Source organism: Camelus ferus, chromosome 2 (assembly GCF_009834535.1).
Source record: "Camelus ferus isolate YT-003-E chromosome 2, BCGSAC_Cfer_1.0, whole genome shotgun sequence".
Taxonomy (NCBI): Eukaryota; Metazoa; Chordata; class Mammalia; order Artiodactyla; family Camelidae; genus Camelus; species Camelus ferus.
The window spans coordinates 50,464,612-50,752,969 of record NC_045697.1 but is presented as its reverse complement, the minus strand read 5'-3'; the positions used below and the strand labels follow the sequence as shown (position 1 = coordinate 50,752,969).

At 37.2% G+C, this 288,358-nt stretch overlaps 5 protein-coding genes and 1 pseudogene across 17 annotated transcripts; 5 read left to right on the top strand and 1 right to left on the bottom strand.

Moving 5' to 3' along the window:
• Positions 1–64,166: 64,166 nt before the first annotated feature.
• On the top strand, positions 64,167–66,057 carry LOC116657069 (growth-regulated alpha protein-like). The gene is given in 5 exon segments (XM_032458080.1): positions 64,167–64,382; positions 64,384–64,402; positions 64,498–64,621; positions 64,731–64,814; positions 65,398–66,057. Coding segments are annotated over 5 exon segments (315 nt in total). The 5' UTR covers positions 64,167–64,310; the 3' UTR covers positions 65,414–66,057.
• Positions 66,058–74,355: 8,298 nt separating this feature from the next.
• Positions 74,356–76,520, top strand: LOC116657068 (growth-regulated protein homolog gamma-like). The gene is made up of 4 exons (XM_032458072.1): positions 74,356–74,603; positions 74,699–74,822; positions 74,930–75,013; positions 75,796–76,520. Exons 1-4 carry the CDS (start codon positions 74,513–74,515, stop codon positions 75,809–75,811), a joined length of 315 nt encoding a protein of 104 aa, XP_032313963.1. The 5' UTR covers positions 74,356–74,512; the 3' UTR covers positions 75,812–76,520.
• A 14,855-nt stretch (positions 76,521–91,375) lies between these two features.
• Positions 91,376–206,519, top strand: MTHFD2L (methylenetetrahydrofolate dehydrogenase (NADP+ dependent) 2 like). Of its 11 annotated transcripts, XM_032457997.1 has the most exons (10): positions 91,579–91,720; positions 92,000–92,047; positions 93,580–93,699; positions 107,208–107,392; positions 108,021–108,143; positions 129,872–130,024; positions 131,155–131,262; positions 146,737–146,829; positions 184,737–184,862; positions 205,157–206,519. In XM_032457997.1, exons 4-10 carry the CDS (start codon positions 107,239–107,241, stop codon positions 205,267–205,269), a joined length of 870 nt encoding a protein of 289 aa, XP_032313888.1. In that variant the 5' UTR covers positions 91,579–91,720; positions 92,000–92,047; positions 93,580–93,699; positions 107,208–107,238; the 3' UTR covers positions 205,270–206,519. The 11 variants fall into 11 exon arrangements, 9 of the variants coding, with proteins under 9 accessions (XP_032313887.1, XP_032313886.1, XP_032313894.1 ...); XM_032457995.1 differs by lacking the exons at positions 92,000–92,047; positions 93,580–93,699; positions 205,157–206,519 and adding an exon at positions 188,125–189,376 and having other exon boundaries at positions 91,377–91,720; XM_032457994.1 differs by lacking the exons at positions 92,000–92,047; positions 93,580–93,699 and having other exon boundaries at positions 91,378–91,720.
• On the bottom strand, positions 190,119–192,557 carry LOC116657064 (annotated as a pseudogene).
• A 4,582-nt stretch (positions 206,520–211,101) lies between the features above and the next one.
• Positions 211,102–219,090, top strand: EPGN (epithelial mitogen). 3 transcript variants are annotated; one of them, XM_014562561.2, is made up of 5 exons: positions 211,108–211,271; positions 211,805–211,894; positions 214,651–214,771; positions 215,511–215,663; positions 217,145–219,082. In XM_014562561.2, exons 1-5 carry the CDS (start codon positions 211,229–211,231, stop codon positions 217,197–217,199), a joined length of 462 nt encoding a protein of 153 aa, XP_014418047.2. In that variant the 5' UTR covers positions 211,108–211,228; the 3' UTR covers positions 217,200–219,082. The 3 variants fall into 3 exon arrangements, with proteins under 3 accessions (XP_032313917.1, XP_032313914.1, XP_014418047.2); XM_032458026.1 differs by lacking the exon at positions 215,511–215,663 and having other exon boundaries at positions 211,102–211,271; positions 217,145–219,090; XM_032458023.1 differs by lacking the exon at positions 211,805–211,894 and having other exon boundaries at positions 211,105–211,271; positions 217,145–219,085.
• A 35,863-nt stretch (positions 219,091–254,953) lies between these two features.
• On the top strand, positions 254,954–280,925 carry EREG (epiregulin). The gene is made up of 7 exons (XM_032466383.1): positions 254,954–255,006; positions 260,576–260,687; positions 260,848–261,085; positions 272,907–272,993; positions 274,861–274,984; positions 275,613–275,762; positions 277,643–280,925. Exons 1-7 carry the CDS (start codon positions 254,954–254,956, stop codon positions 277,722–277,724), a joined length of 846 nt encoding a protein of 281 aa, XP_032322274.1. The 3' UTR covers positions 277,725–280,925.
• Positions 280,926–288,358: the final 7,433 nt, after the last annotated feature.

Sequence of the window (288,358 nt, the reverse complement as noted above, 5' to 3'; positions counted from 1 at the left end):
TCTCCTGAACTCCAGACTTGCATATCTAAATTCCTACTGAACATCTTCCCTTGAATATCTACTAGGCATCTCAAAATTAACATTCAAAACTGAATTTGATCATCCCCAACAAACTGATCTACCTGCAACTCTTGGCGTTGTAGTCGATGGCAACTTCATCCTTCCACCTGTCAGAGCAAAACTCTCGGAGTTCTTCTTGACTTCTCTTTACCCACACACTGCATTTTATTTTTATTTATTTATTTATTTATTTTTTGCCAGAAAATCCTGTAGAATCTACCTTTAAAATATGTATAGACTTTGACCACTTCTCGCCCCCTCACTTACTCCCTCTCTGGTTGGACTAGTGTTATCTCACACCTGGAGACACCATGATCTCCAGATTAGCCTCCTGCATCTCTCCTTGCCCCTCTCCACTCTCACAATCTATTTCAAAACAGCAGCCATAATGGTGTTTTAAAAAACGTAAATTGGATTGTCATTCTTTTACTCAAAACTTTCCAATCATATTCCATCATTTCACTCAGAGAAAAGCCAAAGTTCTTTCAATGGCCAACAAGGCCTTATGTCATCTGCTCTCCACCATTCCCCCCACCTCATGCTGTCTTAGTTTGCCATAACAAAATACCATAGACTGGTGGCTGAAACAACAGGAATTTATTTTTTCATAGTTCTAGAGGCTGGGTCAGAGTGCCAGCATGGTCAGGTTCTGGTGAGAGTGTTCTTCCCCAGCTTGCTGATCGCCACCTTCTTGCTGTGTCCTCACATGGCAGGAAGAGAGGGAGAGAGAAAAATGAGCTCTCTGGTGCCCCTTCTTATAAAGGTACTAGTCCTATTGGATCTGAGTCCTACCCTTATGACCTCAGTTAACTCTAATTACTTCTGTAAATGTACCATCTCCCAGTACAGTCACATTAAGGGTTGAGATTCAACATATGAATTTTGAGGGCATCCACACACATTCAGTCCATAATACCCTCCCTAACAATAAGACCTCATCTCCTACTAGGTACCCTCTGCCCTCTCTCCCTAGCCAGATCAACCTGCTTGATGATCCTTGAACAAGTCATACCTATGTCTGCCTTAGGACCTTTGCAGCAGCTGTGTCCTCTGACAGGAGTATACCACTTTCAGATAATCCCACAGATAATGCCCTCACTTCAAGTCTTTGTTCAAATGTCAGCTTCTTAGTTAAGCCTATCCATCAGCCTATTTACAATGGCTACCCACCCTCGCCAGCACCCTGGGTACCCTTATCTTGCTCTCTCTTCTGTTGCTCCACACAGTCTTCAAAGATGCTTTACAAGGAGCTGGACATACAGTGAGAATTCAGAAAAATAGGGCAGGGGCAATGAGAGCCTGGCGAGAGTAGCTACAACTGACCAGAGAACCAGGACTAGGGAAGGGGGTGGGGTGGGGAAAGGTAGTTCAGAGAGGTGGCCATACAGGAGCTGAGACTTGAAAGGTATGTGAGAGCTTGAGGAAATGGGCCTTTACTAAGGAGTGGGCTTTGGAAACCAAATAAACCTTAATCTCCCCAGAATGAATAAAACAGTAGAATCAAAGGCATTGCGATAAGGTAATGGGGAAGCAATTTACAAGAAGGTAGAGAATTAGGGGGAAGGTTGACCTTTTTCTATTGAGCAGATGGGGTTCTGACTGGGAGCTGTATTTCATGAAGGTGTGTCTCCAGCTTATTTGTTTAAATAATAGGATGTCACGCCATCTGACTTTCCTATTGCCAACATCTCTCCTTTATACGGATTAAAATTTATCAATGTTTCTAATGGGAACTGAGTCTAACAACCTGGAGTTACATTAAGACATGCAGCCTCAATGAGGGTGATTTTTCCCTTAAGGGGACAAAGAACTGATGGTTGGAGGGTAGAATAGTCTTAGACATTACATTGGTTCATGACTTCCCAAAGGGCCTCAGTACATGAACAGATATATCTGTGGTTTTAAAATGTCATGAAGGAGTAGGGACTGACTAGGAAAATCATGTTTAAAAAGGTCTCTTTGCAGGGGAGAGGGTAATAATAATAATAACAGTAACATTGAGAAATACTGCTTTAAAACCTGGAAAATCAATACGCAATCAATATGCAACCCTCCGACAGCTGATTTACATCTTATAAATGCCAGTGCTGGACATCCCAGTAACCGTTCCCAGGGAGCTTGTGAGGGGAGACAGATTCACAAAGAAAGAGCACAAGTGCCTTGCCTCTAAAACCCCTGTTTTATCTTTACGTAAGATAGTGAAGACAAAAAAAGCAACCACCATAAAAAGCTCTTCCGCAGTTATACGGACACAACAGCTAGATGATGAAGAATGAAATGGATATAACAGAACATGTTCTTTTGACTCACGATTCTGGTAAACAGTACAGTAATTAGGATTAGCATAATATGCCGGCAGCCTTTGCTTTGCGTGGTTCCAGTTCCAAGGCGCACAAACTTCAGTTAACATAGTTTAGCTAAATAACTCCAATCCTCCAATACAGGGCAGATTTCCATTATAGTAATGGCAATAGACGGCACTTATTGAATACGTGCTGTATGCCCGCCACCTCTATAACATTTGTTGTTGTTGTTGTTGTTTTGTCGGGGGAGGGGACAATTAGGTTTGCTGATTTATTTGTTTTTAATTTTTTTTTAATGGAGGTACTGGGGATTGAACCCAAGAACGCATGCATGTTAAGCCCGCACTCTATCACTGACCTATTTCTTGCCCCCCCCCCCGTAACATTTTTTTCGTGTTAAGTGATTTAATCTCCACAACAATCTTATGAAGTAGGTATTGGTATTACGTCCACAAAGAGTTACAACAGGGTAAAGGGAAAATCACCTTGTTATGTGGAGTGAACAAAGAATTATTTTATTTACATTTAAGCAGTTTCCAAGGCCGAATTCTAGCAAATGAAGACCAAATAGAGTCTTTCACTGCCTTGGACCAAGCGAACTTGAAACCTATTAATGAATGGAAACTCCATTTCATGCAACCTAAGGGCCTCGTATATTTTTGTTCATTCATTCATTCATTTAATAAATCAACAGGTGTGTGTTGAATGCTTCCATTTACCTGGCCTATTTCTAGAAACTGAGGCTATAGCAAAGCTCTGTCTTCATGGAGCTTATGTCCTAGTGGGGGAGACAAGACAATAACAGATAAATTAATATATCATGTAATAGCTGGTTACATTAGGATATACTCTGATATTTATATCAGAAAAATAAGATAGGGCAAGGAAGAAAAATAAATGGGCAAGGATGTTCCAGAAAGACTTTTCTGAGGAGAGAACATTTGAACAGAAAACTGAAAACTGAATAAAATGAGAGACCGTGTCATGTGACTATCTGGTGAGAGAACGTTCCCGGCAGAGCAGAACTTCTGAAATGAAACTTCAGTGGCATGTTCTGGGAGAATAACCAAAAAAAAGTTTGAAATAGCGGAATAAATGGGAGGGAGGTGTCATGGAAATGAAGCTGAAGGGGTACCCAGGGACTAACATAAAGGACTTGGCAGCCATGGAAAATATTCTAGATTTTCCATGTGGTGGAGGTGAAAAGCCACTGAAGGCCTGAGAGCAAGTGTGTGAAATATTTTGTTTCCTTGTAAAATACCACCCTGGCTAGAGTATAGAGAATGGACAGTGAGGATGGAGAGCAAGACTGGAGGCAGAGAGACAAGCTTGGAGGCCGTTACAGCCAGTGATGGTGGCTTGGACTGACGAGGTAACAGTAGGTGGAGAGAGAGACCTTGAATGAGTGGTACATTCTGAAGATAGAATCGATAGGATTTGCTGACGTATTTGACCCAGGGTGTAAAAAAAGAAGTGAAGCATCGAAACAGGCATCATAGTTTTGGTCCTCATAACTGACTGAATGGTGGTGTCATTTACCAAACAAAGATGAGGAGTAGGTAAGTTTGTGTCAGAGGGTAACTCAAGTTCTTTCTTGGACGTGCAAGATTTGCACACAAGTGGTAATTAAAGCTATGGAACTGGGTAGGTTAACCTAGGTCTTGATTGTAGATAAAACTGAGAAACAGTCACACAGGATGGACTTGGGGACATGCCAGCATTCAGGGGGTCAGAAAGTTGAAGCTGATCCAGCCATGGAGACTGAAGGAAAGGAAAAACTTTGTATTTTTTTTTACTTGTATTTCAAAGGACTAATGGCTCTGGCTCCAACATGAATGCTCAAATATGTGACAGCTGACAATTGTCCAAATAATTGAGGGAAAATGGTCTGTCATACCCTCTGAGAAAAGTTGCTTTTTTGATTACAAATTCTCAAAGGACATTGATCCATGATTAGTGTATTTTGAAGATAGAAAAATAGTACTCAAAACAGTACTATCAGAATAAGAGAAAATATTTCATGTCAGGAAAGATGTGTAATACAGGTAAAACTTTAAACTGGTTTTACTTAAATATTTACCCAGTATCTTAATTTGAGAAAATTACAAATGTAGGCAGATTCCTTATCATTAAAGTTACCAGCTTAAAAAAAGAAGTAATAGCTACAAGTAAAGTGTTAATTTATAGTGTCACCAACACACACACACACACAACTCACACCCTTACACATTCTCAGTTTCTGCATTCAGGTGGTCTTATTCTTACCAGCAACAAATAAAGTATATTGAACTTGCTGGTGGACACCACATGCTGCTCACTGCCTTTCTCCAAGCTGATTTGTGCTCCAAATTGCTACCAGTCCAGGACGACTTTAAGTCTTAACATTTGAGGTTTAATATTACCTGGGCTTAATCATCCACTGTAAAATATGGTTGAGGGCTGGTATACTTGGTTCTTCTTCATCCTGTCTATGCAGTCTCCTGGGCTAGGAGCTTACTGAAGTCAGTCTCTATTAGACTGGCTTTATATGTAGGTGATCAAAATTCAAGTTTAGATTTGGGGAAATTAGTAAATCTCCTCAGGGACCAAGGTGTCTTTCATGCTCCATTTATTTATGAGTTCTGGATTTTCTTCAAATTTTGATCTAATGATTTTTTTATGCTTCAACTTTTAAAAGATTTTTTTAAAAAAAATGTTTTATCTACGATTTTAGTTTATTTTCTGTGGGACTGTGTTCCAAGTAATCTAGCTTGCCATTACTGGAAATCAGAAGTCTCAATCCCATATCTACATGGGAAAAATTTTCCCAAGTTTTTAAAGCTCTGCCATTGCTTCCACAATGGTCTTCATGTCTCTGACCCTCTCTTACTCTCCCATTAGTCATGAGTGCATTCAATGGTTCTCTTTACATGTCATGTAGGTTCTTCTTTTTAAAAATTATACATATATATTTTTAACGGAGGTCCTGGGGATTGAACCCAGGACCTCGTGCATGCTAAGCATGTGCTTTGCCACTAGGGCCATTACCCTCACCCTCCATCATGTAGATTCTTTTTTTTTTAAGAGGAGATACTGGGGATTGAACCCAGGACCTTATGCATGCTAGGCATGTGCTCTACCACTGAGCTACACCCTCCCCCTCCATCATGTAGATTCTTAATGGCAGGTGGCATGGCTTATCCCCTGAAGCAACTAGTTCATGCTCTGCACAAAACAGACACTTCAGATTTATTTGATTAAAAAAGATTTCAAAGTATTACTTGAGAAACCAACCATAATACCTCAATTATTTCAGTTATTTCCCACATTTCTCAATTGCAACAAGCACTAGTCTTGAGCAATAAAAAAAGTTCCCAAGTCTTTTCCCTTACATTCCACTTAAGCAGAGTTTACATACAGTGATGTGACAGCCCCAGTTTACTCTCCGTCTAACAAGACCCAGCTGCTGGAACATTCAATCACCATTAGTTCAACTTGTGATAACAAACAAGTTTCATCAGTCTACTTCACAGAACTTATTAAGTAGCCTTGGTTCACAGGGAAAGAAGGAATTTGGCTCCCAAGGAGCATAATTCTATACAGATGGGGTCAAGCAAGAGGGAATGTCAAACTGCATGACAGTACATGAAATGATGTGGGAAAAGAACGTGAAACATGTGTTGTCATCATTGCTTGTGTATTTCAGGGAAAGACTGTTGTTGCCAAAAAATAATCTAAAGCTTGAAATCACACAACCCGGGGGACAAATTCTAGACTTGTCATTTACTAGCTACTTGTTGAATCTAAGATACCATGGATTATAAGACATCACTGCTGTATGTACCACTTAGAAAGGGAAAAATCAGTCAAATAATCTACTTCCCATTAGTGGTAAGCATATTGTGATATCAGGATGTTAAAATGTGATACAAGATGCTTCTTAGAATCATTGAAATATAATACGGATCCTAACATCTTTAAAGCTCTATTTTTTTCATTCAATAAAAAAATGGATATAAAATATTTTTTTCATGAATGTTAGTTTCCTTGTTATCCTTTATCAGTCTTCATCCTGACCCAGGGGAGTCAAAATCTACAGCAACAGAATGAGTCACAGTATGGAGGATAAGAATCTGGCACCAAATCTACCCACAAAGAACAGATCACAGGAGGCTATTCTGGTTCAGCTCTAGGTTGTGCAGCTCAGGAAAAGCAGATATTTTACCTATAAGCTTGCTTATACCCCCTCATTATGCATCTATCTATGGGGAAGAAGAAGGGGTGTTGGAAAGTTAACTCATCTGATCTCTCTGCTTCAGAGAGGAAAACTGACATATTTAAATGGATGAGTTTCTAATAAATTAACAGGATTTGTATAACATAACATCTCCCCCTCACCTTTCTCAGGGTAGCCACCTTCTCAGCACTCTGTTCTCTGCTGTATGTGAAATTTACCCCCCAGGGGATGGCTGAGATTTTTCATCCCAGCTTGTGACCGGGTAGGTACATCTGCCTGATTCTTGGATCAATGTTAGGAAGTTCATCTACACACGGTTATAAACCACAGTCTCTAATATCGGCTTTATTATGAGTAAAGGTGATACTTTGGTCTCTTATCTAATTTACATTTTCTTTTCTTAATTGGATCAAGACTCATAATTCAGGAAGTTATAACAGGGGTACTATTTGTAAGTTCCCTAACAGAACAACTATCATACCTGCCTTTGGCTCTTATGAACAGGCAGGCCTGTGCACTAGAACACAGAAATGACGACAAAGGCTGCCTGTTCAAAATGCTATTGGGAGGTTCAATTCATCATGTAACCATCCCTTTGTCACTCTGTTTGACACAGTCATGATTACAAGCCTAGACCATCTCTGAGTGTGCTACTTCTTATCTGCTGAAAGGAGGACCACGCCTTTCTTTCTCTTCTCTGGCTTCTCTTAGCTTCCTCCCAGCAACAGTGCAGTCCCAAGCTATACCTCTAGCCTGTGATGAACTTGGCTGCCCTCCCTTTGCCACCAGCCAGCAGAAAAGCCACCCAGGCACTGATCCAAACCAACTAAAGGGCAGGCAGCTGCAGTCTATTGAGATGACAGGGTATTACCTAAAGGCTCAGCAAGGACCACATGTTGACTCACTGTGAGCCATCAAATTAGGGGAATGAGGAACTTGACCAGTAACACCACAAGCTACTTTGCTTGGCCACATTCTCAGAGAAAAACAAGCTGGGACCAAAGGTAGCTCTGCAGGAATATAAAGAAGTGGGCTGTGAGGACAGCCAGAACACTGGACGGGGGGAATCTTGCCCAGCTCTGTGCTCATCTTACTTCCTAGTATATGTTCTGTATCAAAACAAGTAAATTATAATTTTACCAGAAAAATTCAACCAGAATGCTTTTTGTGTGTGTGTTTTCACCAAGGGAAAATATCCCCATACATTTCCTGGACTTTCATATTACTTACCATACTTTGTAATTATTTTACTAGGTTGTGTCTTGCCTCCCATGCCCTGGTCCACCCTCTACCCAGCCATTTATGTAGCAAACAGCTCTGTGCAGGTATAACCTGGCAGCACTTGGCCTTGACTATACACCATGTCTCTCTCTTTATGTCCTGGAACTTCTCTGACACAGGAGCACTCAGAAGTGAAAGGCACTTGGTGCTACTGGCAGATATTGGGGAATATAGGTGAGTAAATTCCCCCCACCTTCTTTTGCTAAGGGAGATAATTCTGAGGCACATCTACACTGAATACTATTACTGTCTCTGCACCTGGAACAAGTTGTAGAGGTCCCATCCCTGAAGATCAGAAAAAGTACGACAAAACATGGACTTCCTCAAAAGGGTAGAATAACATTTTGGGCTGGTGAATTTGGGACAATCAGAGGGAGATGATCAAACAAGTTTGTACTACACCTTGACCTGACATCTTTGCAAGAGAAAGGCACTGGCCCTAAAGGAAGGAGGTTGATAAAACTTTCTAACAGAAAGAGATTTTACAATCACCAGTTAGAAAGAGAGAAAGCGAATGCAGTTAAGAAGGAAAAGGAATACTCAGTCCATTTTGAGTTGATTTTTGTGTATGGTGTAAGGGAGTGTTCTAGCTTCATTGCTTTACATGCTGCTGTCCAGTTTTCCCAACACCATTTGCTGAAGAGACTGTCTTTATTCCATTGTATATTCTTGACTCCTTTGTTGAAGATTAGTTGACCAAAAGTTTGTGGGTTCATTTCTGGGCTCTCTATTCTGTTCCATTGGTCCATATGTCTGTTTTGGTACCAATACCATGCTGTCTTGATGACTGTAGCTCTGTAGTATTGTCTGAAGTCTGGGACAGTTATTCCTCCAGCATCCTTCTTTTTCTTCAGTCATGCTTTGGCAATTCTAGGTCTTTTGTGGTTCCATATAAATTTTATTATTATTTGTTCTAGTTCTGTGAAATATGTCCTGGGTAATTTAATAGGGATTGCATTAAATCTGTAGATTGCCTTGGGCAGTATGACCATTTTAACAATATTGATTCTTCCAATCCAGAGCATGGGATATCTGCATTTTTTTAAGTCTTCTTTAATTTCCTTCATCAGTATTTTATAGTTTTCCATGTATAAGTCTTTCACCTCCTTGGTTAGATTATTACTTTGGGTGCTGTTTTAAAGGGGATTGTTTCTTAACTTTCTGTTTCTGTTGATTCATCATTACTGTAAAGAAATGCAACTGATTTTTGAACGTTAATCTTGTAACCTGTTACCTTGCTGGATTATTTGATTATTTCTAGTATTTTTTCTGTGGACCTTTTAGGGTTTTCTATATATATTATCATGTCATCTGTATATAGTGACACTTTTACCTCTTCATTTCCAATTTGGAAAGAGTTAAACATAAGACAAGATACAATAAACCTCCTAGAAGAAAATATAGGCAAAACATTATCTGACATACATCTCAAAAATGTTCTCCTAGGACAGTCTACCCAAGCAATAGAAATAAAAGCAAGAATAAACAAATGGGATCTAATTAAACTTACAAGCTTCTGCACAGCAAAGGAAACCAGAAGTAAAACAAAATGACAACCTATAGAATGGGAGAAAATTTTTGCAAATGAAACTGACAAAGGCTTGATCTCCAGAATATATAAGCAGCTCATATGACTTAATAAAAGAAAAACAAACAATCCAATCCAAAAATGGGCAGACGACCTAAACAAGCAATTCTCCAAGGAAGACATACAAATAATCAATAGGCACATGAAAAAATGCTCAATATCACTAATTATCAGAGAAATGGAAATCAAAACTACAATGAGGTATCACCTCACACCAGTCAGAACGGCCATCACTCAAAAGTCCACAAATGACAAATGCTGGAGAGGCTGTGGAGAAAATGGAACCCTCCTGCACTGCTGGTGGGAATGCAGTTTGGTGCAGCCACTGTGGAAAACAGTATGGAGATTCCTCAAAAGTCTAGGAATAGACTTATCGTATGACCCAGGAATCCCGCTCCTGGGCATATATTCAGGAGGAACCCTACTTCAGGATGACACCTGCATCCCAATGTTCATAGCAGCACTATTTACAATAGCCAAGACATGGAGACAGCCTAAATGTCCATTGACGGATGACTGGATAAAGAAGAGGTGGTATATTTATACAATGGAATACTACTCAGCCATAAAAACCGACAACATAACGCCATTTGCAGCAACATGGATGCTCCTGGAGAATGTCATTCTAAGTGAAGTAAGCCAGAAAGAGAAATAAAAATACCATATGAGATCACTCATATGTGGAATCTAAAAAAAACCACAAAGCATAAATACAAAATAGAAATAGACTCATAGACATAGAATACAAACTTGTGGTTGCCAAGGGGGCAGGGGGTGGGAAGGGATAGACTGGGATTTAAAATTGTAGAATAGATAAACAAGATTATACTGTATAGCACAGGGAAATATATACAAGATCTTATGGTAGCTCACAGAGAAAAAAATGTTGACAATGAATATATGTATGTTCATGTATAACTGAAAAATTGTAAAATGATTATAAATCAATAAAAAATGTTTAAAAAAAAGAAAAAAAGAACTATACAGAATTCAAAGGAATGTTCTGGTCATCATTCACTAGCATCGAGATCCCAGTTAACAGAAATCCTGGATTTCTCAATTAGTAGAATTTGCCTGGATACTGTGCACCTCACTCTTGCTAATCATACTCCCCAGAGAAGAGTCTCAACTTGACAATATAAGCTTTGAATTGCATGACACTGTATGAGTTACTAAATCCCTGTAAATCTGGTTTTTTGTTCTTCCAAGTAACATGGAAGAACAATGCTATTAGTGACTTCTCTACATGTTGTTGAGAGGATTAAATAAGATAATGCGTGTTAAACACTTAGCACAACTCCTGAAAATTGTAAATATTCAGTAAGTGGCAGTTATGGCCCAAATTATTACTGTTAACTGTATTTCATAACAAATTTTTATTGGGAGCCAACTATGTGCTGGGCAGTGCATTGGTGCTGATGAATAAGCAGGTGTGGTCCCTGTGCTCATGTTGCTTATAGCTAGTGAGGGAGAGAGACAAACAGCCACACAAGTAAGACTTCTAGCTGGTGCTGAGGTTTCTAAGAGAAAAGAGCTGAGTTATAAGTAGGATATATAAATGAAAACCAGTTAGGTTGAGAGGCTCAGAAAGACTTCATGCTACGATCTGAACTACTGGTAGAATTAACTACTGGTAGAGAGGTGCTCTGGGGCACGTTAATTGGGAGTAATGGTTACTAAATAGACTAAAATTCAATTGCTAAACAAGACACAAGTTCATTTCTCTTTCACTTATCAGTCCCGGGTTGGTAGCCAGGCTCTGCTTTGTAAAGTCACCTGTGGATCCAGGCTAGAAGGGCAGCTCTGTCATTCTCCACTGTGACTTCTGCCATTGCTCCACCAACATCGTTTCCAGCCAGCAGGAAGGAAAGGGAGATGGACATCTAGGAAGAACTTGAAATAGATGACCTGAAAGTTGCACTTATCTGGGAAGGTCAGCTGGATCTTAGGCAGGCTATCATTGAACTGACCTGCCTTGGTATGGTCATCATTATTCACTAGGACCTGGATCTCAATTCTAGAAATCCTAGAACAGTCTGGATTTTGTGCACCTGATTCTTGCAAACCAAACTCCCAAGAGATATATAAGCATAGAGGAATATGCTTTAAAGTATATAAACTTTTGATTGACTGAGTTACTGAATCTTTCTAAGCCTATTTCTTCTTAGCGAAGTGGAATAATGATAATATTAACACCTTCTCTATATGTTGTTGAGGGTTAAATGCGATAATCCCTTAAGCTCATATGCTATTGATGTCAGATGGGTTTGTAATACTCATTAATAACTCCCAGCCTTTGGGATGCAACTGACATAGTGCAAAGAGCACAGGCTTTGGGATCAGGTAAACCTGAAATGAATACTTGTTCCTGTCATTTAAAGCAGTAGGAATGTGGGCATTTTTCTAAAACTAGGACCACCCTGTTTCTTCCTGCAAGAATACTTCCCATCTCAAAAGGCTGTTGTGAAGATCATAGGAAAAAATTTACACAGAGTAGCTAGACTGGTGCACAGTAAGCACCTAGTAGAAGTTGCATCCCCTGTCTTTTTTGGGCTCCCTTTCACATTTGCTGTGAGAGATGAAAAGTCACTCACCTGACCTCAGCATGGGTATGTCTAGCCTCAAAGACAGTCTTAATGAGAAGCCAGGCAGAAGACTAGGCACTGTTTTGGATCATGAGTTATGGGTTTCAGAGAAGAACAAAAATAGAATGAAACCAACCCAACCCCTTCTCTTGCCAGATCTCTTGCTGTCTGTCTCCCACTGACACATAACCAAAATTAGCCACAGACCACCAATGGGCAGGTGAGCCACTGTGCAATGTTTTCAACTGGATAAAGCATGGAAAATAAGGAAACAAGGAAGTGCCAACAGACAGGGCAGTTGGGAGTTGAAAGTATAAGGGATGACTATAATGGGTCTGGGGCAAAGGGTAGGATATACATTAATTTAGTGGGAGGTGATTTTTTTTTCACATCAAAACACAGAATTACATCATCTAAATAAATAAGGTCTCTTCATATTTAGAAAGTGTTATGGCATAGTGGTTGAGAAAGCTTGTTTAGGAACAGTGATTGTTGAGTTCAAACCCTGGCTCCACTGCTTGTGAGCAGTACAGCCTTGGGAAGGTCTTTAAAATTTCTGAGCTGCAGTTTCCTCAATGGTTCCTAAATCATTACATTAATGCAGTGATCAAATATCATCATCCCTGCAAAGCAAGTGAAAGAGTCTTGGCACAAAATACATATTCAAAAATATTAACTATTGTAATTGTGATTCAAGTTTTTAGATAAGTCAACACAGCTCAAAACAAAGAAAGCAGAGGTCATTATCTATCTACTATAGGTGGTACCAATGACAAGATGAGTCAGACATCTACCTTGCAGCCAGAACGATGTAATTCCTTAGATTTACTCAGTATAGAATTAACCTAAAATTACTCTCCTAAAAATAACTTCTTTTCTTACTAGATTCTATCTTCTTTCCCATTAAAAAATTATTTTTCTCAACTTCTGATATATGGAACTTGTCTGTTTCTTGAATAATTACTTTTAAAAACTATTGCTTTTTGGGTTTTGGGGGGAAGAGTGGAAGGTAATTAGGTTTTTAAAAATTAATTAATTATTTTTTAATGGAGGTATTGGAGATTGAACCCAAGACTTCATGCACATGCACACACTCTACCAGTGAGCTCTCCCCTCTCCCTTGAGTAACTACTTTTATTAAATATTTTTATCAAGTGATTTGTTTCTTAAGTATCTTCAGGCTTGGCCATTGCTCACAGATCTTTTATGTAGTCATTTCTGCTCCTCCATGTGGATCTTACTGCCTTTCTTTCATTATAATCTAGATAATACCCCTTGGAGGCAACAAGGCTATTTTCACCTTCTAGCTTTATGACAGCATCATCTTTACTTGGAACGTGCCCTCCTGTTCTCTACTTAGCATTTGTCAAGGGCTGATTTTTGTGCCTGGAGTTGCACTAGGTACTCTTGAGTCTACAGGTCCAAAATATGGGTCTGTCTCCCAACAGTTTAGAATTTAATAAAAGAAACAAATCTCATATGCATGAAATAACTAGAGAATAGAGGCAAGGCAGTTATGACAAAAGGGGGGATAATACAGTAAACACAGGACAGGGGCCCACCAGAGGAACGAGACTAGATACATGTTGCTTTCTGGGAAACAGCTCTCTCTCCAGCCGGGAAAGGGAGGGGACGCAGTGAAGAAATATTTCAGTTGGCTGGATGGCTGGCTGTCAGCACGGCAGCTGGGGGCACCACATGTCTTGATCTACTGCAGCCCCTTCTTGACACACAATGTGCTTTCTTCTGTAGAGACTCATAAATAGCACTTCATTATTGACCTGGTTTACAGAGGACAATCTACTCCAAAGAGAAGCTAAACCTTCGAGTACCAGAACATGTTAATAATGAACATTTTGTAGGATATCACAGTGTAAAAAGAACTTCTGCTTACCTTGCCTTACTTATGATTCACAACCAACCAACCTATAAGGATGTTATTATTTCCATCTTCAAATGAGTAAAACGGAATTAATAGAAATTAAGCATGTTTCCTAAGGTCACTAATGTAGCCCATGACCACTGGGTTATTACCATGTTCTATCACCAAAACCTATGCTACAGCGTATTGCCTTGCATTTGGGATTAGAAAAAATATGGATTTGTGTGTGTGTATGTGTGTGTGTTGAGGGTGTGTCAGGACAGGGATTATTCTGTGAAGTAATTTATCATTCAGAACATTATTTCTAGAGAAAAAACATTTCAAATACTAACAAACCAACTGGGTTAAATTTTTTAGGAAACAACCCATTTATATGTTGTAAACTGATGACACAAAATGCAAACCTGGGCCTGCAGCCTAGTATTTGACTACCTTATTTCTCCTTCAAGCAAAAAGATGGGTCTTTCCTTTTCAGTATAGTTTTCCATGTACTGATTTACTAGATCCTGGGAGATCTATTAATATAGGTCTATTTTTCTCTCTCACATTATAATAACAATTAATTACTATGCTTCACGTGAAAGGACTCCTTCTATCAAGGATAACATGCTTCTTTGGTAAGCTGTATAATGCAGAAGTTTTCAAGGAACTCACCACTATAATATCTCATGACAAAATGGGGTTTCTATCTTACTTAACCTGTTTGGATTTAAATTGAAATAAATTCCTCATCTTATCCCATTTTATTTTCTAGTTTTCTTATCCAAGATCAAGTTTTTGGTCATAGATAATCAAGACAAATTCAGTGAATTTGTAAGTCTTCCAAGCTCTCATCTGTCTATCCCTAGAATACCCTGTTCCCTTTCCACCGTGTTCCCTGACCACTTGGGCTCCAAGCCAGGATACTTTCTTTATTAAGAAATTTCACTAATGATTAGAGATAAATGTTAAAAAGGGCTTTGAAAAAGACTGACTAGTTCCTTTACCATGGTTCCAAAAATCTGTCACCATATGGTTAACAAAATGAGTCTGTATTTTTCTCCTTTTGGGAAATGAATAATCTAAGAGATGCAATGTATCTTTATGAGGCTTTAATTTCTATTAATGCCTCTACCAGTTGGCCGAATTTTTAGAATGATTTCAACTGTTATAAGCTAGAATATAGCAACTATTTTTCCATTATTTCAAAAAAACTGTAAATATTAATATTAAAACATGCACACACTTAAAAGATGACATGAGCTGCAAACTGAACAGTGACTTACTTCTATTCCCACATCTTCTTCGGATGAAGAACTTTACCTGTATGGTTTGCTTTGTAATTTTTCTCATGGTTAGTACTTGTTATTATAATATAATTTCCCTCATAGTTAACACTTGCTACTGAGAAACAAAAGTTAAAGCAACTTGTCCAAATACATATGTCATCGTTAAGGGTAGGATTCGACTCCAGGTTTTCTGATTCTTACCTCCTAGTTCTGAGTCTGAGCCACAGGATTCTATTCCCTCTGACCTCTATTTCTTTAAGTCAGTACCAACATCTCATCTAAACAGGAAGCTGTCAAGGACAATAGAGTTGGTCTCTAATGATCTTCTGCAGGCTCCCAAGGCCATCATCTTTGCAACCCATTGAGCTCTTCCTGGTCCTTTCATTAGAAAGTTGAGATTGTTTGCCAGCTGACTAACTTGTGTTGATCTCTCTTTTGTTTGCAGTGTGGATTTAGCACCAAGCATGCAATTAAAAATTGGAGCTTATCTCTTCATGGTGAACTTGTTAAGTGTTGCATTATGGTGTTGAGAATAATCATAGTCCTGCTAATATCCAGGATTTTGAATTATTCTCAAGGCATGCTAATGAGACACTTTGTGGGTTGGAAGATTTTCCCTTTTCCTGCTCCCGAGCCGTGTTATGTTACACAACAATTCCAAGTAGAAGCCTACACAGTACATGTATTTTCTTAATTATATGAATGTTTTTAAAATAAGACTTTAACATAATTTTAAAACATTCATATGTAAGTAGTTTATGGCCTGGAGTATTTCACCTTCTGAGTCATCATTTTATTGGGATATGGAAATACTGTGGTTGTTCAGAAATGTGTTTTTATATTCCAACAGGGACATGGAATAGTTTGAAAAGCCCGTAATTTCCTTTAGACTTTTACTCTTCAGTAATACAAAATGACACTCATTTAAAGATGCAATTACCTATGCTAATAGCTGCCAATAAACATCGCCTTTCAAATAAGCAACTATTTTTAGAGAGTAATTTTGATTGCTATTTGTAAGAAGTGCTAATGTTTTTATCTCTTTCTTCTTGCAGAACTCTTCATGGGTCTTACATAACTGAAATAAATGTTAGTCAAATATTGATTCTGATACTATAGTAGAAAGATTGAGGACAGGGAGAATAATATCATATAAAACAACTATTACAGATTTCATATTCAAATGTTCCAAAATTAATGCATCACCCTCCTGAGAACTTCAAAGGAAGAGGTTATGTAGGTAGGAATATTATACATTATAAAGCATCAATTTTACATTCTAAAGTGAATGCTCAGAGATAATGGACTTAGACAGTCCTGCACATTTGAGCAAAGCATTCTGATTTCTAGGAGATGACTGGAGGCAAGTCAAGTTGACTGTAAGGTTATAAGTTTGTAAATAAAGACAATATCATATTAAATCTAAACACCAGTTTCCTGACAATCTAAAGATGCATGTCCAACCACTAGTAAATGAAAAGAAAAAAGGAAAATACTGAGGGTAAGCCACAGGTAGGTTAATGACTACTCTGGAAGGGGAGATGTGTATATTTATTCTGTTAAGAAAAATATGGTGTAAGGTCTGAGCCAGATAGAAGCTTAATGAGAGGTCATATATTATGCAAAGACTTCTGTTGGAAGAATATTCATCAGGAACTGAGGGATAAACTTGAGCTCCCTAAAGCCAAGGATGACCTAGGACTTTCTGGTCTTTTTAAAACATGGTCTTAAAATTAGCCTGGAGATAATCAGATCACCTGTTTAGATTTCTGGGAGATCAGCATAGGTTTTGTAAAGACAACAAAGGCTTGATCTCGAGAATATATAAGCAGCTCATATGACTTAATAAGAAAAAAACAAACAACCCAATCCAAAAATGGGCAGATGACCTAAACAAGCAATTCTCCAAGGAAGACATACAAATGATCAACAGGCACATGAAAAAATGCTCAATATCACTAATTATCAGAGAAATGCAAATCAAAACTACAATGAGGTATCACCTCACACCAGTCAGAACGGCCATCACTCAAAAGTCCACAAATGACAAATGCTGGAGAGGCTGTGGAGAAAATGGAACCCTCCTGCACTGCTGGTGGGAATGCAGTTGGTGCAGCCACTGTGGAAAACAGTATGGAGATTCCTCAAAAGTCTAGGAATAGACTTATCGTATGACCCAGGAATCCCGCTCCTGGGCATATATTCAGGAGGAACCCTACTTCAGGATGACACCTGCATCCCAATGTTCATAGCAGCACTATTTACAATAGCCAAGACATGGAGACAGCCTAAATGTCCATTGACGGATGACTGGATAAAGAAGAGGTGGTATATTTATACAATGGAATACTACTCAGCCATAAAAACCGACAACATAACGCCATTTGCAGCAACATGGATGCTCCTGGAGAATGTCATTCTAAGTGAAGTAAGCCAGAAAGAGAAATAAAAATACCATATGGGATTGCTCATATGTGGAATCTGAAAAAAAAAAAAAACAACACAAAGAATAAATACAAAACAGAAATAGACTCATAGACATAGAATGTAAACTTGTGGTTGCCAAGGGGGTGGGGGGTGGGAAGGGACAGACCGGGATTTCAAAATGTAGAATAGATAAACAAGATTATACTGTATAGCACAGGGAAATATATACAAGATCTTATGGTAGCTCACAGAGAAAAAAATGTGACAATGAATATATGTATGTTCATGTATAACTGAAAAATTGTGCTCTACACTGGAATTTGACACAACATTGTAAAATGATTATAAATCAATAAAAAATGTTAAAAAAAAAAAAAAAAGACAATTCCAGGCTGTCTGAGAGGTCAGAACGTTTCACAACATTAAAATGTTGTTAACCTTTCCCTATCCCTGACTCTTTCTGCATGTGTGGTGCAAGTTTCCAAAGAATATGTGATGTGTGATGATGTCATTGCTCTGGGATGGCTAATGAAATATGAGTTGTTATTTTAATACTTCTGTTTTAACTTCTAATATAGTAATTATCAATGGTTATAATTCATATTTTAAAGAAAACTCTTTAGGGACCTCAATAATTTTTAAGAGTTTAAAAGTATCTTATTCAGCAACCTCTAGACACACATGACTGTTGAGCACCTAAAATGTGCTAGTGGCTAGTGAGACTGAGGAACTGAGCTTTAAATGTTTAGTTTAAATTTAAATGTAAATACCCCTGTGGATGATGACTACCACGTTGGTCAGTGCAGACCCAGACTCTCCTTGTCCTCACTCTTCATTCAATACTTTCCTCAATCTTTTACACAGCTTCTTTACAGTTAGAAAGATATTTTTCTTCTGCTAACTATTTAATTCTTGGCTTGGTTTGTGTAGTGTACGAGGAAGTGTTTAACAACAAACATGCAATAAGAGAATTTTTGTGTGCAGCTCCAAAATATGAATAAATTCCATATCAAATCTTTGACTCAAAAAAGAAAAAAAAAACACAAAAAAATCTTGTAGTTGACCCTTTAAGAGTTATACAGAATATACCACATCTTCTTTATCCAATCATCTGTTGATGGACATTTAGACTGTTTCCATGTCTTGGCTATTGTAAATAGTGCTGCTATGAACATTGGGGTGCAGGTGTCATTTTGGAGTAGGGTTTATACCGTGGAATACTATTCAACCATAAAAACTGACAACATAATGCCATTTGTAGCAACATGGATGTTCCTGGAGAATGTCATTCTAAGTGGAGTAAGCCAGAAAGAGAAATAAAAATACCATATGAGATTGCTCATATGAGGAATCTGAAAAAAAAAAAACAAACCATAAATACAAAACAGAAACAGACTCAGACATAGAATACAAACTTGTGGTTGCCAAGGGGGCAGGGGGTGGGAAGGGATAGACTGGGATTTCAAAATGTAGAGTAGATAAACAAGATTGTACTGTGTAGCACAGGGAAATATATACAAGATCTTATGGTAGCTCACAGAGAAAAAAATGTGACAATGAATATATATATGTTCATGTGTAACTGAAAAATTATGCTCTACACTGGAATTTGACACAACATTGTAAAATGATTATAAATCAATAAAAATTGTTAAAAAAATAAAATAAAACTCACAAACCTTAAAAAAAAAAAAAAGACAGAATTCACTGGTACTACAGTCAGATGAAATCAAGTAAAGGAAGAGTGAAGGAAAATAAATTTCCCCAAAGGAGGATTCCACATGAAAACACAACTGCTGGCTGCTGCAGAGCCTCACTCCTTCCACATGTTACCTGACATGTAACACATGTACACACAGGCAGAGAAAGACAGGACCTGGGTTCTGTGGAGCAGCTAAGGGAATGTGGGTAATGTCTGAAGGAATGCACATCATTTATTAGCGTTGGCTTAATTTTCAATCAAAATATCAATTCAGTAACACAATTTATGATGAAATGAATGAAAATTTCAGTCTATCATCACAGGTATACAAGAAATTGTCCCTACGCTTCTGTGGTTCTACTCAATTCCTACTAAGTCCTACTCTCCACGGAAAGTGGGCAAACAATCTTACTTGATATTTGATTCTTTCTTTTTCTAAGGATTGTTTCTAAATTAGGAGATAGATACAGAGCTGAGGTTGTAGGGTTTAGTAAATTCTGACAGATGGTTTTTCTTTTTTGTAATGCAAGTGCCTGGTTTATGCTTTGGTTGCCCAAGTATCCACTTTAAAGATGCATCACTTCATCCTTCATCCTGTTTTAGAGATCTCAGTTGTTTTGATAGTTGACCATTCAGGCTCTTTGTTTTCTCTCTTTCCAAGCTTAAAATTCCTGATCTTTGGTTTTAAATTCATCAATAGAGATGAAGCAGCAAAACCTTATGCCCCCACCCTTGACCCAATAAAAGCAGAACCCCAGGCCCACACTATCTCACTCCCTCTACCTACGATCTCATTGTGTGGCCCCACGTGTGCCATGTAATTTCCAGGACTTGTAAGTAATAAACCATTTATTTTTCAAAGTTTACTGATGGTTAATTGCTGAGGGTGTCTTGCGATCATACTAAGAACCACAAGGGTTTGTCTCTCCATAACACCAGTTATCAGCAGGCTGAGACGGACACACAACACAGGAGTACCCCTCTACCAATCACTGCCTTTTTTCTACTTGGCATCTACAGTTATGTACACATTCTCTATCTGTCTGAATTCATGGCTGTCTCCATAACTCCTGGGACAGAATCAAGAGATGAATCATTATGTTTCTTCCAGGCCATTGTTCTGGGATAACATATACTATATGAGGCCATCTGAAGCTTCCTCTGCCCAGGCTTCTTTAGTAAACTGCTTTTTAATCAGACTCCATGAATCTATATTGGGTTTTACCACTTTTCCAACACTCTTCTGGGAGAGAGGGTGCAGGGTCCCTCTCTCCAGAACATACCAGTATCTACACTGTCATGATCCCCCCAAACCCCCTTCAATCCATGTCACTCTTATACCAGAAAAAGCTTTTCTTGTCTCTAGAACAGGGTTTCTCAACCCAAGCACGGTTCATATTTTGGACCAGACAGTTCTTTGCTGTTAGAAGCTGTCTTGTTCATTGTATGTTATTTAGCAGCATCCCTGGCCTCTACTCTATAGATACCAACAACACCCTTTTCCCAAAGTCATGACAATCAAAGATGTCTCTGGACTCTGCCGAATCCTCTGTGGGATGGGGTGGGGGGAGGGGGGGAGTCATCCCAGTCGAGAACCACTACTCTAGAAGAAGCCCCCTTTTCAAGCCTCAATTATTTCAAATATTTTGTCTAAGCTCTAAATCCCCTAAATGCCCTATGGGTTTATCCTACCATATCAGGGCTGAGAGCAGGGGAACAATGCATGAAAGAAGAAAAAAAAATGGTATATTAAAAAGAACAAGTAATATAGCACCTATTCTTGATCATGTAATAATTCCTTCCTGTTAAGTAAATGAATAAAAGAACTTGCATGAAATCTCTCTGCAAAAACTGTTGTATTGTTTTACTGATTACCATTTGCAGGTGGGTGTAGAGCTAATGAGACATCTTCAGTAGTGACAGGTAAATAGTCATGAAGAAGTACATAATCTTTCCTTCTTTTCCAACTGAGTAACTTAAAAATTAAGTTATAAAATATTTTGGAAACTCAGAACAATGTAAAAATAATCCAATAAATAATTGTTTGTCTACCATTCACTTTAAGAACTAAAAATTACTACTGCAGTTGATGCACCCATGAAGTTACCCTGATTGCATGCATCTCCAGAGGTAGCCCCTATTTTGAATTTGATGATGAAATGTGCACAATCAGAGGGAAGTTCTCCTGTTGGGTAATGATGGTGACCTTTATAGCTGCTCCAGTATTCAATGCTTTGGATCTGGGTATTGGTGGCAGAAATTTTCAAAAAAAAAAAAAAAAAATTCAGGGAGAATGAGTATAACAAATTTTGGCTTATTCAAAGTGGAAAAAATCTGCTAATGTTCTGATAAAACAGAGAATGACAACTCAAAATAGCCACTCAAATATCTAGATGTTTCTTTGAGATCAAGCCAATTTCAGTTCCTTCTCTTAATCTTGTTTACAACTTTTTCTTCCCCCATTATTCCAGTTGCCCCCGAAAGGAAGAAAACATCTTAGATTGAGAGATGAGGGTCACATACCCTTCAATTCTGTCTCTGTTTTCTTCCTTCCCATTGCTTTCCCACAATATAAATCATTTTGTTCTTTGTAATAAAATGCAAAAACCTCTTCACACTGTGGCTTTAATCTAAGCTCTTGTTAATGAAGAGAAATGTGATAGCTCAGGAATAGTCACTCCTTATGAATAATCAGTCCCATCTATGTTTTTATAAGATTAGAAATACTTCCAACTAATTACATGTTTTTTAAATCAGCTATCAGTAAAGTGATGCAGTTTCTGAGGAACAAAAGCACATAGAATTCGCAGTGGTGTAGCCCATGTTCTTTTGGACATGATAAGATCAAATAGTCACTACTCTAATGAATGCTTTGAGGGGATGTTCAATGGTGACCTACAGAAAGATATGACACTGAAATGAAGATGTGTTTCTAGCTTGGACTCCAAATAGGAACTGACACTGCTAGCATTTCCTATATTGTGAGGCAATGCCGAGAGTTCTCATTGTGGCAGAGCCCTCCTTCCCCAAAGAGAACACAGAGAGTTTGGGTTAGAGAAAGAGATGCAAAGTCATGCAACTATTTTCCAAGACAATAAGCCTTGCGCAGTATTTGGCAGACCATGTTGAAGGAAAGCAAAACTTTCCAAGGATATGGAATGATAAAGACAACTCAATAATTGAAGTTTTATTTTTTAAATAAATGTATAACCATAGAATAAGAATTATCAGGATTTAATAATACAGGCACTAAAACAGGGCACAGACATTCCTGCAGAGACAGTGTGAGACAGAAGCAGCAGGGATCAAACAATGGCCATTATATGGTGCTAGAATACATACACAGATCTGGGAGATGAGGGGTACCAGTAGTAGTGACCTCTCTAATCACCACATCCAGCTACACACTTGCAGGTTTTGTGCTTCCGGAACTCATGATGCTAAACTCTGACAGCTCAAAGATTCTGGTTCTAAGGAGAAAAACATTGGTACCAGGACACACAGAATGTATTCCACTGAATCTAAAACAATTGCTACCTGGTCACCTTGAGCTCCTCATGCTTGTGGACCATCAGATAAATGAAGGAGTTACCATCCTCATTGAAATAACTGACCCTAATTATCATGAGGAGTTAGACTTGCTGATACTTACAGGGACTTATGATGATTCTATGCCACGGGAGAATGAGAAATGGGCAATTTCTGAATTGCTAGATAAGGGAGAGGTAAGGGAAAAACAGCCAAAAGCTCAAGCCCCTCAGGGATGAAGGGTCTAGCTGGGTTCCACCACCAGGTAAGCAAATGAAATCAGCTCAATTTCTAACCAAGGATAATGAGACTCTAGAATGAATGTGAAGGAGGGAGGTGACTAATATCAATGATGACCTAGGACCAGTTGCAGTCGTGGGGTGTGCAGTGTGTTCCAATGGGACTCAGTGATCAAGCAAACTCAGTATGGAGCCCCAGTGAATCTGAGTGGTACAAAGGGCAGTCTCCAACATGCATTTATTGCTTCCCCCATCACATTCCCCAAACGTTCCTCTGATTTCAGTCACAACAGTGGAGAAGGGCTCCTTACAATCTCAGATGCACGTTGCACTGGTAACTTCCCCCCTCAAGAGCAGGCATCTCTCTGCATTCTGCTTCAGAGCTTTGCCTGAGGTAGCATGAGTCAGCTTGACTAGTGCACAAGAACAGCTACAAGTAGGGGTGGGAGGGAATGCCCCTGGGGGAAGTTCTCAACCCTTGGGTGAGGAGAACTGACAGTTACATACCCCAGACTCCAGGCCTCCAAGGGAGAATATTCTAGAAGGCACTCTGTTGCTTCCTGGATGTTCCGGGGGAATGGAGATGCATTGCCCACAGCAGCAGCTCAACGATGCACTCTTACTTCCCTTACTTACGTTGGCTCTTCATCCTTCCCTGTTCCACTTCTCTGCTCCCTCCCTCTGGTGCCGGGATCCCTGCACAGGTGAACCACCAGCACTCAAGGGCTTGTCTCAGATTCTGATTTTAGGAGAGTGAAAATCATGGCAATTCTTTAAAAATAAAAGAAAGAGAGCTAGAGAGAGAGAAAGATGGGCAGAAAAATTCTTTTGTCTTCAGAAATACATCTCTTTCTGGGAGTTCTATAGATTATAAAAGTATTTATCTTTCCACTATCCATTTGCCCACTTGAAAGTTTTTGGTTTGCGTTTCTTTGGTCCTACGTCGTCTACTCTTTTTGGAAACATCCAGTTTAACCCCCAAACACTCGTTCTAGTTTGGTCACAGGATGGTGATAGTGCAGTCCCCAACGCTCTGACCCTCACATTTCCTAGTTCTATGCTACAGTGAACAAAGTTAAGTTTAACACTTGCTCAAAAGGTTACAGTTCTTATATATTTTTTGCACAGTCTCTGTGGTTAGTTATCTTTGTGGGTATTTGGCAATGAATCTAAACATTTAAATGTGGTTTGCCTTTAGAAAACACCGGACTGTGAGTCAGAAGCCCCTGATTTTATGATTCTGTTTATTACATTGAGAAACCTCTTACCCTCTCTGGGCAGTTTCTCCATCTGTAAGGGAGCCACCCAGGTCTTATCTGTATCCCAGACTAAGAGAAACAGAATTAATAGTTCTGGAAAATCCTGAAATATTTAAATTAGAAATGGGCCTAATTCTATTGCACTTTCTTGTATGTTTAAACTCCAAAGTATTTCTATTAGTTGCTTTATTTTGGTGTGGTTGGAAATATGCTTTGGCTAGAAAAGAAGTAAGAGCAATCTTTCATTCTTCTATCTAATAATTGAATTCTGATGTAGGGATATTAAACCACTTATAACTGAGAGAAACAAAATTATTTAAAATACTGAATGAATGGCATGTTAGTTCTCTAAATTGCTTTCTGTACCACATTCTGACCAAGTCAATACCAAATTGCCTGCTAATAGCAAGGATGCATTCCATGGATAAAACAATGCACCAATCTACAGGACACTCCTAGGAAGTGAAGGATGTCATTTAAGAGTACACTGTTAGGACATACACATAAATCTCTCCTGCACTAAAGCTCCGTGTATGAAAATATAGGTTGGGAGAGAGAGGAGTGGTATGGAAGCAAAGGGTTGTACATTATAGCAAAGCTCATTTCGTATCATTTTACTTCTGGCATGGAAGAGTGTGTTGGGTGGGGGAGTGGAGCTTCTGACTGTGCATTGTTAGGCTGTGATCAAGACATAGTCTGCAATGAAATATAACCCCCACATATTTTTCTTTTGGAGATGGCCTTTAGTTCTGTAAATTCTCTTGAAATTTCAGTGATAAAATCTATGGTTCATTCATTTATCTTGGGATCAAGCACTGTAACCAGACTGATGACTCACTTTATCTGTACCATTGAGGTGGAAGTGGAGAAGGGGTAGAGGGTATGGGGGTAATTTTTTTTCATTTGGGAGGAGAGGTGGAGGCTCTGGAGAGCAGGCTCTGGTTTGCCGGAGAACGTTGACAAAGCCCTAGGTGCTGAGATGCAAGGACAAGGCTGAAGCAAAAAGCCTCAGGAATGAAGTGGAAAGATGACAAAAAGAAAAACTGTTTAGCAATCATGACTTTGCAATTTTGTCTGGTCAACTCATAATAATATGTCTAGGTTGGTAAGAAGATGACAAAACTCCTCCCTATGAACTCATCCTAGTTCTCCAGTCAAGTCTGGTCCCCAACTGGAAAAAGAGAGAAAGAGGTTAATTAAAAAGAGCTATAAAAGAAAAAGTCTACATATTACTACATACTGTCACTCACACACACACACACACACAATGTCTGAGCACATCTCCCTCCCCATCCTTAATTACCAGTATATTAAAAACATTAGGATTCATATCCCCAAATATTAATCTTTTATAATTATTATGTAATACATCAAGAAATGCACAGGAGAAATTGATGGTTTAGAACAAGAGAAATGAAACAGCTAGTACAGGGCTCTCTGCAGGACTGGACTGATTATGAGGAGGCTCTTGAAATAAAGGTCGAAGGCTTCAACATATGCAATCTCAAATTTTGGATGGTTTTAAGCAAACTATTTTGAAGTGTAATGCTAAATTGAGTTTTCTGATTGAATCAGTCCAAAGTAAGTGACTGTCAAAAAATCACATGTAAGTCCTAAATGAAAACCACAAAACTAACTGATGAATTCTGAGTAGAATGTACAAAATCCAAGAACTATGATTACTATGTCTACCTTAAATGCCCAAACATTGCTGCAGTTTTACATAAAGGAAAAGAACGTTATAAATAAGTTAATGTCCAGACTAATTTTGGAAGAGAGCTATACTTCTAACCGTAAGAATGAATCAAAGTTTAGGATTGTAATAAACTCTGACTGGAAGCCGAGGGACAGAATAGGGAAGAAGCACATGGATTTGACAACAGCAATACAGTTCTAGTTCTGTTGCTCAGTGTGCATTCATGAGTGTTCATTTTCATTATGCTTTATGTTTATATCCTTGGTAAATGTTTCTTTTTCATGTATCAATTAGTACATAATAAATGGTACATAGCCAACATTTTGGAAACTACTGATCTAGTATATCAAGTTCTTGGTTTCCTCATATGTTAAATGGCGATAATAATATTTATAAAATTGTTATTAAAATTAGGTGAAATATGCAACAGAGTGCCTGGTGTGTGTGTGTGTGTGTGTGTGTAATACATATGTGCATATATGTAATCATTTGTGCTAATTTTTGTTCTAATTTTCAAGTTGGTCTTTAAAAGTGTAATTTAGTTTCTGGTGAGTTTCAAAAGATCATGTATTTGAATCCACTTGAAATGTTTTAGGCATACAAGCACATTCTTGACGAAAGTGGCTGTGTCTAAATAATACATTTATCTTGGGAAATAAGTACTGAACAGCTTTCTCTAAAATGCAGGTACACTATCAGAGATGTGTCCTCCATCTACTGTTACAAACACTGTCTGAGATCTTGGTCTTGATCAAGCTGCAAGAGCCCTTCCCACAAATCAACTGAAAACAGAATTTTAACAATTCATGTAAAAGCTTAAGTTGGAAATTCTGGGCATACAGTGAGTCACATTTGATTATGACTTGTGATTTACCTACACTACAACTAAACTGTCTAAATTTCCTTTCTTACTTATAAGACAGATGCAGGAAAGACGTCTATAGATTACTAAGTTCAACAATTTCACCTTACTTCTGCTCCTTTTCCAGAGATAAAAATCAAATATTTAGGAGAGTGTGCACGCACATCAAATCAAGTCCCTCTCACTTACTTTGAAAAGTCTATGAGCTCATTCAAAAATACAATTTTCCAAATATGTTTGGCTAAAACATATACTCAGACCATTTTACTAAATGCAGGCTGTGCTCTTCCAAGCAATGCTGGGCTGTCCACACTGCTGACCACCTCTCCCTCCGTAAAAACAAACTCATCAACATGGAAGACAGTGCACCATTTTGAGCTGGTTTTTGAGGCTCAATTCAGAATCAGTTGAGAAACATCAGCAGGGATATGTTTAGATTTTTCCATTGAAGATTAAATTAGTTCTTTGTATTATCCCACGATACCATGAGTGAAAGCAGTGATGGTAATAAAAGGGACTATTATATCCTTAACTGTGTTCCAGGCAAAATGTTCAGAACTTTACATGTGACCTCATTTAATTCTCACAAAAACCTCCACAATGTAAGTATGATTATCTTGAAGTGCCTTATCCAGCTACACCACGATTAAGTTAAACTAGAGCATCAAACTTCTGACTCTCGTGCTGAGACTCTAAACTCCTATACTACAATACGGTAGTTCTTACATGCTCAGTTCCACTGCATCAATTCTTTTACCATTTAGTCAAATATTATCTACCAGTTGCAATCAATTGCCAAGCATTTCTTCTAACATTACATTACTTAGCCTGGAAAGCATTTTTCACTGTCTAGAAGGAAGTTTTTTAGGCTCAATCTTAAGACTGAAGGATTCAGAAATAAGAGGAAGAAGTTATGAATTAGTCATGATTTTATAAAACCTTTAATCCAAGGCTTTCCTGACAAGATTTTGCATGATTTATGATCTATAGATTTATCTCTGTGTTTCAGGTAGAAAAGAATACAGTGGAAAGGGTTCTGAAACTGCTTTACAAGCCTCCAGGTAAAAACAAAAAATAAACAGTTGCTAATTAACCAATTTATTAAAAAGGGAAAAGGTGAAGATTAGAGATTTTTCTCAACCAAGCATGCAGGGCATGCACTACATGAAGTGTTTAACGTTGATTAGATGATTTATTAACCACTTTTATTGAGACTAGCCTTGAAGAAAAACATCTAGACACATTTAACAGTCTTCTTGCCCATTTCAAACATACGAGACTTGCTTTTTCTCTTCCTCCAGCCAACGGACGACTGATTATTAAGTGGTCCACTTACACGTTGGATTATTATTACCATGGATTTTTGCTGCAATAACTTCTTGCTGTTTGATCAATTGTCCATGAACATAGAGCCACGGATATGGATTTGGGGCCACCTTGTGATGGATTTGGAAAAGTCTCTGAGACTGAACCCTGGGATTAGAATTTTGATTTCAATTGCTAAATTGTTACTTTTCAACAAATATATTTTTGAAAGGGTTTCATATGATAATGGCTGATTTTTACTACTGAAAGAATGGTTACAGTATCATGCTATAGTCAGTTACACTTATTGACTTGTCCCTATTTGTCAGCCCCTGCCATAAACCATCTACATAATATTACATCATTTTGTGCTCACAACAATTGTAAGAGTTAAGTGCCGTCATATCGCTGTTTTACAGATGAGGCAACTGAGGTCTGGTGAGATAAATAATTTGTCTAGGTTTTTGTAGAGAGTAAGCGAGCTCTTAGGAAGTCTCAAAATATTCTGGTTGAAAATGTGAAAAAAAGAGTTGTTCTATATGAAAGTGCAAAATGACATAAAAATATTGAGAAGTAAAACAACATATTACCCATTAGTAATACTTGAAGGCTCCAAATTGTATCTTATTTGCATATTTTGGATTAGAGACTCTGTTTTTTAAATGTGCAAAATAACAGAAAAATGCAAAAATCCTGGAAGAAAACCAAAGAACTGATAATATTATGAATAAATTCAACAGTATAGAAACTGCTGAGCATAAGTATATTACATCCCCCATACTCATAACCCTATAATCCTATTCTTGATCTTTCTATCATGCTAAAAGACGATTTGTGTGTGTGTCTGTACATGAAACAAAGGAGCAGATACTTTCTGGCCAAAATTAGTACTAAATACTCTTGAATTCTGCTTTCAGTGTACTGGAATTCTCATTGAATCGTGTGTACTATATTATTCCTTCAGGGAGCTCAGATGACGCCTTCAAAAGCAAAATCACTACTTTTCCCCAATGTTGTCGTCTGAATTTCCTGTCTCTAATGATGACAGTAGACATGGAGTTCTACTGCCCAGATTCCCCTTCATGGAAGAACTTGCTGTTTCCACTGCAGGAAGCTGCTCCGACCGAGGTCACAGCCTTCCTGGGGGATCCTGCATCCAAGAGGCTCAGTGAGAGCATAAAGGTAGGTCACCTCAGCTCTAGGTGGGACAACAATACTTGCTCTGGGGCTTGCTCTGCTGGGCTGCCTAGTCTCTGCAGGGTTTGTATAGCAATTTGACTGTTCTCCTCTGCCCAACCCTGCTTCTTCCCCCTTCTTTTTATAGGTTTTGATCCTTAATACATGCCTTGACCTCCAAGATCATCTTAGAATCTGCTTCCTGTTTTTTTTTTATTGTGATAAAAATACACGACATAATATTTCCTACCTTAACCATGTTTAAATGTGCAGTATAGTAGTGTTAACTGCATGAACACTGTTGTACAAATGATCTCTAGAACATTTTCATCAGAAGTTGCTTCGTGAGAAGTCAATCTGTGACAAGACTTTCTTTAACGATCTAATTTCTTTGCAAATGCTTTGAAGTGCTGTTCTTTTTTCTTGGTAATACCCTAACCAGGCTTGCAATAGGAAGTTCTGAGACTGAAAGGTGACAGGAAACTCACAATGCAGAGTATTTGCAATGAGCACACCCCTTTTATCACGGTGTCTGTGAATGTTTTCCATGCACCTTGAAGACCTGAGTTTTTCCTTTTCCAGCCCACATGAGAAATAGATAGGAGTTGGAAGGCTTTCTCCTAAGAGAGTTTGAACAGATAGCTAGAGGTATTCTTTTTTTTTTTTTTTTTTTAACTTAAGAGGCCAAAAGCAATGTGGCAGGTATCTAACAAAGTTTTGACTTAAAGCTCTCAGTCTCAAGCATCAGATTTGGAGTTTTAGGATTCATCGTGTTTACTTTAGTATCTCAATCTATAAAATTGGGAGGATAGGCTATTACAGTGGTTTTCAATTCTGTTGTGCTAATTTAAAAATGGCTGAGAATTTTTTGCTACCCCTTCCTTTGAAAGGTGGGATCTAATTCCCCTTCTCTTGAATCTGAGTTGATATTAGTGACTTGCTTAACAAATAGGATGAGGCACAAGTGATGTGTCATGACATTTGAGCTAGATCAGACAAAGGCTTGCAAATTCACCTTCACCCCTAGAACCATTCTCCTTGGGAGCCTCTGAGCAGACCATTGTTTTCCTGGGGACCTGAGGGGCAGGGTTGGAGGGAGAGGTTACAAAGGAAGGGACAGAAGGGCATTTTGAGGGTGATGGATATATTAGTCATAAAGATGAGTGGTTTCTGGTGACGCATCAGTCTGGTGATGGTTTTGTAGATGTCTGTGTATATCAAATCAAATGTCATCAAATTGTATATTTTCAGTATGTGTGGTTTTTAAGGAAAATTTTCCTCACTAAAGCTGTAGAGAGAGAAAGTGAGAAATTGTTATCTCAGAGAATTTCCCCAGGGGTCAGAAAGCCTGGGCCAGAGGACCCCATAGAAAAGAAAATTCACCTAAGTTTCAGAATACAATGAAGCTGACAAAGGCAACACAACCGTCCCTCATTGGACAGGGACACACAGACTGCGTCATTGGCCCCTGGACTCCTGGAAAATGACTGCTCTCATGAGAGGGTTGGCTTCTTGTGCCGCATTTGGAAAGGGATATTGCTGCTGCTTCTGCCCCAGCCATCGTCTGGGTTAATCTAGCTCTTCCGGGTGAGTTTTACCACAGACCACCTTCTTTTTAGGTACTGAATCCTATTGAGACTTCTCAAATATGCCCGGAAGCATCTATTAAAATTATAAAAATCTCTTTGAGAAGGAAAAAGTGGTTTCTTCTTATTTTCAACAGCTTTTGGTACCTGGTATTATCATCTCACAATTTAACCATAAAGCCTGGCTTCATAGCAGGCTGAATGGTTCGTAACAGGCATGGCAACTAAATATTTGCCAGCCAGCCTTAGCTGACAAATAGAAGTACAGAAACCCACAGTCAGCCACATTTTTCCCAGGTTACTTTTGTACTATGACAACGTGAAAGGCATTCTGATGATTAGATCCCATAATAATTGTATTGGACAACTGTTCTTTAGTAGATGTTTTTAGACCATTGGTCTCTATCAAAATAATTCTCTGAGATTATTTAACAGCCTTCAGCTACTCAGTGTTACTGTTTCTTGCTTCCCTTACACATGTCCTGTATTCCTCCCATTTAGAGAATATACCTTGACCTGAGCACAGAGCTTCCCCTCCAGTTTATCCTTCCACTTCCCAGGTACTTCAGCTTCTCCTAAATAAAAAGTATTTAGATCCAACTCATAGGGTTTTCTATAATGATGCCCAGGAGAGAAAAGGAGTATGCTTTATTTTCTTTTTTCCCACCTCTATCTTGTATTGAGGTAATTAATTTTCATTGGCATGCTCTGGCAGTAATGAATGAGGACTTTAAAGAAACTAAAAATAGTCTGGTCAATGCCCTTTCTTCCTATTATAACTTTTAGACCCACATGACTAGAGTAACCAAGTCTATCTATTTCTTTAATCCTACAATTTATTCGAGGAATATTGTCTTTTCCATAATATACCTTGCTTTGGAGACCTCAAAACTTCTATCATGGGCATGATCACATTCGCAATTGCAAGTTCTAGCTTCAGAATAATAAAATCTTTTTAAAAGTACTTTGAAAGTAGGCATTCATAAGTGCTGACTTATAAACAGATTAGTTCCTGATTATTCTTCCTTCCACATTGGACAGTTCCTATGAAACCCAGTACACCTCACTCTCCATCAGATAAATCCTGTGTATATATTCAGATGGTCTGTTGCAAGCAGAAAGTAATGTAGAAGCTACTTTGTCATCTCCAAAGTGGTTATATGAATTTACATTCCCCCTTAGGCAATGTTTACATTCCTATTTCCCTCATACTAATACTCAGAGTCATTCAGTATGCTATTTCTTAGTACTTCCTCATGGTTTAATTTGCGTTTCTCTGATAGGCAGTGAACATTAGCATCTTCTTACATGTATATTGGCTTACATTAAGTTTTACTTCCTTGTGAATGGCCTATATTTGTTCTCCCACATTTCCTAACAGATTGTCTTTTTCTTTTTGCTTTGTTGTGAGTAACAAATTGAATCAGCTGAAAATTAATTGTGGGAAAATTAAAATTTCATCATGTTTTGAATTAACCTGCTGGAGACACATTTCGGATGTACCCAAATTATCCCTGATTTTACTAAGTCTTAACAGGAACACTTTTCAGTTTGTTTTACCTTTATTCATAGTCTCCAGTCTTTCTCCTATTTCACCAAAGTACTCCCATCAACTCCAACATGCCTGGATGTATTATGCAGTTCTGTGTATCTGTATATCCATAGATATATAAGAACCCTATGTTTTCATCCAGCCTTGAACCCTCTAGCTATGTAATCATAACTTCTCTTGGCTTCGGTTTCTTCATCTGTTAAATTTAGAAATGATAGTACTTTGAGTTGCTGTGAGGATTACGTGTATGCAGATAAGACATAGAACAAGGATAATCAGACAAAGTTATGTAACACACAAAGAGAATACCAGCTTCTACTCATTCCCTTGCTTAAGTTTTCTTTACATTTTTAGTAGTTTATCAATGGATTCAAAACTAGTATAAAATAATATTTAATATAGCTTTGAAAGTTTTCTTCAGAAGTCAGTCTAGTCACCTGTTCCATTTGACGGAAACAGAAGTCTGTAGATTCGTTTCAAGCCCATAATCTTGTGTCCTTACGATATAGTATTTCCTTATAGTGTGACACGATCTACTCTCATAACCCTTGAAAAAATTCATTTCTCTTTAGGAAATGTAAAGCATTCGTGAAGAAAAGCATTTTGGCTTCTGAAGATGGTTACTGATACAGATTCTGCTCCTACTGTCTACCAGCCGACTCACTTTATCAGGCCAGCCTCTTATCTGTGAGAAAGTGGATAATGGCAAGACCCTCTCCTGAGGCTAATAATCTGCCCCAGCTGGACAGCATGGTTAGTTTTGGATGGCCTGTGGAGTCAGAATGAAGAGAAATCACGTCTAAGGAAAAAGAAGTCATCTGTTTGACGCTATCAGTGGAAGTAATCACATGGTCATATCTTTAAACCCCGGGTAACTGAAGATGCAGTCTCAGGAAGCTGTCTTGAACAGAGAGCAGCAGGGAGCAGCAGGGAGCAGCAGGGAGCAGCAAAGGGGAAAACAAATTCTTCAGGTGCTAGGAATCCACAAACATCAGAACTTCTAACATAGTCAATACCTTGGCTAGTCCAAACCTTATCGTATCTATATCATGCCTTATGATCTTTACAACATAATTTAATCTGGGTGTCCTGAAGGTAGTGGGATCACAGAACACAGTCGCTGGAAGTGACATCCTGATGAGATTCAACCAGATTACCTTTCACTTGAGCATCTGCCTGGCTCTGCTACTCTGTACCACTCAGATCAACTCTAACAACTTATTAAACCTCCTGGAGCTTCAATTTCCTCACTGATAAAATGGGGATTCCATCCACTTCATGACATTATTGTGAACAGTTAATAAGATGTAAACAATATGGCACAAATTAGATACACAATAAAAGCTGGTAAATTTACCTTCAGAGGATATAGTCAGAGGATTTTCTTTGCTTCAAATGTGAAAATTTTATTTTCTTATCTGACTGATAAGCTCCTCGTCAAATGTATGTCCTCCCTGCTCCTGCTGAGAGCCTAGGAGGGCTAGCCTTGCTAAGCACAGCCACTGGTTGATGGATAGTCTGAAGTCAGCCTTGGAACAAGTATCTGAAATGTGAGGTGCTTTTCCTAATGCCTCACTATGAGAACTTGAGAGAAAATTCCCAGACTAAGAGATTCAAGTATATAAGTTCTCTCTGGAATTAGTTCTGTATTTTGGAAAAAAAAGGTATAAAAGTTTCTGTGGAAGATTTTAAATTTTCTAAGTCAAAATGTGATTGATGAAATAAAAAGCTTTCTAGAAAAGTTTGTATTTACAGGAAGGGAGCGAGGTAAGAAGGAAGGAAGGAAATAAAGAAAAGAAGGGAGAGAGGAAGAAAGGGAAGAAGGAATTAGAGAGAACAGAGCAAAGACATATTTTTCCAAACTACCAAAATTGTAGAAGAAAAAGAATCTGTCTGGGAAAATAGGAATAAACATCTTTTTTAAAGTTGAATAAATAAAACTTGGTGTTGACAAAAGGCATTTAAATAAAATAATGACAGCCTATGGTACATAATAAATAATGTTGACCAACAATGACACAGAACACCTTGTCAAGTGAATTCTTCCTATTTTGTTTTTCAAATATAATGAAACTATTATAGAGGTATTGCTCTAGCACAAAAGTCACGTGGTTCAAGCTATAACTGAGTAAAACTAAAAGGCAAGGTCCCAGCAAAGAGATGAGAGATGAGATGGCAGAAAGAGATGAGATGAGAGCAGTGGCAGAACACCATTAAGAGTCTAAAATAAATAGAAATGTCTAGTAAACCCTTATATTATCCTCTTAATATTTTTTCTTTGTAATTTGTCTACAGTAACATTTCATTAATTTCTACATGTTCTCACAATTCTTCTGTGTGATACAAAGTGGACATTTTTACCCCACTTTAGAAATTCAGGAGAAACTAAACTCAACAGTTGATTTCCAGCCCCACAGAGCAGTCAAAGCTATTGTCTTAGTTTGGTTGTCCCTAAAAGCTGTCACTTAGATATGGATTCAAGTAATTAATTTTGGAAGTGATCCCAGGAAACATGAGAGGGAGGGGGAAATGATAGTGAAGGAAAGAGAAAGCAATCAATAAAGTGTCAGCTACCGTTCTGTACTTTAGAGTTATCCCACCTGAGGGGAGAGGAGTTTGGCTATTTATACACTACTCTGGTGAGTCAATAATTAAAGGCTGCTTCCAGGGGCAATAATTTCCCAGTTTTTCCATCCTTTGGCTCTGCTGGTATAGTGGACTCCAGTGGCCAGAGAAAGCCTTCAAAGACTGGACACAGTGAACCCTGAAGTTGTGAGAAAAGGGCAGTTTTGGGGGGAGGGGGGTGTTCCAACAGCATTGGCTAGAGCTCTGATTTTATTTACTTGAAGTTTTGTTAGCATATTCATTGAGATATTTTTGGAAACTGTGGAAGAATCATCCTTTAATTTTTTTTATCATTTATTTTTCTCATCCCTATAAGCTATTAAGAACAATGAACTAAAAAACAAAGTTTTTTATTGCGCTTTTTTGGAGAAATTAACACATTGTTAGGTTTACTGTTTTGCTCTACCTTTTCAGTTATTAAAAAGGGCAAGTTGCTATTTCAATTTTTTTTTTCTTCTATCTTTGAAGAGGCAAATACATGAAAGAAACCTTTCAAGCAGCAGCAAAAAAAAAAAAAAAAAAAAAGGCAAGGGGAGTTAGTGAGATACTATCATGTAACTGAGGATATGAGTTCTCTGAATTTTCCTTAGGAGTTCCACAATAAATGAAGACTTTTAGCTGAGAAAAATCAACTCACCTCCTCAAAAGCATCTGTACCATTGTCAGCACACACTTTTGCTGCAGGTCCAGGCAGAGGGATCTTCTTGGGTGAGCTTCACACTAAAAAAAAAAAAGAAGAAAGATTTTTGAGATGAATTATTTATCTGGTTTTAGATATTCCTTTGCCATTGAAATCATGGACTTTTGGGTTCAGTGGTGAACTGAAATGACTCCAACAGGATTTCCTCACAATTTTCTGGTAGCCACAGCACCTCACTTACATTGCTAAAGGCCAGTGGACCGAGCAGTCACAGTAAAGGAATTCCCAGGCACCTAGTCACTTCAATCACACTAATTCTCAATTCAAATTTAATTATTATTTCAAAAACTCTCTCCTGCTTCTCTAATTACTTTAACTCTACAGGATGGAGGTTAACCAGCTCCCTAGAATGTGTTTTGGAGTTTGCTTACGTCAAATAAATGAGACCACTGATCTAGGATTCAGAAATAAGGGCTACAACTAAAACTAACTTGACTTCTGTACCGTGTTAAGTTTCACAAAGACAGATTTTTCTTGCTGGTTTTTTTTTTTTTTTTACATCTGAACACTCAGTACCTAGACATTCTACGTTCGCAGATGCAAAATTACTCAGCACTTTTAAAAGCATTGATGTGATTTCTCAGCTATTACAGTGGGATCTATTCTGAGTCATACTTCATTCTTTGATGCATTTGGGATACGAGGGAGTGGAACATGCCCTCACGCACTAGCACTGAAGCTCTGCACTCAGGCTTGGCGTGATGGAAGCAGTGAAACATAATGGAATAGAGACTGGTTTCATTAAAGGGCACAGCTTGCTAGAGACTCCTTAAACTCTAATACGATGATTTTAAGGACCGTGGAAAATGTCTTAATTTTAAGGAATAGATTCCCTCAAGTAAAAGGCTAATTTTTGGCCAAACTTTGGCATCAATTTCCTTTCTTTTAAATGACTTTCACTGACTATTTTGAATAACTTTTTACATGAATATATATAATATTTGTATTTTTTAAATTAATATTGAAACTCCATATGGCACTTTTTTGTAGAATGGCACTTTTTTTGTAGACTTGATTTTGTAGAATTCTCTGAGACACCATAATGGTATTTATAGGAGGTCATTAACAAAGAAATCACCTTCAGAAAGAATTACTAGAAACATATGACTGTTTCACAAAGATGTGAGATGGCCCACAACAATATTAGGGGCTTGTGAAAATGCTTCAATTTACTTTAAAATCAAAAGAAAAAAATAAGGCTTTAGAGTCAAAGAAAGTGTTTTTTTCTTCACACAATAGAAAAATAGATGAAATTTGGAAAGTCCCCAAAAATCTACAAAATTTGCCTAAATCAAAAAAATAAAAAGTTGAAGTATTTAAAGTTATATCGGGGGGAGGGTATAGCTCAGTGGTAGAGTGCATGCCTAGCATGCAGAAGGTCCTGGGTTCAATGCTCAGTACCTTCATTAATAAAATAAAATAAACCTAATTACCTCCCCCCCAAAAATGTAAAAAATAGTAAAGTTATATCAAAAAGCATTTTTTAATATTTATATCATTATCATGGGAAAACCCCACAAAGGTCAAAGTGTCTAGGATCTGTGGAAGTCATTTTACATCACTATCAACATTAAATGAATCCAAACAGATGTTTTGCTCAGATAAAAATCAATGTTTGTTCTTAAAGCATTTTGAATAGCCTTGCTTTGAGGATCAAAATTAGACAAAAGAAAACTCTAGTGACCGGATGGATGTGCCTACCTTCACACGGTGCTACAGGAAGCCTGAAACTGCCAAGAAAGCAACAGAGCAATGGTGGGCTTGGAAGTCGTGTTTACTCTGGGCCCTTTCTTTCCAGTTTCCTGCAGCCTCAGACACTGGTGTGGTTGGCCGTCTCTGGGGACTTGTGTTGGCTGGAGTTCTCCTGAGGCATTTTATATTATTGCAACACTAAAGGTTTGCGGGCCCTCATCCTTGCACTGTTACTGGAAATGACACAAAATCCAGTGTGTCCCCCTGCACTTTGAAACTAACCCTGAGGGAAACAAACACTACTACTTCAATTTTCAGCATGCTCTAAGTTGAATTGATTTGGTATAAGAACAGTTCTGTTTAACATACATGTCTTATTCTGTTAGGGTTGCTGTAACAAAAGCACCACAGACTGGGTGGCTTAACCAGCAAACACCATTTCTCAAAGTTCTGGAGGCTGCGAAGTTTAAGACCAAGATGCCAGCAGATTGGGTGTCTGCGAGACCCCGCTTCCTGGTTAGAGATGGCCTTCTTCTCACTTTGTCCTCATTTGGCTGAAGGGGTAGGAGAGCTCTCGGGGTCTCTTTTATAAGAGCTGTACAGGCATACTTTCTTTTATTATGCTTCGATTCATTGCATTTAGCAGATATTGCATTTCTTACAAATTGAAGTTTTGTGGCAGCCCTGCGCGGAGCAAGTCTATTGGTGCCATTTTTCCAGCAGCATCTGCTCACTTCTCGTCTCTGTGTCATATTTTGTTAATTCTGGCAATATTTCAAACTTTTTCATTATTGTTATGTTTGTTATGGTGATCTGTGATCAGTGATCTTTGATGTGACTATTGTAAGTGTTTTAGGGTACCAAGAACCATGCCCATGTAAGATGTCAAGCTTAATCAAGAAATGCGTGTGTTGTGATGGCTTCCTCCATCACTCGTCCTCTCCTGAGGCCTCCCTATTCCCTGAGACATAACAACGTTGAAATTAGGCCAATTAATAATCTTGCAATAACCTCTAAGTGTTCAAGTGAAAGGAAGAGTCGCACATCTCTCACTCTAAATCAAAAACAGGAAATGATTAAGCTTGACGAAGAAGACATTGAAAGCCAAGATAGGCTGAAAGCTTGGCTTCTTGTGCCAAACACTTGCCAAGTTATGAATGCAAAGGAAATGTTCTTGAAGGAAATTGAAAGTGCTCCTCTGGTGAACACGTGATAAGAAAGCACAATAGCTTTATTGCTGATATGGAAAAAGTTTTAGTGGTCTAGGTAGATGATCAACCAGCCACAACAATGTGTTCTACATCGGTTTTTTTTTTAGACATAATGCTGTTGCACATGTATACTACAGTATAGAGTGAAAATAATTTTTACATATGCTAGGAAGCCAAAAAAATCATGTGACTTACTTCATTGAGATATTCACTCCATTGGGGTTGTCTGGAATGGAAGCTCCATATCTGTAATGTGAGTTTCATTCCAGACAAGGTGTCTGTAATCTAATTTATGAAAACTCCCAAAGGCCCCACCTCCAAATATCGTCACACAGGGGATTAGGTTTCAGTGTATGACTTTTGGGGGGACACAGATATTCAGCCCATAACAGTACACATCTCTCAATTTGATTATTTGTATTTATATTCCTAATTTTTATAATATTTTTCTTTTGAAATAACTTTGAACTTATAGAAAAGTTGCAAGAATAGTATAGAGAATTCCAGAATACTCCTCTCTCAGATTTCCCAGTGTTTCCTAAGAACAAGAAAACTATCCCACAACCAGTTACAATTATCAAAACTAGGACATGAACAGTCACACAATACTATTATTTAATTACAAACTTTATTCACTTTATGACATTGTCCCAATGATATTCTTTACATAGATGGATAGAGAGATAGATGGATGGATGGATGGATGATGGATGGATGGATAGATGAATGATGAATGGACTAATGGATAGAGACAGAGAGAGAGAGAGGTAAGTATTCCAGAATCCAAATCTAGGATTGCACATTGCATTTAGTTGTCAAATATCTTTAGTCTTCTTTATTCTGAAACAGAATTTCCTCAGTTTGGATTTGTCTGATAATTCTTCATGGTTAGATTCATTTTGGGCAGCAACATCCCAGGGTGATGTTTTGTACTTCTCAGTGCATCATGTAAGAATATATCCCTATTTCCATATACACAAACAATAGTAACATTACCCCTAAATTTGAATCTTTGAACATTCAATGGAGTTATTGATATTACCCCTAGACCTTTTGGCAAATATATTATATCATCCATTTTAAAAAATCATCGTCACTATTGTTATTAATGTAATTATGAGTATTATGGTTCATTTTCCAAGAGTTCAGAAAAGAAAAAGCAGTTGCCAAGGCAATTAATGGCCGAGTATTTATCGCAATTTTCTGTTCCAACATGTTCAAATTCTTAACACATACGAGCAACCACGGCATCAAATTCTGAGTCAGAGAAGAAGAGCCTAGGGCTGTACAGGGACTGGGCAGAGCTGGAAGCCTGTCAGGGATCCGATTTCAGCAAGGCAGCCTCTATTCAGGAAACCAGACTCAGAGTCTGCTGCTTTCCTACAACACACATTCCCCTCCAGTCACCTCGGCAGGCATGGCTAAACCAATGGACAGTCAGGGGAGCACAACTACGTGCTCTCCTACCTTGGTTCCAACCTCACGTTTACTCCCCCACCTGCCAACCTGAATCCCAGAGCCTGCAATGCTTGCTTTGTAGAAATTTCTAGAATAAGTTAAGTTAAAGAGGCCTCTGTAGGAATCATGACTCCTTCTCTGTTTATGGAGCCACTTTCACTTCCCACACATCACAGAGTGTGTCCCCTACACAGCTCCGAAATCTGTCTCCTTTCTTCCTTCTATCTTTTTGCCCTCTCTTTTCCACTTCCTTTCATCGTTCTTTTCTTCTTAACTTCTGTCATAGTTCTGTATTACAAAGTGATTCATTTTTGAGGACATAAAAATATAAAAAAGAAAAGAAAAATCGTCATCTCACTCTCCAGGGATTATGGCTATTAAGGTTTTGGTATGTATATATATCTGTATATATCTTGTGTGTCATGTTTACGTCTTGGCTATTTCGCCTTCTGTTTTGTCGTCAGCATATTTTAACATCAGTCGGTGCTTCTATGTCACAATTGTCTGGCCAGTATTTCTACTTCTACTTCTACTTGCATTTGTGAAGCATTTCAACATGTTACTTGACCTAGTCTTTTAAAAATTTTTTAGAAGTTTCTTAGTGAATTTCTACTCCCTTCCTAGTTTCACTGCACTAGACTGAACCCTCTTTCTCTCCCCCAGATCAACCATAGGAATCTCCTAAATGATCTACCCTCAAGCTCTCCCCTTCCACCATTCACTCACTTCTGCTAAGTGAACTTCCTAAAATAGGAATGTAACCATGTCTTTTCCCAGCTTTAATCTTCAGTGTTTACCCCCTTGCCATGGTGTCCAGGATACTTTACATTCTTGCCCTGATAAGTTTTCTCTGCTTGGACTCTTCTGAATTCTCCAGACTCTTCTCTAGATCTGTCTCTCCTCCCATCCTTAGCTTCAGTCTTTCAAATTCTGGTACCTCTGAATCTTTGTTCATACTAGTCCCTCTGTCTGGAATACCTTTCCCCTTTTTGGCATGACAAAACCTATGCAACCTTTACAATTCAACCCAGGTAGCACCCCTGCTTGCACTTCCTATAAGTTCCTTCTTCCAACCTCCCCCTCACCATAGGAGTTAAGATCTCAAGGTTTGCCCTCTTCTGGCTGTGAGCCTTCCTACGGCCCACTGGACCCCTTCCAGTCACTTCTTGGTTTCTTTCTCCTTAACAATAGGAGCTGAATTTGTATCTCAAGTACTTCACACGTGTGAACACTTAAGAAGAATCTGCTGGAAGGAATAAATCTTTCATAGTTATTCTGGCTCAGCAGCCAAGAGTCTCTGTGTCTGAGGCCAGCTTCCTTCTGTTGACTCTATTCCAACTTTAGCATGCCTAACACATGAGTCACGGACCCTGGCCATGTCATTTGTTGACGTGGCTATGAAGAACAATTGTGGAATTTCCCAAGGACTTCAGAATCTCCCTTTAAAATCCCTTTCTCCAAATATTTGTATCCTAGGTGCCTCCAGAGAAAAAGGGTAATAGGGCATTGTTACCCTGATGATAAATCAGCCCTTGAAAAAAATCTCCCACAATAACTTTGCTTTAGGAGCACCCAAAGAGGAAACCAAATGAGAGTTAGTTTACAAATTTGATAAATTAAAATTTAACATACAGATTTTAATGTAGTCAATGTGAGAGTAGTTTGGGTAGACATCCAGAAGGACAGTGAGAAATCTATATGACTAATTCAAAATACTAAACTGAGGAAAGAAAACTCTCTTTGAACTTACCCTAACGTGGGCTTTATGTAAAAATATTCACCATTTTGACCATACAACAGAATACTCTTATAATGGTCACTAGTTATCAGTTACTAGGGTCACAGGTTCCTAACCTAAAGATAAGGAAAAATTTGGGAGTCTGAGATTTGCAAATGATAGCCACTATATAAAAAAATAGATAAAAACAAATTTCTTCTGTATAGCATAGGAAACACTACTCAGTATCTTGCAATAACCTTTAATGAAAAAGAATATGAAAACAAATATATGCATGACTGGGACATTGTGCTGTACACCAGAAATTAACACATTGTGACAATACTTCAATTAAAAAAAAAAAAAGGACTAACATTTTTACGTGCTTTAGACAATGATGCCACTCAGATAGATGAGAACTTCATCACAGCCATAGGGGGAATGCTTCATGAAGCCAATTAGCTTGAGCTCCAAAACCCTCAGTAGGTAGTCATTTTTCAAGGTCTTGGGAGGGGCCCTAGCAAGGGTCATACATTTTTATAAGATTTGCTGAAGTTACATATTTTAACCAAATTGGTTAGAACTGCTTATTTTTCTCCCTCCCACTTTCCCTCTTTATACTTCTTCTGCTGGACGACATTGATGTGGCTGTGCTTTTGAGGTCTGGTTGAGAAGCTGAGTTGAGGATATCTAAATTTAGTTTAGACTTAGTGATATTTATTTTACAGATTCACAGTCGTGTTATGAATGATTCTGTGTTTACTAGCCATCCTGGTGTGAGACTAGCTTCTAGGAGTATCCTTCTGCCCAGTGTGCCTGCTCCCCCAGCTTCCTGATGCAACAATCAGAATGGTCTTAAGGTACACGATACTAAAATGATGCAAGTGTGGGAGAAAGAAGATTGGACATATGCAGAGCCAGAAGTTAGTCTGGGGGAAATTCTTTCAAGGATTAACGTGCAAAGTCAAGAGCAGAGGCTTCAGTACACGTCAACTTTAGACAAAACAAATATTCCCAGTTCAGGAATATACTTAATAATGCAGGGTTTACAATTGTAAATTTTCATACTTTTTCCCCTACTTGACTGGAATCATGCTACATAGAATTTATCAGAATTTCTATGTTTGTAGAGCACACACCTCCAGTAGCACGACAAATAGTTCAGTGCATCCGTCTATGAAATTACAGATCCAGCTATCTACAATAAAAACAAATTTTGATCAACCATCCTAACAGAAAGAATAAACTATCTTTCTACTCTTTGTATAGCAGATCACCTTAAAAATCCTTGTTATGTGAAGAGGAAAACAAGATTATGTAACCCAAACTGGAGAGCATAGGGGAGGGTGTAGCTCAGTGGTAGAGTGCATGCTTAGCATGCACGAGGTCCTGGGTTCAACCCCCAGTACCTCTATACAAAATAAATTAGTAAATAAATAAATAAATAAATACTTAATTACTACCCCCCAAAAGAAAAACTGAATAGTAGAAGTATTTTAATGGTGTTGCAAGTGGTTATTTAATAAGCACACACTATCATCTTAATTTTCTTTAGTGGTATTTTTCAGCCCCATAAATTTTTTATTTGTTATGTATATATTTTTATATATTTTTTTCTTTTTCAAAACCAAGATTCATTTTTACACTGTAATTTTTCTTTTTTCTTTTAGAGTGTCTCCATAGTTGTATGACCCTGTAGAACATGGATCTGCACAATTTAAGGTTTTTTGAAGTTTCGTGTGTATACTGCTCATTGTTGCCTTCAGCAGAGTAGCCCTTGTCCCCTCACTTGGAGCCTCATGGCGTCCAAGAGCAGTACCTACAAAAAGTCCTCCCGTGCTTGAATCCACCACACAGCTTCCTCACTGCGTGACCACGCTGCTCTCTCTGCCTCTGTTCCCTCACCTCTAAAACAAAGGTGATGGAAGGAACCCAGAAGAGGGCTGAGGGCTCATTAAGGTACATTTTTTAAGCCATTTAGCTCATTATCTAATACAGATTATATACTCAATAAATGATAGGTATCATTATTAGGGTGTCACAGAAATTCTATTATATTTTTCACATGAATTGTTTCTCATTTTTAGAAGACTTAGATCTACTTACAATAATAGTCTAAAATCAGTCTCAAATCTATGAATGAAATCACTATTATACTATCTCATATGTTTGAAAATAATTGAAATAGCCAGATAAATGCCAGACATTTGATTCCAGATAAATATTTGAAGAAAAAAAAATAAGCCAGAGAATCTAATGTATAACGTGGTGACTAGTTGATAATACTGTGCTGTGTAACTGAAATTTGCTAAGAGAGTAGAACTTGTATGTTCTTACAAAAAAAAAAGTGTGTGAGGTGATGGACGTGTTAATTAACTAGATGGGAGGGATCCTTTCACAATTTATACACATATCAAATCATCACAATGTACACTTTAAATATTTTACAATCTTCCTGATTATACCTCAATAAAGCTGAAAAACAAGTAAAAAAAAAAGTCATATATTCATAACCAAATAAATTGTTTAAAAAATTTTTAAAGAAAAGAAATGATCCTAGTATATATTTAAATATGCTCAAAATGTTTCCTCTGGCAAAAAACAACAACAACCATCATTTCTTTGTTTCAGGGAAACGGTATTTTAATCAAGCATTGTGACAGGACCACTTGGTGCCCAAGGGCAGCTGCCTGGCCCAGGTGGAAGAGCTTCACATGTCACACTGCTCTGACTTAGAATCCAAGCTCCCCTACTTGCTGCCTGTGTGACTAAGAGCAACCTCTCTGAATCCCAGTTAACTCATAGATGAAGGATTGATAATCCTGCCTGGTGAGGTTACCAGGTGTGAGACTCCAACACACTAATCCACAGAAAAAGCCTGCACCCTGCAGCACATAGAATCGAGCAGACACTCAATGTATATTTGAATCCCCACTCTTTTCAGCATTGCCCAGCTGTTGTTCTTTATAGCGACCTCTACTGTAACCTCAAGACCTACAAACCTGGACATGAATATGTTTATGTATTAGTGATCTTGCACATTTGCGAAACACTTTGGAGTTTTCAGAATGATCTGTCACGAGTAACAGAGAGGCTAACTGGCCCGTGGTCACACAGCTAGTAGTTACAGAGCTGAGGCCCCGGACCCAGTTCTTCAGACCCAGATCCAGCAGACCCCACCAGGCTCCAGTCTCCCCACGGAGCCTCTCACATAGTTTTCAGGATGGTATATACAAAAGACAGCCCTTATAAAAAGTGAAAGTGTGCCGGGTCCATGAATTACTACTTTGGATTAGAAATGGTCAAGAACATGCTTAAGGTAAATTGTAAGAGGAAATAATTTCTCCTTCCTTGCTCTGTGCTTCCTTTCTGAGGATGGGTCCCCATGCCAGTTCTCGTGACTCATCTTGCTCCCTTCAACCATCACGCTCACCTTGAGTGCCGCAAAGCATCCTGGGACATGGCCACGCATGGGAAGATGAACCCAGTACCAAAGCAGGTATACCAAGACCCACTAGAATGTGAGCTCCGTGAGGGCAGAGATTTCTATCTATTTTATTCACTCAAATTCCTAAACACTGCCTTGAACATAGTAGGCACTCAATACATATTTTTTGATTGAGTGAATTCTACTTAACAAGAATGAGATTCTGACTTCTGACCTCATAAGGGAATTTTGGGCAGCTGTGAGGTGGCTCCTAGTCTGAATTCTTACAGCACTTAAGGCAGTTTACCTGGAATTGCTATCAGGTGTCAGGGGAGGTGTCAGCTGGTCTCCCACCTACACCGTAAACTCTTTTGGGACAAGGGCTGGACCCGTCTTTCAGAGCAAGTGTACGTAGAAAATGCTAAACTTAGCAGGTGCATAATAAGTATGTGTATAATTCTTCTTTGAGAAATTGATATTTATACAAATTATTAAGTCAATTTTATAGCTATATTTCTAACTAACAAATTCAATTTGGCTTAAACCACAGTGAATAGGGTAGCAGTTTTTTTTAAATCCAAAATGCCAATGTCCTAATCTAGCCCATAGGTTGCTATCTTCTAACCAGAAGGTATTTTGTGCTAAATGTCTTGTTATCAAAGATTGGATGGGATTAAAGGCAAAGGAGGTAGAGGGCTTTGAGGGCTGTGTCGTCCAGGCCATGCTGAAGCCTCCCAGAGGCCACCTCATGTGACCAGTCCAGGGTCCCCCGTAGCTTGGTGCTTGTGGTTACTATAGTTCAGGCCACAGATAGCACTTTCAATGGAGGCACGGGGCAGCATTTCACACAAAAGTATTCAGAGAAAACAGTGGCTTAAATCCTAAGCAAAATACATAATGACAATAGTTTTTAAAATCCCATAAAATCAAAAACTTTCCCATCTAGTTTGGGATAATGTTAATGTTTTGTGGCTTCTTGGATTTGCTCCTCCAATGACTGTCTTTCTTCTACTTGCGTTCAGAATCACCCACTCTTGCAAACTCTGATGAATTCTGACACCACACTTTTAGAATCAGAGAGTAGTCTGTCCAATCCTTGGTATGCACTGGAGGGTAGAACATTTTTTAATTGGAATGTCACAGGAAACCTCTGTGTGCTGCCAAGTTTGTAAAACAACATGCAGCCAGACATTTGCAGGGCCAGTTACCTCGCTGTAGAACGTGGCAAATGAACTCCCCTATTACACCCGAACAGGCCATGAGAAACATATACCCTCCTCTCACATCCTCTTCTCCAGCACAAGTCGACTGCCACCTCCTCAGAAATATCAACAACAGAAACCTTTTGATCAGGAAAAGGTAAAAGACTTATGCAACATGGTGAAGAGTATTTGGACAGAGTCGTAGTGCCTCGAAGAAGGATATTAGGGGGACTGGGATAAAAAGAAGTTTAAAACAGGTCATTCATGAGAATTGCCTGGAACTGGGCAAAGTTGCTGACATAGTAATTTGGATTGGTGGACAGGTGAGGTGACAATCTGGACAGGAATCTTGATAAGCAGCCTCTTACCTGATACATGAGCACTTAGCCGAGATGAGCAGATCACTGACCCGGATAAACTGACTTACCAGAATTTCCTGAAGCAAACAATAAAGTTCCCCATTGGATGACAGTTTTATTTTTGAAGTAAGAATTTCCTGGAACACAGAGCTAAGTCATGCTAACACAAATAGTCTTGGTTCTCAGAAGAAAGCTCTAGAAACGTGGGGAACTTGTCTGGAGCCCCCAACTCCTAGTCTAGCATAAATAAGTGCAGATATATAGAGATCTGATAGTCAAAGAAAGTATTTGTTGAGTTGGATAAACATTACCTTGGCCCTGGTTATAATATTTTAAAAATAGGCATTGTTGCAGATTGGAAAATTCCCAGACGCAGGAGACAGGATATGAATTCTGGTCCTGGTTCTGCTAGTATCTCTCTGTTCCTCTGGTTACTCACCAGATTAATAAGCAAATTAGATGAGATTATTTCCAAGGTTCTTTCATTTCTAAAATACTATCTTGTTTCACATTCACATAGGAATATTTAAGCCACCCACAAATACACACTTTTCCTCCTAAGACTTACAGACCTCAATTGTTGCTCAGAAAAAACAGCATGTTCTGGGACTGAGGCAGATTGGGAGAGTCAGTCATTGAGAATTCCCACTTGGTGTCTACTAATAGTAATTCAGGTACAACAGAATGCCTCACCAGCCCTGGGACATTTAGGCAGGAGTGTCCAGGTTTATGATTCCAGAGGGAAAATTTTTTTCATCTTATAGCATTTCTCTAGAGCTTTGGCTTGTGCAAAAAACAAGAACAAAAACAAAAAACAAACAGAAACATGTGGTTTTTGCTGATCAGTCCAGTGAGAACAAACTCCCAAGAATCTTCTGTGTATGAACGTCTGAATTGTAAAGTCGAGGGGAAAAATCAAGAATGAGAGAGAAAAGGACAGCTAAGAGGAAAAAAAGGTCCAGATATAGGAGCAGAGGACAGTGGGGCAGAGGATCTAGGCTATAGAAGGGGAGGGGAAAGGAGACTGTGTTCATGCAGATCTGAGAGGAATTGTATATGTGTGTGGTGTGTAACGTGTCAGTAAAGCAGCTTTCAAAAAAAAAAAAAGCCCAGATTTATAGCATTTGCTGATTTCCATGGTGTAAGCACCCCGTCATGGCCAAATTTATGCTTCCAAAAGTTAATAGCTGCCTAACAGAATTAATAACTTTACACTCAGTTCTTGCAGTGGGATGAGCTGGCTTGAGACCAGCAATGACAGTAAGCAACAACAGGAAACCCTCCCTGACCAAGGGTGAGCTCCTACGGTTCCCCTGGGATGATTGCTCTGCAATTACAGAAGATTTACTTCTTCTGCATTTCTCTTTTAATAAAACTATGACTATGTTCCACTCTAGGCTGTCAGAGTGCATATCCTGTTCCCCAAGAGGAGTTTTTTGAGTAGGGTCTTGAATAAAGTGAAGTGGTTTTACCCCTCAAAGGACAGGCATCTCTGTTCCCCGGTTTAGACGACAGTTACTATTCCTTGAGTGAACTCTGGCCACTTTGAAATGGGAGGAGGAGTGGGAGAAAGGTATAGAGTATCAGGGAAACTGCCCTGAGTTCTCACCCTGACCCCGGGGCCTCTCTCACTCCCCCACTGCACGTAAGGCCTTAGCCTTTCTGTGAAATAAACACTCCTTGACCCTAGCCTGGAGGAAAACTGGAAGGGCTAGACTCTAAAATAAGCTAATTATCATCCATAGTCTAAGAAAGCCAAAGAAAACCAGGGAAACATTTGGCACAAAGAAGTTGTCTTCGAGAAATTATTTTCCATGTTACATTTGCATAAATTTGTCATGGGCCAGACATTTCAACAGAAAGAGGGGAACAACATGATCTCGAGTCTGTGGGCAGCCTGTTGTCTTCCCCGCCAAGGTCAGACTGTTCCTCCTCTTGTTTCATTTTTGCTCCTCTTGGTGGACGCGAGGCTGGCCAGTCTGAGGCTTCAGGCTAAGCCCTGCTGATTTTTTCCCCCATAACATTGTATGTTCAAAGTAATGCATATTGTGCAGCACTATTCATTTTGCTGATATTTTGGTTTGTTGAGCCAGTAGCCCAAGAAGCATGTCCTGTGGCAATTCCAGTCAACGAGAAGCTAGCAGTAGCCAAAGGTTAGGTACCAAAGATGTACTTGGCAAGACGACTGACCCCATATCCTTGCTCTAAGATCTGGATTCCTCTCTACTTAATAGAGTGACGTGGTTCCTATAAACTGAACACGACAAGGCTCAGTTGTCAGGGAGCAAATCCCAAGACACATGATGACCAGGTCAGCCTTTTGCCTTAACTGTGGCAGTCTCACACCAGGAAATGACAATTACTTTCCTGCTGTTAATTCATGTGCAATTTGATGCCTCTTGAGTAATAAGTAGAAGTTGAGAAATAAACTTCCTTCCTGCTGTTGAAATTTCTACACCTAGAGAGCTCCGATAAATGGAACTAACTAGTGTTTTTTTATTTAATTATGAAAGAGATTTGCTTAAAATCAGACCAAATTAACTTAGAGCAAGTGTGTAAAGTTAGGTTATTAAACCACTGAAAACTAGGTCTGTGTCCCACTGAAGAAGTTTTCAAGGATACTCTGAGGAACCACTGAAGGCACGATGATAATTCTTTGCTTTTCCTAATAATGCTGTGTTGTATTATGTTATCAAGAATTGATTATAGTGAAAATAACATTTATTAATTGGCCAAGAAAGTATTCTTGAAAGAAAAACACGCATTACATCCCTTAATATAACCTTCCCATCTGAGGTCTTAACCATTAAAACTTATTACCTGTACTCCATTTCTCTTTCTTCTCAAGAATGTCCTATTTCAAGCCATTATGGACTGTTGCATTCCAAGCATTATAAAATGAATTCTGTGTGTAGATAAAAATATTAGATAAATAATTCTTGTTTCCAAAAAGCAGTAAGTCCCAAAGGGGTATCAAATTGAGCACAAATTAAAATACATTATTATATTACTCAACTTTTTCCCCCCAAAATTCATTTCCTCAGTCATCTTTTCTAGGATACCTTTCCAGGAATCCTTCCCCAAATGCATTTCCCCAATATCAATGCACTCAGGCCCATATCTAATGTGGGTGAGGTCTTGAAGGAAGGTTCAGAGAGAGGCCCATATTCTCCTGCCTAAATATTTGAAACTTTCTAAACAAGCTAACAAAATGTTAAATAAAATAGTTCTGTCTTCCTACCTTGACAAATGTATATCAAAGCATGTTAAAAAAATACAGAAAGCTTATGGATTTTATATGATGAGAGTAAATAGAATAGCAAAGATAGCTGAATTTAATTATTCCACGTATCTGGGTGTTCTGTGATTGTCCAGGCCATGTTTGGATGCATACAAAATAAAGATGTACATGATCCATGAGTTATACTGTATTAGTGGTATAAAATTTATTTTTCTTGTCTACATTTCAGCAAAATTAATTCTTAAGTTTTTGTAATTAAAATTTTCACATAATTTGTGTTCTACAGACAGTCATGCCAAAGTAGATGTGACTTGAATTATTAATCCTTAGATAGTTTTATTATTCATTTTAATTAGAGATTTCACTTTGCTAATGCAGTGACTTGAATTGTCAATAAGATTTCTGAAGCATTAATTAGATTAAAAAATGAACCATGAATTTTACATCATGTTCACACATTATAATGGGTTGCTTATGATAAATTATCTAGACAATCACTGATCTTCCACAATAAATGAGAAAATACACAGTGGACAGATTCCTTCAGGTCATGTTTATTGAGAAGATAGGAAAATTATTGGTCACAAGAGTATGATCTTTTGAGTTCCCCCAAGCTTCTTAGCCCAAGTACCCCTGTGAAAATTCTGTTTTTTAAAAAACATCTCCAGCTCTTCATAGGCATTCCAGGGCAGAAGAGAATGGAAGGGAGTCCAACCGCCACATTTATCATTCCTTAGCCTCCCCAATTTGTTACCCTGGAACAACTCAGCCCTGGGACTGTACTATGTCAGTCAAGAGAGTGGGTATTTAGGGTTAAGGATTTTTAGGATGTTAAAGGTCATTCAATGCCCACACTGGGCTCTGGTTCCTTATGTGGTAGAGGTTCCCGTATGTTCTCTGGTACATTTACTTTTTATATGTTGCTGATAGGGTAGCCTTCTGAAAATTTGGTTACGGTCAAAGGTCCCCTTTTTCCCGAGCCTGAGGGCAGTACTGGACCCCATGTGGAATCTTCCATAACATGATACACTTTATTCCCCCCTCTATTTGTCTATTCTCTTTTAGAATTTAAACTCTGTAAGAACAGTGACAGTATTTTGCTCCTATTTTTATCCTTAGCTCATATATATAATATCTGGCATAAATATTATATTATTATTGCCTGCTGACATCCTTCTTTGCTCAACCAAACTGTGGCTCTTGTGAACTAAGGGGTATATATTTTGATTTCTGGATCTCAGTGACTCACCTAATCTTGAAAACATAGGCATGGCTTAATAAATGAATCCATCATTTAATGTATGTAACCTCAGAACTCTACCCCCACTGTGGAAAGGAAGAGACAGTTTAGTCCATGTCCCACATTATCTTGATGTTAGTTTGGTAAACATCCAAAAGAAGCAAGAAGAAAACACAGAACAAGAATGGCAATAGAACACAGAAGTGGCTCCTGTCTCCATTCTACCATTTGGCTACTCTTAATTTTACTTTCTGTTTCAAAGTCTCCATTCATGAATCTTGGACCACCAGTTGCTCTAAAGACCAATTCAAAGCTGATGAAAGAACTTCATATCCCTTGGACTTGCTTCTCTTTTCTTTCTCTTAAAGATCTTTCATTTTTTTTATTCCCTTTTTCTCACAACTCTCTGCATCTCCCTTTCTCTTTGAACTCATGATCAGCCCTTCATCTTCACTTAGTTCTCTGTTGAATACCACAGAGATGGAAGAGTAGGAAGGAAAAAGGGACTGTCACAGTTCAACACACTGCCAAGATTAACAATTTTGCTTTTTCTCTCAGCTCTCTCCTTCCAAGGAGGTAACAAGAATATGAAAGAAAGGCTGGATTCTGTACTTAGAAGACTGGTGAGCACTGGTATTATCAACCATAGCAACAATTTCTGTGCTACAGAATGGAAAAAGTTGCACAGTGCTGCAATTCAAATGACCATGCCAATGTTTATCCTTTTATAGAAAACAAGTTTAAACCAAAGTCCAAAGGGATGTTCCTGGATGCTTTGCTCTGCATAAATCACTTGGGACCTTTGCACTACCAAGGAGTGTGATCAGGGAACCACAGTAATGACTGAGATTGAATAATTTTCTTTTTCGTGGGATAGGATTAAATTTTAATCTGTTTTAAAGAACTAAAGAAATTTAAATTTTCCTGTGCACTCAAGTTTATGGAGCAAAATTCAGAGTCACCACTCAATGCTTGAAGATTCAAGAAAGTAATTTGGAGGACAGTAGGGTTTGAACTTTTATAAGGGCAAGTTGAAAGCTCAGAATTTAAAATAACCACCACTGGCTTTGCTTTTGTTTTAACTGTAATTATTATAAGGCACACAACTGAGCTAACTGCTTCTTATCTCATAAAGCTTTGTCTATTTTCCATCTATGTTTGTAATGGATATTTATGTAAGATAGAGGGGAAAATGGCTGTAAAGATGTGACAAAAAAGATTATATCCTGGATAAATGTATTATTCAGAAAGTCCTTTGTAATATAAAAATTTTCAGTTTGTCTAGTGACTAGTAATGTATAATTACATTGAATTTTTAAAAATTCTATTACAAAAACAGAATATCATCATATATGTTATCCTAGGCAATTGAAAATTGTCCTAATTCAAAGCACATATCAGGCTCAAAGGTAGAGTCTTCAGAAAAGTATTACCTCAGCGGCGGGGTCAAATTAATCCTTATCTAAGGGGTTTTTTGAACCCACACTAAGATATTTTAAAATCTAGCCTTCAAAGTCAAATTGACCCCAAGTTACCTAGCTGCATCCCAGAACAAAGTGAAAAAATACTTAAAGTAATATGAAATATATAATTATATTTATAACAAACAAAAAATTCACAACATTTGACATCCAATCAAAAATTACGAACCATACAAAGAAGCAAAAAAGTATCACTATTTCTAGGAGGAGAAAAACAGAAAACCAGGAATGGCCAGTAATAGATTAGTAGACAAGGATGTTAAAACAGTTATTATTAATATAATCCATAGATTCAAAAACTGGTTGAAAGGAAGAACACGATGAGGAGAGAAATGGAAGGAATAAAAACCACCCAAGTGAAAAATTTAGAGGGTAAAAATGCAATAACTGAAATAAAAAATACACTGGCTGAATTCCCAGCAGATTAGACATTGCAGAAGAAAAATTTAGTGAACTTGAAGACACAGTGATAGAAAGTATTGAAAATGAATCACAGAAAGAGAAGATTTTTAAAATGAAGAGGTCATCAGTGAACCAGGGGACAATATCACACAGCCTAACACACATAGAATTGGAGTCTCAGAAAGTGGTGGGGTGAAGGGGAGCCAGAAAAAAATTTGAAGAAATAGTAGCCAAAATTTTTCCAAATCTGATGAAAATTATATCCAGGAAGCTCAATAATCCTCAAGCAGTAAAAACACAGATAAAATAAAACTAAGACACATTATAATCAAAGTGCACGCATACACATCAGTGACAAAAAGTAAATTTTAAAGCAGCCAGAGTTAAAAACCCATACTCTGAACAGAAGAACAAAGATGAGAAAGAGAGCAGACTGCTCATCACATCAGAAACCATGCATCCCAGGAGACAATGAAATAGCATCTTTAAAATTCTGAAAAGTGCTGATTAACCTGGAATTCTAAACTAAAAAAAAAAAAAAAAAAAAAAAAAAAACTTTTCAAAATGATGAAATAAAGATTTTTTTCAGACATACAAAAGATGAGAAGAATTTATTACCAGCAGCCCAACAATGTTAAAAGAAGTCTTCCAGGCAGAAGTAAAATAATACCAGATAGAAACTTGGATACAAAGAAAGAAGAGCATCTGGAATAGGAAATACGGACATGAATATAAAAGATATTTATATTATTTAAAAGTCTGCCAAAAATTGACTATTTAAGGCAAAAATAGCAACAATGTATTGTGAAGTTTATAACATATGAAGAAGTAAAATGTGTGACAATAGCAAAGAGTCAGGGAGAGGGAAAAGGAAGTATACTGCTGTAAGATTATTACACTGTCTGTGAAGGCACCTTATGTTAAGGTAGACACTGATAAACCCCAGAGAAATTCTTTAAAGGGGATAACTAATAAGGTAATACTGGTAATACTATTAAATGAAATGTTAAAATAAAATAGTAATTAATTTAAAAGATGGCAAGCAGAAAAAGAAGCAGAATTATCAGGGTGTATGAGACAAACAGGAGATAAAATAGAATAATGGTAAATATAAACCCAATCCTCCAGAGAATCATATTAAATGTAAATGAGATAAATGCTCCAATGAAAGGTCATGACTATCAGTCTATAGAAAAACAAAATTTAAACATATGTTAATACAATAACTTATTTTAAATATAAAGATCTGGATAGTTTAAAAGTAAGAGAATTTAAAAAGATTTACCGTATTAACATTAATCAAAGTGAAACTGGATGTCTATAATATATGCAGATTTCAGAACAAGAACTATTGCTGGTAGTAAAGAGTCATTTCACAATGATAAATGCTCAATTATTCAAGGCAACGTAGAAATCTTAAATGTGTATGATGGTTGGTAAGAACTAGTTTTGTCAAAAGTCATCAAATTTTACACTTAAAATTGTTCAGTTTCTTTTTACATAAACAAAATCCTAATAATGCTGACCAAAACATCCACACAGTCCATTGATCATAGTGCCTTTCACATGCAGTGTTGCATCTTTCTGTGTCCTTTTGAAAAGCTAAGTAAACTTGATGCTGGTGAAGCCTATTGAGTGCCATCAGTCTGATGTTCATTCTAAGCATCAGACCATCACTGCTGATTAGGCAATGAGTATTGCAGTCATCAACTCCTACAGTGCTCCCCATATAACTGTCAGATATTTATCTATTCTCTAACTACCCCCAGGATAGGCCCACATCATTCATTTCAACATATATTCTATGACAGGCATCGTGTTCTGTGCCAGAAATTGTGCTATAGACTGGGATCCAAAAATGAGTCTCCACCCTCGCTCACAGGCTAAGATAATTCCAATCTAACATGACAAATATTTGTATAGATTAAATAAAATGCCATAAGAAGAGGAAGAGGAGACTAGGTAGCTGGAAAAACATAATCATAAGTGTCACCATCTCACAAGGGCTTGATAGATGCCAAGGATAATTATTCCCATTTAACAATTGAGGAAGCAATCTGAAAAGCCTTAAAGAACTTGCTCAAGGTCATACATTAAAGGCAGAGAAATTTGGCTGATTCCCAACCCCTTGATCTTTCTACCATATCATGCTACTACGTAAAGGGAAATGACATGTAAGTAATTGCTTCCTGCAGGGACCAACAGATGAGCTTGATCTTGAAGGAAGAGTTGGTTATGGGAAGTATGAAACTGCAAAAAAAAAAAAAAAAAAAAAAAAAAGAAGAAGTGGGTGCAAACACCCTAAAGTCTGAATGAGTATTGCATGTTAGAGAAGAGTTTATCATTCTGTAAATGTGGAGTACACGTAAGGGGTGATGCAGAGATACATTGGTATGAGAGTAGATAATCATTTCTCAAAGAGCTTTGCCCCCTTTTTGAATTTACCCCTCATATTTCACCTTCATTGCTGCAAGAATTATCCTGCTAAAATACAATTACAATGATATCATTCATCTATGTACAAACATTCAAGGCTTCTCTTTTGCTTTCAGTCCAAATTTCTTAGCAGGCATAGCACATGTGACTTATTTTCCTAATCTTTAAAATGTGTATATTTTGAATATCTATTTCCTCAGTTACTATGAGGAGATTTTATACACACACACACGCACACACACACACACACAGTCTCAGCCTTGTTTTATATAATATTAAATGGTATATTTTTACTAATTGTTACTGATTATTAATAATTATTATTATTATTGATATTCTTTCTGCTGTCATAGTATGGTGGGTTGAATCAGACACTTAGCAAAGATCATGTGGTGAAAAAAAGAGTGTTGAAATTGAAATACAAGTACTTCAATTGATTTTCTGAAGAATGAACACATCAGAAAGTGGGGTGCAGGTGGTAAGATCTTATGGTTTTGCTTTTTTCTTTATGTCCCTTTTGATGTCTGCCACAAACAATGTCCTTAGCTGGATATAATAATTAGCAAATATGACCTAACAGGCCAAAGAAGCAAAACAAACTTTGCTCCATGTTAACCTTTATTTTAGATTAACTCTGATGAGAACATTGTGAAGCTGTCACCCTTATCTGCAGAAGCATCAGAAGCTGACGTTCCTGGCAGGAACGGCACAGGTTGTACAATAATTTACTGTAGCTCTCTGTTGTGCAAACTCTCAGGGAGTGATGAAATTAAAGTGGCATTATTTCAATGTTTTTTTTTTAATGCATTGTCTTCTAGAGGAGCTTAAGAGGTGAAATGCACTCAGTAGACTTAAGATTTACATGGTGTCTGTCTTTCCCAATCTTTCTTTTCTTGTCCAGAGAAAGACTGGCTTTGAGCCAATGGGCTTCTGAATGAGACTGTCTTGAATTCGAACTTTAACTCTACCTTTAAGATCTCTACCTTAGTTTTCTTATCTATAAAAATGAGAATAATGATATCAATTTCATAGCATTCTTGAAATTATTAAAATGATATTATGAAAAGCTCATCTGCATTGCATCTCACCCAGAACTGGGACGTAACAAATACTACTCTCCTCCCTTCCTTTGGTTCTTTACCAAACAGCAGTGGGCACAGCCCCTGAGCTAACAAGGAACCTGCTAAGGACACCACAGAGAAGCAAGAATTTTTCTTCGGCAGAATCACAACACGAAACTGGGATGTTACAGTCAATAAAGAAAAAGTTTAGCACAATGAAAATAAACTGCATTTCCCAAAAATCAAATTAAAAAGCCAGTAAAGCCTGTCAACCACCATGTTTATAAGACTCTAAAGTATATCTGGTAATTGAGAAGCTATTTTAACTTTCTCCTTAGTGAAAAAAAGTAAAAAGAAATAAGCAGATTATGTAACCATATCAATTATTTATTTCTTCACTGTGTCAGATACAACAAAGGGATTGTACTAATGTCCAGTTTTGTATGGTGAGCAGCAGAACATGAAAGCTGAATGGTGGTCACCAAGCATAAACAGAGTTAGGACTATTAAGTCTTAATTATTAACAGTGTTGGCTAATGTGTCTTCTATGCTGTAATTCCAAAGCACCGTATCCAACCTCCATTAGATCTTACTCTGAAATCTATTGTAATTATTTCTTTGTCCTTCCGATCTGTTTCTCTGCAAGAGAAAACTTTATCCCTCTTAGTATATCTTCATTCCAAGAAAATGTCAACCACAGTAGATGCTAAAAAATGGTTAATGTTTTCGGTGGGTTGCTAGGATAAGCAACTCAACTAACAATTAATTAAGAAAAGTAACGCCAATAATTACCTAATTACTGCCTCATACAATAATTTACAGGTACAATAATCTCCCACCATGTCACTACCATCAGCAGTGTTTCAGTTAGAAGTAAGTATGTCTGAGAACTTCAGGGTTGTGCCAGCATTTCCCCTCATCTGTCCATTTGTACCCTTCAACCACAATCACACAATATATATAATGTGCTCAGAAAGTAATATTTCTTTGTATACATACATATTTAAGGCAGAGTGTATCATATGTGTTACATAACCAAGCCATCCTCCCTCCCTTTTCCTCCAGCTTCCTCCCATTTGTCCCACCTGAAACTCACGGTTCTTTAACCTCCTCTATTTCAGAACCTTCAAATGACACACTAGCTCAGTCACCCACAGGTAGAACCTCACCTTGACATCATTATCCTCAGAACAGTGCCACAAGATTACAGACACTGAAAGGCCCTTCCAAGACTAGAGTTTTTTGTTCTAACTCTTCTCCTCTCAAACTTACACTGAATATGCTCAACATCCCACGGGGACCTGAAACCCCATCAAAGAGCCTCCCCTACCACCATTTTTTCAGTTCATCACACCTTATCCAGGTTCATGCACCTTCCAGCTAAGCATAGAAGTCATTTCTGCAAATTACCGTCTTCATAGTTCACACCAGGTTAATCCCACGTTCTTGCTCGCTCTCACTGTCTTTCTCTGTTTTTGTCCTTGAGCTACAAAATATTGCTGAAGAAATGAAGTCATGTGAATTGGTATCAGGTCATTTCAATGCTTTCTAGTCATAGGTGTCCTTTTCCTGATAATTTACAGTCCTTTTGTTCATTAAGATAAACTACCTTCGGACTTTCAGAAACTGTTGTCCCAAACCCTCGCCCCTTCCCTCAAACATCCAGCCCTGACGACTCAGTACATGTTCTGTCCTCTTACTTTACTGTGATGATCCCTAAACTCACTTCCTTTTATCCCCAAAATCCCTCTGGGCCTTCTCTGTTTTCTGCCTTATACTTCCTTCATATTGAGGAATAATTACCTCACTCTTACCCCATGTACTAAATACACGCAGTCAATAAAACTGATTACTTAACCTCAACTGTAGAAGGAAAAATTCATGCATGACCTATTTCCTTTTACTTTTAAAAGCTATTCTTTAAGTATTGTATTGTTTTATTATTTTTTCTTTATTTCACAATATTTTACATACAGCATTTACTTTCAAGCACATTTTACGAATGTGAACTTACCTGATTTTCTTAATAATCCTATGAAGACCATTTTCAAGACCTAAAAGAAGTAAAATTGTTCCTGTTCACTGTTAGCTAGTGGGATGCAGATTGGACAAAAAATGAAGCAGTTAAATGAGAAAAGCTGTAAGGAGAATCACGTGGTACAGGAAAAACAGAGAGTAAGTTCTATTTCTAATTTTCTATTTCTCAATTCCAGCCCCAAGTAATAGCTGTGGCTATTTCCTGCCCTCGACATCTATTGACTTCCTTCCTGGCCTTCTGTAAGTGCCAAATAAATGCTAAATATCACCTCCATGCCCTCACGCAGAGCTTTTATTTTGCTCATGTTAGTCTGATGACATTTCAATCACTTGCGACAAACGCTCTGTGTGTCTCTATTTTAAAAATGCATGTACCGATGGACAGAGTCAAGAAGAGTGAAAACAAAACTAGAAGTATGTCTGATAAATAAATACGTGGAGGTGTAGTAAAAAAAAGATGGACAACATTCAAAAATCAAGTTTTTGATTCTTTATTCATAAATCTTCTTGTCAAAACCCACATTGTAACACCATGTGTGTGATATTTTTATTTGTAGTTAGTACACTCATATATTGACTTCCTAAATTTTGCTTTCATAAGCCAAAGTCATCATGATGTTTTTATTCTCCAGAAACATCCTCTTATAACAAAAAGGATGTATTTCCATGGAGAAGTTTCCTCCTTTCCCTGTGTTGACTTCCCTTTTTTAAACTTGTCATACCACTATTTCTTCGTGTTACATTATATGATCATGATAACATTTACTTAATCAGGACTATTTCCTAAACATTTAGGAAACAATTTTGAGAAAATAGAGATGAAAACCTAATATGGAGCAATTTTTAAAAATCCTTTAAAAACCGCCCAAAGCCAATATTTTGGAATAATACTTAGTATAACTTGAAATGATTTAAATCACTGCAAATTGCTTAAATAATCCAAATCTTCACTATAAATACAGTAACAACAGAAGTTGGAGAGGAATATATTGGATAGATATTAAAGAACATCAAGTTAAGAGTTTATCCAATTTTGCATCTCATAAATTCTGTCCTAGCCCTTTATACATAGTGAGTGGTTAGTAAAGGTCTATTGAATTGAGATCCACTATCTCTTCATTTTCTGTTCTATCCTGGGCCTTTTATTTACTGACCTCCCCACACACCAGTTAGTAGTGAATTTGTCCACATAGGTCATGGAAACACCTTGAGATGCATTTAAGAGCATTCCAGTGAAGGTAACATCTGAACTGGTTTCTGACCAACAGCCTTCAGTGACTAGGTCCTGCCTCCCTCTCCCAGCTCCATCTCTCCCTTCTCTCTACCTCTAAGCTCCAGATATGTGAATTGCTGGTTGCTTCCAGTAGATGCTCATTCCAGCCTTGATGCCTTTGTTGATTCAGTCATCTTCTGGAGGGTTTCCCCCATCCTTTGATCTCCCAGTTCACCTGGAAAAATCTCATCCGTCTTTTAAGATTCAACTCAAGAGTTACCTTCCCCCCAGAGAAACTTTCCTGAAGTTCTTCTCTGAGAGTTTGGCCCACCCCTTGAGAAACAAGCCTAGGAATCCCACTTCTGTGCTCCTATCATATCCTGGGCTTACACTTCATGGGATTTATCCACCTGCTTTATAATTTCCTGTAAGTGTCTGCTTCTCCTGTTAGACTGAAAGTTTGGTGGTAGTGGAAAGCATCTCATACGTTTTTTGTGTCCTTTGAACCTAACGTGATTCTAACTCATAAACTCTAATTTAAAAATAAATAGATGGAGAAAAAAAGGGAAGGAAAGATTTAAATAGTAAAGAAATTGATCTGTTGGAAAGATAACTTTAGAAGCAATATGAAGCATTATGCTGTACAGAAATTGACACATTGTAAACTGACTATATTTCTATATATATATATATATATATATATATATATATATATATATGCATACACACAAAAAGAAGCAATATGAAAGATGAAAGGTATTTTTCAGGACTCTTTTCCTGTGAGTGATGGAATCACAACTCAAACTGACTTAATAAGAGAAGAGGCTTTATTGCTATATAACAATAAAAGTCAATGGGTTAGGTAGAACAAAGGTAGACACAGGTGCTCAAACAACATTCCCAAAAATCTTGTCTGCGCTTTCCTCTGTAACAGTCCACTCTTGGATAGGCTCCCCCAAATGGTGGCAAGACTCCAGGTTTTCATCTTTGCACTTAGCAATCCCAGCGAGAAGCAAGAGCCTGCTGCACAACTGGCATTGTCTCATCGGCCAATCTTAACTCTTTGGCTCCACTGTGAACCCACATTGGCCTGGGCAAGGGCACAGGTGGGAAGGAGGGAGAAACACCACCGTAGGGTCACAAACTCCTTGTCTTGAGCTCAGAATTGAAATCATCTCACCTTAATCACACGGATTGATAAGGGCAGGGGTGAGGATTTCCAAAGGAAAACCAGAGTTCTGTTTTAAGAAGGAGGAAGAGAAGGGTGGGTGGCAGACAAAACAGCAGATGTAACCTGGTAGGGGAGGTTAACACTGATGCTCAACTGAGTGCCCTTAGACAGAGGGGTGGGAGATCTTGGGATCTAGCGACATGTTCAGTCATCTTTATTTTCTCCCTTCAGTGTTAGAACCGTCAGACAACAAACTACAGCTGTTAGGAAGTGGGAGGGACGGCAGTGGCAATTATGTCAGCAAAGCTCCTAAAGCAAGTCCGGATAAAGCAGAGTCACACCCTCATTCTTGTTGGCCAAGTCGCAAGATCTGTGCTCTGCTCAGAACAGCTACCCTAGATTTTGCAAGCATATTACACTGTATTAGTCAAATATGAAGGATGAAATTAAAAAATTACAAGGAAGATGGAATTTAGTAAACTAAGCTTCTACTTAGATAACATCATTCGGCTAGTGATCACATTGGTTTACAGCTTGTGCATATAAAAGCGGTGTTCAGGACATGTTAAAACAAAAAGCAATTTGCTTATCATAAAGGACTTTGTAACACTGGTGTTCTTAAAATTTTCTGAAACTTAGTTTAGGGCTGTCATGAATTAAATAATGGAAAGTGGTATATTATAAAAGAAAAAAAAAACCCACCTTTCTACTTCCTTCCTGAAAGCAAATGATTTTAATTTAACAAGTTCTAGGAGTCAAGTTATAGATAATTCTGCAGATAATGAGTTGATTCTTGATGTATCTCATCTTTTTGGCTGCTACTGTAAATAAGTTGAAATTCTACTCTTCCTGAGTGTTTACTCAAGTCAGTATTTTGGGTTGGGTCTGGGAATCATCACAGCTAATATTTTTTATTGTTTGGGTAGCTAGCTGTTAATGCCCAAGGCAGAGAGAGAGTCTTTTCTCAAATATTTTCCCACAAATGCATTGGGGAGCATTTTACTCATTCCTATTTTATATGGGAATTGATAGAAAGTGAAATTTCAAACAACAGATTTGAAAAATCTATTCCAGGATTCTCAAAGAATACAGACGCATCTTCCTTTCCAAATTTCTAACGCTGAAAATTTTTAAAGATAAATTGAGATGTTTCTTTAAAAAATATACATTTTTCCTATTTACATAAGGGTTTAATGTAGATTGTTGCTGTTTATGTAAGTATCATAATCAATTCAGGCTGCTATAACAAAATACAATACACTGTGTGACTTAAACGACAAACATTTATATCCTCCAGTTGTGGAGGCTGGGAAGCAAGATCAGAGTGTCTACAGATTCAGCATTCAGTGAGAATTCTCTTCCTGGTTGGCAGATAGTCACCCTGATGCTGTATCCTCACACTGCAGAGACAGGGAGAGAATAAGCTTCTCAGAGTGCTTTTTCTTATAAAGGCACTAATCCCATCATGAGGACCCCACCCTGATGACCTCCTATAAACCTAATTACCCCCAAAAGGTCCCACCTCATTATATCACCACAATGGGATACAGGGCTTCAACATATGAATTTTGGGGAGTCCATAACAGTAAGGCTGTAAAATACTTCTATTTTGTTTATTTAACAGATATTTATATAGCACTTAGTATGTTCTACAAGTGTTAACACATTTAATGTTCATAACCACCCTGTGAGGCAGGCACTATTATTAGCTCTCTTTTACCGAGGAAAAGCAAAAGCAGAGAGAGATTAAATAAATTGCCCTTGGCCCCAAGGTCATGTGGCAAGGCAGTGTGCAGCTGAGATTTCAGCTCTGACAGCCTGACAAGCTCTCTCTGTTCCTAAGGCAGACCCACTCCCTCAGGTCCCCTTCTCACCCCACCCACACAGTATCTCACACATCCCCAGGGGTCCTCATCTATCCTTGAGGATCAGCTTAAAAGATCTACAGTTTAATCCAGAAAGGGTTATTGAAGCCAATAGTGAAAAGTGAATTATCCAGTGAGAAAGCCTTACCCATAAAGAATTTGAAATGCTTTACTGACATTTTAAATAGCTAAAGCACATTGAGAGTTGATTCTCAAGACAGAATCAATCCCAGGAAAGAGGCAAACTTGTAGGACAAGGACGAAATATACTAGTAATTTAGGGCATACATATTTCGAAAAATGTATCTGTTTGCTGCTTATAATAAAATCGGGAATCCCTAGGTACTTTCTGATGTTTATGATCTTCTCTATTCACTGACAGGTCTAGAAAAAGGTGAAGGGATCTCCTGAGCTCAGCAGGGCTTCTTATAGCCAAAAGTAACTGTCACAAATGAAAACAACCCTATACAACAAAAAGTGGTGCTCCTGGAATTACTAGAATTTAAGTTCCAGAATTTCAGAGAGGAAAGATAAGAGATTACAACACTGTATCCTAAAATAAACACTGAATTAACCTGTGCAATGGTCTTTCCACACCCTACCCCCAGGGCCCACGTGGAAAAACAGCAGCACTGAACGTGATTTATTTGAGATCCTAAGGCATTAGGAGTAGTTTGTCCAAACGTTCTTACACATAAACAGATGAATTTTTAAAGCCTGCGTATATTCCAGTGATAAATAAAATCTGAAAAAAACCAAATTAAAGAGGAAGATAGACAAAAGAGGCTGCCATTCCCGCCTAAACTCTTCCAATCCCCAAAACAGAAGTGTTTTAGGCAAAAGTAACTCTTCCCTCTTAAAGTTGTGGTGCGGTACCTACACTGGTCTAAAAGGCCGTGACACTCCCCGCCCGGAAACCAGGGGTGATCGGCTGCTTACAGGCTCCTCTAAGGCGGTAGCCCCAACTTGGCAGCAACTCACTGCCTGCGTGCGGATTTGGCACAAAGACGTCACCCCCGGGTCCGCGGATTAGGCGGGAGTGGGGCGGGCGGGCCCGTGCCCCAGCGCTCTCCCCCCGCGACGGGGCGGCTGTCTTCCTTCCCGATCCGAGAACGATCCGTGCGTCCGGGAATTTCCCTGCCCCGGGCTGTCAGCTCCTATCCCACAGGATAAAAGAGGTTCGACCGCCTCGGGGAGTCACAGAATCCGATCCGCCAGCTCAACCGCCGCAGACTGAGACCCTCCGAGCTGAGCCCCATGGCCCGCACCGCGACCCCCGCCGCCCCCCGGCTCCTCCGCGCCGCGCTGCTGCTCCTGCTCCTGGTGGCCAGCCGGCCGGCGCGCAGCAGGTGAGACGCGGCGCCCGGCATCGCCGGGGCGGGAGGGTGGGTAGGTGGCCGCCCATCCCCGGACGGCCCCCTAACCGAGTCTGCTCTCTCCGCAGGGGCGCCCGTGGTTGCCGAACTGCGCTGCCACTGCTTGCAGACAGTGCAGGGAATTCACTTCAAGAACATCCAGAGCTTGAATGTGACACCCCCGGGACCCCACTGTGGCCAAACGGAAGTCATGTAAGTGCCGCCGCTGCTGCGGTCCTTGTCACAGCTACCCTCCCTATCCCCCCACCCTGACCCCCAGCCCGACCTCCGGCCTCACGTGGATTCTCCCCTCTCTCTGCAGAGCCACTCTCAAGAATGGCCAGGAAGCTTGTCTCAACCCCGCAGCCCCCATGGTTAAGAAAATCATCAGTAAGATGCTAAATAAGTAAGTTTTGGTTTTTATTCACAATTGGAGCTAGAACCATTGGTTACAAATACAAGTATCTGCCTTCTGAAAAGTATATTAAGGAAACCCACGGTTTAGCTGCAGGACTGAAAATCATTATTATTTCACCATTCAATTCGATCTGCTGTGGTGTTAGAAGGATATTTCCAGTGCCCTCCATCCTCATCCCCCTCCTCATTCAAATGAGTACGGGTAAATGTATGTTCCTAAATGATTAAATCGATTTAGCCAGTGATGCTAAAATGCTTTCAACCCATTAAGGAACAAACATTGTCTACCTCAGTCTCCCATGGGCTTCAGATCAGAAAAGTAGAACCCTTAGTTTTGGACAACACCGGCCTCTAAATCTTAGTGGTAAGAGCAGGGACTGTGCAGTGAAAGCTCCCTGAGTTCAAGGCCAGGACACCTGTGAAATTTTTTGTAATCCTTTTGATCAGTACATTTTCCAAGTGCAGGGCTGGTCCCGGGTCTACAAGCGGAAGTCTCTCTAGCCTCAGGGGCCAGTGCAAGAGAAGGGCAGTTCTCCTGAGCACCTGTAACACTAACCCTTTTTGCATCACAGGAGCAGCACCAACTGACCCAGAGAGAAGTAAGAAGCTCATTGGCGGCAGGTGCTGAAAAGGCTCTCTCCTCTTACAGGAACTGAAGATGTAGAAGAGAACAGCTGGCTTCTAGAAAGGACTAGACATGCTGGGCTATTTTTTATGTATTCTATTTATTTATACATTTATTTATTTTTCAAAGCTCTTATTTTAATATTTTACATGTTAATATTTAAAGATGTGAAGGTGTTTAATGAAACATAATTCAGTCCTGATTGTTATTTAATATGAAGATCATTGGTTTTAAATGTCTCAAACTTGTATTTATTGGGAGACCATAAAGTGCCAAGCACTGTCATAGAGGTACAGGGGGTGGGTGGGAGAGGGAGGTCCAAGCAATTGGACAGTGAGATCACTATTAGAATCAAGGAAAGTGTGTGCACATCTATTTTTGTACTTGTTTAAAAGAATGTCGGTTGTTATACTGAAGTTATTTCATATTATGTCAACATTTTTATGTTGAAGTTTCCCTTGGACATTTTATGTCTTGCTTGTAGGGCATAATGCCTTGTTTAATGTTCATTACACAATGTTTCTCTTTGTTTTGGAACAGAGAAGTTAAAACTGTTGTTACATTTTTTAAATGACGTGAAAATAAAAGTTTTGCAAAAAAAAAAAAATGAGTAGGTTTTGTTTTATTCTTCTTGATTTTTAGTTCTATTGGGTGCCCAAGGGATTGCACAGTTAGACTCGGTTTGTGCCTAAATTTATGCCTGTTCCTGGCTGTTACTTTCCTTATTTTTCGCTTAAGAAGTAAGATTTGACACACTATCCTTCCCAACTGCCTTGAGAATTCTAAATTTATATAAAATATTGCTTTTTTCCCCACACTGACCAACTTCTTATTCAAAATTAATGCTTCATAAACTGTTGAATTTTTATAAATATTTCAACAAGGGCTCCTATTAAACTGGTTTGGTAAGTGGTTTTTCGAACAACTATGCAATTCTTTTCCTTTTAATGAAGCTGGGTGTGAAACATAGATAAGTGGATTCGTCCTAAGAACTCAAACGATCTGTGCTATTTAAAAAAATTGTAATAATGTACAGTAAAATATGACAAAAAATAACACAAAGGATAGGTAGGGAGATAAACAGACTTGAAAACAATACATTTCTCCAATTGTAGGAGAAATTATTAAGGAAAATTGTTATGTGGCAAGAACGCAGTAATTTTTAGGGCAGCCACTAAAAAGGAAATGTAAAATTTTGGATTTAAAAAGCTGAGAAGAAGATAAAATGAATGAAAATACCTGAATTAAGGATTAAGGGGAACAACAGGTAGCACAGGGAGAGATGGGATGAATCTTCTTTTCAGAAGAATGCCTAGTGATATAAGTAGAGTGTCTCTCCTTCTGAAGGTGGGGTTTAATTTCCTTCCCCACATGAGCGTGGGCTGGACTTTGTAACTTACTTCCATAGAATACACAAGGAAAAAGGAAAAATAATAACCTTACAGAGGAGATTCTGGTAGATACCCCCTGAATGAAGTGATCAAGGTTATTATCAGCAGTTACATCATGTGAATATCATGGACTCCTCATGTGGTGTGATGAGAAGTGTGCTTCAACTCCAAGATATTCTTACCCCAAACCCATAATCCCAGTGTAATCAAGAGAAAGTGATCATAAAATTCCAAACTGAGGAATATTCTACAAAACACCAAATGAATATCCTTCAAAACTGTTGAAGTGATCAAAAACAAGACAAGGCTGAGAATCTGCTACAGGTCAGAGGAGACAGAGGAAGACATGAAGTCTAAATGCATTGTGGTGTCTTGGGTTGGATCCAGCAATAGAAAAAGGACATTCCTGGAAACTGGTGAGATCTGAATGAAGGCTGAAATGTAGCTAATAGCAATGTACCAATGTTAATTTCTTAGTTTTGACAAATGTTCCATAATTATGTAAAGTGTCAACATTAGGAGATACTGGGCAAAAGATCCACAGGAACTCTTTATACTATCTATGCAAATTTTTTTAAATCTAAAATTATTCTAAATTAAAAGTTTATTTTCAATAAGATAGGACAAGTAGAGTAATAAGATAGTAGACTTAAACCCAACTATATTAAGAATTACTGTAAATTTAAATGAAATAAACCCTCCAATTAATAGTCAAAGATTATCAGACTGTATAATTAAGACCAAAAAAATCTGTGGTGCTTTAAAGAGACACACATTAAAAATTAGGACCCAGATTGCTTGAAATCAAAAGAATTCAAAGTGTCATATCTTGCAAAAGTCAAAAGAAAGAAACCTGGCATGGATATATTGATATATTAATTATTATTAATAATAATCAATCTATTTTTAATATAAATGATTGATGTTTTGGTTAGTGATTGATATACTAATTAAGACCAAATTAATATATTAGGATTTAAGAAAAGAAATAGAGATAAAAAAGGCTGATTTAAAATAAAAGGGTGGCAATTTTACAAGAAACAAAAATAATTACAAAATGTTATGAGCTTAATAATAAAAAACTTAATAAACTTGTCAAAATATCAAATGCAAAATATAGAGAAACTAAAAGGAGCAACAGATGAAACCATAGTCATAGTTGAAGATTCTAGTAAACTTTTTTTAATACTTAATAGACAAAGCAGTAAAGAATCAGTAACAGTATAGAAGAGTTAAGCAACATGACCAACCAGTTTGGCCTGAACAAAATGTACAGGGAAGCTTCACGTAACAGCTGCGTAAATCACATTTGTTTTTCCAACACACAGAGAACATTTTCTGAAAGAGATCATATATGAGCCATAAAGAATGTATCAACAGATTTCAGAATGTTGAATGATTATAGAGGATATGCTCAGATCATCAAGATTTTTATGATGACTGTAACTTTCCTAGCTGAAATATGTAACATATCACTGTACATGATATATTTGCTGTGGTTTATAACTCATTTTGCAACTTCCTAAATTTTGTTTCTATAATACAGGAAGCTTCAGAACAGGGTCATCATGCTGTTTTCATGCCCATCAGAACCAAGTGTGATTAAAAATACTTTCACATAAACATTTCCTCATTTTCTGTCTCTATTTCTTGACATATTTTTTGGTAACTTTGGCATTTCTATATTTCTTTGGCTTATATTATATGTAATGCAATTTAATTACTTCTGCAAATGTTTAAAAACAATCTTAAGCAAATGGAAATACAAAGTTTATATTGAAATCTATCCTTTTAAAAGCCTTCACATAATGCCCAAATTTAATATATTTGATGGTAATCAGAGTTAATTGAAATGAATTTAAATGATTATAGATTTTAACTTCATCAGGATGTCTTTACCACAGGAATAGAAGGAAAGACTAGCTATGTTGCAGAAGAAAGCATGCACATTAGGCAGTGAAGAAGAACTTCATGGTTCAGCTCTGTTCACTATGTGTCTTTTGCAAAACTGACCACAATCTCTTGTATATTGTATATGCTTAATAAATGTCTTTCGGTTTAATATTTTTGATCTGAAACAAACAGACTACCAGATATTTCTCCAGCAAAGATGGGTTTATTCCGGATCAGCAGAGAACTGCAGTTTGGGGTCTGCAAACGTGGTGAGCCACGTGCAGGTCCCCACATGGCAAGGGAAGGAGAAAAGTTTTATAGAGGGGAAAGACAGTTAGGAGAGCTGGAGTAAACAAAGAGCCCATGGCTTTTCATTGCCTGGGTTCTTGCCAGGAAAGGAGACTTTCTTCTTGTTAAGCTCTGATTTTGTCACAGTGTGTGAGAGCTCCCCCTTCTGGTCTCTCAACTCTATTTAATTCAATTTTCTGTTTATTCTTTGTTTTTGCATTATCTACTACCCCCTCACTTTCTGCACATACCCTGAATCTTTAGGTTACCCGAGACTTCCCACCCTCCCCATGGCAAGAGGGCTATGGAAACACCTTGACATGCATGTAGAGACTTCCCAGTGGAGGCAACATCCAAACTGGGTCTTAACGGACAAGCAGGATCCCACGGGCCTCCAGTGTCCAAACCGTGCCACCTTCTCCTGCCACTGTCTCTCCCATCTCCCTGCTCACAGAGTGAGCTCCAGCTGCAGGAGCTGCTTGCTGTCCGAGTATTTACTTTGCCCTCTCCTAGAATGTTCTCCACCCTTCAGTATTCCCATTTAACAGGAAAACTCCTCATCTTATGATTCACACGAGTGAGCACCTCTTTCAGGAAAACTTCTCTGACATCTCTCATAAACCTACTCTATAAGAGTTGTACCAGGACTCGCTCCTAATACACTGGGAATAATTTACCATGATACTTACCAGGCCTTTCTAAACATTTTCTATTTGTATATTCATCTCTCTTACTCCATCAAGAGTTAGAGGTTAGCAGAGTGTCTTATTCCTCTTTATATCCCTGACACCAAAATTCATTCCCACCTTACAAATTGCAGAAAAAATGATCACTAAAAATGCTGAAACAAACAGAGAAAGAAAAGAATTAAATCTGAGTCGAAACACCCTCTGTTAGTAAGATAAATCCAGCAGTAAGTGGAGTCAGTAACAAAAACCTAAGTCAAATTGGCTTAAATGAAGAGGGGGGATCATTTGACCTGTGAAACTAAAACACTGAGATGAGATAAAGCCCAGTGCTTCAGTTTAAAACTTCTCTGCAGTGACAGTCTCACTCCAGATCAGGCTGTTTTTCCCAGAGCTGGCTTCATTTTAGGCAAGATCTTCTCAAGCATTGGCAAAGTGTCAAGCTTCTGTTCTGCCAGATATAATGACCCAGAAGGAATCAAGGGCTTGTTTTTCCAACCATATCCTGACAAAAAAGACTCTAGGGATTCTTCTGATTTGGTCAGACTTACGTCACTCACCCACTTCTGTACCATAGAGTGACTGAGAGTTGGACCCAGACTGGAAGGACTGACTGACTCTACTTTGGGACATCAGCTCACTCCTGAAAATTTGGAGCAGGGTCACCCTACCTGAGCTACCTCAATTGGGAGGAAGAAAAGATGGTTCCCACAGGAAAGCCAAGGTTTTATAACCAGAATAAGGAAGAAGGGGCTCAAGGCAAGCAGAAATGACAAGTGCACTGGACCACATGGATGACATTGACACTGGATGAAACACTCTGGACTTCAGAAGTGAAAGGATCCAACATCTTTATTCTTTATTCTTTATTCTTTTCCTCTCTGAGTCAGACATTCTACCCAAAGTAGTAATTGCAACAAAATAGGGCATGGCACTGCTCATTCCTGCAGCTCTGTCGTCTCAGGATGCAGCAGCAACTCCACATTCTAAAGGCAGATTAAACAGTGTCAATCAAATATGCAAGATGCAGTAAATATGGTAGCTCAAAATGAAATTTAGCAAGCAATGCTTTTTATTTTAGGGTTAGTTCTATTCCTTTAAACTTGGGGATTGCATTAGCTGAAAGTTTGGGCATATACATTCGCCATTCACCTCATAAAATGAGTAATTAGTTACGGAAGATCTTTGTTAAAGCAAAAAAGAATTGAATTATTTTAGTAGGTTTCAGAACATCGCTGCTTTTTAAACTTTCTGAAAAATAAATAGGGTGCCAACAGGGATTGAAATTTGTGGGTTGATATATTAAAGAAGAAGAAAACCCTTTCCTTTGTACTTAATTTTATAAGCAATTGATGTTTATTACATAAGTCTTAGGCACAAAGTTATAGATAATTCTAGAAATACGAGGCTGCTTCTTGAAATGTTTCATCCTTTTTGGCTACCACTGTAAATTTTTTGACATTCTATTCATTCACCCTGAGTACTGGCTTACGCCAATACTCTGGGTTAGATCTGGAAAGCATTAGAGCAAATATTCTCTGTTTTCTTAAGTCATAAAGAGAGAAAATATCTGAGTAGCCTGAATGCTAAAGGCAAAATATTTCAGATATTAAAATATGACCCAAACTGGGTCAGAAGAAAACTATGATTCTTATTTCAGTAAATAAGAGCTGATTAATATGCTCAGTGCCCCTTCTGGCAAGCTCTAAGGGTAGAATCTTCATTCCCACTGACCCGATTCTGAAGGTGAAGTTCATTGATTTGGAAAATCAAATAGACGAATAGACATGGATTTTAAAATTAAGTTGATAATATTCATGCCACAAAATAAGATTCTCACTATTAGTAAAATAAAACACTGGAGACTTTTGAACAGTTTGTTATTTTAAGCTTTGGAAAGGTGGAGTTGAACTATTCAACCAATGAGGATAATGAACATATTTAAACAAAACAAAACTGCTCTTCTGAAGTTATCTCTCATTTGTATCCAGAAAAAAAAAATTTTTTTTTTATTGTGGAGTGGCTAATGCTACACTGCCTGCAGCGCAAATTTGAAATTATATTAACTGTGAAACCTTGGCAACTTGCTTAGTTTCCTTGTGGAGAAAAACTGGAGAAAAAAAGACCAGTAACTACTTCACGGGGCAGCTGAGAAAATGAAGTGGGTTTTATACATATGTAAGAGATTCAGAATATTGTCTGTTACATGAAAATGATATTTATGACAGCACTTCATGGTTACTCAGCATCTTGTAAGCATATAAAATATGTCAGTTACTAGGGACGCTGAAAAAATGATTCGATTAATGCATTGATAATGAAGAAGGAAACGGGCTGTTTTATGGTACCCTAGTATTATTGATACGATTGCTTCACGGTAGCCTAGCCTGTGCACTAATAAATGAATCGCTATAAAAATTTTACACCTGTAGTACTACAGTCAAATTCATAACATAGGAGTGGAAACATTTTTTCAAAAATTTACCTGTGATGACAGGCTGATGATACACAGTTTCTCCAACAAAAAGAGAAAGGCATGCTGTAGGGTAATGAAATTCTTTGAAAGCAAAGTTATAAAACAGTAAGAAAATTAACACGTTAATTTTATATTAAATATTACTCACCTTATGCCTATATAAGAATAGACTAGTATGTACATGTATTCTACACATTCATGACATATAAAACTTTTTCTTAATTTTTTCGATATTTCTGGGTGACATGTTTAGACTTTGAGTTTTTTTCAAATTGCCACAAATCTCCAAAATATTTTCCAGTATATTTATTGAAAACAATTCACATATATATGGATCTGTGCAGTTCACACCCACGTTGTTCAAGATTCAATTGTATTTCCAAAAGAATCCCCCCAAAATAAGAATACCAATAGGATCTAAACAAATTCTCAATTATTTCTGAGATAACTCATGTTTTAGAAGCTTTAGGTCATCCTGCATTTCCTACTCCTTTTTAAAAAATAAATAAATAGTCTGTTCTTTTTCTCAGGACTTGTACAGATGATTACTGACAAATAAAATGTAAAGACAAATCTTTATTCATAATCTAGTCATTCACAATCTCTAATAATCAAGATAGGACATCTTTAACTTTATTCACATTCTGTAGTTGAAATGACTAAAACTAGAATTATAGAATTACCCAACAATTAAACTAGACAACAAAACATTCTAAGTTTTCTCTTAAGAAAAAAAAAATAAATATTTTATGCTGTAGGATTTTGTGGGGTTTTGTTGTTTGTTTTGTTTTGTTTGCAATAATTCTGTTCTCTTTGTATGAAGATCTTATCCCCAGGTTAGTTTCAGTTTAGTAATATGGAAAAGCAACTTCTATTTAATTAATTAATTTATTTATTATTTATAGCTTTTAATATGTACTGGTATTTTCAAATGTTTACACATTTATTCATCATAACAACCTGTTGAAGTGGAAAGTACCTTTAATTTCCATTTTACAGATAAACTAAGGCACAGACAGGTTAAATGTCATGTCAGTTATCGGGAGCACTGTAATTCCTATCCTGGCATATGGGGCAGAGTCCTTCTCTGTGCCTTCACCCACCTCTCCAGCATCCTTTCCCTGCTCATGCTTCCCACCTGGTGGGTATCCCCACCCCTCTCACAGATCTGCATCCAGAATCACTCCTAAACCATCTGAAACCTATCTGAGTATAATCCAAGAAAGGACATTAAAACTAAGAATGAAAAATAACTACGCAATGACAAAGGCTCCAGTTACCAGCTTGAAATGTCTTATTAGAAAGCAGTAGAAATAAAATATGACTGCAATTATTTCTCTAGAGAGGAAATCAGATCACTGGAAGCAGGAAAGTCCATATAACTTGGAAATGAAATGAGATTTGTAGCCATAAAACAAGGAAATGAAATTAGATTCATGATCTAGCTCTTAGATACTTTACAGGAGCACGTTTTTCTGCTGCTTAGGCGAGCAAAGGGCGCTACTACTCACGTTAGACAACTGCTTCCGGTCCCTATGACCTATTCTGTGCTTGGACAAAACTGGAAACCGTGGACCCGTGAGCCCAACGCAGCTGTCCCTCTCAGAGCAGCTCCAAATGACCACCAACCCCTCATTTCATGGATTAATCAACACCCTCTATACCAAAAAGGTGGTATTCGTGGATTTACTCGAGCTCTGGAAGTTCCAGAATTTCACAGGGGTAGGATTACAACACGACACTATGTTCTATTTTAAACACTGAATTAAACTTTTGATGTTTGTCATCCCGTCACCAGTGCGAGACGATATGACACAAAGTGTGATTTATTCGTGCTTTCAAAATACCACGAAGTAGGGGAACTTCCTTATGTATAATTTGAGGTGGCATGTATTTTAACTGTTATTTATGCAAATACGAGTAAAATCAAGTCCCAAGGTTCTTAATGCGTAAGTAACACATGGAAAATCAGTTCTCTCTGATTTTCCCCTCCTCTCTCTCCTTAATTCCCCCAATCTTAATAACTAACGTTCATCACGACACCTGTCTCTAAGGTCTGACACCACATCTTGCACGGCGACTCATTCCCCCGTGGGGAGGCCACACCCCGGGGTCCCCGGATTATGCGGGAGTGGGGCGGGCGGGGCCCGGGCGGGGCCGCGTCTTCCTTCCGCACCGCGGAACGACCCGTGCGTCAGGGGATTTCCCTGCCTGGGGCTGCGGGTTCCCGTCCCATCAGGATAAAAGGCGTTCGACCGCCCCGGGGAGTCACAGAATCCGATTCGCCAGCTCAACCGCCGCAGACAGAGACCCTCCGAGCTGAGCCCCATGGCCCGCACCGCGACCCCCGCCGCCCCCCGGCTCCTCCGCGCCGCGCTGCTGCTCCTGCTCCTGGTGGCCGCCGGCCGGCGCGCAGCAGGTGAGACGCGGCGCCCGGCATCGCCGGGGCGGGTGGGCGGGTGGCTGGGCGCCCATCCCCGGACGGCCCCCTAACCGAGTCTGCTCTCTCTGCAGGGGTGCCTGTGGTCACCGAACTGCGCTGCCACTGCTTGCAGACCTTGCAGGGAATTCACTTCAAGAACATCCAGAGCGTGAAGGTGACGGCCCCGGGACCCCACTGTGGCCAAACGGAAGTCATGTAAGTGCCGCCGCTGCTGCGGTCCTTGTCACCGCTACCCTCCCTGTCCCCCCACCCTGACCCCCAGCCCGACCTCCGGCCTCACGTGGTCTCCCCTCTCTCTGCAGAGCCACTCTCAAGAATGGCCAGGAAGCTTGTCTCAACCCCGCAGCCCCCATGGTTAAGAAAATAGTCGACAAGATGCTAAACAAGTGAGTTATGGTTTATATTTGCACGTACGGCTAGAGCAATTGGTCACAAATACAGACATATTACCTTCTGAAAACTGTATCAGAGAACCTTAGGGTTTAGCTGCAGGGCTGAAAATCATTATTATTTCACAATTAAATTTGCCATTAAGGTCATGAATCTGCTCTGGCGCCAGAAGGATATTTCCAGTGCCTCATCCCCCTCTCCATCCCCGGTGAATGTGGGTAAATGTATGTTCCTGAAAGATTAAGTAGATTTAGCCAATGATGCTAAAATGCTGCCTACGCATTAAGGAACAGATATTGTTTAGGTCTGTCTCCTATGGGTTTCAGACCTGAAAAGTAGAACCCTTGGTTTTGAGCAACACACACCTCTCAAGCTTAGTGGTGAAGAGGGAGGACTTTGCAGTGAAAACCAACCCCCACCCCATAGGTTTAGTTTCCACATTTTATTGTTCCTGTAACCCCAAGGAAAGTATTTAACCTCTTTAAGTCTCAATAACATGGGGAAAGTAATAGCAGCGACTGCACGGGGTTTGCTATCAGGCTTAAGTGATGTCATGCATGTACTTTTTTTTTTTTTTAATTCCATTGCTTTCTGTTTTTTTTTTGAAGCTAATAATAAGATTGTGACCACAGGCTCCTTATTCCTAATTAAATGGCATCTAGGAGCCTGGCATTTTCTGCCACACAAGGCAGCAGTGGTCTAGGTAGCAACTACTTGGTATAAGGCTATGAGGTCAATTTTTTGAGTCCTACTAACAGTAACTATTTTCTCATCACAGGGGCAGCACCAACTGATCTGGAGAGAAAGAGGAAGCTTACTGGCTACTGCTGAGCCCTAGTGGAATTGGAGTGAATGAAGAGAAAGGAATAGCTCCTGGGGCCACCTAGACTGCATTTAATGTGTTTGGCTATTTCTTATGAGAGTTTTCTATTTATTTGTATGTATTTATTTATTTTTCAAAGCTTGTATATTGATGTTCTATCTAATATTTAAAGATATGAATGTGTTTGGCAATTTTCTGTACTGTTATTTAAAAAGATAATTTTTATGTTCAAAGTTCAGTTCTATTATTTAATTTGAAGATGCTATGTTTTAAATGTTCATTCATTAAACTACTTGGGGGGGAGTGGCTAGGGGGTACCATACTGTACCATCCACTTTGGTAAAGGCTGGAAACAATAGTGGGGGAATCCAAGCAAATAGATCACTGTTAAGTTAGGGGAATGTATGTGTACATTATTATCTGTCCTGATGAGAAGATTGTCAGTTGTTATTTATTGAAACAATTTCATAGCATGTGGTCAACATTTCTGATGCTGAAGCTTTTAAATAGACAGTATTCTGAATATCCCTTGGACATTTTATGTCTTCCTTGTAAGGCATAATGCCTTGTGTAGTGTTAATTATGCAATGATTTTCTCTCTCTCTCTTGGAATAGAGAAGTTTAAATATTTTTTTGATGTATTTTTACAAATAACATGAAAATAAAGCTTTTTACAAAAATTTCTTGCTTAGATTTCTTTTTTACTCCTTAACCTTTTCCCCCTCCCCTGAATACCCAGCACTTGGGTTTTCTATTGCTGGTGCAACAAATTATTGCAAATTTAGTAGTTTTAAAGAACACAGACTTATTCTCTTACAGTTCTGGAGGTCAGAAAATCAAAATTTGTTCTACTGGGCTAAAGTCAAGGTGTCCACAAGGCTATCTCCTTCTGGAGGCCCGAGGGGACTCCATTGCTCTGATCGATTTAGTTAGCAGAGGCCATTTATACTCCATAGTTCACAGTCATCTTCCTGCATCTTCAAAGCTATCAACATAGCCTCTTCAAGTCTCTTTTTTAGGGCAGCAAAACGTATCTCTTTTCTGATTATTTTTAATAAACAGAAGGCTCAAAAAGTTTTTCTTGTTACTTCCCTCTTACTTGCCTAAAGTAATTTAGATAAAGGACCTGTTCTCATAATAGAGATATCACCAGAGATATCTGCAAAGAAAATGGGCCAGGAGTGGTGGGGGAAACTCTAGTCAGGGCCTTGAGATCAGAGTCCACTCTGTCCCATTGTCTCTGCAAGGCCCAGTAAGTATTGTTTACCAAACATTTGCTTTTCCATCTCCAGGTAAATTGCCTTTTCCCCCCTTGAAGTCTCAGACCATTACCCCTAACATCCTCTCTTGTCTTTAGCTGAAGATGGTATTTAAGGCGAGGACTTTGGCCATTTTACTTGGTTTTCCTGTGTCTCTCCCATGATATGTATTATTAAACTTTTGTTTGACTTTCTTCTCTTAATCTGTCTTATGTCAACTTAAATCTTAGATCAGCCAGAAGAATTTACAAGGGTAGAGGAAAATTTCTCCTTACCTGACACTTTCTGTCCTTCTGCTCTGTCACATCACCTTCTGTCTGATTCTGACTTTTTCTGCATCCCTTTTGTAAGAATCTTAGTGATTCTATCAGTCCATCTGGGTAACACAGGATAATCTTTCCATTGTGAGGTCTGTAATTTAATCACATCTGTAAAGGTCCTTCTAAAATGGAAGATAACATGTTCTCAGTTTCCGGGGATTAAGACAAGGGTATCTCTGGGGAGCTATCATTCAAACTTCCACAGGGTATTTGGATTTCAGTGCCAAAAGCAATTTTGATTAGGTTAATGAATGTTATGTTATAGAAGGGGAATTGGAGATTGTGGATGGAGCCAAAATGGTATCAGGACTGGCTAATATTCAATAAATGCAACTATTATTAATGTTTGTCAGTTAAGAAGAAGCAGATTTAGGTATTTTCTCCAGATTGCTACTAGAAAGCTTCAGAGAACAAAAATATATTTATTACATAACTAGAGGGAAGACATGAATGATTGGAAGAGGAGGAGGAAGATCTGGGTCTGCATTTATCGTTGGTCCTCTGGCTTGCTCTCACAGATAATAACGCAGTCCTGGAGCAAGCATAAATGTCAAGAGTCAGAACCATGTCTGGAAGTCTTTGGAGAAGAAGGCAGCCCTCCACTAGGAACAATAAGGTAGGAAGTAGAAGACAGGTATTTGAAAGGATGGTCACAGGTTGATGATGGCAGGAAAGAGATGTTCTCTGCATAAGCAGATCAGTTAGAACAGTGTGACACAGTATTACCAGCTGAACTTGAGAAGCCAGCAGGATACCATAATGGCAGCAGTGCCAGAAGTTTCCTGGGCAAAGGAGCCAGAGCAGAAGAAAAGGAATAATGGGTGATCCCACTCCATGATTATGATTACTTATTTGAGAGTTCTCTTGAGATATCCTCCAGAGACTTTCAGAAATTAGCCAGATGTGCGAGAGAGGAGAGATGGAGGTTCTGTAATAGCAAGATGGGGAAATGTTTTCTCTGCTGGAACAGGAAAATTACAAGGTAAGAGTCCTGTTTTATTCTATATTTCCCATAAAACAGAGCCCTTGTGCAAGTGCCTTATTAAGTCCACCAGCTCACATCCCGAACTTTATCTTCACCTGTGTGTGGTACCTCTGTGGAAACATTTTATCCTCTGCTTTCAGAATGGTAGCAGCAGATGATTAGGGGTGTGCCTTTTACTTTTAGGAGTCCTGTGAAAAGAAAACGAGATGATCAGGGCCGTCATGAACAGATCAGATGGACTTGCACCCAGAACAGCAAGTTAGAGCTCAAAGAAATCTGCTCAGTGGGCCACAAAACCTACACATGCACAGAACCACCCAGCCAGTGCCCTAATACAGCTGACACAGAAGAAGAAAGAGAAGCAAGGTTCTTGAACATTAGTCCAGTTCACATCACCCTCAGAGGACTGTGGCTGACCTCTGACTCTAGCATCATCTAGAGCACGGCACGTTGTAGAACCACCAATTCCCTCTGCTTCTCAGGTTTCTTCCCAGACCCCTCACTGTGGGCCACTGCAGGGTGGACTAAAGCAAAGTTATGGGCATTGGCCAAACACATTTGAAAGAAAAAAATAATTACCTTTCTCTTTTTGTGACCTTGCCAGATTATTTACCTCCTCTGAGTTTCAATTTCCTCATCAGTAAAATAAAAACATGCCTTGTAACATTGTTGAAAGGTTTCAAGAATATACACCACAAGCATGTAAAGCAGCACTGGCATAAAGCAAAACGCAACAAATGGTGGTTACTTTTAGGACAATGTGTGGTATCTATGTCAGAATAAATAATTATTTTTGAGGAGAGAAATATAAGACATAGGTCAAAATGGAGTATTTAAAGTAACTTACAAATTTATGCATATAGCCCTCTGAGCAGCTGGAAGATCATGGTAATGTGGTAGATGATCTTATAAACCTGAAGATTTGATCATCTTACAATATTAAGAATTTAGAGCTTACTACAAATTAAATATACTATCAATCTGGCATTGAATCAAAGCTCTGATAGCACATAATTTGATCACCTCCACGTGGTGCATAGACAATTGAAATTCAAGGAATTTAAGATCATGTCTGAATAGTGTTTCTGATTCATTGTGGCAGTTTTTTGCTTGGCATGAAGGCCAAGAACCCAGCAGTCAGTTGAATGTTACAGTCATTTTAATCTAAATACATGTTGAGACTTATTTCCTAATATGTCATTCCCTGTCACAAAGCTGTACCTCTTGAAGCATAATTCTGTTTACAGTGTTTATCAGTTCTTTCTCTTAACGCTGAGTTTCTATTCGTCTTTTTTTTTAATTGAAGTATAGTTAATTTATAATGCTGTGTTAGTTTCAGGTGTGCAGCAAAGTGATTCAGTTATACTTATATATGTATATTCATCTTTACAGACTCAATTCAATGTTATCTTCTTCAATGAAAGCAAATGAGATATTCTGATTATTGAGGTTATCTGTAAAGTGGCCCTGTGTCAACAATTGTATTAATTATTCAGTTAAGTGGTTTGTTTATTGATGCAGAAAAAATGTGTTGAATATGACATAACCAAGGCCATTTAATAGAACAATTAACAGAATTTGAGCTCATATTTCACTGTTAGTAATTTAGTCATTACAGCTTTGAAACTTAACATACTCTTGGTAGGACAGGAATTATTAATTTATCAATAGACAGCAGATTCCATTAAGACTTTAAATGTGATCATGCAAGTGGACATAAAAGGCAAAGACATAGTAAAGCATATTAATTTCCATATTAATTTTTCAAAAGATGTACAGACTTCCTCATGACAATATTCTTCAAATTATCATTAACTGAAAATGGCATTGGATCCTTCAAAGTTTCATAGCTCCACCCCTAGGAAATAATAAGGCAAAATTCTCTCTTTTAACAAACGTATTACATTCTGCACTCCCCATCCCTCCCAAATAAAATAAACTAGAAAAATAAATTCTACTTCCCTATTGACTTATTTTAAAACTGACAAATACTCCTTTGATAAGCTTCTTGTTTTATTCTTCAACAAAGAGAGAGAAAGCAATAAAAATTAATCTTGAGATTGCAGTGCATAAAGCCTACTATAGTGTTGCATCCACCAAGGTCTGAAAACAGAGGTGCCTACTGTAACCTCATAGACATTTTTCTTTTTCTTTTATCTATTGGAAGTTTCATAAAAGAAGAACTAGATCTAAAGAGACTTTTTGTTTGACTTTAAGTGAAGTAAAAACTGTAAATCGTTAGCCAATGTCATAATAAACATGCATTACTGAGCTACTACAATGGAACAGTGTTAGACATGCTAGATCAAAAACCCATTCCTTAGGTTTTTATTGTCATCAGGATAAGCAATATAAGCAGAAAATTAACTGTTTCATTCAATGAACATTTATTCACATGATAATTAGATGTGAAATCTCTTTTGTGATTTCTCCTTAATCATTTCTACCAATTTTGAATTGTTAATCCAATATAGTGGTGGGCTACATTGACTTAAATTTGGGTTGCTTAACGTTTTGCTATTAAGAAAAATGCAGCATTTTTGTACTCGTCTCCAGCTACACATGTGTAAGAGATACTCTAGAATATATATGTAGGAGGGGAATTACTGGCTCATACAGTTTACACATCTTCAACTTCGCCAAGTAACACTATTTTCCTAATGGTAGTACTGATTAATTCCACCTGCAGGCAACTCATGACAGTTCCTCTTCCTCCACCTACTGGCCAGTACTTGGAATTGTCAGACTTCTTAAATTGTGGAAAATCAAATTACTGTATAACAGTATCTTATTGTGCTTTTAATTTGCTTTTCCTTTATTACAAGTGAGACTGAATATCTTTTCATATGCATATAAACTATTTGGATTTGATCCTCTGTGAAATTGTATTTCTTTTGTCAATTTTTTTCTGTTATCCCATTTGCTATTTCATAAAAGTTTTTTAAAAAACATATATTTTGTATATGAATCATTTGTCACCATATGTATGGCAAAAAGTTGTATCTGTGGTATTGTAAAACAGATTTTTATAATGTAACTTTTTAATAGCTATGCTCAAAGTCATAAAAATAATCTTTTGTATTGACTTCTAAAAATTGGATAGTTTTATCTTTTGTATTCAGAACTCAGAATTGATTATTCTCTATGATATGAATAGAAAGTCAATTTTTACTTTTCACATATGGATAACCAATTGTCCCAGTACTATTTATAAAAAAAAAAAAGTCCATCATTTCCCAATCTCTGTCATAAATCAAGAGAAGTAAAAGTAAGGGTTTGTTTCTGGACTCTGTTTTTTTTCTTTTTTTTCCCCCATGGATCAATATATTTATCTGACATCAGAACCATACCATCTTTACCACTGTAGCATTACAAAAACTCTTGATAAGTGTAAAGGCAAGTCCCCCAACATCATTTTTCTTCTTTAGGAATGTCTTAGCTCTTCTTAGTTCTTTCATATACATCTTAAAATCAGTTTGTCAATATGTGGATTTTGAATGAAAGTGTTTTGAATTATAGATCAGTTTGAGTAGGGATATTTGATGCACCTTTAAAATAGAAAATCTTACATTTGTGACCTTGATGTGGTCCAGAAAGTGAGGTCTTTGAATAACATTTACTTCCAGAGACTTTTGCGTCTGGATGCTATTGTAAATGTTGTCTTTAAAACTGCATTTTCTGATTTTTGTAAATTAGTTTTGTATCCATCAGCCTTCTCCTTATGAATCTGTAAATTATTTTGCGTTTTCTACAGAGATAATTATGTCATCTGCTACTAGTGACTGTTCCATTTTTTCTAACCTTCCTGCACAAGTTAAACATTTCAGTATAAGCTTGAATGAAGGATCATAGCAGGTTCTCTTGTTTCGTTCTCAATAAACCTCTTAAACATTTCACCACTAGGTATAATATTTACTGTGGATATTTTATAGCTTTCTGAGGTTAAGAAAGGAAACGCCTATTAATGAGTTCTTTCTCTTTTTAATGGAGATACTGGGAACTGAACCCAGGACCTTGTGCATGCTAAGCACACACTCTACCACTGAGCTATTTCCCTCCCCTTATCGATGATTTCTTAAGAGTTTCTTTTTAAATCACAAGTTAATATTGAATTATATTACTTTTAAATCCTGGAATTTCCACTCTGAGTTCAAACTATGGTGAGATGGCCACATTTTGAACCTAACAAACTTCTGAGGAAACATGGAGATGCAGGTAGAGCCCTGGGGCCTATGAACAGCAGTTGACAACTTCAGAATTAATGGGGGCTTAAGTAGGACACAGAATACTTTCCCGTGATTTGAACAATGTATGCTCTCTCTTCCCAATAATAAATAAGATCTTAATGAGATTCTAGAAGTAGAGCAAGCAAACAAACAGAAATAGACCACAAAGACTACCAGAGACATAATACTAGACAATATATGGTAAACATTCTATGATGTCAGCTTGGGAGATACATGTGTAGATTACCAAACCTAACACAGAACCTTGTACATGGAATTACATGTATTATGTACATATTACATACATAGTAAGAAATGCTTTCTGATTGGTTTATTGCTGACAAGGTCCTATCTTCCATTTGAACTGACATTATTTGTGGTCAATGGCATAAAATTGTGGTAGTACATATAGAATATTGTAACCTAAATATATGGTTAGTGTGATATCTGAGACAAATTTGTTTTTAAATACATATATTTTGTAGTTGCTTTTACAAACTCAGTAAGTAACATTAAATTACCTTGGAATATTAAGTAAAGCATTTTTTTTAAAAGCAGTACTCCCATTTTTAGTAATCCGAATAGTCTCCTTTTAGAGTCACACTGAAAGATAGAAAATCAATTTTCTTGGCTCCTGAGGATGTATGGGTGATGATCATTATCAAAAAGATAAAGACAGGTACAATATATACCAAGGCGTTTTCAGGCAAATTTTTTTCTTCTTAAATAGATTGATATTGAAACAAAAGCTTTGCTATAGATTTGAATGAGTTGCAACTATACCTCTTATGTAATGTGACATGACCTATTATTCCAAGTAAACATGTAAATGATTAAAAGGACTATAAGTTGTCTTATGTAGATCAAAACATAGGTATATTAACTAGGAAAATATCTGAGCAAAATTTCCTTCCTTCACTTACCCCCTTTGGAGGAAATCCTTGAACTCCAACACAGTGTTGCTAAAGGTTCAACTTCTAGCAGAGTTGACAAATCACTAAGTAGAAATGGGATAATGAGAGCAGAGCCTGAGACAAGGATTGAAGAGCATTGGGGAGGTGCAGGGAAGACCAGCAGAGAAGCATACAGAAACAATATCGAGACGGGAACGCCACCAGAGAAGAGGGCACTGTTAAGCCAGCTGCCACACTGGGACATCAGCTGAGCTCCTGCAGCACCTTCTACTGGAGGATGCTCTGAGTGGTGCACGTCCATGGCCATCAGAGACCGCAGCCCCAGATTCAGGAACCCAACAAACCACATGTAGGGTGAACAGAAATAATTCCACACCTTGTCACCTTGCGGTAAAACACAGAACACAGAGAACAGAGAAAATCTTATAATAAACCAGTGTAATCTTCCATGGGTCAGAGCTCCAGGGAAGAGGCATAGACAGAGCAGTTCTTCGAGTTTCTGGGTAGTATATAACAAAATGCACCCCCCTGTTAAGTCCATGTAAAACTGAATGGTGAGGGGGCAGGTATAGCTCAGTGGTAGAGCCTGTGCTTAGCACACATGAGGTCCTGGGTTCAATCCCCAGTACCTCCAATACATACATACATACACCTAATTATCTCCCCCTTCCCCTCAAAAACTGAATTTATCTGGATCTGAGTTTTGTTTAGTTTGTAAAATAAATGCAATTACTACGGATGTTCAGAGTTTCTATTTAGTGAATAGTAAGCAAGTTTACAATAGAAACCAATCATCAAAATTTTGTTTTGGGTCAGGCACAAAATTTGCTTTGAGATGACTTCTCTCTTTCCAGAAGACTAGAGTGGAAATAAAGGTTAGTAGATTCTCTGTTGAATTATTTGACTGTTTTACTTCCTGACTTATGCAGCCTAATTCTATACACTTAATGATTCTCATTTTAACATTTTTACCTTTAATTTTCTCTTTAAGCTCAAGTGAATGTTTTCTCTATAACCTCCTAGACAACGCTGAGAAATATTGGGCCCATGTCACCCTCAGCATGATCTTCTCCTGTCTGTATGGTGATGTAGGGAGGTTGTACCCAATTCATAGTTTCAGTGCAAATCCTGGTGCAGACATGACCAGTCCAGAGATCAGACCTTTATTAGCCATGTGACCTTGAGCAAATTACTGAATGGCTTACAGGTTAAGTTTTCTCACACTCTCCCCATGAAACCGTATGCTCTGGTTACATCAAATCACTTCCCAGTTCTCTGAAAACACCATTTTCTATTTGGGCTCAGGGTCTTACATACATTGTTGCCTCTAACTGGAACATCTTTTATCTCCTCCCCTTCCCCTAGCTCAGTTGTCTGGATAATCATTACTTTTCTTCAGCTCTTAGTTTATAGATTACCTCCTGCAGGAGGCTCTTCCTGAGCCCTTCAAGTATTAATTAGCTAATGAAGTGTCCTAAGAACAATCATTTTATTTTCACCCAGATCTGCTGGTGAAAGGAAATGAGGCAAAGAGAAATCAACTGACTTGCCCAAGGTTATAAAGCCCAATAAGGGCAGAGGCAAAGCAAGACGCCAGGAGTGTTATCTCCCTTTTCTTTCATTGCTTCTGCTTTAGTTAGCAAGGCCAGCTCCACCCTGGTTGCACCCAGATTCGTGGGATGCTGAGACATACAATCTCCAGAAAGATGCCCTCTGTGCATTTCTGGGTGAGGCGCATTTCTTCCCCGATGCAGTAATACTTCAGGCCATCTGAGACATCCTGACTGCCACTCCTTGCCAATCAACCAGCATCCTTTCATTGGATCATTGGGTGATATGATCTTAATCTGGACTTACGCCTTTCTCCTGTATTTTTTCCTTGCTGCCAATGTTAACATATATCCGCTGTAATTTAGTTCTCCGCAGATTTCATCTGGAAAATCCACTGCTTCTATGTTATTTTTCTTTTGCTTTCTAAAGAATTCCTTCAGCTGTCTTAACCAGGGGCCCTAGTTTCGTCCAGACTGACTCTCTCCTTTAGCTTTGCATCCAACTGGGTTCCGGATCCTGCACCTCAATCCCCTTAACAACTCTCATGTGAAACTCCTCCTCTCCCATCCTTGTGAAATTGCCCTAATTATGCCTTTCATCAGCTTTCGCAGGACCATTGACATAACTTCCTAATAGTCTCCCAGGCTGTTCTGTCCAATAAGTCCTACTCACTGCAGAGTGACTGAAAGAGCAGATCTCATCTGGTCACTCTTTTACTTGAGGTCCTGCAACGGCTGTCTATCACCTGAAGCCAATATCACTGGGCTAAGCTGGTGTATTAATTTGCTCAGGCCGCCATAACAAAGTAGTATACCACAGACTGAGTGGCGTGTCCAACAGAAATTTATTTTCTTATAGTTCAGGAGGCTAGAAGTCCAAGATCAAAGTGTTCTTAGGGTTGGTTCCTTCTGAGGCCTTTCTCCTTGGCTTGCAGATGGTTATCTTCTACACATATGTTCACATCCTCCTCCCTCTGTATGTGCCTGTGTCCTAATCGCCTGTTTTTATGAGAACACCAGTCACAGTGGATTAAAGCCCATCCCAGTGACCTCATTTTATCTTAATTACCTTTTAAAACAGCCTATCTCCAAATAAGTACTGAGGGTTAAGACTTCAACACAAGAATTCTGAGTACTGAAGGTTATGACTTCAACATAGGAATTTTAGGGGCGACAAATTCAATCCATAACAAATGGCTTACTCACCTTGTTCTTTATAAAAATTCTTATTATTTGCCCACATCACATGATATGCCATGAAACATTCAAAATGCTGTTAGTTGGCCCAAGCACTGGCCCAATCTTCTTTCAAAATGTCACACTCTTCTAACAGAGAGAGCTCCAAAATCTTATCTACCGTCATGGTCATTCCATAACACTTCACCCAATATGCTGCTAATCTATCAGAATCTAAAACTTATCACATCAAATAGGTAAACTGGTTATACTTATTTACTGCAGAAAAAAATATATGTACATTATAAAAATTTGAATGGTAAAAAGGTTATACAGTAAAAAACCCAAATCCTTCCCTCAATTAGAATTTCCTGCCTAAGAAAGTTAGTCACCAAGCAACACTTTAATGTGACCACTAAATACTAATAAGCACTATTTTTAAAAACTTCAAAGAAATAGTTAATGTAATTATGAGCATTCTACATTATGTACAAGTATTTAATTTATACTTCATTTTCATGGTTAAGATATCAAATAGTAGTTAAAATTTGTGTTATTTGTGATCAAAATCAAGTAAAAATAATATGTACACTAAATTCTCTGGGGCGATACACTCAGATTTTGATAGCATTCTTATTTGCAGGCTATGAGGATGTTGACAATAGTACTTTTGATTCTTCTCTTTTTCTTCTTTCATTCAAATTTACTCTAACTTTGAAATTTTCTATAATTAACATGTATAACTTTTGTAATAAAAAATATAACCTTTATTTGAAAAAAAATTCCAAGGTTATTGTTTAAACAGCTCACAACATCTAGATAAAAGTCAGGATCAGGTCTACTTTTTAAATACACTAATGAAAGAAGCTTCATCTCTTCCACAAGCAACATTTTTATTTTCTTTATTATTATGGCCAAAAAAGGTTTTACCAACTTTATTATTACTAATTTCTTACAGATCTGCTCATGAAAACTTTTTATACTCTTCATTCTTTTTTGTGCCTTTACGTCCACTGCTTTTCAAATCTTTGCCAAGCTTTGGGGTTCATGAAATACGAGCTCCCTCTAGTGACCAAATTAATTATGGCCCATCAATGGGAGATGAATGGATAGACAGACAGATCTATGGTATCTGTGATATCTAGGTCTATCTATTTATCCATTATCTATCTGTCTGTCTGTCTATCTATCTATCTATCTATCTATCTATCTATCTATCTATCTATCTATCTATCTATCTATCTATATCGGCTTCTTATTGTGGGATGTGGATTAATTCTAAGGCGAATCAACAAATGCTTAGGCCCCTTGTTTAATCAATTTTAATTGAGGTATAATTTGCATACAATGAAATGTTCCCATTTTAAGCGTGTAATTTGGTGAGTTTTTACAAACATACAGTCCATGTACCATACCGCAATCAAAATATAGAACATTTCCATCACCCACCAAAGTTCTTTCGTACCCTTTTGCAGTCAGCCCCAGACAAACAGTACAGAATAGAAACGGTGGAAACAGAAATCCTTGTCTTATTCTCATCTTAGACGTCTTTCACCATGAAGTGAACCCATCATTAGCTGGGGTTATTCATAGACTTCCTTTATAAGCTTGATGAATGTTCCTCTGTTGATAGTTTTCTGCAAGTTTTAAATTTTTTCCATGAATGAATGTTGAATTCTATCAAATATGTTTTCTACATCTATTGAGATCATCACTGCTTTTTCCTTCTTCAATCTGTTGCTGTGGTAAATTACACTAATTAATTTTGAATGTTGAACCAGATAAATTCCACTTGATCATGACATATTACCCTTTTATATATTGCTTTATTAAATTTGCTATTGATTTTAAAGATTTTTTGTTACTATGTTGTTGAGGGATAGTGGTCTGTAGTGTCTTTTCTTGTAATGTTTTGGTATCAGGGCAATGGTGACTCTATAAAATGAGTTGGGAAGGCTCCTTTCTCTTCTACTTTTTGAGAGATTTACATAAGATTGTTATCATTGCTTTCTTAAATATTTGAGAGAAATCATCAGTGAAGCCTACTAAGCTTGAAGAATCTTTATCAGAAGATAATTAATTAGTAATTTCATTTAAAAATTTTTCATGGAGTTATTCAATTTTTAAGTCTCTTTTTGGGTCAGTTTTTTAACTGAGGTGTAGTTGAGTTACAATGTTGTGTTAGTTTCTGATGTACAGCATAGTTACTCAGTTACACATATTTATATATTTTTTCATACTTTTTCATTATAGGTTATTACAAGCTATTAAATATAGCTCCCGGTGTTATACAATAGGGCCTTGTTGTCTATTTTATATATTGTAGTTAGTATCTGCAAATCCCAAATTTGGGTCAATTTTTGATGATTTGTGTTTTTAAATAAATTTGTCTGTTTTATTTAGGTTGCCACATATGTTACATTAAAACTTTTTATATTATTACTTTATTAACATTTTAATACCTTTACATCTGTGGTGATATTCCATTTTCATTCCCTATATTGATAATTTGTGTCCTTGTGAGGGAGTTAATTGTGCCCTATCTACAATCTAGTAAGTTAGCCCTATACAGTTTCATGAAGACTTACAAAAGATACAAGACCCCTGGACAGAGACAAAGAAATTTGTGACAGCAAAAGTAGTAGCCAAAAATGACAAATCCAAAAAGGAAATAAAGAAAATATTTCAATTTACAATAGCACCAAGAAGTATAAAATACTAGAAAAAACCTAACCAAGGAGGACTTTTACACTGAAAACTGCAAAATGTTGCTGAAGGAAATCAGAGAAGATACAAATAAATGGAAAGATACCCTGTGTTCATGGACTGGAAGACTTAATATTGCTAAGATGCCAATGCTACCCAAAGCAATCTACAGATTTAATGAAATACCCATCAAAGTCCAAATGTCAGTTTTTGCAGAAGCAGAAAAACCCGTTCTAAAATTCATATGGAATCTCAAGAGACCCTGAATAGCCAAAACAATCTCGAAAAAGGAGAACAAAGTTGGAGGTCTTACACTCTCTGATTTGAAAACTTATTACAGAGACACAGTTATCCAAAGAGAAGGTGTTGGCATAGGTCAGACATATAGAATGATGGAATAGAATAGAGAACTCAGAAATAAACCCTTGCATATATGATCAAATGATACTTGACCAAAAAAGTGGCTGGAGTATCAGTGTCATTGTTGAAGTTTCCCTGCCCCACGTACCACAGAGTGATGTAGAGGACCAGATGAAGCCTACCTGCGTAGTGGGTTGCCCCACAGAAGAGGAATTCCGAGTTTAAGGAGTCCATCACTTTTAGGGCAAGCAGTAAGCGAGCATCCTCCCTGGCACAGGGAGACATTACCTTATCTCTTAGAATTACTGGCTGCATGAAGACTCCTGAGAAACGGCCCAAGTAGAAAGTGGTCAGGGTCTGGAGTCTTGACACTCAGCAAGACACACAGGAATGTGAATAGTCCATACACTGCCTCCCAGCAGTCCTCTTTTTCCCCTAGTTAATCTAATTAGTTTATCAATTATATTGATCTTTTCCAAAAACTTGCTTTTGATTTCATTGATTTCCTCTGTCATTTTTCTGTTTTCCATTTAATTTGGCGCTTATCTTTAGCTCAACGGTTCTTATTTTTCCCATTTGTTAAGATAGAAGCTTAGACCACTGATTTTAGACCTTTACTCTTTTCTAAAATAAGCATGTAAGGCTATGAATTTCTCTAAAAGAAATGCTGCTTTAGCTGCATTTCTCAAATTTTGATATGTTCTCTTTTTCTTCAGTTCAAAATTATTTTCTGATTTTCCTTTTCATGTCTTTGTCCCGTGAATTATTAGAAGTTTGTCATTTTTTTCAGCTACAGAATCAAGTACCTTTCTTTGAGCCTTAGATGTACCACTTACTAGACTGGTAGCTTTAGGCAAGTTCTTTAATTTCTTTGAAGTTCAAATTTATCATATGTAAAATGGGAACAATAAAAGACTCTACCTCCCAGAGCTATTGTGAAGATTAAATGAGGCAATCTATTTTAAGGACACAGAAGAGGACCTGGCACAGAGTAAGCCTACAGAAACTGCTAGGTATTACTAGTGATTTTTTTTTTTTACTTTTTATTTAATGAAACTTAATTCACAAATAATCCTGCATTTTTAACATGTAAATTACTTTTTATTTTCTCAATTATACATTTTTCATTTTGTGCACCCTTTTTCTGTATTTTGCATTATCCCTTCAGATTGGACTACAAGAAAAAACATTTTTAAAACAGTATTTAATTCAAGGGCATGAAACTACTTGTGTTTCCTTCATATAATCACTAATTAGGTAATATGTCTAATAGACCCCTGCTTTCCCCTAAAGGAAAGTAACCAAACCGCTTATTTGTCTAGTATAGCTTCCTAGTTCCTGCTCCCTTCTGCCTGTAAGTCTTTCATTTGATGAAAGACAGGCCCCTTGGAACTCCTTTCTATCTCGTAAATTGGATGCTGCCCGATTCAAATTGGTTTTTGTTCAAATAAACTCTTAAAATTTAAAAATAAGCCTCAGTTTGTCTTTTAGCATATCCCAGCATAATGAACGGACAGGCTGATTTTTACTTTTTCAAAGGGAGCTGATGTTTTGTTTTCTCACTACAAATTCACTGCATGAGGCAGGTTCCTACGCTGCCTCTAGACTCTAGAAAGTGACAGACATTGGCCAATCTTTTCTCACCAAAGTGGAGGTGAAAAGGCAGAGCTATAGAAATCCTTAGATCCAGGCCTTGCTCAGCCAGGTCCTCCTCTTACTCCTACACACTCACACTTGTGTTTCTTTCTCCGGCTCTCAAGGTATCCCGAAGTCTCACAAGGGAGTGAGAAACACTTTTCCTGCTTTAAATCAAATTCCAGGAACCCTCGGAGGCTGCTGGGTGGAGCGCTGGTTTGGGAGAAAAGGGGGATGCTGCTTGAACTAATTAGTTTAGCCGCCTTCCCTGTGTCCTCGCTACTGGAACATTAGCGTGCTCAGTGGGTGAGAAGCCGAGTCGCCGCCGGGCCACACCGCAAGCCGCCAGTTCCCTGACGCACCTGCCAGTACTCTGGCCCGCCCGCGGCTTGCGTCCCGCCGCGCACCCTGACACTCCCGGAGCTCCTTCGGGCCCGCCCCCGGCCCTGAGCTCTGCTCCTGACCCCGCCCCTGCGTGGAGCCCCCGGGCACCCGGCTGCTGCTGGGACGCGTACCGGGTGGGGGCGGAGCCTGGCTGCCGCTGCGGGACCGGAGCGGCGGGAGGTGGCGCCTCGGTCCAGAAGCCGGGGACTCGCGGCCATGACAGTGTCGGCCCGCGGCTTTCGGCTGCTCCGCGGCCGCCTAGGCCAAGTGCCGGCGCTGGGTGGGAGCGCGGTGCCCCCCTTGGCCGCGCCGGCGCCGGGAGCGGCCGGACGCGCGTTCCGGGGCTTTCGGAGCAGCGGTGTGAGGTACGAGCGCTCCCGGACGCTCGACCTCCTCGGGATTCTGGGCACCCGGGTGCGAAGCCGCCGGCGGTGGGAGGGGCGGCGGGGCGCCGGCAGCTGGCGCGGGCGAGGCCCTCGCGCGCGAGGCCGGGGCTCCACGGCAGTCGCTCGGCGCGGCGGGGCTGGGGGCGAGGCCTGCCTGGGCTCCGAACTTGGCCTGGCGGCCCGGCGGGGAGGTGCGTCGGCCTCCAGTCGGGCGCCTTGGACGTGCTCTGCGTTCACCAGAATGTTCCATCTTTGCAGCAGGTGCAGTGGAGTGATCCAGGAAGACTTTTGAGGCCCCAAGGAAAGGTGCCATAAAAACACGTGGTCTCTTGTTTCAAACACTTTGTTTTGGTTATTGGCATGTTTCGTAGACAAAGGAGCGGGGATGTCCAGCTGGCTTAGTAGTCTTTGAGTTTCTGAATTTCTTGGTTGGTAGTTATACTGATATCTTTTCCATCTCTAAAATCCTTAATGATTTCACACAACAGACATTAATCTTGCCTTATTCTTTTTCTGTATGGCGCTTCCTGAATCTCTTAAATCGTAGATTGAAGTGATCAATTTTACATTCACTGCATCTCTTCGGACCTTGTTTCTGCCTGGCATGTTGCAAATACAGAACAGTTCGGTTTTTAACTCTTCTGCACAGTGGTACCCAGGAGCACTTCACCCTTCCGTCATATACTTGTAGTTACAAACTAAAATCTAAGAAGCTAAAAATACATTCCCTTGACGCAGAGCTAGTGAGTCCAGAAGAGATTCTGTTTTCTGACTTTCGGGGCCTCCAGAAATGTGCTTTCACTGCAGTTTTATATTTTACTTCACAGAGATTATGTCTTACTCATCTTTTTGTATCCCCAGTGCTCAGCATTGTACCTGGAAGAAAGTAATGATCAGTAATGTGGAAAGACAGAGCTACTGCTTATTTAACTTAAATTAACTCCCCCATTGTGTATATTTTGGACCTTAGTCTTGAGTGACTGATATTAAAAACAGTATTTCCTGTGGGGTTTACTTTGGACATAGTTTATAGTGACTACTACTTGTCTTTCTCAAGTATATGTGAGAAAATAACAGAGATTCAGAGTTCTGGTTGTGGAAGCTCTCAGTGTCTGAAAAAATTGTCCAGTTGGTCTGGAACTATCAATTCTACTACCTAGGAAAAGATTCTGTAGAATTCTATTTGTTCTACAGAAATGAAGGAATTATGTACTATAGTCACTCTTATTTCGATAATTATTTTTTGAATTTCAGTTATTTTTGGGCTTCTTTCCAGAGTGCAGATAACCTTTTTCAAATTGTATAGCTGGTTAACTTCCCTTTGTTAGCTAATGTAAATAAACGACCCCAACACCCTATCTTCTCCATGTACATTGAATGGGAGCCACAATAGTTACAACCCCAACATTTCATTGTAGCCACTTGCTGCCACACATATCCATACACACACACACACACACACACACACACAGAAAATTCAGATTTTTAAAAATTAAATTAATGGCCTCTTTATAATTTAAAATAGTTGAGTGCAGTAGTTTTGGAAAGCTATTTTTAATATAAAGAAGTATTACTTTCAACCCAGCTGGTTTCAGCCCTATTTAATACAAATTATAACTGTATAAAATAATAATACTTTTGATAGTTTTTACTTTTTCAAGGCAGCACCAGTTAAGTTAGTATTAGGTGGTGTTTTTGATGTCCTCTTGGTGTTGAATACCATATATGAAGGTGAGGTTGGCTGTAAGGTTGAGAAACACCTGTGGACTGGTGGGTCTCGGGTGGGGAGGAATTCGGACAGTGTGTTGATGCTTATTGGTGTCTCTTTTCTCTTCTAGGACCAGCAGAGAGAAGAGATTCCTTCCAGAGGTCACCACTGTCTGCCTCCCCACTTGTCCCCATCCTCAGTCATCTTTTTTCTGATATGTAGTGACACGTTAGTTGTCTAGTTCTTCATAGTGAGTGTTTTTAAAATCTGATATCATTCCTACTGACTTGAAATTTGAACCTTAGTGTTAAATTGTCTTTAAGTTTTATAAGCTCTTTCCCCAGTGATACTGTTTTCAATCAACCGATTTATTACCAGTTTCTGAGTTATAGCACCTTAAATGAATAATGAAAAAAAACTTTGATCATTTTTTCATATTTTTGACTAATTAGATACCTATAATAGTTGAACATATAAATACTTTTTTAGTGGGAGAGTTTTTTTAATAAGCAGAATTTCAATAAATAATGTTTGGCAAAATTTGAAAGGTACAGAATCTTGAAGTATCTTTTAATATTAACCTCTCAATGGTTTTCCCTTTAAAATTTGCAATTATTTTTTTTCCTATTTTCTCAAGAGAAATTAGATCTTATTAACTGGAAGAAAATATATTTAATGTCATAGAAATAAATAAGCTATTTATTTCTTTTTGTTGCAGCTTATTGTTTCTTGAATTACCTAAACAGCCAAAAAGTTAAAACATTCTTAGTGATCGAATTTTTTCCATTTTTCCTTTTTGTACGAGAGATTTATAAATAAAAATATCCTTGGGTTATAAACATCACATGAAGTCTTTGGCATAGGGCTTTTCAGTGTATGGAGCCAGGTAGCAGCCTGTCCCATTTGGAGGTGAGGTTATAGACTTCGCACATTCAGGCCATGCTGTAAGCAGATTTGCAGGTGTCCTACAACAGGGACCTCCCCAGATCCTACACTTTAGATCCTCCTATCTGAATTCATTTTCAGTAACTAAATGGATAGCCCAAGCATTTGTTCCATGTTTATCCTGTTGCTCAGTGATTGCAAAAATCATTCATTTGCCAGATTCTCTTTATTTTTCCTCTCCTGCTGATTCCTTTTAGTATTTGTAAAATCTTGTATGCTGACCGACAGCTCTTTATAGAAGCCTCACCTTTTCTTTTTATCTCACTGCTAATGGCTTTATAATTTTTATAGCTAGGCTGGCATTTAAAAAAAAAACCATATTTTTGGAGTTAGTAAGAGACTCCGGTTTATGTTGTTTAAATAATCATGATTTGTAGAGTGGGGTGTTTAATAATTAAAAAACAAAATTTATCAGTAAGGCTGTTCAGCTTCCTTTAGACTCTCCCCTCTAGTGCTTACTCAGTATTTCTCTCTCTGCCATAGAATTATTTGATTTAAAGATCTTTTTATCCTCTTGTGAAGCTTGAAGGGCCCAGATTCCAGTTAGGACCATTACTAAAGGTGATTTTCCGTAACCTGATTTCAGCCAAGATAGAGTTAGTCCCAATGACTAGCAAAGGCAGTTTCTTAAAATCATGTTTTATTTTGTTGGCAATATTATAGAGTGGTTTTCCTATTGTAATGCCTTACATGTTCTAAAGAGAATGAGATATGATAGCTAGCTGGTTACAATTTTTGATTTCCAAGCAGTTCTTATTTCATTTTAGATTTCAAACCTAAATGTTTCACCATTTCTGTGTTGCCATTGTTTTTGCTAACATTTTATTAGCTGCATCATCTATATTAAGTCAATTGGCCATAACTTACATAACCATCTTGCTGTTGTTTAATGTCTAGTCCTTGAAACATGAAATAATTTACTCTGAGATTCAGGTCATGTTCTTGTCAACGTCATACCAACCAGGTTTGTTCACTTTCTATATAAGTTTCTATAATTACTTTTATTAAAGGGTATGCCTAGAGCTAAGAGACTATTCAAAGATTCATAATTCTAAAGTGGGGGCATATTATAGTTTAAAACAAATGTTTCCGCCCCACCCCCTTGGCTGTTTATCATTAACTTTGCAATGAATATCATCTTGCCTTTAAGTAATCCAGTTGTGTTGTTGAAAAATTCTTAATATTTAATGATCCCTTACTCTGTGTTAAGCACTTTGATGGGATTTTTCACATACAGTATGTCCTTTGTCCTTACAACAACTGAAGGAAGTAGACACTGTTACTATTCCCAATTAACAGATTGAGAACAGGTTGAGACATAGAGAAATTAAATAACTTGTCCAAGATAACACAAGAAATAGTGACGACAGGATATGAAGCTGCACGCAACCCAGTGCTTTACTCTATATGCAATTTATAATTGTTGTCATATCTCACTGTTGCTTTTCCTCTTTTTCAAAACATTTATTAAATCTCATAGAACTCCTGTGAGTCAAGAAAACTAATTTTGCATATAGATATTAAATACTGTCAGATTCCCTCACCGCCAGGTAACCTGGGACTGCATGAGAAGAATTTAGACCTCCTTAAACTTAGATGGCAGGTCACTAACCTATGATAAATTTAGCATTTTCTTCAATTATGAATGTTGGCAACACACCACAGTAGTATTAGCAGTACTTGTGAGGTTTCCAGTAAAAATACAGATATTTTAATATCACAGAGTTGAGGCAGAGATCTCAAAACATACACACTCACCACTACTCTGGTATTATGGTAGTTATTAGACTTGCTACTAGATCCTTTTATTTAATGCTTTTAAAAAAATGTTTGATAACAGTATTTCAATAAAACTGGCTTCCTTGTAAACCTGTATATCCTATATTAAACATTTAAAAAGATTGTTCTGAGAAGGTGTCCATAGGGTTCAACAGACTGCCAAGGATTCTTATGGTATAAAGCTTAGCATCTAAGATTTTTCTGAAAAAGTATGTGTGTTTAGGTAGCTACTGATGTTCCAAGTTACAAGTTAGGGCCCTGGAAGAGTTAAGTTACAAAACTGAATATCAGTCATACTTAATGAAAAGAACTTGCTTTACATTGTATTGGTTTGCAGAAGTATAATTCCTGATAAAATTACTTCACAGTGTAAGATAGTATTTAGGATATGAAATGAATGTTTTTAAAAGGCCTTAAACTTAACCTTCCTAAGTATTCTTTTACTTTAAAAACATTCACTTACTTCAAAAGGCTCCCTAGTACTAGTGATTGGTTTTATTCCACGTGTAGTTTTACCCTGGTTCCTTTGGATTTCATATCAATGAAACTGTTAAGACCTGCAGAGATGTTTAAATTGCTCATGATTGTATTAGGCTTTTTCATCTTTGTAGATCATAAAACCATTTACTGCAGCTCTAATTAAAGTTGTGGTTGAAAGTGAGATTAAAACGTAGATGCAGAAGCAAAATGTCAAGTATACAAATTAGATACACTCTTGATCTTGGGTAGATTTTATTTGCTGTTACTTTACTATTTTGTAAAGGAATGTTTTGATACACAGGAAGGTCCTGATTTTTTTCTCTCCTGTTTACTGCTTTGCTTTAGTTAATTAAACACTTCATTTAGTTTTAGTAACCATAGATTAGGATGGTTACAATTTATTTTCTGGAAAGTATAGGTAAGTAATCAAGCTCTTAGAAACAGCGCTAAATGCTGATGGCTTTCTGGTGCCATAATTACTTTTGGTTCTCTGAACAGGTGTCCATCTGTTACTTAACAGAAACTAGGAGAGAGAGCCATTTTTACAAATCAGCCAATCAACTCTTAGCCAAATTCTCTTATGTAAGGTCAACAGAGAACATTCCCATTGTATAGATGAGGAAATTGCAAGCCTTTGAGAGCAGTTAAGTGACTTGTCCAATTTCATTATAGCTACTAAGGGTGAACCAGGGCTGGGACTCAGGACTTCTGGCTTTGGGTGAGTAATTTGTACTGAATTGTGTTGCCCTACTAACCTCCTCCCATCCGCCTTCCACTCTGATTTATTGCCTCCTAATGAAGTCACACTTAGTGCTAGCCTAGCAATGGGGTGAGAATAAAGTACTGAAAGAGAATAAAGTGCTAAAGAGAAGTCCTGCCTTCTCTGGGGGTGACTTGCAACATTTCTGCCTTTTTAGGAAATGTCACCTGAGCAAGTAATGACAGGGTGCCTTGTATGAAAGCTATCTAAGGGGTCAAATTGACTTCACTTTTGATGTGTATTAATGGCAATGTGACTATATAATTTTTTGATGAAACCAGCAAATTTTTAAGAGTAAAAAGTGATGAAAGTTACATATTTAGAACATTTATTGATTTATATTAGGCAACCTATAAAATAATTCTATTCAAAACTATTTTCAAAGTTAACATTTTTAAAAGGTAATTTACATCCTTATACATTAAGACAGTTTAAGTTTTTTATCTTAATTTTTATTAATACCCTTAAATGTTTGTGTTAACTAAGCAAATATTAACTTTTAACATGTGACACATTCTTGGTGCACATTCCCATGCAGTTGACTCTTGAACAATGCAGAGGTTAGGGATGCTGACCCTCCACACAGTCAGAAACCTTCACAGTTGGCCCTCTGTATTTGCAGTTCTGCATCCTCAGATTCAACCAACTGGGAATCATGTAGCACTGTGGTACCTTTTTAGTGAAAAAGATCTAAGAACAAGTGGACCTACGCAGTGCAAACACATTTTGCTCAGGGGTCAACCAAACTTGAATCAGTTTCTTAGCCATATCTTCCTTTAACACCTAGTTTCTGATACTTTTCTGAAAAAAAAAAAGAAGTTAAATTTGCTGCAGTTTTCTTAATTACTCTTTTCTTTAGACAGTAGTATTTTTATGGTTTTAAAAATACTGTCTCTGCAGATGCTAAAGCACCTGGTAAACGCAGAACAAACTGCTAAAGGGAACATAGTCTCAATTCTAGTTTTTAAAATATTGAATGTGAAGATATTTCAACCTAAGTAATTTTCACAGGTGCTATCTGCATGTCTTCTTTCAAAGTACCTTTCTTTGACAAATACTTAAGATAAAAGTTATCAAATAAGTTGTGCCTATTTATGATTTAAAATATTTTATTATTTATAGATGCAGTAAATGATAGGTCTTCTCAGTTGTATTCCATTAAATTACAAACTATAAATTTATTCAGTGAAAAATAGGAACTTTATCAAAAGCTCTTCCCACAATTAGAACATTTTAAATTGGATTGTAGATGTATTTGTTTACTAAGTCTACCATAAACAAAGTACCGCAAACTAGATGGCTTTGTGGAGGAGACGATATTCCCCTCTTTTGTCTCTCAGTTCCTTGAGCTGGTAATTAAAATGACATAAGACAGATGAACAGGAGAAAATCAAGGTTATTATGTACGTATGGGAAATTCACATAAACATGGAGAATTCCTAAGACAGTAAGGCAAGATGAGGTTTGTATGTTATTCTAGACTAAGGAGAAGAAGGTAAGGGTCTGGGAAAAGAGAAGTAAGGAAGGTGAAGAGTTACTGTTTGTTAAATGTTTGCTGGGTCATCTAGAGACAGTGGGACACAGAAAAGACTTTGATCAAATGGGTCTTGCCAGCTTCCTCCTTGTCTACCACACCTAGTTCATACTCTACTATGTTTATCTGTGGTTGTACCATGGTTATCTGTGGTGACAGCACCTTCCTGAACCAGGCCTCCTATCTTAAATTCTCTTAGGCATTTAGGAGGAATTTCAAACATTATTCCTGAGTCTTTTGGCCCTTGCTTGTTTCAGCATGAAATAATGTGTGTGGCACATCTTGGGGCAACTTGCCCTGAACCCCATCAGCTTAAAACAACAAAAAATGTATCCTCACATTTATGGAGGCTAGAAATCTGAAACCAGCGTATTGGCAGGACCATGCTTTTCTAGCCTGTTGTTGCTGGCAGTCCTTGGTTTTCCTTGTCTATAACTGTGGGACTCCACCCCTGCCTCTGTGGTCATATGGCTCTCTTGCCTGTGTCTTCTCTTCCTACAAGGACGGCAGTCATGCTGGATTAATGGTCCACGCCGGTATGACTTCATCCTCCATCTTAATTACATCTGCAAATACTTTATTTCCAGAAAAGTTCACAGATACCAGAGATTAGGATTTGAACATACCTTCTTAGGGTCACAATTCAACACACAACAATAGAATTTCAAAATCGCTTGTATATTATTTGAGCCATCATTGTTTAATTAGTTCAGTGTTTCCCTTGCTTTTGAAGGGAAACATTTCTGTTTGTAAGCTTTGATTTCAGTGATTGCAACTCACTAAAAGTTTCAAATCTGAAGTCCCATCTGCCTTGGTCTATTTTTTTTTAATATATTGATTAACAATTTTCAACAAATTTTGAATAAAATGCAACGCTTTTAGGTCTTTTGGACTCATTTACAAAATAGATTTTTAAATACATTTCTAAAATCTGATGTAGGGAATAAAGAGAATACATTCTGCTGTGATGAAATTTTTTTTGTATTCAATATAAACTTCACAAAAGTTTTTTAATTAAGTTACAAAACTGTTTATATGTACAATATTTGTTAATTTGTTATCAATTTATACTTTATTTGGTAGATTCTAGCTTATTTGCACATTATTATGGATAAAGAGTCCTATGACCAGTTTCTAGCACATATGCTTCACAGGTTTCCTTATATGGAAAGTAGCTGACCCCCTATCAGGAATACTAGAGTGGGGATTCCTGCTTTGAGAGTAATGGGGGCATAAATCAGAGATTCCTAATCAAGGCTCAGCAGAAGCTCTTTATAGATATTTTAATTAAACCCTGTGGGATTTTTAGGTCTAGCCTATACAGAATCTCAGAAAGTTCCTGACAATTCCTTAGCCAGTCTGTCTTAACTGAGTCCTGTTGTGTTCTGTAAAAGAAATTGTGTCAGAAATGGTGGAGATTTTCTTAAGAGACAAAAAGTGGACACTAGAGGCAAAGATGGTTGAGTTTCACATTAAAATCAAGAACTCATCAAAAGTAACCATTTAATAAATGAAAAGACAAGCCACATACTATGATACTTGATACACAGATATAACTAATATAAGATTAATATTCAGAATGCATAAATAACTACTTCAAATTAGGCATGGGCTAATAATTCATTAGAAAAATGGTCAAGAGATGAACAGGCATTCCATCAAGAGGAATGCCAAATGGCCATTAAACCTATAAGATACCCAACCTGTAGTGATCAGGGAAATGCATATTAAAATCACAACAAAATTCCATTAACTAATTGGTTAAATTAAAAGCTTTGACAAAATCAAGGAAGTAGAGCAATAGAAATTCTTAAATACTACTGGTGGACTTGTGAACTAGTGCAATCACTTTGGAAAACAAGATGGCATAAATTGAACATACATAAATGATCTTATAATCCCGCAATTCTATTCCTGGGTGTAAACGTTAGTGAAATATTCTCATATTTCATATTATATACATATATAAATGTGATAGATGTCATGTAGATCATGTATATTATAAATTATCACACATAGTATATACGGTGTATATTATTATAATAATAATGTATATTATATTTTTAATGTTTAGAGATAGAAACATTAGGTTAAATGGTAAAAAAGAACAATGGAATTATAAACCAAAATTTCAGGATCATATTTAACTCTATGAGAAAGGAAAAAGTTTTTGGTAGGGGAGGGTTATATAGACAATTTCAGTGATGATGATACTATTTTTCTTAAACTGGATGACAAGGTTTTTAATTTTACTATAATTGTTTTCTTTTCATGTGTTTTATGTTTTGCATCTACTCATTTAATATAATTCAAGATCTATTTGATAACATTTAAAATATTTTAAGATAGAAAGATAAATATCCAGAATACTACCTATTTCACCATTTTATTTTATGTATTCCCTTTTAATCTTTAGTCATATGCATTCACATTTTAACAGTTATAATTATGAACCTACAATCTTTCATTTAATTTCTTCACTTAATTTTATACAATGAACATTTTCATATATTGATGTTTTTATAGTTAATTATTTTCAGTGGCTGCATAGTAAAAAATACAAATTGTGCAAATTATAATAAAAATTTAAGTCTGAGAATTCCACAGATATTTAATAAACATATACAATGTGCAAAATACTCTCAGGTATTAAGGAAGAACAACGTTTCAAGTCGAGGGAATAGTACAAGTGAATTCTCAGGAATGAGAACCTGGTGCGGTTGATAAGCTGAGATTTAGCTATGTGTAGTGTGGGACTTGGTGAGCACAGTGAGGCTGAAGAAAGCTCATGCAGGAGTGTGTAAGCCACAGGACATTTGGATTTGAGTTAAAACTCCCATTTTTCAGTTTCTCAGGTCAAAAATTTTGGAGTCATATTTGACTCGTGTTCTTTTTCTCACACCCTACACCTAATCTCCCAGTGGCCCCAGCCTCAAAATAGATTCTAAATCAGGCTACTTAGCACCTCCACTGCTATCCGCCTTGTCCAAGCCACCATCATCCCTTGCCTGGGATACCACACTAGCCTCTTAACTGGTGTCCCTGCTTCCCCCCTTCCTTCCATTGAGTATGTCCTCCGCATTTTAACCAGTTATCACTAAATTAGGAAATGGCACTCCTCAAAATCTCTAGACAGCTTTCTATCTCACAATAAAAGCAAATGTCCTTCTGAAGGCCTGTCGAACCCTGTGTGATCTGATGTCACACTACTTCTCTGACTTCATGTCCTGTTCTGGTCCATTTGTTCTTTCCACTGCAGCCACTGGCCTCCTTGTTATTCATCAGACATGCCAGGCATGCTCCTGCCTTAAGTCTTTTATGCTTGCTGTGTACTTCCTAATTTAGCCTAGAATTCTTTTCTCCAGATAACCACGTAACATATTCCTTCATTTCCTTCAATGCCACCTGATTAATCAGAGAAGTGACACCTTAATCCACCTATGTAACATGGTAATTCTGGCCTCCAGGTATGCCTTTTCTTTCAGTTTATACATATGATATGTTAAATATTTGCTTTTTTAAAAAATTTGCTTATGTCTTCTCTAACTGGAATATAATTTTCATGAAAGTGGCCCATTTGTTCCATATTATTTATATTCCTGGTGCCTAGAATAGTGCCTGGCATATAGTTGATTTCAATATGTATTTATTAAATTAATAAAAATTGGACATGTGGATTTAATGAGGGAAGTGATATGATTCCATTTGGAAAATCACTCTGGCTGCAGTGTGGAAAATGGATTGGCAGAATTCAAGACTTGAGCCAGGGAGAATTCCTAGGAGTTGTATGCTTCTGTGGCTGGAAATTTGGGTTGTTGCTGATACTTAACATTTTTCACCAATATGTGTGTTGAAAAAAAAATCTCATCTCCTTATGCACTAAAGTCTTTTATGTGAGCTATGAATGTGTGTGTTTACCAGTCCTTCCAGCATATCAGCTGATACAGGCATCCTCCTGTTGGACCTCCGCTAATCCCAAGTTGCTTCATTTATCTTTATATCACGTCTCCCACAGAGCCGGAGTTGCAAGGCTCTGCAGTGACTGAGGGAATCAGTGGAATGGACCAGTTGCTACTGAAAATGCTCTAAGTCCGTATACATAATTGGATGGGAGTCTTATGCGTGTTTACTCATAAACACCAGCGAGGCCAGGCTTTACCATTTCAGCTGTAATTAGCAAACTGACTTAGCACGTCAGTGCTGTGATGTAAAGGAAGCCCTGTCACCTCAGACCCCAACACAGAAGGTGTAGTCAAGTTTCATCTGTAGATAGACTGTCTTCATGGAAGTGATGAATCAGTTTACGCCATTGTTACCTCCACCATCCTCAGGTTGACACAGCTCTGTAGTAGTCTAGGGCATCGGTATCCTGGATACTTATGCTCAGTGATTGCCAGTTTCACAGTAGCCCATGAATAAGTCATTGTGTTTAACAGAGAATCAGCTAATAAAACGTGTGCGCAGCTGTATTGCTATTCATATGCTATAAAATGTAACATAGAACTCAGATGGCTTTATAGTTTAAAATATAAATATATGTTCTTAAGAGTGAATTCTAGTATATTAGCAGATAAACTTGCTTCTATAGTAGAGTATTTTACCTATCTGAATATTGCTGACAATAAATTTTTAGAAAGTAATTTTTACTGCCTTATAAATGAGTCATGCTTGAATTATTTGCAGTGTCTGCAGCCCTTCGTATTTGTTAATGTAAGAGTCCTTGTTCTCTTAGTATTAAAATTCTACTTAAATGAATTACTAAAAAATGTGCACCAGGAATTCAAAGTAAATAGTGGAAAAAGTTTGTTACTTAGTTCTGAAAAATAAAATTTAAACTCAAAATGAATATATTTTTATCTTAACTTGATTTAGTCTATAATTGTAATTACATACTAATTACTAGAATGTACAAAGGCAAACTACAAAAGCTCACTCAAGAAATAATAAATAACCTGAAGAGCCCTCTATATTAAAAAATTAATTTGTAGTTTTAAACCTTACAACACAGAAAGCTCCAGGACCAGATGGCTTCACAGGTGAAGTCTACCAAACATTTAGGGAAGAAATAATACGAATTCTACACAAACTCTTCTGGAAATCTGAAGGGGATGGAATACTTCCTAGCACATTCCCTGAGGGCAGCATCACCCTGACACCAAAAGCATGCAGAGACAGTACAAGAAAGGAAATCTACAAGTACCTCTCATGTACATAGGTACAAACATTTTGTCTTAAAATTTTGATGAAATCCAAAATATCTGGAAATGATAGGTGGGAAGTTTATCCTAGGACTGCAAGGTTGGTTTCACATTTGAAAATTAATCAATGTAATTTAACGTATTAATAGACTAAAACCAAAAAAAGCATATGATTATATGATCTTCTTAATAGACACAGAAAAAGCATTTGACAGTATTCTGATACAAAGCCTCATCAAACTAGGAATAGAACTAAATCACAAAACTGAATGTGTAACCTAAACCCATAAAACTTCTATAAGGAAACATTGGAGAAAATGTGACCTTGAGTTAAGCAAAAAATTTCTTATACACAATACCAAAAGCATAAACCATAAAAGGAAAATTAATTGAAATACATCAAAATTGAGAACTTAGCATCCAAAGACACAGTTAATAGAATGGAAATATGTCAAATCACATATCTTATAAAGGACTTGAATCAAGGATATATGAAGAACTCTCAAAATTCAATATTAAAGGGCAAAAACTCAAATCACACAATTCACCAAAGAAGATAGGCAGATGCTGTATAAGCACATGAAAAAAAGTGCTCAACATCATTATTCATCTGGGGAATGCAAATTAAAAGTACAGTCAGATGCTGCCATATAGCCACTAGATTGTCCAAAATTTAAAAGACTGACCATACCAAGTGATGGCAAGTATGTGGAGCAACTGGAACTCTTGTATACTGCTTGCAGAAATGTAAAATGATACAACTTTGGAAAACAGATTGACAGTTTCTTACAAATTTAAACATACCGTATGACCCAGTCATTCTGTTCCTAGATATTTGCTCAAGAGAAATGAAAGCGCATGTGCATACAAGACTTGCCCATGAATGTTTATAGCAGCTTTGTTTGTCATGACTAAAAACTGGAAACAACATAAATATCCATCAACCATTAAATGGATATACACATTTTGGTATGTCGTTACAATGGAAAGCTACTCAGCAATGAAAAGAAATGCACTACTGATATGTGCAGCAACATGAATGAATTTTAATTGTGCTGAGTCAAAGTAGCTGGATAAAATGGAGTATGTAGTGCATGATTCCATTTTTATAAAATTCATGATAATACAAACTAATATATAGCAACAGAAAGCAGATCAGTGTTGTATGGGGACATGGCAGGGACAGATGGAATGGTGAGATTAAAAAAGGATTACCAGGAAACTTTTGGGGGTGATGGATATGTTTATTTTCCTGATTTTGGTGATGGTTTCCCAGGTATATACACACATTAAAACATCAAATTGTACACGTTAAGTATATGCAGTATATTGTATGTCAGTTACACCCTAATAAAGCTATTATAAAATTAGGACAGTGGAGTAAGGTTGGTACACTGAACTTACAATGACCTTTCATGTCTTGAAAGCTATTAAATTTTCAGTGAAAAGCAGACAAAATTAAAATCAAAAGTAGAGTGTACTTATAATTGTAATGTCTAACCAATCATTTTATTTGCTCAAATTGTTTACCCACAGTTACGATTATTATTAAAATATACTTTTGTGTTGAACTGAAGAAATGATTTTCAAACATGGTCATGTACAAGAATTACCTGTGGGAACCTGTTAGATGTGCAGATTCCCAGGCCCCCTCCATGGATTCTGAATCATGGGTGTGATCGTGGGGTCTAGGAATCTGCAAGTTCAGTAAGCTTCCCAGGCAATTTTGATACATGTATCCATAGACCACATTTCAGAATCATTTCTTAGCAGAACACTGTTTGCAACAAAATTGTGTAAATCTGGATGAACGCTGTGGATCACTGGTGCCAGACTGAAATGGAGTATTGATCTGAGTCTACGTATGTGTACACCAGCCTATTAGAGAGGGGAGTTGACTTCCCTGAGGGGCAGCAAATCTGCATTATGTCTGTATTGGCTGGTATTCATGATGCCTGATCTTGTTAGAAAATAAAAAGTGTCCAGGTACTTGAAAAAATGAAGGTGCCATAAGGTTTTTCTTCTTCTCCCTTTTTCTTCTGCTTCCTCCTCTTCCTCCTTTTCCTCTTCTTCGCAATATTCACTGACCTGCATTTGGCATTTTGGGTCATACTCATGTGCTATACAGTTCATGCTTTCATCAGGCCTTTCAACAGTGAAAGGACAGGGGCAGCAGGAAGAAGGGACCATCTGTTACTTTATCAGGTATCTTTAAAAACGAAACGTGCAGTAGGAGCCACATTAATTCACTACTTTCAAGTCTGATGTCAGGGAGAGTAGGGAAGTCTTCCTGTAATGCATTTCTTTGTGCCTTTCTAGAGATAGATATGTGTCATCTGTCATACAGTGTTTCTTACCACCTTAGGCACTGATAAACCGCCAGGTAGTTTTGTACAGTTTTTCTATTAGAAGTGATGCTATGGTGTGGGGGTGGGGCTTACTGGCCTGGTCCCCACTGTGATCGATGACGAGCATGGCAAGACTGGCAGCTGTTGTCACAGTGGTCCTGGAGCTGAGGAATAACATTTTCCCTTGAGTACGTTAGAAGAGTTGTGTAGTACAGAGCTCATGACTGTGGGGTCTTGTACAGGGTATACTATTAGAAGTGAACTGACTTTGCCTTTGGGTCAAAAGACTACGGTGCTGCATCTGTACCCCATGGCCTGGGGCTTTGAAGATGGGTGCTGGTTTTAACTAGACTGTGCTGCTCTGCCTCTTCTGAAAAAATAACAGAGGCTTCAGTAGCGTCAATATTTTAGTCCAGATCTTGAGTATGTAGTTTGATAATTTAAAAAAAAAATCATGAAGTGAGAGTCATGAAGAAATGTATACTGTAGATAGATTATAATGCAGAACCAAAAAGCCTAGTTGGAATCTTTCATAAAATTAATAATATATTTTTGAACCTGAAGAATGTGTCGAATATACTTGAAAAAAATCAATTTCCGGTTGCTCACTTGGGGAATCAAAGATGTCTTGTTCACTCTTGTACCTTAAATTTATGTGGTCAAATGTTCCTTATTGCCTTTTTAGTACTACATTTCTCTCTTTGTTTTCCACAGACATGATGCAGTTATTATCTCAGGAACTGAAATGGCCAAACAAATCCAGAAAGAAATACGGCAAGGTGTGGACTCTTGGATTTCCTTTGGGAACAGAAGGCCTCACCTCAGCGTCGTTCTAGTGGGTGATGACCCCGCCAGCCACACCTACGTCAGGAGGAAGGTCAAAGCGGCCGCTGCTGTAGGTGGGCGTGCGTTTTAGTTGTGCTTTTTCCTAAATAATGTTTTCTGGTTTCACTTCAAAGTGTGATAATTATGAATGAAAATTGTCAACTCAGTGCTATTCGAATAACATGTATTATTATTATTATTAGAGATTATTTAGTTACCAAAGTTTATTTTCATTTCTTATTCTTTTTCTTCAGATTTTCTTATTGAATCAATTCAGTGTGATTTCAGATCCTATGATGAAATGTGAGAGCAACACTTTACATTTAAAGGGCCTGTTTTTGTCACATTTGCTTTAATCTCATGGTAAACCTGGCCAGTGCACTGTGTCCAACTTGGCTTGGTAGTGGCGGTGGCAGTATTGGTGTTTTTATTCTCTTTAAATCCACTGACAGTAGCTTATCGGCAATAAACGCAATTTGCCACATGGGGTCCTGGACTAAAGAATGCATGTGAATCATGAGAAAACATCTGCACTATTTGAGAAATCCCTTCTGATGGTGCTTCGGACATCATTTTTGTAGAAGGACCTTTCCTTCCCATGGGACGGGAGCAGAGGGAGCCAATTACACGCTGTAAAACATCACTAATGGAAAAACACATCTTTGTTAGTCGAGTGACTTTCTGTACTTGTTTTTCTTCCAGGTATCTGTAGTGAGATCATTCTAAAACCTAAGGACGTTTCTCAGGAAGAACTTTTGGACATAACTGATCAGTTGAACATGGACCCAAGAGTCAGTGGTATATTAGTTCAGTTGCCACTGCCAGGTACATAATGCTCTTCTACGTGTCTGGTTCGGTTAGGAGCAAGGACACCTTTCAACATTATATCCTGACACCTCAAGTAATTTATAAAATATGTTCAGAAGGGGACTAGCTCTTGTATTAGCATATAATAGGTGACAATTTCTGAAAGACTTACATTTACAATGACTGAAAATTGTGAAAGAAAAATGTAGGCTTTGGCAACACGTGCAGTTCTGGCTTTGCACAGCAGTGCAAGAACATAGAAATGACTATGTCTGCTGCAGCTGGTCAAAGCGATCTAAATAAATCAGTGGGAAAATAGCTATTGTTCTGTGACCTTTAAAATTTTTCTCAAAACATCAAAAACTCTCTTACTGTGGTTTGCAAATGTATAAGGACATGAAAAAATAGTAAAACTAATATTAAGTACACTATGATTTAAAACATTAGAAACATTGAGAATTAAAGTGTCTTATTTCATCGGCAAAGTCTTGTCAAGAGGAGTTTGACCTTCCTTCCTCTCATCCTATAACTCTTCATGTGGAACGCTTGCTCTTTTCTAAGCATCTTTTCTGTGCCTTGGTGAGTTGAACTGTCATATTCCTTTCCAAGTTTGGATCAGCTTCTGTTTTGTCCTTTGTACTTTTGAAGTCATGAACTGTCTCTGAGAGTTTCTTTAATGTGAGGTTTTATTCTGGTGTCACTTTCTCTGGGGTGTTGTTGTCCTTTTTGTCACAAGCACATTCCTCATTTATTTGGATCTGTTTGTCCTCATTACGTTCCTGTGGCTGCGTAGCTACGTGGCTTCAAAGGGTGCAGTGTCAGCATTCTGGGGTCATGGCCTACTTCTTGTACAGCCCGTTTACATTCAGGTAGAAATCTACTGAAGCAGGTTTATCTTGTTTTTTACGTTCATGGTTCTTACCTTTATGCTGGCCTAGGTCTCTTCTGTCTTTGCTGTGCCACCATCAGTTCTTCTGTTCACATCGCCTTTTATTTCTTCATTGCACTTCATCTTTGCAGGCTCATTCCCTCTTCTGATTATCCGCTTCTGTGAAATGTCATGTGAGTTTATCACTGGGAGACAAGGAGGCAGTATGATTTACTGTCTGTGTTTGAACTGAATAACAGATGTGCCGTGATCAATCACCGACAGACTCTGAAAGAAGTGACATGTTAGTCACTGATCATGATGCGCATCTGTTACTTACATAGTGATTTGTGGACCAAAGAGCTGGCAGCGCTTATATAATCACTCACAGTTAATATGCCATGATAACTGAAATTCAAACTGTGTTGCTGGAAGACTGGTGGTGCTTGACTGAATTGTGGCTCTGAAATTCGTGCATATTCAATGAGCAAAGCAAGGATTGCTTGAATATTATGGATTAGGGTAGTTTGGTGCAGTTTTGAATTCTTGTGTAAGTTTGACTTGCAGAAAGTAGAGCTGTATGATATTACTTAGGATCTTTGTATGGTATTAATATTTTAATTTATGCAATAATATAACTTACTGTCTCAGTGTATAACATTTGTGCTATTTAAATTACAACAAAAACTCACATTTTTAATTATTTTCTTTTGATATGGCGGGATTTAAAAAAATTAAAAAATTGGAAAGGATCTTAGAAGTTATCAAGGTTCCCCCCAAGAAAAATGCTTCTGACAGATAATACTATAGACTCATCATGTTAAAATTAGCATGGTGATTTATCACTTACTTTTACAACTATAAAAGGCATTCAACATGTACAGCACACTCATTTCATATCATAGGAAGTTAAGGTCTAGAAAATATCAGGAGTTTAATTAACATCACAGATCTGTCCCAAAAATTTTGGCATTTGGGTTTAAGCCCAGTTTTTGGCTCATGCAAAACAAGATCTTTTTTTTTTTTTTTTTTTTGGTACTGTATTTGTCTCACAATCTTCTTCTTGTGGTTTGCAGTTTTTAAATTTCCTTCACTTGTATTTGAAATACATTCAGATAGTTATAAAAACATGTAAACATGTAAAAATTTTCCAAATATTTGGAAATTAAAAATTAAATTCATATCTGTAAGAAATTTTACCCCTTTATGGGCAATATTCTTTGTTGAATTTATTAGCAATTTGCCACTAGATGGCACTGTTGATCTCTCTGTACTGAAATTTCTCAAGTCTTGTGTTTGAGAGTGAGAAGCATAGAGCTAAAGGGACATGGTGATAAAAAAATATCTGGATTCTCTGAGAAACGACAATTTTATATCTAGTTGAAAAGCCAATAATATACAAAATAACCAAAATTTACTATGTCAGGCATTTATGTCTCAGGCACTTTACATTATTGATTCATTGAATCCTCATAATAACCCTATGGAGGTGGAGCTATTATTATATGCATTTTACTGATGAGGGATTTGGGGCACAGAGAGGTTAGATAACTGCCCCTAAGCTCACAGAGCTGGTAATGGAGCTGGAATGTGAGTCCAGGCAGACTGGCCCCTCATTCCATTACCATTATGTTACCACTCTCACCGCATGTCAGTGTTAGCTGGTGAGTAACAGGTGCTACTACGTGGCAGGTGTTCTTTTATATGGATAATTTTATTGAATCCTCAAAACAGCCTAGCCTTATGTGTAGGAATTATCTTCTTCATCTTACAGATGAGGGGACTCTTCTGTATTACTTAACCTATTCACCTACATTACACTGGGATATGTAATTTGGTTAATAGAAAAAGTTGGATAAAGTAGGAAATCATAAAACAAGGCATTTTATCTTAAACATAGCATTATAACATAAAACATTTAAATATTAATTCACCAATCTTTTGATGTAGGTTGTCGGGAAGGAAGAAATTTTCCTCTTCCCTTCTAGTTTCTTCTGGCTGATCTAAGAGTTAAATAGATATGAGACAGATTAACATGAGGAAAAGAAACAAAAGTTAATAACATGTGTACATGGGAGAGACCCAGGAAAACTGAGTAACTTGCTGAAATGGCTGAAGCCCTCACCTTAAATACCATCTTCAGCTAAGAGAAAAGAAGGCATTGGTGGTAGTGCTTTGGGACCTTAAAGGGGAGGAAGGCAGTTCACCTGCAGATGCAAAAACAAATGTTTGCTGGGCCACGTAAGGACAATGGACACAAAATGGACTCTGATCTTCAGACCCTGCTGAGTTTTCCCCACCACCCCGGCCCATTTTCTTTGCAGTTATCTCTGGTGGTAGCTCTATTCTGGGAACAGGTCCTTTATCTAGATTCTTTAGGCAGCCAAAGGGGAGGCAAAAAGACAGACTTACTGAGTCTTCTGTTTCTTAAAAATAATCAGCCTAAAATTATCCTCATGCCAAAGAGACATTGTGGGGTGGCAAACTGTGCTTCCCTACAAGGTCCAAGACTCTTTGGAAACTACTGTTAGGAATTTTGCACTATCTTTTGGCATTAATAACACCTATGATTCATTGCCTATAATTTTCAGTTTGAGGTAAAAATATCTAAAATACATCTGTATTTTTAAAATGTCTCCCAATCTTAATAGCTGTCTTGCTTTTATCTAAGTCATTATTAATTCTTTTTAGTTCTCAAGAGTGTTTCAAGAATATTCAAATTAGTCTTCATAGAAATAATTGTTTGTTTATACTGTTTTAAATTAAATTTCATAATTTACTGTGAAAGAACTGGCAAAAACAGATGAGAAATACACACAATTGTCTCTTGATTATCATGAAATTCAACTGGTAGGAGCAGGAGTAGCTTATTAACTACTTTCTGATATTCTTTCAGCAAGCCCCGGGCATCAACCTGCATATTTTAAGAAGACATGGAACTCATTAGTCATTTTGGTAGATTGTGCTGGGGAGGGGGAAATTCTCCCCTCTTCTTCTCTTGAGTTCTTGTGGCTGGACTAATACACAACACAAATAAACAGGAGATAAATAAACTTTTAAGAAATTTTAATTTATGCACATGGAGGTCCCACAGACATGTGACCTAGGAAGTGGCCAAAGCAGGCAGCTTTTATACTTTTTAGACAAATAATACATTTGTGAGGAATTGACAGGACAAAGAAAATTAGGCCTTGGGTGCTTAATTCATGAAAAATCTAAATCTAAAAGCTTTCTAAGACATCTACTAAACAGAATTTGGGCTTGAGGTGGTAAGTTAAAGGCGTCGCGAGCTTTATTTACATAGGATTCTTGCCCTGAATTCCCTGTCTCTGGCAACAAGGGTGTCCTACCCCCAGATGCAGGGAGTGTGCCTTTCATGTGAGATTTATTTTCTCCTTTCAAGGGGACAGAGGAGGGTCAGAGTGTCCCCTCTTACAACGGCTCTTTCTTAAGTAACAAATTCAAAATAATTAATGTGCCATTGAGGCATATTTTTGGGTGGCCTACCCTGAGCCCCAACAGTTGGCTATGTGCAAGTGGTTGAAATAGCCTCTCCTGTACGTGTCTTCTAAGATTGTTACAACGAAATGATGAGCAAATGAACAAATGAAATGATTCTAGTCGATTTTACCTCTAATTTTTTGTCATTCGGTTAACATCTGGATTCCACATTATTTCGTGATATAAATCGGAGATTATTTTTTACAATTAGGACAATATCTTAAGCAAAAGAAATTGTAAATTAGAATTAGAAACCTGATGTTGGAGGACTAGCTTGCATAAGGATTAAAGAGAGCATACAAGCAGTTTCCATGCATCTCATTTGGATACAAAGCAAAGAAATGAGAGAGAATTCTGTTCTCCATTTGGTGATAATGAGTCTGTCACAGGCTTACACCCATGTTTATGCTCAGGAGCTGTGTGACTCTGGTCAGGACTGGAAGTACTGAGGGTGCAACTGTGCGTCCACAGTCGTATGGCCTGTCTGTCCTGTAGCTGATCCTACAAAGAGGGAGAAATAGAGCAGTCATATGAGGTTGCTTCCCTACTCCTGCACGACTGAGCACAGATTCTGTCAGTATCAGTAAGTCGTCATCATGTCAAGGCCAGAATGATGTCTGCTATTCACATTATATATATATTTTTTCTCCTAATTAGGCATTATTTGCTTTTAGCTTTTATTGAGTTATATCTATTAAACTGATATTATATTAAGAGTAATATAATTTGTAGAGTATGTCAACCAAAGAAAAATACACAACGTAAAAGTTGAGAGTTAAGTTTTATTTGGGAACATTCTGAGGACTACTGCCTGGGAGACAGACTCTTAGCTCTGAGAAGCTGCTCAGAAGAGGTACGGAAGAAGCTAGGATATCTAGGAGTTTTTGCTGGGGGAGGGGGGTGGGAAACATGTAGTTGAATATCAAAAGCTTACTGCTAATCACAAAAACCAGACATCGCAAGTGAATGACTTTAGTGGTTTTCTATGGGAAGATGCAAGAGTCTGGGCTCACTGAAATTATTCCTTAGCTATGCATCTTAACTATCTAGCATCAGTACCCGGGACACAGAGTGTTTCCTGTTTTTCTCCATCCTGAATTCTCCTCAGGGCACACTGTCAGGCAGGGGGTGGGGCAGCAGCAGTGGCTGCTGGCTTGATGGTGGGCAGCAACTTTATTTTGCTAAAATGCTAGGCAACATTCCCTTCCCACAAGTATCTGTATCAGTACGTACTGTGAAAAGTAAAGTGGGAATGATGGTCTTTAAAAGTTGGGGACCAGTGACATTCTTTTCAGACCAAAGTAACAAAAGGGGAATTATAATATCCACAAGCTTGAAACACACTGAAAATTTGCTATAAATATTTGTCATAGTGCGGGATTTGGCACGGGGTGAATTTGGTTTAAAAGGGTTCAAATTATATGAATTATATGAAAGCATTCAGATGTAAGCCTAGAAAACAATTATCAGTCAATTCAATTTGGATGCGGTGTTTTACGACTACTGTTCCTTGACAGCTATTACCATTTATGACTGCCAGCAATATTCAGTAAGTAATTAACACTCAGAGCAACCCTCAGTGGTAGGTACTTTTTTTTAAATCCATGGTTTATAGTCAAGGAAACTAAGTGAGCTGAGAAACTTGTGTAACGTCACGGCAGTAGCGGGTAGCAGAGCAGTGCCAGGAGAACCAATTCTGGTGTTCTTTCAGTCTTCATCACAGTCCTACAGCTGAGACTGCAAGTCAAGCACCAAGAGATGCTTACCCACCCCTTTTTATTTTCTTGCTTTCTAAGAAATCTACTTCTCCTCTATCTCTGGGAACAAAATTTATTAGGTCGAATGGGAAAACTTAATCTAGCTTATCTATCTTTTTCTAAAATTGTTTTTCAAATGTTTCCCTTCAGTTAGTTTGAAACTTTTGAGGATTAAATCTTCCAATTTATGTAAGAGGATTGATCAGAGAAACTAGAATGAAATATAGGATTAAAGGATTAAATACAGATACGGTGAGTAAGAAGAGTTAGAATTCACAGTGTAGATTTAACAAAGATAATATTTTCTAGTAATTAGTAGGCATAAAAATGTGGGTATTGACCTAATTAGGGCATGCAGATATGTGCATTTGTCTAAAACCTGATTCTTCATTTGGAGGGGATAAAAGGGCCTTGTCTTGATTGCTTTTCTTGAGAGATTATGAAATTTGTGTATGCAGAATACTTACTACTCTATGTATAATGTTTTTCAACAGAGTAGAAAATTTTCATCACCCTAGACTCCATTTTAGTAGAGCTTTTTTTCCTGTTTATTTCTAAATAGTTTCTAAATTAGACTTGACCTTTGTTATAGCATTTTTACTCCTTTCTCTAGGGAGGAACCCCAGTTCTGTGACTGAGTGCACAGAACAATTCCACATAGAATATTTCATTACTTTTTAGTAATGTGTTTCTTCCACTAGACTATTAGTTTCACCATATCAGGGGGGGATTGCAGTCAACGTTTTATTCCTGAATTCCACCCTGCATCCTGGTAGATTCCTAGTGAATGTTATTGCTGGAATGAATGAACCCTGTAGTTTTACAGTCACTGCTTTTGTTTCCCCCTCCGTTAAAGTTTCATCCTTCTACATATTCTTCTACATCTAAGAGAGTAGTATGTAAGTTCTGTCACTGGTCAAGATTTGGCGAGGATCTTACACCCCAGACCCTAGAAAGCTTTCTGTAGCCCTAAGTATTTATTATACAGAGAACACGGTAGGATAACATTTTATTACTTGAATAGGGCTTTAGCCTCTGGCCTCTTAACTACATTGGTTATCTTTTAAACATACCAGTGCTGACTTCTTTCCCACCTTTAGGTCTTGGCTTAAATGCCACTGCCTCAGAGAGCCTTTTTTAGCCACACCCTCCGAAATTGTTTCAGTTCTGTCAATCCCTGCTTTAGATCTGCTTTTTTGTGCAGCAAACAAAGTTCTTCGAAACATCCACATATCCCCTTACATTTCCCAGCTTCTCTTAGCAATTAGGCTGGGGCCATGTGACTTCTGGCTCCTGGACTGTGAGGAGAAGTGACTTTTTTTGAGCCATTCTGAACTGAGATGGTTAAAAGCTACGTAGCATCCACCCCTACTTCTCTTTTTGTTGCACTAATCCTGGAAGGTATGTATTATAGATGATTGTCAATTACAAGAAGGAGGGAAGTGGGAATCTTAACAGAGGTTACATGAGTAAGAAATAAGTATCCTTTCACAAGTGATTGGGATTTCAGATTAAAATTCACAAATGTGATGAAAACTATAAACCCGCAGATCTACAAGCTCAACAAACTCCCTGCCCATGAAATATGAAGAAAACTATACCAGTAAAAACACCATAATCAAATTATTCAAAACCAGTGTAATGCAGAGAAAAAATACTGAAAGCATCAAGTGGGGAGAAGTCACATTACATACAGAGGATAAAAAGAAAGAAATAGCAGATTTCTCATCAGAAACAATGTAAGTAAGAAGACAATGGAGCATCTTGATCTTTAAAGTACTGAGAGAAAAAAAACTATAACAATGACTTCTATACTCAGTGAAAATATCTTTAAAAACAAAGACAAATAAAATATTATTTTAGATATTTAGGGAGAATAGAATCCAGACAGAGCTAGGGAAACAATCACCAGCAAACCTACACTATAAAAAAATATTAAAGGAAGTCCTTCAGGCAGAAAAAAATGATACCAGATGAAAATATGTTTCTACACAAAGGAATGAAGAGCACTAGAAATGATAGCTATGTGAGTAAATATATATGATATTTTTCTTATTAGTAAGATAATTTTAGGATGTAATTGGTATTAAACCCCAAAGAAAAACAATTTAATGTGTGGTTTATATTCTAAAATTACCAATACCCAAAAATAAGCAAATAAATAAAAGAAAGGAAAACTACAAACTAATATCCTTCATGAACATAAATGCGAAAGATACTAACAAAATTTGAGAAATAAAATTCAACAATATATAAAAGGGATTGTTCATCATGACCAAAATCTATCAAGACTTTTATTCCAGGAATGCAACATTGGTTTAACATTGGAAAGTCCAACAATGTATTTCACCACATTAACCAATTAAAATGAAAAGTCATGTGATTATCTCAATAGCTAGAGATAAATTATTTGATAAAATTCATAATTGATTCCTGATAAAAAGCTGTCTAAAAACTAGTAACAAAACATAATCAAAGATAAGAAAAATTTGCAGCTAACATCATAGTTGATTATGAAAGACAATATTTTCCTCATATGATCAGGAAGAAATTAAGAATGTCCATTCTTAACCATGTCTATTCAACATTGTATTGGAGATTCTAACCAACACATAAGGCAAGGCAAGAAAAAGAAAATTAAAAGCAGATAACATGATCATCTATGTAGAAAATCCAGTGGAACCTAGGGGAAAAGAAAGGCTATTAATACTAATGAGTTTAACAAGGTTAGAAGATACAAGATTAATATGCAAATATCACTTGCCATTCTGTGTGTTAGCATCAGATATCAGATATTGAAGTGAATAAAGACATTTAAGTTGCATCGAAAATATAATATCTTTAGGCATAAATTTGACAAAAGATGTGAAAAATTTGTACATTAAAAACTACAGAACATTCCTGAGAGAAATTAAAGAAGACCTAAGTAAATAAATATATTGTATTCATGGATTGAAAGACTAACTAGTGTTAGGATGTCAGTTATCTTCAAATTAATTTGTAGATTCAAGACAGTCTCAATGAAAATCTCAGCATTGTTTTTTGTAGCAGTTGACAAAACTGATTGCTAAATTCATATGGAAATTCAAAGTACCTAGAATAGTTAAAACAGCTTTGAAAATTAGTAACAGTGTTGAAAGGTTAATACTTCCTGATTTTAAGACTAATCAAATGTCTTAAAATCAAAAGCAACAAACTTCCAGATATAAAATAAGTCATGGGGATGTAATATATGGCACGGTGACTAAAGTTAATAATACTGTATTGCATATTTGAAAGTTGCTGAGAGAATACACCTTAAAAGTCCTCATCATAAGAAAAAAAATTTTGACTGTGTATTGGAGGGATGTTAACTTATTGTGGTGATTATTTTGTAATATATGCAAATAATGAATCATTATGTTGTACACCTGAAACTAAACTATATGTCAGTTATACCTCAATTAAAATTTTTCAAAGACTAATTATAAAGCTACAGTAATTAAGACAGAGTGGTACTGGAATAAATAGGAAAACAGATGAATGGAAGAAAATTTAAAATCCAGAAATAGATCTATACCTATATCAACAATTGGTTTTTGAAAATGGTGGAAAGATAAATTAGTGCAGAAAGGATGTGCTTTTCAATAAATGGGGGCTGTTGCAATTGGATTGCATAGGAATATGAAACAAGAACTTGATAAATTAGATTTCATCAAAATGCAAAACTTCTGCTTTTCAAAAAATATTAAAAGAATAAAAAAAGACAGACTAGAAGAAAATATTTGCAAAGCATATATTTGCTAACATATATTTGCAGAATATATAAAGAGCTATCAAAAATCAATATCAAGAAAATAAAAACAACCCAATTAAACAAAGCCCAACTCTAGCCAGAACAACATAAATACTCTTGTCCTTATAACAAGAAAATGCTGGACAAACTGAAAATCAATACTTTTCTTGACCCATCAGAAAACTGAAGTTGCAGGGCAAACCACTATCCCAAAATCTGGAGAGACAGGCAAATCCAGTTACAACCAAGGTCTATTTACCTGTAACAAGATTCTGGAGCCATAAACTGATTGGAATACTTGAACGTAATTTTGATGACTTTCTGGAGATTAATGTGTATTAGCATGAGAGAAACTCCTAGGGGCCATTGTCTTAGATGTGGCTTCCCCCCCCCAAAAAAAATCACAAAGCATGCCAAAAGACAAAGAAAAGCAGTCTAAAGAGACAAAAACCCCATTAGAAACAGATTCACATATGACACAGATTTTGGAGTTATTGGGAATTTAAAATAACTGTGATTAACATGTTAAAGGCTCTGGTGGAAAAAGTGGGCAATATGCAAGGACATACGGGTAATGAAAGAGAGATGGAAACTCTAAGAAAGATTCAAAAAGAAATGCTGAAATCAAAAACACTCTAACAGCAATGAAGAATGCTTTGTTGTAGCTCAGTTGTAGACTGGAAATAATCAGTAAGCTTGAGAATATGCCAATAGAAACTTCTCAAATTGCAATGCAGAGAGAAAAAAGAAAGAAAGAAAAAAAATGCAGAAAAGACCATCTAAGAACTATAGGACATTTTCAAAAGGTGGGACATACAGATGATTGGAATATCAGGAGAAGAGAGAACAGGGCAGAAGAAATATTTGAAGTAATAGTAGCTAAAACTGTCCAAAATTAATGGCACACACCAAATCAACACCAAACAGGGTAAATACTGAAAATGGTCAAAAGATATGAACAGTCACTTCACCAAAGAAGAAATACAAATGATACATAAGCACATAAGTAGATACTCAACATCAGTAGTCATTAGGGAAATTCAAATGGAAACTGTAATAAGATACTACTACACACCTATTAGAATGGCTGATACTAGAAAGATAACTGACCTTACCATGTATTGATGAGGATGTGTTGTTGGTGGGAATGCAACATGGTATACTTTGAAAAAAGATTGGCAGTGTCTTAAAAATTTACATGTATGTATGTATAATTGTCCATCTATTTCATGTCTCTGTATTTACCTAAAGAAAAAAAGATGTATTTGTTAACACAAAGACTTGTATATGCATGTTCATAGAAGCATTTTTTTAACGGTCAAAAGCTGGAAATAACTCAAATGTTCATCAACAGGTGAATAGATATAAATGTGGTATAATCTATACAGTGGGATATTACTCAGCAATAAAAAGGAATTAAATATTGATGCACACTCCAGCATGGGTGAATATCAAAATAATTATGCTGAGTGAAATTATCCAGACAAGTGAAAGTACATACTCTATGGTTCTATTTATATAAAATTCTATGTACTGCAAACTAACATATAGTGACAGGAAGCAAATCAGTGGCTATTAGTCGGCTTGGGCTGCATAAAAAAATATCATAGACTAGGTGCCTTAAATAACAGAACTTTATTTTCTCACAGTTCTGAATGCTCGAAGTCTGAGATCAGGGTGCCAGAAGAGTCAGGTTTTGGTGAGAGCTCTCCTGCCTTTCAGATGACTCCCTCCTTCTCACATGACAGAGAAAGAGGAAGCTCTCTGGTGTCTCTTCTTATAAGGGCACTAATCCCATCATGAGGGGCCGACCATGAAGATTTCATGTAAACCTAATTACACACCGTTACATTAAGGGTTGGGCTTCAACACATGAATTTGTAGAGGGGACACAATTCAGCCCATAGCAAGTGTTTATAGGTGGTTGAAGGTGAGGGGACAGGAAGGGATGAGGAAAAGAGGCATGTGGAAACTTTTCAGGGTGGTGTATGTGTTCATTATCTTGACTGGGGTGATGGTTTCATATATATATATATATATATATATATCACAGCTTATCAAATTGTACACTTTAAATATGTGCAGTCTGTTCTATTCAAATATTCTTAAATGAAATTGTTTAAAAAAACAAATCTATTAGAAATACAAATAAATGCAATAAAACAATATGGAAAGGAAGCTGAGGGAATGGCAGGCACAGGATGTTTACTGCAGGCAGGAGCAGTAAATGGGATGACTTAGTGGGTGAAAAATATGATTAATCTATATGAATAGATTACTGTCAAGGCCATAACTTTTGTTTGGGGTGGTGGATTTGCATGCACTCAGCTTATTATTAAAAATAACTAATTAATTATTTTAAGTTGTATTGTGCTTGGAATAGTACTGAGATTGTGTCATAAACCATGACTTATGAATCAACCAATTTATGTCGTTAAGGTTTATTCAAAGAAAAATGGCCAGATTCCAAACACTATTTTGTTCAAATCCTTTCTGACATGATTTAAGTGTTAACATAGAAACAAAGCCAGCCCCATGATATCCTTTATCTACTTAAAAAAATTTCTGATTTTTAACGTTTTTACGAAAGAATTCGCATGTAGGGTCAATAAAATGGAAGACTATTCTCCTGCACGTGGCTTATGATAACCACATGATGGCGGCATAGAGCAAGCAGTGATTTTTCAAAATGTTAATGGTTTATACTGGAAGCTGAGTAAATCAGTTTTATAAGACTTACATATTAGTGGGATTGGTTGGTCTCTGTAGGCACGTATGTCTCTCCCTATTCACTCCCAGGTGCAAACCACCCCAAGAGTTATTTCAGTCACTCAGATCTATAGACTTATGTCTTTTTGAGCAGCTGCTATCATAAACAGGTTATATCATGTAACTTGAGATAATTTACTTCTCAAAGTATCTTCAAAATCCAGAATTTCTCAGGACAACAATAGTTACCTCTTTCCTTTTTCATATTTTTTATTTTTCCTTCATCATGATACCTATTTTTGAGTGCATTTGGCTTTGCTAAAGAATTTACCAAAATCAGAAAGTCCTTTGAAACATTTGGATATTTCTTTGTAGAAAGTTTGTCAAGAAATCTATTTATATGATTGCTCTCCGACCCTCTTTGTTCATTTACCAGTTGAAAAAATTTTTACCTAGAGTCCAATCTATATATGAGTCTCTGATAGTCACTAGGGGGTGTGAACGAAAAATACTGCAAACCATATCAGTAAACAAAGAATGCTGAAGCCATCAAGTCATCAGCGGCTGCCGCCACCCCGCAGTGAAGACAAGCCTGCAGCCTGGCTTCTGCAGCCACTCACAATGGTGCACTCTGAGGGCACTCAGAATAAGAAAGGACAGGATACTGGCCCTAGATAGCTAGATGCTTGTCAAAGGAATGAATTCAATGAGCCCAAATGTTTGCCTCTTCCCGTACATAGAAAAGTACTAAATTCTTTAACTTGAGATGCCAGGTAACAAGTAAACTTTTATTGTTCCAACTACCTGGTCTTTGTTGTAAAGCTTCTATATATCCTAGCTCCTCCCCTAACTCTTCGGAGCGATCTGAGAGGCTATCCTCCCAGCTCGAGTCCTCCCAGCTTGAGTCCTCCCAGCAAATAAAACATAACTCTCCACTTTCAGGCTGTGCATTTATTTCAGTCGACAGGGGGAAAGGTTAGTTAGAAAACAATTTGCGACTAACTGGCCTTGAGAAGTTTGCAAAGTCCCTAAAACACAGCATCTCTTCCCTATGTATAAAAGAAGCTCATCAGACATGCTCACTTACCTATTTTCCTCTGGAATAGACACTGCTTCGAGTGCAGTACAATGTATTTGACAGAAGCCACTGTGTATACAGTCTAGGAAACCAACAGCTTAATAAACCAGAGTGTCTTCAAGCCTGACTGGGGATGTCCTGTATCATTTCTGTGGCTTTATAGGAGAAAGAGGTAAGGAAAGGTGGAGGGCCAGGGCCACACCTTTCTGGCCCAGCGGACACCTCCAGCTCCACCTCCAGGCTCTGCTGTTTTCTCAGATGTGGGGGTGGAGTGATACAGTGAGAGTAGTCACTTCATATTCCCTTTTTGTCCTCTCACCCCTTGATGATGAAATAATTCTTAAATGATATTAGGCAAGTGGTAAGCACCTTCTAAGTATTTTCTGTCAGAAAACATTCATGTAGAACCCAGAGGGTGTAACTTAAATATTATTTATTGGTTTGAGAACAGTGAACATAGTTTCCAAAAGCATATCTCTCATTTACTTCTAGTAAATAATTAACTAATTGAGAGACTACAGCTAAATAAAGGCAGACCTTTATTTCTTTAGAATGTAAGCTCCAGAGGGTAGGAGGTTTACCTGTTCGGTTCGCTTATTTTTCCTAAACCCTTGGAACAGTGCCAGGCACATGGTAGACACTCAATAAATATGTATTATAAATATATAAATATCTCTTGAATGAATAAATGAGTGAATTTTCAGGGACCTTATCTACACTTATTCAGAGTGTGGGCTTTAATGTATAAGCATAAAGCTTTGCCTGAGATTTCTGATTTTTCAAGTCCTGAAAGGAAGAAATAAATGATAAACAAACAAACATGAATCTTTACTTTAAATATATATTGGAGGATAAAAAGTACCAAATATCTAATATTGTAGATGCAGCAAATCAAGACTTTAATGAAAGCCATCTTTGGTTTTTTGTCATATTTGAAAAAGAGGGATGTCAGAGGTTGTAGAAAGACCATTCTAATTGTCTCCAGTTGTCCACTCATTTGTCTGTTTCTCAGTCTGTAAATCAACAGTAATAGTAATAATTTATTCAACAATTTCCAGGCACTGTTCTTTGTGCTAGGAGTACATCAGTGAAAAAAAGAAGTTTTTGCCCTTGTGGAGTAGTAGGAGAGACAGACAATTAAAAATAAACATAATAAATAAGCAACTACTGTATATTTATTAGAAGTTGATATGCTATGTGAAAAAAAAAAAGCAGAGCATGGTAAGAGCATCAGATGTTCAGGGATACGTTGTATTTTTATTCTCCCCTCAATATTTTATTATGAAAAATTTCAAACATTCAGAAAAAAGAATGATACAGTGAACATACATATGCCCACAACTTAGATTCTGTAATTAACATGTTGCTATATTTGCTTTGTTACATCTATCCATTTATTTATCTAATCATCCATCTAATTTTAAAAGCTGTTTAAAAAAGAACAAGTAATGTACCTCTAAAACGCCAGTGTGCATATCATTAATTACACTGTTTCCATGTGAAATTTACATGCATTGAAATGCACACATCGTAAGTGTGCTATTCTATAAGTTTTGAAAAATGCAAATTCTCATTTGACTTAAATTCTTATCAAAATATAGAATTTTTTTTTTCAGCTGAGAGAGTTTCCTTGTGACCCTTCGCAGTCAACCTCTGGCTACTTTTCATTCTCACCCTTAAGTTCTCTGTTCTGATATTTTTTAACAAGCATATTGCCCATTTGAATATCTTACTTTATAAAGTGCCTGTTTAAGTATTAAGCTCATTTAAAAAAACTGAATTATTTATCTGTTAGTGATTGAGGTTTGGTAGTTCTTTATGTATCTCAACACATGTTCTTTGTCAGATACGTGTTTTGCAAATGTCTTCTCCCTATCTTTGGCTTGCCTATTCATTTTCTTAATGGTGTCTTTCCATGAGCATAAAATTTTAATTTTTCTGAAGTCTAATTGATCAATTTTTCTCTTTCATTTTTTTATGCTTTTTGTGTTCTTTCTAAGAAAACTTTGCCTGCACCTAGCACATAAATTAAAGTTTTCACCTAGAAACTCTTCAGTTTTATCTTAGGCTTATAAACCATTTCCAATTAATTTTTCTGTATGGTACTATCAAGGAGGTAGAAGGTAGAAGTTTTCCTTTACCCTTCTAAGTTCTTCTTCTGGCTGGTCTAAGAATAAAATTGACATGAGACAGATTAACAGAAGAAAATTAAACAAAAGTTTAATAACATGTATACATGAGAGAGATCCAGGAAAACTGAGTAACTCACCAAAATGGCTGAAACGCTCACCTGAATGCCATATTCAGCTAAAGACAAAAGAGGATGTCAGGGGTAATTGTTTGGGACCTCAAAGGGGAAGAAGGCAACTCACCTGGAGATGCAAAAGCAAATGTTTAGTAAACAAATACTTGCTGGGCGTTGCAGAGACAATGGGACACTGAGTGGACTCTCATGTCTAGGCTCTGTCTAAAGTTTCCCCCAACATAGTTAGCCTATATTCTTTGCAGAATCTGGTGACAGCTCTATTCTGGAACAGGTCTTTTATCTAAATTCTTTAGGCAGCTAAGGGGGAGGTAAAAATTAATTCTCATGCCAAAGAAACACATTTTGGGGTGACAGATGTTCTCCTTCACAGTCTGAAGTAGGGACTGTGGCTCAGTTTGGTTATTTTCTGTATGGCTGTCAAGTTGTTCAAGTATTATTTCTTGAAAAGACTTTCCTTTTCCCATTAAATTGCTTTTAACACCTTTGTTAAAAATCAAACTGATTGTGTAAGTTTTAGTCTAAAGTTGGTCTCTCTCTTCTGTTTCACTGATCTATTTGTCTATCCCTACACTAATACCACACTGTCTTGATTACTGTACCTTTGTAGCCAGTCTTAAAGTCAGGTATTCTAAGTCCTCTAACTTTGTTCAGTTTCAAGATTTCTTTGGATATTCTAAGTCCTTTGCATAGCCATATAAATTTTAGAATCAGTTTGTTGGCTTCTGCCAAAAAGCCTCATAGGATTATTTTTAAGATAACATTGAGTCTATAGATCAATTTGGAAGAATTGATATCTTAACATTATTGAGTCTTCCAATTCATGAATATGGTGTACATTCCATTTATTTAGGTAATCTGCCAGCAATGTTTTGTAGTTTTCATTATAGGTATCATCCCCCAAATTTTAAAATTTACTCCTAAGCATTTTATGATCTGTCAGCTATTGTAAGTAGAACTTTTACAATTTCATTTTCTAGTAGCTGCTGCTTGTATACAGAAATACAATTGACTTTTTTATATATTGACTTTGTACTCTGTGATCTTGCTAAATTCACTTTATTAGTTCTTTTATTGTTTTGTAAATTCTTCAGAATATTCTGCATGAACAACAATCTGTGGCTAGAGAGTTTTACTTCTTTTTTTCCTGATCTTTGGGTTTCTTTTTTCTTTTCCTTATCTTATTACACCAGCTAGGATCTTCAATAAAACACTGAATAGAAATGGTGGGAGTGGGCACCCTTGCCTTCTTCTGATCTTGGGGGAAAGGTTCAGTATTTCATTATTGAGTATAATAGCTGTAAATTTTTGTGTGTGAATGCCTATCATATTGAGAACTTCAAGCTTTGCTTTGCCCTTGGTGAACCACAGCTGCAATCTGTCTAGTTCTGTTAGCCTTAGATGGGCTTCCTGGAATTTGCCTCTTGTGTGTGTTGTTCAAAGGTCAGTCAGAGATTTGGACAGAGTTTATAGAAACAATTTGAGTCTCCTTTCTGCAGTTTTTGCTTTTGCTGGATATTCTCCTTTGATTTCCAGCTTCTGTCGTAGCCCCAAACTTCATTGTTTGATTCCTCAAGCAAGTAAAACTGCAGAGTTCTATCCAAATTCTTCCCAAATCAGAAACTCTTTCAGTGACATTCCATTCAGATGCCCTGCCCTCTTCCAAATCTGTCTGCTTCTGGTAACTCTCCAGGGTTGTCAGTGGTTGTTTTAATATAATTTTCCCAATATTTACAGTTGTCTTCTGTTGAGACGTTTGGTCCAATATAAACAACTTTAACATTATCAGACATGGAGCCTACATTTTTAAATAATGTGGTCAGAATAGTCCTTAACAGAGAATGTGGAATTTAAGCAAAGATTTGAAAGATGAGAGGGATTTAGCCGAAGTGGCAGTTTTTTTTTTGAAAAGCCTCCAGGCGGACAGAAGAGCAATAACCAAGGTGGGAAATGCCTGATAGTTCTGAGGAAGAGCAAGAAGAGCAGGATTTTAAGGAGAAGAGTAGTGTGATCAGATATGCATTTCTCAAATATAACCCTTGCTATTTTGTAAATAGATTCTATGGATGCAAATGTAGAGGCAGAGGATTACTTAGGAGGCTGGACAATTCACAGGAGAGATAATGGCCACTCAAACCAGTGTTATCAGTGGCCGTGGTAAGACTGGTGAAGTGCTAGATGTTTATGAAGGAAGAGCCAACAGATTTTTCAGTGGCTTGGATGTGGCCTGTGAAGGAAAGTGAGGTTTCAGAATGACTCCAGGTTTTTCTAGCTTATAAAACAGAAGGATGGAATTCCTATCAACCAAGAGAAGGCTATGGGTGAATCAGCTTAATAAGACAAGATCTGTGCCCTAAAAGGATCATAAATGAGAGAGATACTTAAATAACTAACAGGATCAACTAACTGAACTAATGTGCTAAGTACTTTTGATAGCAGTTCTGTGGGAGACCAGAGAAGAAAAGAAACATTTCAATTTGTGATGAGGGAGCAGCTGGTAGTGTAGCAACATAATAAAGAATAAATAGGATGTGAAAGAACAGGGAGGAAGGAATTGGTAATGGAAAAATAATCATGAACAATAACCCAGAAATGCAAAAATTAATGCTAAGGGTTTGGGTTTGGGAATTGGGTACAGTTTGGTGTGGCTTGAGTTAACGATGTGTGATAATGATGGTTGGGAAAGAGATGGTGCACTGGAAGAGAGGAAAGTAGAGGACAAAAGAAAGTAAGGAACATATGACTTACTATGCTGATGAGCTTGCACTTATCCAACAAGCACTGGGGAAGTGGAAGAAGGTACTTTTAAACAGTAATGTGAAAATCCTTGGGTGGAAATAAACCAGTAATTTTTGTTTGTTTTTTTGTTGTTGTTGTTCCTTATCTGAAGGCAATTAAATAAATAAATCACAAAAAATAAATATTCAGTGTTGAGTTCTACAGTGTGGTCCCTAAAGGTATTCCCTGAGCTGTTCTGTTGCAGTGTTATGAATTTAATTTGATGACTCTTTTTCTGGCATGATTTAATGACTTCTCATAATATTAAGTAGATGGGAAAAACACAAAGTGAATAATGCCAGGTTCCCCATTCATTTGGGTAAGATATTAAGTGGTTAATTGTTTGCCAGCGTATTCTATGAATTGAAAATGTTTTATAAGCCTTTTGAAAAAACTAATGCTGTTGAGTCTTGTGAATGTCTTTTCTTTTCAAGTCAGGGTCCCCAGGAGTGAGGTATCAGGGGACTTTCCGTAGCAGTCAGTCAAAATCATGAAATATGTTTATTTCTCTTACTCACACAACAAAAGGTGGTATTTGCATGAAATGTTTAATGCTTTTTTGCATGTGTTTAGACACGTGTTAGTTACTCTAGGGATGCTGTTGTCTTTGGAGGCCTAGAAGAAACAGTACATTCCTTGGGGTATTTTAGGATTGTCTTAATCAAATTAGATTAGATTAGAAGGGATAGGAGCCCTTTCTCATTTTAATGTTTGAGTGGTATTTAAGATGACTAGTATTTATGATTTCTATGTAATACAGACGTTTGGGGGCAGAAAGATGTGGATTTTATCTGGACCCTCCTCTTAGTAGCAGTTTGAGATTGGCTGAGTCTTACTCTTTGAGTGTCATCTTTAAAATGGAGATGATACCTTTTCTACCCCAGAAACTATGAAAATAAAAGGCGAAATCTATGATGGTAACATAAACATTATAAAGCACTATTTTAATGTAAGATATACTAATTTATATTACTCCATACACTTACATAATATAATAGATAAATTTATAAAATAGAATAATAGATTACATAATAAAAGGTACATCTTTCCTGACAAATGATATATGTGAGATTTAACCCACTGCTGAGATAATACAGTTACATAAAAATCACATATGAATTGGTTTCCTTGATTTTCATGATCTTTAACATTTTTAACCTACTACTATCGGTTATTTTCCTTTTAGATTAAATATTCAGCACACGAATAATCCATTTTCATGTGTTCTCTACATCACACCTTTTATATATCCACACATCTGTCTTTGAAACAAAATTACTTAATTAGCTTAAGATAAACTTGTTCTAAAATGGTGATCAGAGTTGAAATTTAAGAAGTACAGAAGAGGACAAGTCTGTAATTATCAGTTTCTAGTGCTTGCCTCCAAATTTTCAGATGCTTACATTTCTTCCTGTTTCAGCTGTTGCATGAGATGAATTATTCATTACAACTTGATGTTATTTTTAGTGAATAAAGCGGCACAGACCAGTAGATGACGAAATTCAGATAGCTCAGGCTTATTTGGTAAGAGGATGGCTCTCAAAATCTACAAAAGAGCCTTTGTTGGATTCTTTCAACCATACATCTATTGTTGGCTCAGATATACATTAGCCAATTTTGAACTTAAAAATAATTTAAGCCATAGCTCAATAATGGAGAGTTCAATTACAGTTATTTCTTTTTTAATTTACAAAGCTTTTGATGTTGTTGTAAGAAATGTCCATGGCATGAAGCTTCTGCCTGAATGGTAGGTGTCTAAAAAACGAATCATCACCATCATCATCATCATCATCATCATCATCATCATCATCTTCATCCTCCTCCAGATTAAAAAAGGAACCACTGTTTTTGTCCTCAAATAGTAAGTTAAATATGTAATTCTAAAAAATTAAGAAGTTTTACTAGAACCTGTACAATCATCTTATAACTTCAGAGAAAACAGGTGGAGGCCTCCTCTGCTAGGACATCACAGAATGAATACAGTCACCGAAAGTGACAAACTGTCCATTGGAGAGATATTCCAAAGGCCCACTTTCTATTTGAATATGATTCATATTATGACTTTCATGTACATAAAGGACTTTGCTGGTCTAGTGATGGTGAACTGGGTCTGTCTGAAGTGAGATGGCAGTAGTGGCACTTTTAGAATGCAAAAGGTCTAAGGCATAAGGCATAGTCCTTTGAAAACAATGTGAACTTGGGCTCTGATAATGTTTTTAAAAAAATATGTCTAAATGGCGTTCATTGAATAATGCATTAAGAAACTTTTATGTAGCAAAAATACCTTTATTTTAATATTTTAGGCACATGGGTTAATTGTTGGGTTTCCAGTAACCTAAGCTACTCTGCACAGAATAGTATTAAGAGCCTATTTTATATTTCTATACTCACTGCTTTTCAAAATGAGATGATTGGAATCTCACATCTCATTTGATTAGTTCATTACTCACGTTATGTTCTTTTCCTTTCATAAAGGAAACCATATATTTTGGATTCCAATGTACTGATGCTTCAGGAAAATAACATGTATGTGTGTGTTATTTGCTTTTTGTTATGTCATTTGGGAGGAAGCTAGGCATTACTGAAGTTATCACTATTTTTAACAGTAACAAAGCCCTTTTAATCTGTAATGCTAGAAATATTCAATAGAAACCTATTTGTGGAAATATATAGGAAAAACATAGATTTAAATACCTAATCTTATTGAGGCAAAGACTTATCACCTGGATGTTCCCAGATCTCATTGGCATTGTTTTATTTCACAGATTTTTCTCTTTCACTGGGCCAGCCACTTCTGGTTCTGGACTTGCATAAACTGTTATAGTGGTTAATTACAGCCATTGGTCAAGGGCACTTTGGCTTACTATTTTGGTGGCAAGAAAGGGGAGAGAGGATGATTTTATACATTAACTGAAGCTGAACCATAAGTGATCTGGCTGTAGGTGCTCAGATTTAATTTTCCAGGTTTTCAAATAGATAACAATGATAAAATTACATCAGTTTTACTTACGTTTCAGACCATGTGGATGAGCGGACAGTATGCAATGGAATTGCCCCTGAAAAAGATGTAGATGGATTTCATATTATCAACATCGGAAGACTGTGCCTTGATCAGCATTCTCTCATACCTGCCACTGCTAGTGCTGTTTGGGAAATAATCAAAAGAACAGGTTGGTCTACGGAACATGAGTGCTAAGTGCCAAACTGAGGATTTGTGCATCGCCTTGATGGAAAGAGTGAAAGAATATAAGCCATAAAACTTCAGTCTATAGAAACATATAAAGTCATAGAAGTCAAAGAATAATATAAAATAAAACCAAATGAAGAACATGTGGCAGGTTACAAGTGAATGCTGTTTTATACTTTAGGGAGTGAATTTTCCAAATAGTACATTTGTCTCCCTACTTTCAAACTTTAAATTTAATGTATTTTGATGTACATTTTTCAAAATGTATTATGTTTTTCCTTACTTTTCAAAACAAAATGTGCTGAACACTTTTGAACCATCTCTGATGACCTAGGTTTTCATTATAAACACTTGCCCTTGAAATGCAGTCTAAATACAGTAATGCTCCGACAGACCCTCGAAGAGGCAGGTGATGGTTCTTAAGTCTCCGTTACTGTCATTTCCATTTCTGGCAGCATTTCCTCCTTTCTAATCTGCCGTTTTCTAAGTGAGAGAAAAAACTTCCAAGGGAAAGCAGACCCTAGAATCATACTCTTAGAATGTTAGTACTTGGAAAAACCTTAATTCTAACTTCTTCATTTTACTTAAGAAGAAATTATGCCCTAAAGAGGTAAAGGATGTTAAATCTGTAAGTTTTATCTTTTGGACCTTTCGAAGTCTATAACTTTAGTGGTTCTCTCCTATGGAGTAAAGTGCATGAGTTTTGTGAAAAAAACACTTTTTTTCCCTATGTCATTTTGTCCCAGATTTACTCAAAGTTTGATTGCCAATTAAGCTCGACATTGTTGTATTTGCTTACTTTATAATCAGTAATTCATATATTTTAATTCTCTGCATTTCTAACTCTTCATGTGCATTTTAACAGTTAAAAGTAACTTAATGGCAACTTGAAAATGTCTGTGGTTTTTTAATAAGGATGTAATGAGAGCGGAAGTGACAAATCCAAGACGTATAAAAAGAAATATTTATAAAGAATGAATGTGGGAACATTATAGACAAGACACACAATAATTCAAATTTAATTAGAAGTTTTTGAAGATTGTTTCAATTGACTGTTGTTTAATTTGATTCTTGTTGCTTATTCTTCATTTAAATCAAACTCTGTGTTTTAAGGGATTGAAACATTTGGGAAAAACGTGGTTGTGGTTGGAAGATCCAAGAATGTGGGGATGCCCATTGCCATGCTCCTCCACACCGACGGAGAACACGAACGGCCGGGAGGTAGGTGGGTCTGGAGATTCCAGGCACTCATACAGTCTCTTCTTAAAATCATCAAATGAAGATGTTTGAAAATGTGACTTAGCATATTTGTGGGTTTATGCAAATAAAGATTTTCCTTATTCCTTCTCTAATGACATGAGCACCTTGATAATGAATATAAGAATTATTGGAAATATGTGACCCCTTTGTTCCTACTTTTTCTTCTGAGTATATATACTTCCTTTAAATCATTAAAAATTTAAACATTAAGAAGGGTGGAAAGGCTAGATACATACTAGATACATACAAATCACATGTTAATAGATATGTGTCTGTCCATACACACCACACCCCCCAACACACACCACCAAGGTATGGGTAAAAGACTTTGTTTTACCACTATTAACCTTGGTGAATTCCAGTTTTCTGATTTCATTTATTCAAATATGATTGACTCTTGAACAACATGGGTTTCAACTGCATAGGTCCACTTACATGCAGATTTTTTTCACTGAATACATACTACAGTACTACAGGGTGAATTAATTGAATCAATGCACATGGAACCATGATTATGGGGGCCAACTGTAAAGTTACGTGTGGATTTTCAACTGGGCAGAGGGTTGGTGCCCTTAACCTCTGCATTGTTCAGGGGTCGACAGTACTAATTTTATGATCTTGATTGACATGATGCATATGAAATAATTTTTTAAGCCACAAATCCATATGGAAAAATAAGCCCAATTATAATGTATCATTTATTTAAAATGATGAATTCTAAGACTTTTGAATATTGTTTTTTCTCCCTGGACTTAAGGATTTAAATATTGCCGCAAATCAAAATGTGTATGTGCATCATAGTAAACTAGGGCCTGATAGTGACTCAAGGTAACTTTAAGAAGCCTTAGTTTTGCAGAGCTCTTTGAAAGGCCAAATCTGGTAGTATGAACACAGTTTGCATCGTAACCATCCATAAAGTTGCATTTCTAGTTTTACTGTTCCCTTCTAATTTAATCTATTAATGCTTATCTGTCTGTCTCTTACGGAGATGCTGATTCATATTTCCTTTATGTAACAGTTTCTAGTGTTAAGCAAGATAAAACGACCAGGGAAGTTTACCTTGGTGTATTAGTTTTGTTGGGAAATTTTGACCAAGAGCCAATGGGCAGTTTTTAATTCATTTTCAACATTTTATTTTCTTATCTCATCGATAACATAGCAACAGCATTATGTAACTCCATTACTTGCACAGCCCTTTCTTGTGAACTATCTCATTTAATCCTCAATAATTCCGGCATAGATTAGTATTTGCATTTTGCAATTAGAGGAAATGAGCTGTCGAGACTTCAGTGACTTACCCAAGGCCATACAAGGACATGGTGTTCTAAGCTGGCAGGTGGGTGCTGACTGTGTGTTTAGGAGGACAGACTTGAAGTCAGACCCCTCTCCTACCAAGCCCTGTGTCCTTGACAAGTCATTTAATCTGTATAAGCCTCCATTTCCCTCATTTGTAAAGCACAGATAGTATTACTATCTTCTTCACTGAGTTATTGTGAAAATTGAATGAGATTTGAGTGTCAAGCTCTACTCACAGTGCCTCACGCAGTAGGTTAAGTAGGCCCTTGGGATGTGTGAACTGTGGCTACTACTATTATTTCCATTATTATGCTTAAGTTAATACTCTGTGGCCATATACATAACTATAAAGTTTAGAGTAACATAATCCAAGGTTAATGATGTATTTTTCACCTTCATTTGAAATTTTATTTTCTTTTTCTGCTGGACTTTATGTTTGCTGTTTTGGGGATCAAACCTAGTCTTTGTTGTAATAATTTGCATAAATATAGAATTTATAAAGGCTATAAAGTATTAGATTAGAAATATGACATCATAAATTGTACTTTACATTTTTCTTGTAAGTATTAATACATTGTGTGCTAATTTCTTGATAAATTCCAATTTTGAATTATTTGTAAAATACCTAAGTGTAAGAAAATTAACTTACCTCTTCTTTATGCAATTTTAAATTAGACATTCCTATGTTGTAAAACATTAACTTTATTAATACTTTACCCGTTGTGTTACAAAATATTTTCACCTGAATGCATGTTAAAAATTGAATAAAAGCAGAATTAGCTATAATACTGGTTATTTACATGCCAAGTAGTTAAATTTACATTTATTATAGCGGCACCAGGTGCTGTTATAATTATAGTACCTAAAAAGTAATACATTATATTAAAAATGATGTTGGACAGTTCACAACATGGATGGTGTTTAATCTCATGCATATTTAATAGGAGTGTGGTGACATATATGATTAATATAATGAATTGTTGAGAGCTGCTTACTGAAGATTTGAAGTCTGTGGGAAAGTTAATATTTCAAACGTCCATGTCTATTAGAGCAGTAATTATGTGCAGTGACTCCATGTGCCTTGTTAGCTAATGGAAATAATGAAGGAGGATTAACTGGGCAACTTCATATCTATAGAACATGTTCTGATGACACTCACAATGTTCAGCATTCAGCTCACACTGTATTTCTTGGCCAGAAAAGATTCAGAGCCCTAATGATTCATTTGTGTCTTAAAGCAGAAGATAATTGCACTAGAAGAAATATGCCCATACCGTAACTTAGCTTGATAAATATGTGTCGACACCTGGCTAGCTTTTAGTCTGGATGAGTTAGGACATGGACCCCAGCTGTTTGGTGAGAAAGAGCTTCTTTGAATTATTCAAGGGCTTGAAATATTTAGAGGACTGAGAATGTGCTAAACTCTTGAGGTAAAGAGGTAGTACTGATACCCAACACAGCAGGATGCTGCAGGGGGACACCCGTCTGCTGAGGACGTGTCATCCCAGGAAGCTTCGTAGCAGACATGACATTTGAGCCACTATGTAGTTTGTAGAGAGCGACAAGTGGTCCCTGTCTTTCAAGAGCTTATAGTCTTGGTGGTGGTCAGGTGGGGATGGAAGTACAGGGGGAGCATTGTATGCAAGTACAGGTGACTTAAATGAGAAATATTCAGTGGCACAAATAAAACTCAGCATCCTCAAGCAAGCATTTCATTTGGTAACTGAGGAAACATAAAGACACTGGGAGTGGAGCGTCTCTTCTCCTAAGCCCCACTACTTGTTAGGCTGTTTGAGTACCATCGTGACTGCCGATAAATCACTGCTGCTCTGGTAACCTCTTTGTGTGTGGTAACCTACCCAGTGTCACCGTTCAGAAGGAAAACTGAACACTGTTGGCTTTAGCACAAAGTCTTTATGCTTAGCTCTACTGTGATGAGGTAAGACAGAAGTCCTCCAATTTCTTTGAAACAGTTGTTTTTTTCCCTTCAAGATAACAAAGTGTCATAATGACAAGGCATTATGTGTATTAATTACCACTGAACGAATACAGAATCTGATATTACTTCAAATTCTTTTCTGCCTATTTTATTTTCTTATGTAGGACATCTCATCTAAATAGGTCCCCCTGAATGGCCACAACATAGGGTTACGTGCTGCTCCTTTAACTGAAATGTGGGACTATTGCCGTGGCATTGGTGCTGGGTCTTTTTAAAAGAGCATTTTGAGGGTTAGCAAGTAGCTGGTTTTGCTTAGAGTCCTATGGACCCAGAGGTGTTCTTGATTTCATTCAGGCAATATGCATTCAGTACATATTCTCTATGAAACACTGTGGGGTACAGTGATGACTTAGTCCTCTGTTTCCAGAGGATGACAGACTGCATCTTCAGGGTTCAGCTTTGGACACCATGTTTTCTCAAGGCGCTGCTTCTGTATTGGTGCTCAGCTTTTACACTGAAGCTGCCCATCTGCTGCAAATTTCTACATATCAGATATTTTTTATTCAAGGGACATCCTATCTAAATGGAAAACCACAAGATATTTTGTCAGTGGAATGCCTTCCCTTTTTGAAAATTGGCTGCAGTTGTGAAAAATGATCATTTTTGCCAACCTGGGAGTATTACCTCCCACCTACAGGAGGTGCCTTCAGGTAGTAACACAGGAGCAGATGTTCCAGGCAAGTGCAACATGATATAAGTGGTATGTGTGATTAAGCTCAGCCCAGCGCCAGGCTGGGCCAGGCACTCTCGGGTTTCAAAAAGAGGAGCCAAAAAGGGACACCTAAGAGTGCAGGAGTCACGCAAAGCAATCATGCCACCGAGACCAAGATTCTTAGTCTTGTCGGCAGTGGAGTGGAGTGGGACTTTTGCTCCTCTGTAGAATGAACCGTTGTCAAACTGGGGCAGGGAGGAGTGGCCAGCATTTAGCCTCTGCTACTTTCCATCCCACTATTCCTTAATTTAGAAGTACTCATGGGAAGATACTGGGGGAATGTTTTGTGATGCCTCCATGTTGACTAGACTTTACTGAATTACAGCTTTGAGTTTGCAGAGTGGAAAGCGATAGAACAGAACAAATGCTTGCTGTAGTCTCATTTTCTAAGCTGAATAGTAGGGATACTGTTTCATTTTCAATGTCTCTTAAATTCAGCCAGCTAGTATCTGGAAAGCACTGTACTTATACCGCCTATTCTCACAGCTGAAACTATTAGTTACACTGTTGAAACTAACATTAAACACTATTTAAAATATAAAATGAAGTCCAAATCCTTTTCCTTCCCTTTCATTTCTTCTCTTTTCATGAACTCAGAGTACCAGATATTTGTTTTATTACCATTACAAAGCATCCCTTTCTAATGTCTATAAGCCCAGTTGTTCCAGGCATCACTTGTAAAGTTGCTGTGCTCTGCTCTACCTGCCTTTTTAGCCATTCCTCCCATCACATTACCCCTCATACCTTATGCAGAAGCTCCATAGAACTACACACTGTTCCCCAAACACACCGTCTCTTGCCTGCCTGCTTGGCATTACCTACCCTGTTCCCTCTGCAGAGACTGCCATTTCCCATCACTCGCCTGCTTTGCTCTCGCCTCCCACCCATCTTTCAAGATGTGGACCAGATCTAACTTTTGCACCTTATGTATGCTGCCATCACAATGCTAATCCTGTTGCATGTTGATTGTCTGCCCATTCCCCTGTCCTACACACACATAATAAATATGAACTGCTCCATGACAGATATTTTGTCTTAGGCTGTTTGTATCTCAGGAATTTAGCACAGGGCTTGGCATATAATAATGCAGCTAGTCAGTGAATCAATAAAAGCGTATTTAGTGTCTCCTATGTGCCTGTATTGTAGAAAATAAGGCTGCAGGCTGGGGATTTAAAATAAAACACTGCCATTTATTGAAAAAAATCCCTATATCGTGGGGAAGAGGGAGATAAGTAGCAAGGTGCCTACCACACACTGATTCCTTCACATTTTAACACTATAGCAATTTATATAAAAATATAACTTATGACTCCCCTTCCCCCAAGAATCAGATCACAGTGGAGGAGGGTGCCTCATGACCATCAGGAAAGGGAGAGACCTCAGGACACTGGGAAGAGAGAGGAAGTTGTTATCGACAGCATTAATTGAAAGAGGTCACAGTGTTTTTCCAGTAAAACACTTAAAATCTATCATTTTGTTTAGATTTTTTGTTTTCCTTGAGCTGCTGATATGTAATGCGGCCTTCTTATGAGGGCCTGATTTCTTTGTCACTAGCACGGGGAATATGATGGTGAATAAATCAGATATTGCCTTGTCCTCTTGAGCTTACAGCTTAGTAGGAAAGACAGTCATTAAACAATTAGGTATGAATGATTAATCATTGTAGTTGTACAAAGTGCTGCAAAAGAGGAGAGCTTTCTATAATAAAAAGCTTAGTTGTAGGAAGGAATGGATAATTTCTAATCACAATTATACATGAATGTTGTACCTTTTTTTTGTCTAACTTCTGTTACTGTTGCAGTGGAATGTTTTTATTGTCTACCTTCTGTCACTACTCTTCAAACTAAAAGATCCCATCTCACAAACAAAAATAAAAATATCTTCTAGGAAGTTATTAAAAATTTCTAAAATTTCTGAAATTTCTAGAAGAAAAAAGTTCATTCTCTACAAAGTAAATACTTTTATAATGATAATTGACGATTTGATGATTTAAAAAAATCAAGTCAATGCAAAATAGTGTTACTACTTCAGATATACATCAGATGCATCAGATATAACTTCCTCAAGCCAGCTCCTCTGAAAATCTCACCCACTCCCTCACACACACCACCACAGACACACTGAAGAACTTTTTCTTCACCACATTGATCAGTCTGTGATTATCACTCATCTGTGTCATTATCTGATTAGTGTTCATCCTACTTGCTGGTCTATCAACTCCACAAGAGCGAAAGCCAGATCTGCTTATCTTCCCATTTTATCTCCAGCATCTAGCACAATGGCTCTCCAAGAAGTCTTTGTTCAGTAAGTGAATGAATACATTCACTTTATTTGTAGCACCAGAGTGTCATGAAAGTTCTAATGCAGCTGTTGGTAAGCTGTTTCTTAGGCACACCCATGTACCACAAGATCTTAAATGGGTTTAATTATTTTTTAAAGGGGCAAGAATTAGTCTAATAAGTCTGGGTTAAACAAAATCAGACATATAAGTTGGCTGTGACTATAGTAATATAATATAGCCTTTTATATAGGTAGCACTGAGAGCTCTAATGTGGAATCTCTGAGAGTACCAGTCTTTAGTATTTGACCAGGACCTTTTTTTTTTCCCCCATAGCTCTATATCTGAACTTGTATACTTTCTGTATCTGTACTAGTACACCCCAGAGGTCTAGCTTTCCCCCACACAGAGGAAGAACAGGGCAGTGAACAGCACAGTGTTCTTCAAGGTGTCTGCATTTTTCAGTCTCGAATTCAGGAAGGAACCTTGTGAATACTTATTTAGCATTAGTCTATGGTCTTTTAAGCTAGTTTGCAGAATCTGATGTAGCAAGATCCGAGTTTATTTTCATATGTTAATTTTAGAAAGCAGAAAATAAAATTCAAAAATTATAGAAAGATAATTATATAATTATGTACACTCACCTCCTAGCCAAAATGACATGAAAGAAAGGGCAATACCTTGGTCCATACTAACACTTAACCCTTTGTCCCATGGCTGGGCTGGCTACCTCATTTTGGCTAGGATTTGGGAGAGTCTGACTGCTTTAAAATCTAGTTTGTTGTTGTTTCTGTTTTTAATAGCTTAAAATCTGTTTCACATTCAGGAATACTACCATCAACACTGACCTCACAGTTTGGTACCATGAGGAATTTGGTCACCTGGGGAACTGATTCATGTGGATGATTTAACACATCTCATCCCTATAATGGGAAAATAACCCTAAAAATATGAGTCCAAAGTGAATATCTTCATTTATAACTGCCAACTTGTTCTCACTCTGCTGTAGTCTTGATGGGTGAAGACTGACTCCTGGAGCAGGAGAGCCTAGTGTTAATGAAAACAGGCCCTCTGATCATGCTGCCTGAGTGCACACTCTCTTCCTGCATCTTCCTAGAACTCAGTGTTTACTCGTAGGAAGTGTTCAGTTCACATTAGCCATTGTGATGTACTTATTCTAAAAAGTGTTTAAGGTGGGCCACAGCAGTAGATAAAGCACAATGCAAATGAGAAATAGTTAAGAAAAGGGGAAGAAAGGCTTGGATGTAAAATAGAGCCAAGAATAAAGCTACAATTAAAAATAGGCCTGTCTTTAAATCTTCATGGCTATTTTACCCCTACCAAGCACATTGCTTTTTTATATACTGTCACTGAATATATGTTTGTTGAATTTATTTAATTGAGTCTAAACTTAATGTGATAGGGTCACTAATTTCATTCTGAAGCTTTTTAGCAGTTGAAAAAAAAAAGATGACTAGTTACCCAATTAAGTGTCTTTAAGATTAAAAACAAACACATGCTCAGGATAAATAAACCATTTTCTGATATTAAGACCAAAAATTAATTTCTCCTAAGGATCCTTATAATCAGGGAGCTATGTAATGGACTGAGTAATATTCATACTATGCTTTTTAATTTAATGAAATGGCCATATTTTATAGGATTATTTCTTTTATTGCTTAGCATAGATCAAAGCCACCATTGGTATGCACTTCTCTGATCTCACTTAGACATTTCTTCTCATTCTCAGTTTCTGAGTCATTCTCTTCTTCCCAAGTTCTAAACCAGTGGTTCTCAACCTTAGCTTTCCACTGGAATCATCTGGGGACTTTAAAAAATGTAGTCACCGGATCCCAATGCAGAACAGTTATATCAGAATCTTTATGAGCTAGACCTGAGTATCAGTATTTTTTAGAAAGCTCCATAGATAATTTAATACAGTCAGGGTAATTGAGGGCGACTGCTCAAAACACTGAAATGAACCCACTGTTATTCCAAGATCCCACACTGGCCTCCTAAAAGAGTCAAGATGATAATCCGAGAAATGCTATTTTGCTGACAAGTGAAAACATGGTGTTTGCCAGCTCTGATTTTACAACTATGAATTCCAGCAGTTCCTTTTCTTTCTGTCCAGTGTGGAGGCTGGATAGAGAAATGACTAGAAGCTTGGACACTAAAACTGGACTAAATGAGTTTCAGTTCTGGCTCATATAATTTTATGACCTTGGACAGATTACTGGGCTTTTTGTGTTTCCTCAGTTTTCTCATTTATAAAATGTAAATAATGTTAATTTGTGTCTCATAAAAATACTCTTACAGTGTTTGGTGACGATGTATGAGTTAATGTGTGTAAAGCACTAGAACAGTGCTGGACATGTGGTAAGTTTTTATATAAGGATGATTCCCATCACATATGTTTTGGCTTTGCCTATTTAGCTTCTATGGAGAATTTTTCTATGGAAAGGTTTTTTGTTTGTCTGTTTTATGCTTCAAAATGCAATAGCAGCTTATGGAGAAAGAAATAACATATTCAAATCCAAAATCTTTAGGCCTCTGGGAGGCATTTGTCCTTTTTCCATCAAGTGCTCTTCTGTTGATGAGTACTGAGTTTTCCTTCCTGCAGTTTCCTCAGCAATTTTCCTCTAAGCCAGACCAGGGATGAATTAATGTAACAGGAATGACTCAGATTTCCCTTATCCAGAGAAAGTGACAAAGCAGAACCCTACATGTGAGATTCTAGCTCCTGTTGGATTCACCCTTTTGCTTCATCTGCTGACGCAGGCAGAAGCAAGTACATCATTATTTGAAGATGTACCTCATGGAAAAGGAAGATGAGACTTCTTCTGCGTTGCTGTGGACGACAGATCTAGGATCATGGTAAAAGCTGGGAAAAGGTAGACTTCCACTCCTTTAAGAAAGAAGTTTCTAACAGTTGGGGCTAAATAATATGCCCTCCTCACATTTTTATAGAAAATAATTTATCAATTGGAAAGGATAGGAAAAGCATAAGGTAACTGAAGCAGAAGCAAACCAAATTCCTACCCACATCAAGAATCTGTCTCTAAGACCTTTAACTGCCCCATGCTCTTCTCAGCTAGAGTAGATAATGGTGCTTGATGTCAACGCTGTAACTTACACCTCCTTTTGACGTGGAACTGTCACACTGTATTATGATTCTGATTCAGATCTGTTCTCCATGTGAGAACTGTGTGTCTCCATTGCTTGGCGTGGTCCTAGGATGATTTCTTAATTATTAAATAAATGAAGGTAGGAAACGGCCTGGAAATGTCTGAATAAGTGAACTTCTCATTTAGGTAATTTTAACCAAAAAAAAAAAAAATAGACACTCTAAAATGAAGCGTATTGTGTTGTTTGTGTTAGCTTTTTTTAAGAGTGAATACTAATTTCCTCAAAATTGGCATTCTGTGTCAGTTGCCAACAACTCTTTGCTACAATCTGCAATTTTGCATAAATCACAGAGGTAATTTTAGACTAGAAAACCACTCAGGGGGCTGGAAGTGGACAACTCTTGTTTGTGTAAGGAGCGTATCTTGCCCAGCAGCTAATTATTAAGTTCTAACAGAACCTATGATCCCAGGAGATAGGTTCTAATAAGTCTTTTTCTCTTGCTATGTCTTATAAACATGGTGTAAAGCACTGGACACAATGAAATTGCTTAAGACTCTACTTATAGAACATTTTTATCTAGGTTTGTGTGATGGAAAAATTAGGCCCTCTCCCTGGCGGTTATCATACACACAATACGAGGATAAAACTGAGTGTGGGAAGAAGTCATCTGAGGGTCAGAGATACATGCATCATTCTATAAAGTAGCTACTGTAACTTGTTGGTGCTGATTACCCAAGGGAAAAAGCTGAGGTGCAAGAAACAATTAGGCACAGCAAGCCATGGGAGTCATTGAAGAAAAATAACGGCACCAGAATTGAAAATAGGAATGACAACAATTTTCACAATGCCAAGTAAGACAGGTTAAATAAAGCAATAGTTAGGGTATCTGGCTCTCAGCAACAGGAACAGGTATTGAGGGGCAAAGGGAGGAGAGTCTGATGCATTATTTGAATACATTTGCTCTTAACTCACCCTTGGTTCACCCCTCTTTTGCTATCATCATCTAGTCTAATGAACAGCAGGCTAGAAGCCTTGCCATGGTTTGATAGCACAGAAACTGACCAATCAAGTCTAAATATGACTCTGATAGGTATCATGAGTATCGCTGGCCTAACTCACTTAGAAGCAATAACAAGTTAACTAGATACTACTATTGAAGGAGTGGAACTGCCTAAAAGATTCTTCCATGCTGATTGAAATTCATCTTAATATTTTTTTACATGAAACTTTTCAGATTGTTAATCACAGTTGTTTGTATAACACATTGGATTATGTCTCTTTCAATTCCTTGCTTAAATCATCAGTACTGATGAAGTGAGAGGTTTTGGTTTAGTCTTGATTTTAATTCTGGCTTTTGTAGGGATTTGGGAGGCTTTTATCTGGAACCAGAGAATGCTTGAGTGGACTGCTAATGTATATTTCTAAATATAGGAGAACTATATTAAGATAGGGATGAGAAGATGCTTCATAATTTTGGTGTCTTGGGATGGTTCTAAACATATACTCTGCATTTGTTGATGGTTTATAGCAAGTAGAATAAAAAGAAAAAACAAGGAGACTCACAGACTTTCACTAAGTAACTGGGCAGAAGGTGGTACCATTACCTTAAATGAGAAAGATTACTCACGTAGTCTTTCTGCATCAAGTACAAGGAGTTCCCTCTCATTGTTCTTCCTATTCAAAGATTGGCTGGTTTTCTCGTTTATTTTTCCATATTAACTTTAGGATAAAATTCTATTCATCCAGAAAGCAGCAGAAATGCCATTTTTTATTAGAGTCATATACAATGTGTAATGGACATAGGGGGGATTGTCATCTTTATGATGTTGAGCCTTTCTGCTCAAGAACATGGTTTAATCTTTAAACCATGACTAGTCCTCAGTCTTATTTAAGTCTTTTGGTGTTGTTCTAGAGATTGTCTTTTACCACATAAATTTTACTCATTTCTTGTTAAGTTTACTTCTGAGTATTTTACTTTTTGTATTGCTATTATAATGGGGTCTTTTCTTTCATTATATCTTCTTACATGTTTTTATATAGGATAGTATTTATGTCTGTTTTAAAAATAAAATAGCCAGTTACCTTATCTGCAAAATGAGTTTATTTGGGAATACCCAGAGGAACTGCAGTTTTCGAAATACAAGCTATGGTGGACCACAGGCAAATCCAGAGTGCAAAGGAGGCGAGCTTGCTTTTTATAGAGAAAAGGGGAGAGTTGGGAGGGACTGTTCTAAACGAAAATTTATTAGAGGAAAGTAAGAGTTCAGGATGGCAACGGTTTCTCATTGGCTGGGCTGTTGCTAGGCAAGAAAAATGTTCCTTCCTGTTGTAATTGACTTTTTCTTGTTTGAGAATGCTAGGTATAGCTCTTCCCATGGGATATGCAAATAGAGGCGAGTGCATACAAATGATGGAGCATTATAATAGTGAGAGTATCCTCTACAGGTCTTCTCAACTCTCGTTTTAGTTAAGGATACCTTATTAATTTTCACATTTATTTCTATGTATTCCTTTTTACTTGGCTAATTTATTGAATTCTCTCCTTGCCTATAATATTCCAGTTTTTAGGCTTATTTATATAAACATTTAAACATTTATGTTTATTAATCTTTTTCTCATTTATTTTATTGTTCTTTGCCTAACATTTTAAGGTAATAATTGATTCACTCATTTTTAAATTCCCATTTTATTTATATAATAATTTAGGACTGTGAATTTTCCTCTAAGCTTTCCTTTATTTATATTTTATAGGATCCAATCTGTAGTACTTTCATTGTACGTGTTTCTCGAAATTCTGCAATGTTGTTTTGTGTTTTCTTTTTGACCCAAGGATTGTTTAAAATAATATTCTAAATTTTTTTCTGATTTTTGCCAGTAATTATAACTTTAATGAGTTGTGATCAAAGAAAATATCTATAGTTTACCTAACCATCTACTTTTTGGTGTTCATTAATATTTTCTTTGTTGTCAAAAATCATATCATTAAAAATATATTCTTGGGGCATCTTAAAGGAAAATATATGATCTCTTTTTGGAGCTTGATATATTACAATCAGATATAAGTCATGAATTATGTTATTCATATTTACTATATCTTTGATCTGTCATGGATTGAGAAAGGTTAATTGAATTCAATAAATACAATATGTTTCTATTTCTGTGTACCTCCTGTAATTTCTGTTTTATGAATTATATTTCTCTTTTACTTGTTACTTATATATTTACCATTGTTGTGTCTTCATTTGAATCCCCCCTTTGCATTATAATATATATCTTTTTATTCTATTTGATTCTGAAAACAGCTTTGATTTAGGTGTGTTTTATATAAAATACAGAATTAGATTTTGCTTTGTGAACCAATTTGAAAATATTATTATATAGATAACTTAGAAGAATTTATATTTATTATTATGGTAAATATATACAATCTGAACTGTCATATTATTTTCTATTCTGTTTGTTGTTTTTATGGTTATTTTCTTTTTATGTTTTTTTCTTTTTGTGTATGGTTCCTTTGATATTTAGGAGATTTAGGAAGTTAATAATTATAACTTTATACAGTACTCTTAGTTCTCTGTTTTTTCATATGGTATCTATTGACAATTCTAATGGAAAAGGTAATAAAATGTTTCCCTTTCATAATTCCATTTCTTTGTCTTCTACCTGATATTTGCCAATAAATATTATCTTTGTTGTATGTTTACCTTATACTTTAAAGTATTCTTATGTTTCTATTATTTGATTGGCCAGTTTTAAATAATATCTGTTCATTCCAGTCATTAGATATAGGCAGTCAGCAAACTTTCTCATCTTTGGCCTTCCCATTCTAATTTTGTTAGTTGCATCATTTCTACACAATCAGAGCAAACAGCATTTACATTTTGTCTGTCACCCCAATCCTCACATTTTTGGTCATAATTTTTTAACTAAATATATTCAAAACTCTCCAATAGTTCTCTTGCCAGTTTCCTCAGATATATTTTGATTCATTAAAGTTCATCTTTTAGCACATACCTCAGGAAAAACTCATGGGAACAATATTCCCTGAGTTCTTACAATTCAAAATTGTTAGCAAACTTTTAATCTTGAAGGATGATTTGACTGGATATGAAGTCCTTGACTCCCAGTTTCTTTACATGAGTCTCATGTAGGTATTGCTCTGCTATTTTTCTGGAATTCAGTGTAAAAATCTGAATCTTTGCCCAGTTGCTCATAGAATTCTTTTTTTAATCTTTAAAATCCATCAACTTTGCTGAAATGTGTCCCAGTGTTGACCATTATAGGTCAATTTGTATGGATTCAAGTCTTTTTTTCCCCAGTTTGTATGACTCTAAGTTCTTATTTTTTAAATATTTAGTATAGTGTTTGGTCATAATGTTCAACTTTTCCACAATAACATTTTTCTGTTAGTTTATTACTTTGTGGGTAAATTCTTAATTTTTATTTCCCTGTAAGTCAACTATGCTTCAATTTAAAAAATTTTTTTGTTTCTGTTTTTTCTTGGGTTTGACATTTTTTAATGTATCCTTTTATTTACTTAAAAATTTGCATATAGTAAAACTTACTCTTTTTGGTGTATAGTTTCACGAATTTAGACAAATGCATATAGTCATGTAAGTATCACCAGAATCAAAATTCCCCTAGGCTGATCCTTATATAGTATCCTTGTATTGATGCTGTGTTAAATCCTTTTTTGTTTTTTATTACTTATCATGGAATGAGTTGGATTTTCTTGGGTAAGCTGTTTGCAGGGTACTTCTGCTGGGGTTTGGGGAGGATGTCCTGGGCAGCCTTCAGATTCTTCCTTTACCACTTTCACAGAGTCAAACTGCTTCCCGTTTAAATGGCTCCTCTGTGTGAGTCTTTGTGTTATACCCCCAGTGAACTATGCTAGATCCAAAAGGGCTCCCCTCGCCTTTATTCCTACATTCTCTGCTACAAATACGAGAGAGATATATTGCATTTTGATGTGACCCCCTTCACCTTCAGGAAGTGTATTTTTGTCGTCATTTTCAGAGATCTGCCAGTACTGGCCATCTTGGTATTCTCTGAACTTCTTTCTGCCTTTCTCCCTATGTGGTATCCACTAACTCTGCTACTCCTGGGTAACTTTTACATGTTTTTGGAGTCTGTGGAAAATATGTCTTCTAGTTTTGCTGAATACAGGGATCCTGCAGTTTTTGTTATTGTCATTAACTGTGTAGTGTTGCATGTTATCTGGGAGGAGAAGAAAGAAGATACTATCTCACACAGGCACGTTCTTACTGGAAGTCCTTCCTTTGACTGCCCTCATCACTGCCTTTCTCTCATTCCCCTTACTTGGCTCAGACTTTAAGCACTGGAATCCCTCAGACTGCTAACCTTTCTTATTCCTACATCACTTATTAAAGCATGTATGAATACTTCCTGTTATATCCTAGACCTCTCCATCGTTTTCTAAACATATAACTTCAAGGTTGGTCCATTTTTTCCTACTGTTCTTTTGGTTTGGAATGCCATTTTATTCTTTCCCTGATTAGTATACTCTTGTTCATACTTCATGACCTAAAAATGTACATTGACTCCTTTAGGAACCCTTCCTTGACACCTTCTCAAAATGAGGCAGAATTAATATCTCACTTGTGCTCCCATAGTACATCATCCCATTTTAGTGCACTTATTTTATTATTTTCAGAATTTATATATCTTATTATCAAGCTAGTGAATACCCCCTGCACCTATGTATTGACCTGTCAATACAGAACTTTCAAATCCTGGATTTCTAGGACCCTGTTTATAACTCTCCTTTGATGGTCAACACACACCCTTATTTGGTCTCATTTGATTTTCCACTGGTCAATTGAAGGGAACAATATTAAGGGTCATCTAGATTTCCTTATCTAACTTTTGGTTTCAAAGTGATTTGATCATTTCAAAGCAATTTTTCTATTCTCAGGATGTAACTAAAACTCCTGCAGAACTGGAGCATTATAAATTTTGAAAAACTCAGTAATCATTAATGGAAGTTATTCTATATTCTAGGTGATGCAACTGTGACAATAGCTCACAGATACACCCCGAAAGAACAACTGAAGATCCATACTCAGCTGGCAGATGTTATCATAGTAGCTGCAGGTAAGTCTTTGTAGCTGTTATTTGGTGGAATGTCATCAGCAGAATAATTCCTACCCTAATTACTGATCTGTCTATAAGAACTGCTTCTTGGGAGAGTTAGGTATGTGTACAACTAAATAACATTTTGTGTCTCTTGGCAATCATCATATTGGTCCATTATGCCTATGTTAGATTTTGTCACTTCATCATAGAAAACTGAAATAGCCTTTGGAATGACTGATTCAGCACAAGAATAAGTGTGGACTTTGACAATTACTTTGACAGACATGATTGATTCTAAACATGAATAAGTAATGCGGAGACTGGTACAAAATGCTGTTGAAAAGGTAGCCAGGGCTAACTCATGTCCGACCTCATAGATCTTGTATAAAACTTTCATATAAGCCAAAGATGGCTACGGGCAGGAGACTGACATGGTCTGGCTTATGTTTTTAAAATATTACTCACACTGTGCCAAGAAAAATTGACTCTAGAAGGGCAAAAGTAGAAACAGAACAGTTACTGCATTTTCATTTAATGGATCTAGGTTTTTCCTTAGTTTGTTTTATATTCAAACATACAAGTAATTCTACCCTTTGCTTCTACCTTTACTCCTCCCACATAGTATTTTTACACTGCAGACAATTGTGACTCCTCTTACTTTATTCAAGGCTTCAATGAGAGCATTTTTTATTCTGTTTATCAACTAGATGTTATTGGTAATTCCTAGACTTTACACTTGAATTGCTGAGTATTTACAAACTATGAAGTGAGAGTAAAATTTCCAGAAGAAATTGAGTTTGATGAACGAGAATAATGATAGTTTAAATTAGCTTCAACCAAATTTAATTCACTTTCTTACTATAATTTAGGCCTTTCTCTGGAACTGAGAATATATATGTGATAACTCCAGGTGGAGTAATCTGCTTCTTTATAGAGGAAAAATAGAAATATTCTTTTTTCAAGAAGTCACCAGTAAGCTGGTACAGCTAACCACACTTCCTGTCTATCTGAGAAATTATATTCAGGTAATATCAAATGCAAGTTTTTGAACAGGGTTGACATAAGACTGATGTTTAGAGAGGCAGTACATTTTTTAGACAACAGATCAACATTAAGTGGGCTACTGCTGCAGCAACTGATATATTCAGAGAGGGCAAATATTATGTTGAATTTTTTAGAAACACTTGGATTCACACACAGGTCTCAGGATATGGTGAGTAGAGAGGAATTTGAGTGGCCATTGTCCGTCTTTCATAAGACAGAATAAAATTTCCATTATCTTTAAAAGGTGCTGCTTAACTCTAATGTTAACAGCTTGTAAAGAATATTTCATAATTGATCTTCATCCCCACTTACCAATTATTACATTGAATAAATATTTTCATCTAGTGGAGCAAAGTGCCTCAGTGTGCATTCATGCTCATGTTTTTCTTTCTTTTTTAATATATATTTTTATTATATATTTTCTAAATTTTACTAATATACATTATTATATATTTATTATATATTATTTATTACCCTCCACTTTATATATATATATATTTTTAAGACTTTTTTGGGGGAGGAGGTAATTTGGTTTATTTATTTATTTTTTAATGGCAGTACTGGGGATTGAACCTCTAAGCATGCACTCTACTACTCCCTCCCCCCATGTTTTTCTTTTGATGAGAAATAACAAATGGGTGATCAGTCCTCTTTCAAGAACCACTGACATTCTGTTGTGACTAAATGAAACCTATGTCCCAAGTATTTACGCCAACGCTGTCATCATCCTTGAGTTACTCCTGTAGACTCACAATGGGCTCCTTTGTAAAGGCCCACATCAAAACTGAGTATAAGGTGTTAAATTAAGACAGAAAAAGAGAAAGGAAAATAAAGGAAGAGAGAAAGGAAGGACCAATCCCATATAAAATTCACAGAAGAGGAGCCAGGAGGCACTCAAGCCCCTGAGTGTAGAGACAGTATGGAGGCTGCACAGCAGCCCTCCTGCTCAGGGTATCCTCTCACCACCAGAGTGCGCCAGTCAGGTGTGCAGCTATTTCAGACAGACAGCTGGCCACACACCATCCTAATCCTGACCTGGAAGTCATTTTGAATGAAAGCAGTGCAAATGGGTCTTGCTCCTGCCTTCTATTCTAGCTCTAATGCCTCTAAGTAGATACAAAGGTCTGCTGAATGCTGGAAGACAGCCTGGTACATAGCCCTGCAGCCATCCTGAAGAAATGAATATTTGGATAATGGGAAATTGGGGGGAAGAAAATTGAGAATTTATAAGAAATAACTAAACATTGCTACATTTCCACTTCCTTAATAATCACCTGGAGAATTTAAGGATAAAATGTGTTGATATTGGTGAATTGTAGGGAAATTATAGAGAAAGCATGAATTAATGTAAAAAAGAAATTCCATATAATGGGACAATAGGAATTAAATACTAAATGGTCATTACTAAAATGACCACATCATGCATTATGTGTGGGAAATAAGCACATGCAATTAGCAGTGGGGATTAAAGAAGGAGATAGTGATCTAATGGCAGAGGTAGCTGGAACAGGGAGGGCTGGGTCGTTGTCATAACTAGAATGTCAGCATATATGGAAGCAGTCCCATCTAGAAGTCAGGAAGAGTAGAAGGAGGAGCAGTGCGTGATGTATCAGAAAGATCGATGTCTGAGAGATGACAGTACAGAGTGTAATGATGAAATCTCAGAATGGGCTTGCAGAAAAAAAAGGTAAAAGAGGAAATCGTTGTGCAAAGAGTCTGGGACATGAATAAAATTAGCTTATGTTAATATTAATCTCACCCCTCCAGTTTCTCAAATTCCCATATTTTCATCCTTATAGGTTTAACTATATAACACTTACTTTTTAAATATCTATCTGCAAAAATCGAGATTTGGACTAATTTAGAAGCTCAAATCTGAAAATCAGATTATCAGACTGCATTTAGAAATAAGAAGCTTCAAGTCTCTACTTATAGCTACCTCTGAGTTCACAGAGAGAATGAATCTGTTTTTAGGGCATTTTCACTAGACTAGCAGGGACAGGACTAGGGATTTTTTTTTAAGCTTGGTAGCCAAGTGCTTATAACAATATCTGACACACAGTGGGTACTCAGTAAATGTGTGCTGTGTTCATTTTTGAGATTACAAATGGAGCAAGAACTTCTTCAAATTGATACAAACTTAGCTGATGAAATTTTAAGAATATAATTTTATAAAGATGGAATCATTAGCCTAGATTTTGGCTGATTTATACAATGGTAGCATTATTTTTGTGACTAGTAAACATTCCTACTTTGTCATCATAAATTGATAAAGCCATAAAAATGAAAGATTTGTTTATTAGAGAGTAGTTCATATCATTACATATATGAATCAATTGATTTGATTTGAACGGTTAAGATTAAGAAATTATGAGCAGGATGAAGAAACTAAGAGACTGTTATAGACATCTAAAATATAGTAAGAGTATTAAACAATTAAATGAAAAGAAGTAGTTTAGGAAAGGCTAAATTGGCTTTCTGTAAGGCTAATGATAAAACAGGGAAAGCTGGCAAGAATAGGGCACCAGTTCTAAGAGTGGCAGAAGACGTTTGGCTCTGCTATAGCTCATGCTTCCAGGAAACTGAGGGAAATCTTAAGTTTGTAAAAGTTCTAGGAATCGTGATTTTCCAGGCAGGATAGGCAAGTTTTTTCCCAGACATTGTCCAAAGGACCCTCCACCCATCTGAGTAAACTCTGTGGAATTAGCTTCATTCAGAAGATGAGCTGCTGAGTCAATGCCACTTGCATGTTAACCTCTGGATGCATAGTTGGTGAAAGCTGGTATTTTGTCCACTAAGCTATCCCTGCCAGCATGATGAACGAACCCTCACCGTCGCAACTCTAGCGTCTCTATTGCAACACTCTTAATGATAGACACTGTAATATAAAATAGGATAAATGGGCAATTCAGTAGAGTAATTTGGAATATTCATACTTACTCGTCAGAAAATACAAGGTGGCCAACCAATTTCTTTTCACCGCTTCTCCCAGGATATTATCGAGTTTTAGATACACTCCCATTACACATCATCTCAGGTTCAGAGTTTTCCCTCTGGTAGATTTCTGCCTTCCTGGGGCCAGGTTAGTAATTTTCAGGATGCCAGGACACTGAGAAGTTCCACGGGGTGGGGCAAGGAAATACTCTATCCCACCCTTTGCAGCTCATGCAACTCGGGAGTGGAATTTGCTCACTTATGGCCCCAAGTGCTTCCTGAGTGGATGCTAGCACATCTCATGGTTTCACTAAAGCTGTTGTTCTTCCCATATCCTATTTCTCATTCTCTATCTTGTCCTCTTGGACAGTTGCCTTTACCTACCCTCCCAGTCTCCCTCTCTTTCTACCTCCTCCCCCCGCCCCCATTCCAGCCCCCAGACTCCATCCCCAAAGGCTGAGATACCACATAGGCAAAGCCTCCCTGATCTACAAGAAATCAGCTTCATCAATGAACAAGAGGGCATTTGACTATTAATTTTTTTTTCCTAATGTCAGTAATACATCCCTGGGAAAAACCTGGGAAACCTGACCATTAAAGGGAAAAGAACCCATAATCCCAGCCATAGCCAACCACAGTTAACAATTTGATGTTTGGCCTTCCACTATTTTGTATTAATATGTAAATCTAAGTATTTACATAGTTCTTTGACCCTATATGTACTATCTGGATGTTACAGCTCCACACTGTGTACATGTTTCCTCATAAAATGTTTTCTTCTAACACATGATTCTTAATTACTTCATATTATTCTATGTGATGAGTATACTATAACTTATTTATTCAATTCTTGATTGTTGGACATTTCGATTGTTCCCAGTTTTTACTATTATGAATATTGCAGTGAACAACTGTGAACATCTTTGTAAATACCTACAATTATTTGCAAAAGGGATCTATAATATTTGTTTTACTGGTCTTAAATTCTTTCTTTGCTTATGAAAGATTACTTATATTCTCAAAAACAAAATTAACATTTAAACTTTTGTGTATAAAAAAGACTGCATATGTGTATATAGTATTAATTACATACATATATATGAATATAATATTTCCTGCCTTGCATGTGTATTACTGCACAGCTTTCATATACACCAAGGTACGAGTATCATTTGTAAGCCATTCTGGAGGCCTGTTATCATAACAAATCAGTACTCTGAGGCTTTAGGGATACAGACAAGAATAGGGCAGCCTGTGGTGTAAAGTGAAAGGGACTAGCCTAAAGGCAGGGTGTGGAAGTAGACGGAGCATGCCTTTAAAGTAGGGAGGCTCTGGGGTCAATGTCAGTTTTAGCCTTAAACATCACATTTAACTCTCTGGGCTTCATTTTCAACTATTACAAAATAGAGGTAACATGACTAGTCTTACAGGCTGCTGCAAGAATTAAGTGTCTAGCACATGCTTGATACTAAATAAATGTAGCTTCTCTTCCCTTCAGTCTGTTGTGTTATGAGTCTATGATTAAAATTACAATATGCTTTAAATGAAAATATACAAAAAAATTATCGTCTAGCACTAAAAACTTACTAATACTTTGATATGCATTCTGTAAAAGATGTATATGAACTTCACTGTTAAGATTCTTCCTTGACCCCTGTTATCATCAAATAAACAAAAACATTCCCACCAAACTGAGCATCTGGGAAACATCCCAAGGTTTTATTTCTTTTTCTTCATTTGCCTGAGACCCTTATATGTATATATTTTTTCTCAACTTGTTATAATTGCATGTACTTGTGAAAAAGGGGTTACAAGCTTTCGTCTCCAAGTGTTTTCACCTGATGGTATCAGTACATGACATAAGCACAGACTGATTTTTCTCCTTGGAGGTTAAATGATGAAGGATACGTTGTTAAATGGTGTGTTGTTTATTCTTAATTCTACTTGGTTACATATATGTCTATCACAGGGGGGAAGGGCCCTTTCAAGAAGTGTCTGGCCACTGGAATTCCTACTTTGTTATGTTTTTATGGCCACGTCTTTAAAAATTTTATACTATGAAATATTTAAAATATGCATAAAAGTAGCAAAAGAACAATGTTTATACCTATACAAACACCAGTCAGATTTGTCAGATCTGAATATTGTCATGCATGTTTTCAATACACATTTCTGCAACTTATTGTTATGTTTTGGAGATTTGCCCATGTGAATAGACATAGCATTAGCTGTATAATTCTCAGTTGAGGGAGTTTCCATTTTCTGTTAATGGATATGTATGTTATTGCCAATTTATTGCTAACAGAAGTAGTGCTGTAGTATATAGGTCTGTACTTATTTCCTTGGGTCCGTTCATTCTTTCAATAGATATTAATTTTGCCACTATTTATATTGGGCCCTATATTAGATGCTGAAAAACAGAGATACATAAATTATAGTTTCAATTCTTGGGAAGTTCAGAGTCTAGCAAAGGAGAAAGATGTACAAATTAGTGTAATACTGTTTCCTGATACAGTATTAGAGGTATGTGTGTGCAGACATGTATATGTCTGTCCATCATCTAGGAAGAAACAGAGAGAAAGAGAGGCAGCAGAGAGACAGACAGAGACCAAGAGGGACAGACACATGCACACAGAGAGACAGAAGCAGAGGTCAAAAGAGACAGAGACACAGCGACGGAGACAGAGAGAGAGAAAAGACCTCTGAGGAGTTGTGACAGCTGTGTTTCACCAGCTCTGAAGATGAAATGATTCAGGGGGGCCCTGCACACAGAATGAACAGAAGTTCCCTAGGAAGAATCAAAGCAAAGGGGACTTCCAGCAGCTTACAGCTATAAAACTCTGTGCATATTTCAAAAACTATTAACTTTTTCAAAATGATAGATGCCTGTCTGTGAGTGATGAAAGATGAAGTTGAGCACTTAGGGAGGGCCAGACAGCAAAATAAATGAAGAGATTCGGATACAGAGTAGTTTATGGGTAACCTGTAAATAGTTGTAAGTGCTAAATAACATGATAATATTTAAATTTTAGAAGGGTTATTCTAGGAGCTGCTGGGCAGGGATGAGGCTGGAAGTAGCACTGAGGTGGTTCTAAACTAATACAGGAATAGCTGAAAATCAAATGGAGAAACAAAGTAGACTAGAAAGACTTTCTGGCTCTGGATCCTGGGCATATGGTGTTACCATTAACATGGAAGAGGGTGTAGAAAGGAAGCAGGGTGTGGGAGGGGGAGAAGATTAGTGGGCGGGAGGTGATAATGAACCCCATTTGAACTTGCTGAGTTTGAAACACTCATGGTATATTCAGGTGGAAAAGTCCAGTAGAGGATTGAGATATGTGGGTTTGGGATTAGGGAGAGAGCTCTGATCTGGAGTGACAGGTTTAGAAGGCATTAGCAACAATACACTACACTGAGAAGGAGGTTTGAGGTTTGAGGTTTGAGGTTTTTTGTTTTTCGTTTTTTGTTTTTTACCATGCCTCCAATGGACTTACCTTTTTCTAGTTTATTAATTTTTAGTAGGCTTTATTTTATTTGAGGCTGTATCAAATCATAGTTGTAAAAATACTGTTTAACAACACCCATGTAAGGTATAAAATATGCCTTAATATGATGACAAATTTAAATACATGGTGCTAACATGGGATGACAGTGGTTGCCTTTATTTAAAGTAGAAAAGTCTTTCAAGCATCACGCTGCAAATTTTGAAGTGTAACAAAATAATAAAAGAGGAGAAGGGGGAGTGGAAATACAGAGGACCTAGATGAGGTATGTAATTAGTAGGGAACTATATTCAATAGCTTGTAATAACCTATCATGGAAAATAATATACATATGTATACACACACGCAACTGAATCACTATGTGGTATACCAGAAACTAACATAACATTGTAAATCAACTAGAGAGTCTTCAAGACGGCAGAATATAAGGACATGGAGCTCACCCTCTCCCGCAAATACATCAAAAATATATCTACGTGTGGAACAATTCTCACAGAATGCCTCCTGAATTCTGACAAAAGATCTCATACATTCAAAGCTACAAGAAAGATCTCCATGTAACCGGGTAGGACTTAAAAACATAAACAAACGAAAAACAGAATCAATATGGTGCCTGTGCCTTGGGGAGGGAGTGGTGAAAGAGGAAAAGTGCTCTGGGAAGTCCCTTCAACAGCGGGGAGATTAGCGGGAACAGAAGGGGATCTTCAGAAGCTTTGAGGGGAGCGTAGCATCCGCTTTGTGGCAGACAGAACAGACAGAAGCCAGCACAGAGGGTCCAGGCAGGCCCCAGCCCAAGACTTGAGCCTGCTGGTGTGTGTTGGCCCTGGGTGCTGAAGCTTGGACTTCAGAGGACAGACCCGGGGAGAGGACGAGGGTTGGCTGTGCAGAGCCAGCTTTAAGGGGCTACAGTGATGTGCAGGCTGAAACTGGGAGTGTACAAAGGAGTCCATGTCCACCTTTGAAGCCCCACTGTTAATATGCTTTCACAAAGGGAGGGTCAGGACACCACCAAAGAAACCTCTTTCTTTGGGAAGCTCACAAGGTGTAGCCCTGCTCTAAAAGCCTCATTATTAACATGCTCTCATGAAAGGAGGGGCAGGACCCAGCCGTAACAGTCTCCTTCTCAGCTTGCTCTGGAAGGGTGCAGTTGCTGGTGGGTTGAAACTTGAGCTCATTCCCAGAAGCCACAAAAATGCAGAAGCTGTGGAGCTGAAATCTGAGCTGTGTCCCAGCTGGATTTGGTGGACTTATGCCATCGGTGCTTTGTAAATTCAGTGCATGCGGGACATCTGGGCAGAATATTGGTGTGTGGTTGGGGCAGGTCTGACATGAACAGCAGGCATGCACATGCGGGGGTAAGGCCGGGGTGACCCTGTAGCCCACGGCCATCCAAGTGCATGACTACGCACAATTACAGTGGGCCCTGGTGCCTGACTTCTTTGGACCTGCCCTGGTGCTTTGTGAGCACAGTGCCCGAGGGATACCAGGGCAGGCTGCCTGCATTCCCACTGCTGAGGCGGGGCTGAGGGCAGCGCCAAACAATGTACTTTGTTAGCCTGCACAATGGGTGGCAGGTGACACCACAGAGGGCACTTCCCAGGGGACTTCTCCTGTGGAGGAATACTCAGCAGCTCCTCTCCCAGCGGAAGTGCTCCGGTCCCGCCCTCCTCATTCGGCAGCTTAGAAACAAATCTGCGGGGCCTCTTCTCCAACAACTAGGGAACAGACATGGGCCCCGACAGGGCTGTGACAGCCACAGGGCAAAGAGGAGGCCTCGCTCAACATCCAGTGCAGGCTCTGGTCACCACAACACCAATTACACCCCCATCATGGGGACAACAGCCAGCACACATGGAGGAAAAACATGGCAGCCATCCATACTACAAACAGCCCTCACAACAAAAATATCAGATGCACAAAGCTACACAAGGACGCTCCCACACAAGAACAGCGCTTCAAGACCAAGTGGGTAACTGTTACTCCTAAGTTCATAGTGTCAGAGAAATAGAATAAAATGAAGAAGCAGAGGAACCACTCCCAATTAAAAGAGTAAGAGAAAGCCCCTGAAAAATCAATGAAATAGACTTCTACAGTCTGCTAGAACTTGAATTCAAAAAGGAAACAATACAAATATTGAATGAATTAAGTGAGACTATTGATAGAAATGCAGATCACTGTAAAAAGGAACTAGAAACTATAAAGAGAAGCCAGTTAAAATCAGAAAACTCCATTGCTGAGATGAAAGCCGAGCTAAAGGCAATAAACAGCAGACTAAATAATGCAGAAGAACAAATAAGGGATCTAGAAGATAGAGTAATGGAAACCACCCAATCAGAACAGCAGATAGAAAGACAAATGAAAAAAAAAATGAGAGCAATATGAAAGACCTATGGGATAATATAAAATGTGCCAATGTATGCATAACAGGGGTCCCAGATGGAGAAGAAAAGAGAAAAGGGGGTCAAAAACATATTTGAAGAAATTACGGCTGAATTTCCCAAACCTAAAGAAGGAAACAGATATCCTGGTACAGGAAGCACATGGTTCCCAAACAAGATGAACCCAAACAGATCTACACCAAGATATATTATAATTAAAATGGCTACAGTAAATCAACTATACTTCAAAAAAAAAAGTATGAATTATAGTGGGACAGTATTGAAGGTGACCGCATTGAGGAGACAGCATTGATGTGACTCCCATTGTATTGTGACTTCCAGTAGCCAGGACCATTTCCTATTTATCTTTGTATTTCTTGTACCTAATAAAGAACCTTACACTGGAGAATAGACAATTCAATATTTAATGAACAACTTCCTTCTTTAGAAGTTAGATGCTTATCTTGGTTTAAGTTTTTTTCCTAAAACTTGAGGTGAGCCTTTATAGGGGCAGATGGGCTCTTCAGGATCTGTTCCACCTTAGATTCTCCTTAGTACCTTGTTTGGGGCTGTTCCCCTTCGTGAAGGCTTAATATGGCATTGCATCAGCACTGCTGACTCAGAGCTTACACCTGCAGAATTCAAAGGTAAGGTGGGGAGGCGGCAGAGAAACAGCTGAGAAGTGATGACTGTCATCAATGAAGAACAAGAAAATACTATGGCTTTCCTTTCTCATGTGGGTAGGAATATGAGCCCTTCTTTGGTGAAGTCATCATTCCTGTGATATGTTCAGATTGTGGAATATTGCTGAATGTCTCTTCCAAACATGCGTTGACTGGCAGAAAGTGAAATGATTTCATTGATCTACAATCAGTCATTATTAGTTGTGGCTTTGAAATAACATCCATACATCTAATTAAAATTCAGGAAAATTAAAAAAAAATTCAGGGATGGAGTGTCCCACATCAACACTTGTGTAATTATCTGTACAGAGGTGGTGTTTGAAATAGGCTATGGAGAATCTGACTGTGCACCTGACTACCTGCTCTAGGTGTGGCTTTGGTTCTGAAGGGGAACAGTGAGAAGGAGGGAGTCACTGTGTTGCTATAGATCTCCTCAGGCAGCTTTCTGTGAAAAGTCCTTTCTTTTTACCCATTTATATAGTCAGAGAAAGGTTTCTGGCTCTGTCTCTTGCTCTATCACCTAGGTGCAATTCTTTCCAAATTTTATTTCTGATTTGTCTAATTAATAATTGCTTACTTTAGAATGACTTATCTTTGTTGAGGATTGATGAGTACTACGCATGCATGTGGGCTTTATGACTGTGGTTGGAACAGATTTTAAAAAGTCATAGTTCTTCTCTGAGTGTGCACATTGCAGGCAATCTGCTCTTAGTATCTTACTAATATGTGTCCTTTAAATCAAGATGGTAATCAATATCAGAGATCAGATATTACATTACAAAAATAAAGGGCAGGTGCATTTCAATCATTTCTGTTGTGCATGTTTCATAATTCATACTTACACTTGTTTTAAACATAAGCAAGGAAGATTCCTTATCTCTATAAAACATACACACACACAAAACAAAGGACACATGACACATATCCTTCACAGAACAGTCAGGACAGTTCTAAAAATAAAGTGATGTACCACGTTAGGATGAATGAGAATCCCTCCTTACATACTAAGAGTAACAGAAGTCCTTTTAGGTAACTAAGATAGCACCCCAAATTTACTTTTTTGAACGAAAAACTACCTGAAAGAGGTTCCCCCTCCACTACTTTATGATAAATTTTCTGATTTTTTAGTGGAAGCTTTGCAAAAGAGTACTGAATGGCTTGGAAATAACTTGGAAAATGACATTAGTTTGATGTGGGCACTAGATGAGATGTAAACTTAAATAAATGTCTTCAAATATAAATAAATAGATTTTAAAACTTGCTTTAGATATAGGCTTGTGAGCACACATTATCTCAGTTCTCAAAATACTACATCCGGGAATTTATCCTAAAGAGAATTGTAAGGAGACTTTCATAGTTAACATTCAAGGATATCCATCACAAATTTATGATAGCAAAGAGTTAAAAACAGCATACACATTCAACAACACGGGAATATTTAATGAATGGTGGTGTAGCTATAAAAAGGACTTATTACAAACAATTCTATTTTGAAAAATAATTATGTTAGGTTACAGACATGATAGAAATCTAAATATAACACCCCCCCCCCCACCAAACACACACACACACTGACAGAAAACAAAGATGAAAAAGAATACAACTTGAGAAGTGTTTTTACCTCAGGCTAGTAGTTAATAGGTGATAGATAAATATTGATTCTTCATCTTTCTCTGAATTCTCTGAGTAAATTCTTCAGGATGTATTGATTCCCTAATTATAAAATGAAATTTAAATATATTAAGATGACCCATTCCTGGTCCGTGGCAAGATTCTGCCTGCTGTCTGTGTTGTCTTCTGGGGCTGCTAGCCTTTAATTTAGAGGAGCGTGGGGAAGCTGTACTAAACTGAAATGGCTGGTCTCCTGCCGGGTACCAAACATTTTAATTAAATTACTTTCCTTGGGAGAAAAGAAGAAATGAAAAGACGTGTGAATTAAAAGTATGGGATGTATATCTTAGTAAAGTTTATTTTAAAAAGAGAGATGGGAAACTGAAAGACTTAGGGATAAAGTGAGGGTAATTTTGGTTTTCAAGTTTATTTCCAGATAGATAATAGAAAGAAGTCATCTAGTTTTCAACTAGCACCAAGAGGAAGGAGTAGGGCAGGAATATGAGGAAAGAGGCAGGGTGGGAAGACCCCTACCTGTTCTCATTTGAGTTCCTGATTTCTACCTTTGCCAATCTATCTTGAAGGGTTCTTGCTGCTGAAATTCGTTCGTCTTGCCTCAAGCCCCTAGAGCTACCCAGATGTCATCAATACCTTGTTCTGCTATAGTCAGTTGAGGGCAAATCCAGATTTTAACTGAAGCAAGCTTTGTAGTGAATAGAGGCACATCCATTTTTTTGCCTCTATATAAATATTTTAAACCTTAGAAAAACCTATTTAGTTTCAGATTTATCCGATTCATCTCCAGCACTAGCTAGTTCCTGATATTTCTGAAAAAGTAGATATAAGACCATTAGATTTTTTTCTGTATGATAAATAATTAATACCTTCTCATATTTCTGAATATCATAGAACATTATTTTTTAAAATATAGTGGTTATCAAACAGATTTTAAAATAATAATAATAAAATAATAATTTAAAATAATATCAGATTTTAAAATAATATCAGATTTTAATATAATAATATCAAACAGATTTTTAAAATAATTTAAAATAATAGTATCAAACAGATTTCAAAACTCTCTCTTGAATAGAGAGCTTCAGTATAGGCTTTTCATCATTTTATTTAAATATTGGTGTTCATAATGTTTATTTATTATGATGATAAGGACTAATATTTATTGAGCATTTCTGAAACATCATCTTATTTAAATATCACAATACCCTTTGGAGGTCAGTAAGTTAATTATCCTTATAGATGCAAAAAGTTGAGGCTTAAAGTGAATTGATTTGCCTGTGGTCATAGAATGAAGTGGTTGGAGCAGGACGGGGAACCCCATCTGACTCTAAACCCTGACATCGATTCTTCATTGTGCTTTTGGCTATTGTTGCCATAATTTTGGAAAGCAGGGTGTGCTTTTATTTTTGTTGTTTATTTTATCTTAAATGAAAGTGTTATAATAACTGAAGGAGCAGGCATCAAGCATGCATACTGTTTCTCAAGAATTTATAGCTGTATTGGTCACACTCCACATTTTATTAGTAACACTTTCCAATAGAACCCAAGGGGCATATTTAAAGAAGGCAAAAAACAAATGTGAGGTTTAAATCTGCAAAGCTTGCAGAGTTATACCTACAATTCTATAACTACCTGCCAATTAATAACGTTTCACATTCATACATTCAAAAGACTTGGCATTTTACTCATCTGAGTAGAGTATTTCTACATCTTTATTCCAGTTCTGCTTTTCCAAAACAGCCTGCCATATGTGTCCCTTCCACAACGCGTGGCAATCCTAAAGAGCCTACTCTCAGAGTGATGTGACCTTCTTTAGGAATCAATAATCTGTTGAAAAGGGCAAAAGTTATCCTATCATTTCCATTTTTTTTGTCATTAGACCCTGATTTGTTTTTAGCAAAGTATGTGTTCCAGCTGAAAAACTGTTAATTCCTGGTACATTTTTTGTGTTTTCATGGCCGAGGAATTAAGTTAGAGATCAAATCAAAACTTTTTTTTTTAACATACTGTTTATTCTTATATACTCATTAAAAGTTTTCTCACCATCCAGTGTGCCTCATTAGGGATTCTGGCCTGTAAACTCGATGGAAACTGGTTGGTACACCCCTAATCCTAGAATAATTATGGAAGGGAAAGGCACCCCTCCCTCCCCTGAACAAAGACACAAAATATGGCTCACTAATTATCACATTGGTTTCCTGGAATCAGCTGGCGGTCATAGTCACATAACAACAGTGGATAAAAGAGGTAAAATTGGGGCAACTTTAGTTTATTTACATGTGATCCATTAAGCCGTATTTGTTTTTTACCCTATCGAAATAACTAGGGATATTCACAAAATAAATTGAATTGTTAAAATTGCCAGGAGATTAACAACATTTATTTATGGAAATTTAATTACACCTTGACTTTTTCGAAGGAAAAAAAGTTTGAAGCAACTTAAAAATAAAGACAGGTATTTTGGTTACATAGGAAGAAGGTCACTTACAGCAACTTAATATCAGTAAAGCTATATACAACACAATGTTCATACTGTGTTTGAGATTTCAGTTAAAAAACTAAGAAGCCAAAGGCAATTGTCATTCATCAAATGCTACCATGTGCCAAGCACCACGCTCTGTGCTTTCATCTAATTTTATTTTTATAGCAAACGTAGGGCTTTGGGAAGTGTCATTGTGTTTATTTTTATAAATGTGGAATATAATCTTACGATTAGTGTGAGAACACACAATTTATAATTGTCAAGGGGAGATTTATTTGCCTCCAAAGCCCAAGTTCTTTCCAACGACTCTGACCACATGCTTGTGCAGACCAAATGGCAAACCTACTTACCCTACGGAGTAACTACTAATTCCCAGTGGAGAGCTGCATTATCATTCCAATTTCCTACATGGGGAACTTCTCAGACCATACTTTGATTGTGCCATATGGAGCAGATAACTGGTATACATCCACCTTACCCCCTGGGATTTGTGAATTAGAACTCCTGCAATTTCTGCTCACCTCTCTCCCCATCCTGCCAGTCCTTGCTTCCACTGCCAGGTGAGACGCTCCCACGACTGTCAGAGACACAGCTGTTTCCCTTTCCCATTGCTTCACTACCGCCTTGCAGGACCAGCCAAGCCAATGAAATGATAAGGCCCAAATGAAAGGAACTACTTCAAAGAACGTTCTCTTTCCTCTTGGGAGCTATTTCTTCCTCATTACCAAGAAAAAACAAACAGCTCACAAAGAATGCTTTGTGTTGACTGGTCAGACTTCCGAGGATTTATCTGTTACCTTAAGATGTCTAACAGACGCTTACTGAACTATATTCTCTTGCTTTCTCACATTAACTCCTTTTCACCGAGTTAAAGTACACAGAACAAGAGCCCTGGTGACTTTCCTATTTTCCTTTGGGACTCTTCTCCTTTTGTCTTTCTCCTAACTTGATTAACGTGCCACTTTCTAACAGCGTCTCAAGATGGTCTAAAGCTACACTCTCCCTTTCTCCCTTCATTTACGCAGCATATTGACCGGGCACCGGTAGTGCCAGGTGCTGTCTTCGTGCTGGGTGGACAACAAAACTCAGCTTCTGCCCTCGTGGAGCTTATAGTCTACTATAAACAGACATTGATCAAATAGTAACATGCAAATGTAATGGCAGAATTTTAAAACACGACAGAAAGTGCAGGGGCTATGTGTGCATATATGGAGGGGGACTTGGTCAGTATCAGGACCGGTGTAACCACAGAAGACCTCCCAGAGGAAGTGGCTGTTTGGCTGGCATACATTTTTAAGGATTTATTAATAATAAGCAAATAAGACCTTCACAGTTTTCTTTCCTTTTACTAGTTTTAACTAGGCACTTTGTATACATCTGGTGTATTTTTTTTAATTGTTGTTGTTTTAGGGGGGGAGGTAATTAGGTTTATTTTAATTTTTTTTCTAATGGAGGTATGGGGAATTGAACCCAGGACTTCATGCATGCTAAGCATGTGCTCTACCACTGAGCTATACCCTCTGGACTTTGGTGTGTTTTTATTACAGTGCATTCCAGTTTTACCAGTCATCTCCCACCTAGTACATTTGAGTTCCCTGAGGATGGGCTCTGTTGGCCATCCTTGCACTCCCAAATGTCAGCCTCTCGTCTCACTACACCCCTATTAGGCTACATGGGGAGGGGTGGTCATGGTAGGATCAGAACATCGTCACAAAGTCTTGGCACTTTCTCACATCCATTTATGTGGATTTTGCAAGCACTGGCTTTTTTTTTTTTTTTTTTGGTATTTTATTTGTTGATTTTTAAGAAGCTTTTTTTTTTTCAACCTAAAAAAAATTATTCCCTTGATTTCCCTGCTTTTATCTCAAGCCTCTTCAGCATTCAATGCTCTGGATATTTTTAGTGTTCCAAATGATTATGAATGTGTTGCCCTTAATTTTTTTTGGTCCTTGTATCACAAGGTTATAAGTAACAAGTTATTCTCCCAAAACAAAGCTTGTAGGCAAGGTAACAGAGCCACCCATTAAATCCCTAAGAGAACAGAAAGCTTTTCTCATTCTCTCAAAGTGCCCATTCTTTCCTCACTTTGGCTTGCACACTGAGCCCGTCTATAGCTCTAAGGACTCTAAGGTTTGGCTCCAAATATTGTTTAATAATATTGCTTTTATGCTTTATGGAGGACTCAAATTAGAACTAACACCATTCAGTTTGTTGATAGGTGTGACAGAACAATCCTCTTGTTACTATTTGTCCCAACTGTTGTTAAGTGATTATTATGTTAAGGTTGTGCCACTCTGTTTTTGGGGGGTGGGGTCTCAAGTGAAGAGTGAGATCACTCACTATATCCATCACCACAGTCTTTCCATGTGCTGGAAAGTGGTATGATCCTCAGATCAGAGAGATGGGGGGGTGGGGAGGTCTAGGCTTGGTGGTAAAGACACATCCTTCCATTGGTTTTGAAGGAAATGGGTCAGAGTGCCCGATGCTTTGCCTTTGCCAGTGGGAAGGAAGATATGAAAGCAAAGACTGATACCAGGTACAAAAGGCACCCAGGTGAGTTGTGGTGGACTTGGTCTAGCCCCCTGGGCTAGGTTACAGTTTGATTTCAAGCAAACTTAGAATTTTGCAAAAGCAGTGTCCCCACTATGAGCTTGACAGCTTCCCAAAACTTTCTTTTCTCATGAGATTAATGGTGATATTAATGAATAGGATTTTTAAAATATTGTTTAATGATATGTGATGATATTAGGAAGATATATGTAACTCAATGAAGTGACATTTTCCAACTAAGTGACACATGATGTCACTAAATCCGTTCAAATGCATGATAGAACAATATTGGGTTTTAATATGACAGAGTATGGAAAGCTCATTGAAATGGCTTCCAAATCCACATTGTAAGTAACCTTTAAGAAACTATTACTTGTCAAGTCTTGGTATAGATTCAGAGACAGATAACCACAATTAAAAGGCTATTACAGCACTCCTCCCTTTTCCAAGTACATATGTATGTGACACTGGCTGCAGCATTTGAGAATCCAGCCTTCTGTGTTAAGCTGGAGATTAAAAGATTATCAAAACTGTAAAACAGTGACTCTCTTCTCTTTTTGCATGGGGATATTTAGTTATGTTAATAAAGATGTGTTATTTATTTTAGCATGTAATAGGGTTATTATTTTTTTGCAAAGAATGAAATAAATATTTAAATAGTTTATCAGTTTTCATTGCTTACATGGTAAAATCAATGGATATAAGCCACATAAACAAAGCTCTTTTGGATCTTCGATAATTTTTAAAAATGTAAAATAGTCCTGAAGCCAAAAAGTTTGAGAAGCACTGATTTACATAACGAAACTTTTCATTCCTGTGTCTTTATCATATGTTTAGATGGCATATGTTTAGAGAGGCCTATCTAAAAATAACAGCCTTTTATTTTTCTTTCTGGCACCAGTCATTATCAGACATTGTGTTATGTATGTATTTATTTGCTTATCAGCTGTCTTCCCTGTGAAAATGTAGGCTCCATTAGGGAAGGGATTTTTGTTATCTTGTTCACTGCTGTCTCCCCATCACCTACTATAGCGCCTGGCACATAGTAGCTATTCAGCAAATACCTGTTGGAACAATGAGGATTTTTCTTATCTGGATATTTTCTTTGTTGTGCTAAAACTTTAGAGATTTTTTTCTACAATTCTTTTAAATTTTGTCTTATCCCTTTGCTATTATTTTTGAGTCTCTCAGAAAAGAGTTTTTATACTCCCTAACAAACCCAGTCAGTTTCACATGGTGTTCTCTTTTACTTCAACCCCCCCATCATCCTCTGCCCACAACACGCGCTCATGTAGAGACGAGGTTACATTTTCTTTTCCTGCCAAGAACAGCTGTTGCCATGGCCAGACACAGTCTCTTAACTGCACACTCCATCCTACATGCGCTGGGCCCTCAAGATGGAACTGCATGGAGTTCTGTTGCAAAATGGGAAAGAAGGCCTCTTCCTCATGGTATTCTTTCTTAGAATACTACAGACTTTTAAAGGGAAGACACCTTGCTATTTTTTATTCATGGTTTCTCTCTTTTCGCAATGAACGAGCCCTATGGGAGCCTAGAATAAAGCCCAGTCTGAGTTATGGACACTAAGATCTATTTAGACTTACCTCTCCTCTAACAATAACTATGCTGGCTTAAGCCCATCATATACACCTGACTCTCTCTTTCTTTAGAGTAGGAACTCAACCTTGGCTACCCGTGTGAATCCGTTGAGGAACTTCAAAAGTGCTGAAGTTCCAGCCACAGAAATTCTGATTTAGTTGATATGGGCTGCAGCTTGATCATTGAGAGGACTCACAGCTCCCCAGATGATTGTCATGTGCAGACCTGGGTGAGCTGTCTCTCAGAAGCTCTGTAGTCCTCCCCCACAGTGACTTGTGTCATACTCACATTTCCAGATCACTGGGTACACCCAGCCATAGTTTTTCCAAGAATTGAATGTAATATGAAACTAGCTGTTTTTGACATTTTCAGCAGTGAAACCAAGTCTCAAAATTCAGGATACACCTAACTGGAATGTGATCAATTGAAATCGAACCAGCCCTTCTCCTAAGAGCATAGTGGGAAATAAAATGTTTTGTCTATCATTTGACAATATGGCAAAACATTTTTAATTAAAAAACACAGTTATTCTAGAAAACAAGAAAAAGGGGTCTCTGTAGACTAGAATAAGGATATTCCCCTCAAAGAAAAAGGCAATAGGAACAAATAAAATTCAGAACAGCCTGAAGCTGTGAGGTCAGTCCATAGGTAGGAGAGGGCTGAGACCCAGGTGAATGCTTGGGAAAAAGTGCTGGCATCTTTATGCCCACACAAGTTGTGCACAAGGCTCAGGACCACATCTGCACAGCCTGAGTGAAACTGGGTTCTGGAAAAGATGCCACTGCTGTCTACTTTCCTGGCTGAGCCGAGAACAGCAGTGCCTCCTGCCATACAGCATGGGGCTCCTGCAGCACAGCCTATGCACTGACAGGGGTCGGCGGATCTGCACCTCAGCAGGAGCACATCTGGAAATGGATCTGTGAAGAGTGCTGCCCTGAATGCCAGGCCTGCTCTGGAGCCAGACTATCAGTGGAGCCCGTGTTGAGTCCCCACAAACTTGAGTAAAAGTCCAGGATGCCCTAGGAAGAGATATCTTATGGAAAATGACTACACAGGCAATAAAGGACAAACAACAAACTTAGTAAACAAAAAAGCTGACTAAGAAAAGTAAGCCCAGTAGTACAACTAGAAAGGACTTTCAAAAAAGTTACTCTGATGCTATTACCAAGGTAAAGAAGGGATTACAGCCATGAGAGAAGAATGAAAGTTTAAAAACAAGAATGGAGGTTATACAAGAAAAAACAATTATGAAAAATAATTAACTAAGTAATTAATTAGAAACATTGGAAATTATTATTGAAATTAAAAAAAATAAAACTTTGGAAGTAGACTGAATAGTGCTGAACATAGCATAAAAGTAAATCCACTGGAATAATAAAATGAACTCATCCCAGAATTCAACAAAAAGAGATAAACAGCTATAATGTATGACTTGTGATATGGATGATAAATCAAGAAACTCTTCCAGGAGGAGATATTAGAGATAAATGTAAACAAAACACTTTAAAGGAAGATCACTGACAATTTTATGAAGCTAAAGAAAGATATGAGTCCTGAGTTTGAAAATATTTACCAAGTGCTGAGATGTATTAAAATAAAGTAATTATACTTAGATACATAATATTAGACCTTAAGAACATTGAGAATCCTAAAAGTTACAAGAGGAAAAGAGAGTATCTATAAACAAATAAGGATCTGAATGAAGACTGATTGTCAATGGTTTTGGTGCCAGAAGACAATGGAGTATTTGAAGGACAAAAATTAATGTAGAAATTTGTACCTAGCTGAACAATCACTCAGAAGTGATAAAGAAATAAAGAAATTTCCAGATATGTAAGGACTCAGGAAATTTATCTCCTTTAAAATGAGTCCCCCCAAAAAAGTAGAAGACAATGTAACAATACATATATATAACAGTACATATGAATTGATTAAGCAATCCAGTGAAAAGTCAGGGATTGTCAGACTGGTATAAAGGCAAGACCTAACTATATGTTGTCTACAGGAGACACACTTTAGATTTGAAAATACAAATAGGTTCAAAAGTAAAAAGGTGCAAAAAACGACCATAAGAAAACAAGAGTGGCTACACCTTTATACAAACTAGACTTTAAAACAAACTAACAAAAAAGTCACTAGAGATTAAAGAGGGACATTTTATAATAAAAAGTGTATTCACAGACATCAATAATACACAATTATAAAATGTAATAGAAATTCCAGTTTATAATTGCATCAACAAGAGTAAAATACCTAGGAATAAATTTAACCAAGGAAGTAAAAGAACTGCACACTGAAAACTGTAAGACATTGATGAAGGAAATTAAAGAAGACACAAATAAATGGATTGGAAGAATTAATATTGTTAGACTGTCCATACTACGGAAAGCAGTCTACAGATTTAATGTAATTCTTATGAAAATTCCATTGGCATTTTTCACAGAACTAGAACAAATAATTCTAAAATTTTATGGGCCCACAAAAGACCTCAAATAACCAAAGCAGTTTTGAGAAAGAAGAATAAAGCTAGAGGCACCACAGTCCCTGATTTTCAACTGTATAACAAAGCTACAGTAATCAAAACAGAATGGTATTAGAATAAAAACAGACACATAGATCAATGGAACAGGATGGAGGTCCCACAAATAAACGCAAAAATTTACAACAAAGGAGCCAAGAATATACAATAAATAGTGTTCAGAAAATTGGACAGCAACATTAGACCATTATTTTATACCATACACAAAAGTTAACTCAAAATGGATAAAGACTTGAATGTAAGACCTGAAAGCATAAAAATTCTAAAGAAAACATAGGGGATAAGCTCCTTGACTCAGTCTTGGCAATGACTTTTTGGGTTTGACACCAAAAGCAGAGGCATCAAGAGCAAAAAAATCAACAAGTAGGAGGACTACATCCAACTAAAAAGCTTCTGCACAGCAAAGGAGGAAACCATCAACAAAATGAAAAGGCTACAAACTGAATGGGGGAAAATATTTGCAAATTATACATCTAATAAGTTAATATCCAAAATATAGAGAAAACGCATACAACTCAATAGCAAAAAAAAAAAAAAAAAAAATTAAAAAAGTGGGCAGAGGATTTGAATAGAATTTTTTCAAAGAAGACATATAGATAACCAATAGGCACATGAAAAGATGCTCAACATCACTAATCATTAGGGAAATGCAAATCAAAACCACAATGAGATATCCACCTCACACCTGCCAGAATAGTTGTTGCCAAAAAGACAGGAAGTAACGAATGTTGGCAAGGATGTGCAGAAAAGGGAACTCTTGTGCACTGTTGGTGGAAATGTAAATTGGTGCAGCCACTTTGGAAAACAGTATGGAAGTTCCTCAAAATTAAAAATACATATGATCCAGCAATTCCACTTCTGGGTATTATCATAGAAAACAAAAGCACTAAGCCTGAAAAGATATATGCACCCATATGTTCATTTGCAGCATTATTTACAATAACCAAGATATGGAAACAGTGTAAATGTCCATCAGTGGATGAATGGATAAAGAAAATGTGACATATATACAAACACAGGTGGAGTATTATTTAGCCATTAAAAAAATAAACCTTGCCATTTGCAACAACATGGCTGGACCTTGAGGGCATTATGCTAGATGAAATAAGATAGACAGAGAAAGACAAATACCATATATGTAGAATTGTAAAAAAAATCCAACCAAACAAACAAAATTACAAGCACATAGATACAGAGAGTAGATCGGTGGTTGCCAGAGGTGGAGGATGGGTGGGTGGGTAAAATGGGTGAAGGGAGTCAAGAGGTACAAACTTCCAGTTATAAAATATGTAAGTCATGGGGATGTAATATACAGCAAAGTGACTATAGTCAATAATACTGTACTGCATATTTGCAAGTTGCTACGAGAGTAAATCTTAAAACTTCTCATCACAGGGAAAAAAATACCTAACTATGTTGGTGATGGATGTTAACTAGACTTACTGTGGTGATCATTTTATAATACATACAAATACTGAATCATTGTTATACACCTGAAATGTTTTATGTCCTTTTACCTCAATAAAAATGTAATAGAAAACATATTTCATTCACAATAGTAGCAAAATTGGAAATAAAATTCCTAGGAATAAAACTAACCAGAAGTAATAAGAAAGTAGAAAGAAATTATAAAATATAATCAAAGGGGAAGGCTGAAAAAAAATTGAAGATATACCCCATGTGTTTGCACAGAGGAATTTATTCATATAAGGATGTTAATTATCCCTAAATTAATCTTTTAAATCCAATACCATCTCCAAGTATCATAATTTTGCAAGGAAATGGAAAGGTTCATTTCACAAAAGGGTTATCTTATAAATAATGTGATCATATGTCATAATTTGTTTGCAATAATTCAGGATTATGCAACCTGATGTTATTTTTAGTAGTGCTCCCTGTTATTCTCAAAATTGTCCTATTTTGGACCAAAAAATATGCAGACATCTTATTTATAAAAGTAATAAGCAGTGGAAGAAAAAGAATAAGGGAGAAGACCTTTTTTTTTTTTTAATTTCTGCTTCTCAGCTTTCTCACTTACTAGCTGTATGACCTTGTTACTTAAGTCACAGATTACTTAATCTTTCTGTTCCTCAGTTTCCTCATTTCTAAAATAGGCCTGATAATAATATCTACATCACAGCATTGTTATAAGGTTTAATAGAGAGAATACACACAAAGCATTTAGAATACTGACACAGTGTAGGTGCTCAGCAAATATTAGTTATTAATTATGAATAGTAATACTTTATTAAAACTCAGGTTATTTTATAAAGTATTAGTAATTAAAATTATGGCATAGGCACAAGAAAAGACAAATACATCATTGGAAGGAAATTTTAAAACTCATAAATATATATGGAATCAGGTGGTGTCATTAAACAGTAGGAGAAAATACAATTCAATTAAGAGTGTTAAAACATTTGATTTCCCATTTAGGAAAAAAACCCAATTGGACTCCCATCTCACACCGTATGTAGAAATTAATTCTAGATGGAATAAAGAAAATAAAGTAAAAAGACCAAAAATAAAACTCTACTGGAGAATTGAAAAAGAGAATGTTTTCATAAATTTAGAGCAGGTAAAGCTGTCTTAGGAAAGACGCACACAAACACACAGATACACACGTAAGTGAAAATCAACAAGCAACTTGCCGTAATTCAACACATCAATTTTAAAAAATCTATAGAACATGTCTGTTAAAAAATTAAAATACAAGCATTATATTGTGACAAAATGTTTGCATTATAAATGACAAAGAATCGATATCCAGTATATTATAGCTAAATTTTTATAAAAATCATGATGAAAAATACACAAATCTAATGTTAAAAAGGATAATTTATAGATGAGGATGTTAAATGCCAATAAACATGAAAAATTGCTCAATGTCACTAATAATCAGGCAAATGCAACACCCCCCACAAAGAGATAATTTTTATACACATCAGATTGGCAAAGAATAAAAAGTCTGATAATAACAAATGTTGGCAAGGATACAGGGAAGCATATACTTGTACACAGTGCTGAGGAAAGTGTACTTCATTATAGTCACTCCAGGAGGTTATTTGAAAATGTTATTAAGTCTGAAAATGTGCATATCATGTTACCCAGAGATCCCATTTTTTTCTAGATGCCTAAAGAGAAATCTGGCCTAGATAGAGAGAAATACTTATTGCAGCTTGTTTTTAATAGTGGACAACTGAAAACAGCTAAAGTTTTGCCAACAGAGGACTAGATAAGTAGAATGGTGTGCATATACACAATGGATAGCAGTTTAAAGGAATAATTTAGGTTTATAGGTATTGACTGGTATAAACTTTCTCTGTAAAACTGTATTCATTTCATTTATAATAACATAATCATGAGATTTGCTGTTTCTGACCAAGATATAGTAACAGGGGCTAGATTTATCCTCTTGTTTTAAACAACTGAAAAAAAATCAGATAAGATATATTGAAAAAACAATTTACATTCAGGAGACATCCAGCAACTTAGGAAAGTGATCCCTGAGACATACACAGGAAACAAATAAGGTGAGCCCTTTGATAGCCCAGGCTGACGGGCTTGAGAAGGTTTCATGCTGTGCCCTGGGATGGAGGTGACCTAGGCGAAGCATGGTGGACTCTCTAAGCTGAGGAGAATGAGCTGAGAGTTTGGGAAGACCATAGTGGAAAGAGTTCACAGGACACAGTACCAAAGAGGAGAGGTTGCACAGAGAGAAAACTCAACCTAACGGGTGCAGAGGGTCACCCTTGAGTACTCTGGGTGCATGCATGTAAGGAGACTATCCAGGCAGATAAAGAACCACCTGAAGGGATTAGAGATAACAGTGCCTAGTACTCACACAGGGCCAGAAATAGTGCCTGTTTTACTACACAGACTGGAAAAACTGAAGATTCACAGGCAATGTGTAGAATACACAGAGATCAAGCTAGTTAATGTACCTCTAGCCAGACTGATTAGGAAAAAAAAAATAGAAAACACAAATTACTAATATTAGGAATGAGAGAGTTAGTATAATTACAGATTCTACAGATATTAAGAGAGTAATAAAGGACTATGATAAAAAAAATTATAACTAAATTTAACAACTTAGATTAAGTGAATCAATTTTTTGAAAGACACAAAGTACCAAAGCTCACTCAAGAAGAAATCTAGAACCTAAAATAGCCCTATATCTATCAAAGGAATTACATTTATAGTTAAAGTTCTTCCCACAAAGAAAACTCTACGTCTAAATGGCTTCACTATGGTAAATTTTACCTAATATTTAAGGAAGAAATATTACCAGTTCTATACCAACTCTTCCAAAAAACTGAAAAAGAAAGAGTACTTCAAATTGGCCAGCATTACTCTGATACTAAAAGCAGACAAAGACATCAGAAGAAGAGAGAACTATAGACCAAAATCTTGCATGAATATAGATGCAAATATTGTGAACAAAATGCATCCAGATTTAATCTGACATATTAAAAGGATAATGCACCATGACCAAATGGAGTTTACTGTAGGAATGCAATTCACCATTTTTACAAACTAAAACCAAATGAACAAAAACTTTAAAAAGTATCCAAATAGTCTCAGAAATCACTTTGACAAAATTCATCTTTGATTTCTCAAAAATCTCTCGGCAGACTGAGAAGGGGACTTCCTCAACCTGATAAACAGCATCTATGAAAACCTCACAGCTAACATCATATTTTGTTAAAAGAATGAATGCTTCCCCGCTAAGATCAGGCACCAGATCCCTCTCGCCACTTCTATCTCCCATTGTACTGGTGTGTCTATTTAGTGCAGTCAGGTAAGGAAAGTAGTGAAACACATCGAGATTTGGAAGGAAGAAGTAAAACTATTTTTTATTTCAGAAAACATGACTGAAAATCCAGTGGAATATACAAAATAACTACCAGAATTTGTAAATTAGTTTAGCAAGTTTGCAAAATATATGGTCAATGTAATAATATGGCCATCGATACCTAGGTACTCACCCCTCATAATACATTTCATGGTGTAGTATATACTTACATAAATACACATAAATAAGACAAATTTTTACAGAAAATTTATGTCATGCTACATTAAGCTATGCTATTCCTTTAAAAAAAAAAGTGCTGATTGCCACTGGATTGTTTCAAACCCACACAGCTTGAAAATACCAGATTATAACATAACATAGGCATGGACAGTGACTTTCTCTTCTTCCAAATGTTTTGTCCAGGATAATATGTGAATAACTGGCATATCCTCAGTATCTATTGGATATTTTCTATGTGGCAGGCAATGTGCTAAGCACTTTATATACATCATTTCTCTAGTCATACTTATGAAGTGCTGAGTATTATTATTCTTAATATATAGGTAAGAAAGCTAAGGCTGCAGTAATTCTCTTAGGTTACCCAGGCACTAAATTATAAAGCCTGAGTTTGAATCTGAATCTTAGATACTGGCCAGGAACAGAGGAAGCTAGACAAGCAATTAAAATTTGCCATGGCTAGTATTCTTGTTATGGAGTACTTTAAATTGTCCTTCCAAAGTACTTAAACACATTGAAGTTGGTCATTTATGCTTGAGATTCTGGTATTTGTAGTTCTGATTTAATTCTAAAAACACTTCTGTTTGGTGACCAGTTATCCAGACCATTGTATCCTTAAATATCTGTTAAACATACTCCTCAAATTTTATTGAATTTTTCATTAATATCTTTGAAGAAGTAGAAACTCAAACCTCATCCATTTGGACTCTTTGTCCATCTTTCCTGAGGTTGCATGTAAGTACCACGAATGATAGGACATTCAGTTCTATTATGTTTCTAAGCTGGCATCCAACAAGAAGTCCTTTATCTCATCTGGTCCCTGGCCAGCTATCTACACACGCACTGGTCTGTTTGCTTCCAGTGGTTTTATCACTCTGCTACAGGAAACTCTGAGAAAGTGTCTAAGATGTCTTCCTAGGCCTCTTGCGTCCATTTAATTATTTGAGGTCATGACACCTTCTCAACTTCTACACAGGCTATGAGAAAAGGGTCCTTTGTTTTTGGATATCCCAAACCAATACCGAGGCTTTTGCCAGCTCTCCAAGACACATCTCTAGGCAATTTGACCAGCAACCTCTCCTTGGGAACGTCTTAAGTCTAAGCTCTCATCACTTCTTCCAGCTCTCCTGACTCTTTATACTTAGCCCTTCCATTTTCTAGTTTGAGTCTCTCTATCCTTCTGTAGACCAGCAAAATTTGCCACCCCAAAGTGTGTTTCTTTGGCAGAGGATTAATTTAGGTCGATTATTACTATTATTATTTTTGTATTGTACTATAGTCAGTTTACAATGTTGTGTCAATTTCTGGTGTACAGCGTAATGTTTCAGTCATACACATACATACACATATTCGTTTTCATATTCTTTTTCATGTTAGGTTACTGCAAGATATTGAATATAGTTTCCTGTGGTATATGGAAGAAACTTGTTTATCTTAGGTTGATTATTTTTAAGAAACAGAAGATTCAGGGAGTTTTTCTTACAACCTCCCCTTAACTGCCTAAGAGAATTTAGATAAAGGGCCTGTTCCCAGAATAGAGCTATCATCAGAGCTATATGCAAGAAATAAGGCTTAGGTGTTGTGGGGGAAACCCAGCAGGACCTAGAATTCAGATTCCACTCTGTGTCCCACTGTCTTTGCATAGCCAAGCAAACATTTGTTTACCAAACGTTTGTTTTTCCATTTCAATGTAAACTGCCTTCCTTTGCTCTGAAATCTCAAACCATCATTCCTAACATCGTCTTTTGTCTTCAGCTGAAGATGGTATTTAAGGTGAGCGGTTTTGCCGTTTTGGTGAGTTACTCAGTTTTCCTGGGTTTCTCGCATGTATACAAGTTATTAAACTTTTGTTTGATTTTCTCCTGCTAATTTGTCTCATGTAAATTTAATACTTAGACCAGTCAGAAGAACTCAGAAGGGTAGAGGAAAATTTCTTCTTCCCCACAACTTCTAAAGTGCTAAGTCTTTTGAAATCCAGGAGCTGGGGAGCAAATTCTTTCTTCTCTTCTAATCTTTCTTATCTGTGTCACTTCTGTGAGTCAATACACACAGATTGTCTTAGCTGATGCTTGAATACTTAAAGGAGGTGTGTAGTGCGAGCCCTGACAGTTGGCTTTTCTTTTTGTAATGCAAGTGCCTGACTTAAGCTTTGATTGTGGAGACATCCACTTCAAAGAAGCATCTACTTCAAAGATGGCTATCTCAAATAAACACATCACCAGCCCCTAGATAAAGACCCAGGCCATCCCTCCCCTCCAGACTCCTGTTTTAGAGATCTTGGTTGATTTCATAAGTGATGATTTGGGCTGCTTGTCTTCTCTCTTCGTATGCTTTTAATTTCCACTCTTATGTTTTAAATTCACCCATAAAGAGTGAGCCTTTGAAACCATAGACCCCCACCCTCCACCCCAATAAAGAGCAGAACCCCAGGCCTGTGCTCTCTCTCTCTCTCTCTCTCTAATTGTGTGTGACCTCACTGTGTGGCCTGAAGTGTGCCATGTAATTTCCAGCTCCTGTAAGTAATAAGCCGTTTATTCCCAAAGTTTCCTGATAGTTACTGCTGAGGACATTTTGCAATCATAATAAGAACCCCGAGGGCAGGTCCAGGCACAGCACTGGTTATTAATAGGCGGAGACTGTTAGGCAACAAGGTGGGAGAAAGAAAAGTCTAAGACTAAGTACAAAGTTTCCTTTGTAATTAGGAAATAATGGAATTATGAAAAAATCATGTTTCCTAAATATCAGGCCTCATTTGTACATTTTATTTAGAATACCTGGCCTTCAGGAGATACATATGTAAAGCAAAAGGAATTGGACTCAACTCGTTTTCAAACTGGACTCTTGGAAAGCTAAGGAGCTATTGACTGTTCCCCTAACCCTACCTTCTCTTTTCAGTTAGTACATCTGTCCTTGCTTTGATCATTTTACATACTGAGCTTGGTAAATATTTTTCCTTTAAAGCAAGAGTGAACAAACGGTTGAATCCCATTCCACTTGATTTTAATGTTTTATATATAACATGGCGGTTGGTGGTGTAGACGCTTGCCTATTGCCCCCACTGGCCTCCAACCTCCACCCTTGCCCAAAATGCACCAATGTCTGTTGGAAGGGAACACAGTTTTATTAATGGGAGGAAGAAAAGAGAAGCATGCATCTCACCCTCATAGGTCCACTGGACGTTGCAGAGGAAAGGTTCAAGGTAGAAGCTGATAGAACTACTCAAGAGTGAGCCTATGAACTTCTGAAAACAAAAGGGTTCCATACTTCTAGATGGTCAAGTATGGCACAGAGCAGAGCCCTGCTGGCCCTCAGCCCTGTAAGGAGCTTAGTACTGCTCTTGCACCCGAAGGATTAGAAGGTTTGGGAGCATCCAGGGATTGTCCTTGGTATGAACAATATTCTCATGTCAGGCATCACAGTCAAACAGGTATCAGATAAGAACCAAAGAAGCCACGGGAAAAGAGAAAAAAGAGGATATGTTCTGTGGTCATTGCCCCTGACTCACTGGTTTATAAACACTTCTTGAGGATTCCTAGGAGTAACAAGGGGACAATTTGGGGAAGATACTGAAGTATCCAGACTTCTAATGTAGGTTCTATTTAGCTAGGATGCATTTAGCCATATAACTGTCCCCAAAGCAAATAATGCTAAAGTTTTTCTAATCTAGAAAGAAACATATACATTCATACAAATTCCATCAAAATTACTCTTGTTACTCATGTAGCAGGACAACTTCCAGCTGAAGGAGTGATCCACCTGAATAAGCATTTCCATGGTGTTACTTTTTTATCTGAACAAGAGTTCTGGTTTGTTCCCAGCCTCACCTCTGACTCATCATTGTGAAACTAAGAAATCATTTAGCCTCTCAGCACCTCAAAATCTCCCTTCTGTGAATGAGGATAATAGGTAAACCTTCTCTTGCTTCACTGAGTTGTTGTGAAGTTTAATTAGATAATGTTTGCACAGCCCTTTGAACTCTACTAATTAAATTGATGTGTAAATATGGTGCTTCCTTTTATCAGGATGCCTTGACTGAGCCATTTCATAAAGACTTAAAGATGACTATGATAGAAGGATTCATAGGGAAAGGATTACTTTAAAAAAAATCATGTGAACTGAATTCTGAGATTGTCGAATAAGCATATGAAAATACTTAGCTGGGGTTCTAACTGATGAGCATAAGGATACAGTCTCCACTTGCTCAAGGGGTAATGGTTATACCTCATATAAGAGTAAACTTAGCTCCTAGGGTACAGAATCATGTCCTGTGTGTACTTCATGTATTGGTGGTGTTTTTAAAATGTTATATTTATTTGGTATATTCTGTTAAGACAGCATTGGTGATTTATTTCATATTTGTCATACAAGGAATCAAAAAATAACAGATTTGCAATCACCTAATAAGAAAGTCGTAACCTTTGAAGTAGTGTGATTCTGTGTAGGTCATCCATTGGTTAGTCTAACTGTCAAAGAAATTTCACCCACAACAGAGAAATCTTAGATGAATCAAAAATCTTACTAAATTTTCTGATAAGAATAGTTCATCCTAAAATAATTATCCCAATTATTTTGGAAAATCTATAATAATAAAGACCATTTTCTTCTGCCAGGAGTAAATTCATAAATGGATTAATTGGCTTGGGGAGAAAACACAAGCCTACCTCCATAAACCTGTCTTGGGCTTTAGTATATAATTGTATTTGTCAGCTAGAAATTTTTTAACTTAATTTATTTTTAAAGGTTATACTCCATTTATTGTTATTATAAAATATTGGCTATATTCCATATATTGTACCATATATGACATAGTTTATTGTATACATAATAGTTTATACCTCTTTAATCCCCTATTCTTTTATTGCCCCTTCCCACTTCCTCTCCCCAGTGGTAACCATTAGTTTGTTCTCTACATCTGTGAGTCTGCTTCTTTACTGTTATATTCACTAGTTTGTTGTATTTTTTAGATTCCATACATAAGTGATACTGTACAGGATTTGTCTTTCTCTCTTGACATATATCACTTAGCATAATACCTTCCAAGTCCATCCATGTTGCTGCAAATGGCAAAATTTCATTCTTTTTGTATGGCTAAGAACTATTCCATTATATAAATAAATAAATAAATAAATAAATAAATAAATAAATAAATAAATAAAATGGAATATACCATATCTTCTTTATTAGTTCATCTATTGATGGACACTTAGGTTGCTTCCATATCTGGGCAATTGTAAATAATTCTGTCATGAACATTGAGGTGCATCTTTTTGAATTAGCATTAATGTTTCAAGTTAGTGTTTTGTTTGTTTGTTTTCAGATATATACCCAGGAGTTAAATTGCTGGGTCATGTGGTAGTTATATTTTCAGTTTTTTGGGAAACCTCCATACTGTTTTCTGCAGTGGCTGCATCAATTTACATTCCCAACCGTGTTCAGGGGTTCCCTTTTCTCCACATCCTCGCCAGCATTTGTTATTTGTGTTCTTTTTGATAACAGCCATTCTGACAAGTGTGATGTGATATCTCATTGCGGTTTTGATTTCCATTTCCCTGATGATTATTGATGTTGAGCATCTTCTCATTTGCCTGTTGGCCATCTGCATTTCCCCTTGGGAAAAAGATTATCTATTCAGGTCTTCTGCCTATGTCTTAATTGAGTTGTTTGTTGTTTGTTGTTTGTTTGTTTTTTGATGTTTAGTTGTATAAGCTGTTTATATATTTTGGATATTAACCCCTTATTGGTCATAGCATTTGCAAATATTTTCTCCCATTCAATAGGTTTTTGTTTTGTTGATGGTTTCCTTTATTGTACAGAAGCTTTTAAATTTAATTATGTATCATTTGTTTATTTTTGCTTTTATTTCCTTGGCTTTAGGAGACAGATCCAAAAAAAATATTGCTATGATTTATGTTAAAGAGTGTTCTGCCTGTGTTTTCCTCTAGGAGTTACATGGTCCTTGGTCTTACATTTAAGTCTTTAATTCATTTTGAGTTTATTTTTGCATATAGTGTTAGAGAATGTGCTAATCTCATTCTGTTATATGTAGCTGTCCAGTTTTCACAGAAACACTTACTGAAGAGATTGTCTTTTGTCCATTGTATATTCTTGCCTCCTTTGTCATATTAAGTGAGCAAAGGTGCATGAGTTTATTTCTGGGCTCTCCATTCTGTTCATTGGTCTATGTGGCTGTTTTTTGTGCCATGCTGTTTTGATTACTGTAACTTTGTGATAGTCTGAAGTCAGGGAGGGTGATTCCTCCAGCTCTGTTCTTCTTTCTCAATATTGTTTTGGCTATTTGGGACAAAGCTGGGAATTTTTAATGATGATATTATAAGTAACAATTAAATTTCATATGTTACTGAGTATCCTAGGATATAGAGTTGGTATGTTTTATCAGGAATTTAGACAGCTGATATGAGAGTTTTGAAATTGATAAATGTTAAGGTGAGAGTTTGCAACAGCAAATGTTTCTGTAAAATCTTAACAGCATTTTATTGTACTTGTAATGTTTCTTATTACCTATGTACCTGAGGAATATATCTGCTGATGGACCAGCCTAACATAAACATACTCTGAACTGTTAGAACCTTGAAATTCAGTTTCTGAATCGTATTTTCTGAAATATGTGTTCTGCCCCAAGTCCTCCTCTGAATGATAAGAGCAGAATTACATGGAAATTTCAGATTCTTTAGGTCCTGGTTGAGGATTTGTAAAAAGTATGAGGGTGCCTTAGTAAACTCCTGGGTATAACAGCACAGGTATGTATAGTGTTGACATTTCCAAAATAAGGCAAACAAGTATTGATTATTGATCTAAAAGGACACTAAAGAAAACAAAATACACATCTAAAAGTAAAATATATAGTCTCAGGAGGTCCTATAAGATAGAATTTGAGTTTGCTACTATAGGGAACCAGGGAATGAATATTCTATTTATGCGTCTAAAGTTCTGAATGAATCTATATCCTCATCCATTGGTATTGTTAACTAGAAGGATGAAAGTGTTAACAATCAGCCCTTTTTTTTTTTTTTTTGGTTTTAGTCTTTCCTTAGCTTGTGCTTTAAGAGAGTATTATGTACATTTAGACAGAAGTTCAGTCCCATTAATGATGCCAATATCATAGATGTGTAACCCACAAAAAACTCAAGCACTTCTTTGAGATTTTCAATTGGGGCTTGATAATAGAAAGTAAGTAAGCATAAGTCAGTATTCAAATTAGCTGTGACCTTATTATGACTAGGGAGTTCTTAGGGATTTTTAACAAAGAGTCCATCAAGAAATAATTAAATCTGCTGGTAATTCCATTTTCAGTGTACATCTCTCCCTATCAAGTTAGCAAGTGTGGGGTCACTGAGGAGGCAAGACTGTACCTCTGCTCCGGGCCAGGACATGAGGAGTACCTAAGGATTCTTAGAGACCCACCTCTTGAGTAGTCTGTTTACTCCAAGGGAGATACTGAATAAAAAAGTTTAAGGCTAATAAAGTTGTGCCCAGATCAAGCAAAAGGTTGTCCTTTAGCATTGTTAGAAATTTCTCCTTGTGAATTTAAGGATAAAATGAGAGATTGGGTATTTGATTCCTTTTGCTTCTCGTCTTACTCAATGAACAAAGTGCTTTGTTCGCTTCCTTTTTTTTTTCTCTTTTGTGCCAATGTTCTTTCTGTTTCTCTCTTTGTGTCTTCCTCTTTAATGACTGTGAGTGTCTAATTGTTTTATCCATAAGGCCATAGCTTTACTCTGAGTCTTACTCTGTTTTGTTCTTACGTTCTTTCAAAAATGCTCAGCCAAGTGCTGGAAGTCTGGCAGTGGGGCTATTATCCATTCTAGTTTTTCTTGTGTATTAAATTTCAGGCTAAGGTTATTCATGGAAGTTAGAGAGCTCACTACATCTTTATCAGGAGTTACTTCTGAACACTGTCTAAAGGTATTACAGAGCCTATCTCTGAACTCCCTGGAGGATGGCTTCTGTCTTTGCTTATGGGACTGAATCAGGGTTCAATCTATGTTTATAGGAATGATTTGGGGGGATACTTTCCAATATATGCAGTTTTTCTAAAACCCTCTGATTTCTTAAGCAATCTGGGGTCTTTGAATGCTGTCTTTCCATCCAGTTCTTTTGCATCTGAACATATGTACTATTTGATGTATATTTGGGGGTGCTGGATTATACACTCCTAAAACTATTCCTAATTCCTCTGCAATTTTTTTTCTTTCTAGGCTTTAAAACAACTTTAATATTTGGCTTTTGGCTCAATATGAAACTAGATCTTAAAACCAATGCAGTTTTTCTTATATCGGGTAGGGGGATTTAATTTTATGAAGCAATTGCACTTTGGGGATTTCTAGTCAACCAGAAGGTAAAAGGAACAAGTCAGAGGAAATGCAGAAACATAGGTTGGGGGAAGGTAAATAATAGGATAAAGGCTGTTAGATTTGTACTGAGATTTAGAGGAACCTAAAAGAGAGACCATTATTAGTTTTTCACCTTTTGTTTGCTTGGCCAAGACATCTTTTAAGGGAACAATTTTGGAATCTAAATGCCTTTGGATACTTCCTCAAAAACATTAAAGTATGCAGACCACTGGATGCTTGGAATTGTATTCATTATGTTCTAAGGCACCTTTCAAAAGAACACTTTTGTTCACATCACAAGTTCCTCAGAATAGCTATTATAATTCTAAATTATTCTTGGTGAAACGATGCCATTTAGAAAGGTAAGTATAAGAATTTGGGATATGGTACAAATCCATGTAAGAAGCAAGAGTCTACATTGGAGGTGGAATGATCAGGTTTAGACTGAGGTAGGTCCAGAAGAGTCCAGGACTGAAACACCTTAGCTCTCTTCTACAGGATTTGAATCCACCAGTAGGTTAGCGTGAACTTGTACTTGTGGCTGTGACACGAGTTCCAAGAGAGATAGGAAGCACACAAAACCTCTGTAAGGACCAGTCTCATCCTTGCCATAAAACAGAGCAGAGAAAGGTGGAAATGGGGGAGGACAAAGATAAAATAACCATCACAGTGCCAATGTGTTCTTCAGAGTTGTTTATAAAATTTGAAAATGGCACTGAAAAAATATTTTTCATGGAAGACCTCAATAGACCTGCTTACAGATGCATTCGTAGTTTCAGACAGAATATGTTATTTAACCAGTATCACAACTACCACAACTACCAACAAGAGCTTTTATCCAACCCATGTTTTTCCATCATATTAATAAGGGTTCAGTGAAAGTTTTTGTCAAAGTTAATGCTGCAATTAAGAAATCATCATAGTTTTCTGAGCATAAATGATCATCACTGCATTATTTAAAGCAGCAAAATATTGCAATGAGTGCAGGAATGAATGACTTATTGTGATAATTCATATAATTCTTTCATGTGGTTTTTAAATTTCAAATTTTTGATGAAATGGGAAAATGCTCACATTTTAATTTTAAAGCAAAGTGGTAAGATACATAGGCACAATACAAACAAAATAAACAGGCATCGTACTTTATATCTAATACAGAAATATTTCAAAATCCTAGAAATAAAAACAATAAAATGCATTTACCATCTTTGGATGGCAAGATTATAGTGACTTTTATTGTAATTTTAAACTTGTAGATGTTTTTCAGATTTTCTACAATGGACATACATAACATCATCATCAGAAAAAAACAAACATGCATTTAAGGTTTTTCCATTTTGTAATTTTCCTGGAATTAAAATCAAGCTCACATTTCCCTCTATTTTGAACATTGTACACTTGACCATTGCCAGTTTGATATTCTCTGAGAAATTGTAATGAACAATTACATTTGGAAGGGAGAGTTGGATCTTTCTCAAAAGCACAGGAGCTGGATTTTAACAACTATTTCATCAACATTTTCATCTTAAAAATATTTCCTGTGGCCATAATTATGTTTTTTTTCCTATTGGATGCCAAGAAGAAACAGGATTTTATAACTATCTTTAGAGCAATACTCAATATCTATGGGAGAACTGATAGAAAGAAAGAAGTTCTATGGGATAGTATTGGAAGCAAGTGAAAAAAATATATCTTAATCACTGATGCTTCATTGGTATCATTATATGAGTGAGGAACCTATCAGATAGCAGCATCTGTCTTGGCACTGACTGCCACTTTCAGTTCTTACTCGCATATATCACAGGGTGACATTTAAGCCACCTGGAATGCTTAGTGGATATTCAGATGCTAAAGGAAAGCCTCTGACAACACAACAATAGGTAACCCTTTTCTGGCAAGGGATGTAGAATGTGAAAGTGTGTAAATCACCTGCCAGACACAATGTCAACCAGAGGCATTCTGGTAGAGAAAAGATGGTCACAAATCCTTCGATTCTCCTCCCATTGAGAAGTGGCGTCTCTATTCCCCCTTTTAAATCTAAGTGGATTCTGTTACTGCTTGACCAATAGAATATGACAGAAGTGACACTGTGCAACGGGCACCTTCTATTTCTTATCGCTCAGAACACCCACTCTTGGAGGCCAGCTGCCGGGCTGTGAGAAGCCCGAGCCACGTGGAGAGGCCACACCTGTGTGCTCCTGTTGACAACCCCAGTTGAGCTCAGCCACCATGAGCATCAGTTGCAGCCAAGTGAGTGCGCCATCTTAGACAAGCAGCCGAGCCACATCTTTAGATGACTCCAGCCTCAGCCACTATCTGACTCTAATTATATGAAAGACCCCAAGGACGATTCATCCAGCTGAGCTCAGCTAATTCACAGAATCATGAAACATAATAGTAAATTATTGTTTTAAGAAATTAAATTTGGGAACAGTTTGTTAATTTTTAACAAAAACAAATGGAACACTAGCCATCGTTAGCTGGTACTGTTGAAATAACATTTGAAATGAGTTGTGAAAATAGATGGTGATGTAAGATCTCTGTAGAGTACCTTTCAAACTGGAATGGAAAAATAGTGAGTAGAACTTACTGTATCTTACACCTTTCCAAGTCATATACAGATAAAATGAATCAATGAAACCAAGAAAAAATAAAAAGAAAGCTCAAGATAGCCTTTCATATTTGGAGTTGATGAGATATCACTTTGTGAACAGCACTTTACAGTTTACCACAACCCTGAGGAATATGATTTATTACCATCCTTTTCATCCTTCCTTCCTCTCTGCCTCCTTCCCTCTCTTCCTTCACTCTCCCTCCATTTTCCAAGTTGTTTTCACTCCACTCCACTCACCTTCAGCAGAATCCTGTTTTATTTCCATAATCTCATGCTGTTTATAGTACTTGAAATACAAAAAGATGCTGCTCAAGAAGATATTCGTTTGGAGAAGTCTGGTAAGCAGTCTCTAAGGTGAAAGGGTAAATCCTGGCAGGATTTCATCCAGAGATGCCGCCATGTGCTACTTTTGTTCTTCTGCTTGATCAGAAATGACCAAGTGCAGTTGGCTTCTTCCTTAGGAACAAAATATTTTGTATATTTTTTAAAGCCATGACAACCAAAACATTACATGTATCAACCTTTGTCATACTCGAGGACGAAGTTCAAGTATTTCCCAGTGTTTTACGACTCTGTTTTGCTTTCAGGTATTCCGAAGTTGATTACATCTGATATGGTTAAAGAAGGCGCTGCTGTCATTGATGTGGGTATCAACTACGTCCATGATCCAGTGACAGGAAAGACAAAATTAGTTGGAGATGTGGACTTTGAAGGTAATAAATTATATCTCTTTTGATAAGTGAAAGAAAAAACAGATTCTACTTCTCATGTTTTGATAGAAGAAAGAGAAACTTTCTATTTGATGGGGGCACTATTAAGTTATTAATCATTCCACCTCTTCCCTCTGAGGGAAAAGAGTTTAATCATACTTATTTGCTTCCTTCCTTCCTTCCTTCCTTTCTCTTGACTTCCTTCCTTTACTCCTGCCTTCCTGCTTTCTTACCTTCTTTCTGTCCTTCCTTCTATCCTTCCTTTCTTCCTTCGATCCATTCTTGGGAGAAAAACATAATTGCACCATTAATACTTGAAGAGTAAATTCTTTGTAATGCAGTTTTTTTTAGTGAAAGAATTCGGCCAGCCTTTTATAGTCGGCATTATTTTGACATGTTGGAATATATCTGTGTCCTTCACCATCCATGCTCTCTACTCAGTCATTCCTCTCAGAGCCAGAAGTCATCGTAGGGTGTGTTTGCTAACCCAACTATATTTTAGATCCAGACAGTTACCTGGATAATTCAACATTCTTCACCTGTGTTTTAAAGAGGATGAGAAAGAGAAGGTAGGCTACCATTTCAACGGCCAGTAAAGGAGATAAAGCAGCCAATGTGTAGTAATAAAAAAACCAATTCTAACCAATGCCTTATCTCTACAGATGAGGAAACTGAGGACCAAGACAGACATATTTTTTGATGCTGACCCCTAATCCAATTTTACTTCCAATATCTTTGTCAGATACTTACTTGCATTCAGGTTTTCAAAATAATCTAGGAATCTTAAATGTCTAATAAAATATGCATCTAATAAAGTGGAGATATTTTCATATTAGAAATATTGTGTATATTAGGTTCACCATTACAGCCAAAAAAGCAAGGCCATGCAAGAACTCCATTAGTCATTAGTGTGTCTTTACAGACAAACTGAAGGGGAAAATAGTGCAATTTTCAAAATAATTCAAATTTGACATTACCTCTTGGAATCTGGTCATCAGCTGATGGTTTACCCAATTCCTAGCATGGTGTGAAATACAGTTGAACATGCAGGAGCTCAGAAGTGTCTTTCTGAATAGGGTATTGGCCCCAAGTATGCGAGCTTCTAGGGTGCATCAAGGACCAGATCTAGTGGGCAATCTGAGCCTGGCGCTAAAAAGAAAAGGAAAACCTGAGGACAAAATACTCTAGGGACAGAATGGTTAAGAGAACAAATACAGATGGACCTTATCAAAGAGCACACTCCTGCCCTTACAGGCTGTCATTTCCAGGGCCTTGCTAGGGATCAAGCTTCCAGCCTAGCAGGGAGTGCCCTCCAAGTTAGTGTGTGTGTGTGTGTGTGTGTGTGTGTGTGTGTGTGTGTGTGTGTGTGTGTCTGTATCTGTATCTGTGTGTCGTGCTTACATGCTCACCTCTCTAGGATATGACCTCGTTTCTTTATTTCATTTTCATGTTCAGTCACTAATGTGAGATATCAATAATTTACTTGAATTTCTCAACTTGAAAGAGTAAGGATGCATTTCATTTTAAAACCTGACCTTATTAGTTTTTGCACTGTCATTCTTCTTCTTGCTTGCATTATAGTTACCATGTGTTTACTGCAAAATCACCACACACTTACGATGCACCGGGATGACACAGACAGAACATGATAAGCAGCTCAAGGCGGGAAAAGCAGGGCTGTCTGAACTGCACAACCTTGATTGTGCTTGTGGGGCAAGCTTACCCTGCAGTTGGCAATATTTTATAAGACCCTTCTCTCATATGATATTTCACTGGTCTCAGATCACTTCCATACATTCTTACACTTAGCTAAGAATTTTTTTTCTCATAAGGGTATTATGAAAATATTAAAAAATGAGCTTTTGGGGGTGGGTACATATGCTAAGTCACAGATAAGCAATCCCTTGGTAGTATCTGTTAAATTAAATTGCAGTTATGTGTATCTAAGTATATAGTGAAACAAAAAAAGGAAATGATCAAGAGAAACAAGATGCAAGATGAATAGGAAAGAGCGCTGGACTGGGAGACTGGAGAGATGCTTTCAGATTTAGTATTGGAACACTATAACTTTGCAACCTCTCTGGCCATCTATGTTGTTATCAGTTAAATGATAGCAATGATAGCATGGCTCCTTCCAGCTCTAATACTTAGTGCATCCTGAACATTCAGCTGAATGCTACCAAGTGATTGTGTAAAAACACTGCAACCTTCGGAAAGTCAGGTTTTTCTGATCCTATCATAAAATACGCCCATGTGATTGATAATATTACTCTTGTTGCCCTGCTGGTTCCTGGAGCCAGAGCCCTGAGGAAGACCTGGACTTGGTAGAGAAGGTTTTGCCGGCGAGGCCATGACTCAGCCACCCAGAGGAGCACACGAGTGATAGGTTTTGACATGTTGCTCTTCAGGTTGTTCATCAGGACTTAACCTGAGTGCGGGCTGATCCCTCAGCTGAGAGGGAGGAACTGCAGCGTGGGTTATGCCACAAAACTTATTGGTAGCGTTTGGCTGCAAGTTGCCACAGGGGAAGTGTGGCTGCTGAGTATCGATGGAAGTTTCACTCTAACTATAGCCCAGATGGATACACCAGATAAAGGTAAAACGCAGGGCTGAAGTACACTGTCCTTGCAGAAGTCTTTGGCTCACTAATAAAGGAAACTGGATGACCTATTTCAAGCAGATTACTTTGATGGGAATAATTCTTAAAGATTAGTTCCATCTGTGACCCTACTTGGGCACTCTTGGAAATATGTAAAGAATGGCAAATTATTTCACAAATGCAATGATCTGTAAAACCAGGAGTCATTTTATCTCTTATATAGATGCCCATTTGTAATCTAAGAAAATATAGATGCCCATTTGTAATCTTCATTCTTAGAAGTTTTGGCTTCAATTTTGAATCAGGCTTCTCTCTAAAAAGAGCGATATTTTACATCAAATACAGCATGATGGTTGCATCACCACTTACTATTGTTCTTGACAAAAAAAGAGACGTAAACACATCCTAAATATTTCCCTTTGACTTTAACGTCAGTGTTTTGTTTTGGTTTAGATATAATTTCCTCTCGACCACATCTTCCTTCACCTGCTAGGGTTTCCTGCTCTTATTTCCTGCTCTCACAGTTAGTGTTTATAAAGTGTTACGGGGCGCTAGTATTGTTTTCAGCCTTTTATATAAGATAACCCTGTAAGTAGATATTCTTTAACTTTGAGTTCTGATGATAACCCTAAAAGGTAGGTAATGTTATTATCCTCTATTTTACAGAGGCACCAGAGCCTGGGCATCTTGCCTGAAATGACACAGTATGGGGCGCCGTGGGTTCATAGGCACCTGTAATCTCTACCCTCTATTATCTCTACTATCCTATACGTCACTTGGTTAATAGTTCCCTTTTAGAACATGAGGTTATTTCTTTATTCCCTCTCCCCTCACTCCCAGATATGTATAATAGCAGTTTTTAAAGTGCCTGAACAACAGTGTTGGTACACAACAGTCCTCCCTTCACATGGTTCTGATATACACAAATCTGTTACCACGGTGTAGCTAGATAGCACCAGTCTCCCAGTAAAGGGATTCAGATGTCAGTTAGCATGGTGTATTAACTGTCATCACATAAAGTGCAAGCTTCTCTGCTCGCTCTTCAGTGCATAAATCATTATGTCAGTAGCAAATGTGCATCATGGTCTGTGACCGATCACATATCACTTCTTTCAAAACCTCTTGGTGATTGGTCATGGCACATCCATTATTCTGTTCAGACAACACTGACTCCTTGTCTCTTGGTGATAAACCACATGACATTTTACAAAATTAGATCACGGAAAGAGGGAATTGCCAGCAAAGAAATGAAAAGTGCTAATGCTGAAAGTAAAATTTGGAATATTGACAATGCCACCATTTGGCATTTGAGAGACTCCAGCTACACTGCTAGACAAGCTTAGTGAAGGTGAACTAGTTGACATAAATGAGGAGAGTGGTTGTGACTGAAAGGATGATGATGCCCCAGAGGAAGGGACGCTGGCAGAAAACTCTACATTAAAGGGACTCTCAGAGATCTGTCATGACATTGAAAGGACAGACAGAATGTTGGAAGCAGAACTAAATTTGGAAGGAATCTTACAATTCATCAATCACAAAAAAGATGCTAGCCCCATACCATAAGGAGTATGATCAGAGGAAGACAGGCACCAGTCAGACTACTCTGCATAAGATTTTTACAAATAAATAAAGCACTTTAATTCTCAAGGTGTCTTATGTTTTAAATTATGGCATAATAAATAAATACTACTTTTACTATTACTTTCAATTCTTATACATTTATAAACAATAGTAAGAGAGTTTTTAATGTTTTGACCAAAATTTTTTAAAGGTCATTGAACAAACGTAATTTCCCCTATTGATTATTAAGATTGCTTTGCACAATTTCAACTCACACAGTCATTTTTGTGGTCTTACATTACTATAAAAAGTGAGCACTGCCTGTATTTATCTGTATATCCAATAAAATTCGTGAAATCAGCGGTCATGTAGTTCAAATCCATATCCAACGTCATAATCACTTCTACTGCATGCTTATTGGGTTGTGTTTGATTACGATTTCTCAGTGTTACTACCCATGTGGGTTGTGCATTGTTGGAGGTATTCTTTGCATAACATCTTTTCTAGGAAACCACACTGGTGCTTTTCCTTAAAGTAGATCCAAGCTAGGTTTTCTCTGCAACACAATTCCTTTTTGGGTGCTTTGAGGAGTTAATAATGCCTTAAGGTTATTGCTAAATTATAGTGCTATTTTGTCTTATATTGATCCTCTGCTGTAGAACTCAAGACAGATCGTCATTGCTTCCAGCATCTGACAGATGCTTACTATGCCCGTTCAGCTACTTGAACATCGCACCCCTGTCTAATTGGACATTAAAAGAAGAAATGGTTTTTTAAAACATCAGTGATAAAATCATTTTGTATGTCTAAAAATCATTTTTCATTATGAATAATCATAAAATAATCTTCTGAAAAATTTGGATTTTCTACGTAGATGTTTTTCAAAAAAAACCCACAGTGAGACATACCCACTTTCCCCTGGAATTTCTTTTAATTGTTTTCTATTGGTAACTTTGAAAGGAAATTCATACATTTACAACAAAGAAGGCTGTATTCTCATGAAATAGAAACAAGAGATGATGTGATGGAAGTTATAAATAACAAACTAGAAAGCGGTCTGTGGGCCAGGACTCAGAAGCTCATACTCACAATGCCTTCAGAACAGCCCTTCACTGAGTGGATATTGTCAACTGAACAATCTGATCATTGACTTCCCATGCTGTTACTTCAGCTAAGCTTGTTCACATTGGTGAACATTCAGGCCTCATTTACACCTTGTAGGTAATACACAGATGTGTCTGTAATTTGGGGGAGCTTTAATAACTTCACTTCCGTTTTGTGATGAATTCTGCAGGGACTGAGGTAGAATGAAAGGAACTGAACTGTCTGCTCAATGTTCCGTCGCTTCTCTCCTCCCTGCCTCCATCCCTGACCACACCTCTCCTCCCACTGGTCTGTACCAAAGCAGGGAGTGAGATAATGCTGGGAAGAACTGGTGAGAAGAAGCAAAGAGACAGGAAGGAGGAACAACGTGTAGGCATTTTTCTCAGAACCAGAACAGGTGGGGTTAAGGGCTAAGAATGATGCTCTTTGCTGACTTAGACCTATAGAATAGTAAATAGAAATTATAGAGATAAGTCGAAAGGCACATTATATTGTTGATGAAGCTGATTTAAATTATAAAAACAAAGAAGCCACTTTTTATGGAAAAGAATGTCTAATCTTCTAACAGAACTGATTTTTTTTTTGCTGTTGTTGCTTCCAGATAGTTTGTGTATGCATATTTTACATACTTTGAGGAATACATGACTTCTGCACTTACATTTTTGTCATTTATGTTCCATGCTGAGATTCTAGTTCATGGTTATGTTTAGTGACTGTATCATGGTTTGCTTCTTTCTCTTGTTAAATGCTTAAATTATTTTCCCCCTTTCCCCTCTAAGTATTATACAAGAGGATAGGTTAAGCTGCTATGACAAAGAGACACCAAAATACATAAACTCAAACAGGGTAGTTTAGCTTGCTCCCATAGAAGTCTGGAGTTGGGCAGGCCGCCAAGGGAGTTACGCAGCCCTGCTTCATCCCGGGCTACTGGTTTCATCCACCTTACTGTTTGTATTAGTTCGACAGAAGTGTTGTAACTAAGCACCACAGACTGGTGTCTTAAATAAAAGAAATTTATTTAATACAATTCTGGATACTACAAGTTAGAGATCAAGGCGTTGCCAGGGTTATTTCTTCTAATGCCTCTTTTCTTGGCTTATAGATAGATGGTCGTCTGCTTCCTGTATCTTCACTTCTATACAGGTTTATATCCATATTTTCTCTTCTTTTTTTTTGTAATGAAAAAAAATTTTTTAGTTGTCTCTTACCTTTAATTAGCATCTAAATAGATAACATGTTCTAGAATTATACTATGGAAATATCTATGAACCAAATAGATAAAATTTCTGTCAAATGCCTGGGAAAGAATGGTGTCAGTCAGATTCACCCAAGGTGTTAGCAGCAGCATCTATGCAGCCAGGGTGTGGTCAGTGTTTGGGGATGGAGGTAAATATCCACAACCCATGCATGCCTTTGGTTTCTTTTAGTGCCTGATTTACCATCTGGTGATGCGGGCAGTTTTCTTCTCCTTAAATTCTTGACTCAATCTGAATCTCATACATTGCCCCATAACCTCCTGAAACATCAGTGACTTTGATAGCTGTAGCTCGGGGAAACTTTTCTTTGAGAATTTGGGTCACTCTGAGTGCCCCCTCAGCTTGCAAGGCAAACATCTGCTGGGCACAGAGAAGAGGAAGCCCCAGTCCCGTGGAGCAGAGGCACTGCCGTGGCCGAGCTCCGTGCCGCCATGCCTGGGTGATGCCCAAACTTCCTCTTCTTGGAAGGACATCAGTCATATTGGATGAGGGCCCACCCCAAGGGCTTCATTTTAACTCAGTTACCTCTTTAAAGATCCTCTCTCCAAATACACTGACATTCTGAGGTACTGAGGTTAAGACTTCAACATACACATTTTGAGGGGACACAATTCAGCCCATAACATGTTCCACTTGAGCATTATTGGATGACAGTTGAATTACCTCCTCATACATGGTTTCTTCCATGGGAAGGTGAAAGAGAGACAGTCAGGTGACTTCACCTTTAAAAAAATTGAACTGGAAGTTGCATATATCATTTCTGCTAGCACCCTATTGACCTGAACATGTGACACGTGGCCACTCCTATGTGGGAGTGAAAAAGCTATGGAATCCGTGGTCTCTAGATGGGAGACCAAACTTGGCTGAATAATGATCCATTCTGTACATAAGAACTTGAAGACCAATCTCTTACTTGGGGAAAAAAAAGAGAGACAGAGAGAAAGTGATTTCTTCACCCAGCATCCATATACCATTCAGTCTTCTCTGAATTCATTCCATTGTGAAAACCTCAGGAACAATCTCATTATTGTCTGCTTGCTTTTCAGTCAGTTTCAAAACATGACCTGCTTTTTAACTCTTTCCTATGAGGTTAATGGATGCCTAGTGTCAGCAAAGGTGTATCTTGGCTCAGTTCTTACAGTATTAACTCTGAACTCTCTGTAAGTGAAAGGTATTTAGATTTGCAATAGAATTTCTGTAGTTAGTACAGCCTCATCAAAATATCTTTAGTTATAACTACATTCATTTTTATTATTCAATCATTGGTAGAGACTAGACATTTTTTGACTACTGCACGCAATGTCAAAAATTATATCGTCTTTTTGTGGCTTCCATTTTTCACATCACCACCTTACTGACCTTATTTTCAGTCTCTTGATCATGACTGATGTTTTCAGTAGCCATTCAAATTCACTAGGCCATATCTTTTATTGAAATGTATGTCAAGCAGTACGTCTAGGAATCAGAAAACTAACAGAGGGAGCAGGTCTAGAGACCAGCCTTGGCCCAGACACCATCTGCACCGTGTCCTGACAAGGAAAGGCATATGACTTATCATTTATTTTGACTGGAGAGAAAGAGAAACTCACAAAGTGAGATGCAGCAGGAGAGCAGGAGGCCCTCAGAGTGGTATGCAGGGAGGGGAACCAGCCAGGGTTGGGTCCGCAAGCTACTCGCTGCACCTGCTGGCCTCACCATGGCACACGAACTGGTACCAGATGACCTGCCTCCCAAGAAAGGGCTCCCAGGGTGTCCCAGGCTGGGCTGGGGTGAATCTGGAACATCAGACAAATGGGGTAGCTACAGAGGGTAGGTCAGCCAAGGCTGAATTGGGCCATGTCAGCCAAGAGGTGGACTGGGGACACAGGGTAGGAGTCTGACTCAGACTCAGGGCCCCTGGCCTGGGGAGACGGGGCTGTTGCCACTGCCATGAGTCTCTCCTGAGACCAAGGGCCAGGCCTGGACACAGCCGATCGAGTCCCCAGTAGGAGGGCAGTGGTACTTCAACACAGCCCAGAGCAAGAAGGCCTGGGTCATACTTGCAAGGAGCTGGGGACAAGTCTATGAGAAAGCCTTGGCTACTGTTCTCAGGCCTAGGGCTGCACAGGGTCCCTAAGACCCACGCTTCTTCTGGTCCAAGTACTAAGGTTTTTGTGTGTGTGCCCAGCCCTGGGCATACTTAGAGGTAGCAACAGGGGTGCCACATCATGAATGGCCTTATAGACCATGGAACGGAATTTGAATTTTACTCTAAGTGCAGTGGAAAGCCATTGGAGGATCTAGGACAAAGAAATGACATTTAACTTGCATTTTAACAGGATCACCCTGGTTTTGAGTGGCAAATAGACCTTAGAGAGCTAAGGGTACAAATACGGTACCTTGTAAGAGCCTATTGTAATTATGCAATAAGAAATTATCTGAGATGGGGCGTGGACCAGGGTGGTAATGAGTGAAAGTATTAAGAGGTGGTTAGATGGTAGATATAATTTAAAGGGAGAGTTAGAGTGACTGGCTAAATGATTAGATATAAAAGAAAGAGGAGAATCATTTATGACTCTAAGAGTTTTCAAATAGGCAAGAGTGAAGGTACTTGTTCTAGAATCCTTTCGAGATGAATCTGAAAGGATAAATTTCATCTATATGTGCGTATACAGGACAGAGAGTGGGCAGAGGGAAAAAGGGGCTCTTTCCATGTGGAGGAAACAGGAGATCAAAGGGAAGGAAGAAAAATTACAAAAGGCCTTATGTACTCAATAATAGGTCCAACACTGTTTGTTGAATGATGTATGATATTCTAAATAATTGTGATTTGTCCCCAGATTAGCTGGAACTTTGCTTTCTTCAAAAGACTGTCCACTGGACAAGAAATCTCTCCTAGAGCAAAAGGGAACCTATAATTTGGGATTCCCATCTGATCAGAATTATGCTTCAAAACTCCAACCCAATAGTCAAAACCTGAGGAGAGAAGAGGGTCTAGAATTACGTAGAAGGTACCAGTCTTCTAAGAAACTACTAGAAAAAACTAAAACTCCTGGCGTGCTTTTAAAGCATCTCATCTACATTTTCTCTTCTTTTACTATTGTCACCTCCAGATGTCTTGTTTGTGCATAGTACTCTGCATTTGAAACCTGAGAGCTACCTTTTACTCCATGCTGATTATATAAAATGTACGACTCTTCATAAAAGATTATGATTGGAGTTAGGCTGACTGAAGTTTGAATTCTAGCTCTGTTGCTTAAAACAATTATGATCTTGGCAAATCACTTAACCTCTCTGAGGCTTGATTTTATCATTGAAAAACAGATAATAGTATCTATCTTATAGAGTTGTTATGAAGATTAAGTGAAATAATCACCTCCCATGAGCTAATGTATGTGACTTGCTGAGAAGACAGTGTATGTGTGTGTCTGTGTGTGCATATTATTCGGCCTTTCTCTTTGTTCCTACTATGGTACTAACCTGAAAGTATATCACTTCACATTTCAGTTACCACCCTGCTCCTCATTACTTTTCTGGCCTCAACTCTCTTCTGGTCAGGCCTGTTTTCACCCAACACTCATACAAATCAACTTTAAAGCATTCATGTTTATCCTCATCTTCTCCAAACTCCTGTGGTAGATCTCAATCTGCCCTACTCATTTTGCTCTTAATCCTATACTACCTTGCACTTTTATTTAGTTGTTCCCTACTAAATTGTCTGCCTCCGTAAGGGAAGCTTCTTGTCCTACATTTCTTCTGTATCTCCATCCCGTACCAGGTCTCAGCCTTCTTAGTCACGTCATTGGTCATTGGTGTATGATCATCCTCGATACTTACAAATCTCTAGTGTCACTCTTATATTACAGGAGTAATTCCTTAAAATTGCCTTAATGGGAACAAAAGCTCTCCCTCAAGGTAGCATCCAACACATTATTTATCTACAACAACCCTGATTCAGTAATGATACATCCATTGAGTCATACATTGATTTAATCAGCACATATTTCTCACTCAACACACCTTCCAGGTACTAAGGATATAGCACGCACAGATAGACAAAGTCCCTGCCCTCATGGAACTTACAGTCTCCAGATTATATGTCAAAGCAGGCCTCTTCCGGAAGTGGTTTTGCACTGCTTACTCCCAAATGGGTGTTCTACAAGATGGGAAAGTAAGCACATGTTACCAGTTTCTAAGGAAATAAGACTATTTTGGAATGATACCATTTTGAGAGAACTATTAATCTGTGATATTGTAAGGAACCCAATTAAACTGACTCTCTACCAAGTCAGTTTTCAGTGTTAATCATTTAATTTGATGATATGTGTCTTAGTCAGTTTGGGTTGCTATAACAAATTATAGCTATAGACTGGGTGGTATAAAAAAAAAACATTTATTTCTTACAGTCCTGGACACTGGAAGTCCAAGATCAGGGTGCCATCACAGTCAGATTCTGGTGAGAACCCCCTTCTGAGTTGCAGACAGCTAATTTATCATTGTATCTTTACTTGGCACAAAGAGCAAGAGAGCTCTCTGGGGTCTTTTTTTTTTTTTTTTTAAGAGTAGTAATCCCATTCACGAGGGTGGAACCCTTATGACCTAATCACCTCCCAAAGGCCTCGCCTCCTAATACCATCACACTGGAGTGTAGGATTTCAACATATGAGTTTTGGGGAAACACAAACATTCAGTTTATAATAATATAGTTGATCAGTCTGGCTCAAAATATCAATGTTTTGTGTTAGATGATTACAAGGTAGCTCAAAAGTCCAGCTTTGGTATAAAAGAAGACCTAACACTGAAACCCAGAGGTTACAGCCACTTTGAAAAAAGCTGATGGAAATTGGCAAATGCCTCTGTTAGACAAGCTATTACTAATACTGTGGTCATAGTGCCACACATGTCATTTCAGAAAACAGGTAGAACCACTGATGGTCACTATGATATTCCTACCAGTGACCCAACTGCCACCTTGTTGCTTACCACATGGTCAAGATGCTTACTGTAAAGTCTAGGTCTTTGAAATCAGGTCAGTCTTTAGAGACATTCTTTTTAAAAAAGTAGGATGTTTTCGACACTGAATGATCTACCTTTATAGAGAATAGTTAAAGCTGAAGCACAAAAAAGCTGTCTGCTGGAACAAAAGAAGTGCCTGATGCCTCTGTAAGTCTTTCTTCTTCTTTTATACTTAATGATGAGATTTGTTGTAGTTGTTTCTCAGCTTTTAAAAATAAAGCTATCTATGGGAGGACAGTATCATCTTCTAGTGTCTTGGGTTGATTATGGCAGATCACTGAGATCAAGGTCCTGCCAAGACATTTTGAGGATACTCCAAAACAGCCTATCTAGTTTACAGATTGGCCACTCTATCATAGGAATGTCCCAGTGGCTTGAGGAAAAAGGACTGGGGAGAACAACAAGAGTAAATAATACATTTTTGTGAAGGAAGTCATGAAAGGAAGATAGTTTTAGTCATGTTGATAGAGTATTAGAAATACCATGACAGTGATCCCCACTCCTACCTACCAAAATGGAAATTGGCAAAGATGGCTAACACCATTCAAGGTCAGAAAGGAGGTTCCTCTCGTGGGCCACAGACAGAGTTTGTAGAAAACAATTTCAAAATTTCAGCAGGTGACTGATTGACTATTTGGATTCACTGAAAGTCATCTAAGTGGTACGAGCGGTATTTTTAGATATTCACATCTATGAGACAGATAGGGGGAGATACAGATTTGATTTAACATAAGGATAACAGTCACTAAAGCAAAAGAAAAAAGGCTCAGCCACCTTATTCATACAGAGAGTATAGTAAATAGGTAAAGGAAGTCTTTGTAAGTACAACTCACCAGCCTAATGAAGCCAACACAATTCGTATACAAATGTGATCACAATCTCATACTCTTGTCCCCAGTAAGGCATCAATCCTGTCTGTTCCATTAATACCCGACTAGAAGCCATGATAATGAATGCCTTAATATGTGCAGAAAACTTGTAGAAACCCCAGGAATCAGGCAACTAGGTAAATGCAAGAGAAAGCATAGTAAATTGCCTCTGGGCCACCTGACTCCTTGTTGCCTTGCAAGAATTCAGTGGTGAGCCATTCAGTTGCAAGGAGCCCTTTACTCTCTCTCACTCATCATGCTCTTAAGTGTCATTTTTTATATCAACCACATAAGAATGTGGAGTGTTTTCCATATTGCTTCCTGAGTCATACTTTTCTCCAGTCTTATGCCAGTCAGGTTTTTCTGGTTGTTATTCATGTACTTCATTTTCCTGAAGCTTGTCTCTCCTTCATTACAGTGGACATGTTTGAGAGAGGTCATGCCTAAATGGACTGCATTTAGAAGCATGGGAAAATCTCCAGGCATTTAATTTAGACAATTACACGTGGATTCTAGGAGGCTGAAATTCCTATGAGTGGGACAAGGAATTTTCCTTCTGCTGCATTGCCACAGATAAGGAATCATCCCTTTTCCTTTGGGAGAAGGGAGTTGGTTTTAAAAATGAGTTGTAGCATTGTTGGAAATCTGACATGGGCTTAGAGTACTTCCTTGAAAGAGACAGAGAATTGAACAAAATACAAAGGGAAATAAAACAATACCATAGGGACCTGAGATATCAATTCCTCTTCTTCCACCCCAAAATAGACTTACAAGGCACAAATATATTCTTTGACTTTGCCAGAAGATACAATTTCCAAATGGTAGTAGCAACATTAATTATTTTTAGTTACATATGAAAATTCCATTATTTGGGAATTTTGGAATAGTGTATAATGTACTGAAGCAGAAATTCACTATCTGCCTAAGAATTAGTGAGTCTTCCTAACAAAAGTATCTTAGATGAAATTGGATTTTTAAGCCCAGGCCCTGGGAATCTGGGAACATAGAGTTTCTAGAGGAAATAATGACACACAACACACAAACCAGAGACACCCTGTCATGAAGCATGGGTTGCTGGTGCCAAAAAGTTAATGATCACATACTTCTTATTTTATTCTTACATTAATTGTTAAAAGGCATTTTAATTCCCCTTATGTTGCTATAAGTATCCTTAATTAGTAATATTTCCACACCTTGTGACCATGTGTCACACTGGACTTTTTTGAGGCACACACATAAACTGAATACATACTTTCTTTCAGCATCCCTGCCATAACCTCAGATTTTAAACCTCTGCTCCATACCCTATTGTTCCTTTCCTGACACAGAAAGATGGTTAACCTCAAGTAAGAAATGATGAAAATAATGTCAAGCCAAACCTGTCTTATTTCTTCTCTTTAGAAATCTGAATTCAGTAACATGATAAAAAGTAGCTCCCTACCTAGCAGAGAAAAGGAAGCCCAGCAGATTAGATTTAGATTCCAGGCTGAAAACCGATTTCTTGAATAAAAAAATTTAATAGCATTCAAAACCCTGAAACTTTTTGAAACTGCAACATGAATTTCTCCTTTATTATAATTTTCTTCTGAAAATTATCTTGTAGTACACATTTTCTCTCCAATTTCTCATCTTGCAAAACTGGTTATTCCTAAATATATAAATAACCAAGTTCACTCGCAGAAGTCTTTTTAAAAGCTTATTCGCAGAAACCATAGCTGCCATCACCCATCCTAAGCGTCCTGACCCCTCACTGTGGGTTCACGAGGCCCAGGACCACCTCCCTCGCCTCATCTCTTTCTACTCTTCATTTCCGCTAGGTGCTTCAGTCATGGTGAACTTCTTTAAGCTCCTCCATTGAGTCCGCTTCATTGTCAAGTCCAAACCTCCTTTGCTTTACTATTCCGTATGCTTGCATTGCCTTCTATCCTTCTTTCTTACCCCCTTAGACAGCCATAAGATCTTGATGCTTTTATGTCACTTTACAAATATTTCTCTGACCCTCATCTGATTTCTGTTTGTCTTTGAGGTGCTCCCACAAGAACCAGCATTTATTACCATCTTAGCATGTCTTACTTTGTGTGGCTACTTTTGTGTTCTCCCTTCTCTCTGCCACAGATGATAAACTCATCTCATTAGAAAAATGTACACAGTACAGGCAGTTTCCCCACCTGACTTACCCTGCCTCCAAATATATGTATTTTTCCACCTTAACCATTGCTCTTAGGTTAATACTGCAAATTTGTAGCATTATCTGCTAGGCTCTCCATGAGCCAGACTATTCCATGTCATCTCCTGCAACTCCTCCCCTTTACTTCTACACGTCAGCCCCACTGGCCTTCTTGCAGAGTTTGCAAGAGTTCATGCCACTTTCCACCTGAGGGAAGCTTCTGCCCACCTTCATCACAAACACTGTTCCCCCACCAAGAATGCTGTCTACTCCCCACCTCTCATTTTCACCTGGAAAAGTCTGATTCATCCTCAGGTTTCTAGACTTAGCATAGATATACCACATATGCTCATGCTCAGTGAGGTCTTCCCAACACGCCACAGTGCAGTAAGCATTTCATTTGTAGAACATTTCAAAACCTTAGCATAAGGAATCCTTAGGAAGTTATATTTGTAATATACATCTCCCAACTAGACTGTAAGTTCCAAGGAACAGTGCCTATGGCTGTCTTTCTCAAGAAGCTGTTGCTGTGAATCCACCTGGAGCAGTTTTTAGCATGTGTAGTAACAGTGAATAATCAAGTTAGGAAAACATGCAAAGACTGAGAAACAATGCAAGACAAGGATATAGGGCCAGATAATAAAGGATCCTAATTGCCATGACAAATAGTTTATATTTTACTGAAGAGACAGTGACGATTCATCAAATGTTTATAAGCTGAAATGATCTAATATATGCTTTGAAGAATAAATCTGGCAGCAGATTATATGGCTAATAAGGTGGAGACTGAAAACCAAGAGACCGTTACAGTGGATTATCAAAAATGACTACACATATCTTCTGTCCTCTAGGCAATGTGACTTTGCCATTCTTCCTATTCCAAGCCTTTAAATTTGAGCTTGATCACATGACTTGCTTTGACCAATGGGGCACGAGTAACTATGATTCAAGTATTTGTATGTCAAACAGAGAATAGTAAGTACAAAGGCAAATCATGTGTCTAAAATGACTGACTTTAAATGGTAATATCTTTTCTTTCTATACAACTGAACATACACTCTCTCACAGTCTAAATTATGCTGGTAGAGCATTATTATTTTTAAGGAAATCTATAGAATTTACTTTGCAGGGCCTAAAGTCTACAGAGAGTCATTCAAATATATTGTCATAATCATTGTTGCCTTTCCTCAAAATATTCTTATTTTCAGAAACTGCTTTAAACATCACCAAATCATTTCCATATAAATCTCATTCCCTAAGGTAAGTTCCATGCAGATGATAATAGGATTTTATGATTGTTTTATTTGCCTCCATTACGGTTTCAGTAACTCTGAAATCATGTTGACTTTATGAAATTGAATTTAACTCTGGTTTCATGAAAGCACAAGTATCAATCAAGATACAATACCTGATTCTCATACATACAGAATTTTTGGTATTTTCCTTGAAACACACACCCACACTCTCTCATAGGATATAAGTTTCTGAGTAGAATTATTGCCTTAAAATTCTTCTGTAATTATTTTCAGTGGAGCATATAGAACACCTTTTTCCCACACATAACAGGATTAATCTTTAATAGCATTATTTCTATAAGCAAGTGCTAACCCTTGTCTGCCCTCAGACCAGCCAATGAAAAGTTATTCTGGTGATATAATGCTTGTTAATTTACTCTCTTGCAGACAGGATTCGGGAAGATGACTTAAAGAGCATCAAACATGTATTGAATTTAACTCTTTCTCACATGACTAATTTTAGCTCATAAGCCACCTCTGGTACTTCATAAACACGTTGCTTAGGACAGCCCTGAAATAGTTATGCAAAATCATTAGACTAGAGAATTTCTTTTAAGCACTGGTATCTGTACCCATCAGCCCTTGCCAATAATAATTCCTCATCTTTCTTGAGAAAGCATTTACTTCTGTATCCTGGTCCTTATGTAAATAGACAAAGAACACGTTAACACTAGCCAGCAGCAGATAAACTGTCCCAGGCATAGATTCTCATGAAAATCAAATCAAAGGGAATAGAGTTCTTACATTTTTTAAATCAAATTCAACTGTGAAAAATCAAAATCAAAATCAACCTGTCAACACTATGTACAAACTTCATTTTCACAACTGTCTACTTTATTCCAAAGATAAAAATACTTGAAACAAGTGTTTGCATAACCAGGTGTGTTCACAGTGAGGTCATCAACTTCTGCTAATGAGTAATTTACAGGGCTCTGTTGATGCAGCTAAATGCTTATTAATATCTAGAGAAGTCCTAGCCTAGGTCAAGTGAAGACCTATTACCCATCACACAGTCTAATTCTAGTCTAAGTGATAGACAAGATAAATGTGTGTTACTTTTCGGCAGTAAAGTGTGCAAAAATGCAAGACACAGAGCTACAAATTTCAGGCAGGTGTTATTTCACGCAACAGCCCGTTCTCATTCCCTATTCCTCCACCCCAAACTTCACTTTTTGAGCAAAAGAATACAGTAGTATGCATGCTGTGAAAAACATAATTTGGAAGAAGAAGGTCATAATACCCGAGCAGACCCATGGTTTATCTGATCTGAATCTCACCCAGGAAGAAAGTAACTCAGACTACTAAGTCAGCTGTAATTTGAAGTGCTGGATATAATTCAAAGATGATGAGCCATGAGTACTCATAGTACAATTGTCAGAAAATTACTATATTAGAACTTGTCCCTCTTTGTCTGTTTTTCCAAAATATCTCCCTAACCTTTTGAGAAAACTGAGTTAATTTTTGGCACATGAGCCTTTCTTGGGACTTTTCTACTTGTTCAAGTTATGGTAATATAGTTGTATTGGGATGGGGGTGGAATTATAGAATCACAGAATGATTCAAACCTGGCTGTGAATGTATCTACAATATAGGAGAGTGGTAGGTCATTTTAACTTCAGTGAGCCACATTTTCCTCATCTATTAAAATGAAATAATAATTAAATATTAATTATTAAAGTCATGTGTATGAAGTTCTTGGCAAGTAGTGAGTATTCAATTAATAGTAGCTGCAGTTATTATTATTTTTCCATATGTACATAATTCCAAACCACTTCCCTCTTCAAAGTTGAAAACCAAATTACATAAAAAATGATTGTATACCCACAATAGATTCCCAATTTAATCCACCTTTTGATTGTGAAATAAGCCATTTTGTTTTCCAGGGAAGATTGAGTTCGTACTTGATTCATAATTTACTATACTATTCAGTAGTATTCTATCTTTATTAACATTTCAAAGTTAGTGCTTTACAAGTTTATGATTTTATATACTATCAATGTAAGTAATAGTAGTGTAGTACATTTCTTCCAGAGACCTGCTGAAATTTTTAAAGGCATTACTTTTCTAATCTTATAGAAAAGGTCCTACCTAGAAGGCATTGCTCATGCCATCAGGTCAGCTTATTAGAAAGTGAAAAATGCAGTTTGTCACCCTCAAGCAAAAAAAGTAGCTTGAATTTTTCAGTAAATTAACTTTAAATTGTTTTGATGTTGTTTGTATCTAGTCAAAAGCACCGACACATTCCTGCAAATTGACTTTGGATTTTAAATATCAAGGGCTAGTTAATTTGCTTTATCAAAATTTACTGAATGCCTCAGAGCACAGAGCAGTTCTAAGATTAAAAAATGACAGCCACCACCACAAAGAGTTTCTGCCTTCTAGGTGCTGGTGTCTAGTTAAAGGCGCAGACAGCACAGTGTGGTAAATTCCATAATAGAGTCTGGTATAGAGTGACTGGAAATAGATGGTGGAGCTTTTAATTCAGTGTTGGAAGGGTAAAGTTTCGAGAAAATTTATGGACAGGTAACATTTTATTGGCTTTTAAAGAATAGTAAGGAGTTTCTTATTTGGAGAACGTAGCAGCGTATTCGGGAAGCAGCGTATCCAGGTGGAAGGAATAGCAAGAGCAAAGGAAGGAAGGACTGATAATTCATAGCTAGCTATTTATGAAATGGCTGTTGACCTAGTCTAGTGTTTCTTCAGCACAGAGTGCATTGAATAGAAGAACGGCAGGGAAAGGACATGCTTAATATTTCAAAAATATTATCTTCCAAATCACAGTGTTCTTTTCTTTGTTGTGCACCATGAGAAGATTCGTGATACACACTAGCAGGATTTTTTTTTGATGATGACTTCAAGCTTATTTAGACTTTTCTTCAGGTAAAATAATATTTTCCTATGATTTAAAAAATGATTGCAGTATGCTACTTACACTTAAAGTAAATGTAAATTTTACAAACTGTAGTTCAAGAAGGCAATATAAATTGTACAAAAATAATACTTAAGTGGGCAGGGTATAGCTCAGTGGTAGAGAGCATGCTTAGCATGCATGAGATCCTGGGTTCAATCCTCAGTCTCTCCACTAACAACAACACACAAAAAGAGTAACTCATTAGTAAAATGAGGATGCTAACATCTGGGTTAGGTGCCACTGTGACTTAAAGAGGCAACAGAACACCTGACACATAATAAAGGCAATTATTAAATACGCTAATTAAAAATAATACTTAAGCTCTAGAAAACATCTACTGGTTTTATTCCTGAATTAATATTTCAAAGTCAGTGCTTTACAAATATGTGATTTTATATATTAATGCATATATGAGCAAACTTGTAAAAGGCAATACATCTAAATAGCATGTGATTAATAAGGTCAGAGTATGCGTGAAAGAAGTATTGTCTATGCTAACTTTGTACGAAAAGAGTTATCTGGAAAAACTTCATTGTTCTTATTCACACGGTGAAGCACTAAGCCAGTAAGTAGGTCAGTGCGTGGAGTCATTCACCTGTAATATTGTGGGTGTAAGAACATTCTTAAATACAACTTGCTGAAAATTCTCTGCCATTTTCTTTAAGTATATTCACTGAAGAAGTCTTCATTCATACCTTACAAGAGGACTGTGCGCGTTTTGTGTTTCAGATAATTTTAATATGTTTAGTGATTCTTATTAGACTTGGACTGGAATGCATTATCCACATATATACATGATGCTGCTGTTATAACAGGAACATTCTAATGTAATGGAACTGTCTTTATCCTGTCTCCACTCTGTGATCAATATTATGTATTTTAGAAGTAGCTAGCTGGGATTACACATAGTTGGATCAATCATGGGTTATAGATTTTCATCATGTAAGACTGAGCTACATGGAGATTCATTCTACAGTGTTGGCCTTATTGTGTTCTTTCTATACACACTGGATATCATACACAGAGGTGTGTGTGTGTGTGTGTGTGTGTGTGTTATAGTCTGCTTCATTCTAAAAATGATGTGAGGTTGTTAGGGTTCTATGTGTAGTGCAGAAAAATCTTCTATATTCTGTTAATTAAACAAGGAGGCCATTAGACTGAGGTGGTTCTAGTGCCGCAGCTGCCTGCATGAGCAAACCAAAATCTTAGCCTGTAAATGCCTCAAGGTTATAAAATAGAAACCTAAGGACAACCAATCACAAACAGCCAACTAGGCTTTAAGCTATAACCAATCAACAATCTGCTTGCTTTGCTTCCACCTTTTCTCTGTAAGTCACTCCCTGCGCACCCGATGGTGGAAGCCTTAACAACTACTTCAGGGTTGGCGCCACCCCATTTGAATCCATTTTTGCTCAAATAAACTCTTTACTTTTTTTTTTTAATGCCCTCAGTTTATCTTTTAACATTTAAGTGCGTTTGAAAATATGAAATTCTTAGAAAAAATAAAAAAAATAAAGAATACTTTCTGTTTCCTCCACCAGCTGTTCAGAAGAAGGCTAGCTTTATCACACCAGTTCCCGGAGGCGTGGGACCCATGACGGTGGCGATGCTTCTCAAGAACACTCTTCTGGCAGCAAAAAAAATAATTTACTAGGTCACATGACAGCACAAAGCAAACTGAAGCCATGCTGTTTATTTACTTGACAAAAGGAAAAAACCTTTATATTTTACTACAAAGCTATTTCTACACTGTATTTATTTTTTTCATGGATGGAATCATTGTGGATCAGATGATTCATACAACTTAATGCATTTCCTCCTAATATTCACTGAATATTTGGAGTGGGTTTTAATTTTAGGAAAAAAACAAAGCGATGACAATGAAAACTTTAGTAACAGTTGTTTACTTTGTGAATAACATTCGTTCATAATATTAAAATAATAAAGGGCTCACGATAAGTGCATATATTTTTGGCACAAATATCTCAGTATGTTTTTAACTAACGTTTTGTCAGCTAAAAGGCACCCTTGTAAAATGTGATTTAGGTTTTGCTGTAATCGTGCTCAGTTTTTATATATGTTATGTTCTATATTGTATGCTGAAAAAGAGCTTACTTGCTAAAAGAAAGATAAAATATTAAAAATAAAATTTTGATCTCACATTTCTCCCGAATGCATCAGTTGAGGCATCTTAACGAGAAATGATGCTCCCTTCAAGGAAAGAAAATATTCAGGGAAGGCAAAAAATGCAGTGTTACTTGGGAAAGTATTAGGCATGTCAAATTGTGAATGACTACTTGCCATTGTAGAAATGTAATAAGAATATGTTAGGTTTACATGTAGTTTCCTTGTTCTTCTAGAAAAATATATGGACAACACCTCCCTTGAGGAATAATGGAAAATCCAAACATAAGCCAATATACAAAACAAAATGAAGGTTGTATTTTCCAACAAATATCAGAAAAATATGCTGTAGTATGAGCATGAACTTCATTCAAGAATAGACGTTATGTTTGTTCACAAATCTAGAAATTTCATAGGAAAACATGCACTTCCCGTATGCCAAAACTAAACCTTAGGATGTGACTGAAAATCTACTGCTTTGTTGCCCACAGTTCTTCCCTCTTCTCTTATGGCATTTGGTTTTCAAAGTAGATGCCATGTTTCTAACACGATTTAGATTAGAAAATACATATGACTGTCAGTTGAAGGCTATTTTGAGACTACCCTGGGCACATAATTGTATTGTTTTCATGCCCAAATCCTAGTGTGTTTATGTGCCAATAATGATTCGTACCCAATGCATGTCCTTATTAGTGTGTATTCTTGATCATTCTTGTGAAAATAGACTAGATGTTTATAATTAATATTTCAACTGTATAATAAAGGTAATTTGGAAAGGAATACCTGTCTTCTTTTTCCTTAAGCTATCTATCTATAAGTTTCTTTTTTCATGTGGTTGTTATCTATTTCTTCACAGCATGCTGGGGAAATGCACATTTCTCAAACATGAAAGAAAAGGTTCTATAGCCCATTCCACACAAATCTTTGCCTAGTAACCCTGATAGAAGTTTAAATCCAAAGCTCTCAAGCAAACATTTCAGAAAGGCCCTCTTTAATTTTTAAGTGCCCCAAATTCCCAAAACAAACATACCAACCCAAAATAAATGTACAAGGAAAAGGCGAAGTCTGTGATTTTGAGCTTCCCCCTCTCCCCACCCCAAAATGCAAGAGGAGTTGTTTTTTTTAGATTTTTTGCCCCTTTGGCAAGGCTAAAATTCAGGAGTGAGCCTTTCCAGAGACTAATTAAAACAATGTAAGAGAAAAATTATTCTAACGTTTGTTAAAAATGTAAGGAAGACTTTATTTGAGACTATTGCAATGGGGTCAAAACTATCGCAGTAGGGGAGACTGAACTCAACTCTGAATACAGCCAAGACAGCTATGGATTGATAGCCAATGAGCAGAGTGAGGGAATCAATGGATGGAAAACTAAGAGGAATTTGATTAGATGTCAAAGGTAGAGGGATTCTTGTGAAACTAGCTTACCATGATTCTTGATAAGGTTAGGCCAGCTATCAAGGGTAGGAGATGAGGAACTTGATCAGATATGACAGAGCCAGAGGGATTCTCCATAAACTAACTGAGCAGATTTCTTTGCTAAAACTGGGCTCCGCAGGCAGGCTAAGTCCATGCCTAGTTGAGAAAGGGACTCAAAAGAGCCTAAGTAAAGCCTGGCCAAGAAGGAAGCCTTTGCCAACATATAAAGGAAATAAAGTTGGTTCATTGGTACCATGACTTCATTTATACATACTTGGGGGGGTGCATAAAACATAGACATACAATTGCCTGGTTGAGGAGCTTTGAAGAAGTAAGTACCCTTCTTCTACAAGTATGTGTAAAAAGGACCCTGAAGAATTAATGGAGATTGAATAATATGAGGATATGGAGGTGAGAAAGAGTTCCGCATATATGTGTGTATTTTTATATATAAAAGCAAGGGTTACATTCATACTAAAATGAAAAGTGTTGGAGAGTGGTGGAAATACAGCTGGATAATAGAATAATAACAGAAACATATTAGAGAAATCCTGGATAAATCAGAATTTAGACTACATTTAGTCAGTGATGAGAGCTGCAGTTACAGCCTAGAGGATGTTATCACTGATTAACAGGAGGAAGTTGTAAAGAGGAGCTGATTTTGGAGAAGAGATAATATGTTCAGTTTAAGACATGTTGAGTTTGAGGTGATGACATAATTCATAGATTAAAGTCCTGATGTAATGTCAGTCTGGGATCAGAATAAGAATTCATGGCTAGTGATGAAAATTTAAGACTCATCAGCATGTATTAACCAGTAAATTCCTGACCTGTTTGCTGCCCATTGTACACACCCTGTGTCTTTCTACACTTGTCCATTAATAATAGCTGTCTTTAATTGAGCACCTATCGTGGTCTAAATGCGTTCTTTTTGTTGTTGTTGCTGTTATTAACAATCCTCATTTGATACGTGAGGAAATCGACACAAGATTATTAAAAAGTTTCAGTCAAGGTCAAATGGAGAGTAAAGGTCAAACTAGAATTAAAAAAAAAAGTCTTTTAGGATGATGGGAGCCAGAACCCACTCTCTTTTCACTATATCACTCTGCCTCCCCTCAGTGCTTGGCCCACCCCCACCTGGAATCCTTTCTCTTACCACTGGATTTCTAAATTCTACTCACTATTTCAGATTCACTTCAATGAAACTTATCCATGAAAAATGATGTGAGAGTTTGACTGAGTCCCACCCTCAAGCTCTCATAGCAGTTTGCACACATTCATGATAGTCATTCTTCTCTACCCAGCACTGCATTTATATATGTACTTTCCTTACTCCCCGAATTCCTTGAGGTCAGAGTCCACGCATGATTTGTCTGTTTGTCTTGCAAACAATACACCCAGCCTAGTGCCATGGATATTATAGGTAGTCAATATCTTATGAATGAATGGATGGCAACTGAATCCACGAGCATTACAGTGTAAGTTGAGAGAGAGAGAAGCAATGGGCTGAAGACCATTTCCTGCCAATGTCCAGCAACAAATTTTGGTTGTTAGTGAAAGAGCAAGAAATAAAGACAAAAAAAGGAAGGAAGAGAGGGAAGGAGAGAAAAAGAAAAGGAAGAGGAGGGAGAAGGAGAAAGGAAGGAAAAAATTAACTTAAGGGGAGAGAAGGGAAGAGAAGATACTTGCAGAGATGCTTATAACCAGGGAGAAATGAATAAATTAAAGACAGAAAAAATGATAGTGGAGTGCTGCAGTTCTTAGCCTTCTTTCTCACTTTAACAAGTGTTAGGAACGAATGCAAATATCAGTGAGGCCACATGCCCACCTCCCCCATTCTACATTCTACAGGATTAGGGAAGGACTCCGTGATGAGAGGACTGAGGACAGGAAGGCAGGAGACCCTCCTACAGAGTGTAAGTGGGATCCAGCAGGATGAGTCCAGGGGAAGAGAAGCTCATGGGATGATGAGAGCTATTTTCTGGTATGAACCTCAAACTCCAGTGGTAGACGAGTTTCTACATTATGTGACCCAATGCACCAGAGTGGAGAGACATCTAGGGAGACAGGGGTCCACTTCTCTCAGCCTACATGCATGCAAAGGCCACAGTTCATTTAACGTTTAGATTCTTATAACAGACTTAATTTACTGAAAGCTTGAGTTTAGGAAATAATTAGGAGAATCCCACTGAGATCAGTAAACTGACTCCTACCGGAGGACACAGCTGGGGAAGTGGAAAGGGCATATGATCCGGAATCTGAACATGAATTCAAGTCCTGACTCGAGGACGTGTCCTCTGGCAAGTTCACTTTATTGTTTTTGAGTCTTCATTCCTTATTTGCCATATAGGAATGGAAATCAGGCCTATTGTTTATTTCTTTATTCACTCAAGACAGATTCATTGAGTGTACGCTATATATTAGGCACTGGATTTGATGGGGCCAGAACTACTGAAGACAGAATTGGGATGTGCATGAGACCCTTCTGCAAAATGCCAAGCACTGTGCAAGCAGCAGTTGACAGTTATTACGAAGCTGGCTGTTGTGCTATGTCCCAGTCTTAGACATAAAGATATTTAACATTAGTCTTAGCATCTTCCTCCTGCAACTGCCATTGGTTGTGGTTTATTTAATTCTTTAAATGATTTCTTCTTAAATTCTCACCAGTGGGACAGAAGATGATTATTTGATTTATAATTCAAATATTTGCCTGGGAAAAATAGTATTCAGAAATTGTTTTAATAACAAACAGTTCAAAAACCCCACAAAAGCAGAAATACAGAATGTAGGCACATATAAAGTGAGCCAAGTTCTTTTAACTTTAACAGGATGACTCCTGTGGTTAAGTGATTGCCCAAGTTTAATGAGTTAGACAAGCTCATTCTTGTGTGATTTCTAAAGCCAAATTCATCTCTTAATGAAATGGCTCCTTTCTGGTAAATTGAATTTGCTGGGTGGACATGATGCAAATGACAACCTATCTTGACTTAAACAGGTTTTAAAGGTACAGAAAATATGAGCAATTGACATTCCTGGTAGAAAGAAGCAATATCTCAGTAAAACATATTTATAAATTATTTATAATAATTTGGGGCAAGTGAAAATTTATAGATGCTCCTGTAGTCACAAAATGTAATAGCAATAATTACATGGTTTGGCCTTAAAAATGGCACTTCAATAATCTTAAGTAGATTAAGAGAAAATCTTGAATTTGTATTAAACTTAAAACTTTCTATTCATTAGATGCACCAAACATTAATTTAATTTTAACTTCACCTTAACAGAGGTGGTGGTGGTGGTAGTAATATCTTAGTGCTTTACTGGTTCTCTCCAGCCTAATTACTGGGGGCACATTCTTAAGAACTGCAATTCCTGGAACTTAGTAACCCATTCCATCTTCTTAAAATAAGATTAATAGAAGAATGATATAAAGGTAAATGTTATACTCTTTAAAATAATTATTTTTACAGACCTAAAATAGTAAAACTAAATAGCAAAAATTCAAATGGAGTATTAAACCTCTATTTTTACACAAATTTAATTATTCTCCCCTGCCACTAACTTACAAAATATCTCGATTTGCAGGGGAACCCCATCGGTACTGAAAAGCATTTCAGTAAATGCAATTTCAGGGATATTTCTTTTACTAACAGGTTAAGCTTTGTCCTAGTTTGGAAACACCAAAACTCCCCCGTGTTTGAATCCTATATAGGTCGCTAGCAACTTTGGAGCTGGTACGGTTCTAAGTTCACAGCAAGGAGGCCTTTCCTGAATTCTGATTCTTTTTTGTGGTTTTAAGTACTTTTACAAACATGATTATGCCCACAGGTAACAGGAAACCAGTGTTTCAAAAGAAAACTTGATCACAGTGCTAGATAACACAGGTATCCTCAGCAAGTGCGCGAGCGCCTCGAGGCTTCGTGCTGCTGCCAGAAGTACATATTTTTTTGATTGGTAAGACCTGCCAGATGACGCTTCGTGAAATATAAATGCAAGAAAGAGAGCTCAATAAAAACCTTCCAGCCGTCAGTCTAGGAGGATAAGAGCAAGATACTCTTTAACAAGTGTGGGAAATGGCTTTCGGAGTTCCAATGACAGTCTACTTCTTATTCAATGGTAGGTCATTTCTTTTTGATTTGTTAATTCTCTGTCAGTGTAAAGTGGGAATGGGATTTGTTTTCTCTGAATAAGTGAGGAGTTGGCTTTTCAGCAGTTGTTCTTCAGGACAAAAATCCAAACAAGGAGTCTGGGAATTAATTTAGTTTCTTATGTAATGTATGTTCCTGTCCTTAAATATTTTGATACCTCTTTTTCTGAGATCTTGAAAATGCTTACTTTATACAATTGAAGAGTAGTCGATATATTTTAACTATGATATAATAGCATCTTTGTGATAGGATTAGTTTATAAATGTATGTACTTTCTCTTAAAATTAATGTGCTTCTATCTTCTGTAATTATAATGTAGTCAGTAGAACTGGAATAGATAAGAAACTGTCAGGATATTGCCCCAGTCAGGTTATGGATTTCAAATGTAAATGAATTAAAAACAGAATAGACATGGGAATAAACAGAGTAACTCTCAATCTGCTGCCTGTACGTAGAAGGAGGCTCACCTGCTAAAGACGCCTTTCCCTCCCCTCCACACAGCAATGACAGCCCTGACTGAAGAGGCAGCCATGACTGTAACAGCCCCAACCACAACCCAGCAAAGTAACTGGACAGTTAACACAACTGAAGGTATTTTCTTCACACTTATGTATCTCAAGAGACTTTTTTCTTTTTAAAATTTGAGAGAAGTTCGGATTGTGATAAAAGCAACACTGGAAATTTTTAAATATATATTTTATTATTAGATAATCATTTATTAGGATGCTGTTAAATGGAAGTGACAGGTAAATGTGTCAGCAAAGAACTGCCTTTTCAAAAGAAAGAAGTGAAGCAAATGAGAGAAACAAAGTTGTCTTCAGTCACTGTCCTGGATGTGAAACTTGTAACACTTTCTGCTTGATTCCTGCTGGGTTCCCAATAACCCACTGCATCCAGAGGCGGTCTGTCCCCATTTCAGCATTCTTGATGAGTGACTTCTTATTTTGATCTGTGATTATGAGCTTTGCAGCTGAAGAAATTATGGCCATAAGATGAAGCCTTCATCCACTTTCCTTCATCTTTGGAAAAGTCTTCTTTCTTGTTTGTTTTGGGGAACTTTTTTTGTTGCTTTAGTAGGTGCTATATTTCCTAACCATGTGTACCCAATTTTTGTTGTTGATGGTGATGATATATTTTCTTTCCTATTTTATTATTATGATTAGAATATCTTCTGGCCACTGTAGAGTATTAGCATTTTTCCAGACTGTTTAAACTCTTAGACGAGAACTTGGAAAGCTCGTTACCTGCCAACACCTGTGTATCAGGTAGTTGTGATTCTCGAGCAAATCACATACCATCCCCCGATATGAAAACTGGCCATTTGACTTAGGACAGAGAAAACACCGTAACACTATATATTGCTCTCAGAGCCAGGCAAATACAGGAAGATAAAGTCAAACATATTGTTTCTGAACATGAAAAATAGTAATATTTAATTATTCTTCATTGCACCAATAATTTTAAGTTTAAAAAATTTACTTAAAATATTTTGCTCATTTGAGTTTTTGAATATATATCAATCTGCAAAATAAAATTTGTGTGTTAGGATAACTTTTAGCCAAATCCTTCATGTCTTTTGAACTTTTAAACAAAGAGAAAGCATCTTTGTTGGAAGATGATACTGTAGAAAATTAAAGTACAGTTGCCTCTCAGTGACGTAACAGTGTGCCCATCACCACCTTTTTTCTTCCCCAGTAGTGAAGTGCAAGTAAAATTCTCCAAGTTACAGGGAATAATAATGGAAAAAAGGGATTGTGAATATATCATCTCAGTGGTTTTCCTTTGCTTTCTTAATGGGAGAATTTTAGATTTTACCTGCTTTTTATTTAACTTAAAATCTGAATCCAGATTATTTTGTATATTACAAAGTTCTTCATGAAGTTATAACTAATATTCTTCTCATTAGGGGAAAGACAAGTCTCTAGTATACTCTTTCTTTGGAAATGTCTTCTTTCAATTCTCACATTTTCTAGGAAGTCCTGGTTCAGGCTTGGTTAATTGAACTTATTTAATCTTGAAGTAGAAAGAACCTAGCACAGTTTATAATGGGAATTCTCACTGACTTACAATTAATTATTAAGATAAGAAATTAGATTTACTATACCACAGTCAACAAAATGAATGTGATTTTTAAGGTAATGTGTTTTCTCAGCCAAAATGAAGTTACACAACACAGTATCTTGTTGGTCTTCGTGTCTAAAAGATTTAGTATTTTCAATATAAAAATTATGCCTTTTTGGATCTTTTTTTCCTAAAAACAAATGAGTAGTATTCTCTTAATCTACTTAGCGAGGCATGTAGGGGGTAACATGATAACTATGGATGAGGAGATCTGTTTATTCATGACAATGACAGAATAAAATGCCACTAATTCTTCTCGAGAAGAATTTAAGAATCAGTAATTAAAGTATACCACGAAGGACTCAATCATGTAGTTTGACCCAAGTGTCATTCCCACTGCATAAATGTCAAGGACAGGATAGGTGTATGTCTTTAGTACATCTAGCAATGAAGAGAAAGCATCCTGAAATACACATATTTTGCCACAGTACAGCTTCCCAAAGGGAAAATGGCCATAAAGAGGCTTCTGGACACTTGACCACAAAAGTTTTGCCAAGCGTGGTGACTTACAGAGTATTAGCACTAGAAATCAAAACCCAGATTTTCTAATTCCAACTGCATGGCTTTTCCCAGGATCTCATAATGCCTCTTAAATGAGTAAATTTTCTAATTAACATTCGAAGGTATTGTCTTAGCTGTGCTAAGCCTGAGCCATGAGTTGTTTCTGGCTTCCTGGATAGGTCGTAACAATAGCTCTTCTGAAATCAGTCAGGGAAAATGCTCCCTCCACCATTAACTACTTAAGGTAGTCACCATAAAGGGAAAGGGGAGTCTCATCTCACGCTTCTCTGGGGAGTGAGGAGAAATCAAGTTCATTTTCTCACAAGCATAAATCCAAATCTTCCTAAGTGCTGACTTCTTGGGTGTAAAGGGGAGAAAGAAAAAAACTGTAAAAGCTTCTATATTTATTAGCATCAGGCAACATTTGGGAAGCCTTGCTCAGGACAGCATGCTATGACTAGAAGCAATGCTGCCACCTTTTGGCAAACTTGTATCCATGCCTTATTATGTAGTTTCTAAAGAATGGAATGATCAATCCACTTCTACCTCCTAATTAATCAGTGATATGTCTAGATGATATTAACCCAACCTGCCAAAGGAATTAATCAATAGTTCACATGACTCACAAATAGTCTTAAAACTAAACGTCTTTTTACATATGTGTTACAAATCTACTATAAAAGTGTGACCCACCTCATCAGTTAAAATTGTATCTCCTTTTCTAGCTGACTACACAGAAGGACCCATTGCCTTGAAGTTCTCACGTCACTGCTTGGAAGACCACCACAGTTACTGCATCAATGGTGTTTGTGCATTCCACCACGAGCTGGAGAAAGCCATCTGCAGGTAATTGCAGAGCACTTCCCAAGTCCTAGAGATGGGAGGAGAATGTATGCCTCCTTGCACATGGTATTTCACATGGTATGTTTCCACATACCTCTATATCATCTAGCAAAAAGGGTACACAATTTGAACATGATTGACCAGTCCTCTTTGTATTAGAATATCTAAGGAGTCTTCTTCTGACCTACCTAATCCTTATTACTCAAAAATATGGTTCCTAGGTTAGTATCATCTGTGTAACCTGGGATCCTGTTAGAAATGCAGAAACTCATGCTCCACCTCAAAACTACTGAATCCAAATCTACATTTTAACAACATTCAAAGATGACTATGAGTTTTCATGGGTTGATTATAGGATGAAATGAAACAGACTATGGCAAAACCACTTCAGGAATATAAAGTTCTGGATCAACTGAGATATTATCTCTATGATCATCAGTTTGCTCAGTATCCTCCTATAAAAGATCAGGTTAACAATTTTCTAGATCAACCCATGCAAGCAAACTACCTTTCCCTACTACCAGTGGCAGAAGTTGCATTACTATGGGGTTTTAATCAAATGATTTTTATAAAATACATAGCTTCCTCAGGACCTTTCATAGATTGGCTTTCAACTGGTGTCTGCCTCTTTAATTTAAATCACTTACTTTTCATTAAATTTTTTTTTCATTCTTTGAAATTGGTCATTTGTGTTTCTGTCATCCTGAGTTTTAAAATTATACATTATTTTCTTTTTTTAAAGGTGTTTTACTGGTTATACTGGAGAAAGGTGTGAGCACTTGACCTTAACGTCATATGCTGTGGATTCTTATGAAAAATACATTGCAATTGGGATTGGCGTTGGACTATTATTAAGTGGTTTTCTTGTTATTTTTTACTGCTACATAAGAAAGAGGTATGAAAAAGATAAAGTATGAAGTCACTGGGCACTCATTCCTTGGACAAATGTGTTGAGCCCCTACCATGTACCAGGCATTGACATGTATTAATTTTTTTTAGCGAAAATATGACTATAAATCTGGCAAGTTCCTACATATTTATTTTGATGTCTTTTCTCATAAATCCAGACAAGAGGTAAAAATGTACCTTCAGTTGCCAAAGGGTAGTTCCAATTTGTAATTTCCCTTCATCCTTAACTCTGTCTGCCTACATCAAAGTTATAAATGAGGAGGACAGTTGGCCCACAAGGGTAAAAATTAAATGTGTTTTGTGCACAATTATATTCAGTGCCAAATACCACGTCCAGCAAACGGGGTAAAAATTAAATATGTCTTGTGCACAATTATATTCAGTGCCAAATACCACGTCCGGCACACTATAAACACTCAGTAAATATTTGTTGAATGAACAAATCAAGAAATGAGTATTAAATGAATGCAAATGCATGACAAACTTGGGCCATTTACCCCCAGACACCAATGAGGGTACATTCAGGAGACACTGTCTATTGCTAAAAACCTAAGAAGATAAGCTTAAGCCGCTAAGTATAAATTACTCATGTATTAATTATTAATTGTTATTTCTGGCTTTTCCACACTGGTCATTTTTCCTTAATTTCCATGTAAGTAGGGAACAGTCAAGAAATAACATGAGGCACATTAAAGAAAAAGGTATAAATACATTTCCCTTGCTGTACGTTATTAACTAGTTTGTCATTTTTTTAAATGACCAAACATGGCTACAAAATTAAAAAAAAATTGTTTGCTTAACAATTGCATCTTAGAATAAAATCTGTTCTATCAATGGTGAACAAATTGATGTAAGATCTGTTATCTCAATTGCTTAAGAGACCAAGAAAGGAAAAAAACCAAAAAGGTAAGACCTTTTAATGCTAACAAGACAGCTGTCTGAGGTCAGGCTCCCTAAGAAGCAGAACCTAAGACAGGACCTCTTATGTGAGTGACTGGGAAAGGGAGCAGTCTAAGGAGACATATCTGTAATGAAGCAGGAAAGCTAGAGCAGAGGTAGGAGGTCAGCTAAGATGCGGCTTTAGCTGAAGTCTAGCCTCAAGCTGATTCCACAGGAAAAGACATGAATGGCTCTGCAGACCCATCCCAAGAATGTGAGGGATTTTGGTTTTAATACCCAGTGTCATCAAGCATGGATGTTAGGATGCTCCTGGTGGGGCAAGGGGTAGGGGCCTGGAATCCCCTAGGAATCTTCAGGGGAAGTCCTCTGTTTGGCCAAAACAATCCTCTAGGGAAGGATGGTGCTGTGAGCCTATTAGCACCCACAGCTGCTGGGGGGCGGTCCACCAGCGGGTAAAGGGGATACAGGTGGTGCAAGGGCAACTGCTACACCAGAGCGTTTATATAATTCTTAATGAGCTATAAAAACATTAGTCAAATTCACACGGAAACCAATGCTCTGTTCTAGGTGTCTAAAATTGAAATCACCTTTTAAGGTCTGTTCCAGAGGAAGACCACTGTGAGACTGTAAGAAATTTTCATGAGGCATTTGTAAAAATCAGTGGGCCCAAGACTGAAATCTTCAAGTGAAACAACACAACTTACCAAGCTGACTAGACTTGAAAATAATAGAAGTTGGGATCATGATGAAACGAGAGAGTACATGTCAATGTTGGTCCTCAGACTTGGCCATCGTGAGGGTGCCATGGGAGCCACGGGAGCAAGCTACAGGGACAGAAGTCAAGTCCAGAGTCCCACTCTGGGTTTTCTGCTTTTGTGTGGTTATTGCTTTTACTGCAGAGAGACTGAGTTTTATGCTTCCAACCATGTCAGATGTGAATTTTCATGGGAACAATCATCAACCTTGCAGCAAGTTACAGCAATGCCAAGCTTGGGTTCTTCATTGTGCTCGCCACCATTATTCTGGACCACTGTTCTACGGACTGAATCCCAAATATGCTGCTTTCATGATGTCTAAAAGAATGTGATGTCAACTATTAGGACGAAATCAGTATTATAGCACCTCCAGGGAACAAACGTGTGCCTGAAGTTTAGCCAAGGAAAAGAAAATTGAATGTCCAAGGCAAACATAAATCATATCCAGCTGGTGATAACACTGTGAAATATGGAATAAGCTAAAAAGTTTCTAATGACTGAAAGCTATATGGATATTGAGCCCTGAGTAGGCAAAACATTTCTATTTTTACATGGATTATAAAGCTTTCTGTCGGACTCACTGGTCATCGAATGTTTATGTTCATCACTTTCTCCCACTGTTAGTGGAATTACCTGACGACTATCTATTTGCACTTAAATTCTAAAATTCTACTAATAAATAAAGTTCTACAATTGGTTCTGAAATAGAAACTGAAGAATTGGACACAGGAATTTTTTCAGCAGCCAACAGCATGTGGAAACTTTCTTTACCATTTCTGAATACTCAATAGAGGATTCACATGTAGAGATAGACAATGGAACATTGGTAGAAACACCAGTTTGGGAATATTAAGGTTCTTCCTCTTTAATCATATTTCCTCCACCTAACTGGAAAAGTTTTGTGCAGGTCCCTTCATTTCTTTGGGCTTTGATTTCATTTTCTACAAAGTCCTTCTGGCTCTAAAATTTGATAGTAAGAAAAGAGAGACAATTTTCCATACCTGTGTTGCAAGTGGGACTATTCTCAGCCCATCTCTGTCCCCACCCTCACCCCTAACTCAAAACACATCATTGGATATCATCTTATGTGTATATTTTAGTGTTTGATTTGTGAAATAATAATTTAAGAATTTGTTTTTAAAGGAAGTAAAACATGAAATTAAAGAATAATAATATCTACCATTTCTCTGTTAGATCTATTCTAAAACTATGGACTTTTTTTTTCTATTGTGGTGTAGATAAGCAAAATAATTTTGATCATAAGATAGGTTAAAAGAGGATCAAACGTGAATATTTTTACAACGGTAGCCTAATAACAAGCCTTTCTCTTACAGGAAGTTATGTCTTTTCATTCACTTCTGAACAAAGCTTTACATTCTGCTTTCCTTTGAGTAGAAGGTACTTCACTCGCTTTGTTTTTCCTTCAGAAGGAATTTAATGCAGATGAATTGCACATCAGCACTTTCTGCATGATCTCACAAAGTATGCCCAGGTTACATCATACCAAGGAGTAGGGAGGTGAAGGTTCCTCCCAATGACTGCAGCGACCGCACCTAGAAAGCTAGGCTTTTCCTGAGCACTTCAAAAAGGTGTTAAAAAGCTGGGAGAGTCCAGGAAGAAATAATAAGGCTTAATTAAGGACTGTCTACTGATGAAAAGAAAGAGGAAGTGAGACTAGAGACTAGAGAGGTGATAACCTAAAAAGTTGATGCATTGTAATTGACTATACTTCAATAAAAAAAGTTATAAATATTGGTGACCTACAAATATTTCTAAAATGTAAACACAATTGAATAGAAATTAAACAACAAATTCAGATTCCTAGAATGCCAAACCAAAAAGTAAATCAAAATAGAAAACCAACAAATTCAAAGTTTTTCACCTTTGAAATAGTAAGCATTAAATTAACATTATCAGACCCATGGAGTGAGACTGTATGGAAATTTAGATTACAGTTTATGGGAAGCCATCTGTTTATGGCCGGTTATACAAAATAATCTTGTGATCCCATAACTCTCAGAGTTAATTTTGTGGGAAGGAATCCCTGGCATTCTTCTGGCAGTATTTATATATGTAAGCAGAACTTAAGCAGGAAAATGCATAAACATAAGATGTTCTGCAAATTTTTTCATCTTCTGGTTTTTTTCCAATATACAATAAGACTCTGAAAAAAGCCTACTAGGTAAGCCCTTGCAACAGAACTACATTTGCAGCTATCAGTGAATCATTAAATTAGCTGAGTCATTTAGGAAAGATGTGAGAACCTGTTTCTGGCATCTCTGACTAAATCAAACTGGCCAAGGGGTTCATCAATTTCTTTCATTTCCCATTTTGTCTCCTTCCTGTGTCTGCCCTTCAGTTCTTGAGAACACATTCTTAGGTCATCAATATTCAAGAGTGCTTCATTAGCATTTTGGAGGATGATGGGGGTGGGAGGAAATACTATAATTTCAGTCATGCCTGAGCAAGTAAATTTACAAAAAGGGAATTATAACTGCTTGCTATTGTACCTTCTTTCCCCAAATGACTTTTTTGTATAATTATGTTTTTATAACGTTTGAAGTAGATGAAATTATAACACATTTCATCTTTTAGTGTTTCCTGGCACAAGTCTAGTCCTTTCATTTTGAATTGTCCACTTTGGTGACATCAAGATTTCCATTCATTACATGTAATTGAAAAAAATGTCTCAAGGAAATAACAAGGCAAACATGAGCAATTTAAGCTTTTGATGTTGAACATAAGGACAGTTCTTCTCCGCAGAAGACCATGAGTCAACCATATAAGTTCTCTGCCTTGCAAACTGTAATGCACTCTGTGGTGTGATGTAAATATTGATATCCTACAACCCACACTCAAGGGAAGGGTTACCAGAATCTCTATTGCAAAATACCATTTTCTGGCTTACATCATAACAGCATGACATCAGGACACTAGCATCTGCCAAGATGAACTGGAAGTGTTGAAATTTAATTTGTCGGAGTCTGGCACTACTAATCTGGGTAAGTCCACATTTCTCGTCCAAATTTTTGGCACAGCCCTGTTCAGTAGCACATTCAGAAGCATATCTTTCAAATTTAGCTCTAAATCTCTGTTAACTATCAAGTCACTGAATGCACAGCTCATAGTACAAGAGCCTAAGTAGCTAATTTCCTAAGAATTCAAAGGCCACACTCCTTGAGACTATCCACAGGAATAAATGTGTCCCATCATTACAATTCACTCCTCGGCCAAAGCTAAACATGACGGACGTTACAGATTGTGGGCAACACTCATGACTTCCAAAGAAGCATCTCATAAAGATTAGAAATGTGATTATATGGTAACAAGAAAAACTGAACTGCTCAGTTAGGTCTTACCTTTATACTTTATAGCCTTTCTTTGTAATTTTTACATCTCAGACAATATTGGAGCATAAGTCATTTAGATTGAAATTCCATTAAGACCACAGTCCAGTGAGTATCAAACTCACTGTGCTTTTGATCTTTAAGAAGATGTTAATTAGGATTCTCATCTTTCTGGGAAAAAACAAAGGCATATCTATGCACAAAAATATTGATTCAGTGTTAAGTCCCTTCACAAACCAAGTTGAAGTAATAGTGCAATATAGCTACCATTTATGAGCACTTATAATGTTTGAAAAACATTATTAGCTTTATTTTAATTAATCCATGCCTGTGTGTAACTGAGGCTTACAGAAGACAGTTCACTTTTTCAAGGTCACATAGCCTTTAAGTGGCAGAGTCTAGACCTAACCGGGTAGATCTGATGTCAAAGTCCCTCCTCTAAACTCTATATGATAATGCTTCCTAAGATTTTATGTAAAATATTAGCGTTAGGGTTTAGTTTTTTGATGAGCTTAGAGATATACCCAAGGGAGCTGCACACAAATGAAAAAAAAGACTTTTTTTTAAGGTATATAAAATAATAACCTTCATCGTGGATCAACCACAAAAATTCCCTACTGTCATGTGCAGATTATTAACATATGCATACCATCCTTAGGGTGGGGCCAGAACAAGCTTCACGCTGCTGACAGTTGAATGTATAGTCGAGGGAGAGACTTTAGACTGTAAATGAACCCTGGTTTATCCTTAGGACTTACGGAGTAAGTTGGTCACTTGGAACACTTGATCCCAGCCTGTGGACAAGGGTTCTCTGGCATGAATGTTATCCTAACTGGGACACACTTGTTTCAGTTTGGTGATGAGATGAGGAGTGAGTGGTTTTCACATCAACAGGAAAATCTCATCAACCTCCTTCCCACCACATCCCTCTCAAGTCTACCGTAGTCCCACATATACCTAGGAGAAAAACAGTCAATGGTGGTGGCCCATCTTAGGGCAAAAATTGGAAGCAACATTAAAAAATCTGCAGCAGATGGACACTTAAAGGACCCGTGATCTGATCTGCTTGTGTGATTATTTAACTTTGCTGGGGCCCTTTGTACATGCTATTCTTGTCTGTTAAGTGGAGAAGTGATACTCTAGAGATGACCTCCACACTCCCCTCCTCACTGGAAGTTGTATGCTGAAAACGTGCAGCCTATAAGGCACATCCAGTCCACAGGCATATTTCCTACGGCTTTCGGTCTGACTCTATATTCTTCCAAAGCTTTGGTAAGAAAGAGTGTGCCCTTGACACCCAGCCTGCTTTCCCATTAAGCTACCCATGCAGGGTTCCTACGGGCCTTACCATCCGCCATCACAGTCCTTTGACTGGATTAATTTTAAGATCCTACCTCATCTAAATTCCTCTGAGTCTAGTCATCAGGGTGCCTGCAGAGGGCCTTGTTGTTCTGCAAACCACACAAGCCCTAAAGGAATCTCAGATGGATGGGTTGTCCAGGAACGTGCTCTTTAGGAGAACCCACACTCACCTGGAAGCTGCCAGGGGTGGCGTCTGATGACTCAGACGACTCTGCCCTGCCCACACCCTCAGTCGCTCTCTGATACAGCTCTTGCCAGATTTGTTTTCTCAGTGTTCAATCCTGTTTATATTAACTCCCTGCTCAAAAACCAAACAAGCTCCCCATTTTACATCATGTTTAGCAAAGAATCCTCTCCTAGCAGTGTGAGACCCTCCACAAGGAGGTTCTGAGGGGTCTCCTTTTCTCATCTACTCTCCCAGGGCTCCATACGCAGACCATCTGCTGCAGCCAATAGCTGCCGTCTGCTCTCCAAACAGACCTCACAATTCCTATTTGCTAGGGTCCCTGCTGTTCCCTCCACATGCATTACACTCCTCCAACTCTGTCTCCTACGATCCTACATTTTTTTTTTCAAATTCTGCCTTCTCCTTAAAGTATTATGTTTTTTACAAATATCATCTTTCCCTCCTTTGAACTCCTTGGATATTATATTTTTTTTAATCCCTCAAATAGTGCTAACATTCTTGTATTATAATGATTTTTGTTCTTGGCTAAGTTCCAGTCATAGTAGTAGTAATAATAATGATAATAGACGTCATTCATTAAGTGCATACCACAGACCAGGCACAGTGCAAACTAATTTCTATTCAGCATCTCTTTCAGTCCTTAGAGAGAGCCTGGAGGAAAGTTTTATTGCGAGCTGTGCTGAACAGTAGTTAAGAAGACTAGTTTTTGGAGCTGAAAAGTCTGAGGCTTAAATCGCAGCTCTGCCTCCTACCAGCTGTGCTGCCTCGTCCAAGTTTCCTAACTTTTCTAAACCTGAATCTTGTCATTTGTTAAAAAAGGGTATTATTTACCTGCTAGAGTTCTTTTGAGGATAACAGTAAGTACTCAAGAATATTAGCTATTTTATTATGATTGTCTTCCATTTTTCAGGTCAGGAAACTGAAATTTACAAAGTTGAAGTAACTTATTCAATGATATGCAGCTAGTAGGTGGTGGAACCTGGATTTGACCACAAGGCTGTCCAGTTCCAAGGTCTGATGCACTCAGCACAGTACTCTGACCATGGCTGTCACTTGGCAAATGTTGTGTGAAGCAAGATTTGCAATCTCAGGGGGCTGGGTTTTGAATCCCAACTGCTTATTAGCTCTGTGGTGGAAAATAAATTATTTAACCCCTCTAAATCTCAGTTGCCTACATTATAAAATGGGGATAATAATTATACCTAACCTATAGAGACATTTTAGAATTAAGTTAAATTAGATAGCTAACGTATATAAAATATCTAGAACATAGGACTTAGTTTGTGAAGGAAAAACCGGGCTGGGCTAACAAGATAACTCACAAATCTAAGTATTGGAATACTGATCTGAGTTCTGCTAGACTAACTTGTAAAACTAGGTTAATTAGTGTTGGTTTGCTGTTTATGTTTTTTTGCTAGCCAGCTGGATTTTCAAAGATACATATCTGGCTTTGGAATGTTGGTTTGCTGCCTCCCCACCTCCACTTTTGTGATGATAATGCTGCTAAAGCTGTTCCATGCCTATTGGCTGAATACCCCAAGCTTGTACTTTACCCTATAAAACCTCATGCGCACGTCTTGGAGGTGCTCAGAGCTTCGGAGCAGAAGCCCCTCTGAGCCCGCTGGCGTAATACATCTGAGTACTCCAACCCTCCGAGTGGTGCTTGTTTCTTGACTGGCCTGTCGTTTCCATAACAAGTTAATAAATTTTACTTAAAATTATTAAATATTTCAAAATCCTGTTGAAGCTCTTATTGGCACTCAGTACAGTTTTTTTCCATAACATGTCATAGGCCTTCCTAGAAAAAATAATCACACTGCAAAACTGAGCAACAAAAATTTATGGGAAAATTGGGTCTAGGGGTATAATACTCAAAAACTTTGTCAGTATCACATTAGAAAAAAGAAATACTAAAGAAAGTTATCAAACCACAAAGGAAGAGACAAAGAGAATAATAAAAGAACAGAGAAAAACTACAAAACAGCCAGAAAATAATAAAATGACAGTAAGAACATACCTATTAATAATCACTTTAAATGTGAATGTATTAAATTCTCCAATCAAAAAACTCAGACTGGCTGAATGTATACATCTATCAAAATTCATCAAAGTGTACATCTGAAATATGTGCAGTTTACTGTACAGGAACCATACCACAATAAAGGTGTTTAAAAAAAGAAAAATAAGGAGTTAGTTCTTACATGCAGCAGCAACTTACAAAAAAAAAAAAAAAAAAACAAAACAAGATCTATCTAATGTTGCCTACAAGACTCACTTCAGATCTAAAGACACACACAGACTGAAAGTTAAAAGGCGGGAAAAGATATTCCATGAAAAGGAAACAAACAAAAAAGATAAAGTGGCAATAGTTATATACAACAAAACAAAATTTAAAAAAAGACTGCAGCAAAACATATAGAAACATATTAGATTATCATAAAGGGGTCAATGCAAGAAAAGGATATTACATGTGTAAATAATTATGCATCCAACATAGAAGCATATAAATATATAAAGCAAATGTTAATGGACATAAATTGAAAATTGACAGTAATACAATTATAGTAGGTACTTCAATGCTGCACTTACATCAATGAATGGATCAATCAGACAAAAAAATTTATAAGGCAACGTTGGCCTTAAGTGGCACAGTAGATGAGCTTAATAGATAACATACAGAACACTGCATCCCAAAACTGCAGAATACACATTCTTTTCGAGTGCACATGTAACATTCTCCAGGATAGATTATATGATAGGCAACAAAACAAATCTTAATAAATTTAAGAAGATTAATGTCATATCAAGCTTCTTTTCCATCAAAACATTATGAAACCAGAAATCAATTACAAGAGCAAAAAAAAAAAAAACTGGGAAAAACATAAACACATGGAGATTAAACCACATGCTACTAAACAACCAATGGATCAACAAAAAAATCAAATAAGAAATTAAAAAATACCTTGAGACATATGAAAATGGAAACACAATTTTTCAAAATCTATAGGATACAGCAAAAAATGTTATAAGAGGCAGTACCATACTAATACAGGCTTAATCAAAAAATAAGAAAAATCTCAAATAAGCAATCCAATTTTACACTTAAAGAAACTAGAAAAAGAACAAGCAAAGCCCAAATTTAGCCTAAGGAATGGAATAATAAACATCAACAATGAAGAGCAAAGTAAAATAATTGAAATAGAGACAAAAAAATAGAAAAAAGCGATGAAATTAAGAGCTATTTTTTTGAAAAGATAAACATAATTGATAAACCTTTAGACAGACTCAACAAGAAAAAAAAAAAAAGGGAGAGGACCCAAACAAATAAAATCAGAAATGAAAGAGAAGAAGTTACAACTGCTACCACAGAAATACAAACAATCATAAGAGACTACTACAAACAATTACACACCAACAAATTAGACAGGCTAGAAGAAATGAATAAATAATTAATAAATAAATAAACAGAAAGCATACAATTTTCCAAGACTAAATCAGGAAGAAATAGAAAATCTAACAGACCAATTACTAGTAATGAAATTGAATCGGTAATCAAAAACTCCCAAGAAACAAAAGTCCAGGACCAAATGGATTCACTGGAAAATTCTACCAAATATTTAAATAGGAGTTATTACCTATCCTTTATAATTATTCCAAAAGATTGTAGGAAAGGAAGCTTCCAAACTCATTATATGAGGTCAGCATTACTCTGATATGAAAATCAGACAAAGACACTACAAAAAAAAAAAAAGAAAAAAGAAAAGAAAATTACAGGCCAATATCACTGCTGAATATAGATGCAAAAACCCTCAACAAAATATTAGCAAACTAAGTTCAATAATATATTAAAAGGATCATACACCATGATCAGGTGGGATTTATTCCAGGGATGCAAGGATGGTTCAATATCTGCGTTATCAATTACTGTGAAAACTTACATTAACAAAACAAAGGATAAAAATCACATGATCATGTGCATAGATGCAAAAAAAGCATTTGATGAAGTCAACATCTAGATATGATTAAAAACCCTCAACAAAGTGGGGATAGAGAGAACATGCCTAAACATAATAAAGACCACGTATGACAAACCCACAGTTAACATCATACTCAATGGTGAAAAATTGAAAGCTTTTCTTCTGAGATCAGGAATAAGAGAAGGAAGCCCACTCTCACTACTTTTATTAACATAGTACTGGAAGTTCTAACCACAACAATCACACACAAAAAAGTGAATAAAGGCATCCAAAATGGAAGGAGAAGAAGTAAAACTGTCACTATTTGCAGATAGCATATATTATATATAGAAAACCCTAAAAATTCCACCAAAAACTACTAGAACTAATAAATGAATTCAGTAAAGTTGCAGGATATAAAATTAACATGTAGAAATCTGTTGCATTTCTCATTTACAACTGCATCAAAAAGAACAAAGTACCTAGGAAGATATTTAACCAAGGAGGTGAAAGACCTGTACTCTGAAGACTATAAGACATTAATGGAAAAAATTGAATAAGAAACAAATAAATGGAAAGATATCCTGTGCTCACTGATTACTGGAAGAGTTACTGTTAAACTGTCCATATGACATTTACAGATTCAATGCAATCTCTATCAAAATACCTATGGTATTTTTCACAGAACTAGAACAAATAATCCTAAATTTGTATGGAACCACAAAAGATCCCAAATAGCCGAAGCATTCTTAAGAAAGAAGAACAAGGTTGGTAGTATCACATTCCCCGGTTTCAAACTATACTAGCACAAAAGTAGACATATAGGTCAATGGAACAGAATAGAGAGCCCAGAAACAAATCTATACTTCTATGGGCAATTAATCTATGACAAAGGAGGAAAGAACACACTATGGAGAAAGACAGTCTCTTCAATAAATTGTGTTGGGAAAACTAGACAGTTACCTGCAAAAGAATGAAACTAGACTACTTTCTTACACCATAAACAAAAATAAATTCAGAATGGCTTAAAGACTTACATGTAAGACTAAAACTATATAAATCCTAGAAGAAAACATAGGCAGCATGCTCTTTGACATCAATCTTGGCAGTATTTTTTGTTGTTGTTTTGATGTCTCTTCAGGCAAGGGCAGCAAAAGCAAAAATAAACAAATGGGATGATATCAAACTAAACAGTGTTTGCACAGTGAAGGAAACCATCAACAAAATGAAAAGACAACCTACTGAATGGGAGAAGATATTTGCAAATGATATGTCTGATAAAGGGTTGATATCCAAAATATATAAAGAACTCATACAACTCAATAGCAAAAGACTTCAAAAAACAAACAAAAAACAATAGATTTTAAATGGGCAGAAGACCTAAACAGGCATTTTTCCAAAGAAAACATACAGACAGCCAACAGGCACATAAAAAGATGTTCAACATCATTAATCCTCAGGGAAAAGCAAATCAAAACCACAATGAGATATCACCTCACACCTGTTAGAACAGCTATTATCAAAAAGACAACAAATAACAGCGTTGGTAAGGATGTGGAGAAAAGGGTACACTCATGCACTGTTGGTAGGAATGTAAATTGGTGCAGCCACTATGAAAACAGTATAGAGATTCCTCAAAATTTTTAAAATAGAACTACTATATGTTCAAACAATTCCACTTCTGGGTATTTATCCAAAGAAACTGAAAACACTAACTGGAAATCATATATGCACTCTGATGTTGACTGCAGTATTATTTACAATAGCCAAGATATGGAAGCAACCTAAGTGACCATGTATAGATGAAGGGATAAAGAAGACATTATATATAATGTATATTTAATACATATCAACATATATCAACAACAAATATATATATATATATATGAATATTATTCAGCCATAAAAAGAATGAAATTTTGCATTTGTGACAACACTGATGGACCCAGAGGGTATTATGTTAAGTGAAATAAGTCAGGCAGAGAAATACCATATGATTTCACTTATGTGTGGAATCTAAAAAACAGAACAGACCAACAAACATAACAAAACAGAAACAGACTGATAAACACAGAGAACGAATGACTGGCTGCCAGAGAAGAGGTAGGTTGGGGGAATGGGCATAATGGGGAAATAGGACTAAGAGATACAAACCTCCAGTTACAAAATAAGTTAAGTCACAGGGATGTAATGTACAGCTTAGAGGATACAGTTCATAATTTTTAAATTACTTTTGTACAGTGACTACACAGCATGGTGACTGTTTCACAATGTATAAAAATATCAAATCGCTGTGTTGTACACCTGAAACCAATATATATTGTAAGTCAATTATAATTCAATAAAAAAGAAACAATAAAAACAGTAGTGCAGTTTTATACATTTTAAGTGGTTACAAATACATAAATAGTTCAGTATGTAGGGTAATTTATCTCAAAAATACCTGACATTTGCTTGTGGAACTGATAGAGGAAGGATTATAGAAACTGGATAGAAAACATCAGATCTCGATAAGAGTAGCTCCTAACACCAACCTGAACCAAGGTAGGTGGCACACCATGTGATTTGGGCATGTCATTTGTGCATTTGGTGCCATCTACTCAGCTCAGCTCAACAGCTTTGTGCATTTATCCAGTAATTCTCTCAGGTGAATTTACGTGTAAGAAACAAAAAATTCCTATTATGCTCAAATTGTTTCTTTATGTTGGAATAAATTCACATTTTCAAAACAAGCATTCAAATAAATGTGACTGTACCCTGAAATGATCATAACCCTTGTATTTCAACCTAAAGCTTAATTATAATTATTAGGCACTTGAAATATTCTAAGTATATTAGGCATTCAAGACCTTGATGGCTGGGGGTTATGATAACCCTCATTTCTCTGTCTCAATTTTAACAAGAGTGTCAAGGACATAATTCCAAGGCCCCACAGTACTGCGCTTTATAGTTCTCTCAGACAGCCTTGTTATCACCATGTCTGTTCTCTTCCTTATCAAACTATAAATGAACAGAACACCTTCTGACTATATTTTCCTTCCTAAATTCATTATCATTCTAAGATGGTGCTCTTCCAAATGTTATCAATTTACAGTACTAATGTGAAGAATCCCAATTCTTCCTCCTTTCAGCATGATTTATTCCCCTCCTTTTTATTTATTTTTTAACCCTCAGAGGAAACTGTTACTTGTGTTCAAGTTTTTAAATGGTACAGAAAAAAAAAAAAAACTGGCTTCCTCCAGCAGTTTCTATTAGGGAATAAATTTTATGCCAACTGCCGACCTTCCAGCAGCAAGAACTTGCTTAATAATTAACAAAATGTTTAATAGAAAGAAGGGACCATTAAGCAAAAGGAAATCAATAAGAAAGAAGAATCAAACTGGTATATACAAGGGTCCCCAGCTTGAGCCTAACACATGCTACCATCAGGGTCAGGCCTGTCTAGATGGGCTAGGAAAAAACGTGTGTCTACAAACTGATGCTTCAGGCAGACTGAAGTCCATTTGCTTGAGGAACTAAACCTTCTGTGAGTGAGCACACCTTCAGATGCTTCTCACCCCTGATCAGAATTGATTTACCCTCCAGTGGTTTGTGTTTGCATGACTAGCGAAATACATAGCATGTAGTAAAATGCAGCAAAAATTCACTCGTTTGCTTTGCCAGCATCCATGCCCCTTCTGAACATAGGACCCCCATTTTGCTTTGGAATGCTGTCGCCCTTCACCTTCACTGTACCTGGTTTAAGTGCACTTAGCTCATCTCTGACACCAGGGGCAATCAGAGCATTCCATTATCACCCAAACTAGCCATCAACTGAAGGGCAAGCACGCTATCGTATCCACACCAATAAAAATCAGCCCTAGGGTTTTTACAGGAATTATCCGGAAAGAAAATTCTCTTTTTCGGACTGCATTGCTAAATCAGCAGAATGAAATCTTAGATTTTTCTAAAGGTCATCACTGCCACCACAGGGCAATAGCCTGCCTGAGAATGAAAGTACCACACAGAGAAGAAATGAGACGTGTTGAAGAGACTACAGCCCTGATGACAGTTTTTGAGGCCCTGATTCAAGCCGTATTTAGAGTTCCAACTCTGACTGCAGACTTGTAAAGATAAAACTAGTCAACAGATTTCACTGTTAGCTTAAACACTGACGATCTTCTTAACCTATAAAATTTACTCCAAGATTAAAGTAGAAAGTTCTGAATTTTTTGGTCCTTAGAGGTTTCACAAGACATATGTTGTCTCAGTTTTCCATATGGTTCCAACTCATTGTTTTTTAAATGAAAGCTCAAAGACTAAAAAATCTGCACATGCAGAGAGTGACAGAAAAAAATGACACCTTTTTTTAAAGCTTAGGAGAACAGGGATATTAACACTGCAGCGAGTAAACCACATGGCTGTGCTGAAAAGCATGTTTTCCAGATGTACTCAGGAGTCCTGCACAGTTAGATTTTCTGAAAAATTAATTTATAACTTCATAAATTCATGGCAATTTAAAACTTTCAATTACATAAACCACTGGTTCCCATAAATCAGTTTCACTGTCTGCCCGAGTTGAGCTATACCAAATGTTTTTTCCTAGTCCATGCACGGAGCTCCACCATTCTGCAATACATTCCCAGATAAAACAAGTAACTGATGATTCTCGTTTTAAATATTTGCTCTTCATTTACTTAAAACAAGAAATTTTACTCATATGCTTACAGAGAAAATGTTCACGATAAGAAAAATTCAGAACAACCTGAAATCATGAGGCATGAAGAAATAAAGTAATTGTCCATTAGGCCCCCTGAACTGAGCCTGAAATTAAGCAGTTGAGAGCAGGCTCTCAACCACACTTAGTGGACCCTTAACGGCAAGCGGCAGCAGTAGACCTATGAATTTTAAGAACTACTTAGATGCTTAATTAAAGACTAGTTTTATTGTGAAGATGCAAATGATCCAAAATAATGGTATTTCTTTGGTAAGAAAAGCTCAAGATACAAAAGCGTGAAATTATCAGTGTTAAATTATATTTTAAAACTATCATATACATTTGAAAGAAAATCATCAGTCTATTTGCAACTTCAAAGAGAGAAGCCTCAACTAGGTAAAATGGAGAATTCAACCACAGGACCAAATTAAAATTGCTTAAAGCTTCCTTCAAAGTCAATTTCAGAATCATCTTGAATGATAAATTGGATATAACTGGAGAATAATTTATGGAACCCTGAATTGTTCATGCAACCACAAGCTGAAGCCAAACTGCAGTAGGTGCCTTTATAAAACAAGGCATATTTTAATATTAAACAAATGATTGAAAGTTGAGCTCAATCCAGTTTTGTTTAACCTTAAAACTGGATGGAAGCAGTGAATTTATTTATTTTTGTTGAAGTATAGTCCATTTACAATGTTGTGTTAGTTTCTGGTGTACAACATAGAGATTCAGTTTTACACACACACACATATATTCCCTTTCATATTCTTTTTTATTATAGGCTGTTATAAGGTATAGAATGTTGTTCCCTGTGCTACACAGTAGGACCCTGTTGTTTATCTATTTTATATATAGTAGTTAGTATCTGCAAATCCCTACTCCTAATTTATCCTTCCCCACCCCCATTCCCCTTGGTAAGCATAAGTTTGTTTTCCATGTCTGTTAGTCTATCTCTGTTTTGTAAATCAAGAATTGAATCTTCTGCATATTATTTTGTTATTGAATTTATGGACAATGTGATGACAAATAACTGTAATCCTTGTAATTCAAAAAATTCTTTGAATTTTGTAAAAATTTGTGAAATATTTCAAGGTAAAATAACTGAAGGCATTTTGAAGACTTTTTTTGGTATCTTTGGCAATGGTTAGAACAAAGATGCAATGTTTACACATATGAATCAAATTTATGACACAAAATTTCTGATGGGCACAGCCCACATCAAAGCTACCAGCACTGTATCAGGACTCTCCTTACCTCGAAGAGCTTGCTTCCTGACTTTCTCAGAGTGTAAATGTTAACACTTATTAAAAGAAAACAAAATAAAAATTACAGTAGTTTCAAATTGTTTTGTTTTAGACAAATGTGTAATAAAACAAGACTTTAAAAACCTGTTTTACTCATATGTTAGGACAGAGAAGCATAAGTGTTTATCAGTCTTCAAACTCAGAACTAAATAACTGTTTTCTGCATGAAAAATAATGATTAAAAAGTAGTAATACTACAACATTGAATTTTTTTAAACTAAAAAGTGAAAATGAATTCATGGTTTATCTTCATAATATACAGTTTAAACGTTGGCTTACTTAGCAAGTGATATGCTTTAAGACTGTTCAACCAATTAAAATAAATGCTTTAGTGAATAATAAATCTGAGTTTGTGTAATTTTATCCATTTACATTATGGTTTATTTCTAGCGATATTCTGGCTAGATATTCAATATCAATGCTAATATTCAATGATATTCTTGTGATCAGATTATTTGAATTACAAATTCTAGTAATTTGTGTATTTCTTACCTAATCCATCAGAACATTGGTATTCCCATCAGATATATTAGGGTTGCTTCATTATCAAAATTCCCACGGATTGAAAACTCTTTTCTTCATCCACATTTTAATCACTTCTCTGGCGCCATTTCTGCTTGAAAAATGCTCTTTGTCTTTTCTTATTTTAATCCAACAGATCTAGTGGTTGGATTTCAAACTGCAGGATGTATATTTTGAATTCCACTTGCTTTTGCTATTTGTAGCTTGGATGGAACTGTTCACTGAATTGTTAGTGTCAGTAGTTCTTCTATAAATTAACGTGGCCTGGCAGTAATCAAAGAAATGACCAACTTCCAAAGAAATCTGTGTACTCTGAATCCTTGTCTTGGTGTATTGCCTACCATGCTCTTTAATGTAGCCTTTACATCAATGGTTCTCAAAATTTAGTGTGCATAGGAATCACGAGGAGGGGTGTTTATTAAAATGCAGATCAAAAGAATCAGAATCCCAGGAGTCAGTGCCTAGGAATTCATATTTTTAACAATAATATACACCTCCCCCAACTCCATTCAGTCATAGAAACACACTACTGGAGATCTTCGTTGGCAAAGATGAAAAGTGAGCAATACAATAATTTTCTTTACAGGAAGATTATTGCTTCTAATTCTGTCATTTTTTCCTTATGTTTTTAAGATGGGGAAAAAAACCCTGAAATATTCAGTACCAGAGATATTCAGATTGCTTTTAAAACTTCTTGTTCAAAGTACATGGATAGAGACGTTGATATAGAATTTAGCCACAAGATTTCTTTTGGCTTCAAAATTATGTGAGTACATTTGTTCTAGCTTGTTGAGCAGAGCATGAATAAAACAGGAAACACAAATCCAGTTGCTGTTAAAATTATATGGCATGGCTTTTTTATGTGTCATCCATGTAAAATTTTTCATATGCTAATTCTTGTTAACATAACTGTCAGACAAAAATAAAAATGCTATTAGAGTCACTTTCACTGGAAATGGCGGCGGGGAAGTCCTTTTCAATATAGGTCTGAAATGATTTGACACATCAGTTGATGCTAAATCCTGTTGTGCTGGCACTAGGAATGAATGTTCTGCACTTTCTTTCATGTTGAATTAGTATCTTTACAGCACATTCATTTCTGTAATTTGTTTTTCATTGCCTATCATGCTATCCAAGCAGTATCTTCAAAAGAACAGGTGACTATTCAGCTATCAGTTCTATTCTGAAGTACTCTGAAAACTGAAGGTCAAAGTGAGACAGGTTGAATTTCAGTAATATCACTTCAGTGAGAATGTTCACTTACCATTAACACAACTCTGCCACCGAAGAACTATGAATTACACATTTGCTGTGCTTCCCACTTAGCACCACAGCAGAATCTGACATCATCACTGGTGTTCTCTATAGCTTTGTAAAGCTCTCTTTCTATGGTTTCTGATCACATAATCGTATCATTGCTACCTGTACATTTTAACTTGGAAGATGATTTTTGTGTCAGGAATTGCTAGTACATGACTGAACTCAGAAGAAAGAAATGGCTCTTACCAGGTTATCAAAAAGAGTGATCCCAGAGTCACAGAGCAGAAGTTGAAGCTATAATGGGAAGAAAGGGAGAGGTGGTTAGAATGTGTAATAGATGTATGTCTTAGGGCTTAGGATGTTAAGACTCACGGGTACTTGTTTAGAGTCCTGAGCTAAGAAAGCTCTCCTCTTGTTTATGAACAAAGACTAGAAAATCTTCACCAGACAGTCAAGATCTCAGTAGGTGAAAAAATACCCACCCCAGGCTATGAACAGAAACAGAATCAACTTCAAGAAAGCAGGGCTTGAAGATACATCAAGCAAGGACATAGGGGCCTGAAATCACATTCCTCATATTGTATAAGCATCCCAGGCTGACAAACTGAGTGTAAGATAAAAGAAAAATTCAGAACCTATGGCCTTTATTGCACATAAGCAGAGTTCATTATAATGCCTTAGAGAGAGGCCTCCCTAACCAATGGTATGTGACAGCCTTCCAGAGAACATACGTCCCACTGAAAATGGCCTCATAAACAAAAATTATAAAACACAGGAAGAATTTCAGAGAGGAGAGAGTCCACAGACTCAAGAAATGTGGAATGGACACCTGAGTAATTAGAGCAAGTATGATCCAAAACACCTTTTAAAATATGCAGCTTAAAATGTTCAAAGAGATAAAAGGAATCATAAAGTAAGGGTAGGGAATTGGAAAACAGGCAAGTGAAAGCTTAAATACAGTCTTCAAGATAAAATAAATTCTGTAGCTAGGTTAAACAGTCGCTTAGACACAATAAAGAGAGAATGAGAGAAATGAAAGAAAGATCTGAAGGAAAGGAGATACTCCTGTCCCTGTGACTCCAAAGCTGTTGAAGCCTGGTAAAATGCAGATTACCCTTCAAAAATAGAAACATATTAACATAATTAAGTAACAGCTGTAAAGTGAATATTGCAAAATGGAGAACATTCACCTAGGAATGTCTAATTGTCTTACCCATCTCTTAAAACTTGTGCTCCTAAATTGAATGAAAGTATCAGGCCAGCCACTTAGTGTGGAGGAAGTGATGCAAACACACACGTCAAATTCATAAAATTCAACCCATACTCTCTATCACTCTTACCCTGAAACATATTTTTTTTCTCCATGGTGTTTATCACAGTCAAACAGACTATACAATTTAATTGTGTATGATGTCTATTATTTATCTTTCCTTCTACTAGACTGTAAATTCAGAGGGTGTGGTCTTTTGTCTATTTTTTTCACTGATGCACCTCAACACCTAGAACAAATAGTAGGACCTCAACAAATACTTGCTGATGAGTGAATAAACAGGGGCTTCCAAGTGAGTGTACCATACTTATTTCCCTTTTACACGAGTATAGCACGAGTAATGCAGTTGTAATGGAGACAACTTTCAAACTTTTATAAAGGAAACTTGAAACAAATCATCAGGGTCTACTTTTTAACACAAGAACGTATCATCGGGTTATTATTTCTTAAGAATTCTAGACTTTGCTTTTAATAATTTATTTGTGCTACATCTTGTTTCAGAAAGGATTTCAGGCAGTTGAGTATTAGAGTCAGATGAGGCTAAAATTACTTGAAATTAAAATTAAGAAGTAAAAATTCATACATGTATTTTGTCAAATATTAAAAAGGTATTTGCTTTTAGTGTTATATGAATGCATATACAATTCATATTTGATCAACATTCTTACTGTTACTTATCTTACTTATCAGTAATATTGAAAAACAGAAAAACACACCCAAAAGTTAGATTTTGTGGTACATTATTTTAATCCTTCATACCTGGAGACAGACACGTTGTGAGCTTATTCCCACAAAAGACATTTGTAGAGTACAACTGCAACTGTAGGAAAAAAGACTTGATGGAGAACATGCGTGCTAAAATGCACACTGCAAAAGATTACAACATAAAGTATTTATTGAGCACTCACTCTGTGCTAAGCTCTGTTCTAAATGCTTTACATTTATTAATCATTTAATTCTTGTGATAATCCCATTATTCCATTTTACAAGATGAGACCTTTGAGGCTTAGGGAAGTGAAGTAATTTGTCTACAGTCGACAATTAATAAGTGTTGTAGCCAAGTTCACTTGGACACCTAGGCTCTGTCTCTTTTCAGACACACTTATCCTGCAGACTCAAAGTATTTTAGTCTCCATAACAGGTGAATTTTATTGTAAAAGTAAAGAATAAAAATATCAACCAATTTCCCTGACAGCGAGGTAAAGGTTACGAGTAATAAAGCATGTAAGAACAGAATCGCACGAAAACTGAGGTGGTGGTTTTGCAACTAACAATCTCATTGACTCTACACACGTGGTAAAAAGTTGTGAAAGACATCAGAGTCAGAGGTTGTGTAAAAGGTTAAATTTGAGGTACACCAGGCTCTATCAGTGACGTGCTGAGTTACTAGAATCAAGATCTAAGAAGAGATAAACAACCCCAATCCAGGAATCAGACTAGGGCAGGGAAACCTTCACCCATCTGAGTAATTTCCTCCTCAGACTATGTGACCAGGAATGTGTCCAGGCCCCTTGCCTGCCCACCCTAAACTGCTGTGGGACATAAACTCACAGCTGGAGAGGAGCCCTGGAGCCCGCATCGCCAGCAGCGAGGGGACTGCATGCAAAGGGAGTGAATCACAGCAGCGCACGCACTGGGCACGAAGCTAGCCAATTTATCATGAAAAATACCATCATAAAATTGAAACGTTTTTGAGAATTGTTTCTTCATATCTATGTTGCAAGACTATAGATTGGAAAAAGGAAGTGAAATTGCTCTCTCACACTGGAGCAAATTTGGCTTTTTTTGTTACAAGTGAGATTGAATATTTTTATATGTTTTTGAGCATTTGTAATTCTACTTTTGTGAAAGTCCTATTCACTTTCACAGCCCATTTTTTTTAATGAGGCTATTTCAGCTTCTTATTGACATAAAGAAATATAAAATACTTCAAATACCAACCCTTTATCGTTTGGGTTGCAAATGTTTATTCCAGGTTGTTTTCCATTTTTATTTTGCTAATATTTCTCTTTGAAATCCAGAACTTGAAAAGTGATATTTTCATATCTAAAGATATTTTCTACACTAATTTTCACTAGAGAAAATGTCACATTTTATTTTTTAGAGATTCTAAACATAACACAACTTTCTATTTTTATAAATACTAAAACTTTTTATTTTTAGAGATTCTTTGCAAAGAATGCTGAAAATCTTAGTTGTTCTTTTCTAATTTGTGTTGTCTTTGTCATTGATCAGTATATTGTATGTAATAAAAGTTTTATATATATTTACGTAATATATATATATTTAATTAATATTTATTTATATTTCCAAGCTGCAGTTCTGTTTCTTTGCTCTCTTTGCCTCTTCTTGCACTAGTCCAACACATACATTTAACAGTTGTAGCTACATATAAGATGCTTTAAGATCAGGTAAAGTTAGAATCTCATTATTAAGTTGATTTTTCAAAATTTTATGGGCTATTCTTGCTCATTACTCCAGGTTAAGCTTTTGGAAGAAAAAAAAAACTTTCAGTAGGTTTTATATAAACATGATATAGAGAACTAAAAAAAAGAATATTCAAAAACTCATAATTCTTTTTTCCATTACTGTTTCTCAATCACCACATATACTTTTCAGAGGTAACAATTATTTTCTACCACTTCAAAGATATTCTATACATAAACTAGTATAATCCTTTATGAGCTTGTTTGCCCCCAAACTGTGCCATACTATACACACTGGTTTTTTCTTTTACCTAATGTTATATATTTGTAGGTTTTTTTCATGTGAGTGCATCCAAGCTGTATCACTTATTTCAGAGTTGCAACAGTATTGCTTTGCTCGATGCACCATATTAATTAACTGGTCTTTACGTGGTGGACATTTACACTGTTTCTCGTCTCTTATTACTGTAAACAGGGCAGCAGGGAACATCCTTCTGCATATACATCAGGTTGCAGATATGAAAGCATATCTGTAAAGATAAGTTCTTAGAAACGAGACTCCTGGTTCCTAAAAGGGAGGCTGCTGGTTCAAAGACACATCTCTTTCTGTATTTAAAATGTAAATATTTCCATTTCTTTATCAATCCAAGGGCCCACACCATTAGTTAGAAATAAGGCACTGTTTATATAAAGGAAATGATGCTCTTTGCTTTAGAGTTGTCTAGCAAATATTCGTTGTTTGTCTTTCAAATTACTTATGGTACTTTTTAATACCTATAACATTTCATGTAGTCGAATTTATCCATCTTTTATTTTATGGTTTCTTTTCCACACTTAATAAAGCTTTCACTTGGAAACTACTGAATAAAAGCTTCCCTAGTGCACTTCAATACTTTTATAGCTTCATTTTTAAGTTTAAATGCTTGATCCATCTAAAACTTGTTTTAATGTAGGAAATAAGCAAAGAAAGTTGTTTATTTTTTAAATGCCTATTCCAATGTCTCAACATTTATTCAATAATAACTGTTCTTATGCACTGACGTGCAGTGCTATCTTCAAACTATATACTATTCCCATATTGCTGTCTTCAAATTGTGTTTTGTTTTATCATTTTACCTAATCTATTTCAAATACTGACATACTGTTATTTTAGTATTATTGTATTAAATGCATAGCCTTCCGTTAGAGAGACTTTACATTATCATGATGTTCAGTGTTTCTATCCAAGGTTAGAGTATATCTTCCAATTGATTCAGGTCTTCTCCCATCTCTCATAATAGCATTTAAATACTTTGTTTATAGGATTCTTGGACATTTTTTGTTAAATTTATTCATAGCCATTAAGATTCATCCTGGTATTACTGTCAGGTGGATCTTCCACTTTAAATTCTAACTGGTGGTTGACTCTTTATAGGAAGGCCATCAAATTTTGTTTGTAAATTTTTCAGCTATCTTACTGAAATATTTATTTGATTGTAATAGTTTATAAGGTAATTCTGTTTTTTAAAGATATAAAATCATTTCTTCTATTAATAATGATAATTGACCTCCTACTATTCAAATATTTTTGTCTAATTTCTCTCTCATCTATTGCTGACAATTATACTAGCTAGTAATAATTTGTCTCATTCCAGCTTTATTATGAATATATCTAGTGTTCTCCATCAATATGACGTGGACTCTTGATTTCGTCTAAGTATGATAAAAATAAATCTTTTATTTATATTTTAGTAAAAGTATTTTTAAGGTCAAGAATGGATATCGAATTTTATCAAAAGAGTTTCATCATCTATGGAGATTGTTACGATTTTGCTCTTGTTCTATTAATATGTTGAATTAAATTAGTAATTTTCTTCATGGTAAATCCTCTTTGCACTGTCAGTATGAATCACACCTGCTCTTGTTTTTTTAATTTTTCTAATGTGCTGTTGAATTTTATATTCTGGGTTTTTTTTTAAGGTTATTACTATATCAAACTAATAGGTGAAATTGTTTTAAAGTTTCTATTTGTGCTATCCTTGTTGGATTTGGGTGTCAGTATCATGCAGACTGAATACTAAACTATGATGATAAAAGTGCATGAACTCTGGAGCCTGACTAGCCAGTTTAAATCAGCGCTGCTGTTAGTGACTGTGTGACCCTGCGCTAATTATCTAACCTCTCTGTGCACTGGTTTCCCTGACTATATAATGTAAGGCCTGCTATATTTCTGTTTCTTTGTCCTATTAGAATATAACTCTTCAAGTCCCAAATGAAAGGCTGGGAATGTGGTAACAAGGACCCTCCTTTTTAATAGGATCTAAACTCTAACATTTGTCCCCATCCTTGGGAGTCTGCCAATAGCTCTGCTTAGCTTTTCAGTTCCTGGATGTTGAGAATCATTCAGAACAGTCCAAAGTGTGGGGCTCACTGTCCTCCCTCCCAGATGCAGTTCCCTCAATTTCTTACAACTACGTCTCTGATGCCTTCAGGTCAAAGCTTTCTTTTGTTCTGCTCTGGCTTTTGCAGGTATTCTTAGCGGGAAGGTTAATCCAAAGTACTGTAGTCTCCCCAATTTTTATCATCAGTGTAAAAATTAAACAAACTAAGATTTTATGTATAGTAATGATTTTAATTTTGTTATATCTATTGTTTTACTTGCTTTTCTCAATTCTGTCCTCTGTGTCCTCTATTGTGTTTTAAACAATATCTATTGTCTTCTTTTGCTATTTCAGAAAGGTGCTCATTGATACAAAATTTCATTTTTCTTTTATATTTTTCTTGAGCTCTGACAGTGTGTGCCTTCACTCATTCTACTGTCTCATCACAAGGCCCTGTGGTCTCCTGTGCTACCTAAGAGAACTCTGATTAATACTCTGAGCCATCCAAGTTTATAACAATGTACTGTCATGGTTTGTATCTGCTCAGTGGAAATATTTTTCTTTTAAGTGTTCTAAACCTGCCATATTTTCTCTTTTTCTTTTCTTCTTTTTTTCCTGGTCATAATTTATAAGATTATTTTCATTAACAATATACTCAATTCAATAGTAAAAGAAGTATGTATAATGTCAATATGGCTTTAATAGCATTGCATATAATATGCAGTCAGATGAGCTTAAAAGCTTGGAGGTCAAATCACGGCTCTGATTCTTTCCTGCTGGGTTCAAACCCTGGCTCCTTGTGCTTTAGCTATTTTTTTTCTTTTGTAAATAATAACAAATTTAAAAAGACTAACAGTCATACCTTCTTCATAGAGGTTGGTAAGAATCCCATCTATATTAGTTTCCTAGGACTACCATAGCAAAATACAGAGACTGGGTAGTTTAAACAACAGAGTTCTGGAGGCTGGGATGTCCAAGACCAAGGTGTTGGCAGATCTGGTTTCTTCTGAGGCCTCTCTGCTTGGCTTGCAGATGGCTATGTCCTCATGGCCTTTTGCTCTGTGCACGTGCATGTATCTGATGTCTCTGCCTATGTCCAAAATTCCTCTTCTGAAAGGACTCCAGCAGATTGGATTAGAGCCCAGCCTAATGGATTCATTTTAATTTAATCACTTCCTCAATGACTCTCTCTCCAAATACAATCACATTCAGAGGTACTGAGAGTTAGGACTTGAACATACGAATTTTGGAGGGACACAATTCAGCCCATAACACAAATCAGTTCCAGTCTATTTCAAATGATAACTTTTTTTATCTTGATAGTGCAAAATGACTCTCATTCAAACCTGTAAAATCAACACAATTAGTTTAACTGGGAGGAATGGTAAAAGAATGAAAAAATAGCAACTCTGTAAATATAAATAATTGTTAATCATGTTAAAATCATGTGGTCTATGACCAAGGTTTAAATGAATAAATAATATTATGAGTGTTTGTGGAAAATTTCATTTGACCTGTACTTTTACAGATAACCACAGAGTTTATAGGTACTGAATCTTCCAGATTGCCTTCAATGTTACTATTGTTTATGATGTCTATTTATAACTTTAGATCAATAAAATGTGTGCTTTCAAGAGTCCTCTACTATGGATTTAATTTAATCTTGTTAAATAACTCAGCTGTGTCCTTGGACAAAATAAGACTTCAAATATGCAGCTATTTCAAAATTGTTGTAATGTTTTGTTTCTGAAAAAGATTTGAAAGAAACAAATTAAGCTGAGGCTTTCCAAGTTTATATTATAGCATTTACAATATAAAATTGACATAAATTCAGGAACCAAAATGAAGACATGTCACATTTATGAATAAACAGAAACTAGAGGAAGGAATCACATTTAATTATTTCTTTTTGTCCTTCATGCTTGAATATGTGGTACAATATAAACAGTTGAAAGTAAAACTAGTTCCCGTGTTGCACTTAATGGTGAATATACTCCTATTTTATTATTTATCCCCCCAAAGTTTAGACAGTCAAAAAGAAATATGTCCTATTACTCAACTCTCTTTGGTGAAAGACCACAATCCTACCCACTCTATGTTTTGAAGAGTCATTGTTTATAATTAAGTATTCTACAGATATCCAGCAACCGTGCATACGTGAAAACATTGCTTAAGCTGTCATACCATTGCAACACTCCCCACTATGAGGAAATTTATCTGTTAAACTTTCATTTATTTGATAATAAAATTAAAGGGCCCTTTCTGATATTTTGGCATGTATTATTCACCTGTAACCTTCACCATGGATGTGTGTGCATTTGTGTGTGTATGTGTGTGTGTGTGTGCAGGAGGAACTGACACTTTGTTTCTTGAGCACCTTCTATCTTCCAGGGATTCTTCTCAACACTTTAAATATGTGAAATTGTTTCCCATGATGCACGTTCTATTAATTCCATTCTACAGATAAAACTCTGATTCAGACTTGCTAAACAACTTCAAGCTAGTAAGTGTCAGAGCTGGGACTCAAGAATGAAGTTTAAAAATAGTGAAAATCATCATGAAGAGAGTCATTACTCCATGAAGTTACCTATTCCATCCCCTTGTCTTTAGACAAAATTTCACTTAAAACACAGACAGCAGTCTGCCTTCCACCCCTCTTGCCTCCCCTTAAAGGCTCCAAGGACAAGACTCACACCAATCCTTTGCAGCCCACTCTAGTCTCTCTTGTCTTAATCGCCAGAGTACCTCCTGGAAGCTGCTAATCTCTTAAGAATACTCCAATTTGTCCTATCTCAGCTAAAAGAGAGAAAGTCTGTTCACCACCACTCAAAACTGAAAGGTTTTCTCCAGCACACCCCATCCCTGTGGCTGTTCTTGGTTGTCTGCTCAGCCCAGAGGCTCCAGCACAGACATTGATCTGAGTCTGTTCTCAGGTTTCACCCTCGGTTCCCAGAACGATCCTGCCACCAAATCACAAGTTCAAGTAAACTCCTGGAGTCCATTTGGTACTTATGTGAACAGACTAACCCCCAAAACTAACCCATGTTTTTTTTTTTCAAGTTGGAATGACTCTAAGTTGGGCTGGGTCTCTTGGGGCTTACCCAGGCTGTCTTAAATACCTGTATGACTGAGTATTCAACAAGGAGATAAACAGGAATAATGGGACAAATCTAAATACCCCAAATTTCCCAAATAGATAAAAGTAATCTAATGAGTTTTACCTGTATTTTACCAGTACATTTCTATGACCATATCTATGACATAATTATTGCTCCTTCTTAAGTGATAATAATAACAGTTATCACATAGATTCTTTGTATACCCAATTTTGTCTTTGTTTCCAGTTACAAATAGATTGACAGGCACCTCTTTGCTGGATACTGTCTTTATCAGGCCTCTGATGTTACTGCACAATTCTACAAGCCAATTAAATCCATAGGTTCTGTATTGGACATGAGAGAAACGCCACAAGCAAAATGAGTTCACAGACAGAGGTTGAGTAACAGTCTTCTGATTTTCAGTGGCAAAGCTGTTCAATCTCATAGTAATTTTTAACGGATTTTTGTTTAACAAATTGGAAAATACACAAGTTGATCTTATTTGAGGGATGCTGTTAGGAATGAGATTAATCTATTCCAAGTAAGAATGTAATTGCTGACTAATATCTTCCCTACTTAAAAAATAAGTTGAAGGTTATGCGGTTCCAATTCTGACATGTAATGAACTTAGAAGATATCACTCTTATCACTTAGAATAAGAAAAAGCTGGCAAACTAAAAGTCAGTAAATTTCCTTGGACCTATCAGAGAACTGAGGTTATGGGACAAACTGCCACCCCAAAATCTAGAGGGGCAGATGAATTCAGAGAGTCACTGCTGAAACCTGCTTATCTGAAGCAGAAGCTGCTATAGCCCTAAACTGGTAGAAACATTTAAACGGTAATTTTGATGAATTGCTGGAGACTGAGTGTGGAAGTGAGAAACCTCCGGGGGCTGTTGCCTTGCAGGGAGTCCCACACTTTAATGAGTTTTATCTCCAGAAAAGCATTCGTTTCTCAAGGTGAAGAGCCTAGAAGGAGATCCTCCTGGCTCTGGCGGGGGGAGGAGAAGCATAACCTTATAGAATACACACAGAGCATTCTCCAAAGCAGAAGCCTATCTTCATAGGAAATACTTGACCAGAGCCTCATGCCACCTAGGGGAAGGGCATTTATCCTACTCCAGCCCTTTGTAGTCTTCTTAATTCATATGAGGGAGGAAAAAACAAGCTAAGGAACACTTGTGAAGCTCACATCCTAGGGACACAGACTGATTAAAAGGCAGAGTTAATCATAAGATTATAGACCACTTCCCTTCCCACACCTATCCACCATGACCAGGATATAAGAGTGGATTATAGCTGAAGGAGCTGTAAGGTTTACTGGCTCTTTGAAGGGAAGTCCTTAGAGAAGCCCGAAGTAACGAGGAAAGATTGAAAGAAAAAGGGCTCTAGAGGAAGTTTAATCCTCTCACAACTACCACTGCAACAAACATTGAATACAGCCCAACTCATAGCGAGATTAACAGAAAAGCTCACACTAAAAGCCTATTTACCTCAGTTTCTGACACCTGACATATCATGTCCAACTTTCAACCAAAAATTACAAGACATGCTAAAAGGCAAGAAAATACACAGACAAAGCAAGTGACAGAACTCAAGATAGGACGCAGATGTCAGATAAGAAATTAAAAATGACTATGATTACATATTTAGGACACTAATAGAAAAATTAGACAACACACAAAAACAGATGTGGTAAAAAGAAAACCACAGGTGCAAAATAATGTCACTTATGCTAAAGCCCATGATACTGATGCAGGAAAACGGATGTGGGGAGTGAGGAGGGCCGTATTCCAAATCTTGGTTGAGCCCCTGGGACGTGCCCCGCCAAGTGTGGGTCCTAGGCTTCGCGCAGGAAAGAATTCAAGAGCGAGCCACAGTTGAGTAAAGGTAGATTTATTCAGAGAGATACATTGAAAGGCAAGAGAAAGGCCATGAGGAGTGGCGGTTGGACGCTCAGATTAAAAGTAGGTACACACTCCATAGACGGAATGTGGGCCGTTTCCAAAGAGGGAGAGAGGAGCGGCCGTGAGGCGCCCATGTTGCTGGTTTTTATGGGCTTGGTGGCTTCATATGCTAATAAGTGGAAGGACTAGTCTAAGTAGCCTGGGGAAGGGGCAGGGATTCCCAGGAAGTAGGCCATTTCCCACTCTTTGACCTTTTGTGGCTAGCCTTGGGGCTGCCATGGTGCCTGTGGGCGTGTTATTCAACATGTTAATATATTACAGTGAGCGTATAATGAAGTTCAAGATCTGCTATAAGTTAAACCTCTCATCATCTTGAGCCTTAAGCTTACTGGGGGTTGAATCTTTCACCATTTTGATGTTGATTGCTGTAGCATTCCTTGAATGGCTGTGTCCTGCCCCCTTCCTGTCTCAATACCAAATCAAGATTTAATACTTGACTTAATTGCAGTTTTGACTTTTCCCAGGAATGTAATCTTAATTGGCCTGTCTAGAATTCTCTGATCAGCACCAATGAGGTAATGTGTCATGTGAGCCCTCTTCATCCCCCAAAGGAAGAAGAGGTAATCTGCATGATTGACCCTCATCCTTCCCCCAAAAGAAAATAACCTGGCCTGAAATAATCCTTCCTTTTCTTTTACTAATAGCTTCCTTGCCCCACCTTCCTTCTGTCTCTGAAGGCCTTTCTTTTGTACAACTCCTTGGAGTGTCTTTCTAATTTATTAAATGGGATGTTGCCTGGTTCATGAATCATTGGATAAAGTCAATTAGATCTTCAAATTTACTTGGTTGAATTTTGTTTTTTAACAGATGGGTGATATAAACATAGAGATGGAAATTCTAAGAAAGAAGCAAAAGGAAATACCAGAGATTGTAATACTATTAACAGGAGTAAATAATGCTTTTGACAGGCTCAAGAGTAGAAGGGACACAGCTAAAGAATGAATCAACAATGAAGATAAATCAATCAAAAATTTTCAAAACTGAAATGTAATGAGAAAAAGTAATTAAAAAATAGAACAGAACACCCCAGAATGTGGAAAATTTTCAAAATGTGTAACACACACCCATAGTTAGGATACCAGAGGGAAAAGAAAGAGAGTAAGAACGAAAAAAATATTCGAAGTGTGAACGAAAAATACTGCAAACCATATCAGTAAACAAAGAATACTGAAACCATCAGCTGCTGCAGCCACCACTCCCAGTGAAGACAAGGCTGCAGCCCAGCCTCTGCAGCCACTCACAATGGTGCACCCTGAGGGGACTCAGAATAAGAAAGGACAGGATACTGGCCCTAGATAACTAGGTGCTTGTCAAAGGAATGAATTCAGTGAGCCCAAATGTTTGCTGCCTCCCATAGAAAAGCACTAAGTTAACTTGAGATGCCTGGTTTTCTTTAGTTAATGAGTAATCTTTAAATGTTCCAACTACCTGATCTTTGTTGTTAGACTCCTATATATCCCAGCTCCTCCCCTGCCTCTTCAGAGCTGTCCCTCTGAGCGATCTGAGAGGCTGTCATCCCAGGATTGAAGGGGTTCGACTCCTCAGAAATGTCTGCCAGTTAAAACATAACTCTCAACTTTTAGGCTGTGCGTTTATTTCAGTCGACAGAAGTAACAGTGGCTGAGAATTTTCAGAAATTAATGACAGACACCAAAGCACAGATCCTGGAAGCCCAGAGAATATCAAGCAGGATAAAGAACAGTAAAGATATAGTTGATGTGAAGGGCACTGTCAATCAACATGACCTAATCGACATTTATAGAATACTCCATCCAACAACAGCAGAAAAACGCATTATTCTGAAGTGTCCATGGAACATTCACCGGGATAGACCACATTCTAAGCCATGTAACATACCTCAACACATTTAAAAGAATAGAAATCATACAAGGTATGATTTCAGAGCACAGTGGAATGAAACTTGAAATCAACAACAGAAAAATATAGCTGGAAAGTCCCCAAAGATTTTGTAATGAAACAACATTTGAGTCAAAGAAGTTTCAAATGAAATAAAAGAATACCTTGAATTAAGTGAAAATAAAAATATAACATTAAAATTTCAAGTGCCTAGAGAAACCTGGAAAGCTCTACTGATTTTGGATGGGCTTCCTCATGAGTCTGGAATTTGACTGGTGGTGGGCTGATCTTGACTGGTTTGAGCTAAGGGCTTAGCGCTGCTCCAGGGGTCTCTCATCCTATTCCTGGAACCAGTGGCTAGCCCGGGCATTGTTTTTCATGATGATGGCGAGGTGCAAAATAGCAAGCCCACCCATGCATATACTTCTTAAGCCTTAGCTAGCACCATATCTGCTTGCATCCCATTGGTCCAAGTAAGTCACGTGTCTGAAAGCAGAATTAAGAGTAGGGAAGTGGCAGCAGGAGAATGAATATTTTTGAACAATGATCTAATACAATGATTGTGCCAATTTCAAAGTGTTGTTGTGAGTACTGAATGAGGTATTAATTGATGTCAATTATGTTAGCTTTCAGCATAGTAGCTAGCACATAGTAAATGAACCACATTTTTAGCTGTATTTATTATGGTGTCAGGCTCTAAAAATAAGACAGGTATAGTGCTTGTGTTCACAGTGCTTATTAAGAAAATAGATAATGAATATGTAGCTACAAGAAATGTCAGGCAAGGTATTAGGGGGGCACAGTCTGCAGAGAACAGATTCATCTTGCATACCAGTCTAACAGTACTGGCAACGTAAATTCATGCATAAGTAAAATGACAAATTACTCCAAGTTACAACCTTTATGACTGATAATAAACAAACTTAAAATATTATACACTTCAACGCCATGGTTTTTACTGAATTGCATTAGCCTTTTATCCAATTTTGGTTATTTTTAAAACAATAAAAACCCTTTTTGGTTTATAATTTCCAAGTTGCTGAGTCCCAAGTGGCTAAATTTTACTGAACTCTTACTATGGGCCAGGCACGGTTCTAAATGCTTTGTGCTTATTTAACACCCACAACATCCTTCAGAGATAGTGATACTATTATTTCTGCTTTATAAAGGAGGAAAAACTGAGGCACAGAAAGGTCAAATGATGCTCCAAGTCACACAATTAGTAAATTGGGTTGTAACGATTTCAAGCCAGGCAATCTGCCCTCAAGCCTACACTTTTAACCCTCCACCCTCTTCAGTACCTTCACATACATCATCCTGTTTAAGGCCCAACCCATTCATCCACCTAGAGAACATTTATGGAGCACTGTTTGTGTTCTAGATGCGGAGCGGGATGCTGGACGATACAACAAAAAGTGTAAGACATCGGGCCTGGTTTATCATCCAGAAAAGGAAAGAAACTTAAAAAATGTTTCTCAGGCCTTTCTAGTGTGGCCTGGGGAAAGTCAAGCCTTCTTCCCTGTCCACCTCTGACCTACAAAAGAGGAGGGTCTTTTGTGAAATTCTACACCAGAGTTCTCCCGATTGTCAATAGGATCCCAGGTACAAGAAACTTCTATTCCTTGCAAATCACCTGAAAAAAAAAGCTTTTCATTGTTTTCTTCTACCTAGGCTCAAAATCAAGGAGCGATTCCTTTTTCCTCAATGGCATTACAGACTGTTGTTGGGTCACCGAAAAACTATGTCCCTATACTATTTATTTTCTACAAAACCAGATGCCTCAGCCTCAGGTTGACTTATTCATCATTCCAGCCTTTTTTGTTCAGCCTTTGGCTAGAAAACATCTGAGTTTTCTGGCCTCCAGGCACCCAGTCACCTCTCACCCGCAACTACCAATGCCTTTTCTACTTCAAGCTAACGCCATTCAACCATCCTCCCCTCTGAGTGACCCTCCTCCCTATCTGATGATCTATTTGGGACGGGGAAAGGGCTGACTCTTGGCTCTCCATGCCTCCAAGGGCTTCACCTGGGAGTCGGTTGTCGACTTAAAAAAGTTTACGCCTTTGGCTCTTTCCATTCTCCTGCTCCTCTAATTTCCATATAAAAAGACACCTGGATCCTCAATTTAAAGGCTCCAAAGTAAGCCGAGGAGATGCGATTTCCTTGCAGGATTAGCAAAGTGAGGCCCTGGTATTTCTTTAAATCAAGAGGCTCATTAACCTAAGGTAGACTGATGCTGCGTAGTCAAAAGTTAAAGCTAATCTGGGGTCAAGTGGAAACTAAGGAGCATATGGAGCAAAGAGTTCTGTGTGTGAAGATTGAGATGGCCCCCAAATGGGAGAAGGAGCCACAAAGGGATTGGCATTAGAAGGCTGAAGAGATGGAGAGCAGGATGGAATGTGACTGGAGGTTTAGACAGAGATCAGTGAGAACCGCTGCAGAAGGAGTGAGAAGGGCAGGTTACAGGAACCATGCAAAAACAGACTGGTCTCGGGATCCAGAGGAACACCAGGAAAGACCAGGGATCTGAAATCTAACAAACCTAGTTTCAAACCCCAGCTCCATCACTGCTCGACCTTGGAAATATTATTTACCACTCAGGTTCTCACCAGGAAATTGGGGATTATTGTATCTACTCAATGGATCGTTGTGTGGGTTAAAAGGAGGAATATATATAACACACTTAGCTTAATGTTTCACACATAGCAAATATCCAATAAATACAAGTTCTCTCCCTTCTTTCGCTTCCTATTCCTTTCCCCCTCCCCCATCCACATCCTAGTCTTGAATTATTTTTACAAACTGGTTTTGTGTTTGTGATTTTGTTAGGTAGTTAGATACGTGAGGGCACTGGGCAGACAGGTGGAGGAGAGGGAGGATGGTCTGGAAGATGGTGTTATGCCAGCCTCCAGCATAAAGGGACATTACTTCTTTTAAATAAGTGCCAGCAAGAAACCGGTTAGAACCCTACAGCCACAACTGCATGGTAGGAGAAAGGACTTAACTGAACACAGCCCAGTGCTCATTGTATTATAATTAACATTGCAGTTTAGCCACCCCCATGGGTTTTTCTGTGTACGCCATGGGTAAGGACATGCGCAAAGGGGCCAAACGTGACTAAGCATTCCAGGGACAAGAGCTGTCAATCGATCCAAAGACCACCTCTAAGTGAGGGTATAAAAGAAAGGGGAGACAAAGACCGCCGCTTTTTCCTCCCTTGGGTCAGCCCACCTCCTGTTTTGGGGGTATACTTTTCCTTTTTTTAAATAAATCTTTTAAAATCTTTCGCTACACAAAGCACCGTCGCCCGACAGTAAACTTGTCTTTCGAGTATGACAAGAATGGGGATTTTTACCTTTTGGGGGTAACAATTTTAGGAAGTTGTAAAAACCATTTTTAATTCCTTTTTAATTAGTTTAAAACTACGGGATGTCACCTTTGTGCTTGAAATACCATGTATCTCTATGAGAGTGATCTGTTCCCATTCCTGACAGACTGATAAAATCTAAAAAAAATTCTAATTTTCCTTTTGACTGAAATGAAATGTTCTTTTTCTAAAAAAGCATGAATAGTAAAGCAATAACTAAACTATCTTGACCCTTAAAGAAGAAAATGTCTTTACTTATCAGAAACAAAAACAGTGATCCCTCAAAACTTAGCATTGAATTCTAAGCAAAGGGGTTAAAATCTATGTAAATTATCTAACCAAATTAACACAAGCCCATAATATTAATTCCAAAATTCTGATGCCAGATTTAAAAGCTGTGAGAAAAACTGCATTATAAGGAAATCTAAGGGCCCAGACAAATACTTTCATTTTACTGCAACTTTGTGCCTAAAGTATTGCTTGAAATAAACAGAACATCATATAAGAAAGCTTTTATTTTATATAGTGATTCAGAAGTAGTGTTTTTTGTCATAACAGGTTTGACCCATAAGGTAAGGAAGCTATAATATACAGAGGTAGCTGTCAAACTTTTTACCCAATAATATATTTCTTTAAATGAAATTTTCTAGGGAAGACCTGTACACAGAACAAAAAGTAGCAAAAGTAGGATGAGAACCTGGAATCCATCCACTCTAAGAACATACATTCTCACACTTTCTATTATAGTTACTAAGTCCTTCATAAATCAGGGATGCAGAAGTAAAAATATTTGAAATACTTCAAATGCAAAAAGTGGCAATAGCAAAGATTTAGTTAATCTATGGAACTGGATGATGCCACATCTCTGAATAACACTGCTGCTGTGTTTCCCTTTCCATCTCAGTACTATTCCTATAGTAATTTTCATAGTAATAAGCACCACAATCTGATCAGCATATTTGTCTTTTTCATGAGGAACACAAGAGTCCGGTGTTGGTTGCGCTCCTGATTGCTGGGTTGCCAACAGATGGAGTCCCTTGGCTCCTTAAGCTTCTGGGTTTTCTCAGAATGATTCAAGATGTTACAGTCTTCAACAAGCAGAATTTTCTGAGGATTGCTTAAAGTATTGCTCCTGCTCAACAGGATTTTGGCTGTCCACACCAAACCCATCAAATGACATAGTTACTTGTGAGCAGTACTGATCCATGCAGAGAAGTATTATTAAGTGCCTGCTTAATGGGCAAGTCTTTCTTACCATTGGTCCTAAATTTGATTCGTACGTATCTAACAAAACTGGTCCAGGAGCTAGTTGAGATAATATGTACACCATTAATTTAATAGGAATTATACTGGTGATAATTATTAACATTGTGGTGTTAGATCACTACCAGATATAGGACAACCAAGTCCCAATGTAATTTCCTTCTCTTCCTGTAATTTATAATATGGAATTCAGCTTTGGTAATGAACAAATTCATTCAACAACTATGTATTTAGTGCCTACTATGTGCAAGATACTAAACTAGGGACAGCAGGGTATCCGAACACAAGGAAGGCATCTCTTTGGATTCAAGAATATTAGAATCTGGTATTGAGAATACAACTTTTAAATCACCACTAAAAGTAAAAATAGTCAATATTTATTGTGTAACTTATTATGTGCCAGTGCAGACAATGTTCCACAATTTTTAACTTCATGTTTTTAGAATATCGCCTGTCATGTAAGTTACTCAATAAGCACAGCTGTCGACCCCTTTCCCATAGAACTTATCTTTCCAAGAAAGAGGCAAAGATGCAAACGCATGAAGAACTGGTAAGTGTTATGGTGGTGAAAGTTCAGGATGTAAAAAAAGGCCATCACTAAAGTCCCTGGCATGGTCTAGGAAAATTAGGGACGGTTCCCAGAGGAAGTGATAATAAAGTTAACTAGGGAAGGTTCCCAGAGGAAGTGATAATGTGGGTTTGAATGTGGGTTAGGACAAAAAATAAGCAAAAGTTCCAACTAACTGAAGCTGAAGTGTCATAAAAGTATTTTGAACTCCTTTGAGAGATATTATAAATATCAATGCTTCCACTCTCAAATTTACCCTCTAACATCAAAAGCTATCCCTATCCCAGCCTAGCCTAGCCTAGCCCTATCCATTGTTGATCTTGATTCAGCATTGTCTTTTGAATATTTTTTACTGACTTGTGATTTTGGAGAGTCAAGGATTTCTCAAAGCCACCAGAGACCTCAGCACAGCAGACACCATCACAAAGAGCAGAAGGGTTCACATTAGGAGGCCACGATACTTACTGTGAGACTGGCAGCACAGGGAAACGACACAGAAGAGAGCGGTTTACAATCCTTTTGGAGCCCCACGGCTATAGGGGCAATCTGTTTCCAAATCCAAAGACACACTGTCATCCAGGTAGGGTTCAGAAGACCTCTAGGGAATTGGCTCAAGATTCCTGTAGAACTCAGGTTTCTTCTTGGTGAGCTTTTGGGCTTCATTTCACTTCATTTGTCATGTCTTCTCAGGAAGCAGCTGCACTAAACCAGGAAGAACAGACCTGAAGTACTGTTTCCTCTGGTGCAAAGGTGGAAAGATAACTGGATTTCCAAATAGGTATGTATTAGCAGGTGTCTTTAGAGGAAGGAAATGAATGTTGTTCCAGGGAGTATGGGGGACTGATTGGTGAGACGATGGGAGTTTTGAAGGATCCTGAAGTCTGAATTTATAGTCCAAGAGCCATAGGAACTTAAGAGGAGACTATACCAGTCATAAGATCAATATTCCTTTCATGTCATCTTTTTTTTTTTAATTTTATGCCATTCTGAAGTCCAAATCAGTTTGTTTTATAGCACCATGTAAGACTGAGGGTGGTGATACATGTCTCTATTTGCTCTCAAGGAAGATACAACAGATGCTACCTGTGTGTATGTATATGTATATGTGTATATGTACGTCTGTATACTATATATAGAAGCAATCTCTGTTGTATGTATCTCCCTAAGCTCCCCTCACCTCCACACAAAAAGAGTGGAATAGGGATGGGTAGGAAACGAGTAAGAGAGACCAACGCATTTAAATAAGGGGTGAGTGAGATATTATGTATAGAATCTCAATATCTCAGGAAATCATTTTGTCCCAACCCCTCTATCATAATACATATAAGGATATCTTCTTAGAGCTATGTCACGTTGAAGAAAATTATTCGTGATGTTTCCTTCCAAATTAAATAAGGAAAAGATAAGAAACGCACGTCATAGTAAAACTCATCAGAAGCAGTTCCCTATCTCGCTCATTTGAATACAGCATGGGTTAAACAGAGGCTGGCCTGGAAGAATGACTCACCTCTGCTCTTATGCTTAACTCTGACATCTTACAAGAGGCCTGTGCTGTGAATGTTCCCGTGCTGAGGCTCACAGACGACTCATCTTCTCTGATAGTAACACTTGGTATTAGAAGAAACATGGAATATTCCTTGTCTGTCATCTGACTTCCATCCTCTTCATTCCACTGAACTTTCTCCTGAAAGGTTACCAGTGACCTCATTCTTGCCAAATCTCTTCCTCCATTCCTACTGTCTCGACCTCATTGCTCCACCTGCTATTGGTACCTATGCCTCCTCTTTGGAACGCCCACCTTTTGCTTTGCGAATCCAGCACTATCTTGGTTGCCCTTTAAACTTTCTGACTCTCTTATGTATCCTGGCACTAATTAAATACCTGATATTTATTAATGCCAGTAATTATATCTGACAGTTCTCACCATTTTATTAAGCATTATCGTATTTTTAGTCCCATAAAAATACTGAGATGAATGAAAGGAACAATTATCTCCAGGTTTTACAGATGAGGCAGTGTAAACGAGATCATAAAGTCAAAAGGCTTATGACTGACAGGAGCGAGGATGGCAACCTAGGGCTTCTAGCTACTGATTGTCTCCCTCTCTCTTTTTTTCTTTTTTTTGCTTAAGTGTCTTCTGTTTGTTAGCACATTTAACATATAACCTCCCCCCTTTTTTTTCTATCAGAAAAAGTGAAATTTTCTTCATAAATGTGGTTTGGGTTGTACTACAATATCATCCTCTTTATCTGCAACAGGATCAAGATTTTCAAGTTTCAAAATCCCCACAGAGTTTTTGTGGAGTTAATGATTCATAGGTTGTAAGCAAAGGGAAGAAAACAAAACAAAACAAAAAACACCTAAGCAAAGATCCTAGGGGAGATGAAGGCAAGATTTGAGAAAACTGGAAAAGCCTGTTTATAAGATGAACTACTTTTTCATAGCCTGAGGACATTATCTGCATTATCACTCTAGGATCTTTGAGCCAATGCCTTTGTGTACGTGCCTAAAATTGCTCAATGCTTAAAAGCACCTACCATCAAGAGATGATAAAGCTGAGATTCCATCTTCTCAATACCGTATCTTGGAGATCATAGAAAACTATTGCATTGGAGATCGTGTGGTTCAAATTGCATTTTAAGAATGAAAAAAATCTAGCCCACAGCTCTTAAATGACCTAGACAAGATCACATAACAGTTTATTTTCAGTCAGGACCAGAACTTGGATCTAAACTACATGTGGTTCAGTATTCTTTCTCTCATTCCATGTTTTGGTTAAAACAACAGGCTGTCTGCTTGCGAGAAACAATGCGTTCATTTGAGGCCCTGTCCAAACCAAATGAATCAGAATCTCTGGGCAAGTAAGGCCCAGGCTTCAGTATTTTTTTAGAAGCTGACCAAGAGATTTTAAAGTGCAGCCATGTGTGAGAACCAATGTAATAAAATATTAAAAACTACATAAATCATTCCTTATAGAGTAGGATGCATTGCAAGATAGAATATAATCTCATTTATGTGTAATTTTATTGGGGGATAATTTCTAAGTCAAATAGATATTACCAGTAATATCCAATGCAATAAAAATAAAGGCTTTAATAACTATTGTTTTATTGCCTTTGCTAGCAATTTTTTTACGTCTGTTAGTGGTAGTGCTCAACAGAGAAAAAAATATTAATCATAAAACAATTCCTAGGATTTTTGTGGCATTTCACTCTGTCTTCTAGATACTTTTATCCCCCGGGTCTGCAGAAATCAGGCAATCCTAAATTTATTGAACTTAGATTTAGACAATAATTCAGGTATCTTTGAAGACATTGACAGAAAATAAAATTTCAAGCTTAAATATCTATTGTGCATGTTTGCCCTTTTCCCACACCTGAGAAGAATATTAACATTAAATATTTGTGAAACTTCCATAAATCCGTACGTCATCATGCAATAGTCGTGCGAATGATTTAACTGTAAATTGCAAAGTTTCTCCAAGGCTGATTTGTGGCTGAATGACACAGAAAATGTTTATTGAATGACCAAACATAAAATGATTGTTTAAATCAATGCCTTTGAGAGTTAGCACTTTAACTGTAAAATGTTGCATGGGAAGTAGCAGCATTGATGTAGGCGATTTACAACCACATGTCACTAGGCGTTAGCTAGACACGCAATAGCAGTGCTTTAAATAGGGATAGCTGCATTCCTAATTCATCATCTCTGCGTGTGTAATGAATGCTCTGTGGGTATGCATAAGTGATGGAAGGGCAGGCTCTTCTATTACTAGGGCACAGCTCATGGCAAGCACAAGAAGCAACAGCTCCAGACTCAGCCAGCTTCCTAATATCAAATGCAGTACCTGGCTTTTTCTTACTTTTTGTGACTACTGAATGATTTTTCAGAGGGTTCTGTTGATGAAATTCATTTTTGACGTGACATTTTCAGAGTGACATGTTTTGCATAAGCACAACGAACAATAAAAAAGTAAGACGAATGCTTTGCCACTGGAAGCTGGGAGACTGGCACACCTGATGTTCTTCTTTGTAGGAAAACAGTACCAGGACATTCTTCTTAAGGAAAGAGTATAAAAACTATCTGCAAATGGGTGTGAATGCTCTTTGCAAAGAATCTGAGACTAGAAAACTCCAGAAATGTGGATTTTAATGAAAATATATGAGAGCATCGCAGGTATAACAAACCCTGCACTTTCAGTGAACTGGATGTTGTTACGGGTAAATGTGACACACTGGAGATGAAAGTTTGATGCTGGCTGGAATCAGGCTGCAAGGTTTGAATCCCGTCTTATTGTTTATGAGCTGAAGGGCCTTGAACAAATTTCTTAATCTTTTTGCCTTAGTCTCATCTATAAAATGGAAATAAAAATGTATTGACTTCCCAGGATGATTCTGAGGAATAAGTAAGCAATTGTATTTTAAATTACCTAGTGAGTTAAAAAGATTAGGTATAAATATTAGTTGTCATCATTATTATTATTGTTGTTGTTGTTGTTGTTGTTACTCTTATTATTATTATTAGGCCCATCTACATTTAGATTTAAGAACAAATATCCACTAAGTTCATGCTCCTTTCCACCTACAGTTCTGAATCTAAACAGAACCACAAACTGAAGGTATTGCCTTTTAGTAGATTCACTCATCTGATCAGCTAATCAGCCATCCGCACTGCTCACTCAACATTCAAGTTGTATGTAAATTTTTAAATGTGTCAGAATCATTTTTAATTTAAGGAAACCCTTCAAATTACAAGTCAATCAATGAGAAACAATCATTTACTATTTATTAGATTCTAAAGCTTTCTAAATTTTTGTTTTCTTCTGTCTCTTTAATTACATACTAAAGAAAAACAGAGGATTTTCCTTTTTGAATTCTTAAACCAATTCTCAGTTAAGAATGGATTAGTCCAGAGGAAAAAGACTTCTTTAAAAAGCCTATCACAGAGGCTATTTAAATAAAGAGAGTATCGCTACATTCAATATATGCTTCTCTTTTTCTCTATTTTGTCTCAAACTGGATTAAAAGTTCTTTGGGCTCAGGGATGCCCCTGTATATCTGTATCAGTCTCTAGCTATATAGAAAGGCCATTACAGAGACATTCAAGAAATATCTGCTGAATAAATAAATCAATGAGAGATGTGCCTAAATAGCATTGTGGTCCATTGATTTTTGGTTGAGAAAAGAAAAACAGTCACTGTCTCATAAAGGTTATGGGGAAATATAGTGCCAAGAATTTTGCTTGGAAATTAGTGGTTTATTTGTATTTTATATGATATTATGTAATTTAACATACATTTTAAGAATTATTATGAAAGACATAAATTCTTCATTCAAGTGGAACTTGCTAAAATGCCCTGCATGGTTAAATTTGGCTAAATTTAGAATAAAATCAGTTTTTTCAAATATTAACATCTGATAGAACAGAGTTTCATATTTTGAATATTAAATTTAACAATTTGATCTTGGACACCTTCCTATATTTTTCAAAGCCTTCATTGTTAACAGAAGCAATCCATTACCACTCCATCGCACCAGGTTCTTGCTAACAATTAGCTAGTAAAAGACTTGAAACATTTCGTGTTATATAAAAGCTAATTCACCAAAGTATGTGTGCTCCATTGTCAGTTTTGAAAAGCGGGTAATTTCCTAATAAACAAGTGCCAGCTGCAATCCCAAAGAGCACTAACTTGAGGGAAGAAGTAAGAGATGGAAGAAAGGTGAGGTTTTCTATGTTCTTGTCTGAGGCTGGATGCTGGTCCTTTGGGTCCGGCCCAGAGCTGGATCTGGCTGTGGTCTGCAGTAGGCTGATTGCTGATACCAGTTTAGGGCCTGTGTGTGGATACCATTAGTCCAGGCTTTCTTAACGTATCCTAGGAGGACCCCTTTTAATGTAAAAAGATTATTTTGCCACATCCTCCCACCTGATCGAGCTTACACGTTTGCTTTGTATCAATTAAAATACACATGCAGTCAAGCCACCTTGAATTCATTAGCAATTTTAAATGAATACAGTTTAATAATCCCAATATTCAACATATTTTTAAAACTGCATTAGATAGATAGATGTTTAGTCTATAGATATTACTTATACTTAACTAACTCAGAAAAAAAGTGCCCAAACCTCTCAGGTTGGGAACTGCTGAACCGGTTGATGTCTTCAGTCACTTCCTAGTTGGGAGAGTCTATATGCCTTGATTTTCTTCTCAAACTATTCTATCTTCAAATGTGTTTTGGGCCTTTAAGAGGAATTATGATTGTACTTCATACTATGTATATACATTTAAGTGAAAGATTAAAGAAAATTGTTCCCAATTATTTTTTTAAAACGGAAGGCTATTCTGCGGAGACAGAGGCAAATCTTCCCTGATGCGTCATGAAGGAGTCATTCTCGAAAACTAATGGCTAGAAAATTGAGTAAACATAGAACTAATAAAAAAAAGATTTCTTCACACCATGTGAAATCAGCCCATAGAAGAGCACATTGCTGTGGAAAATTTTGGGATAAGCACAAGGATTTTTTCATGATGATGGGATCTCAGGCTTGCAAGCATCAGCTACAACGTAAAAAAAAAGTCCCTTGCCACATATCAATACCGAAGAGTTGACTGTAGCCGCGTGACCCCGTTCTCCCCAGTGTGTTCTCACCCCATCCTTTTGAACACAGACCACAATACTATATTGGTTAAAATAAGATATTAATCAGGACTAAGAAATTCTTCTTCCGGTCACCCCTTGTTAAGTGCCGACAGTTCTACTGCACAGAATAAGGGAATGCTCCCAGGTGACACCTCAATTCTTTAATTTTTCGGACACTTGAGCTATTTCTTTTCCAGATCCAATTTGTAAAACAAAAGCCACTGTGAGCGAGGAGTCCCTTTTCCTAAGTCTAGTTTACCAAACTTGTGATCTCCATCAATGTTCTATAAAACTAAGGCTTGCCAGGATCATCTTTCTTGGTTCTATTTATTCTTTTACAAAAAAGCAGTTAAGTGCCAAGTCACTTACTGCCTGTTTTCTTGCCGGATTCAGAAGGTAGATTTAGGAACCCAGACTCCTCCCTCCACCTTATTGTGCATTGATTCATTTAACTCATGAATACTGACCACCAACCAAGTACCACCATCTTAATGTATATCGACATAACATAATAGGTATTTTTAATGAGTGCCAGCTCTGTACTAGCGCTGCGAAAAGCACTTTCATTACCTTCCTGTTAGATACTATCACTAACCCTATTTTACATGTGAGGAAACTGAGAGAGATTAAATAACTCATCCAAGGATTCCCATGCAGACAATCTAAATCCAGAACCCATGATCTTCTAACCACTGAAAGAAAGATAAAGTATTTGTTTCCAACATGAGTGTTCTGGACACTAAAGATGCTTGAGATAAGGGAGAAAGAGGCCAAAACAAAAAACAAACAAAAACAAGGAAAGGAACAACAAGAAGAAAACAAACAGTAGAAACAGAGAGTTTTCAACATCCATTAGATTCAATTTTCTATTCAAATATGCTGTCAGTACTGCTAAACTGACTCACTGTTTTTAGGCCCACGGAGGAAATGCAATAACAATAACAAGTAAGACAATGTATGTATTCAGACAGTTCTGAACATATGACTGACAAACAAGAAAAGGTATTCAATTCAAAGTAATTTCATCAGGTATGAAGTACCAGATCTAGAATTCTATGAGACTAGGGCAAAGAGAAACAATACAAGCTGTTAAGAGATCAGAACGAAAAAGATCCCTGTAGGCTCAAGAAATCCAGGCCCTTGAGGAGAACTGTGAAAGTGAGTAGGATCTGAGTAGCTCCAGGAAAAGGCAGCCATTTCCCCAAACCGTGACTCCACCAGCACAAGGAGGAAAGTGGGCGTAAGCAAAGGCACGGTGAGCTTCCCAGCCTGGCCGGGGTGCAGCCGTCTGTCTGGTGAACTAGTGGGAGCTGAGGTTGAGAAGACTGCTGGGTTCCCATTTGTGTCAGGCCTTGTCCAAAAGGCAATGGAAAGTCACTGAAATACTTTGTTTGTACTGGAGAATGACAGGATTAAAGCAAAATTCGGGGAAAATAAATCAAAAGCAGCAGGCTGATGGATGGCAAACACGACAGAAGAAAACATAATTTAGGGGCTTTTCTTCATAATAACTATGCTTTGGCGGGTACAAGGAGGGCCCTCGAGCCACTGACAGATTTCAAGAATGTCCACAAGACACACACACACACACACACACACACACACACACACACACACACACACACACACACACACACACACACACACACACACACACACACACACACACACACACACACACACACACACACACACACACACACACACACACACACCCCTTTCCAAAAGCATGTAGTGGGAGCTCCAGCTCTGGCTGGCCGGCTGACTGATTCAGGTTATGCCTGTCACCCAGAGCAACTAAAAACACCACCCACTATCCGGCAGGTGACCCCACGGAGCAAACCAACCTTTCTGGTCCATGCTCCCCACCTCCTCCCGCAGGAGCCCGAGAAGAAGATGGAAAAGTTTGGGGAGTAGTCCCCGGCTCACCAGAAGGGCAATTTTTCATTCCTCAGCCACTCTCAGGTGTTCAGAGAGGGAGGATGACATCCGGACAGTCCTCCGGCCACTCCTCCCTCAGGGCCGATTATGAAACTCTGGGCACTTTGTACCTCACCCCGCTAGTTAGTCCTCGGGCCCGAGGCCCCTCCCCAGACTTATAAAGGTCGCGGCGCGGGGCCGTCGACCTCACTTGCCTGGCAGGCGGGTTGTCGGACGGACGTGGCAGTCGAGTGGCCCCTCCGGCTCTGCTCAACGCGCCCCCAAGCCCGCGCCCAGCCCGCGTCCCGCAGACGCTCACCTCAGGAGACGATGATGGAGCCGGTCCGCGCCTGCCAGGTCCCCGCGCTGCTGCTCTGCCTGGGTGAGTCCCCCGCCCTTGCCCGCCGCTCAAGTGGGGACAGGCGGCCTGGAGGCAGCTGTCATCTCAATGCGGAGCTTCCCACCAGGCTCAGGCGTGCTCCACTTCACGCGGTGTCTCTTGTTAGGCAAATCAGTCTTTCCCTCCAGCAGGGGATGGAAGAGGGCTGGGGGGGGGGGTGTCTGTGTTCAAAATGCTTTTCATTGATAAATCAACGTGCTATATATGTGATGAATGAATTCATAGAGCTCTGTATTTAGCGAAATAAAAAGTTGAAAAGGTTTGGGCTTTTCCTTTTGAAAATTTGCCAGTTCTAGAAATCCAAAGACCGAGAAGACGCGGTGGGGGCGGGAACCGACAAGACCCGCGCCAGTTAAAGACCTTTTGGAGAGAAATGCTTTTCCGTCTTGCGCTCAGTTTTCTAACTCAGGCCTGGTTAAGCTTCTGGGGGCGCTGGTGTGCGCCTGTGTCAGGTGTGCGCCGGTGTCTGCGGTGCTGAAGCTCCGGACAAGACGGAATGAAAAGGCTGTGTTTGCGTGTTTGCGTGCCGGGAGCGGGAGGGACGCGGGCAGGTCCCGGCGCTCCTCGCCGCCCGGGACCCCAAGGCCTGCCGCTTCCGGTTTCCCCCGCAGCCCCCGCCCCGGGAGGCCGGTCAGGCGCTCTTCACTTGCTGCTAATTACACCCTAGAGCTTGTAATGGCTGAGTGTACTTTAATGCCCGTCTTCTTATTTGAGATCATTTAGTTCTTGTGCATACGGGAAAAAAAAAAAAAAAAGAAGAAGAAAAAAATCTTCATGTAACTTACCTGGTTTGAAAAAAAAATATTGCTAGTTCCTAAACTTCAAGCGGAATTTGGGGTTTGTATATGAAAGTTGTAATAAGGAAATAAAAGTTGCCAATCTCAAATTCTTTCTGGAATTGCGATGAGGCGAATTCCCCTAACTATCTGTGCAGGATGTGACAGTTAAATTATTATTTCGACATGCCTTATCTCAAGAGTTGGGAGACTTTATGAAATGCATACTATGCATAGTTGTAACTTACTCATCCAAGTTCAAGAACATAGGTGGAAACTGGATCTGTGGTTTCTACCAAACTTTGGTAAGAATGACTTGCTAGAATCTCAGTGTGGCTTTGCTATCTTTGTTTTGAAGTCCCTGTGAAAAGAATGAAATTACAAAGGTGACAGACTTCCTGGAGTTAGAAATCAACCTAGAGGTCAGAATGGCTTAGCACTTTTTTTTTCCACCTGTAAGGTTGCTCTGAACAATGCAGGTATCTGTTCTGGGCCACTCATTGAATATTCTAATTTGAGACAGCAAGAGCCTATGAATAACCTGGTTACTACCCCTCTAGTGTATGTGTTGTGTGTGTTTTTGTTGTCATAAAAGTGCTTAAGTCCTTTATTGCATTACTTAATTATAGTTCACCTATTTCATCAGCCACCAAGCCCATTTCCAAATGAGCGAGGTCAGTTTCTGTTTTCCCAGTTTGTTTGGATATTTCTCTGCCACTAGGAAAGTTCCTGTTTGAATTTCCGTATCATATCTCTATACTCTACTGAGGTATGCAAGTCCAACAGTCTTATTCTAAGGCACATGGGAAAAAGGCAAAAACATCTGTTATTTCTGAAATTGCCATTTCCCGCCCCCCAAACAAAAAATTAACTAGAAATGCTTTTCCCAAATGTCTATCCTTCAAAAGAAGGAGGCATTTATTTTAGATTTTGGCAAACATTTTTTTATTATTTTTTGTGGACTTACCTTGATTTATGGCTGGAAAAACAAAATACAAACACCTTCACTTTCCTATTTTGCCTCAAACACATGCAGATTTAAATTGCTACACACTCCCACAATCATTTAGTTACTTTTATATTTTATAAATATTTGATATCAATGTTCTCACTTTATGTATTGGGAAACTCTGGCCCAGAGTCTCATAGAAAAGCAGCACTACAATGAAAAAGTTCACTTTTAGCTGGCACTTTTAGCTTACTCAACATTAAGTAAAAAGGTTGAGATACCTCAAACTAGATAACACATTTCTAAATAACACACAATTTTGGAGTTAAATTATCATTTTTCATCTTATGATTGTTCCAAAATGAAGATGAGAAATTATTATCTCAAGTTCTGCAATGAATGTTTAGGGGCTTTTGATCTAAAAATCAAACATGTCCACTGATATCTGAATGGACTTTTGAACACGCTCCTGAATGACATCTCAATGACAATTCATCCCTACTTCATTGCCCAATGACAGAGAAGTGAGCAGAGTAAACATTCTTTCTTGAAAACTGAGGAGTATGGATGACAGTGAGACACTGGCTGGCCTCAGATCTTTTCTGTTGACCCCGAGAGTTTATAAGCTGCCCATGTTGTCACAACCAGAGGTGACACATCATAGGCTGAAAACTTGATGACAGGCCTCTCCAGGCTGGATTTTTGACCCAGGTTCCCTAGCTGCCTTCCTCATCATCTTGCCATACGAGCAAGAGCAACTTAGGTAATTGGGGTGTGTGGCTCAGCACTGAGGCCCAAATACAGGAGTTGGGAACAGAACTAACAGTTACCAAATGCTTCCTGTGTGCCAGCCATGTCGTGTGTTAGGTGTTTTACAATATCATCTCAGTTACTTCTTAGAATAACTCTACGAGGTAGCTATGATTGGCCCAGTTTGACAAATGAAGAACCGAAGGCTCAGTGAAGTGAGATACCTGCAAGGACTTAGAGATAGCAAATGTCAAGGTCATTCTGGAGCAATGTGGAAGGAGCCGGAGGGTCTCAGAGTTACCAGGAATGTAGTAAAAATAACTGATTCTAATAGAGAAGTGCCAGAGTAGTCTGGCGTCTGCCCCAGGGCTTAGAACCTGTTATGGGGACCAGTATATGTGCAAAAATGGTATCTTTATGGTATCACTCAAAATCAGGCACAGAGAAGTTGTGACTGTTTCCTCAAACTCTGCTAAGAGATGTTGAATTTTTTACTTAACCTGTATTCAGCATTTTTAATCAACATAGTACCCTGGAAATTGACTTTTATTATGAAATAACCATTGACATCAGTTGATCAAGGCCTTTATTTCTGTGTTTTCCAAGATGTAAATTAAGTAAAACAATCAAAGAGAAGGACACCCATGTCCTTTTTGATTGACTGATTTCCTGTATCAATTTACAGTGTTACTGTGAATTGAACATACTGTATATGAAGGACCGAGTTGGAATCTACAGTACATTTCTATTACCAGTGAGAAAATAAACATACTTCCTTGGTTAAAAAAAAAAGAACAATAGTCACACAGTCACTTTGGAAAAAATGAATTTGAATGTCTTCTGTCCATTTTTGCCCAAGAAGCTTGCATTTTCTGGTTAATGATCACCCAGGAGATATAAATGTCATGTAAGAAATCCTCTTTAAAGAGACTGTAAATTAAGGTGTGGTTTTCTCATCTGTCAGTCCTCACTCTGAATACAGGCTTATGCAAATTGTCTAATTCATCTGGCTGTAACTGCTGTTAGGAGCATTCCTTCAGAAGACAATAGGAAGACTCCTCAAAGCTGTAATAGGAGAGCTCCTTAGGGAGGAGCACCGTGACACCCATCACCTTGGTATGACCGTCCTGGAACCTTTGAAAAAATGAAGTAATGAGACAGACTCAGTGTCCTCTGGCGATGCAGTTGATGTAAGACTGGATGTCTAGTTACAGGGCAAAAAAAGGTGCAGTGACATTCTAGGTTAAAGTAATGATTTAATTAACTAGGTTACTATTTATAATACACAAGACAACTTGATAATTCTCCAGGAAAAAAAAGTGTTAACCCTTAATCACTTAGACAAAAAATCCTGAATTTTAAATTTGAGGCATGAAAGTGAGTTAAATACAAATCTTTTTGAAAATCCTTACGAAAATCCTTACGATAAGAAGAGCCTTTCTTTCTCGATTATCGTACACACACACACACACACACACATTCAGGTATGGCAAACTTTATAGTTTTGAGTCAAGGGACATAGTATATAGAACACAAGTTTCATACCCCAGTTCTTTTATTTCATACTTTCACAAAGGTTTATTCCTCTTTGAGCTTCAGTTTTCTCATCTGTAGAGAGGAGATCGTAATAACTATGTTGTCAGGTTATTGTATATGGATATTATAAATATGATAATATTAATTTTTTTTAAAAAAGACACTTTTAAAATTAGAGCTGTTAGCAGCAACAGCAAGTGCTTTTTTTTTTTTTTTTTAAGAAAAAGGCCTCGTTTGATCCTTATAGTAACTTCCTTTTGCCGGGTAGGGTTTTGTTATCATTTCCATTTTACAAATGAGAAAACAGAATTCAAAAGAAGTGAATTACCCAGCATGTAAGGGCTGATTTTTGAATAGGCTGTATCCTCTACTGTGGATACTCCCAACTCACACTTCACTTTTGGTGAGAGTTCGACTCATCCTTTAAGACTGAAGAAAACTATTAAGCTTTCTCTGATACTCTCCTCCATCTTTCTGTCACCACTGGAAAATAAATGGGCAGTCTGCCTCCAGCCCTTTGCACCTCTCTGAGTCCTTCGGTCCTACTCTTCTTACGTCGCACTGTAAGTGTGTATCTGGCGGGTCTCTCTAAGTACTATACTTATCTTTTATCATTCACATTGTGACTGACTTATATTAATCACCCAATAAATGTTGTGGGGTGGATGATTAGAAAGTTACTTATTCCGAGTTCTCAGCACTATATTTTGACTTAACCAGCTGTTCTTTGAAAATGTGCTGGAGAGGCAAAATATTTTGATTAAGCAATAGTTTTTGAAAATTCAATTCTATCTAATAATAAAGTTGAATAATTTTTCTCCCTTATTTTTCCCATTTCTCTTAATGGAGTCTGTATTCACTGATGGTATGCCAAGAAAATTTAAGTATATCAGCACTCTGTGTGTGTGTGTGTGTGTGTGGGTGGGTGTGTGTGGGTGTGTGTGTGTGTGTGTCTATGTGTCTGTGTATGAGAGAGGGAGAGGCTGGGGCAATGAAATGACTGAGTGATGGATAGTCAGTAAGAAAAAAAAAAGTATCGTTTTAGAAATGAAAGGAAACTTAGAGTAACCTGATCTAAATTCCATCTCCCGCTCTACTCCACCCTACTCATGGGTGCTGTTTTTAGAGATAAGGAAACCCAGCTACAGAGGGATAAACTTAGTATCTGAGCTAGAACTAGATTCCGTATCTTACGGATCTAATGCAAGGTTTTTCAGCCTCGGGTCTATTTACATTGTGGACTGGATAATTCTTTGTTGTGGACTGTCCGATACACTGCAGGGTGTTTAGCAGAGACCCTGGCCGCTACCCACTAGATGTCAGGAGCACCCCCACCCCCGCCTCCCAGGCCAGTTATGACGATCAAAAATGTCTCCAGACATTGCTAAATGTCCCTGGCTGACAAAATTACACTAGGGTGGGAAGCACTAGCTAATGTGTTTTCCATTGCTATAACACATTGCCACTCATGATTCACAGTTTTAGTAATCAGTAATCAGTGATTTACCAAGGCAGAAAAAAATCGTATTAACGATAAGCTGGATGCAAATATAAAACCAATTCTAGTGTTAAAAAAACAAGTTAGCAATTTTTATTGCTGACTTCAGCACCATTGGTTCTGAACGATGATGAATATTATTCACGATCCAGTCACTCCTCCTTTCTTCAGTCATCGCATTGCTGACCACTCTGTGCCTCCTTCGATAACTCTGTTCTCTTGTCTCCCACGAGACTGAACTTCCTTTTTTCTCCAGTTTCCTTGGCCATTTCTATCCACTCCTTATCACATACTTCCCAAACTTTTATTATTTGCCATTCCATACTATTTCCCTTGGAACATTTAAATGACTCCTAGGCCTTTAAAGGTGGTATTTCGTCATATGACTTTCAAATAGACTCCATCGACTCCATTCTTATTCTTTTACTCAAGATCTGTCTTCCCAAGGGCCTCATAAATATACATAGAGGACATATGAGCTACAAACTCAAATCCCTTCACTCATTAAGTCCTCCCATCCTGTGGACTAGCTGCGAATGCCACCACGAACCTTCCATCCTGGCTGTGTTATCTACTCTTCTAATGGCTCCACCTCCCTGGAGATTTTCTGGCCAGAAACTTGGCATCATCTGTGAATTCTCTCCTTTCCTCTCCCTGGTATCTGGCCCCACTAACTCTGTTTAGAACAAGAACTCTCTCCTTTGCATCAGTTTTCCTTTCAGCATCTTGTTCAGTATCTTGCATCTAGAAAAATATCAGATATTTATTGAACAGATATTACTGAGACATGTAGTTACTAAAAGTAAGCAAAGGCTAAGCTGCGCCCTCCTTCTTCCCCATTTATTGAGTATGACTAAGCCCTTCCCACCCTCCTGTCATACTACAGGTGCATACATGCTTCTCATGGAAGCTGAAGTCTCCAGTGTTAACCAAAAAGTGTATTTTCACAAAGTAAAATTTCTCAGCAGCTTCCGTTGTGCTAGGAGCATTACATCGATTCTTTGGATGAAAAGCGATTCACTTTGAGGCTTTTAAAATCATCTTTTATGTACTCATTTTCTCTTTTTGTGTTTTGATGATCACTGATTAAAACTGTATCCTTATGCAAATTCATTTTTTGGCAATAGGCTTCTATATAAAAGAATGAATGATAAGATAGTCAATATGGTTTAAAAAATGTCATTAAGTCTTCAAACCCTTAGGATGCAATACGACCATAATGGGAAAAAAGTTAAATGGCAAACATTTATAATCCAAACTGCTGCTCCTTTAGGAGATTTTTATGTCAAAACAGTAAAGTAATAGAAATTTAAATTTCTGAATTGGATCAATAGGGGTAAGTGTGAGAAACAACATGGAAGGGAATAAAGATAGAAAAGGTTATAAAAAGACCCTACCATGTAACATTATCTTGAAGAAAAAAATATATATTTTCAATAGACAGTTTGAAGTAATACTCTAGACATGAATCTTTGGTTTTAGGGGCTGCAATTCCCATATTTAGAGCTCTTAGTCACAAAGTTCCAAAGCACCCAGATTAATATAAATTAAGTGTACAGTAGTTTTATACAGTAGCTGATGTGCTTTCTCCTGCCTTAGGAGGACATTTCCATTATGAATAAGACATACACCTTTAAATCCATGTTTAGGGCAAAGTAAACTATACTCTCATATTTTGACTCACTGATTCTTGATTTGAGTACCTTTAGCTACAGTATTGTATGATCACTAAACTGTATGAGCGCGTTGAAGTATGATTTAGAAATTACTACTGAAATTGAAGGGTTTGATTTAATGCCTATGAATTGAAAAATGCGGCCTATTAAATCTTTTCTTGACACTTGACAAGGGAGATCTTATGACTATATTTGAAACTCAAAATTAAAAGATTTATTTGTAACCCATTATTATGTCAACCTCTGGTTTCATCTCGTTATCCTGTTTTTAATCTCTTTTAATGAAGCTTAGTTATAAGGGTAACATTGAAAAACTGTAGGAAGAAAATGATTGATGGTAGAAGGCAAGGTTTACAATATACAGATACATATATATATATATAAAATGATATATATATATATATATATATATATTTGTCCACTAGTCTCTGAAAAATAGACTGTTACTAGAAAGAACTGACATTAGTTCTTTTCAGTGTCTGATGCGATAAAGAATTTGCAATTATTTTAACCAAGTGGGGCATGACTTTATCTAATAGTGGAATTTAATTTAAAACAAAAAGACATCTGGAAATGGTGACAGCATATTCACTCCTTGAAAGTACACAAGACCTAACAAGCCTGCTACGTTACAGACAAATCCTAAAATCACAGACTGCCGTGGAAGAAGGTAGAGAACTAACAGTCCGTGAGCACACAGGCAGGTGACCACAGCAGAAGTGTGAACAGAGCAGATTCTGCTGCCTGTTTGGGCTGGACAAATACTATGATTCATTATGAATTTGCTGTTCTGGTCTAAATATCCTAAAAGGTTGAATTGGGAAAATAAAGTGCATTCCTTTCATTCTGCAACCTGTCTCGTTTTATTTGAGATCATTTGTATTTGCTTGATTGTTATTCAGGAAAATCATTTTATCTCTGAGAACGTCAAGATTATTGCAGAATAGGTTTGGTCAGCCAGTCACCAAATCTCAGCCTCCTTCTAGATGGCCCCTCTGTGTGGCCATAAGGAAACAAGGACAAAAGAAACCATATGCAATGAAAAGGACGTTTTCTACATCTGTCACTCCTCCTGAATTTCAGGCAAGCACTTACTTAGTGCTCGGGGCCCACGACATTTAGTATCCCCCACTGGGGTGGTGGTACTCAGCCTCTCCCACACGTTGTCCCCGGTGTTGTGTAAGGTGTGGGCTCGGCCCTGACTCACAGAGTAGAGGTGATTTGTATCCTGTGAGTCATCGGCATCACTTCCTGCTGGCACAGTTGGCCATTTCACTGAAACAAATCCCTGAAAGGTGAAGGTAGACAGATGGACAGGAGCTTTAGACACCTGAAGCCCATTTGGAAATTTAACAGAAATAGTGGCCTCCAAAGGGACTTTTATTTTCATAACATTATTGAAATAGACGTTCTAACGGCCAGTTTTGAGTTTTCAGATCCTCTGCCCCATTATCATTTAGAACAGAATTCTTCTGTGTCTTAGTTACCAATGTGGAGCTGGCCACCAGATCTGTTTACTGACCCTCTGGTATTTCAGAATCTTTAACATCATAGTGAATTATTTTCTTAGCAAGGACCCATGGTCAAGATCAAAAACTCAAATGTAGTATTTGCAGTTGAATTACAGAAAGATTATCATGGTCAAATGACAGTAATGTCATAAAAAGCTGAAAGATTAGTGGAATATATGGATATGACTTTAGCATCTATTCTTTCCCTGTATGACTTTAAAATAATGAGTTGTGATTTATAAGGGTGACAGGGTAGTAGATATCAAAATTCTCCATGGCTGGGCTGTTTCAGTCGTTTGATTACTTCCACTTACTCCTTTACTGTATTTTGCAACACTCAGGGGCAGAGATGAAGTTGAGGGAAGTTTGAGAACCACTCTTTTAAAGCAATAGAGCTGTGTAGATGGACACATGATTTAGAACCAATTTTGCTAGTTTGTTGGCTATGTACATCTGTTGGAAATATAGTCTAAACACTTTCATTTGATAGAAGCATCTAAAATTATTTATAATTTCCTCTGTAAAATACCCGGATGTTGGATTAATGTATCAAGTCTCACAGAAACCATCCTGAGTGATGGACTATGTCCAAGGGAGCGTCACAGGTTAGGCCAGCCCAGTTTTTGTAGAGGCACGCCCTGCCCTGAACATTCTTTAATTCATAAAAGCAAATATTTCACTTGTGGCCTGGCCAGCTGGGACACAGTTTCCAACAGTGGAAAAACTAACAATACTAAAAACTTTGAGGAAAAAAAAAAAAAAAGACTACAAAGCAACACCTTAAAGAAATTAGCTTAATTCTATAATAGTTGCAGTTGTAAGCAATTCTGAGCAGGAAAGACTAGGGTCTGATTTGTGCTAAGGATAAAGAAATGATTCTTTGCAGATAGAGAAATGTGCATTTGCACCATGGACCTGGATGGCCCTTTTGCAGTGGGAGAATTGGTAATATCTCCTCCCATCACTGAAGAAGCATGGAGGAGTAGGAGCATCATGGATGTAAAAACACAGATCGAGAACTCTTCAGAAGTGAAAGTGCAGGTCAAAATTATATTGAGAAGTAGAACAAAATTGGCTTGGATGAGAATCTAGCTCATTCTTTCGAGAAGACTATGGGGACAAACTCACCTTTCTCCATCTTTGTTCAACTGACAGTGAAATCCAAACTTTAGCAATTTTTTTGTCATTTAAGAAAGATGATTTCCACCCCACCCCTACTCCGTAACAGCAATTGAAGCGTCACTTATATTGTAGGAGAAATATGGAGTGGGAAGGAGATAGTTCTAAACTTTTCAAAAGATACTTTCAAATCATTGAAAGGTTATGAGACGATGTCAAAAGATAGATTCCTAAGTTACTTTCTATGGTCACTAGATAATTGATCTTGGACAAGACATTTAATTTATCTGGGTTGAGGCTGTTTGGGGCTAATAACTGCTTCGCAGGATTGTTATAAGTGTCAAGTTTGAAACATAAGAAATCTCAAACTTTGATGCTCTTGTGTAATTTAGTTTTAAATTTTTGTTTTACCCAGAGAATGTGCAGTTTTCTTAACATATACATACCTCCTCTGTTGAGAAAAAATAAAATTCTTTATTACTTAGATTTAATTATCCTTTAAAGTATCAAATTACAGAGTGATTTATAACCTTGTTATAGACCAGCAGAGGGCACTACCCACATATACTGCTGCTGGATGTTGAGTGTCATGGAGCATTCATCAAGTCTCTGGTATGTTGAACGTTTCAGAAAAATATCATTTCACTTAATTCTCCCCAAAACTCTATAAAGTAGGGAAAATTAAGATCTGGAGAAGTTAATTAATTTATCCAAAGTTACATAGCCTGAGTTTTCTCCCAGGATTGCCTTTCCACCATGTTTTGTTGCCTCCTTATGGGGTTAAATAATCTGCTTCAATTACATTTATCCACGTTTGTTCCCTGTGATGTCCAAGCCCATTAGACTCTAGTATTATTGCCTGTTTCCAAATCTATAATGTGGCCCATTAAAGACATGGCTGTGTACTCTTGGGAAAGATACTTAAACTCTTTATGTCTCAGTTTTCTCATATGTCTAATGGGGAGAACAGTTGTGTCTTCTTCAAAGAGTGAGTGAGTGGATTAAATGGGACAATATTGGTAAGGAGGGTAGAACCATGCCTTCATGTAGTGCATGTTCAAGAAATGCGAACGGCTGCCAACTACCACCACCACCACCACCACCACCACCACCGATAATGTTTATTATACAGCGGTTACTCACAGAGCCTGGAAAGAGTGACTGAAGAGCAAATAGATGACTTTTAAGAAGAAGAGGCCAAACTCTCTTCAGTAAACATCCGTGCAATTAAAAGGATTCTTCTTATACTTTCTATGCAATTCAGAAACCACTTGAGTCATTCTGGTGCCTGTTTTCCAACATTTGTCTTTTCAGGGGAGACAGATGATGACAAGGCTTTGTTTAACCTCTTCCTGGGCTGACCGGATTCTAGGGGTGGATTCTAGGGCTCAGTGTGGTCCATCCAGCACGTGTGTTCATTCCCGTGTTAGATGAGATATGTTCTGACTTTAGATTACATTTTATTAATTAAAAGCTACTTTCATGTGGAATGCAAAGAGTAACTTAGGTGCTTAAAGGAACAACTAATTTATCTTAGGTTGAGAGTTCCGTTTTGTTGTTACCATACATAGAAGCTGATTTTTTAATTTGAAGGCTTCTTTTGTGATAGATTCTGGCTTGGAGCATTGCTCTGAACACGTCATGGGTCAAACAGTGGAAATTTTCCAATTTTCCAATTGCTAAGCTTCTTAAGAAATCAAACTTCAAAATCAGGTCTTTGAAAAGGTTACTGTGAAATATTTAGAGCAAGTCCAATCTATAACTCTGAATACAATGCCAGGGCTTTTACCCACAGACAGAGGAGCGAGGGATTCATTTATTTTCAATTATATGCCTATTTCCATGAATTATTTTCTTTTACGGTTTTGATGGGCCAAATTTATGATTTAATTAAAAGAACTTTATAAATACTGTAATTATGTAGAAATCTGATCAGGATTTCTTTCTTTGAAGCATTATTTATATATTTGATTTTCCTCCATAAATAGGTTTCCACCTTCTACAAGCAGTGCTCAGTACAACAGTGATTCCTTCATGTATCCCAGGAGAGTCCAAAGATAACTGCACAGCTTTAGGTAAGCCCAGATTTGTCGGTGTTGCATCAAAGAATTACACGTTCTTAGCAGAAATGTAAACTCAAAGACTATAAATACATGATAGCGGGGAAAAAAGGAGGGGATAACAGAAGAATTGTTAAAACGTCCCCCCTCCAACGAACTAGTGATCTGAAAAAATTATATAAAGGAATAACCAGAGGCAGAAGGACTGAACTTCTAGTTATATATAAAGATTTGATTTTAAAGAAGTAAGGAACAAAGAAAATCAGCACTCTCTAGAGGTTTGGTCTTCCTCCCTTCCTTTTTTTGGTTATTTAAACAAGAGTATTACATTCGAGATGCTTTGTTCAAGATGTTTTGTGTGACTGTTTCACAAGCATATTTCACATTTTAATATCTAAAACATTCTAAATTGAATTTTATGTGTAGGTTGCAACATTATTCTAAAGAGGCTCCTGCTTTTATTGCTGTATTTATGTAGCCAAGGCGTTTGTAACTCACGTCAGGTCTCATCTTTAGAGATGTTGAGAGACTTTGATTGATTTCCCAAACCTCAAAAGATTGGGAATGCACACAGAGATAAGCTTTGCTGGCTTAAAACCCACTATAGAATTAAGCTTTCTTAAATTAATTAATGGATTCAGCCTGCCATTGCTTTTGGAGTAATGTCAGGATTATTTTGAGATTTGAAAAAATCACCCTGACTTTGTCTGGATAAGTGAATAACTGTGATTTTTGTGTATATGTCTTAAACTTACCTTTTCGATCCTTAAAGGTTGTCTTTTGGGAATTATATCCCCAGGTTTTATATTGTTTTGTTTAGTCTGTTGGACAGTTTTTAGGGGGTCAGATGTGTGTTTATTGGTAATCACAGTGACTTCCTAGTCCTGAAAATACCTGACTGGCTTTGTTATAGCAGCTTGGTGGTTACTATTATGAAAGGGTTATTACTACTTTAAAGAAAGCAACACTGCTGGTGGGAATGCACTTTGGTGCAGCCATTGTGGAAAACAGTATGGAGATTCCTCAAAAGACTAGGAATAGACTTACCGTATGACCCAGGAATCCCACTCCTGGGCATATATCCAGAAGGAACCCTACTTCAAAATGACACCTGCACCCCAATGTTCATAGCAGCACTATTTACAATAGCCAAGACATGGAAACAGCCTAAATGTCCATCAACAGATGACTGGATAAAGAAGATGTGATGTATTTATACAATGGAATACTATTTAGCCATAAAAACCGACAACACAACACCATTTGCAGCAACATGGATGTCCCTGGAGAATGTCATTCTAAGTGAAGTAAGCCAGAAAGAGAAAGAAAAATACTATATGAGATCTCTCATATGTGGAATCTAAAAAAAAACCAAAACATAAATGCAAAACAGAAATAGACTCATAGACATAGAATACAAACTTGTGGTTGCCAAGGGGGTGGAGGGTGGGAAGGGACAGACTAGGATTTCAAAATGTAGAATAGATAAACAAGATTATACTGCATAGCACAGGGAAATATATACAAGATCTGTGGTAGCTCACAGCGAAAAAAAATGTGACAATGAATATATGTATGTTCATGTATAACTGAAAAATTGTGCTCTACACTGGAATTTGACACAACATTGTAAAATGACTATAACTAAATTAAAAAAAATAAAAATAAAAATAAAAAATGACCTATCAAAAGAGCTGATAAGTGCATCAGGATATGTTTCAAGAACATTTGTTAATGAAATTCATAATCAGAATAGTAAAAACATATAATGAAACTATTACTATTACTGTAATTTTTTTCTTCACATTAAATAAATTTATATATATTCATATAAAAAAAAAGAAAGCAACAGAACTTACTTAACTTTCCATTTCTTTTACAGTTCAGACAGAGGACAATCCACGTGTGGCTCAGGTGTCAATCACAAAATGTAGCTCTGATATGAATGGCTACTGTTTGCATGGACAGTGCATCTACCTGGTAGACATGAGTGAAAATTACTGCAGGTAATATGCCAAATACAAACAAACAGAAGCAATTTTTAAAAAACCTATATTTCTCTATTTTTTTTAAGTTACTCTATTATTTTCATGGGCTACAACTTATATGTACTATTGGCATGCCGTTTATATGTACTATTAAAAACTTTATTAAGTGATTTTTTTTTTAAACTAGGGAACAAATAGTAGAACCAACAGTAATTATCAAATTGTAGAGATTCTTTGGGGGTGCAGAATGGGGAGGGCTTCCGGTGCCTTCCTCTCACACTTGCCACAGTAGCAGCTCAGCTTTTAATCTTTTCTCTGGACTTACGTGCCAGCCACTGTTATAAGAATTGATTCCACTGATTTATACGAAAAGCACCTCAAACCTACAAAACTTAAAAGGCACCGTTTTCAGCCACCTCAGCAGCTGAATCAGACTATCGTTTTAATACCACAACTGAGCTTGAGGGCTATGTGGGGCTCTTTTATCAAAGCTGGCCCAGGTTTAAGGTCAGCCTTTGAATTCATCTTTACAACTTTTGGCAAACCTTGCATGATAGTGTGAGATTAGCTCTTAGCTCTTACCAAACTAATTCAGAACCTTGATTTCTTTTTTAAATAACTGATCTTTCTGTGCATTTTCCTTTAGGTGTGAAGTGGGTTACACCGGTGTCCGATGCGAACACTTCTTTTTAACCGTCCAACAACCTCTGAGCAAAGAATATGTGGCTTTGAGTGTGATTCTTGTTATCTTGTTCCTCGTCTTAGTCGCTGGTTCCATATATTATTTCTGCAGATGGTAAGCCAGCATTTTCTTTTTTTTTTTTTAACGTTCTACTTTTGTAAATTACATTTATACAATACATTACAAATTTGATAAAAATATGGCAAAGCATTATTTAGTGGGGTAAGACAGACTCTGCACTGATGATATTTGTAAAGAAGTTTTAGCAGCCGAATGTCTGGATTTGACTATATTATTGGCTCTGTTATTTATTATCTCTGTGACTTTATGCAAGTCAAACTGGGAGAATCAATTCCTTTCTCTACAAAATACAGATGGAAATCCTTATCCTTAATGACAGAACTGCTTTCAGTATTGAATATAACACATGTGAAAGTAAACTGTAAGGCACCATGCCAATGTTAAACTTAGTCACTTGTATTTAATTTAGTAGGTCAAATTTTGTATTTCATAAAACACGTTTTATAAATCAATAACCCCGAGGCTTAAGATTTTGAAATTTAAGGCAGACTAGTAGAAATGAGTTTCCAGGTAATTATAAAAGTTTAATTTTAAAAACTGGTTTGTGTCAGTCCCCAGAACCTCCATCTTCATCACTCCATCTTCAGGTACAATATTGTACTGACATATGCTGATAACTGATAGAATATAGAGTGGGCACTGAAATACCGACAGTCCATCGGATTGTCAGTTTTTTAGGATTAGGACCAGGATTTGGGAACAGTGTGACTTAATTAATAATAACTGCCTGTAAAATGTCTCCATGAAATCCTTCTTATTTTGGAACTGACACAAATGTTTTAGGGTAGGTTTGAGTGAATTTTATTTTATTTTTTGCTGAAAGTAATGCATCTTTACTTTGAAAGCCTGAAAGTGTGCTGTTACTACAAGATTAAATTTATTTTGCCCATGTTTGATTCTAAGTATTCATCAAATGATAATGCCTTTTTAAATTAGTTATAGTCACAGAACTGCATATTATCAAAACTGAAATACACTTGAAAGGTCTTTGATTACAATCCTTTTCTTTATAAAGGGGGGAAAATAAGACCCAGAGAGGTCAATTTGTATGGTCCAGCTCATTTAGCTGATAAGTGGCAGAACTGAGCCTAAATAAAAACTTTCTAATCTTATTCTTCTATGAAGCAAAAACATTATGCAGTTTCCTCAGGGCTACAAGCTTTATCTCCAAAATGGGTAGAAAATGAACTCAGAATATTAGGAAGATAGCTTTAATGATTGAGTAAATGAAGATTCTGAATCATGATAAATATATGAATCCTAGATGGAAGAACTTGGCTAGGTTATGTAACCCATTTTTACTTCACTTTCTTTGTCTGTAAAATGAAGATGATAATGATAAATGTGAGGATAAAATAAATAATGACCATAAAGCACTTGGAACATTGTCAGTCACCTAATGAGTGACATCATTGTGATGGGTAGAATGTAATAATGTAGTGTGATATTCAGAATATGTGTACTTTAATAATATAGGAAAGAAGGAAGGAAGGAAAGGAAAGGAAGGAAGGAAAGAAGGAAGGAAGGAAGAAAAGAAATGAAGGAAGGAAGAAAGAATGAAAGAAAGAAAGAAAGAGAAGGGAAGACAGAAAAAGAAAAAAAGCTAAAACAGCCGAGGATTTAATGTGGTCACACGCTTTCCTGAAATTTTACAATTTCATCATCTAATGTGAAAGCCTCTGAGAAGTCCTTTAACTGCATTTCACCATTTCCTCCCAAAATTGTTTGTCCATAAATACTAACCCCTCCTCCCCTCTTTTTCTCTCGTGTCCAGCCTAAACCTATTCACCTCTGTCATTTTGGAAACGCTATGCTAATGTACCTTTCGAGTGCATATATTTGTTTCGTTAACATACTTTGTTCTTATTACGGTGAACTACAGTGCTAACAGCTTCATTTCTGAATATTTCTAGTTATAGAAATCGAAAAGGCAAAGAACCAAAGAAGGAATATGAAAGAGTGACCTCAGGGGACCCGACGTTGCCACAAGTCTGAATGGTGCCATTAAGCTTCTGAGCAGGGATGCACTGCATGGCTAATTATGTTAATATTCCTATTTTATTAATAATATTTATGTGGGGTCATGTGTTAAGTCAACAATGATGTATTTTTAATATACTAAGAAAAGTTTTTATTTTTGTTTTATTTTTGACAGACTATTTGCTAATGTATAATGTATACACAATATTTAATGTAGAAAGAAAATGGTTATTTTTGTAAAAAAAAGTTATTTCCTGGGCTAAATGCTTTACTGAAAGCTTCAAAGCATATTTACTGGCTGCGTAAAACTCAGGAGAAGGTGATGCCCCGTTCATTGTTAAGAAGTATCAGCAAATGACAGATTTCTGTAAGCCTAGATATACGGTCAAATCAATTTAATAAGTATATTTTTCTGCTCCTCAAATCAATGATAATTGTTTTGACTATATCATAGTTTGATGTAAAAGTTGGCACCACTGGGGCATGTATTAAAACGGTAATGCTGTGGGAACTGGGGAGAAGCAAATATAGATCGTGTGCTACATGCTACACACTGGAAACAAACTAAACCCAGGAGGCTATCCCCCCTCCACCTGTATCTTTAGCTGTAACTCGCTCTTTATTCACCTGGAGGGAAAGTGGACAGTTCTCTATTCTAACCCACAACTCCTAAGATGCTCGTCAACCATGTAGCAGATTCTCCATAAGAAAATGGACTGGGAACATTATTTTATACCATCTTTTATGTAAATAGTATTTTATAGCTTCACAGTTTGTTTTTTTTTTTTTTTAGTACAGCATTTATGTGAGGTAACTGTTGCTCATGAGACAAAAAAATAATTCACACATGAAGCCAAAATCCGTGCTTCTGTTTAAGACTATTTCTACAGGGACTTTGCTGAAGAATTCTAAGATTAAATCATAGTCCAAGATCTGATGGACTGATATTATTTTAATTATTATTTTAAGCACGTAAGACAGTAGTACTATATATTGTCTAAAGTTGGAAATACAGTTATTTCATTTTCTATTCAAGAGAGTTTAAACTTAAAACAATGCAGTAAGTAAAATGATATATTTAAAATTACATCCTGATCAAAGAAGTGGGGAAAATACGAAAAATATCCTAGTGTATTTTTCCAAATGAATACATTCATTTGAAAACTTTTAAAATGTGGAGACTTAACCACACCTTCCTATGGAGGCTGAGATGAAACCAGGGTCCTGTTGTTTGTCTTTTATTTTTTTGAAAGAGACTAAGATTTCTCCTATGCTTTGAGCCCATGGTCTCAGTGAGTTCATAAGGGTACTTGGCACAACCACATAAGGAGGCACAGCTGTCACCACCTGCAGTCTCCTGGGAGACTGTGTTATTGAATGCTGGACCTTTGGGGACAATGTTTCAGGATCCCATACCTGGTCAGGGAGGATCTCTTCTTTCACCTTTTTCCTTGGAATATGCTAGGGCAACAAAGAGGAAATAAGTGATGGCTGACTTCTGAAGTGCCAGGTGCCAGGATTTGCCTCCATACGTATTCCTGCCTTATATACCCTGGTGCATTCATGTGACTGTCATCCAAAGTCCTGGGTCTGGCCCTCACTGTGAGGAGAACAAACAGATAAAACCATCATTTGTTGCTCTATCAACAATATATAAAACTTAAAAACAAGATAAAGAGAAATTAAATAAAATTCAGTAAGATCTAAAAGGATTTTTCTGTTTCTCACTAATACAGCTTAAATCCTGCACACACTTATTGACGTCTACTGCATGTAAAGGAGGTTTGCTTATTTTGAGTAATTTTGATTGCGTCAAAGAAAATTTCTTGACGAACCAAGAATTTAACTACAATCTATTTATTTTATTACAAAAAGAGAGTCATATTGGTTTATCTTAAGCATCTCAGTTCATACTACGTAATTAATTTTAAGTAGTATTTTGGGGTGTTTTTTAACCCTTCTTTAAGAATGCTTAAAAAACTAACCCCTGCAAAAGTTAAATTTTTTCTTATAAACGCATATTAAATGATAAAAAGGTTTGACACAGAACTCTTTAATGGATGAAAAAAAAATCATTGTGTTAATGAGGACAATGTTGAGCAAACTTGAAAAATGATTGCTATCAGCTCATGTTTCCTACAAACAGTGGAAAAATTTTGGCTCACATTTAGTCTCTCTTCCTTATTCTACATATTTCTCACTATATGTATTTGCAGAAGGCGCCATGAGAACAAATGCAAATCCAATGCATAAATGCATAATTTGTGGCTTTCCACCGAGGCCACACAGTAACCCAGTTGACGTACTCTATAACCAGAGACATAAAGTTCTATGATTGGTACAAGATTCAACCTCACAGTTAAAATTTGTGTAATATATTAAATATTAAAAATACAATCAAATGCTACTGTTCTTTTGGACATTCTTTTACTCTTATATTTGCCAAAGTCAAAGCAAGTGGAGAAATAGTGCACTAGTATGACAGATTTTTATTTTTGAGTCTGAGAAGAGAGTTAACTAAATTCAACTGCCATGAGATAACAAATTAATCAATTTTTATGTAGCAAATACATACTAGTTTCTAATTTCTGTTGAATTTAATAGCATAGTTTTTAAAAACTCTTGTCTGACCCACCTTGCCATTTTTGCTGCAATATTCATTCTGTAGACATTTAGGGGAAAATGTGTTTAATTGGCTGCCCAATATTTCGATATTTTCTAATTTTTTTCTACTCTTATTCATCTGGGCAAAGGGGGAGTAACAATTTGTATGAGCAGTGTTGCTGGAATACAGTTTAATCTTTTAACTGAAGAATAAATTTATCCAAAATATATGTTATTCAAATTGGATGATATTAAATGTAAGACAGTGAATTTCTCACTGCTTTCTTTGCACTCTGTAATTGCACTTTTCAAGTCTGAAGAGCCATTTTGGTATACAGCTTATATTAAAGATGCTATGGAACATAAAGTTGTATTGCATACAGTTTAAAGTAACTTATTTGACAGTGAATTTTATGAGAGTACTGAATTGTATCAATTTGTTTGTGTTCAATATCAGCTTTGATAATTGTGTACCTTAAGATATTGAAGGAGAATATAGATACTTATAATATATTATTAATTTTTATTTATTTTTGTTGGAAACTGGAAAAAAAACACAATTGAAAAATAAAAATGCATTAAACACCTTGCATTAAAAATGTCACTGATAAATATGGTCTCTTTTTTTTTTCTTTCTTTTTTCCATATTACATTAAAGGATTTCAAAGCAGTGACAGGTCTACAATATGTTTAAATATAAAGACATATGGCTTTAGTTTCAGAAAGCATTATATAAATTTATCATATTTTGTAGCCTACCATAGTGATGAATTTCTTTGAAATATAAGGAACTACATTAATCATGTAGGGGTTAGTATTTTTTAGAAGAATATTTTAAAGGGTATTTTTTAAAAGTATTTCTAAAATGAATAGCTGTCCCACAGAGAAATAACTTTTGAAAGGACGCATCAGCCAGAAGAATGTCCTGTGATTCCCTCAGCATCTGCCAACCAAGAGGCTTGGCTTTCCCAAGCCTTCAGAACAGGAAACGGTCCTCTGAACCTCTGTCAGAGCAATGGCTTCCGAGGTTCGTGCTTCAACAATCTGTAGGGTGCTATGCCCGTTTATTAGTTCCCTGGTCCACTTCATTAGCCTGTGGGTAGCGCAGGGAGGCAGAGCCATGACCATTTTCTGTGGAGGTAAACTAATTTGTCCAGGGTCACAGTGGTAGTAAGAGATGAACCTGGCATGAGAAACAAGGTCTTCCCATCCCCAGTTCTACCACAGCTCTGGCCATGTCAGAGGCAGCAGAACAAACCATCATGAGGAATTAGTCTGAGATTTAGTTTAGAATTTTGTGGGGAAGAAACAGAAATTCTTGTAAAATGAAATTCTTGGGATCTCACAGAACCATCAGATTGACTCTGTTCCATGTCTGAGAACCCAAAGGGTTAATTAAGAAAAAAACGTCTTAAAACACTTTAGCCTCTTGGCTTCCAGGATGCCACACTCATCTGGTTTTTCACCTGTTTTCAGTTGCATGCTGGATCTTCCTTAATATCTTCCATTCCCACGCCTGATTTGTAAATGCTAGAGGGCCCCCAGATCTCAGTCTTGGAAATTTTGTGCTCTACAGCCACTGTCTATTCCACACAGTCTTATGCCTTTAATTGTCATCAGTATACTGATCAGTCCTAGCCTTAATGTTTTTCCTGAGTCCCAAATTCATTATCCATCTACCCATCTAATATCTCCACTTGGATAGCCACTGGACATTAAAAGGTAACATGTTCAAAAACTTTTATTCCCCTCAAAATGTGTTCCTTCTACAACGTTCCCACTCAGTTAAATTCAACTTCATCCTTCTTGTATCTCAAGGCCAAAAACCTGGTCTTCTGGAAGGTGCTGAAATGGCTCACTTTCAAGAGATTTCAGAGAGGATTTACCTTAAACTTTTTACAACAACAATGGAATCAGTCATTTTGAATACATTATGCAGAAAGAAAAAAAAATCCAGAAAACCAGAGTTAGATAGGATATTGCAATTTTTAAAGAAGAGGATATTGTAGGCACTGAATTTCACTTTGGTCAATTCTAGAACATATCTCTCCCTAAATGGTCACAAGATATTATAAAACATAAGTGCTGTTTAATAGCCTCCACCATGGATTCATAAAGAGGGAGACATAAAACATGAATCTTAAAAAAAAAATCCTCTCTGGTAACCAGCTAATGGTAACTGCCATCATATAAAACCAAACACAGGTACTACATTCATTTTATCTGAATTCAAAGAAATATTTGGAGAAAGTCACCCAAAAATTCCCCATAAGCCTCCAGTGCCATGCACCTAACAAGAAAATAAGCATGGGCTGGGCTAGTTTAATGCAGGTTTTGTTAATCGACCCATCACATGCCAACACCTTAATGTTACCCAGTGCCAACACCTTGATTTTAGCCCAGGGAAGCCTCTGTCAAACTTCCGATCTACAGGACTGTAAGGTAATGCATTCTATTGGTTAGGCCACTAGGTTTGTGGTAATTTGTTACAGCAGTAATGTAAATTGAATATAACTGGTGTTTGAGGAAAATTGAAATGAGATTATTTGAGAAGACTGATTGAGAGAAAAAGACCAGAGTCAGAGAGAGCAGCTGGTGGAGTGTTGTAATGACCTAGATGTAAACTGAAGAAAGCTTTGACTAAGGTTATGTCTGGGAGAACAGCGAGCAGGAGGAAAATTTTAGACACATCACAATGGGAGAACCCAAGTGTTTAGTGACTGGATATGAGAAATAAGAGAAAGTGAAGTGAGAAAGAATTCCGTTTGGGGAAAAAGGAAATTAATTTAGTTTAAATATGTTGAATATAAGAGCAGTGTATTTGTAGAAATAGCATGTTCAAGGTATTTGACAATACCTCAAAATTATATGTACTATTTTACAGTTTACAAAACACTTTTACATCTATTAATTCTTTGTTTAAATGCATTCTCAGAGATGGAAGGTTGAGATGAAGAATTATATTACCTACAAGAGAATATAGTTCCTAAAAGGTTGTGGTTTGCTCTGAGTCACAAAGCAAGTAAAGTCACAGAACTCATATATTATTTCAGGTCTCACAAGCCCCAAATTTCCATCTACTTAGAGCTGCCTCCTTGGTGTGGAACTTGAGGGTGTGGTATGAGCTAAAAATTTAATGGTGGGAACTCCCATCACAGGGACTACACCTGATACCAGAGAAACGTTTCAGGTTAAACACTTCAAAGGAGTGAGGGTAGAGGAACAATGCCAAGAAAGCCAATGATTGACTCCAAGGAAGTGTCTTCACTTAAGGAATTGGCAAAAAGAAAAGGAGCCTATGAAGGCAAAAGAGACACTTCACTATTTCACTCATTCATTCAACAATTACTCACTGAAGTCTTAGTATGTGTCTCACTGTTCTACATGCCGATAACAAGTGATTGTTGAGACAGATAATGCCTGGAATTTGTATTTCTAGTGGGAAAAGAAAGGAAGTAAATATATACTACTAATAATAACAATATCAAACACTTATCCAGGGCTATTTACTGTGAAACTTTTAAAATGCAATAACTTGTTAAATCCTTGTAACAGCCCTATGAGCTATATAGATACTTTTATAAGACTCATTTCTCAGGTGAGGAAACAGAAGCAGAGAGTAACTTGCCCAAGTTCTCATGGGAATTGATAAACTAAGTAATAAGTAAGGCATGATATACTCCAGTTTCAGGGCTGCTTTAGCCGGGGAGGCCAGGGAGGCATCTCTGTGGAGGTAATATATGAGAAGAGATGTAGAGAGATGGGGCAAACTCTACTACATGAACTTGTGGAGCCAAAGTCTTTTTGACCTGGAGCAGGAAATACAAGGACTCTAATGTTCAAAAGACAGAAAGATCAGCATGGCTGGAGCATGCTCAGTGAACAGTGGCAAGAGAAGTCAGAGAAGCCAGAGAGGGTAGAAAATTGAGGAGGTATAGGCTTTGGTAAGGTGTTAACTTTCTGTTACAAATGTAACAAGTAATCAGAGGGTTGGGTATAGGGTGATGATAAAATTTGTATTTCCAAAAGGCCAGTCTATTTGCTCTGGGGAAAACAGACTAAAAGAGGGGCAAGGCAAGCCTAGAAGACAAGGTAGGGGGTTATTTTAATTATGCACTTAAATTGTAACATGGCTAGGACAAAGATGATAGTAGTGGAATGGTTGAACTTGGGCTGTACTTAGAATGTACCTTATAGCAACAGGACTTGCTCATGGTTATAACCAGGAGAGTAACTGGGAGAATATAGTGGTATGAAAGTCAAGATGAAAAAAATTGAAGATTTGAAGCAGTAGTCAACACTGTCTAGTATACAAGAAACAGGGAAAAAAAAAAAACTGAAGAAGAGGGAAAATGCCACTGGTTTGGACTTCTGAATGTCATGAAATTTGAAAGAGTATTTTTAGTGGATGATGAAGGTGGAAGTTAGATTGCTCTAGATGAAAGGAGTTGGTGGTGGCTGCTGGGAGAGAATCCTTATCTAGGATCTTGACTGTGAAAGAGAATGGAAATGACAAGCTCTCAAGTGTTCAATAATCATATAAATTTTTTTATTTACCAGATCCTATGCTTTCCTCTTTGGCCTCTTCTGTAATCATGAGAATCAATAGTTACAGTTGGCATCAGGGAGGAGCTTAAAATTATTGGTATGAAATGAAAGTTGGGGATCACCAATGGGTTTCAGTTCTTCCAGTCGCCTCTGGCACTCATAGCACAGGTAACTGAGAGTTGGCTCTCATCCCGAGTTTCAGGAAAGGGACCAATGCCTGTGAGTCATGTGCTTACATAAGATGCAGTCTAGATTATAGTAGGAGAATCTGGCTGTGGAAATATAAATAAGCCCCTTATCACTGGGTAGGGCCTCTTTATAAAACATGGGTTGGACTACCAACCAGAAAGCTTAACTGAAGAGCATACACTCAGCTGTACTGAGAATATATTCCCCCTCCAATGCATGTGATGGCTCCTGATCTGTTGGTTGTGTTGTATAACTCACAAATCATGAGTAGGCGATTTCAGGTTAATGGATACAATCATAGCTGACGTCTCAGAGGTAACAATCTGCTCTCTTTGACGTAACAAGACTGGGAAACTTAATAAGGGCTTGTAGTTGAAATAAAGTGCCACATTATAGCATTGTTTCTGCCTTTTACATTTTTTAAAATTGAAGTATAGTTGATTTACAAGTTGTGTTAATTTCTAGTGTACAGCATAGTGATTCAATTATAGGGGTTATTATACTAAATAAGTCAGACAGAAAAAGGCAAATATCATATGATATCACTTATATGTGGAATCCAAAAAAATGACACAAATGAACTTATTTACAAAATAGAGACAAACTCACAGATCTAGAAAACAAACCTATGGTTACCAGAGGGGAAAGGAAGTGGGGTGGGGAGGGATAAATTAAGAGTCTGGGATTGGCAGATACAAACTACTATACATAGACTAGATAAACAGCAGGGTCCCACTGTATAGCACGGGGAACTATATTCAATAGCTTGTAATACCCTATAATGAAAAAGAATATAAAAAAGAAGAGATATGTCTGCTTTTAATTTGTGTTTCAAGTCCCCAACATTCAGTAGCCCCCATTGCACTAGTCCATAGCTTGGAACCCAATCTTCAGTAGTTTATATGCTGAATATATGTTTTCTGGCCATTTGTCATTCTGTGGCACTTAGTACAAGATTCAATGTTTATTACTAATATGGTAACATAAGTAATGATTCCTCATTGGGATCAATCTATGAGACTGATGTGCTACCTGCTGCGCTAACGAAGCACCTCATTAGGATCAATCTAGATTGTAAAAAAGCCCCAAACCAAGACTGTACGGACATAGTGTCTACCTCCTTAGGTATCTCCCACACACACATGAAATACAGTTTTTTTAATAGCAATATGCATATAAAACTACAAATAAATACATCCAGAGTTGAATGACAAATAAAAGATTTTTTAAAAATCACAGAAATAGTTTCTAAATCCAGGCCTATACTATCTGAAATTTAGGTCCTAAAAAACATGTAAGAAACTAACCTTGGAAATCGAATCACAAGAGAACTGAATTCCTTCAAGAGTCCTTGACATTGAGAAAATGCAAGTTTTATTATAAAATAAGTGTGCCTTTTTAAAACAGATTTTAATAAATCATATTGTATTTTCTTATGTGGATGGGCAGCATTTAGTCTCAGGCTTGCTACTTTCACCAGGAAACAAATCCAACAGGCCATAGCCCTTTATAGCAGCCATAGATCTGTTTACTACGATGGTAAAAGGATTTCCTGGTGTTGAGTTACAAACTGGCCCCCATACAGGGAGGGCAAGGAGATACCAAAGAAAGTGGCAGACCACTCCAGATTGGTAGCTGGCAGAATTAATAAGCAAGGGAATTTGCATATGAGGCTTGTCTTGGGAAGCAGTAAGATGGGTAAATCTCCAATACCACCCACCAGATTCTTAAAGCTTTATATAGAGGCCTGAAAAGGGTTCAGTTACATATACCTTGCAGATGGTCTCAATAACACGTTGTTTTCTCAAGGCTGTATCCTTACAAATGGCTCTCACAGTGGGATTGGTGGGCAGAAAACACATTCCAAGGACATGGGAGGGGAGGAGGAGCCGCCAATTGCCCTGGTCAAGCTTGAGGGTCAACCAGTGACCATGTCCTTTTGATGGCCTCCTCCAACACCTGGGTATATATTCCACTAAAGGAAGAGTTTGGAGGTCACGTTGTAAATGTCACCCACCAACTTCAGCAGCAAGATCTTGTGTCATTGGGAAGAAGTTATAGTATGTACTAGGTGTGTATGTGTGTAATAAGAACAGAATTTCATTAAAATTTAAGGCTATGTATGCCTCTTTTTTAAGATGGGCTCTAGATTTGCAGCAAATCATTTAGTTTTATAATTAGTTTTTAATTACAGAATAATATGTCTGTTTTTAGCAAAATTTTAAAGTACTATCAAGTAAAAATAACTTTAAAGTTACCCCTTTCCCCATTCCTTACAATTATCACATCTTGATTTATAGTTTTGTGACCTTTCATATGTATGGGTTTGGGACCATATTTATACACATAGAACCGGAGAAATTCTGGGTGTACTATTTTGCTTCTTGTTTTTAACCCTTAACAATGACAGTTATACATGCCATTAAATATTATTCAATAGCATTTTAATGACTGCATAATCTCAAACCAAAGGTATATTATTGGATGTGTAAATTGTTTCTAATTTTCCAAACTTGTATACAAATTTTGATGAATATCCCTGTAAAACCACCATTGTGCCTCTCCATGATTATTTCCTAGAATAAACACCCAAAAATAAAATTAGAGGGACAAAGTTAAGCCTATATAAATTTTGCTTTTGATACAACTCTAAGGAATTATTTTTTAAGTCCCAGATGATAAAATAAAAGATACATTTTAATACCAAAAAAAGACATTAGCAAATTACTCAGTCATGAGTTAATCTATGAGCTTTTCATTCCACTTCCTCCATCATTCCTTCCTTCACTCTCTGCACAATTTGAGAGAAGCTCCAGCTATCTGGAATTCTGCCTCTAAATACATAGGTATTTATTTCCTAATAATAAGGATATTCTCTTACATCACCACAGTCAAGCTACCGAAGTCAGGAAATTTAACATTGATATACTATCCTCTGATACTCATTACATTCAAATTTCCACAGAAGAGGAGCCAGAGAGTGCTATGAAGATATATAACAGAAGGACGTCAACTCTGGGAGAATCAGGGAAGAATCCCTGAGGAGGAAATGTTTAAACTGAGCCTGAGCACATTCTAGTTAAGGAGTGAAGGGAAGGAGTGAGGAGAGCAGTTTCCTGTCCAAATAGAAGGCGTTTGAGCAAAGACTGAGATGGGAGAGAACATGTCACATTTGAAGCCCCAGACAGATGCCTGCATCTAGACAGAGAGGAGGTGGATGGTGGGAGATGGGACTAGTGAAGGGGGCAGGTTAGGTAGGGTCTTAAGGCCATATTAAAGATTAGGGACTGTCCTAAGAACAGTGACAC

Bases quoted from the DNA above. Each gene is read 5' to 3' on its own strand.
- LOC116657068 (XM_032458072.1), top strand. From the start codon at position 74,513: ATGGCCCGCACCGCGACCCCCGCCGCCCCCCGGCTCCTCCGCGCCGCG. The intron at 74,604-74,698 runs GTGAGACGCGGC...CTCTCTCTGCAG, and splicing joins CGCCGGCCGGCGCGCAGCAG to GGGTGCCTGTGGTCACCGAA. The intron at 74,823-74,929 runs GTAAGTGCCGCC...CTCTCTCTGCAG, and splicing joins TGTGGCCAAACGGAAGTCAT to AGCCACTCTCAAGAATGGCC.
- EPGN (XM_014562561.2), top strand. From the start codon at position 211,229: ATGGCTTTCGGAGTTCCAATGACAGTCTACTTCTTATTCAATG. The intron at 211,272-211,804 runs GTAGGTCATTTC...CCCTCCACACAG, and splicing joins AGTCTACTTCTTATTCAATG to CAATGACAGCCCTGACTGAA. The intron at 215,664-217,144 runs GTATGAAAAAGA...GCTCTGTTCTAG, and splicing joins TACTGCTACATAAGAAAGAG to GTGTCTAAAATTGAAATCAC.
- EREG (XM_032466383.1), top strand. From the start codon at position 254,954: ATGCGTTCATTTGAGGCCCTGTCCAAACCAAATGAATCAGAATCTCTG. The intron at 255,007-260,575 runs GTAAGGCCCAGG...CCTGTCACCCAG, and splicing joins GAATCAGAATCTCTGGGCAA to AGCAACTAAAAACACCACCC. The intron at 274,985-275,612 runs GTAATATGCCAA...ATTTTCCTTTAG, and splicing joins ATGAGTGAAAATTACTGCAG to GTGTGAAGTGGGTTACACCG.
- MTHFD2L (XM_032457994.1), top strand. From the start codon at position 91,572: ATGACAGTGTCGGCCCGCGGCTTTCGGCTGCTCCGCGGCCGCCTAGGC. The intron at 130,025-131,154 runs GTTGGTCTACGG...CTGTGTTTTAAG, and splicing joins GGAAATAATCAAAAGAACAG to GGATTGAAACATTTGGGAAA. The intron at 146,830-184,736 runs GTAAGTCTTTGT...TTTTGCTTTCAG, and splicing joins TGTTATCATAGTAGCTGCAG to GTATTCCGAAGTTGATTACA.